Source organism: Dipodomys merriami, unplaced genomic scaffold (genome assembly GCF_024711535.1).
Source record: "Dipodomys merriami isolate MVZ:Mamm:240054 unplaced genomic scaffold, mDipMer1.0.p SCAF_409, whole genome shotgun sequence".
Lineage (NCBI taxonomy): Eukaryota > Metazoa > Chordata > Mammalia > Rodentia > Heteromyidae > Dipodomys > Dipodomys merriami.
This window is the reverse complement of record NW_027205704.1, coordinates 695,894-973,291: the sequence shown is the minus strand read 5'-3', so window position 1 is coordinate 973,291 and position 277,398 is coordinate 695,894. Positions and strand designations below refer to the sequence as shown.

Sequence of the window (277,398 nt, the reverse complement as noted above, 5' to 3'; positions counted from 1 at the left end):
TCCGCGCCTTCCCTTTCCTCCCTTCCTCCAAGCTTCTCGGTTCCCTCCCCTGAGGTACCGGCGCCATGTCCAGCGCCCGGACCCCCCTACCCACGCTGAACGAGAGGGACACGGAGCAGGTAAGGAGCCCCGAGGGCTCCCCGAATTCTCTGGCTGGGCCCCCTGCACCTTGCGGAGCCTCCTCCCTCTGCTCTCCTACTGCCATCCCGCAGACCTCGGCTGCCCTGTCATCTGGCTACTGTCCCCGCACATCACCTTTGCGAGTCTTGACCCGGGACCCACCTTGTCCTGACTCGGAGCTGCACACTTGTCTTTCTGCCAACTCCCCTCTCCCCTCACCGCCCTCCTGCTCTCTTCCGTGTTACCTCCCCGGCCTCCCCTTCTCTTCCCCTTCCCCCCCCCCCCCCAGGGGCCTTTCTGGTCTTCTTCCACCCACGCTCCGAGTAGCCACCCTCCGGCTCCTCGAATAACATCCCGCGATTTGCCACGGATGGTTGTCCACCTTTTCCTGCCTCTCCTCTAGCCTTGCTCCCCCGTCGCCCGCACCGGTTCTCCCAGTCCTCGGTTATCGCCCTCGGGGTCTTTGCCCCGGAGTGTGTTTTCGATACCCCGTCCCCCTTTCACTTTCCCAGCGGCTTTTTCTACCCTGTTTCGTTCCAAATCGGGCTCTCCCTCTTGCTTGCAACCCACCCGCTCCTCCCTCATCCCCTTTCCAAATCGTGCGCCTACTCTTTTTGCTCATCACTTTCCCTTCTTTTCGCCAAGAGCTAGCTAGCTCCCTGGTTCCCGGAGCTGGCATGTGTGTCGCTTCCGTGTTTCCCATATAGCTGTCATGCGCATAGTTTTCCCACAGGTTGCTTTTGGGGATTCAGTCACCACTGCCTCGGAGTCTTTGGATCCTACTTCTTCTCCCCCCCCTCCCTCCCCCCACCTTCCCCTTGGGGTTTGGCTTTTAAGTCTCTGAGCCTCTCGGGGTTCCCTCCCCCCCCCCCGCTGTGAGTGTTCAACCAGCTTCTCCTTGGGCTCAAACTCGGTCGTCTTGTTGGAAAAAAGAAGCTGTTGTATTCTTGTTGTATTCACCTAACCTGTTGCTCGGTCCTTCCCCGGCCGCACACGTATCACCATCTCTGCCTGCCTTTCTGCCTTCTCACGCTGCAATACAAAGCAGGATGCTTTCTGTCTCTCTTCAACAGTGGCTGTCACTTCTCTTAGTGTCTTCCTCCTTGCTTGCTGCTTCCTGTTGCACAACCTTACCCTGTCTTCCTTACTATGCTTCTTAATCAGAGCTGCCTTTCATGTCCAGTGAGTCTCCTGTCCTCTGCACAGTATATAGTTCCCCCGCCACCCTCCTGTCCATTCCCTTCCTATTGGCTAGTGTTTGTGATTCCCAGGAAATCCACGCATTTTGCACGTGCATTTCTTCCACTGCTGGTCAGCCTCAGAATTCTACAGGCTCACTCTCTCCCAACCTGGCAATCAGTGCTTACACTTGTCACCCAAGCCTTTGCCTTTTCTGTCATCATCTGGCCTCAGCCCAGAGGCATCCACTTTCCATCCCTCCCTTTCCTTTCATCCTCTCCCCTGCCTATCTGAACTTTCTTGGTGAACTTTACTAGGCTAAATAAATAAATGCACCTTGTCCAGAAAAAGAGACTTCTACCCTGAGGCTGCAGTGCTTTTTGCATTCTTTCCCCTCATTACATCTTTTCTGTTTTCCTGATTCTCTGTGTTCTTTGTAGTCAGGTGGGGTAGAGTGATGTTCCATTCTCTCGCACGTTAACCTCTGAGAAATCTTAACTTCCTTTCATTTATTTTGCTTTTCTGTCTTGTTAACCTTCTTGCCTTCTTGTCACATGGGCACGTAGGGGTTCAAGAGGAGTATAGACAGAGCTTTTCTCTGCAATGGTTGACCCTTATTTCATATGGACTGTTTGCTTTTGGGGGGTGAAGTAGGGGCTGTGAGTGAGGGGTGATTGATTTGTCCCATCACTGGTCTGGTGGCTGGGTTGACATGGGACAGAGGTCTTGATCTGGGTGCCCATAGCCCCTCGCTTGCCAGCTGGTTCTTTCCTACTGGGATCCACTTTCTCTAGGTTCTCTTGAGGTTGTTGCTTGTTTGTTCCCTTTCCTCTCAAGATCTTTGTTTTAGCAGGTAGACCCTGCCTGACCAGAGAACTTTCCCAGACTCTTGATTATGAGCTGGTAGGAGGAGGCCAAGTGACTGGCACCCTCAGGCATTCGGGGAGTGGCTGGAGTGCCTACTTTCTCTGTGAGGTTGTGGGGGCATTGTGCTCCAGAGAGTAGAAGACTGCCTCAGTGTGGGTTCTTTGTGCTCTGCTAAATGTAAATGCATTATTGCCTCTGTCTTTTTCTTGTATTCTGTACACTGATTTCCTCTCTTATTTGCCTCAAGTACTACTGAGCAAGTAGTGGAGACTCAGAAGATGTCTACTGATTTTGTGATAGCAAGTGATCAATTTTGGATAAGCTCCTCTGTGCTAACTTTGTTTAGTCCAGTGGCTGCATATGTTGTCATTCTCTTCCAAATTTAAGAGTTACTTATCCTCTTTACTCTTTGTGAAGTGTGTGCGTGTGTGCGTGTGCGTGCGTGTGTGTGTGTGTGTGTGTGTGTGTGTGTGTGTGTGTGTGTGTGTACTGGGAATGGTGCTCAGAGCCCTGCCTGACACATGCTGGGCGAGTGTTCTGCCAGTGGGCTACAATCCCAGTCCAGTGCTATGTTCTTTAAAGCTTGTTAAAAAAAAAAAAAAAAAAAGTTCAACAACAAGTCTTCCGTTCATAAGGCCAATGATGGCCTCCTTTAGAATTGATCATGCTTTCTGTCAGGTGAAGTAGGTACCTGCTTTTTGGTCCTGTTGTAGTTTTGGCTGAAATGGCCATAGAGGCTCAGTCATTGCAGTGGCCTTAATGAAAAGAAATAAAAAGCAAGAGATTTGATTGGGCACTTCCCTCTCTCCTGAGGTCCACTCTCACCTTATTTAAGTAGATTTAAATTATTTAAACTGGTTTTCCCAGAAAATAGGTAAACAAACTCTGGTGGTTGTCTCCAATCTTTTTTACTTGCTCTTTTCTCCCCCCCCCCCTTTTTTTTTAAATGTGGCTGATAAGGAACTGTTTCTGGGTGCTCTTTGATCACATCTGAAACACACACAGAAAAAAACGTTGAAGCATTAAAAATAAACCTTATGTTGCAGAGAGATTGCCTGTTTGCTGTCAACTTTGCTTCTTAACAGTGAAAGTAGGAGATAAAAGAAAGTGAAGCTCTGTCTTTAAGATGATTTTTTTTTTTTTTTGTGACACCTGATTCTAGATGTGCTTTTTTTTATGGTGATAGACTTCTTCCTCTGCAGAAGGAGGATTCTGACCTGGGTCTGGTAGTTTTGGAGTTTCTTAGTCTGTGAGCTGAGCTTTCTGTAAGCTTCTTTTCCAAATGGCTCTGCTGGCCTGGAGGCTTGGCAGCTTTGAAAGCAATCAGCAAGATGACTGTTTGTCTTCTAGCCAGCAGCAACAGTCAGGCAAGTGTGGAGATGGTCCAGTTTCCAGAGTTCACCTGCCACTGGCTAGCACTTTGGTTAGGACCTGGGGAAGGTCCACATGGCTTTGGACCTGCCTCACCTTAAGGCCTAGAAATTGAAAGAACTCCCAAAAGAAAATAGAAGCCTCTTGCCACCCATCAGGTTTCTGGCCATTAGACGAGGCACAATGCTGCCCTCACTTTTTTTGGTGGGGAGAGGGGGGTGATGGTCATGGGGCTTGAACTTAGGACCTGGGCACTCTCCCTGAGCTGTTTTGCTCAAGGCTAATGTTCTGCCACTTTGAGCCACAGTACCACTTCTGGTTTTCTTGTGGCTAATTGGAGATAAAATAGTCTCATAGACTTCCTTGCTTGGGCCAGCTTTGAACCATGATCCTCAGATCTCAATCTCCTGAACAGCTAGGATTACAGGTGCCCAGTTGCCTTCACATTTTTAGGGAATAGGGAATGTACATTTTCTCAGAATTCCAGAAGAAGAAGTTTGGAAGATTTATGAAGAGGAAAATCTTAATTTTAGGATGCTGTAAAGAACAATAAGCTTCTCCATGCACATTGTATCCAGTGTCAATCTGGATGCTGCTGCTGTCGCCGCCTCCTTCTCCTCTTCTTCTTTCTCCTCCTCCTCCTCCTCCTCCTCCTCCTCCTCCTCCTCCTCCTCCTCCTCCTCCTCCTCCTCCTCCTCCTCCTCTTCCTCTTCCTTTTTTTGTGCCGGTCCTGGTGCTTGAATTCAGGGCCTAGGCAGTGTCCCTGAGCTTTTTTGCTCAAGGCTTGTGTTCTACCACTTGATCCATAGCTCCACTTCTGGCTTTTTGGTGGTTAATTGGAGATAAGAGTGTAGCGTTCTTTTCTGCCCAGGCTTCTGATCACTTCTGTACTAAAAAGTTTGTGATACCCTCTGGGTCAATAACTGGGTTAGCTAGGGTGCCACCTTCCAGCTCTGGGAGCTGTGCTGTACTGTGCTTGGGGTGCTAGCACTGATTCTTTGCTTTGACATGGCAGTGAGGTGGGGGTGGGGTAGAGGTGGGATGAAAGTACTCTTAGATGGGGATGTGGGTGAATGTCTGATCACATATCCTCACTTACCTGCTGCTATGCCCTAGAGATTTCAGATGAGGATTGGGTTAAGGGCTCTCAGAATCTGTAGAGTTGCCATGTGTACCCTTTGCACCTGGTAAAAGTAGCCACCTTACACATTGTAATAATGTCTCTCTATGCTTTCTGTCTGTGGACTGTAGGATGTAGCTGAACAGATGGAAACAAGTCAGTCATTGAGAATTGGCTTGCTTCAGATTGAAATCCAGTTTGCACAGGGGTAGCTGAATCTTTCAGACTGAGACCAAACAATGGGCTGGAGATTTTTTCAGCATGAATGTCTTAGGCAGAGTCGATGTCTATGGAAAATTTGTCTGAGAGATTTGCATGATGAGATCTCTTTGGGAATCAGAACTTCTCTGGCTAGACTTTTTCCCCTTTGGACAGAACAACCCAATTCTCAGTGGACATTTGACCAGGACTAACCCAGGCCTTCATGAACTCTTTCCCATTTTGAGCACTTAGCCACCTGGCTGGCATTTCTCTTCCCTCAGGAGCTTCCATGACGTTCCTATATATGTATTATGTCTATTCAAATGAATATTTTATACCTAGAGTGCAGCCAAGCCTCAGACTTTGTGGCCCATTATCGACAAGCAGGGTGGGGGCTGGGTACCACCTTTGGCCCCTGATAGTGTCTTTGCTAAATGGATTCCCTCCCAGCAGCACTTTGAAGCCCATTAATGGTTTGGGATGAAGTAACCTCGGCAGATGGAAAGGGCCAGTAGGGTTGTCATCTCCCTTTCTTGAGACTGCCTCATAAGGCTTCCTGTAGTACCCAGGCCCAGCCCTGATTCCCTCTGCTTGGTTAAGCTAGGTTCTGTTATTAGGCCTTTGTGCACAGAGGGTTTGATTCCCTTTTAGCAAGGGTGGTGCTGCCATGTTCACTGCTTCTTTAGCAAAGCAAAAATTGAGAGGCATATGGAAAATGTGGTGGAATTTAAACATGGCCCCTTTTCCTTCCTCTTCTGAGTTTCAGCAAAATGACAAACAGGATAGGTGGCTGAATTTGCTTCTCTTGACGGGAGATTCCAGTGTTTGTATGTTTTGCACTGGAAGCTTGGGTTCTCCAGGCTTTCTCCCAGCCTTTATCAAACACAAGTGAGTCATTGAAGCATTAGCTGTGCATTTTCCCCTTCTGTCTCAGCACAGGGAAGAGTAAGCCTTTTACAAACCTTGTGAGGAAGGAAATCATCCTTTCCTCAGGTGGGCATGGAAAGCACCCAGGCCACCCTGGCTTAACCCTAAAAGTTTTACCTCCATTCTACCACAGCCTTTCGGTAAAGGCCACGGAGTGCCTTTGCTTATCCTTTAGGCTGAGGTGGGGCAGATGATTGTGAAGCACTGCCTAGAGGGAATCTGGCCTCTTGTTTTCCACTTATCTCTCCAAAGAGAAGGCACCCCTGTCCCTTCCCACACCCACCGGACCACTTTCTCCTTTTTGGGTGTAAACAGGCTAGATTCCTTGGTCTGTATGTCTAGTGTATTTGAAGTTTCTGGATTTCTGTGAGGAATTTGTTCCAAGATGCCTGTCTTTGGGTTATCGCTTATTTCCCTATTTCCAGTTATTCCTTATGTTTCTCATGAGAAGATGGCAAAATGTGATCCCATTCCTCCCAAGATGGGGGAGCATTTCCTACCTACCAAATTATTAGTTTTAGGCTTAAAAAACTGTAAGATCACACGAGGTTTGATAGAAGAGAGGGTAAGGTGAACACTGATACTGGCTAAGGGATCCCAGGGACAATTGAAGATGAGGAGAAAGAGAAGGGGTAGGTTCAGTGACTGGCTCCAAGCCACCTATTTGGTTTTTTTTCTTTTTAATATAAGCAGCCCATAGTCTGTTCTGTAGAACCAGTCAAGCTGGTTTTGAGCAGCCTCGGCCTATTTTTCTCTGTGTTCTCTGAGAAGTTGGCAATACAAAGGTCTGCCTTCTCCGGGCTGTGTTCAGTGAGGCATGAGTTTGAAAAGTGTAAACAACCCCTCTCCTTCTCCAAATACCCATGAGTCTGGGAGCCGGACCTCATTCTTGAAAAGGGGCTTTTTTGCACCCCATGTACCTTTGTCTTCAGAGTGACCGATCTTCCCTGGAAGTTTTAAGGCATGCACACTTTTTTCCCTCTCCCTCAAAGCTAGTGCTCTACTACTTGAGCCACAGCTCCACTTCCAGCTTTTTGCTGGTCAGCTGGTAATGAGAATCTCCTAGACTTTACAGGTCAGATTGGCTTTGAACTGCGATCCTCAGATCTCAGCCTCCTGAGTTGCTAGGATTATAGGTGTGAACCACCAGTGCCCAGCCTTTTAATGTTTCTTTCTTTCCTTCTTTTTTTTTTTTCTTTGTCCATGGTGGGGCTGGAACTCTGGGCCTGGGCATTGTCCCTCAGCTCTTCAACTCAAGGCCAGCGCTCTACCATTGGAGTGCTACTTCCGGCTTTTTTCTTTTTGCTTATGTGGTGCTGAGGAATCGAAGCCAGGGCTTCATGCAAGGCAAGTGCTCTACCACTGAGCCACCTTCCCAGCCCCTTCTGGTGGTTTTATTAGACAGAACAGTCTCATGGACTTTCCTGCTCTAGCTGGCTTTGAATCGGGATCTTCAGATCTCAGCCTCCTGAGTAGCTAGGATTACAGGTGTGAGACACCAGTGCTCCCTCCCTCTTATCTTCTCTCTCTTTTCCTTCCTTTTTTCCCTTTACCAGTTACTATATAAAAGAAATAGAATATTGTTGGAGAATTTCATATAATTTTTTGGGAGGAGGGGATGAGGTTTCACTGTGTACCCAGGCTGGCCTGGAACTGATCCTAGTATTGGAATTATAGGCTTATGCCACTAGCAGCTCTTCTTCTTCCTTCTCTTCCTTCCTTCCTTCCTTCCTTCCTTCCTTCCTTCCTTCCTTCCTTCCTTCCTCCCTCCCTCCCTCCCTCCCTCCCTTACTCCCTCCCTTCTCCCTCCCTTCCTCCTCCTCCTCTTCTTTTTCTTCTTCTCCTTCTCCTACTTCTTCTCCTCCTTCTCCTTCTCCTCCTTCTCCTCCTCCTCATAACAATTTTATTTTAAATAAAGCCTCAATATTAGTCAATTTTGATTAAAGGAAAAAACACCACCTGCTGCCTGTCCATATTTCAGTGTTACGAATGCTGGTAATGATGGATGTGCAGTTTCATTGATAACCAGAAGGCTAAATCCAGAGTTAACAGACCATCGATTTTGTGAGCAGGGACTCCAGTTTTAGAGGAGATGTCAAGGGTTCCTTTTGGTAAGGCCCCACCAAGTGCAGGGATTTCCTTTACCAAAGTCTCTCTTTATGCGCTGTATCAGCCCTTTGGCCACAAGAGAAAGCTCTCTGTTTCTCTTATAGACCACATGGGGCTTAGCAGTACAGGAATGAAGGTTCCTTTGTCCCTAGCAGAATTGCCTTCAAGGGCAGGTTCTTGTTACTCCTCTTTCAAAGGCATGAAGGGATGCAGCCATTTCTCAGCTGCTCCTGTGAATTTTGGTCTGAATCTGGGACTGAGATCGTGGGCTCTGTCGGCTCCTTGTTTATCTTCATCTCTTGCCATCTGTGGAGCCCAAATGCCTTGTCAGAACAGCAAGTAAGCTGATGGGGCTTTTCACTGTGCAGCCGTGATCAGGGAGGAAGGTAACAGAGTAGCTTCAGAGCTAGCGCATCAGGCGCTCTATTTTCTTTCATTGTATTTTTCTCTTTCTTTTGACCTCTCTGCTGAGGTGTCATACTCTACCACTTTACTTTTCCTGTTTGGTGTCTTTGAACTCCCTTTATTGCCCCATCTATCTATGTTCCTCTCCATATTGGGTTTTTCATTTACTTATCTCACTCTCCTGTATCTGTGGCATGGCTCAGAAGAAGGATTTGTGTGTGTGTACCAGTTCTGGGGCTTGAACTCAAGGTCTACGCTCTGTCCCTGAGCTACCACTTGAGCCATAGCACCACTTCTGTTTTTTGTTTTTTGTTTTGAATGGTTTATTGGAGATAAGAGTCTCATGGACTTTTCCTGCCTGGGCTGGTTTCCAACCACAATCCTCAGATCTCAGCTTCCTGAGTAGCTAAGATTATAGGCATGAGCCACTGGCACCCAGACAGGAGAGGAATTTTGACAGTCTGAGAGCTCCTTCATGCATGGAATCCTAGAACCACCCACTCCTTTTCTTTTCCCATTCCTCTGGTTTCTATAAAGTTAAGAGTTGGCTACTTTAGAAAAGAAGTTCATTCTTGTTTGCTGGTGCTTGCTTGTCTTAATCCCAGCACTTGGGAGGCTGAGGCAGGAAGCTGACCAGTTAGAGGCCAGCTTCAATTAAATGGTGAGACCTTGTTTCAGAAGAAAACAAAAATTCAGTTCTTTTTGTGTCTCTAGAGCTACCTTCCTTAGTAAAGCTAGGCCTTTCAACCTGACAACTTATTAGGGACCGTATTCTGGTTTCCGTGGTGACTGAAGCTAATCCAAGCCGATTCTTGGCTGTTTCCTCTGACCTTACAGCCAGTTCTGATAGACTCTTTTCCTTATCAGAAATAAGTCCAGACCCTGTCTTGAGAGAGACCTGGGAAGATTTTGCTAATTTTGATGGTATGATGTTGAATTAGTTCTCTGTGATGTTGGGGCCATAGGAATCACTAAGGCCCTTTCAAGTGGTACATACAGTCAGTATCAGTTATTTTTATTGTAACATGCTGTTTTTCACTTTCAGGTTCTTACCTGGATGGTGGTGATTTTCAAGGGCTATATAATATGTGATCACATCACCAGCTAATGAGATGTGGGCTTCTTTATTACATCCTTTTACATACAAATATGACGTTTTTAGTGATGAACTTACTTTGTTCTTGGAACTTTTGTTCTTGGAACTTCTGTTATTCTCTTCCCAGCTCTCTTTGGTTTTCCTGCTAGAGTTTTCATAAACTTCATTATTGTCTAATAGGTCATTATTTTGAAATTCTGGTATTTTCCTATCTTTTAGGAAACTGCAAGGAGTATGTATATCTTGTAATACCAAAAAGTATTTGGAAAAAAGTCAAAAGTCTAACTTAAAAAAATATATTTCTGCTGAACTATTTAAGAGGATGAGGGAAGGGGAGAGGGAAAATAGATGAATGGCAAAAAACCTAGAAATACATTGCAACTATATGAGATGTCAGCATAAAGAGTCTTAATAGGGGTTGGGGAGGTTAGGATTGAGAAAGCAGTAGAAAAGATTGTTCTGAGCAAAGTAGGGTAATGTCTTACCTAAAACACCATGGTGGAGCCTCTTGGTGCAATTAATACCCACAATGAGAAAACAACTGACATGAAAGTGGAGCAACTTTGTTCGGGTAGAGGTGGCAGCAGGAGCAGAGAGGGCTAAGGAGGAGGTATATGAAGATATAAATGATGGAAACTGTTTGCATGTATGAAAATAGAATAATGAGCCAGGTGCTGATTGCTCACACTTGTAATCCTAGCTACTCAGGAAGCTGAGTTCTGAGGATGGTAGTTTGAAACTGAGCAGGAAAGTCTATAAGGCTTTTATCTCCAGTAAACTACTCAAAAAAAAAAAAAATAAGTGGTGCTGTGGCTCAAGTGGTAGAGTGCCAGCCTTGAGCAAAAGAAGCTCAGGGACAGCACCCAAGCCCAGAGTTCAAGCCCCAGGACTGGCAAGAAAAAAAGAAAAGAAAAGAAAGAAAGAAAGAAAATAGAACAATGAAACTTGTTGAAATTGTTTTGGGAAAGGGGAAACAAGGTATAAGGGAGAATGATAGAGATGGTGTGGTTGATCAGCATAAGTTGTATGCATGGAACTGTTACAAAGGAATACCATGCATTAATACAATTAATGTATACTATTCATTCTAAAATAGAAGGCAGTTTTTTTTTTTTTTTCTTTTTTTTTTGTTGGTCGTGGGGCTTGAACTCTGGGCCTGGTCGTTGTCCCTTAGCTCTTCAGCTCAAGGCGAGCGCTCTACCACTTGAGCTACAGCGCCACTTCCGGTTTTCTGGTGGTTTTTTATTGGAGATAGGAGTCTCACGGTCTCTCCTGCCCGGGTTGGCTTTGAACCGCTATCCTCAGATCTCAGCCTCCTGAGTAGCTAGGATTACAGGCGTGAGCCACTAGCGCCCGGCTAGAAGGCAGTTTATAGTATTTTTCTTTTTTTTTTTTTTTTTTTTTTTTTGGGTCCGGTCGTGGGGCCTGAACTCTGGGCCTGGGCGCTGTCCCTCAGCTCTTCAGCTCAAGGCTAGCGCTCTACCACTTGAGCCACAGCGCCACTTCCGGCTTTTTTCTTTTTGCTTATGTGGTGCTGAGGAATCGAACCCAGGGCCTCGAGCATGCAAGGCAAGCGCTCTACCACTGAGCCACCTTCCCAGCCCCTATAGTATTTTTCTTATTTAAGTATGAGTATTATCTTAAAAGGGATGATTAGATTAGCTTTTTCAAAGTATAGCTGCAACATCCATTTAAAGATACTAAAATGAACATTTCAACAAGTATAAGAGGGGATTCCACCTCAAAGAAATCGGGCAGAAGTACAAATAAGAATTTGAAGGAAAAAAGTTATAATGAAACTGTCTTCTCAATATTATAGATGTTAATAATGTGCCTTGGTATATCTTCAGCAACAAAACACTTTTGTCTGGTATTACCACCCAAGGTGCATCATTGTTGCAATGTCAATAGTAATTTAAAGAAAAGAGAACTGAATTTTTCTTTTTTTTGGGGGGTGGTCCATCGTCGGTCTTGAACTCAGGGCTTGGGTGTTGTGCCTGAGCTCTTTTGCTCAAGGCTAGTGCTCTACCACTTTGTGCCACAGCACTACTCCTGGTTTTCTGGTGATTAATTGGAGATAAGAGTCTCATAGACTTTCCTGCCCAAGCTGGCTTTGAATCATGATCCTCAGATCTCCCCCTCCAGAGTAGCTAGTACTAGGCACAAGCCATTGATGCCCAGCTGAGAATTGAATATTTTTATTAGCATACATAATCATACAAATGGGTTTCATAACAGAGCTCTGTTGTCTCATGCCTCTAATCCTAGCTACTCAGGAAGCTGAGATCTGAGAGTTGTGGCTCAAAGCCAGCTCACGCAGGAAAGTCCATGAGTCTTATCTCCAATTAGCCACCAGAAAATCAGAAGTGGTGCTGTGGCTCAAAGTGGTAGAGCTCTAGCCCTGAACAAAAGAGCTCAGGAATGGTGCCCAGGTCCTGAGTTCAAGCCCCATGATAGACACATCCCCCATTCCCTCCTCCTGCCACAAAAAGGGGAGGGGCTATTGTAGCATATCTATCCATATCTGTAAACTGCACCCAGATCAACCTCATCTAGAATTGAATTATTTTAAGTGTTCATACTATGAGTACTTTAAAAGTCAAAGGATCTTCTAGTTTTTCACTCTGGAGGTGAGTCACTGAAGCCTCCTATGAGCCAAGTGACCATTTTGCTTTGGCAAGAGAAACCTGCACAGTAGCTGAGAGGCTAAGCAGGTCTTAGACAGCTAACATTCCTGAGTGCCCACTGGATGAAAAATCAGTAGAATTCAGGGCATCGTCACTTGAGATGTTTCTGGTACTTGGTGAATAGAAGAGGTAACTGTAGTCATGAAGACCAAGTTAATACCTTATTTTCAGAATGTTCACTCTCACCTAACACAAGCGAATGTACAGACATGGCTTGCCATGCTTCACCAGCATTGACTCGTCAAAGAATAATTTATGTGAATGCTCAGCCACAGACACAAGTGGTGATAAATATTCAAAGGATTGAATAACTTCTGAATCTCTTGATTTACCCTGGAACAGTTTCATTTCCATTTACACTGATGGCACAGAAGCAATGACAGAAAAAACTGCTGGCGCCAAAATCGAATCAAGATACTAGACCACCAGTGATCAAAGTCGTGGTCTTCGTTGCTGCCACTCAAGAACATCTTGGATGAATAGCTAGAAACAATTTTCATTTTATCTTCCCCATTAACAAAAGTGCTTTTAATCTTGTGGATCATGAAGCGTCACTGAGCCATACCCACGAAACATCACTGCTATGAGCCACATTTTGGTGGAAGAGCACGTGTGACAGAGCTGAACCAGCTGCATGGATCATTTTAACTAGAAATACCAACTGGGATTGGGAATGTGTTTAGAGGTAGAGTGCTTACCTAGCATGTATGAAGCATTGGGTCCAATTCTTCAGTACCACATAAACAGAAAAAGCCAGAAATGGCACTATGACTCAAGTGGTAGAGTATTAGCCTTGAGCAAAGCAGCTCAGGGACAGTGCCCAGGCCCTGAGTGCAAGACCCAGGACTGGCCAAAAAAAAAAAAAAAAAAAATAACAACTGATGGACCAAACTGGACAACTTCAGTGGACATTCTCTTGGAAATTAATAAAGTAGCTTTCACTGATGTCAGAATGATAAAATTCAAGTTTTCAAGTGAAAATTGGAATTTTGGGAACTTTGTATCTATCAAAGAGGTGGTGAGAACAGTGTAAAGATAACATGACTTTTGATACTGTAAGTATTAGAATTTGGAAATTCTGCTTAATTCAGTGTAGGGATATTCTTCAGTGGGTAAAAGAGCCATTCAAAGAACAAGCTAACCAATGAATTTTAACATACGAGTATATAAAAAAGGTTTATTGGTAAAATTTAAGAATCTACTTTGCAGCTACCACTGTTTCAATTTTATTTTATTTTTTGTTGGTTGTGGGGCGTGAACTCTGGGCCTGGGCGCTGTCCCTTAGCTCTTCAGCTCAAGGCTAACACCCACCCACTAGAGCCCCAATGCCACTTCCAGCTTTTTCTGCTTATGTGGTGCTGAGGAATCAAACCCAGGGCCTCATGCATGCAAGGCAAACACTCTACCACTGAGCCACCTTCCCAGCCCGCATTTTTTTTTAAATTTTTGTTTATGTTGTACCTAGGAATAGAACCCAGGGTCTCTTGCATGCTAGGCAAGCACTCTATTACTAAGCCATATTCACAGCTCCCCAGTTTTGGCCTGGTATCAAAGAAGAAAATCCTCTGTATCTGGAAGGCTGTAAACTGTTTTCTAACTGCCTATATGAAGTCGGGTTGTTTTCACATACTTCCAAACAAGGTGTTGAAACATTGATTGCAGACATAGATTTGAAGTCAGCTGTAGTCCATTAATTCAGATATTAAGGAGACATGCAAGGAGGTAAAAGAATGCAACTCTTGTTATCAAATTTTAGTTTGTTTAGGAAAACAGTTTTCCATTAAAAATAGGTTGCATAAATGTGTATTTGTTTCATATTACTATTATTTTGTTGTTGTTGGTCATGGGGTTTGAACTATGGGCCTGGGTGCTGTCCCTGTGCTCTTCAGCTTAAAGCGAGCACTCTACCTCTTTGTTTTTTTGTCGGTCCTGAAGCTTGAACTCTGAGCTTGGGTGCTGTCCCTCAGCTCTTCAGCTCAAGGCGAGCGTTCTACCGCTTGAGCCACAGTACTACTTCCGGTTTTCTAGTGGCTTATTGGAGATAAGAGTCTCATGGACTTTTCTTTTTTCTTTTTTTTTCTTTTTTTTTTTGGGTCCGGTCGTGGGCCTGAACTCTGGGCCTGGGCGCTGTTCCTCAGCTCTTCAGCTCAAGGGTAGCGCTCTACCACGTGAGCCACAGCGCCACTTCCGGCTTTTTTCTTTTTGCTTATGTGGTGCTGAGGAATCGAACCCAGGGCCTCAAGCGCTCTACCACTGAGCCACCTTCCCAGCCCTCTCATGGACTTTTCTGCCCAGGCTGGCTTTGAACCGCAATCCTCAGCCTTCTGAGTAGCTAGGATTACAGGCGTGAGCCACCGGCGCCCAGCAACACTTTATCTCTTTAGCCACAGCGTCACTTCCAGTTTTCTAGTGGAAATCAGAAACTCACAAACTTTCCTGCCCAGGCTGGCTTTGAACCGAGATCCTCAGATCTCAACCTCCTGAGTAGGTAGGATTACAGGTGTGAGCTACCAGTGCCAGGCTTAATATTATTTTGAATGAATAAATATTTTAAGAAATTTCTTTTTTTTTTTTTGTTTTTGGTTGGTTGTGGGGCTTGAACTCTGGACTTGTGCGCTGTCCCTGTGCTCTTCAGCTCAACGCGAGCACTCTACCGCTTGAGCCACAGCGCCACTTCTGGTTTTCTAGGGGTTTATTGGAGATCAGAGTGTCACGGACTTTCCTTTGGGCTGGCTTTGAACCGAGATCCTCAGATCTCAGCCTCCTGAGTAGCAAGAAATTTCTTTTTTTTTTGGGTCCAGTCATGGGGCCTGTACTCTGGGCCTGGGTGCTGTCCCTCAGCTCTTCAGCTCAAGGTTAGCACACTACCACTTGAACCACAGCACCACTTCCGGCTTTTTTTTTCTGCTTATGTGGTGGTAAGGAATCGAACCCAGGGCCTCATGCATGCAAGGCAAGCGCTCTACCACTGAGCCACCTTCCCAGCCCCAAGAAATTCCTTTTGTCTAGTGAGGTTACATGAACCTGTAGTCTAGTGGTTGAGGTGGTTGAGGACGGTAGTCTAGGAGTTTAGAATAGCCTGGGCAGCACAGCGAGACCATCTTTCTCCTTCCCCCAAAAAGACAAGCTTATTTATTTTTGCCAGTCCTGGGGCTTGAACTCAGGGCTTGGGCACTGTCCCTGAACTTCTTTTGCTCAAGGCTATCACTCTACCACTTGAGCCATAGTACCACTTCCAGCCTTTTCTGTTTATGTGGTACTCAGAAATCAACCAAGGACTTTATGGATGCCTGGCAAGCACTCTACCACTAAACCACGTTCCCAGCCCCCAGTAAAATTTTTTATTGTGATTATAAAGGGTGATGTACAGAGGGGTTACAGTTATATAAGTTGTAAAGAGTACATTTCTTTTTGAGCAGTGTCATCCCTTCCCTCATTCAATTTATTTATTTATTTTTTTTTGGGGGGGGTCTGGTCGTGGGGCCTGAACTCTGGGCCTGGGCGCTGTCCCTCAGCTCTTCAGCTCAAAGCTAACACTCTACCACTTGAGCCACAGAGCCACTTCTGGCTTTTTTCTTTTTGCTTATGTGGTGCTGAGGAATTGAACCCAGGGCCTCAGGCATGTAAGGCAAGCGCTCTACCACTGAGCCACCTTCCCAGCCCCTCAGTTTAGTTTTTGAGGGTAGAGTCTTGTATGGGGTCTTGTTAACTTTTTTGCATGGACTGGCTTCTGAGTAGATGGAATTGTTAGGTGTAAGCCAGAGCACCTAGCCTTATTTCTTTCTTTTTTTTGGGGCGGGGTCTGGTTGTGGGGCCTGAACTCTGGGCCTGGGCGCTGTCCCTCAGCTCTTCAGCTCAAGGCTAGCACTCTACCACTTGAGCCACAGCCTCACTTCTGGCTTTTTTCTTTTTGCTTATGTGGTGCTGAGGAATCGAACCCAGGGCCTCAGGCATGCAAGGCAAGCGCTCTACCACTGAGCCACCTTCCCAGCCCTATTTGTTTTGTTAGAGCTTATTCTTTGTTTTTGTTTTATTTGGTCTACCATTGTTTGTTTATACTGAGGTTTTGAACTTAAGGGAAATCTACCACTTGGGCCACTCCTCCAGTCTTTTTGTCTTACATTATTTTTTCAAATAATGTCTTGCTTTTTGCTTGGCTGACCTATACCATCATTCTTTTTATGCTTTCCCAGTAACTGGGATCTCAGCAGTTTCTCTCCCTTTTTTTTGGTACTGGGGTTTGAACTCAGAATCTTACTCTTGCTGGCTTGCTTGCTCAGCTGGTGTTTACCACTTGAGCTACATTTCCAGTTCCAGATTTTTTTTGCTGCTTTATTAAAGAGTGTCAGATTTGTATGCCCAAACTGGCTTTGAACTGGGATTCTCAGAGTTTAGCCTTCTAAGTAGCTAGGATTATGGGCATGAACTACCACCTGTGCCTCGTATCCAGCCTGACTTTTTGCTAGTTAATTGGAAATAAGAGTCTCTCAGATTTTTCTCTTTGGGATGACTTCCAACTGTGATCTTCCTTGTCAGCCTCCTGAGTAGAAGGTAGAATTATAGGTGTGAACCACTGTTGCCTAGCTATCTATATCCAGTCTGGGTTTTTGCTGGCTAATTAGGGATGAAGTCTCTTGGACTTTTCTATCTGAGTTGGCTTTGGATGTGATCCTCTAGGTCTCAATTTCCTGAGTAGATAGAATTGCAGGTCTGAACCACTGGTGCTTAGTGACCTTGATAGTTTAAAGAATACTGTTCCAAATTTTTATAGAATGTTGCTCAATTATGGTGGTCTAAAGTTCTCTGTGACCTTGTGTTCTAATTCCATTTTTTATTGTAATATACATAACTTAACAAAATTTATGTTAATTGTCAAGTTAGACCAGTGCCATTAAATTAAATCTCATTGATTTTCATCATCCAAGATGGAAGTTGTACAAACTAGACAATAACATCCACCTTCCCAGAGCCCCTGAAAAACTCTATTTTACCAGTTGTCTTTATGAATTTGTCTTTTTTTTTTTTGGCCAGTCCTGGGGTTTGTACTCAGGGGCTGGGCTCTGTCCCTGAGCTTCTCTGTGCTAAAGCCTAGCATAGCACTCTACACTTAAGCCACAGCACTACTTCTGGCTCTTTCTGTTTATGTGGTACTGAGGAATCAAACCCAGGGCTTTATGTGTACTAGACAAGCACTCTACCACTAAGCCACATTCCCCGCCCTGAATCTGCCTATTCTTCATATCAGTGGAATCAGAAATTCAGGAGAATTACAGGCGCTAGTAGTTCATGCCTGTATTCCTAGCTACTAAGGAGGTTGAGATCTGAGGATTGCCATTGAAAGCTAGCCCAGGCAGAAAAATCCCCATGAAACACTTTTTTTTTTTTTTTTTGGGTCCAGTCGTGGGGCCTGAACTCTGGGCCTGGGCGCTGACTCTCAGCTCTTCAGCTCAAGGCTAGCGCTCTACCACTTGAGTCACAACGCCACTTCTGGCTTTTTTCTTTTTTGTTTATGTGGTGCTGAGGAATTGAACCCAGGGCCTCAAGCATGCAAGACAAGTGCTCTACCACTGAGCCACATTCTCAGCCCCGCATGAAACTCTTATATACACTTAACTACCAGAAAACCAGATGTGGAGCTGTGCCTTAAAGTGGTAGAGTGCTAGCCTTGAGCAGAAGAGCTCAGGGACAGATCCCAAGTCTCATGACTGACCAAAAAAAAAAAAAGTAGAATCATGTTGCATATTTGTCTTTCTGTGTCTGGTGTATTTCACATAGCATAATGTTTTCGAGGTTAATGTAAAAGCTCGAATTCCATTTTGAAGTTAGTATATTTGTATTTTTACTGATTATATATATTAAATTGATTCATTGGAAAATATGGATTTCATTAAAAATATCATGCATACAGGGCTGGGAATGTGGCTTAGTGGTAAACTGCTTGCCTCCATGCATGAAGCCCTGGGTTTGATTCCTCAGTACTACATAAACAGAAAAGGCCAGAAGTGGTATTTTGGCTCAAGTGGTAGAGTGCTAGCCTTGAGCAAAAGAAGCTCAAGGACAGTGCTCATGCCCTGAGTTCAAAACCCAGGACTGGCAAAAAAAAAAAAAAAAAGCATAGTTGTAATGGGATCAGCAAAATTTTACTTATTAATTTATATATAGACATGGCCTTGCTGAGTAGCCCAGGTGGGCCTGAATTTGAGATCCTCCTGCCTCAGCTTCCTGAGTCCTGGGATTACCAGTGTGTGTGCCAACATACTAAGCTAGTAAAAAAAATTTAATTCAAAGTTTTTGTCTCAGTTCTAATTTTAATATAGTAAATATGAATAGCTATAACCCACATGAACAAAAGCTATTTGACATCATCAGTAATGAAGAGTGTAAAGGGGAAGGTGAGAAGTCCCAAACAGAAGTGTGAGAATCACTTATGGGTAAATATCAGGTTCATCAGCACTGTCCTTGATTGGTTGGTGACTTGCTTTGACCTCATAATGAGCCTGTTTTTTTGCCATCCCAGAGTTTGGCCCAGACTCAGGAAAGCACTTGCCACCTTGGTTTGCAGTCATTCTAGCTGAGAAGGCTGGTTCTCAGTGACCTCAGGGACTTGGATCAAAGTTGGCTTATTTCTCCTTTGAAAACAGCATTGGCTTTTCTTATTTTATTCCATTAAAAAGATCATTTGGCTTACTTGAATTTCATCATCACAGTAGGTTTTTTTTTTTTTTTTTTAGTTTATATGTTGGCTATTGGTCAGTTCCAAATTTGAAAACTGCAAAGCTTGCATGGCTTGTATCCTTGAAGAACCTTGTTGCCTACAATAGCTGAAGGCTGGGTAGCTGTGGTCATAGCACACCCAACACTCTGTCAGTTGGATACATACCAAGCCTGCATACTTTTGTTCCCTTTTCTTCTACTGTACTGTACTCTCCTCTTTTTTGGGGGGGGGGCAGGGTTGGTCATGGGGCTTGAACTCAGGGCCTTGGTGCTGTCCTTGAGTTCTTTTACTTAAGGCTAGCACTGTACCACTTTGAACCACAGTGTCACTTCTGATTTTCTGGTGGTTAATTGGAGATAAGAGTTTCATGGACTTTCTGCCTAGGCTGGCTTTGAACCACAGTTCTCAGATCTCAGCTTCCTGAATAGCTAGGATTACAGGCATGAGCCACCAGCACCCAGCTTTCTGTACTCTTGTTAGATTTTTTTTCCCCTCTTCTTTTTCCTTGCTTCCAGTGCTAAGGATGGAACCCAGGGGCCCTCCACTGTACCAGTGAGCTACAATCCCAGTCTTATCTCGTTTTTTTAATTTTAATTTTAATTTTTTGCCAGTCCTGCGGCTTGAACTCAGGGCCTGGGTACTGTCTCTGAGCTGCTTTTACTCAAAGCTAGCGCTCTACCATTTGAGCCACAGTGCTACTTCTGACTTTTTCTATTTATGTGGTGCTAAGGACTCAAACCCAGGGCCTCATGCATGCAAGGCAAGCATGCTACTACTGAGGCACCTTCCATGCTCCCTGCCCCCTGCCCCTGCCTCTTGTCGTTGTTTTGTTTTGTTTTTGTCTGTTGTATATGCTGTCCCTCAGCTCTTCAGCTCAAGGCAAGTGTTCTACCATTTCAGCCACAGCACCACTTCTGGTTTTCTGGTGGTTAATTGGAGATAAGAGTTTCACGGCCTTTCCTGCTAGGGCTGGCTTTGAACCTCGATCCTCAGATCTCAGCCTCTGAGTAGCTAGGATTACAGGTGTGAGCCACCAGTGCCCAGCTTGCCTCTTGTTTTTTTAATGAAATAGGCTTGCCAACATTTTGTAAAGTACACTTATGTACTTACATTGTATTTTCTCCTCTAAGAGGTCAGCAAATTTGATGAGCTGATAACAGGGTGTGAATTTTGTCTTTGATGTCTTTGACAGGTAAAATTGTAATATATATATTATATATATATAATTGTAATATATATTATATATATATATAGTTTCTAAACTAGCCTATAATTCTCAGACTTTATTCTTTGTACATCATAATCCACCAATTTCCAAAGCACCCCTGATTTAAGAGCTACTACCACAGTAGACTGGGCCTCCTCAAATAGTCACCTTCCTGGGCTTCAAGAAAAACTTTTTAAACTATCATTTACTCCCAATCACATCCCCTTGGAATAATTTTTAAAAAACAAAATTGTTTAATCACATGTTTAGCTTGTATCAATTTGAGTCTACATACAGATCTTCAAGATTACAGTTCTGTTGCCGGTCGCTGAGCAAGTCCTGTAATCCTCTACACAAAGCATTTTTTCAGATACTCATTTAGCTTTCATTTGTGTTCCAGAATTGTGCTTGTTAGGCTGTTTTCTGTCTTTGGCTACGGTCTATATAGAAGATAAAGGCTATAGCTTAAGCCTGGTGCTAGTGGCTTATGCCAGTAATCCTAGCTACTCAGGAGGCTGAGATCTGAGGAGTGCAGTTCAAAGCCAGCCAAGGCAGGAAAGTTCATTTCAGGAGACTCTTAACTCCAAGTAATTACCAAATAGACGAAAGTGGAGGTGTGGCTTATGTTGTAGAGCACTACCCTGAGCACAACCCTGAGCTTAGGGACAAGCGCCCAGGCCCTGAGTTCAAGCTCTAGGACTGGTACTAGGAAAAAAAAAAAAAAGACTATTATTTGTTCACTCTACTTACTAAGGTGGTGTAAGAATGTGATAGTACTTTCTGGATGAGCTTTTAAGTTCCATACATTTTTCTTAGTTGTGGGGAAATTTGAACTTAAAGAATAGATAGCACCCCATACATTGCCAATCACTTGGCCTGGTTTGCCTTTAAGGTTATATATCTTTTTTCTTTTTTTGGTCATGGGACTTAAACTCAGGGGTTGTATGCTATTCCTTAGCTCTTTTGCTCAGGGCTAGCACTCTACCACTTGAGCCACAGCTCCACTTCCAGTTTTCTGGTGGTTAATTGGAGGTAAGAGTCTCATGGACTTTCCTGCCCAGGTCGGCTTAGAACCTTTCTTCAGTTCTCAGCCTCCTGAGTAGCTAGGATTACAACTATGAGCCACCAGTGCCAGATGTTTATGTATCTTTAGCTACAAATATTTATTGAGCATTTACTTTGTCCTGGGCACTTACTTAATGTTTTACATTCATTAGCTCATTTACTTTTTGTAAGATAGTAACTCTTACTATTTCCCCTACTTTACAGATGGGAAACAGATATTGAGTCAGGATAAATCTAGATGGTCCAGATTGAGTCATTGTTTGAATTAGCCTTTCTTGGCTGTGGAAAGCCTTTTAGTCCTGGCTTAGTTATGTCGACAGAGTATAAGGTACAAGCTAAGCATCCCTCATTATAAAAAAAACAACCAGTGGAACTGTAGCACAAATGGCAGGATGCTATCCTTGAGCAGAAAAGGTAAAGAACAACACCCAGTCCCTGAGTTCAAGCCCTACTACTGGCACAAAATCAGCAAATAACATTTACAAAGTTGAGCCGGGTGCCAGTGGTTTATGCCTGTAATCCTAGCTACTAAGGAGGATCACACAGTTCAAAGCCAGCCCGGGCAGGAAAGTCGGTGAGACTCTTTTTTAATTTTTTTTTTTTAATTTTTCTTGGTCGTGGGGCCTGAACTCTGGGCTTGGGCGCTGTCCCTCAGCTCTTTAGCTCAAGGCAAGCACTCTAGGACTTGAACTACAGAGCCACTTCCGCCTTTTTCTGCTTATGTGGTGCTGAGGAATTGAACCCATGGCCTCATGAGTGCAAGGCAAGCACTCTACCACTGAGCCACTTTCCCAGCCCCTCCATGAAACTCTTCTCCAATAAACCACCAGAAAACTAGAAGTAGTGCTATGGCTCAAGTGGTAGAGTGCTTGCCTTGAGATGAAAGCTGAAGGACAGCGCCCAGGCCCAGAGTTCAAGCCCCATGACCGACCAGGAAAAAATAAAAATGAAAAAGTTGAAAAGCTGGTCACTGGTGGCTCATGCCCATAATCCTAGCTATTCAGGAGACTGAAATTTGAGGATCATGATTCAAAAGCAATCCAGGGAGAAAAGTCTCAGAAACTTTGTCCAACCAGCAAAAAGATGGAAGTGAAAGTGTGGCTCAAGTGTGGAGCTCCAGCCTGGAGCAGGGGGTAAAAAAAAAAAAAAAAAAAAAAGAAAAGAAAACCCCAAAAACTAAACAAGAGCACCCTTACTTCAAGCTCTAGTGTTGGTACAAAAGAAAAGTGGCACACATAGAGCAATGACCTACATAGCACATGTGCGCCACAGGAGCCGGGGAAACTGACAGACCTTACTGAATCCTGGCTGCTTATTTGCTGCTTTATCTCTCCCATCTTCTGGAATTTCAGGAACTACTTTAAAGAAACCAAAGCCCTGATAGCTAAAACTTGGTAACAAGCAACCTCATGCCTAGAACAATTGAGGCTTCTCAATTTGACTGTCCTGCTTTTTAATTTTTATTACTTCATTTTTTGGTCAGTTATGGAGCTTGAACTTAAGGCCTGGGCCACTGTCCCTACATTTCTTCACTCAAGGCGAGCGCTCTAACACTTTGAGCCACATCACTACTTCGGGTTTTCTGGTGGTTAATTGCATATAAGAGTCTCAGGGACTTTTCCTGCCCTGGCTGGCTTGTCCTGCTTTATGGTACAATGAAGAGTTGGGACTTTAGAAGTCTTTGGTAAGCACATCTCCTCATCCCCTCCCCAAAAGAAAAAGTAAGGAGTTTTGTTTTTACTTGTTTTAAGCCTGATTACCAAAGCACTGAGCACTGTAGATGGTAGTGCCAGTCCATTCTATGCATTTGGGACTTGTACATTCAATCCTTTTTGCTGAACTCTGGCTATCTCACTATGTCCTCTTGAGCCTGTTGCTTGTGTAATATGCCACCACTTTCTGTTCGCATTTGCTTTTCTCTTGTTTCACGCCTCTCTCCTGAAGCTGGTCTCTGTAATTGCATGTGACCCTCCTAGACATCTACAGTTGTTTCTTATTAGGAGTGGTTGTTGCTTAGCTTAGTTAAACTTGGTTTGATTATACTTATTTAACCTTGGTGATGTGCCTTTTTTTAAAGATGCTAGCATGGGGTAAAGATGCTAGCATGAGCTGCTGCCTATGCCTTGGTTCAAGCGTCACTTAGCCTCTTGCTGCCCTAGCAGTGAAAGAGGGAGTTTGACTATATGGTTGTTTGCGTTCTAAACTGAGTTCCTTCAAAATCACGGTCATGTGGTATATCTAATTTAACTTTAGAATCCATCTCTTTTTGTTAGAGTGGAAAGGCAAGGTCCATACGGATTGTTTTGCAGAGCATAGAATGTAGGCTTTTTTTATTTTTTATTTTTTTATAAGTGGTTCTCCCTTCTTCACTCCTCAGCCCCAGCACATTTTTATCTCTCCGCAGAGGTGGTTGCTATTCACACACAGGTGTTCGTCAGTGATGCTGCTGGCTCTTCCTTAGAGAGAGTGTGGCAGGGTTTCCCTGCTAATGAAAAGGCTGGCATAATGGGTTAGGTCCCTAGGGGCTCTGCCCTTTTATACTTGAATTCCCCAGGAGAAAGCCATCTACCTTAATTACTAATGGAATGCTGGCATAGGGGTGGGGCTGCTAATTGATTAGAAGACAGTCCTTTGCATGATGTGTAACTGTTCTAGCGGTTTTATTATTTTTATTTATTTACTTTTTCAAATAAATAGATGGGGACCATGTAAGTTGATCAGCAAGAGAGGACCTGTGTAGGAATTCCCTTTATTAATCTCATATTGTCAATATTACTTCCAAGTCCACATTTTCTTTATTCCTTTTTTTTTTTTTTTTTGGTCGGTTGTGGGGCTTGAACTCTGGGCCTGGGTGTTATTCCTGAGCTCTTCAGCTCAAGGCTAGCGCTCTGCCACTTGAGCCACAGCGCTGCTTCCCGTTTTCTGGTATTCTAGGAGATGAGTCTCATGAACTTTCCTTCCCAGGCTGGTTTTGAACCGGGATCCTCAGATCTCAGCCTCCTGAGTAGCTAGGATGACAGGTGTGAACCACCAGTGCCCAGCTTTTTTTTTTTAAGACAGGTTTTCGCCATGTAGCCCAGGCTGCCTCTAACTCTCAGTCCTCATGTTTCCCCCTTCCCCTTCTGCTGCCTCTTTTTTTTTTGGGGGGGGGTCTGGTCATGGGGCATGAACTCTGGGCCTTGGCGCTGTCCTTCAACTCTTCAGCTCAAAGCTTCTGCTGCCTCTTATGATTTTTTTTTTTTTTTTAGTTGTGGGGCTTGAACTCAGAGACTGGGTGCTATCCTGAGCTCTTGGTTAGCATTCTACCACTTTGAGCCACAGTGCCACTTCCAGTGTTCTGGCAGTTAATTGGAGATAAGCGTTTCAATAGACTTTCTTGCCGGGGCTGGCTTGGAACCTCAATCCTTGGATCTCAGCCTTGTGAGTAGCTAGGATTACAGACATGAGCCAGCAGTGCCCAGCATCTTCTAATTCTTTTCTTACTGTGATGTTGAAAATGGAATGCAGGGCCTCAGACATGTTTAACTACTGAACTCCATGCCAGACCCATCATTTTATGACTTGGTAGTAAGCAGTTCTGACCAGGCCTTCTCTCTCGTTGGTGCTTGCAGTGAGTAAGTAGTGTCTTCCTACCAGCTCTTCCTCTGGCAAGCTCCTCTCTGTTTGGCAGTGCCAGATTCTTTTATTTGGTTTGGTTTTCATTCCTTCCTTCTGTCTTGGAATGGTTGAACCCTATTCTGAAATATATTTTTAAGATAGTGTTTAAGAAGCAAACACCCTGCCTTTGTGAAACCCCAGACACTGAAGCAGCCGATAGGGCATACTGCCAAATCCAGACTGTTAAAGCCAATCCCTTGGTGATAAAATGTCAAACACTGAAGTTAAGCCATCATCATGATTGTAGTGTGAGGATTTTCTCAATAATGTTTAGATGCTGAACTCCCAGTTTCACGTTCAGAATGCTTACATTATAAAATTCCTCATGGTAATCCATTCCAGCACAGTAGATAATCTGCTCTGTATTATAAGGAAGAGTTTTAAACCCAGTCCTATTTACCTTCATTCTAGGGTGATTTACTTTTGAGGTAATTTGGACCAATCCTTCCTGGATTTTGTTTCCTTCCTATATTTTGTTTGTTTTTGCCTTGGTTGGTCTCATATTTGTGGGCTGAAGTGATCTCCCTACTTAGCCCCCCATATAGCTGAGACTACAGACATATACCACTGTTCCAGCCTCTTCCTATTTTTTTTTTAATTGTGAAAATAAAACAGAGGGGTTACAATTACATGGGCAAGATAATGAGTACATTTCTAATCAAGCATTGTAGCCTCCTCTTTTGTTTCCCCTTCCCATCCCTTCCCATCCTCCCTCCCCCCCACCAAAGTTGTAAAGTTCGTTTTTCCACATAACGACTTGTACATCTCATTGTTGCAATGGATCTACCTATATCCCTATTTAAACGATTTGTTTTTTCCCTTCCCCTCTCTTCCTATTTTTTTATTATTTATTTATTTCAGGTAAGGGGTAGGTTTATTCAGTAGACCTGCTGGGATCAGGCAAGGTTGGCACTCCACGTGGCTGGGAAAGGCCTGGGAATGAGAGAGCTGGGAAAGAGAGGAGAGAGAGAGGAAAGAGCTAGAAAAGAGCAGAGAGAGCAGAGAGAGAGAGAGCAGAGAGAGGGCATCTGGGCCTGGGCTAGGCCTTATCTAGGGTACAGGCGGAGAAAGCTGTGGCCACATCAAATTCAGATGTGACCTCAGCGGATGCAGATGTGACTTCTTCCAGGTGTCCCAGTTGCCTAGGTAATGCAGGTACTGGGTGGAGACTTTGCTGTGAGGAGGGTGGAGTCTGCTAGCCATCCAGGAGTGGACCTTACATACCAGCCTTTTAATAATCATGAAATAGGGCGCAGATTCTCTCTGGCTACTTCCTGCTGACAAGGGGTGTCGACAGTAGGGTTAAAAGGCTGAAATTTGGTTCCCTCCCAGAGAAGGCAGTGAGCAGCAGCTGTCCCTTGGTGGCGTGAGTTCTTAGATGAAGTCTGGAAAAGTCTCATGAGCATTGAGGGGCTGGAAAAAAATACTAGAGAGCAAATAAATGGCAAAAGGAAGGACTTGGGGCTGAAAATGTTGGTAGAAATGTCCCTAGCTACCTCTGACATCTGGTGACTGGGTAGAAAAGTCAGATGGCAAAGGCAAGAATATAAATTCCTGTTCAGTTAATAGGTAGACAGGTATAGACATTGTATGGGCAGGCTTCTTACTTCTACTGACCTCCCGGCTCTGGTTAATTTTGAAAGGGCAGGCACCAAGTAGCTGATGTGACATCATCTCGTCTTACTCCTCTCCGTGTTCCCTTGTCCCCAGACTGGCTGAGTCTAGGTGCTCGTTGCTGGGATGGCTTGTCCCAGTTGGTATTCAAGGAGGATTGAACTCAAGGCCTGTGCATTGTCCCTGAGCACTTCTGCTCAAGGCCAGCACTGAACCACTTTGAGTTATAGAACCACTTCCAGTGTTTGGCTGGTTAGAGATAAGAGTCTTGAGCCATGCTTCCAGCCTGGCTCTTTGCAGGTTAGTTGGGAGATGGAGTCTTAGGGATTTTTCAGCCCGGGTTGGCTTTGAACTGCAGTCTTTGCCACAAAAGCCTTTATTATTTCCAGTTAAAGCAACAAGGAAATCAAATAGAATAAGTAGAGCTTACCTGGTCCTTATCAAGAATTGCCAACAAATATTCAGAGTAGAGAGGTGGTGTGGACGTGGACATGAAGGCCAGCAATGGTATAGATGCGCTGTGTCCGCATCAGACAAAGACAGGGTTCGCAAAAGGCCGTCAGAACTGTGGGTATTCCTCAGAGCAAAAAGGGAAGAACAAACAAAAAAAGAAAAAAGAGGAAAAAAAACCATAGAGGAATCCCACCTATCCTGACTTTAAGCCCTTTATCCGAGTCATGGCACCATTTATGTTAGGTTTTTAAAAAGAGGTAGCCGAGTAAGAACAGCACCACGCACACGGTATTCAGGTAAGGGGTAGGTTTACTCAGTAGACCTGGCAAGGTTGGCACTCCACGTGGCTGGGAAAGGCCTGGGAATGAGAGAGAGCTGGGAAAGAGAGGAAAGATAAAGGAAAGAGCTAGAAAAGAGCAGAGAGAGCAGAGAGCCACTTCCTGTTTTTTAGATAGAAGAACTAGTTTCAGAATTCCAGAATTCTACTTTTTCCTCCAACAGAAGATTTTGCCTCCAAGCTCTGAATTAACCGATTTTTTTTTTTTTTTTTTTGCCAGTCCTGGGGCATGAACTCAGGCTGGGCTCTATCCCTGAACTACTTTTGCTCAAGGCTAGCACTCTACCACTTGAGCCACAGTGCCTTCTGGCTTTTTCTCTTTATGTGGTACTGAGGAATTGAAACTAGGGCTTTATGCATGCTAGGCAAGCACTCTACCACTAAGCCACACTTCCATCGAGCCACAATAAACCACTTCCAGTTTTCTAGTGGTTTATTGGAGTTAAGAGTCTCACGGGGTTTCCTGCCTGGGCTGGTTTTGAACCATGATCCTCAGATCTCAGCCTCCTGAGTAACTAGCTTTATAGGCGTGAGCCAGTGGTACCTGGCTATTTTTTTTTTTCTTTTTAAAAATACCTCCACCTCTACCCACCCCCAAGATCTTTTCTATATAGCTTAGGCTTATCTTAAACTTGCAGTCATCCTACCTCAGTTTACAACCTTGGAATTACCAGTGTGCGCCATATCCTTCCTTCCCCTCCCCTCCCCTCCCCTCCCTTCCTTTCCCCTCCCCTCCCCTCCTCTTCCCTACTCTTCCCTCTCCTCCTCCTCTCCCCCTATTTTTTTTTGGGGGGGGGGAATGAATATTGAACCCAGGACATCTCATATGCTAAGCAAATGTTCTACCACTGAGCTCACCCCAGCCCTGACTTCTTTTTGTACATGGACTTAGGATCTCTTTTATCTAGAAAATTTTCTTTCTAGTTACTTTTAGGACTGGTATTCATTTCTCCCTACCATCTTTCCAAAGATCTCTGAAACTGCTAGAAACTTGATGGATAGAGGACAGTTTAAAACTGAGCTGTAGCAATGGCTGAATAGGAATTGAGGAATTGACCTGCCAGTCAACAACTAGAAGATAAAAGAACAATTTCTAGGGCTGGAGGCATGGCTTAATTAGTAAGTCACCTGCCTAGCAAGTGCCAGGCCCAGACTTTAACACCTCTACTCCCCTGTTCTCCCCCTGCACCCCCAAAAAAGTAAACATGCCTCCCTAGTCACAGCAAGTATTGAGATGGGGATTCTGGGGCAGAACTTCATGGGTACCCCAATTGTTTACTAAGATGACTGGCTTTACTTCCTGTTGCTAGGCGCTTTTTCTGACTTCATTTGTTTTGTGTGTGTGTGTGTTTGGTTATGGGGCTTGAACTCTGGGCCTGGGTGCTATACCGAGCTCTTCAGCTCAAGGCAAACACTCTACCACTTGAGCCACAGTGCCACTTCCAGTTTTTTTTGTTTTTTTTTTCTTCTGGTGGCTAATTGGAGATCAGAATCTCATGGACTTTCCTGCCTGGGCTGGCTTTGGACTGTGATCCACAAATCTCAGTTCCCTGAGTAGCTAGGATTACAGGCATGAGCCACTAGCTCCTGGCCTGATTTCATTTCTATGACCAAGAGCCCTAAACAACATTTTGTGGTGGTTGTTGGTTGTAGGACTTGAACTCAGGGCCTGGGCACTGTCCCTGAGTCTCTTTGTGCTCAAGGCTAGTGCTCTACCACTTGAGCCACAGTGCTACTTCTGGAGTTATAGTAGTTAATTGAAGATAAGAGTCTCACAGTGACTTTTCTGCCCAGAATGGCTTCCAACAGTGATCCTCAGATCTCAGCCTCGTGAGTAGTGTTACAAGTGTGAGCCACTGGCACCTGGCCTACACAGCTTTATTTATTTATTTATTTATTTTTACTATTTGTTTCTTTCGTTCTATATTGTTTTGTTTTTGTACTGGTATTAGGACTTGAACTCAGGTTCTCATACTCACATTTGGCTCTTTTGTTCAAGTCTGGTGCTCTACAACTTGAGCCATACCTTCACATTCTCCTTTTTGCTGGTTAATTAGAGATAAGAGTCTCAAAAAGGGACTAGGAAGTTGGCTCAGTGATAGAATGTTTTCCTCCCATGCCCTGGGTTTGATTCCTCAGCACCACATTAGCAGAAAAAGCCCAGAGTTCAGGCCCCACGACAAACAAAACAAAACAAGGAGTCTCAAAAAATTGTCTTCCTAGTGGCTGAGAATGTAGCTTAGTGATAAAGTGCTTGCCTCTCATACAGGAAGCTCTGGGTTCAATTTCTCAGTACCACATACACATACACAGTGCCAGAAGGGGCACTGTGGCTCAAGTGCTAAGAGAGCTAAGACTTGAGCAAAAGCAGCTCAGGAACAGTGCCCAGGCCCTGAGTTCAAGCCCCAGGATTGGTCAAAAAAAAAAAAGTCTACCTGGACTGACTTCAAACCTTGATCCACAGGTGCCCTGCTTCCTCCCCTTCCTTCCTTTCCTTTCCTTATTTTTTTTTTTTGGGGGGGGGCGCCAGTCCTGGGACTTAAACTCTGGGATTGGGCTTTTTTTCTGTGATTAATTAGAGAGGAGAGTCTTCACAGACTTTGCTGCCTAGGCTGACTTAGAACTGTGAACCTTAGATCTCAGCCTTCTGAGTAGATAGGATTATAGGTGTGAGCCACTGATAGCCAGACCTTTCTTTCTTCCTCTCACTTTCTTTTAAAATTTTTTAATTGTTACTATAAAGGTGATATATAGAGGGGTTACAATTACATAAGTCAGTTAATGAGTACGTTTCTTGTGCTTGCTTTGGCAGCACATAAAGGAGTACATTTCCTTTTTTTGTTGTTGTTATTGATCATAAGGCTTGGACTTGGGGGCTTTGGTGTTGTCTCTAGGCTTTTTTTGCTCAAGACTAGCATTCTACCACTTGGAGCCACAGCTCTTCTTCTAGTTTTCAGGTGGTTAATTGGAGATGAGTCTCATGGACTTTTTGCCTGGGCTGCCTTTGAACCACAGTCCTCAAATTTCAGCCTTCTGAGTAGGATTTCAGGCATGAGCCATCAGCACCTAGCTATGAGTACATTTCTTTTTGGACGCTGTCACCCTTTCCCTTGCTCTTTCCTAATTTTTCTCACCTGTCCATAATTACAAGTTGTATAGTTTATTTTCAACATAGTATCTAGTGAGTACCACTGTTGTATTTGTTCGCCCTTTGTCCCTTCATTTCAGTGCCCCCCTCAACCCTCCCAAAGTCAAATGAACAAGTAAGACAGAAAAGAAAACAAAAACAATGAAGAAAATAACCTGTTTCCATTTCTTGAGTTCATTTCAATAAATACTATTTTATATGATCAGATGCACGAAGACATTGCACTTTTGTTTTCCTCCTAAGAGTATCCCTTTTGGTCTTACTGTATATCAAGAGTCCTGTAGCCGGGCGCTGGTGGCTCATGCCTGTAATCCTAGCTACTCAGGAGGCTGAGATCTGAGGATCGTGGTTCAAAGCCAGCCCGGGCAGGAGAGACCCTGAGACTCCTATCTCCAATAAACCACCAGAAAACCGGAAGTGACGCTGTAGCTCAAGTGGTAGAGTGCTCGCCTTGAGCTGAAGAGCTGAGGGACAGCGCCCAGGCTCAGAGTTCAAGTCCCACGACCGACCGAAAAAAAAAAAAAAAAAAGAGTCCTGTATAACTTCTTATTTCTTTATTTTGTGCCAGTCTTGGGGTTTGAACTCAGGGCCTGGGTACTTATCTTTGAGCTTTTGTGCTCTAGGCTAGTGTTCTGCCACTTGAATAATAGCTCTACTTCTAGCTATATTTTGGTGTTTACTTGGAGATAAGAGTCTACTGGACTTTGCTACCTAGACTTAATTTTTTTTGGGGAGGGGATCCGGTCGTGGGGCCTGAACTCTGGGCCTGTCGCTGTCCCTCAGCTCTTCAGCTCAAGGCTAGTGCTCTACCACTTGAGCCACAGCACCACTTCCGGCTTTTTTCTTTTTTTTAATATGGTGCTGAGGAATCTCCCAGGGCCTCGTGCATGCAAGGCAAGCGCTCTACCATGGAGCCACCTTCCCAGCCCTTCCCAGACTTTCTTTGGACCACATTCCTCAGATCTCAGCCTCCTGAGTAGTTAGGATTACAGACTATTTTTTAAAGTTCTTCTTATATTATCTTTTTTTTTTTTTTTTCCGGTCTGGGCTCTTCAACTCAAGGCTAGCGCTCTACCACTTGAGCCACAGCGCCACTTCCCGCTTTTTCTGCTTATGTGGTACTGAGGAACCGAACCCAGGGCTCATGCATGGGAGGCAAGCACTCTACCACTGAGCCACCTTCACAGCCCTTCTTATATTATCTTTGTTTATGTGTTGTGCTTGACTCTTGTTTTCAGCCAGTGATGAAAGGCAAGGAAGACTAAGTGCTTAAACCTTGGGTGAGTCTGCATTGTCTTCTTACCCCGGTGTCCAGCACTACATGCTTCTCACTACCCATGCAGAGAAGCCCCAGGGTCTAGACAGGTGCTGGCAGAAGGCATGAGAACTTGGATCTTCAGCTCTCTCTTAGCCATTGTTCTCTGAAAAATTAAGACCATAGACCACTAATAAATAATCATAGGCTGACTTTAACTTCTGTTTCTAGATTTTGTCACAAGCTGGATTGTGTGATTTGTGCTTATCTCTCCGGTTAGCTGTCAATTCTTTTTAAGGCTGTGGTGTATTTTATCCCTCTGTGTATCAGTTCCCCCAATTTGACCTATTACTATGCTTATACAAGATCATCTCTCAATTATTTGTTGACTAGAAAATAAGAAGTGGATACTGGGTGTGGTGGCTTGCGTTTATAATCCTAGCTAATTGGGAGGCTATGAGCAGGATTGTGATCTGAAGCTATAGCCTAGGCAAAATGTTTGAGAAACTTCTATCTCAGCCAACAAAAAGCTAGGCACAGATGATGCACACCTGTTACCCCAGCTCCATGGGAAGATAAATAGGAGGATCAAGATGGAGTCCAGCACAGACAAAAAGTGAGATCCTATCTAAAAAATAAGGTAAGTGAAAAGGACTGGCAGAAGCACAAGGTCCCCAGTTCAAGCCTCCAGTACCGCCAAAAAGAACAAAAAGAAAAGAAATGTGCTGAGGGTGTAGTTCATGGAGGCTCTGAGATATTGTAACATGAGCATTCTCCATTTCATCTACCCTCGAGGAAGTGTACCCATATTGGTTTATAAGCTAGACATCTGTCTTTATCCATTTTTTGGTCATTTAAGTAACAAATCTTAATCAGTATGTTACTTTTGTGCAATAATTACTTTTTTTTTTTAAGAAAAAAAAGAAGGATTTTTGTTTTTGGGGCTGAGATGGGGAACTTGGGAGGAAACCACAGGAGAGAATATGCTTATAAGGGATCCCCTCCTGATTTCCCAAAGTAGGAACCAGAGCCAGAAAACCAAGCCCTCTTGGTTTGGCTAAGTTCTGTTCTGCTTACGATCACACTCTGCTTGTGCTGCTGCTTTTGATTAACTAGCTTTATCGTCGTTCCCTATTGTGGTGGGTGAACAGGTACACCTAGTATTGGGATTTTGTCCAGAGTTGGAGCGATCATGTGCTCTGTGTCAGAAGGCTGTAGTTATTTATAGGGGAGAAAAACTCAGGAGCATGGCACAGGAAGAACTGATTTCACACCAGCTCAGTGCCTGGTGACAACAAGAACCCAGATTTTCCTTTGAGCATCTCAGAGATCAGTTGCTTTTCTCCCCTCCAAGTACTAACTAAAACCTAAACCTGCTTAACTTCCAAGATCAGAGGCACCTTCAGGGGTCCATAGCTTTTCTGAACAGACCAAGAGCTGGGAGGAGGTCAGGGCCAGTTTGCCAAGGACCACTGTGGGTAAGGCATACTAAGAAAGATCACTTTCTCTACTTGATTTCCTGGGCTTTATGACTATATCTTCCATTTTGAACCCTTAAAAAAAAGAAAAAAGAAAAGGGCAACAACTGTAGGGTGGTGGAAAGAAGGACCTGTTCAACTGGTCTGCTTGGGCCTGCCTCCCCTCCCCCAACTCTGGGCAGGGAGACTGAAACTGCCGCTTGCTGGGCTTTGCCAAATCAGTTTCTCCTCACGGATTACCTGTTCACAGCAGGCTGGCAGCTCCCCACCCAGGAGCAGCAGAGGAGCCAGCCAGCTGCTGTGGGAGTCATGCGGGTGGGGGCAGGTGCTAGGCACTAGGTGTGCCTCACCACTGGGGACTGCGCCTACTCAGCTGCTCTCCTGAGGCTGCCAAGCCCTGGGGCCTGTGAGAAATAGATTGTTTCCCCACGCCTTGTCCCTGTGCCTGTGGCCACATTCCTGCTACTTGGAGTGGCTGAGAGGGTGGGGAGCTTGTGAATGGGGGTAAATGAAATCTAGGGAGAGCAAGGATTCTTCCTTAGGGCATCGCAAATTTAGATGGTAATGTTTCTAAGGCGTGTTACAGTTTAATACCTTAATTTCTGGAGCTGTCACCTTGGTTACCTTGAATATTTTGAGCCCTAGGCTGAAGTTTTTCAGTTTGTGAGCCTGATGTCCAAGGCCCGTTACTTACGCAGCCTGGCTTTGAGGCAAGTTGACTTGACTTAAGGTCAGGAAGTGGTCTTCAGGACACACAGTTTGTGCGCACTTCCTGCTGCGGTCTCTGGGTCAAGGTTGGAAGGCTTATGAGCACAGATGCACCGAAAGCTCTCATATCCACACAGGACAGGCCCACAGCGCTTGTATGGGCCCCACATTTTACAAGTGTGGAAATGAAGGTCCCACGAGGGCAAATGACTTGTTAAGGGTTACATAACTTGTTTGGGCAGAGCTGAGTCTAGAATAGCTCTCCCTTGAGGCCCTTGGCACTGTGCTCCTATTGCCCCCACCTCAGGGGCAGTTCTGCTGCTAAGAAAGCCTGTGTGGGGACTACCTGTGGACCTCATGGCAGGAGGCAAGCTAGGGAAGGACAAGTGGAAGGGCAGCAGGCCCCAGTGCCACACACCAGTGATAAGCTCTGAAATTTTGCCAGAGACTGTGACCATTGAGATGCCAGAAGGCCCTAGGGAATGGGTTTAAAGCAGTGGGCAGCAGCATTCCAGCCTTTGCACAGGCCAAAGGGGTCACACGGACAAGGTTGGGTTAAAAGCTGTTTGGTGAGGAGACACTCTAAACAGAGCAGGAAGACTCTGACCCTGTGACTTTGCAAGGTGACTTAGGGAAGCATTTCTCTCTTTCTCTCTCTCTCTTTGCTATTTTTTTGGGGAGGGGGGAGGGTCCGGTTGTGGGGCCTGAACTCTGGGTCTTGGCGCTGTCCCTCAGCTCTTCAGCTCAAGGCTAGCGCTCTACCACTTGAGCCACAGCGCCACTTCTGGCTTTTTTCTTTTTGCTTATGTGGTGCTGAGGAATTGAACCCAGGGCCTCAGGCATGCAAGGCAAGCGCTCTACCACTGAGCTACCTTCCCAGCCCCCTCTCTCCGTTTTTGTTGTAGGGCTTGAACTCTGGGCCTGGGCGCTGTCCCTAAGCTCTTCAGCTCAAAGCGAGTGCTCTACCACTGGAGCCACAGTGCCACTTCAGGTTTTCTGGTGGTTAATTGGAGATACGAGTATCAGGGACTTTCCTGCCCCGGCTGGCTTTGAACTGGGATCCTCATTTCAGCCTCCTGAGTAGCTAGGATGACAGGCGTGAGCCACCGGCGCCCAGCTTTAGGGAAGCATTTCTAAGCAGCCTGCTGAGGTGCCAGGCACTGTGCCTAGGCACTAAGGACACGAAAGGAAGTAAGTCTTGGAAACTTCCCTGGAACTGCTCTCTGGCTTTGTTATAGTGAATAAGACAGGCACTAAGAGTTGCAGAGGAGACCAGCTGTGCACAGCAGTAGAATCCTAGACTGAGCAGGAGACTGCTTCGAGGGACCCCTAGGTAAAATGAGCCAGATGGGAGTCCATGAGGCTTTCTGGTTAAAGTGATGTCTGAGCCTTGGCTCATCAGGAAAAAGGAAGAGGAGCTGGATGGAGGGAAAGAGTCTCAGGTGATGGGAGGCTGCAGCAAAGACCTGGAAGTCTTGGAGAACACTCCATAGTTGAAGACAGCTGGCTGGAGCCCAGCCACAGGCAAGGAACGGGAGCCAGCCAGGGTGATGCAGCTGAAAGGACAACCCCGAAACATTGAATTTGGTCTGGCAATCTACCCTACAAGTGTATGCCTATAGACACAGACACAAACAGGCATACAGGCACTCAGATAATTGTACGTATGTTTGTGTCTGTGTGTCTGTGTGTGTAAACTTCTAAAGGCATGACTTAAGCTGGAGGTGTATGTAGCTCAAGAGTGTTGGAGCGCAGGACTTTTTTTTTTTTTTTTTTTTTTTTGGCCAGTTGGGCTGAACTCAGGACCTAGGTACTGTCCCTCAGCACTCTACCACTGAGCCACCTTCCCAGCCCAAGCACAAGACTCTTGAGTTCTATCCCTAGTGCCATCAAAATAGACAGGCCAGGCACTGGTGGTTCATGCCTGTAATCCTAGCTATTCAGGAGGCTGAAATCTGAGCATCACAGTTCAAAGACAGCCGGGGTAGGAAAGTCCTTGAGACTCTTACCTCCAGTTAACCACCAGAAAACCAGAAGTGGTGCTATGGCTCAAGTGGTAGAGCACTAGCTTTGAGCTGAAGAGCTCAGGGACAGTGCCCAAGCCCCATGACTGACAAAAACAAAAAAAACAAAAAACAGATAGATGTGTGCTTTGAATATGAAGTCACCTCTTGTTCTCAGTGCTTAGTACCCTTCTAGAAGGATGCTTGGTACTATCCCACCACCATAAGCATATAGTAGAGTGGGAGAACGGATGGTTTTGTGTGTGTGTGTGCAAGTGTAGATGAGGACAGTAGGCTGGCAGGGATTTCACCCTCGTGGGTGGGGCTGGCTGGGGGATACTGGGGCTGAGTCAGGCCTCAGGGTCAGGCCTGCTTTTCCTTTTCTGGTTAGGGAGTGATTCACAGGCCATTGCTGCCACAGGAGCTTCTACAGGCTACTCTAATGTATCCTGTGGGGGCTGACCATAACAGTTGGTGAGAAAGAGGAAGTGTCTAGTGGCTGTCCCCTTTTTCCTGTCCAACATTTCTGTTGCCAGACATCACCTCTCTGTGGGAGGCCAAAGCAATGGCTTCTGCTGTGACCTTTGCTCCAGACTGGATCACACAATATCTAGAGTGAGTCCCTGCCCTCTATGGTACAAGTGCTTAGAGTGGCGAGTCTTAACTGACAGGGTTGTTCAAATGACTTGACTCCGTCTGTATGGGCCAGGGCAGGGCAGCAGTGCGGTGAGATCAGCCTGTGATTAGACTTGACTTGTTGGACCAGGAGAGGCTTCATGGGATATCACTTTACTTCCTACCACATGGGCGGGCCCTCTTCAGCCAGGGAAGTTGCGATTCATGCCAGTCTGACTTTACTGTTTCCCTTTCTGCTTTTTTCCACCTCCTGTTATGTTCTAGTACTGAGAAGAGTTCCATTCAGAATTCTTGGCTGAAGACCATTCCACTTCTGTCCTGGTTGGTCTCTCTCCTTCGGCCAACTCGTTTGATGTGCAAGTCCCCCAGAGCTCTCCTGAGGCAGCTGGTTGGCTCTGTCCTGGTCTGAGATTGGAGCTCCTGAAGCGGGAAGCCAGCTGCTTCCCTTCCTGGCTTTAGGGGCAGAGCTTGAAAATAGAGAATCATAATCTCCCTTCCTTCTCCCATTCCCCCTTTCCCCCCTCCCCCTTCCTCTCCTCCTTCCTTTCCTCCTCCTCTTCTCCCCACCCCCATGCTCCCAGGCAAACGAGTGACCAGCTCTGAGCAGGACTCAGCCCAGCTCATTGCTCTGCATGACAGCTGGGATCTGGAGGAAGATTAATGGATGTGTGAGTCTGTTGAGTACTAGCGTGCTCACAGTGCCATCTTGGGCTAGCCTTCTGTGGCAGACTGTTATGGGTGGACTCATGACCCAACCAGGTGCTTGCTAATGTGTTGGCAAATTGAAAAGCGCTTTTAATAAACCCCTGCTCTTTAGGAGAGCTGGGGCTGTGTGGAAAGCTTGTTCTTGGAACTTGTTGCCATAGATGATCCTTTTCCTCTCGAAGCCAGGTTCGTTCCTTAGGCTGACTTTTTTTTTTTTTTGCCGGTCATGGGGTTTGAATTCTGGGCCTGGATGCTGTCCCTCAGCTCTTCAGCTCAAAGCAAGCGCTCTACCACTGAGCCACTTTCCCAGCCCCCTCCCAGGCTGGCTTTGAACCCTGATCCTCAGATCTCAGCCTCCTGAGTAGCTAGGATGACAGGCATGAGCCACTGGTGCCTGGCCTAGGCTGACTTCTTTCTGTGTCCTTAGCATGGTAGCATCTTCCGCCTCTCAGTGGGAGGCTAGGTGAGTGGTAGCTGCTGCTCTGCTAGAAAGCAGGTTGGGGTGGGAAGGAGAGTGCAAGTTGCCTGTAGTTGTCTTGGTTCCCGCTGTGGCTTTCTGGGTAAAGGTTCCACTTCAGCCTTCCTGGGACCTCTCTGGCTAGCCAAGGGATACCCTAATGGATATGTCCTCTCCCTGTCAGGATTGAATGCCCAAGGCAGAGACCCCTGCAGAGGCCTGAGCTTGCTGAGTAGGAAGGGTTGGTTACATCTGTTGGTGACAAATGGTTTTTCAAGAGGAGCTGAGGAGAGAAAGTGTCAGAGGCCAGCTTCAGCTGTGTGTAGCCCTAAGTGCCCTGCTCCAGGTACAGTGCCTTCCCCTCTCCCTAACTGTGTTTGGGCTTGTGACTATCACTGTCAGGACGACCTTTTGACTAGAGAGGATGAGCCTCTCTTGGTGAGGGGTCTCTAAGCTCTTCACTGCCTGACTTCCCTCTCCTCTGAGGCTGTACCTAAAGGTGATAGCTTTTCCCTCCCGGTTCTGACATTGCTAAAGGCAAGAAATGGTTGTAGAAGTTCTGTTTTGGGCCGGGCGCTGGTGGCTCACGCCTGTAATCCTAGCTACTCAGGAGGCTGAGATCTGAGGATCGCGGTTCAAAGCCAGCCCGGGCAAGAAAGACCGTGAGACTCCTATCTCCAATAAACCACCAGAAAACCAGAAGTGGTGCTGTGGCTCAAGTGGTAGAGCGCTCGCCTTGAGCTGAAGAGCTGAGGGACAACGCCCAGGCCCAGAGTTCAAGCCCCACGACCGACAAAAAAAAAAAAAAAAGAAGTTCTGTTTTGGCAGTTTGACTTCTGGTTGGGAGATTAGATACCTGAGAACTGAATGCTTTCTTTTCTTTCTTTTTTTCTTTTTTGCTGGTCCTTGGGCTTGAACTCAGGGCCTGGGTGCTGGCACTGAGCTTTTTTCTTTCTTTCTTTTTTTTTTTTTTGTCGGTTGTGGAGCCTGAACTCTGGTCCGGGGGGGCTGTCCCCAGGCTAACACTCTCCCACTTGAGCCACAGTACCACTTATGGCTTTTTCTGCTTATGTGGTGCTGAGGAATCGAACCCAGGGCCTCATGTGTGCAAGGCAAGCACTCTACCACTGAGCCACCTTCTCAGCCCTGTCTCTGAGCTTTTTTGCTCAAGGCTAGTATTTTACCACTTGAGCCACAGCTCCATTCTTTTTTTTTTTTTTTTTTTTTTTTTGGGTCCGGTTGTGGGATCTAAACTCTGGGCCTGGGCACTGTCCCTCAGCTCTTCAGCTCAAGGCTAGCGCTCTACCATTAGAGCCACAGCACCACTTCTAGCTTTTTTCTTTTTGCTTATGTGGTACTGAGGAATCAAACCCAGGGCCTCTTGCATACAAGGCAAGCGCTGTACCACTGGGCCACCTTCCCAGCCCCCACAGCTCCATTCTTGGCTTTTTTGATAGTTAATTGCAAATAAGAGTCTCATGGGTTTTCCTGCCCAGGCTGGCTTTGAACCATGATCCTCAGAGGTCAACCTCTTGAGTAGCTAGGGTTACAGGTGTAAGTCACTGGTGCCTGGCTTTGAATGTTTTCTTTATCCAAATGTACACTTAGAATATCTACTCTTTGAGCTGGGGCTGTTGCTCAGTGATAGGCGCTAACCTAGCATATACAACGTTCCGTCCCCAGCACCAAAAAAAGGCTGCGGGGGGGGGGAAGGGGGGGGAAATGCATCCTCTTTCTTAAGCATTACATATGTATTCTTGGTCTGTCACAAAGACTTTGCTTGAGTATTAATTCATTTGGGGGCTCTTAGAGGACCTGCCATTGCCCAACCTCCTCATCTTTCCCCCACCCCTAGTAAATCCCAAATATTAACTTTTCATACAAAGAACATTGGGAAAATTAAGCAGTGCCTGAAGGTCACTTGATTGTAAGTGGCATTTGGCATATGTAGCTGGTTTCAAGTTTGGTGAGAGATTTCTGCTTTATATTTGAGCAGAGATTTCTTGGCAGGATGCCTCTATGCTGTGTTCTCAATGCTTGCCCGGTGCAGAAGGTTTGTCCTCCCGTTCCCTGGTTGCTTTAATCCTCTTGCCTATAAACAAGTGCAGCAGAATGTGTAGGCCCAGCTCACATGACCTTGGTTATCTGGTTATCTCTTAATGGGTATGCAGCATCAGTGTTAGATGCCACAGTGTCTTGACATGGTAGAGCTGTACGTAAAGCTTAGGTCTATCAAAGAGAATACACAGGAGCTTGGAGCATGTGATTCCTTAGTGAGGAACAGGTGGAAAAAGTCATCGCCCATGGAGCAGAGCTTCAGCAGCGAGAAGATTGCAGTTCCATTCTTTCTTGCCTTTATTATTATTATTATTATTATTATTATTATTATTATTATTATTATTATTATTATTATTATGGTCAGTCATGGGGCTTGAACTCTGGGCCTGGGTGCTATCCCTACGCTTTTCAGCTCAAGGCGAGTGCTCTACCACTTGAGCCACAGTGCCACTTCCGGTTTTCTAGTGGTTTTTTAATTGGAGCTAAGAGTCTCACAGAGTTTCCTGCCTGGGCTGGCTTCAAACCGTGATCTTCAAATCTCAGCCTCCTGAGTAGGATTACAGGCGTGAGCCACTGGCACCTGGCTTTCTTGCCTTTATTATAACCCTGTATTCCTAGTTCTGGGGTCTCACTTACCTTCTCCTGTCTTCAGATCCTGTGTTTAGGGGCCCAGGACATGTAGCTATTTCAAGAAACTCCCCCTGAGTCAGACACTTGCTAGTTTCTGGAATATAAAGCCCAACACACCAAATCCCATCTTCCCAGTGAACATGTTAGGTTGTGTGAATGACAGCTGGTGGTGATATCCTAACTGCCGCAGAAGGCCACTGAGTCCCCAGGAAGGGACACTGAGGAGCTGGAAGTGTGGCTGAGCATTACCCACACCACCCCCTCACTCTCCCTACAGGTCCCCCTCCTTACTTAGCATGAGCTTCAGTAAATATAGGAGAGTGTATTTGTTCTGACTTTACCTCATATGTACATACATGTACTAGCACACGTATGCCTGAAAGATTGGTCACATATCCCACAGTGACTACTAATGTGCAAACTTCCAGGGACATATATTTAGAAAGTCCCTAGCAAGATTGCTAACACTTTGTGCCTGGGGAGCAGTGATGTACTCTGGGTTTTCCTGGGGTGGGGTGTGTTTAAAGTGCTTTCTATCAGGGTAGACTGGGTGGCCTTTTATGGAAGGAATTAAAATGAGTGAGCCTTTGCAGGTCTGTAAGAAGCCCAAGTCCACATCTGAGCTGTGCAAGATGACCAGAACTTAGTATTTGACTATAGCGCTTTCATGAGCCAGTTTGGAAAGATCCATCTTCATTTATGGGAAACATTGTGCCTAAAGATGTTCAGGCAGACTATGAGGGAAAGCCCACAGTACCTGGTATGTCACAAGCATTTGGTATGTGTGAGTCATTGCTTCAAGTGCTTTGGATGCTGTTGGATATTTGGTATTTCTGTTTCAAGATCTGTGTTTATAGCCCCCTCTATTCTTGATGGTTAGCACGGACTGGGGAGACTGATGGTGAGGTACAGTGGTCTCTTGCTGCCCTGCTCAACTCTGACTAGAGGTGGCCTTGAAGGGCATTTTCCTCAGGACCCTATTTAAACCACTGTGCTTACTGCCAATTAGAGATACCCTTTAGGATTTCTTGTGTGTGTGAGTGTGTGTGGGGGGTATCCCAGCATTCCTCATAGCCCACCTTCTCAAGCTAGACTTGGCTGCCTATCTTCTTCAAACAGTCAGCATTCTCTTGCTCATAGTCTTGTAATAGTGCATCTAACAGGGTCTCCAAATCGCCCCTTCCTCCTCAATACCACCTGTTAAATTGATAATTCTAGTTGTCTGATAGTTCCCGAGGACCTTCACCAACATATAATTGGTATCAAAGAGCAGGGCCCTCAGATCCTATCACAAAGGGCTGCAGCCCTGACCAGGGCTGAGCTAAACCTTCTCTGGACCATTCTTTTCTCTTCAAAGCTGGTAAGTAAGCCAGGCACCATTGGCTCATGCCTGTAATCCTATCTACTCAGGAGGTTGAGAGCTGAGGAACACGGTTGAAAGCCAACCCAGGCAGGAAAGTCTATGAGACTCTTATCTCCAATAAACCACCAGAAAAAACTGGAAGTGGCGCTGTGGTTCAAGTGGTAGAGCACTAGCCTTGAGCTGAAGAGCTCAGAAAGAAACTCAGGGACAGTGCCTAGACCCTGAGTTCAAGCCCCAGGACTGGCAATAAAAAAAAAAAAAAAAGTCACTTATAGCCAGGCATCAGTGGCTCATACCTGTAATCCTAGCTGCTTAGAAGGCTAAGATCTGAAGATCACTGTTCAAAGTCTACTGATGACTCGGGCAGGAAAGTCTGTGAGACTCTTCTCTCCAGTTAACCACCAAAAGCTGGAAATGGAGCTGTGGATTAAATGTTGAGTAAAAAAGCCTTGAGTAAAAAAGCTAAGATAGAACATGAGGCTCTGTCAAGCTCCTGTACTGGCACCAAAAGAAAAAAGAAATCACTTACAATAGAAATCATCTGTTTCAAAACTCATTCTAGGCTGAGAGTACAAACGGCTAGGGCCCCTAGAGCACAACTGTCATTGCTCCAGTAATTAAACAACAGTGTTTGGTTGGAAGGGCACCCAAGGCCTAGTGCATGCTGAGAAGCTTGGACTTTCCAGTCTTCACCTAACTGCTGACAAATGAACCTTCCACTTCTCAGGCAGGTGAGCCAGGGACCCTTCTGTGGCCATGGCTGCTTGGTAACAGGGTCTAGAGTCCCTGCCTGCAGCCTAGGGTTGAATTGTGGAGGTAGCAGCAAGCCTAGAAAGTGGATGGGAGCCAAATCTCTGCTTTAGTGGCACACACTGTAAGCAGCTTCAAAAACATTGGTACCAGCTATGTCAGGACAATGTCACAGGGTCCTTTTTTCTTCTCTGTAGCCACAAATCTTCCTCCCTGGCTTCCTTGCCCTCTCTTGGAAGGCAATAGTCATTCAAGATTCCTTTTCTCCAACTTCATCTCCATCTGGGTTGGATGTCTTCAGACCCTCTTTCCACCACAAACTCTAGTGACCCTAAGTGCTTTTAAAGCCCTCCTGTGTGACTTCTTACCATAGCCTAACCCAGACTGGCACCACAAGATCCGTGGCACTAGTGGATCACAAGGTTCCAAGTTGGAACTTGGAATTCATTTTCTTATACTAGACTGTGATTTCACTTTAGTTCAGTTCATATTCTACTTTACATCCATTGGACTCCCTCATGGGCTAGCCTGAGAACACAATCTCTATTGATAGCCTGTTTCTGTGGGAGTTTAATTCTTCTTAAAAGGGAACTCTTTGGTGGTGCTGGGAATGGGCCCAGGGCCTGGCTTATGGTAGGCAAGTATAATACTACTGAGCTATCTGCCACCTCCTAAAAGAAGGGGTGTTGTAGCAGATTGACATGGGCTTATAGAAGTGGTCTCTACTTGGTCATCCTGGCACTCTCTATTGTACTAGCTGTTGTAGATGCCAGACAACAAAAATGAAAAACACCCTCTTCCACCCAGGGCTGTTACAGGAGTGCTGCACTCGCTGTCACATGATTTTCTTGTTCCCTGTGGGTAAGCAACTGCTTCAGATGGGCAGAAAGCACCTCTGCTCATGAGTGGGAGCAGCCCAGGGGACTTTGCTTCTGGAGAACAGCCAGTGGAATTTTAAAATCAGTTAAATGGAGCAGCTGCATTGCCGAATGCCTGGCCTAACAGGGACTGTTAAAAAGGCCAGGGTAGCCGGGTGCCAGTGGCTCACACCTGTAATCCTAGCTACTCAGGAGGCTGAGATCTAAGGATCACCGTTCAAAGCCGACCCGGGCAGGAAAGTCTGTGAGACTCTTATCTCCAGTAAACCACCAGAAAACCGCAAGTGGTGCTGTGGTTCAAGCGGTAGAGCACTCGCCTTGAGCTGAAGAGCTGAGGGGACAGCGCCCAGGCTCAGAGTTGAAGCCCTACAACAGACCAAAAAAAAAAAGGCCAGGGTGTCACTGATGGCCTTGGGTGGTTTCTGTTACTTTTTCTCCTGCTCATGCTCTGACCTCTGGCCATGGTGACTTCTAGGACAGCAAAGTTAGTCCCAGTGTTTTTTCTGACATTTCTTCTTCCTGGTTTGGCTTCCTCTTTGAACCTGGAGGAGAAGGGGCAGATGCACTGGAAAGAGGCACCTACTAGCTTCCAGCTCACTTGCTACTTATTTAGCCACAGAGTTACTGACTACTTTAAGAGTGCTATTAGGGGCAGGGCAGGAACAAAGGGTTAAGTTTGCACCCAGGTAGAAAGACTGTTGCATAAATTCCGTGTGTGTGTGTGTGTGTGTGTGTGTGTGTGTGTGTGTGTGTGTGTGTGTGTGTGTGTGTGTGTGTGTGTGTGTGTGTGTGTTGCATAAATTCCGTGTGTGTGTGTGTGTGTGTGTTGCATAAATTCCAAGTGTGTGTGTGTTTTAAAGATCTCATGCTTCTGTGTGTGTGTGTGTGTGTTGCATAAATTCCGTGTGTGTGTGTGTGTGTGTGTTGCATAAATTCCAAGTGTGTGTGTGTTTTAAAGATCTCATGCTTCTGTGTGTGTGTGTGTGTGTTGCATAAATTCCAAGTGTGTGTGTGTGTGTGTGTGTATGTGTGTGTGTGTGTGTGTGTGTGTGTGCGTGTTTTAAAGATCTCATGCTTCTTTGTTACTTTGTGTTGGCAAAAGCCCCAGGAGAAGACAGGAGATTCAGGGAGGAGATGGTTGTGCTGAGTGAGTCACTGAGCTCCCCACTGCTGCTGTTTTTAGTTCCTTTGCTTGGCTGTAACTGGAGACATTTTGGGGAGGGGGCAGGGTAGATATGTTGCTCACTGCAGAAAGACAAGAGGCAGGTAGGTATGAATGCATTTTTTGAGTACCCTAGGGTTAACAGGCACTAAAATCAGCACATTGGTTCAAGGAGGAAATACTACAGTAGAGGTCTGAGTGTGGCAGATGGTAAATAAATGTTTCCTGTGATCCTTATACAATCCATTGCCACTTCCCAAATCAGTAGCTTCTGGAATGGCTAGCTTGTGTTTCATTGTATTCACTCAGCAACACATGATGGGTTTTGTTTTGGTTGGTTGGTTTTTGCTTATTTTAGTTTTTTTCTTGGGGGGGGGGTGGATTTTTTTTTTGTACCAGCAGTAGAGCTTGAACTTAGGGCCTGGGCATTGTCTCTTAGCTTTTTAGTTCAAAACTAGCACTCTATTACTTGAGCCACGGGTCTACTTCTGACTTTTTGTCCTTTAATTAGAAATAAGCATCTTACGGACTTAGGTACTAGTGGTTCCCACCTATAATCCTCACCACTCAGGAGGCTAAGATCTGAGGGTCGCAGTTCAAAGCCAGATTGGGCAGGAAAGTCCAGAAGTGGAGCTGTGGCACAAGTAGTAGAGTGCTAGCTTTGAGGACAAAAGCTCAAGGATAGTGCCAAGGCCCTGAGTTCAAGCCCCAGGATTGGCACACACACAAAAAAGTTTCATGGACTTTTCTGCCTGAGCTGTCATCTAACTGTGATCCTCAGATCTCAGCCACTTAAGTAGCTAGGATTACAAGCTTGAGCTACCAGAACCCACCTGGCCACATGACAGGTTTTTTGTTTTGTTTTGATTTGTTGTTAGTATATGCTGGTCCTGGGGTCTGAACTCTGGGCCTGAGAGCTGTCCCTCAGCTCTTCTACCACTTGAGCCTCAGCCCCACTTCCGGCTTTTTCTACTTATGTGGTGCTGAGGAATTGAACCCAGGGCTTCATGCATGCAAGGCAAGCATTCTACCACTGAGCCACCTTCCCAGCCCCTGTCCTTGAGCTTTTGTACTTAAGGTTAGTGTTGTACCACTTTGAACCGTAGTGCTATTTCCAGCTTTTTGGTAGTTAATTGAACATAATAGTCTCACATACTTTCCTACCCAGGCTGGCTTTGAACTGTGATCCTTGGTCTTAGCCTCCTGAGTAGCTGGATTACAGGTGTAAACTATCAATGCCCAGTTTACTACATGACAGTTCTGTTGGCAAAGAATCGAAGGTATTGAAGATAGTGAGTGGGGACTGTCTTAGGAGAAGGCCTAGTGGTAGTCATAGGTAAGAGGGCTCCCCTTTGTGAGGAAGTAGGGGAAGGTGACTTGGATGTTGTCTGATGAGTTGTACCTTGACATGATTACATGATTTGTCAATGTAGGTCCCAAAGATGGTCAGTTGCAGGGCTTAAACTCAGGGCTCAGGCGCGTCCCTGAGCTTTTCCGCTCAAGGCTAGGCTCTACCACTTTGAGCTACAGAGCCGCTTTCTGGTTTTCTGATGCTGGTGGTTAATTGGAGATAAAAGTCTCATGGCCTTTCCTGCCCAGCCTGGCTTCAAACCTCAATCTCAGATCTCAGCCTCCTGAGAGGCTAGGATTACAGGTGTGAGCCACCAGTGCCCAGGCCCTAACACATGTTTTCATTTATGAATGTTTATTTGTTCATGACTTTACCAGATGCTGTTCTGGGCGTTGTTTTGGCCAAGAATAAAACAGATTGTAGTCCTCCTTTTGACAGATACTATTAATTTACCTGCTTGAAGGGCAACAAGTACCTTGAAAGAGGACAAATGGGTGTCCCAACAAGAAGTTTTGGTGGTATTTCCTCTGTCCTTGTCTAATCCCTTGGAGGTCAGGAGAGGGCAACTTTTAAGGATCAAAAAGCTGTACCTGTTGTATTCTGCAAGCATTTTAACATAAACTAGTTGGGTGTGGGCACCTACCATTGGGCACTAAGGACACTTAGATCTCTAGAAGATGAAGGAGTTAAGGTATAGGGACACAGAAGAAATAAATAATAAGAGTGGGTTGTGAGAGTTCTGAGAAGAGAGTAGCTGCTCCTAGCTAAGAACATGCCCAGATTTGAGAGGAATAGAGAGATGAGCACTCACTTCCCCGGATCACTGAAGAGAAAGCAGAAAGCGTTGTATGAGAGATGACCTGCAGTGTGTGTGCCTCTGCATGTCTCCTCCCCATTCTTTGTGGAAGCCAGCCTAGTGGAGTCAGGATCCCAACCCCAGGTCCAGCCACCATGCCACATCCAGCTTCCCAGTACATAACAGTGAGGCCGAGTCCAGAGAACATGCCCAAAACAAACTAGTAAGCAAAGAGAATGAGGTTAGATTGGGAGGAGGGCTCATTGGTATACATCCCCTCCCCACAGTCAGTCCTGTGAAGTGAGCCAAACCTTTATGCTGCAGGCTGCTTTCTGCCTCCCCCCACCACCCCCATCCCCAGAGCCTGGGCTGCTGGCAGGCTGGCTCTCCTGTGATATGGAGGAACTCACTGGTCTCCATGGTTACAGTAACCCACTGGTACGGGAGGAGCCAAATGAAGCGCAAGGCTGGCAATGTGAGCTTCCCCCAGCCCGTGGCACCATGTGGTACGGTATGTGGTATATCAGCTGTTAGTTGGGCCCTATCTAGAAAGAGTTAAGTTATTAATGAGAAGAGTGCAGGCAGGACCTGGCAGGACCACCTTCATCCTCCTTTGGGCTACATATCCAGCAGTTGTGCAGATGTCCTCCCACCCCCAGCCCCATGGCAAAGTGGCTTCATGTTAGGGAAAGGGTTCTCTTTGACTGACAGCCTAGTCATGGCAGGAATTGCCTTGTTCTCAAAGGAATACCACAGCTTAGGTACACTGGCACTTAGAGTTAAATTCCTGAAGATTACAACTCTCCTTCGCGTCCAGAGAAGCCTGTGAGTGGGAAACAAGTGGAGAGATTATAGAAATCATCATCAAGACAGCACTGAGCATCAAGCACTGTGACAGAGCATGCATGGATGCTTGTTCCCCTTTAATTTTCACTCTGACCCTTGAAATGGCTACTACAGCTGGTGTTCTCATGTTCCACATTGGAGGAGTCACATAATGTTGCTCAGGTTCAGTCAGCTAAGTAGCAGAGGTGTGCTTGCTCTAAGGCTCCAGAGCTCTGCCTGCTATCCTAGCCATCTTCTCTGCAGTTTCCCTTCTGAACCAGATCTCACTGAACTTTGCAACTGGCCCTGGTTATAGTCAGATGCTCCACAAAGCACCTCCCTCTTCCCTATTTGCTGGAGCAACAGCTAGAAACCAGGACCAGGGATTCTCAGCACTTGCAGTGACTCTGAAGACTGGAGGCTGATGAGTGCTATTGCTTTGTGGCTTCCAGACATGAAGACGGTAAACTATTCCTATCTCTCAGTCTTTGCTTTCTACTTTCCCAGGTAGGCTCTGGCTCCTGTGGCTTTAAGGGCCTGCAGGTTCCCTTCTCCTGCAGGGTGCTGCATTGCTGCAATGCTGGGCTGCATTGCTGGTCTCCTTGCCCTTAGGTGACGGTTGCAGCTTTGAGGGTAAAGGAGAGCAAACCACCTTGTTTATTTAAGTTGCAGGTTGTGCTGCTATCTTTCATCTGGGAGGCACTTCACTCTGGCTAGAAAACAGGGGACAGCCCTTTGTGCTTCTTCTACAGTGGAATATTAGGGGACTCTTGATATTCTCCATGTGAAACCATCCCGGTTAATTTTGGAGGCCCTCCTGCTGGTAAGCGCAGAGCGGTTTTCAAGTTCTCTCGTACCCAGAATGCTCCAGGTTTATTGACCTGTGGCAATTGAGAATGATGGTTGCTGAGGATCAAAAGATGTGAGGAAGGCTAGTAGATGAAGTGAGGGAGAGGTGGAGGAAAGGTTGAAGGACTGGCTTCAGCCCTATGACTGTACCTGAGTCCTCCCTAGCCTCCTCTCTATGAGGTCAGTGTTTGCTCCTTCCTCACTTTACAATATTCCATACTGACCCCACACACATTGGATTGAGGAAAGAATCCTGTCACCCTGGAAACTGGAAACAGCTATATAATCCTCAATCCTGTTCTGGCGTCTGAGTCTGCTAGTGAGTGAAGAGGCAGGTGTCCCAGGGGGCCTGAGTCCAGTATCCAGATAAACCGTGACTTTTTCTACTATGAAGGGGTAGAAAGTGTGACACCCCTCTGGCAATACTCACCTCTGGCCTCAGTGGAACAACTGCATTGTTCCTGTAAGCAGGTGACTTGCCTGAGCTTCTGTCTCCCCTCCTGCTATCTGTGTAGTAGAAGACTATTGAAAATAGTTAATTCACATCAAGAAAGGTTGAGGAATGCAGGGTGTGGTGGATCATGCCTATATTTCCAGCAGTGCTGGAGGTATAGTTAGTATCTGAGGTGGGGGGGCGGAGAATAGGAGGGGGCAGGACATGAGTCCCAATCCAAAAAATAACTAAAATACAAAAGGGGCATAGGGCAGTTTCTGTATTAGTGCTTGCCTAGCAAACAGGAAGTTCTAAAGTTCAAATTGAAGCTCCCACCACCCTCAGTAAAAGTAAGGTGCTGGGATGGGAAGGTGGCTCAGTGGTAGAGTGCTTGCCTAGCATGCATGAGGCCCTGAGTTCGATTCCTCAGCACCACATAAGCAGAAAAGAGCCAGAAGTGGCGCTGTGGCTCAAGTGCTAGAGAGCTGGCCTTGAGCTGAAGAGTTGAGGAACAGCGCCTAGGCCCAGAGTTCAGGCCCCACAACTGACAAAGAAAAAGAAAAGTCTGGGAACAGGACAAATGGGTCACTGGCTTAAAGTTGACTACAAACACTCATCACATGCCAGGACTTCAGTGCTTTGCAGGAGGGTGGGGTGAGGAAACTCTGGGCTCCCAGAGAAGCAGTATTATTTGGGGACAAGGTAGTGGGACCCTAAGACACACATTTTGGAGGACTGGTAAGGGCTTAAAAAGTGTGTTTGGGTTGTTACCAGGCATAAGCTAGGATTAAACATCTCATTCTCTTTAACAGTCATAAAAGCTCTTGTGCCTATAGACCTCCAAAGGACTTCTCAGGGTCCCCAAGCCCCCTGAAGTTATATCTAAAAAGTTGGTGCCTTAGCAGTAGACGTTTTTCTAAGGTTAAATGCTGTTTTTGTTAAAAACCACTATGGAGTTACTTGTACCCTCCCTGCTTTGGTCTCAAAGATGGTTTGCTGGCCTACAGCAAGGTCCACAGCAGGTCTTCTGAGCCATGTTTAAGGCCTTGTTAGAAGGATCTTCCCCTACCCTGGTCCTACCTGCCCCGGGTGAGATAAGAGCTTTATGATAGCCTGAGCTGGACTGAGTTTCCTCCTCACCCTCTCCAGCTGTTACCCAGCAGAGTACCTCAGGTGGGTGGGGCAGCCCACTTCCGGGGAGGGAAGGGGGGAGGGGAGGGGAGAAAAGGAAGTTGATCTAAACCCGCCTCTTTCTCTCTCTCTTCCTGCTCCCTCCTCTTCTACCCCTTTCTTCCCCTTACTTCAGGTGTACTGCTCTACAGTTTCATGCTTCTGTGACCACCAGGCTTCCTGTCCCTCGGGAAGTCTTGGTTGTCCCCCCCCCCCCCCCCCATTGCTCTCCTTGCCATCCACTGCCCCCCCCCCCCCTTGCTAGTGGTGGTTTCGGTTGCGACACAGCCCAGGTTCCCAGGCAGGAACCTCTCGGCCCGGCTGCTTTGCACCTTTTCACTGAGGAGGTGGTAGAAGGTGTCGCCTGCACCGGCTGAGTAAGGGTGGCTGGCTGAGCCGGCAGCCTCCGCCCTGGGCCTGGCCCTTCTCGGCCCCTGTACTTTGCCCTTGCTGCCTGACAGGTTCTGCTGAATGGAAGTCGCTGGTAGTCCTTGTCCCTTTCTCCAGCCGGGTATGTTTTCCTCTGGGACTGCCCTTTTCTTCTTTCCCTCCTCAAACACCAGATCTTTCAAGAATTGCTGAGCGCCCCAGGTACTAGTATGGGGTAGTGAAATTCACAGGAAGGGCAGTCCAGGGTCTAGGAGGCTTCAGCTAGGAAAAGAAAGCCGGAACCTAGAGCCCAGAGTCTTCGCTCAACTCTGATCTTCTGGGACAGGCGGAGGCCAAAGAGGCTGGCGGCAAACAAGCCTGGAGGGCTCTTAGGTGCTATGGGTGAGGACCCAGCTGGGTAAGTGCCCAAGGAATACTCTCTCTCGTTTACACTGCTGGCCTGGGATTACTCTGTCTGCCTGTCATCTGTCCCAGCCATGAGGAAACCTCAGGCTTCTGGAAGCCAGTCTGAATGCAGATCCCTAGAGCCCCCCTTCTGGAGGGGAGAACAGTTGGTAGAGCCTCCAGCATTCAGGGCTGGGGACTGTCTGTCTGAGTCAGCGCCAGGCCTCTCAGGGTGGAGGCTGTCTTCCGGGTGAGCTTGGCACTATGCCTAGGCCGGGTTCTGAGATCCCCAGGCTGAAGGGCTCAGACCCAGTAGATCCACACCTCTCCCTTTTCCCTTCCACACCCTGCCTTCTCTCCTGTCCTTTGCTTGTCCCTCAGCCTGCTTAGGAACCTCTGTGGCCTGCCATTTGGTTCAAATATGACCTAACAGCAGTATCCTTATTTTTCTTGAAAGCTGCTTTCACTGAGGGGACCTTGGGAGTCTGCCTGGAGTATGTTGTTGTACGCCTTCCTGTGAGCAGGAAGGCTGGAGGTGAAGAGAGAGCAGTGCCTTAGCCAGATCCTGTTTCTTTGGTCCAGAACAGTGGCCAGGCCTCTGAGCCTACCAGCCTGTTGGTTGAGTCTGAGGCCAACATGAATGGATGTGGTGTGCACCATAGAAGAGAAACACTGTCCCTGTAACAGCCACCCTGTAGTCTTACCTCTTCATCTTTCAGAGCAGCAAGGGGGACTTTAAGAGTGGCCTCCCCTGGGACCTTGGCTAAGAGGCATTGTCTGTGGGAGTCTCTCCCTTTCTGTACTTCCTTCTTTGTCTGTTCTTCCCAGTGGACTTCCAAACCCTGCCCTACATCTGTCCTGTGGAAAACATGAGACCTGGGAGTAAGAGAAAGACTGTATTTTGAGTCTGAGGAGTTGGATAGCACAGTCCTGAAAAGGGAGTTGGTGGCTCTGGAACAGGTAATCAAAGAGCAGAAGCCAGGGCTCGCTGCTTTCCAGGGCCCTGAACAAACAACACCTCCTCTCTCTCTGCTGGGCACTCAGGTTGGGACCAGCCCTCACAGCCAGGGTGGCTGAGTCCCCTTCACCCTTGCAAAGATTGTAGAGGCTGAGGCCTGGCAGGAGCCAGTAGGAGGCTTAGCCTGAACCCTTGTCCCTGCAGTTGGCTCAGCTAAGATGCAGGAGCTTGTTGACTACCGGACTTTCTAGTTTAATGGACTGTAGCATTTAAAGACGTAATTATTGCCCATCTCTCTCTGTGCTGATACTAGGTGTTGAACTCTGGGACTGTGTGCTGTTCCTGAGCTTTTTTTTGCTCAGGGCTAGCATTTTAGTGCTAGCCACTTGAGCCATAGCTCCACTTTATAGGCTTTTCCGTGGTTAATTGGAGGTAAGAGTCTCACAGGCCAGGCAATGGTGGCTCAGGGCTGTAATCCTACCTACTTAGGGTAGGATTACAGGGGGGCTGAGATCTGAGAATTGTATTTGAAGCCAGCCTGGGCAGGAAAGACCATGAGACTGTTATCTCCAGTTAACCAGAACAGTGGCCAAGATACTCGAGTGCCTCTCAAGTGGTAGAGTGCTAGCCTTGAGCAAAAGAGCACAGGGACAGCACCCAGGTCCTGAGTTCAAGCCCCATGAGTGACCAAAAACAAAATAAAATAGAAGTCTCACAAACTTTCCTGCCAGGGCTGACTTCTAGCCTTGATTCTCAGATTCAGCTAGGATTACAGGCATGAACCATTGGTATCTGGCTTGATTACTCTTTATTGAATGTTGGATAAAGCATTTTCTTTGTATTCTCTCCTATACCTATGAGAAGTAGTCACTTTACATATGAGGAACCTAAAGCTAGTAGTTGGGAGCCAAGTCATAAATCTCTTTCTGTGAACCAGGAACCTTCTTGAACACTCCACACAAGTCATCTATAGGGTGGTTATTCCCCCTACCCCACTTCCATCTGAAGGAAGATATTGATAATAATAGCATTAATATGAGCTAAGTGGCAGGATTTGAGCTCTGGCAGTTTGTCTCTGGTGTCTACACGTCTAATACTAATAAGGAAGACGATGATTGTTAAGTCCCACTTATGGCTGCTTGATGCTCCTTTTTTTTTCTTCTTATTTTTTTTTATCTTGGATTTCCCTGATTTTTCTCCAAGATGGCTTTTGTGGCATTAGGGGGACAGGTTCAGTCTTCTAATTCTTTTTTTTTTTTTTAATTGTAAAGATACTGAACAGAGGGGTTACAATAACATGAGCAATGTAATGAGTCCATTTCCTATCGAACATTGTTACCCCCTTCTTTGTTGTTTCGCTACCATCCCTTTCCCCTTACCTTCCCAACTCCGTGATGCTGCTTGATTCTCCTTGAAGTCCAGCATGCAGCCACTGGCAGGAAATAGCATCCTGCTATATCTCATTGGATCAGCCTCTGGATGGCTAGACACAGCAAGAGGGATGGGCTATGGCACTCTCAGATTGAGCTTCAGAGAGGCAAAGGGCCCAAACTCCCAGGTGGATGCTAAATCCCTGTTCCAGGTTTTCAGGACTTGGACTTTGCCAAGCTCCAGCCACCTTTGGATTGTACCCTCAGAAAAGGACTCTGTCAAGAATATTAGCAGAGGGGCTGGGAAGGTGGCTCAGTGGTAGAGTGCTTGTCTTGCATGCATGAAGCCCTGGGTTCAATTCCTCAGCACCACATAAGCAGAAAAAGCCGGAAGTGGTGCTGTAGCTCAAGTGGTCGAGCGCCAGCCTTGAGCTGAAGAGCTGAGGGACAGCACCCAGGCCCAGAGTTCAGGCCCATGACTGACAAAAAAAAAAAAGAAAGAAAAGAAAGAAAAAAGAATATTAGCAGACTCATCAGCTACCAAAGAAAGGGATTAGGGTATAACTCAGTGGTAGAGTGCCTGTCTAGCAAGCTCAGCGCTCCCTGAGTTCAAACCCCCAGTACCACCAAAAGAAAAGAAAGGAGGAAGGGATTACTATGAAAACTTCCCTGGCTATCTTTCATGAGAGTCAGAGCAGAGGGAAGGATTCTCTTGTCCTAGGCTCCTGGGAGAGTGTCAGCTTGTCAGGAAGGAGGATGGTGCTAATAAGAGGTAGAGGCCAGGCCTTCAGGACCTGTGGATAGGCTTAGAGAGCCTTCAGGAAGCCAGTCCACCTGAAACACCAAGAGTTGTGAGCCCTTGAGTTCCCTTGAGAAGAGCAGGTATTTGAAAATCTAAGTGTCTAACAAACGCTGGGTGAGGACTGGCCAGGGTTAGGTGAGCTGCAGGATGTGTGGAGAAAAAGGGCCAGAGAACTCTGCAGCTGATGTGAACAGAGTCGTGTTGGGGAGGCGGGGGGTGGGGGGGGAGAGGTTGGGGATGAGGGACAGTGGAAACTTATAGTGGAGAAACTAATCTGGCATCTATAGGGTCTTTTGCCTCCAAGGGACTTTTGGAAAACTATAGTAACTGTGCAGAAGCCCTCCGTGGACACATCAGGGAAGAGAAAATCAGAATCAGCCTACTTGTTTCTGTTTAAGGAGCATATGTGGAACCCACAGACGCTCACCAAGGGACCCTGGACAGTTCCTTGGGTTGTAGCAAGTCATGCTTTTTTGTCTGTGGTTTTGAGGTCTTCCCTTGGAGTCAGGAGGGGCCTTGAAAGGAAGAATCCTGACTCACATGCCTCTGGTTGCCCTGCTGTTCAAACTGTCTCCCTCAAAGTTTCCAGGGCAGCTTTAGATGATTCTGGGATGGGGCGTTGGCACCAGCTTAGTCTTAGTGTGCTGCAGCAGTGGGTTTGAAATGGCAGTTAGACAACTCCATCTTTGAAGTTCTGCTGACTTTTATTAGAGTTGTGTATCTTTCACCCTATTGATTCAGAAAATTTTCATTACTCTGAGAAGAAACCACATTTGTTGAGTTGAAATTTCTTTGTACAGATCCTTTTTTTTTTTTTTTTTTTGCTAGTCCTGGGGCTTGAACTCAGGGCTTAGGTTCTGTCCCTGAGCCTTTCTCTGCTTAAGGCTACCACTTGAACCACACTGATACTTTCAGCTTTTCTGAGTTTCACAGACTTTCCTGCCTGGGCTAGCTTCAAACTGTGATCCTTAGATCTCAGCCTCCTGAGTAGCCAGGATTATAGGCGTGAGCCACCAGCACCCAGCTACTTAAAGATTCTCCTACAAGGGCTGGAAAGGTGGCTCAGTGGTAGAGTGCTTGCCTTGCATGCATGAGGCCCTGGGTTCGATTCCTCAGCACCACATAAGCAGAAAAAAAAAGCCAGAAGTGACGCTGTGGCTCAAGAGGTAGAGTGCTAGCCTTGAGCTAAAGAGCTGAGGGACAGCACCCAGGCCCAGAGTTCAGGCCCTACAACTGGACCCCCCCCCCCAAAAAAAAAAAAAAGATTCTCCTACAAGTCCCCCTCCTCAGCCTGAGATAGTCACTAACCTATATTCTGTCTACAGATATGTCTTTCTAGACATTTAAACAAGTGAATCATACAACACATGCTCCTTTGTGACCAACTCTATTCACTTGATGTCTTCAGAATTGTCCCATGTTGTAGCATGTCAGTTCTCCACCCCACCCACCCATCACCAACCCCATCCCCCACCCCTTCGGTCATGGGGCTTGGGCCTGGGTACTGTCCATGAGCTCTGAAGCGCAAAGCAAGTGTTGTACCACTCAAGTCACAGCACCGCTTCCAGGTTTCTGGTGGTTCATTGGAGATAAGAGTCTCACAGATGGGCTGGGAAGATGGCTCAGTGGTAGTAGTGCTTGCCTTGCATGCCTGAGGCCCTGGGTTCGATTCCTCAGCACCACATAAGAAAAAAGCCGGAGGTGGCGCTGTGGCTCAAGTGGTAGAGCGCTAGCCTTGAGCTGAAGAGCTGAGGGACAGCGCCCAGGCCCAGAGTTCAGGCCCTACTACTGGACCCAAAAAAAAAAGAGTCTCACAGATTTTCCTGTCCAGATTGGCTTTGAAATGTGATCCTCAGATCTCAGTCTCCTGAATAGCTAGGATTACAGGTGTGAGCCACCAGCGCCCAGCTGCATGTGTTAGGTCTTGAACCCAGGACCTCATGAACATTAGGCTAGCACTATACCTAACTATAAATTGACCTTGAACTTGAGACTCTGCTGTCTCTACCTCCTAAATAGGCTTATAGACATGTACCACCATACCTGGCTTTATTTCTCTCTATAGCCAACTAATATTCTATTATATGGGTGTGCCTCCTTGTTAGTTGGTGAACTTTTTTTTTTTTTTTTTGGCTATTATGGATTATGCTGCCATGAACATTAGTGGACACAACTTTGTAAAGACATGGGTCCTCATTCCTCTTGGGAATAGATCTAGGAATGGAATTGCTGGGTCACATAGTCCCTATGTTTAGCACTGTGAGGAACGTGCAAGTCTTCTAGCCATGTTTTCATCTGAACACATGCTTTTTAACTTCTGTTAATATGCCTGTTCAGAGCCAGTCGTAACTCCTGGGTCCTCCCAGCCTTGTGTGTGTAAGGAGAGCAGAGCAGGATAGACTGCTACCTCACCTCAGACCCAGTCATTTAGTTCATTTGTTGTACAAGGATTCTTTGAACACTGACCATAGTTCAGTCTCTAGATGCAGAAATGAGTAAGTCAATAAAGGACACATACTGGCCTCCATGGGCTTTCGCTCTCACTGGGAGTCACAGCAGATTCATAGTGGTAAATAGTACAGATGAATGCAGTGGATTGTGTGGCAGTGAGGTTCTGACTGTGCTGCTCCTGCAATCCTCACAGTGTAAACATGAGGATGTAGGAGATTGGATCTCCCAGCGGAGGCAGAGGAGCCCTGTACCCCAGGGATGGACTGGCTCTGGTCCTGAGTTCTTGACACTGGATTTGATCTGTGCTCCATTGCAGTAAAGACGGCCGTGTCCTCCCTGTTCCTTTTTGTTCTACCTACTGTACACTTGCTTGCATGCTTACCAGATTCATGGAGACGGCCTCTACATCTCTACCCTCTTAACAGTATTTGCAGAGAGCTGAGGGCAGGGGCTGAGGGGACTGGAAGGAAGGGCAGCATGTAAGGGTCTCTGTTTCCATCCTGCAGCCCACCTTGGGACACCTTGATTCCAAGCCCAGCAGTAAGTCCAACATGCTGCGGGGCCGCAACTCAGCCACTTCTGCTGACGAGCAGCCCCATATTGGCAACTACCGGCTCCTTAAGACCATTGGCAAGGGTAACTTTGCCAAGGTGAAGTTGGCCCGGCACATCCTGACTGGGAAAGAGGTGAGCACTGGGGTTGGGATGGCAGCAGCTCCCATCCTCTGGGCACTCCAGTAGATAGTGGTGGCACTCTGCAGCCAGCCTCTTCCGTGTGAGCAGAACGCAGAGCAGACAGGGATGCTGAGAGCCACGAGGTAAAAAGCATGAAATGGAGTCAGATCCTCAATTTAGCTCAGTCGTAGATTGTGATCTTGGGACTTTTGTCTTATGTTCAGGTAGCTGTGAAGATTATTGACAAGACTCAACTGAACTCCTCCAGCCTTCAGAAAGTAAGTGTCCTGTACTCTTGTCCCTTTCCAATCCTCCCCCAGCTCATTAATATACTGACTCTAAACCTGACCCTAAAATCTCTGGCCAGTGCATGGTTCTACCACTCCTACTCTGTGCTGTGCTCCCTCCAGGGCTTTAGTTGGGGTCCCCTGTGATGCCTCCACCTGGGTGGGCCTCCTGGCCATAGGCACCACTCTTCTGAAGTTCCTGCCCCTTCCCAGCCACTTGGCCTACCTGTCTGACCTACTTCCTGTATCTTGTTATCATCTGGCCTGTGGCCAGCCCTGTGCAGAAACCATGTTCTTAGCATTACTAGAAACACTGGCAACTACTCCAAGATGTGCAGTGATCAGGGGACTAGTTCTACAGGTACAGGGATGAGGAGCAAGGGAACTTGCCACTGGATTTTATGCCAGCTCCATCTTGGAGAACAGGTATGGAGGACTGCAGTTTTTAGAAGCTGAACTCCAGTTCTAAGTCTCTAACAAAGTGTTTAGATTAAGGATAGATAATCCCGGGCTGGGAAGGTGGCTCAGTGGTAGAGCGCTTGCCTTGCATGCTCAAGGCCCTGGGTTCGATTGCTCAGCACCACATAAGCAAAAAGAAAAAAGCTGGAAGTGGCGCTGTGGCTCAAGTGGTAGAGCGCTAGCCTTGAGCTGAAGAGCTGAGGGACAGTGCCCAAGCCCAGAGTTCAGGCCCCACGACCAGAAAAATAAAAAAAAAAAAAAATTAAAAAAATTAAAAAAAAATTTAAAAAAAGGATAGATAATCCCACTTTTCCTTCTCATTCCTTCTCATTTGGCTAGATATCACAAAATCATTTGCATGTGGTTTCTGCTAGGTGAGGTTGAACCCTCAGGCAGGAACTATTAACAGAGTGATAGGAACAAAAAAGAAGAGAAGTTTGGGCACGGGTGGCTCATGCCTGTAATCCTGTAATCCTCATGCCTTAGAAGGTGAAGACCTGGAAGATTGTGGTTCAGAGCCAGCCAGGACAAAAAAGTCCATAAGATGAAGAGGCGGTTGGGGGGGAGGGAACGTGGGAGAAAAATGAGGGAAGGGGTAACAAGTTTGACAAGGAATGTACTCACTACCTTGCTTATATAACTGTAATCCCTCTGTACATCACCTTGACAAAAAAAAAAAAATCACAAGATTACATTTCCAATTAACCAGCAAAAAGCCAGCTGGAGGCATGACTTAAGTGTCTGGCCAAGCAAGCCATGCAAGCTCAAGGCCTGAGGCTCTGAGTTCAAGCCCCCGTACCAGAAAGAAGAACAAAAGGGAGAGAGGGAGACCTTCAATTGCAGCAGGAAGCCTCCTTGCTGGTGACCATTAGTTGTAGAACTGAAGCTGTTAACTCCATCTCCTATCTCCCCATCCCGGGCTTCAGTTAAGGGAAGAAGGATGCTGCTTCTTGGCTCTAAATGAGGTCTCATCCTCCTGAGTACTAGGATTACAGGCATGAGCCACCAGTACTCAGCTAGAATTATCTTTTTTCTTGGTTGTAGGGCTTGAGCTCTGGGCTTGGGTGCTGTCCTTGAGCTCTTCAGCTCAAGGTGAGCGCTCTACCACTTGAGCCACAGCATCACTTCCGGAATTGGAGATAAGAGTTTCATGGACTTTCCTGCCTAGGCTGGTTTTGAATTGATCCTCAGATCTCAGCCTCCTGAGTAGCTAGGATTACAGGCGTGAGCCACCAGCGCTCAGCTCAGCTGGAATTTTTAATTTCTTTATCACTTTGTGGTCAATGACTGAATGAATGGGCCCGACTCCACACAGTACCACAGTATAGTGGTGAGAGAAGACTGAGAAGGAGGGGCTGAGGTTATGGGAGGAGGTGCTCCCAGAGTTAGAGCACATGGAGTGAATTCCCCTGATGTGCTGACAGCTAGAGCCACCGTGTTCCCGCAGGGGTCTACTTCCAAGGAACTATTGCTGCCGCCATAAAGGCTTTTGTGCTAGGAGTTTCCAGGAAGGGACAGAGGCTCCCATCTGGCAAAGTGAAGCCAACGTGGGGCAGGCCATTAGTTCTTGGTATATTATAGCCTGTCATTATGTTTATCACCGGGGTCAGCCAAGCCATCTTGTTCCTATTTCCTCCCTCTGATTTCTCCCTTCTTTTCTCTGACTAAGCTATACCTATACCAGACATACAGCCATTTTAAACCTCTAAACAAACTTATTAGTAGAACCAGTCTGACTGGCCAATCTCAGTTTACATTGACCCTAGAATGGTTCATAAAGAACAAGCGTCGATGACTCTGGTCCTTTAGGGTTCTAGGCAAGCCTGGGAAGCTCTAGGCCCTTTGGAATGCTCTTCTAGACCAAGTGGTGCCCACTTGGCAGAACCTTGATCCCTGACTCTGGCCTGATTTTAGTGTTGTTCCCCATTACTCTTCCTGAGCTAGAAGCCTGGAAATATTGCTTCTTCAGTCAAAGTAACTATTGAGCCAAGAAATGAAGCACCAAAAACCTAGATCCTAAGAAAAGGAGCTAAGGTCCAAATTGGGTCAATAGATTGGAAAGCCAGTTATTTTTCTTTTCCAATTCATAAAAACTCTTGTATATCATCAAAAGTTTGGGGACATTCACTTTATATCTTGTATTTTGGATTTGATCTCGAGAAAATCCCTCCTCTCCTACCACAAAAATAAATAAATAAATAATTATAAAGCAAAATAAATAAGACCAAATACCCAGTTCTGTTCTGTTGGATTTTTTTTTAGCATTTTTATTAGCATAAATTAGTTGTACAAGGGAGGCTATATTTTGACATGTCATAGATGTGTCCAGTGTGCCCTGATTAGACGCCCCCTTCCCTTACTCTCCCTCCTACCTTTTCCCCCCGAACTGCTCTTTGTGCATGTGGTGAGGCCTGTAAGTTAAAAACCCTCACCTTCAGTTTTCTGGCCCCCGCAAGGGGGAAGGAGTTCATTTCTGTCATCTTTCTTTATGGAAATGTATGGTTTGCAGCCCCTGATTTTGTTTCACAAAGAGAGCGTGAGTGTGTGGAGGTGGATTTGATTAAAATTGGCATCAGCTATATATAGGAGTGGCTTCTTCTGTCACCACCTCGAAGCCCAGGAGAAAAGAGCCCTACCCTAGCGCAGGCCCTCTAACTTCTATGGGTCAGAAAGCAATGTGCGCCCATCCTGTCCCAAGCCAGATGGAGCATGTTTGGTCACTGCCCTGGGGAAGGAGAATATTCACAGATAGGTAGCTCCCTTTCCCCACTGCTGTTTTGAGGCTAGATTTGGATGGTGTAGACCAGGGCATGGCTGGCAGCCTGGATAGCAAGTCAACAGAGCCAGATCTACTCCAGCAACCCTTTCCGCTCTCCTCCCCTTCCCTCCCTCCCAGCCATGAGAGGGCGATGGTGAGCTGGCCCACTGCCTCTCTCCTCCCTACCTGGTTTTGGTTTTCCTATCTTTTTGTTTTTTGGGGCAAATGTCCCAACAGGGGTTTGGTTTGAAAGGACCTAACAATGGGACCATGTTGAACAAGCCTGACCCTGTGTGTTTTCTTTCGCAGCTCTTCCGTGAAGTGAGAATAATGAAGGTTTTGAATCATCCCAACATAGGTGAGAACAGTTGCTACCCCTTTTTTTCCTCCCCCATAGCAAGTCTCCATTTACTTCTTTCCTGGGGCCTTGACTTTCGGAGTTTGTATCAAGGAGGATGCCAAGGATACCTGTGGACAGGCCCAGCTTAAAGTCCAGCTCTACCCATACTATCCTAGTTTGGCTTGTACAAGAGGAGCTTGTCCTGGAGAGAGGAGGTAGTAAAAATGGGACCACAGCTCCCTAGCCTACCTACCTCCTGATAACACTGGGTGACACAAGTGACCTTGTTCCTGTCTGGAGTCTTAAGTTAGGCCTTTTCTCTTTTTCAGTTAAGTTATTTGAAGTCATCGAGACTGAGAAGACACTCTACCTTGTCATGGAGTATGCCAGTGGAGGTAGGTGGAGACCTGCCTCTTCCTGTTGCATCCCGCCTCTCCTAGCCCCAGCCAGCTCTCACTGCGCTCCAACCATCTCTTGCAGGAGAGGTATTTGATTACCTAGTAGCTCATGGCCGGATGAAAGAAAAAGAGGCTCGAGCCAAATTCCGTCAGGTGGGTGTGCCCATCTCCCGTGGCTCCAGGCGGAGCCTTAGGGAGGGTATTTGGAGCTCTGCTTTTCTGTGGTTAACTTAGAACCAGGTCATGGGTCACACAGCTCCAGCCCATATGTCCTCCCCTCAAGTGTCCCAGCACTAACCCTTCTTCCTTCCTTTCAGATAGTGTCTGCTGTACAGTACTGTCACCAGAAGTTTATCGTTCATAGAGACCTAAAGGTGAGGCATGTTCTTACCTCTTGTGCCTTGGGTAAGACTGAGTGCTCTCTCCTCGGCCTCCTTGATGGAGCCCTAAATTTAGGTAACTCCAGCCTTTGGCCTTTTCAAGATGACCAGGGTCGCCGGGCGCTGGTGGCTCACGCCTGTAATCCTAGCTACTCAGGAGGCTGAGATCTGAGGATCACGGTTCAAAGCCAGCCCGGGCAGGAGAGACCATGAGACTCCTATCTCCAGTAAACCACCAGAAAACCGGAAGTGGCGCTGTAGCTCTAGTGGTAGAGCGCTCGCCTTGAGCTGAAGAGCTGAGGGACAGTGCCCAGGCCCAGAGTTCAAGCTCCACGACCGACAAAAAAAAAAAATGACCAGGGACCCCTAGGAATGCTTCTGATAGAGGCCTTATGCCCAGCCCCAGTCCCACCAAAGGGCTCTGCCTTTCTATAACGCTGGGCGTGGCATGAGCACTCCACCATTTCCTGGTCCTGGTCCCTTCGGGTGGCCTAATGGCCAGCCAAAGAAACAATTTGAGTGTGCTTCAGCTGTGTCACAGCTGCTTTGAAGGCTCAGGGAACACCCCATCTCTGTAACCAAGGTACTTGAGTTAGAAATTACCTATGAGTCTCCCAGCCACTAAGTCCTCAAAGACATGACTGTAAAACCGGGGCCTGACCCTATAGCTTTGCACAGCTCCCAGGGTCTGTGGACCTGCAAATCTCAGCTTTCCTGTGCCTCCTGTATGAGGGGTAGCCTGCATGCCTCTGGCTCCACTTGTTCATGCTGATTGAAAACCCGGCCCGGAGTGGAGCAAAGTTCTGAGACTCACGATGGCTTACCATTAGTTCTCCCATCCCCTTCAGCTCCTGCCTGCCTGCCTGCCCACCCGTACCTATGAGTGGTCCACTTGAGGCCCTGATATTTTCCATCTTGTCTCCCAGGCAGAAAACCTTCTCTTGGATGCTGATATGAACATCAAGATTGCAGACTTTGGCTTTAGCAATGAGTTCACTTTTGGGAACAAGCTGGATACCTTCTGTGGTAGTCCCCCTTATGCTGCCCCAGAACTCTTCCAGGGCAAAAAGTATGATGGCCCCGAGGTAGATGTGTGGAGCCTGGGAGTCATCCTCTATACACTGGTCAGCGGATCCCTGCCTTTTGATGGACAGAACCTCAAGGTGGAGTGAAATGCAGGCTTAGATTGTTTTACTACTTCTCCATTTCTGCTCTTCCTCTGGTCTTAGGTCTATCCTGTCTACATTTTTCTTAAGCCCTTCAGAGAAGGGCCTGCTGGAGCAGCCCTGCCTAGTGTGATGATGCATACCTAGAATCCCAGCACTTGAAATGCTGAGGTAGGATGAGCAGGCTGGAAGATAGCCTTGGCCTTCCATATGTAGGAATTAATACCTCACTTCTCAATTCCTATATGAAAAGATAGGATAAATTGTATGTGAGAGAGCCAGGCACTGGTCCTTATCAATAAGCCTTGCTACAGAGAAGGCTGATATCTGAGGATCAAATTTGGAATCACCCTGGGCAGACAAATCCTCAAAATTCTTATCTCTATTAAACCAACCCAGAGCCAGAACTGAGGACATGGCCTAAGTTGTAGAGCACCAGCCATGAGCGACAATGCAGAGTGAGAGTATGAAGCTATAGATTCAAGCCCAGTACCAGCACACACACGCACACACATTCACACAATTGTGTACGTGTTCATCCCTGGCCCTCTGGCCTCCGCAGGGCCCCTGGCTGGTCAAGTGACAGTACAAGGTGTATGATTTCCCTTCCCTTCTGGTGAATTGCTTTAACAGGCTTTCTTCTTTCCACTGGGCTTCATTTCTGTCTTCTTAGCCAGTCTTTACCTCTCAGGAGCGTGGATATCATCCTTGGGGTGATTTAAACTTTCTAACCATAGGAGCTACGGGAGCGAGTTCTAAGGGGAAAATATCGGATCCCATTCTACATGTCCACGGACTGTGAAAACCTGCTTAAGAAATTTCTCATTCTTAATCCCAGCAAGAGAGGCACTTTAGAGGTGAGCTGCCTGAAGCCCAGATAGCCAGAGGTCCTGGAATCTCCATGAGAACTGCAAGCTGAGTTTCCTCTCACTCTGCCCTTTTATTTTCCCTTCCCTTGATCCCCAGCAAATCATGAAAGATCGGTGGATGAATGTGGGGCATGAAGATGATGAACTGAAGCCTTATGTGGAGCCACTTCCTGACTACAAAGACCCTCGGCGGACAGGTAAGGCTGTGCTGGCTGGAAGCTTGAGCCTATCCAAGATGTAAGTCCAGCTGAAACTGTGTTGTTTCCTCTTCCCCTCCCTCAGAGTTAATGGTGTCTATGGGTTACACACGGGAAGAGATCCAGGACTCCCTGGTGGGCCAGAGGTACAACGAGGTGATGGCCACCTATCTGCTCCTGGGCTACAAGAGCTCCGAGGTGCGTGCTCCCTATCCCCATGCGCTCGCCTGGCCACCATCACTGTAGGTAGCACCCAGCCATTAGTGCCAGCTGTGGACAGAAGCGCATTTCCAAGTAGGTCTCACTTCTGCTGACCAGAGTGAAGCCTTGGCCTTGATGTCTGAGGCCTTTTGCTGGTCTTCCTCAGTGAACAAGTAAGAAAGGTGGAGGGGAGGAGGGGATCCTGAGCCTGAGGCCAGGCTCCATGGGGGCGAGGTGAGCTAGCTAGCTCTGTGCCCATTAGAACAAGCCAAGGTCATCTGGCTTGTGTTATATGTAGGTTTAGTTGTCTTGGTATCTGTGTCTAGAGGTCTGTATCTGTGTCTGTCTTGGAAGCTTTGCTCTGTGCTGATACAGCAGCTTCTTCCTAGTGTTTTTGTCTGGATGTTTCCGTGTATGTGTATCTGGCCTGGCTGTGGGTCTGAGGCTCTCTGGTTGGGTTTGGGTCATCATTTGAGTACCCATATACATTCACATCCTTCCCCGATCCCCCTGGGTCAAGGCAGCAGGGTCCACCGGGTTATCACTTCAGTCTATTTAAGAGGTGTCTAGTGGTAATTGGCATAGGTCCAGATTTCTTGTGGGGACGGAGTAAGGTAGTAGGTCTCTTAATTCTGATCGTGTGTGTTCTGGTGGGTGTTTATGACTCTGAGTTCAGAGCATCTTTGCTGGTTTGTCCCCAGGTGAATGTGGAAGCATGTTTGAGTGTGTGTCTAGATGAGGTGTATAATGTTTTGTTTGAGTGTAGCCTGTCTGTGTGTCAGTGCATCGGTACTGCCCTAGCAGCCTATGCCACCATGTCCACTAGCGGGATCTCTGCCTGACTCCTGCTTTCCCTTGATGCCCTGTGTTCTGTTCTTGCAGCTGGAAGGTGACACTGTCACCTTAAAGCCCCGACCTTCAGCTGATCTGACCAACAGCAGTGCCCCATCCCCGTCCCACAAGGTACAGCGCAGTGTCTCCGCCAACCCCAAGCAGCGGCGCTTCAGCGACCAGGGTATGTGCTTCGTGGACCCAAGTTGGGGCCACCTCTCTCCAGAGCCACCCTCCCAAGCTCAAGGGGCTTTGGGTGACAGCTGAGTTTCAGTCCTGGTTCAGCCACTTCTTAATAGCATGGCCATGAACAAGTCACCAACTTTCTACCACCGTGGTGAACCAAGGCTTTGGTGGTAGGAGAGCGCTGAGCGTGTCGTGGGTCCTCCGCAGGCTCCCAGCCCCACTCATTCCCTCCTCTGGCCCCACAGCTGGCCCTGCCATTCCCACCTCTAATTCCTACTCTAAGAAGACTCAGAGTAACAACGCAGAAAATAAGCGGCCTGAGGAGGACCGGGAGTCAGGGCGGAAGGCCAGCAGCACTGCCAAAGTGCCTGCCAGCCCTCTGCCAGGCCTGGAGAGGAAGAAGACCACTCCCACCCCCTCCACGGTGAGCCATGGTCCCGACCTAGCCCCCGAGCAAGAGCCTCGTCTAAGGCCAAGCTGGCCACAGGTGGCTGAGGAGGGAGGGCTGTCAGAGGACACAGCTTCCTGTGCAACAGCCCCTGCCCTTCATCTCCACAGAACAGCGTCCTCTCCACCAGCACAAACCGAAGCAGGAATTCTCCGCTCTTGGAGAGAGCCAGCCTCGGCCAGGCCTCCATCCAGAATGGAAAAGACAGGTGAGTGGCTGGGCACCTCCCCTACTCAGGGGAGCTCCTTGTCACAGGGGCGGCGCTGTCTGTCAGTATCACTGTCTTCTGTCCCGCCACAGCTCTAGTCCTATTCCCTGGAGTCCTGTCCTGGCTGTTGAGTCTGGCCATCCCCCCCCCCCTGCTCCATGCCATCCCCCCTCCCTGTCCTCCTGACTGCTCCTCACTGTTTGCCAGGGGGAGGGCTCCAATGGACACGCAATGCTCTCTGCTTCTGGACCTCAGCCAGGCCTGAGCTTCCCGGGATCCCCTGCCCATCGGAGGGGCTCCACACCAAGGGGCTCCAGTGGTGCCCTCAAGAAGGGCCCCCACCTACCTAGCCTTGATTGTGGTCTTTCTTGGTGTGTCACATTTCTGGCTCCACCTCTTCCGCACCCATGAAAGCTTTTCCTTAGCAACTCCTTGCTCTTTCTGTAGAAGAAACGCCCTTGTTCTTCAAATTCCTAGAGCCCAGTGTGGCCTAAGGGTGGTGGGCTCCTGTAGAGCTACTCCCTTTGTGGTTTCCTTGTTCGGGGCTCCGGCTCACCTGGCTGCTCCTCAACCTGCCCTCCACGTCCCACCCCATCCGGCCTCAGCCTGACTTGCTCCCTGGGCCTGAGCTGGTCCTGTTGGTACTTCCAGCTCCGGCCTTGGCCCTGCTCCTGCTTCCTAATCCAGGCTCCTGCCTCTTCTACCCCCTAACCTGGGCCTCTCCGCTGCTTTTGTCTCCTAGCCTAACCATGCCAGGGTCCCGGGCCTCCACGGCTTCTGCTTCTGCCGCAGTTTCTGCGGCCCGGCCCCGCCAGCACCAGAAATCCATGTCGGCCTCCGTGCACCCCAACAAGGCCTCTGGGCTGCCCCCCACGGAGAGTAACTGTGAGGTGCCGCGGCCCAGGCAAGTGTGCTGGGGCGGCTGGCACACCTGCTGCCCTCAGCCTGCCCTACCCCTGCCCCTGCAGGCTCTGCCCACCCCGGGGGCCTGCTCCAGTCTTGTGTTCGCCACAAGGAGTAGCTCTGTTCCCTGTAGTTAGAAAGTGAAGGGCATAAAAACAGCATTAATGCCCCTCTTTTCCTCCAATTCTCCCTCTCAGAACAGGTATGCAGGAAGCTGTCCTGAAGCTCCGAAAGGAAGTCTTTTTGTTCGGAACCTTCCTGGATTTCCTTAGGGGCCCTCAGTCCTTAGAGCTCCTCCCCACCGCGCTGGAGGGGCCTGGCCCGGCTCTTTCCAGCCTGTGCTGCTCTCACACCTGGGTCCTTCCTTGTCTCCTTCCCTCCCTCCTTCCCTCCTAGACCATCTCCACCTCCACAAGACTCCTCACTGCTGTCCCCAGTGGTCACTCCTTCCTTCTGTGTCCTCTGTGATGGCTGCCTCTGCCCCGGCGTCCCCCTCCCTGTCCCCACCACAGGGCGTTCCAGGTGCTCCGTGGTGCTGTTCCCTGCACCTGACACGTTCCCTCGCCCCCACCTCTTTTCCCACAGCACAGCCCCCCAGCGTGTCCCTGTCGCCTCCCCCTCCGCCCACAACATCAGCAGCAGTGGTGGAGCCCCAGATCGAACTAATTTTCCCCGGGGTGTGTCCAGTCGAAGCACCTTCCACGCTGGGCAGCTCCGACAGGTGCGGGACCAACAGAATTTGCCCTACGGCGTGACCCCAGCCTCTCCCTCTGGCCATAGCCAGGGCCGGCGGGGGGCCTCCGGGAGCATCTTCAGCAAGTTCACCTCCAAATTTGTCCGCAGGTGAGCAGGGAGCTAAATGAGACAGAGTGTGGGGCCAGACTTTTTGCTTGCCTGGGGGCAGGGGTGGAAACTAAGATTGGGTTCTGGGCTTCAGGAAGGCTAAGAAATTGAGTTGTTGTCGATACCTTACATGCCCAGACCTCCTCTTAGGCCTCTCCCAAACTCCCCACAGTCACCTCATTCTCTGGCCCCAAGCAGATGGGCGATACCGCCTCCTCTCTAGGGGAGTGTGAACTCAGATGCTAAAATAAAAGCCCCCCTCTTCTCTCCTGGGTTCCCATGGAAACATATTTGGTGACGCAGCTGCAAAGTCATGAGGCATGAGCCAGGCTGGGCCGATAAGGAAAATTTTTCTTAGTCTCTTGTCTTGCCCCCTTTGACCTCCTCTATCAAGTTGGTATGTCTGACTGCAGCCATGTTCTACCTGAGGGCTCCGGGGCGGGGAGAGGGCGGGTGGAAGCCCATAAAAGGAATAGCCAGTGAAGGCCTATGGTGGCCGCTCCTACAGTCCCAGGGGCTTCTCATGTCTAAGCCCCACAACCACTACAGAGGGCAGCCAGCCGGCCCCTAGGCTGCTCTGTCCCTAGCACACCTACTCGGAGTCCCAGCTCAGGAAGCTGCAGCTTTCAGAAATAGGCCCGTGTGACCTCCTCAGCATTCCTCACTGCTGCACAGACACCGCCCACCGAGCCCCGGGACGCAGCCGTGGAGGCTGAGCGGGTGGGGGCAGACCCCGGGTCCAGCACTCTAGTCTCGCTGAGCGGCTCTTCCAAAACTGGGGCCACCCTTGAACCTTGGACAGTCCGTTCCCACCTGCTTATCCACACACCGTCTTGTTGGTTTTGTTTTTGTTTTTGTTTTATTTCTTTTTTTATTTTGTCTTTTTTTGTTTGTTTTTTTTTAGAAATCTGTCTTTCAGGTTTGCCAGAAGGTAGGCGTTGAGCCCGATGTGTGTGTATGTGTGTGTGTATGTGTGTCCCGTGTCTGTGTCCTGCCTCCATCACTAATTCCCCTGTTCTGGCTCTTGCTCCTTTTCCATCTGCTGACCTAGTCTGTGTGGCCCTCCTCTCTGCCATCTTAAAGGGATGAAGATAGCTTTGGCTGGGTCTCAGCCCCACGCCCACCTCCCTGCCCATTTCACCTTGGCAGGGCTTGGAACACACGGCCCTTGAAGAGGTCATTTGGGGCCCCTCAGGACAAATGGCGTCAAACCTGGGGAGGGGTGGGCCTTCCTTAAGCCACTGGCAGATTTATCCTCAGGCAAGAGGAGAGAGACCTCAGGGATTCTCCCTTTAAGATCGTCTCCTCTCACCACCCAGGTTTCGGTCCAAGCATTGGGTTCCTTCTCTGGCCCTTTCCCCCTGTCATGTGCATGTGCTCCGAGGAGGCTCCGCTGGGTCCGAGTGGGTCTGGGACGGCATCTCATCGGGGATCTCCTGGGCTGGCTGAGCTTCAGGGCTGTGTGGCCTCTTCCCCTGGGCGCACAGGATAGAACTCTGGAGGTGCTTCAGGGACGCCATGGTTCCTAGGCTAAAGTCTGACCCTGTAAACCCAGGGAGCCTTTGCCTCATGAGTGGGGCACAGCACCCCCTTCTGGCAGCTCCTGCAGAACCGGCTGTGCCCACCCTCCCCAGCATCCCGCCTCCAGCAGCCTCGCGATGGCCTGCTACCTCTCCACTAGACTATTTCCTCCAGATGTGGCCTGTGCCTGATAGCCACGGGGCCGAGCTGCTCCCCAGCCCCTGGTGCAACAGTGGTAGGCCTGCGCCCTCACTCCTGCAGCTCCTCCCAGGGTCAGCCCAGCCGGTATCCTTGGCAGGCCTGGGGTGGCAGACCAAGGGCTAGATTGGGAGCACAGTACCCCAAATGAGGAAGAGACTGACCAGATGGATCTCCCGGCGCCCTGCTCCACTCCCCTGGCTCCCTGCATGGCTGGCAGGGCTTGGGGAGAGCAGCCAGGCTCATCCCTTGCACAGACGGGCCTGCTTGCAGTGTGCTTGTTGGCATCCATGTGTCTATGTGTCCGTGTTCTTTTACATGTGCTGCTGCTGCTCTCTCCCTTCTCGTCCCTCCCCTCCTCTGTAGTCTCCAGTTTCCCAGTTCCGGGCACTCGTCCCCCAGGCAGGAGCTGGAGAAGCCGCTCAGCAGGGCCAGACCTGTTCCCCACCCCGGTGTCTCTCCAACCCCGTCTCCTCCTGTGCTCGCAATCGGCCTGGAGGCCAGCTGTGGGCAAGTTAGAAGCACAGTGGCCTTTTCAGATTGGCCCAGATCCCAGTCCCCCCAAGGTCTGCTGTGTAGGTCTGGGCCTTGGCACCTTGAGCCTTAGGAGAAGAGGCTTCCAAATGGCCCAGTCCCTCCCTCCAGGGGGACTTCATCCTAACATCCAGTGTAGTGGCCCCCAAGGACCCGCTTCTAGCCCCCACCCCATCCCATAGAATGGGAGCCCGGCTGTGGTTCTGACTGGGTTGCTACTGGTGCTGGGTCCTGATTCTGCACATACACGTGTGCGCACACACACCTGCAGAGGCTCCAGCACAACTAGGGGGGCATGCCTCGTGTGGGATTCCCTGTTGGAAAGGGACGCTTGAGCTGCCAGTGCGAGGGCTGCAGAGCTTTGTTGGCCTGCAGGTGATGGGTAAGTGGCTTTTGGGCTGAGGTCTCGCCACCCACTGGTGGCACCTCCCCAGACCCCTCCCCGACCGGGGTCTGCAGCGGTGGAAGGAGCGAGAGATCCAAGCACTAAACTCTCCCTCGCTCTGTTTTTTGAGGAACCTGAATGAACCTGAAAGCAAAGACCGAGTGGAGACGCTCAGGTGAGGGGGCCGGAGCCAGCACTGGCCCTGCCCAGGCCACCGGGCTTGCCACAGCCTCCTGCTCCTCTCCTCTTCCTGCCACTTGGCTCTTCCTCTGATGGCCCTGCTCCCCATTCCTCAGAGGATTCCCCTTTCCCAGGCCCTTCTCGGATCCTAACGTGTTCCGGAAGTCAGAGCCCCAGGTTGGGCAGTTGAGGCTTGAGGTTCCTGGCCTGACCACCTTGTCTCCTCGCCTTGGCTTCGTCCTGGGGGAAGTCTGTGCACACCGTGCTGCTGAGTGCACTCGTTCCCTGCCTGTCCCCCCACCCCAGCTGGCCTCTCCTCACCCCCTCCGTCCTGAGCCATGAGGGTCCCTTAACCCCTGCACCCGAGTCCGGGGTCTAACCGCTCCCTCTTCCAGCTCGCTGCTCTGTGTTCCCTCCTGCTGTCTTTGGCTTCAGGGTCTGTCTGCCAGGGTGGCTCTCCTGTGGGTGGGTGCCTCGGCCTCTCCCTGACACCTCTTCGCCCTCCACAGACCTCACGTGGTAGGCAGTGGAGGCAATGACAAAGAAAAGGAAGAGTTCCGGGAGGCCAAGCCCCGCTCGCTCCGTTTCACGTGGAGCATGAAGACCACAAGCTCCATGGAGCCCAACGAGATGATGCGGGAGATCCGCAAGGTGCTGGACGCAAACAGCTGCCAGAGCGAGCTGCACGAGAAGTACATGCTGCTGTGCATGCACGGCACGCCGGGCCACGAGAACTTCGTGCAGTGGGAGATGGAGGTGTGCAAACTGCCGCGGCTCTCCCTCAATGGTGTTCGGTTTAAGCGGATATCAGGCACCTCCATGGCCTTCAAAAACATTGCCTCCAAAATAGCCAACGAGCTGAAGCTTTAACAGGCTGCCAGGAGGGGGGCAGCAGAGACCCGCCTGCGCCAGCAGACCTGGCTGCTGGGGCCGAGCCTGCGCTCCACCTGGGTGAGACTGCAGGAGGGATGGATGTCTCCCCTGCTGGCACTTGTCCCCTCCCAGGCCCTTCTCCGGTTTGTTTGGTTTTTTTTCTTCCATGTTTGTGAGGGTTGGGAGAGGGCACTCCCCTCCTCGCACAGTGACCCCTGCCCCCATCCCCCTTCACCTCTCTCCCTTCAGGAGGCAAAGGAAGGGGAGGGGCGGTGGGGGCAGGGCTCCCCCAGGTACTGCGGTTGCACAGAGTATTTCGCCTAAACCAAGAAATTTTTTATTACCAAAAAGAAAAAAGAAAAAAAAAAATCCCAGCGGCCACCTTTCCTCCCTGCCCCATTGGGACAGTCGAGACTGGATCTGTGGGGTTTCCCGGGAGGGTGGTTCAGGGCTGGAACACTCTCAGGCAAGAGTGGTGGAGTTCCCTGGCAGGCCCTCCGCCAGGCCCACTTTGGGCTTCTCCCCTCTCCTCCCCTCCTTCCCCTCCTATCAACCCACCAGAGGTGGCCTTCCCCTGCCCTCAGGCCCCTGGGCCGCAGGCCTGGGCGCTGGGGCTGGCGAAGGTGGGGCGCGGCGGGGGCCCTGGCCTCCCCATACTGTATCCTCTGCCCCACCTTTCCCAGAGCCCGGCATTTCCTTCCATGAGCTGCTGTGGGGACGTTCGCTCCCCTCCTCAAGTCTGTGCCATCTTCTCCCACCCACCCCTCCGTGGAAGGCGGGGCTGACCCCAGAGCTGGGAGAGGGGAGAGGCCGGCAGCGCGGCGCACAGGCTCCTCAGCCCCCAGGGGGCGGCCTGCGCTGCCAGTCCCCGAACTGGGATGGCGGCTCCTCCATTCTGGGAGAGCCTTTGTCTGAAAGCACAGCCCCTCGCCCATCCCCCGCCCCCCCCCACTCCCCTCCCCTTCATTGGCATTAATCTGGGCACCAGTTCGGTCTGTAGCAGACTTCCTGCACCATTCTCATCTCTCGGCCTTGCCTTTTCTTCCTGACACTGTCGCCCCTCCTCTCAGGAGACTGCCCAGGGCCTCCACGGGGCCGCCTGGCGGAAGGCTGGATTGGGCGGCAGGGCCGGGAGCATCTGTCCCGACAGATGGGTGAAGTGACTCCCGCCTGCTAACCTCGGCCAGTGTGGGAGTGGGTGGCTGTGGGCGCTTGGCTGGTGGTGGCCACTGCATCCCTTAATTTATTTCTCTGCTGTTTCAGTTCTTGAGAAATTGGGGGGTCCCACAGAGGCCGCCCCTGCCCTCACTTGAGTTGTACATTTTTTTTTTGTGATGGGTTTTATTTTTTATTATTTTATTTTTATTTTTTTCTGATTAATGATGACTCCGCCCCTATCACCCCTGCTTCCAGGCCAGGCTCAGCCACGTCAAGCCCTTGGGTCCCAGGAAGGGGCCTCGCCAACCTCAGCCCTCCAGCCCTGTGCTCCCACTGGCTCCGGCTCAGACCAAGGGCTCCCCCTCCCACCCTGTAGAACAGCCCGGGTGCTCCAAGGGGGCTGGGAGGGCATGGCTTGGGCCCCAAAGGGGGTAGGGGCCAGGGGCACCCAGGCAAGGTGGTCTCTCCCCACCTAGCCCCTCCCCCCACCCTGCACTTAGTTTCTCCTCTGGATCAAACACGTAATAAAGAGAATGTTTGGAACCTGAGCCGCCTCCTCCTGTCTCTCCTCCCAGCTGGCTAGAGACCCAGTCCCTGTTGGGCACAGTGTGGCCCAGCCTACCTTGCCAGGGAGAAGCAGCGATTGCTGTCTGGGGCAGGATGAGCCGGTGCCGAGTGGACAGGGCTCCCTCTGGGCACAGAAGGACAGACTTAGCCAGTTTAGCAGGTTGTATTTATTTCTTCTTAAAAAATGTTGAAAAATAAACCCATGTCTGCATAAGTTCCCAACCCACCAAGTTTTGGGGGGAGGGGGGCAAAGTGGGCACCTAATTCATTGCTGCTTAGCACTGCCATCTGGTCTTGAACACAGCCCCCCATCCAGCCTTGGCTGCCGGGAGGCTGCAAGGGGCCTTTGCCCACCTTCCCTCAGCCCGTCCCCGCCTCACCCCAGACTTATTGCTGAAAGAAGGGCAAGGTGAATGAGGTCGGCAAACACCCCAAACTATCTTTTCCACGAGACCCCCCACGCTAAGGTCACTACCCCGTACCCACAAAAGGCAGGCCCAAAGGCCAAGGCCCCTGCAGGGAGGCAGGCAGCTACTCCAGTCCCAGCCAAGAAGCCCAGGAAGCGGAGTACCCTTGGGCCAGCTCCAAAGGGCCCCGAGTCCCAGCCCCTAGCCGGGTGTTGACTGGCTTAGCTGCCAGGACACAGGTCCCAGCTATTCCACCCGGTAGCTCTAGTGCTTCAAAAGATCTAGCAAGAGCCCTAATCCCTTGTGTCCTCAGTGGTGTCCAGCAAAAGGGGGGGCAGGGTTTAGAAGACCAGGACTCAAAGTGAGGGTGCGGGAGGCTCCAGAGATGCTCCGATCAGGGTGGGTGGGGGCTGAGCGCCAGGGCGGGCAGTGTGGCGAGAGGCAGCCAGGGCTGGGCGGATGAGAGGAGGTGGGGGCTGGTTGGGGGCCAACCGGGGCTGCAGGAATCGGCCCTGCTGCAGTGGGGGTGGCTGGCGGAGCAGGGTAGGAGCCGTGGGCAGAGGTGGCCTCAGCAACGGGGGTGGCTGAGACAGTGAGGTGGGTGGTGGAGGGGGGGGTGGCGCAGGGGGTACAGATCGAGGCGCAGATGTGGAGACAGATGTGATCTGGACCTGAGGGAAAGAAGAGTAAGAAAGCTGCTCTTGCACATTCTCAGCCGCCTCCAGCCGACACCCTTTCCCTCCTCCACCCTCCCTCTCCCTCACCTCATCATCTTCTTCTAGGGCTGGAGCAGGCACTGGCACCCCTCGCCTAGCCTCCTCCATGGGGGCGGGAGTTGCAGGTGCCCCATCCTGCTCAGCCTCCCATTCCTGCAGCACCTCCTCCAGGTTGAACCGTCGCCGGTAGCTCACAAAGAAGGTCTTCACCTGGGTCAGAGTCTTGTTTCCAATCACCTCGGCAATAGCCCCGAAGTCTTTGCCATATCTGCGGATAGCTGCAGAGGTCAAAGGGCAGGGAAGTGTAAATGCCCCTTTGCTAATAATAATTAGTTCTCTGACCCTTCCCTCTACCCTCAACTCCTTGGGGTCCTTGGTTCTCCCCTGCAGCGCCCACCTTGTACAGCCAAAAGTTGCTCATCTGTAGTCCAGCGGGAGTTGAACTTGATATTTGCCTGGAGCAAGCAAACAACATAAATTATCTTTAGTCTCAAAAATACGGAGCTAGGTGCTGGGAAGGTGGCTCAGTGGTAGAGCGCTTGCCTTGCATGCTTGAGGCCCTGGGTTCGATTCCTCAGCACCACATAAGCAAACAGAAAAAAGCCGGAAGTGGTGCTATGGCTCAAGTGGTAGAGCGCTAGCCTTGAGCTGAAGTGCTGAGGGACAGCACCCAGGCCCAGAGTTCAGGCCCCATGAACAGACCCTCCAAAAAAAAAAAAAGCTCAGGAGAATGCCCAGGCTCAAGAGTTCAAGCCCCACAACTGGCCAAAAAAAAAGGAACTAGCTAGTGGCTCATGCTTGTAATCCTTGCTAATCAGGAGACTAAGACCTAGAAGGTTGTGGTTTGAGGTCAGCCTGGGCAGAAAAATCTGCAGGATTCTCTCTCCAATTAACTGGCAAAATGCCAACCTGGAGCCACAACTCAGGTGGTAGAGTGCCAGCCATGAGAGCATGAGATCCTGCATTCAAGCACCCATTTACAAAGCAGACTTTTTGTTCCACCTCCAGAAAGCCCCCTTCTGCACCCAAACTTGCAGAAACAGTCTTACCTCTGGGGGGCGGAGGGGGTCAATGCCACCCTCTAGGGCTTGGCGGAGGCTGCTGTTAGTCTGCTTCATGCTCTGCACCTAGGAAGGCCAGGAGGGAGGGATATCAAACTTGCCATCCCAAGGAGGCCGCCGTGCCCCACCCCTCCCAGGGTCCTACTTAATAGATACGAGAGACACTTTCCCCAACAAAGCTCTCTGCCCCCACAATCCAGTACACTCCTTCACAGCCACCTGGCAGCAGATGCTACGCGCCTCTCCTGTCTGCAGACAGCTTTCTTAACAAAGCCCAGACAACGGGACTGAGTTAGGTACCACCTCCCCTTATACCTCAGGTGGTCCCAAACTAGTTCCTACCAGCTGATTTCCCCCTTCCCCTTTTCTTGGGCCCCCACCTGGCGCTTGAGGGAGATGAGCTGTGAGTCAAGACCTCGAAGTGTGAGGTTGGCAAGGTCTGGGCTCCCCGACACTGCAGTGAGGCCCTCAGGGCTCAGGTACATGCCCTTGGGTGGGCGTCGGCGGGTTCGTAATGGGTGGTGGCGGTACTGTGATGCCTGGACCTCCTTCTTCCCAGGGCCAGGACGGGCATTCAGAGGTCGAGAAGGCAGAGGCTGCAGAAAAAGGAGAGGAGGGGGTAGGTAGCACAGAGAGAGGCAGAGGGATAAGGGCCTGGAGAGGGCAGAGCAGCCTGGACTCACCTCTCTCTTAGGATCCCCCACATCAGGCTCTCCTTCACTCACAGCTCCTCGTCCCTCTTCAAGTTCATCACTGTTGACACAGTGGCCAAGGAGGGTATGAGGCAGGGGCCAGAAATACCGCCCTCCCCTTCCCCAGCAGACCCAGACCCCCCCACCTGTCCTCTTTTTCCTTGCGGCCACCAAGCCGCCGTGCTTGTCTGTCCATCACACTAGTTCGGCTTCGAGTCTTCTTCCAAGAGTAGTAATACTTCACCAGGCTGGGAATCAGCTTGTCAGGTAGCTAGAGAGGCAAGGCCAGAGGTGGGGGCCCACCTGGGACTCAGCCCCACATAAGCTGGCTGGGGTGGAGGGGTTGAGAAGCACCAGAGGGGCCAGGGAGAAGTTTACCATCTGCTGGATCCGCTGGAAACACTTGCCATGGAAGCCGAAAGCCTGTTCAAACAGCACCTTGTCCTCCACGGTCCACTCGTCCGGGAACGGAGTGAAGTTGGCCAGATCAGCCAGTGACTTCTCCACATCATGCTTATGCCACAGGAGCATGCCCAGGGCCTGGCCCGGGACAACGGGCAACTCAGGCTTGGCCACCCCTGCATAGTCCCCTTCCTACCCCTCAGTTCCTCAGGACCCCGGCTTACCTGCTCAATGTTGTAGCCATGCTTCTCCTTGGCCATCGCAATGTATTTGTCAACTGCAAGGAAGAGGAACAGAGTCTTGGCTAAAAAGGTTACAGCTACTAACCCAGGTGCAAGGGGCAAGGCCCCTAGGCCGACATCCCACAGGCAGAGCTGAACTTGAGCTGTTGCCCAGGCTGGTCTAGGAGCTCCTAGACTCAAGCAAACTATCGGCCTCAACCTAGAGAGTAGTTGGGGCCACAGAGCTGGCTTCCAGCTTTCTGAATCTTAAGAAGGCCTCATGAGGCTGGGAATGTGGCTTAGTGGTAGAGTGCTTGCTTAGTATGCATGAAACCCTGGTTTGATTCCTCAGTACCACATAAACAGAAAGAGCCAGTGCTGTGGCTCAAATGGTAGAGTGCTAGCCTTGAGCAAAAGAAGCTCAGGGAGGGGCTGGGAAGGTGGCTCAGTGGTAGAGTATTTGCCTTGCATGCATAAGGCCCTGGGTTCAATTCCTCAGCACCACATAAGCAGAAAAAGCCGGAAGTAGGGCTGAGGCTCAAGTGGCAGAGCGCTAGTCTACAGCTGAAGAGCTGGGAGACAGCACCCAGGCCCAGAGTTCAGGCCAAACAAACGACAAAAAAAAAAAGAAGCAGCAGCTCAGGGATAGTGTCCAGGCCCTGAGTTCAAGCCCCAAGACTGGGGTGGGGGGACCTCAGGAGATGAACCTGAGTCCCCATCCCCCAGAGCTCAGCCTAACCATACGCCAGCCCCACTCACGCTTGGCATCAGACACGCAGTGGTTGGGTGACCACACCAGCATCCCCTTCAGCTCCTTGTTGCTATAGCGGGCCGGGCTCTCTAAAAGACACAGAAGCAGGAGAGAATAACTCAGATCAGCTTGATGATGCTGGCCCAGACCTGAGGCCCCCAGACAGCAAAGGAGCCGGGCCTGGGAGGTGAGGCCCAGGAGGAAGGAGGAGCAGAGCCCCAGACAGGAAGGCAGTGAAGGAAAACCAACCATGCTACTGGGCCACTCACCCCCACCCACCCGCCCACAGGAGCCAGCCAAGGGCTCCCCAGGTGGGGCTGCAGGCCAAGCCACCGGCCACGGCCTCCTCCTCCCCCTCCCCTTCACCGCCTGTCCTGCCACTCACCAGGCTTGCACTCCGGAATTACGGCCTGGTAATTGGTTCCAACGCGGATCATGCTGTCTGTGGAGGCAGGGGGAGGGAATCAGGACTCCAGGGAGGGAAGGGGGGGGGGGGGGGAAGGATGTGGTGGGGGAGGTGGCTGGCCTGGACTTCTCCTTCCTGACCACCCAAGGCCCTCACCTTCTAGGAGGCTCTTTCCCCAGCTAAAGAAGGGACAAGAAGTGAACCCCCCACCTACATATGGACCTAAAAAGGGGGGAGGGGGGACAAGAGGGCAGTTTTACAACTCAGGTCAAAGCGGAGTGCTTTGTTCTGGCAGGGAGTGGGGCCTGGAGGGCATCCCCAGGCCCTGGACGGCAGCCCCCCCCCAACCCCCCCTCCACGGAAGTCCTCACAAGCTTGGTGAGGAGGTGTCTTTCCAGCCCCAGCCCCAGCCAGATTGTCTCCTACAAGGTGGCAAGGTGCAGGAGGGACCTCATTGTGGAAAGGTGGCACCCCTAAACTTCCTCAGCCAAAGGGCAGAGTGGAGAGAGGCCAGATTCCTGTGCTGGCAGCCCTGGGCTGCGGAGAGGAGCGAGGCAGACGCTCCCATCCCGAAGGGGAGGGAAAGGCAGCGTCATGACAGACCCCAGGTCTGTGTACCTCTTCTCCCCGCATCCTGCCCCTCTGCACCGCCCCCCCCCCGCCCCAGGCCGCGCCAGGCTCACCATGCGAGTGCTCCTCCTCGCTGCTGTCATCCTCCGAGTGCGGCTGTCCACCGTTGGGAGCCGTCTTGGCCCGGCTGCGGGACAGGATCCCCGAACCCGCCCCGGGTTTCTCCATCACCGAGGGCATGACCCCGTTCCGCTGCCCCGGGGGGGCGCGGGAGCCTTCGGGGGGCTGCGGCGGCGGCCGCGCTCGCTCCGCGTGCCGTGCCCGGCCCGGCCTGGAGAGGTCGCCACTGAGGCGGAGGCGGCAGAAGGGGCCCGGGGCCGGCGGGCCGGGCGGCGCGGGCGACCCTCACCGGCGGCGTCGGAAAAGTTTGTTAAAAAAAAAAAAAAAGTGGGGTGTGCGGGGGGTGCGCGCCAGGACCGCAGCGGCGGGGCGCGCTCGCTGTGCGCCCCTCGGGGCTGGGGCTCCCCCGGAGGAGTCGGGGGGCGCCTGTCCTCGGGGCGCCCCGGAGCTCCTGCCGGCCGCCTGCCCACGTCGTTCCAGCCGGCGAGCGGTGCAGCGCGATCTACGCCCGCCGTGGGCTTCGCGCCTCGAGGCTGAGCCAGGGATGCCCGGGGTGCCCGGGCGGGGACCCCCGGTCCCGACCAGACCCCAGCGCACGACGGCAGCCGGGCGGCGGCGGCGGCGGGACGGCGCGCACCGCACCGCACCGCACCGCGCGTGGCGCCGGGGGCAGAGTTGCCGGGAGGCGGGCGGAGCGCAGCCGCGGGCGCCGCCTCGCCTCGCGCCCTCCCCGGCGCGCTCCTCGCTCGCTCGCTCGCCCGCCGCTCGCTCCCCGCCGCCCGCTCGCTCTCCGCCCGCTCCTCGCGCACACAATGAAGCTGCTGGCAGGGAAGTAGTGCCGGCTGCGGCCTCAGCACCCCTCCCCCAGCCGATGCCTCCGCCAGCTGAACATCTGGCCCTGGGGTGGGAGGGAGGCCGGGGGCGGGGCCGGGGCCGGGGCTAGACCTCCAGGGGGTGGGGTCAGGCCCCGGGTGGGGCGCGCGTCCCTCCGCGGGGCCCCTTTGCATCCCTGGGGCGTCCCCCCCCTCTCCCGGACTGGCCCCCGGGGGAGACCTCATGCTCCCCCACACACACACGTCTCTCCCCCATGCTCCCCTAGGGGCAGCCGCGGGTCGGGTCCCCCCACACCCGTGGGCTCGGGTTTCTGCCGACCGCCGCCTGCCCCGGAGCCCCGAGGCCGCTTGCCCGCCCGTCCGGGTGGAGCCCAGCTTTTCCTTCCATTTCCCTTCCTGCCAAGGAACTCCCCGCCCCCCCTTCCGCAGGGGGACACCCCCCCCTCCATGCGCCCTTAGGGGCCAAAGCGGATGGGAAGCCGGACAGGACCGGCGAGCAATGAATTCCTCCAAGAGCTACTAGGCCAGAGCCTGACTTCTGGTGGGGTTCCCAGCGGGTCACCTCAGTTCCCCTTCACTGCTGCAGCCTGCACCCCCCCCAAAAAAAAACCAACCCGGTGGCATGAATAGCTGAGGGATGCGCGTGGAAGGTGCGGGGAGGGGGGAGGTCTCCTCCCCGGGGGCTCCCTGTCACCCCCCCCCCCCCGCGGACAAGCACGGGCAGAGTGACAGACAGACCGGGGAGCGGGCGGGGAGGCACAGACGGGGAGGGGGAGGGGGTGGGCAGAGGCTTCCAGAGCCAGACCCAGCCACCCTGCCAGGCACACAAAGAGCCAGCGCACACACCGGCGGCGGCGGCGGCGGCGGCGGCGGCGGCGGCGGCGGCGGCGGCTCGGAGCCCGCGCTGCGCCCCTGCGGTCCCCGCCGCCGCCGCCGCCGCCGCCCGCCCGGGCACGTGCGGCCCAGCACACCGGCCGAGGCCCCCGGACGCAGCGCCAGCAGCCACCCGGACACGGGGCCCCCCGCCGTGCCCAGATCGAGCCCAGCCTGCACCCTCCACTCCCTTCCCTGCTCGGCCACTCTGTAATCAGATTCCTAAATTTAGCAGCAGCCGTGGGCCCAGCCAGGGATCCCCGCCCCCACCCCGGCCGGCCGCCTGGCCGGGGTCCTGCGGTCAGGCCACGACCTGGCCGGGGTCCGCCCATTCGTGGGGGCTCCTCGAGGGCGGGCCTGGCCAGTCAGGCACGACCCCACCCGGCTGCGGGCCCGTCGGGCCACAGAGGGCCACCCAGCCAGCGGCCACGTTGCCCGCCACACCTTGGGTCACTGCTCCAGGGCCTTTTTTCCTTCTCTATCAAGGGTTTGGGGGTATAAAACCCCGGGGTGAACAGGTCTGGACAAAGGAGGAGGCAACTGCATAGACCCAGAGGCATTCTGAGTGCAAGGAGGGGGGGTTTTCTCCAAGATGCAAAGCCTCTCCCCAGCCACCCCTCAGAGTGGCAGGGTACCCCCCCCACTGCCGCCCCTCATCCATCCCCTCTGCCTGGCTGGCAACCAGGGCGCACCCCACCCTCTTCAGTGATGGCGGTGGTCTTTCATCTTGTGGCTGGAGCCCATTAGGCAGGAGGACCTCGGCGGGGTCCCCATCCCCCACTCACTCCATCCCTTCTTACACCTAGGATCCTGGGCTCAGTCAAGCACCCCTCCACCCCCACCCTAGACTTCAGCATCATGCTTATTTCTTTGCTTCCTTCCACCAGGGCTGCACAAGGGACCCCCCCACACACACACAGCAGTCACACACTCACTACCTAGTGGGGATTCCTCAGCTGCTGACCCCAGAACCCCAACCCCACCCGCCAGGACCTAATTCTGTTCTCAGTTCTCTCCCTGGAACCAAACACTGGGGCAAAAAGAAGATCCTGCTCTCTGGAAGTCGGGGGAAGGGAGAGGCTTCTCCCCTGGGTGGAGCCATCTCAGGCCCTGGGTAAGGCTTCTGCGGAGGTGACACCCCCACACAGGAGGGCCATCACCGGGGTTGGAGGGTGCCCGTGGGGGGCCACAGGGTCTAGTCAGGAGACGCGTTTTCCCCAAGCAACGTCCTCCTCTAGGGACCAGGGTGCAGGGTTGGCAGGGAGGGGCAAAGCCCCACCCCTCCCACCTGCTTCACCCACCCCCTCCCCAGCTGGCCCCCTCTTTTGTGCGAAGGCACACAAAGGACAAGGGGCCCCGGCCGGCCTGGCCATCTGCTCCCAGCAGCCTGAAGGCTCTTAAAGAGACAGCACCCCCTCCCTGCTGCCCCGGGGCTGTGGGGTGCGGCGGTGTCACAGGACCCGCATCAAATCAGCACCCCAGATCTCACCCACCTTCCCCTAAATGCCTGTGCCCCCAGACCTGGACGTCAGCCCTCCTCAGGCCTGGGGGTGCAGAGATGCCACGTGGCCCGCAGCATAGGGTGTGGGAGGGGAGAGGAGAGGCCGCCTGGGACCAGCCCCTCCCTCTCCTCCAGCCTATGGAAGCTTGGTGGCCAGCTGGAGAATGGGGGGGGGCTTGCCTCCCTGGGGCCACCTGGGAGCTTGGAGAGAGTGCGGGTCTCTGGGGAATGTCCTCCATTTTGACTGATGAGTTCTATTCATGCGCAGGGAGGGAGAATGACTGAAGGAGGGCGCCTGTGCATCTTCATCTTCCTTGGGCTTCAGTCCAAGCTGCCCGAGATGAGATCGAATCCCTGCCTTTATCCCCTGTCCTTCCAGATGAGGAAACTGAGGCTTGGGCTTGGCCCCACAAGCCTCTGCCTCAAAGCCTGTCTCCCTTGCCTCTGGCACTAAAGGTGCCCCCTTCCTCAGGTCCCCAAGATCACCAGTCTAGCCCCTCTGGGCGATTTGCCACACCACTCACGGACACCCATGCACTTGATTTGTATGACTGTGCCACTGTGTTGGCGGCTGTGTTCCCGGGGCCTGGCATACAGCAAGCGCTCGGCATTTGCTGACAGCGTGACTGTCAGGAGGCTGAGCCTCAGCTTTTCTCTTGGCTAGAGCTCTCAGCCCTGCTGGCCTTCTTCTGGTTCAAGGTGAGGCAGGGGTACAAAGATCGCCCTGGAATGGTGGGAAAGAAAAGGAGAGTGACCTTTGGTGAGCCTTAGGCCTTCCTCCTCCTCCTCTCCCTCCTCCTCCCCCCTCCCCCTCCCCCTCCCCTTCCCTTTTCCCTCCTCCTCCCCCCTCTTCCTCCCCCTCAAAAGGGGGGGGTGGTCCAGCCAATCTAGAAACTGCCAGTCCTGCCACACAGACTGGGACTGTCCTGAGCAAGGCTGATCTTTGTGGGGTGGGGCCTGGGACCCCCAGTGACCACAGCCAAGGAGGCTAAACTTGGGGAGAGAGCTAGAAACCTGGGTGAGCAGTTAAGGGGTGATGTATGCTCCCCTAGACAGGAATGGAAGGAACTTGGGGGAGCTCCCCGAGGGCCCCCTAATGCTCCCCCTCTGCCCTCCCACCCACAGCCCCCCCCGCAGGCAGTGGGGCTCAGGGTGCTGCCCTACCAGTCCTTGTGCCCTGGTGAGCCCTGCCCTCCACTCAGCCCCTGCCCTCCACTCAGCTCTGCCAGCCTCCCAGTTGTGAAGAAAAAGGCTGAGAGGTGATAGAGGTGGCAATCCGGTGCTTGGCACCAGCTCAGCACTGAGGCTAAAGGAATCTGCAGGGGGGGGTGGCTCTGGGAATGGCGCTGGGGGAGCTGGGGAAGTCCAGGGCCAGGCCGCAAGCAAAAGGAGCCCCCAGGCTTCCTGACACCCCACCAGGCTAGTGGCCTGGAAATCTGACTCCTGAGCCAGGCAGGAATAGGGGGAGGAGAGGTCCAAAAGACCTCCCTTGATAGGAAGGCAATGGGGCCTCTCTGAATCTCTTAAGAGGTGGCTTCAAGACCCAGACCCACCTTCCTTTCTCAGGAAGCTGGGAAGGGGGGGGGGGGGGCTCCTCTTCCCTCACCTGGGCAACAACTGCGCCCTCTAGTGGTAACAGCGCAGACTGGAGGGTCCCACCTTAGTCTGGACACATGTCCTTTTGAGTAAAGCTGAGCCTTCCTGGCACTCTGAAGTGATCAAGCTTTGGAGATGAATGCCTGAAATTTTCCCGATTCAATCCCAGGCCATTGGAATCACTGAGCCTTCAATCTGTCCCTAGCCCCCAGCTAAGTCTTGTCCCTAGATTTACCAAGAACCTTCCAGAGCAAAGTTCCGGGTAGTCTAGAGACCATAGTGGAGACAAAGGCACAGCCTGGACGAAAGCAAGCCAGAAGCTTAGTTCTAGAGTGAGTCCTAGCTCTGTGCCCTGTGCTGTGTGGCTATAGGTGAGTTCCTTGTTCCCCTCTGTGTCCCAGCACTGTACTGCAGCCCTAAGCAGATGGGCTTCTGGGTCTGAACTCTGGAGCAAGAAGCTCCGCCTCCATGACATCCTCCATTTAAACTCTCAGGTGCCTCAGATCAGACCTCAGTGTGGTTCCTCAGATCTACTAACTGCACACTAACTGGCTAAATACAGATTCTCTTTTTGTTATTGTTTTTGGTTGTGAGGCTCGAACTCGGGGCCTGGGCACTCTCCCTCAGCTCTTCAGTTCAAGGCTAGCCACAGTGCTACTTTTGGTTTTCAGGTGGTTTATTGGAGATAAGAGTTTCACAGGCTTTTCTTGTCTGAGTTGGCTTTGAACCGCCATCCTCAGATCTCAGCCTCCTGAGGAACTAGGATGACAGGCATGAGCCACTGGCACCGGGTTCCAGGGTTTTCTAGCCTGCATTGGATCCAGCCTAACACATCCATTCAGCGTCTACTGGGACCCCCACACCTTGAAAACCCTGGCCCCACCTATCTCCATGCCCAGCCCCTTCCACCAGATGGCTGGACCCAGCCTATGACCTCTGCCAGGACACACTCAGGGCTTCAGAGCCAGAAATGAGTACCCACCCCACACCTCACCCCAAGATCCACTTCCACTACTCCCCCATGACCCTGTGGCATCTGTGAAAACCCCAGAATCTTCCCCCACTCAGATTCAGCCTCTAGACTACCTTTCCCCACTTGAAGAGGACTTCCCTCCCAGCCCCCTTCCCCCCAATGCCTTGGTCCCCCTTCACCTCAGCACCCCATTGTCCTTCCCCTCAGCAGACAAGTCTGTCTAGTTTCTTCCATCTTTAACTTCCCCCTCCTACCCAACATGGCTCCAAGCCCATCCCCTTTCTGCTAAAGCTGGCTTTTCCAAAGACTTGTTCACAGTCAGCAGTCAGGGCTGGTGGCTCACACCTGTAATCCTAGCGACTCAAGAGGCTAAGATCTGAGAACCAAGGTTCAAAGTCAGCCTAGGCAGTAAGGTTTGTGAGACTTTTATCTCCAATTAACCACCAAAAAGCTGGAAGTGGGGGCTGTGGTTCAAATGGTAGAGCACTATCCTTAAGGGGAAAAGCTAAGGGACCAGGCCCTGAGTTCAAGTTCCAGTACCTTGTCACATCCATATTCACCGCCCCCCCAACATCCTTGTCCCTGCCTCCCATTCCCTCTCCAACCACTCCTCAGAATCTGCACCTGCTGCCATGGGCTTCTTTATCTTTAAACTCAAAATCGCTTTGCTGGGCCTGGTCCCACCCCACTCCACAGCAGCACTGGATGCTGGCTTCTCCCTGGATCCACTCCCTATGGGCTCCAAACCCTTAGTGTTGGTCCTATCCTCTAGGCTCTATCCACATCCCTCAAGTCTCCAGACTTTCAAAGCCTGGCCACCCCCATCCATCTATCCGAGGCCCCCAGCTCCAGACTCTGGTCCCCACATCCAACCAAATGCCTCCTGGTCTCTAGTTGTCTCTCGAGTCTGTACAAAACTGATCTCACATCACTACAAGCTCAGCCAGCCCTCCCTAGCCCCATGCCTGGTAAGGCCGACCCTCCCTCTCCTTTCCTTGTTGGGGTCCTCCAGTCTCCTGCTCCTGTCCTGCCTCTCAGGGCCACTCTCAGGCCTTACCCTATTCCTGAGCCTCTTCTAATTTGCCCGCTTCTAACTTGTTCTTTATTGACAGCCAGGGTGAACTTTCCAAAACCCAGACCTGATCCGATGCATCTTTTACTCACCAAGCTCCTTAGTAGGATTAATTTCCTTGAAAATCTGTTCCCCTTCAGTCCCTCTCCCCTTCCCCTTTCTTGCTCTGGCATCCACTGTCAACCTTCCCCCAGGCCCTGGACATCAAGATTGACTCAGAAGAAGCCTACAGATCTGAGCAAGCCCAATTAACTGGCTGCAAATATGGGACCAAGAACAGGAAGTTGAACCCAGGTGAGTTAGCTGCCATCTTTGATTTTCAAGAATAGCCAGCTAGCTAGGTAGGTGTGGGCCAATAAAGGAGACTGGGGCCAGAGGACCAATAGTTCAAGGCCAGCCTGAGCTGTGGATACAGCTCAGAAAAGAAAAAAAAAGAAAAAAGACCAGGTGATGATGGCTCATGCTACTCAGGAGGCTGATATCTGAGGATCAAGTATCGTGGTTTGAAGCCAGCTGGGGCAGGAAAGTCTGTGAGACTCTTACCTCCAGTTAACTACCAGAAAACCAGAAGTGGAGCTGTGGGTCAAAGTGGTAGAGTGCTAGCCTCAAGCAGAAGAGCTCAGGGACAGCGCCCAGGCCCTGAGTTCAAGCCTTAGTACATGTGCACACATGCGCACCTGTACATGTGTTATGTGTGCACATGCACACACACAGTTGGTATGGTTATATAACATGTGGTCCACAGGGATTCCAGGCCAGCCTCCCTGCCCAAAGTTAGCACGAGACCCTATCTGAAAAACACAACAGCAAAAGGGCCGGGGTCAAGGCTTAATGATAGAGCTCTAAGCAGGAGGCCAAGAGTTCAACCCCCAGGACAAGGGAGGGAAGAAGGGAGGGAAGAGAAAAGAGGGGAGAGAGAAGATAAGGAGGGATGGGAGGGGGGGATGACGCACATCATTGCAGAAGATACCAGAAGATGCTGTGCTGCAGAGGACGCTGAAGAAATAAACCTGTTTTGTTTTTTCAGCAACATAATTGACCTCATGGGCCAAACTCACCTGAAGCCACTAAACCTCTAAACTTTTTTTTTTTTTTGGTGGGTCCTGGGGCCTGAACTCTGGGCCTGGGCGCTGTCTCTCAGCTCTTCAGCTCAAGGCTAGTGCCCTACCACTTGAGCCACAGCGCCACTTTCGGCTTTTTTCTGCTTATATGGTGCTGAGGAATCGAACCCAGGGCCTCATGCATGTGAAGCAAGCGCTCTACCCCTGAGCCAACTTGCCAGCCCCACCTCTAAGCTTTTCCACCTAAGTAAATATTGAGCCAATACATTTCCTAGATTGAACCTTATTCACTTCTGTCTGCTTCCACCACAGCCTCAGAACATCCCATGTTTCAAATGGTTCACCCACACTTAATCTGTAATTCCAAGCACTCACTGAGTCTCTTTATTTTTTATTTTTGCCCTTCCTCAGGCTTGAACTCTGGACCTGGGTGTCCATGAGTTCCTTTTGCTCAAGGTTAGCACTCTACCACTTTGAGCCACACTGCCACTTCTGGTTTTCTAGTGGTTAACTGGATATAAGAGGCTCGTGGACTTTCCTGCCAGAGCTGGCTTTGGACCAAGATCGTCAGCTCTTAGCCTCCAGAGTTGCTAGGATTACAGGTATGGGTCTTAGTTTCTGAATCACAGTTAATCCTTTTCCTGCTGACTAGTCCTTATTTACCTTTCAAAAAGAAGCTCAGGGAAGTGGTGCTGTAGCTCAAGTGGTAGAGCTTGGGCTGAAGAGCTGAGGGACAGCGCCCAGGCCTAGAGTTCAAGCCCCACGACCGACCAAAACAAAAAAAAGCTCAAAGCTCAGCTTTGCTTGTAATCCTTGCTCCTCAGGAGGCTGAGTCCATGGTTCAAAGTCAGCCTACATAGAATAATAATCTGTAAGACTCTTATCTCCAATTACATAACAAAAATGCCAGATTGGAGGTGTGCCTCAAGTGGTTTGGTTTGGTTTAGAGTATGGGGCTTGAACTCAGGGCCTGGGCGCTGTCCCTCAGCTCTTCAGCTCAAGGCTAGCACTTTACTACTTTAAGCCACAGTGCCACTTTGGTTTTCTAGTGGTTAGTTGGAGATGAAAGTCTCATGGACTTTCCTGCCCAGCCTGGCTTTGAACTGTGAGCCTCAGATCTCAGCCTCCTGAGTAACTAGGATTACAGATGTGAGCCACCGGTGGTGACCAGCTTTTGTTGTTATTGTTGTTGTTATTGTTGGTTTCAGGTTGTGTCCTGGGCTCTGTCCTTGAGCTCTTTTGCTCAAAGCTAGTGCTCCACATTGAGCCACAGTGCCACCTCCTGTTTTCTGGTGGTTAATTAGGTAAAAGTCTTACAGTCTTTCCTGTTTGGTCTGGCTTGGAACTGTGATCCGCAGATCTCAGCCTCCTGAGTAGCAAGGATGAGAGGCATAAGCTACGAGCACCCAGCCAAAATCAACTCCTGATGGGAAACAGAAATATTAGACCTTACAGTGAGTGTTCAGGGACAGATAATCCAGGATAGACTGGCCAATGGATGGATTTCAAATAGTAGTTTAGACATATTTAGTCATTTCTTCAACAAACACATCCTGTCCAGTGTCTATCCAGTCTCCTTTCCTCTGCAAAGTCTTATCCAGCGGATATTGGCTGGCAGATTGCCTTGAATCTGTGCTGATGAGGACTCTGAGTCTATAGCTTGCTTCAGCAAGAAAGGCTGCCAGAGGGATTAGTAATGTCTGCCACAGGCACGAAATAGGGTGGCAGGAGACAGACAGGAGGAGAGAGGCTGGAAACAGGACAAATTTGGTGCAGAAAAACCTGGGTCCCTAAAGATGGAGTCCTTGGGTTTTATATGTTGAATTATGTCCTTTCCAAGGCTACTTCCAGCTTTTTCTGCTTATGTGATGCTGAGGAATCGAACCCAGGACCTCATGCATCCAAGGCAAACACTCTATCACTAGCAACCTTCCCAGCCCCCTTGACCTTTTTTTCCCCCCCAAACTTCTGGGCTCTGCACCACTGTATACCCAGCCCTAGATATGGGGCAACCATTTAAAGTGAGGCTGTTGCGGGGGGGGGGGGTGGGGGGGGAGGGACCGGGATGGGCACTGCTAATCTAGTCAGACTGGTGTCTTTAGGAAAGGGTGAAATTTGGGCACAGGTAGGTGTGTACAAAGTATGCCATGTGAGCTTGAGGACTGCCCTTTCTCAGCCCAGGAGAGAGGCAGGAACAGCCCCCTCCCTCACAGCCCTGCCTGTCTCCTGACCTGCCATGCCTCGTGTGTAGAACTGTGAGACAAGTCTGTGCTACCTGGTTCCAGCAGACCTGCTGCAATGGTCTCCTGTACCTGTGGTCTATGCTCCTGAGGTATGTTCAGATTGGACACGAATTAATTACCTTGACAAAGCCTAAATTGTTGAGCCAGGTGCTAGTGGCTCAACCTGTAACCCTAGCTACTCAGGATCTGAGAATTGAGGTTTGAAGCAAAGCCTGAACAGAAAAGTCTGTAAGAATCATGTCTCAGTACTGGGACATGAACTAAAGGCTTGGGTGCTGTCCTTTAGCTTATTTTTTTCTCAAGGCTGGTGCTTTACCACTTGAATCACAGCTCCACTTCCAACATTTTGGTGGTTTATTGCAAGTAAGAGTCTCACAGACTTTTTTTTTGGTCAGTCCTGGGACTTGACCTCAGGGCCTGAACCACTGTTCTGAGATTCTTTTGCTTACCACTTGAGCCACAGTGCTACTTCGAGGTTCGTTCTTCATATGTGGTACTGAGGAATCAAACCCAGGGCTTCATGCATGCTAGGCAAGCACTCTACCACTAGCCACCTTCCCAGCCCGTCTTACCAACTTTCCTGCCTGGGCTTTCAACTGTGATCCTCAGATCTGAGCCTCCCGTGTAGCTAAGATTTCAGTTGTGAGCTTCTAGTACCCAGTGAGGGTACTAGTGCACATGTTCTCTCTCTCTCTCTCTCTCTCTCTCTCTCTCTCTCTCTCTCTCTCTCTCTCTCTCTCTCTGTCTCTGTCTCTCTCTCTCTCTCTCTCTCTCCTTCCCCTCACTTCCCTCTCCACTTTCTCGAGGTGAGCAGCTTGGCTCTATCACATTCTCCCTGCCTCACCCCAGCCTAAAAGCAATGGAGGAAGCAGACGCTGCACTGGGTTCTCTGAATGTGTGAGCTGAAGTAAATCTTTTTTCCCTTAAGTTGCTTTTCTCAGGTATTTGTTGCGGCTAGGACGAGGTGACTAGCGCAGTGATCTCTTAGATGAGGCCAGTAGGAGCAGCTGTCACCTTTATATCCAGCCAGCAGTCGCTGTCTCCTGCTGGGCTGTCATGCCACGGGGAGGCCTGAGGACACTGTCTCAAAGACAGTGCGTGGCTTAGCTGGGCTTTCTCTTAGTGGCTATCACTGCTAATCTGTAAGTCAAGATCTCAGGGAGGGTTTGTTTTTTTTCTTTCTTTCTTGCCTCTCATGGTGCTTGAACTCACGGCCTGGGTACTATCTCTGAGCTTCTTTGGCTGAAGGCTAGCGCTCTACCACCTGAGCCACCGCACCACTTCAGGCTTTTATCTGCTTATGTGGTACCAAGGAATTGAACCCAGGGCTTCATGCATGTTAGGCAAGCGCTCTACCACTGAGCCAAATTCCCAGCCCACTCAGGGAGCATTTTAACTGGGTGGTCCTGACTTGGGATTCCCATAAGGGTATTGTTGCTAAGTGCCTGGGCACTGGGGGCTCACATCTGTAGTATGTAATTCTACCTATTGAGGAGGTGAGATCTGAAGATCAGAGTTTGAAATGAGCCTGAGCAGATAAATCAGATTAACTTTGTCTTCTTTTTTTTGGTCAGTTGTGGGGCTTGAACTCTGGGCTTGGGCGCTGTACCTGCGCTCTTCAGCTCAAGGCAAGCACTCTACCGTTTGAGCCATAGCGCCACTTCTGGTTTTCTAGTGGTTTATTGGAGATAAGTTTCATGGACTTTCCTGCCCGGGCTGGCTTTGAACCGTGGTCCTCAACTCTCAGCCTCCTGAGTAGCTAGGAGCTAGGATTACAGGCGTGAGCCACTGGCGCCTGCCTTTTTTTTTTTTTTTTTTTGCCAGTCCAGGGCTTGAACTCTGGACCTGGGTGCTGTCCCTCAGCTCTTCAGCTCACTCTACCATTTGAGCCACAGTGCCACTCCTGACTTTTTCTGTTTATGTGGCACTGAGGAATTGAACTCAGGGCTTCATGTATGCCGAGAAAGCACTTTAGTGCTAAGCCACATTCCCCCAGTCCCAACACAATGCTTTTTAAATGACCTAATCTTGGTGACTTTGCACCTTCACTGCTGCAGTATTTTTTGTTACACAGGTTGGCTCTATCTCAGGTGGTAAGGGAAACCCGGTGTGAATACCAGGAGGAGAGAGTCACTAGGGCTATTTTTGTGACTGGTTGTCATGGGCTAGATATGAGATCAGGGGTTTCTGGGGGCCAGAGATCATGAAGGAAGAATATTATAAACTGAGTTTGGGAAATAGAACTTGGGGCATGGATTAGTTTTCAAGGACTACCATAATGAAGTACCACAAAACAAGATTTCGTTTTCTTTTGGTTCTGGAGGGTAGGTGGTCAGCAAGGTTGGTTCCATTTGAAGGATTTGAGGGAAAGTCTGGATACTGTTTCCTTTGCTTGTAAAAGGGAGGAGTTTTCACATTACCATTGTGTGTGTGTGTGTGTGTGTGTGTGTGTGTGTGTGTGTGTGTGTGTGTGTGTTTGACAGAGAGAGAGAGAGAGAGAGAGAGAGAGAGAGAGAGAGAGAGAGAGAGAGAGAGACATCTTTCTTTTCTCTGATAAACACAAGCCAATAGGTTTAGTATTTACCCTAAATCATCCCAAGATGCTTTTTTTTTTTTTGCCAGTTGTTGGGCTTGAACTTGGCCTGTGCGCCGTCGCTGAGCTCTTCAACTCAAGGCTAGCACTTTATCACTTGAGTCTTGCAGCTTTTTTGGTAGTTAATTGGAGACAAGAGTCTCAGGGACTTTCTTTTTTCTTTTTTTCTTTTTTTTGTCGGTCGTGGGGCTTGAACTCTGGGCCTGGGCGCTGTCCCTCAGCTCTTCAGCTCAAGGCGAGTGCTCTACCACTTGAGCTACAGCGCCACTTCTGGTTTTCTGGTGGTTTATTGGAGATAGGAGTCTCATGGTCTCTCCTGCCCGGGCTGGCTTTGAACCGCGATCCTCAGATCTCAGCCTCTTGAGTAGCTAGGATTACAGGCGTGAGCCACCATCGCCCAGCTTTCAGGGACTTTCTTGCCTGGACAGGCTTCAAATTTGGATCCTCAGAATTCAGTCTGCTGAGAAACTAGGATTACAGGCGTGAGCTACCAGTGCTTAGCTTAGGCTACCCCTCTTAAAGGTCACACCTGCTTCCAGTATTTTCACACTGGGGACCAAGCTTCCAAAACATAAACCCTTTGGGGACCAACTGAAACCCTTGTTAATCTAGGAAATCTGAAAAGATTCCCTTCCAAATTAGGTCACATTCACAGGTATCAGAGGGTTACAGCTTGCATTTATCTTTTTTTTTTTTGGGGGGGGGGGAAGGCTCTACTCAATCCACCAAGGAGAAATCACCATGGGGGAGATCTGCTTTGGCTAAGGTGTCACCTCACCTAGGGAGCATTCTATCTCTCCTTCGTGCTCCATAACCGCACCTGTGCCCACCATCATCCCCGCTTGTCATTCCTCCAACTAATGTTTACTGAATGCCTAGTCTCTGCCAGGGCCCCAGGGGTACAGCAGTTAGGGTTGCCAAACTTAGCACATAAAAAATATAGGAACGCCAAGCACTGCTGGTTTATGCCTGTAATCCTAGTTACTCAGGAAGCTGATATCTGAGCATCGTGGTTTGAAGCCAGCAGTAACTACCAGGAAACTGGAAATAGTGCTGTGGCTCAAAGTGTTAGAGCACTATCCTTGAGCAAAAAGAGCTGAAGAAACAGCACCCAGACCCTAAATTCAAGCCCCACAATGGACAAAGAAACTGAAAACCAAAACCAAAACCAAAACCAGGGACACAATGTGATTTTAAGTTATTATTTTTTTTTTTTTGGTCCGGTGGTGGGGCCTGAACTCTGGGCCTGGGTGCTGTCCCTCAGCTCTTCAGCTCAAGGCAAGCGCTCTACCACTTGAGCTACAGCGCCACTTCCGGTGTTTTTCTGGTGGTTTATTGGAGATAGGAGTCTCACGGTCTTTCCTGCCCGGGCTGGCTTTGAACCGAGATCCTCAGATCTCAGCCTCCTGAGTAGCTAGGATTACAGGCATGAGCCACCAGCGCCCAGCTTCATTAATGTGATTTTAATAAGAAGTGAGTTGGTTTGTCCTGTGCATGGAATCTGTATTTCCACCAGCAGTGGGCAGAGAGTGCCTAGTTACAGGGAGCCAACAGTCTAATGGGGAGGATGGTAGGCCATTGAGAAGCATCTAGAGATGTGCACAGGCCAGTGATGGGGAGTAAGAGGAGGTGGCCACTATCTAAGCTGGAGCCTGAAGGGTGAGGAGGAGGAAAGAGGGTACTGGCAGACATACTTTTTTTTTTTTTTTTTTTTTTTTTTTTTGCAAGGCACTGGTGACTCACCCCTGTAATCCTAGTACTCAAGAGGCTGAGATCTGAGGATCTGAGGTTGATAGCTAGCCAGGGCAGAAAAGTCCATGAGACTTGTATCTCCAATTAATCACTAGAAAACTGGAAGTGGTGCTGTGGCTCAAAGTGGTAGAGCACTAGCCATAGTGGGAAAAGCTCAGGGTGCCCAGGCCCTGAGTTCAAGCCCCATGACAGACAAAAAACAAACCCAAAAACCAAAACCACACACACACACACACACACACACACACACACAAGCATACTAGAAAGCAAAGACTCTGGCTCCTCTGGAGATTCTGGGCAGTCCCAGGGGCTTGCATACTGACACCTCCCTAAGTGATGCAGGTCATGTGGGGGGTCACACTGTAAACTCATCTGTTGATAGATTGGCATGAGTATTACCTGGGACACCTGAGGTCTCTTTCCTTTCCTTTTTTTTTTTTTTTTTTGTAGGTTATGGGGTTTGAACTCAGGGCCTGGATGCTGTTCCTGAGCTTTTTTGCTCAAGGCTAGCTAGAGCTCTACCACTGTGAGCCACAGCTCCACTTTCAGTTTTTATGCGGCTAATTAGAGATAAGCGTCTCCTGCCTGGGCTGGGTTCAAGTTGAGATCCTCAGATCTCAGAAAGCATAAGCCCCCAGGGCCTGGCTTCTTTCCTTTTGTCTTTTAATTGGTTTATAACAGTTACAGGATGTAGGGAGAGGGGGAAATTTCCCTGTTACTCTCTGTACAGGTTAATAGTGTATTCCTGTGAATTTCATCCGCTTCATCACTCCCTGAACCTGGAACCTTTCTGAAATATTGTCTCCTAGGTTTCTTTGTTACTTTTCTTTCTTTCTTTTTTTTTTGTCGGTCGTGGGGCTTGAACTCTGGGCCTGGGCGCTGTCCCTCAGCTCTTCAGCTCAAGGCAAGCGCTCTACCACTTGAGCTACAGCGCCACTTCCGGTTTTCTGGTGGTTTATTGGAGATAGGAGTCTCACGGTCTCTCCTGCCCGGGCTGGCTTTGAACCGCGATCCTCAGATCTCAGCCTCCTGAGTAGCTACTTTTCTTTCTTCATAGTGATGTGTATGTATGTATGTTTGTGAGTGCGCCTAGTGCTGGGCCTTAAACTAAGAAACTAAGAGATTTTAGATTGTTGTTGTTGTGGGGCTTGAACTCTGGGCCTGGGCGCTGTCCCCCAGTTCCTCAGCTCAAGGCTCTCCCACTTGAGCCACAGCGCCACTTGCGGCTTTCTGGTGGTTAATTGGAGATAAGAGTCTCACGGGGAGTTTTTCTGCCCGGGCTGGCTTGGAACCATGATCCTCGGATGAGCTCTTATGTGAGCATCAGCATCTTAGCTGGGCTGAGCAGCGTCAGGCGCCCGGCGCCCGGCTCCCGACCGCGGAGTCTGGGAGGCGAGGGCCGTGGGCTGCGCTCGGCGCGGCGCTGGGCAGGGCTCGTGGGTGGAGGGTGCGGGGTCGCTGCGCTGACGGGACGGTGAGGGGCCGCGGCCGGACTCGGCTTGGGGTGCCTTTGATCCGACCCCGCCCCCCTTTCTTCGGCGGCTCCGCGGAAGAAAAGGAATTCCCAAAGTCAAAATCTCCAAACCCTTCCAGAGACTCTCGGCGCCCGTGAGGACTCCGGAGGAGCCGGTGTTCCAGAGTTCTCGTCGCCATTCGTCGTCGGGGAAGGTGGCTGCAGGCGCGCTGGGCGGGGAGGCCGCGCGGCCACCCACCGGCTGCCCAGCCGGGAGCCGCCTCCGGCTGGGGCGCGAGCGCGGCGCGACCGTTACCATAGCTACAGACGCAGCCTGGTTAGGGAGGGGGCGTGGCCAGGCCTGAGACGTCATTCTCTGCGCGACGCTCGTCAGGGCCTCCCGCCTTTCTGGTCCGAGACCCTCTGTCCGCTCCGGGAGCGCTCCACCTGCGCGCCTTCTCCCCGCTTGCACTCTCCGCCCCTCTCCGCCCGCTGCCCGGTTTTGCGCCGGCGCAGTGCTCGCCAGGACGCGCGGGGAGCCCGCGAGGCGCATGCGCTGTGTGGGGCCCGCCGCTTCAGAGTCGCTGCTGCCGGTGCCGCCGTTGCCGCCTCCCTGCCGGCGGGTGAGCTGAAGAGGAGCCGAGGGTCGCCGCCGCCGCCATGGGGGTGAGTGAGGCAGGGAAAGGAAGCGAGAGGTCCAGAGGTGCTTCCCGTTACCCTCTTCCCCCTCTCCCCCATTGTTCCTTGAGCCCCCTCACGTGACCCCGACCCCCTCCGACCTCACGTGACCCCCAGCCCCCACATGACCCGACTCCCCCATTCTTAGGGACCCCACGTTCGGCCTAACCCCGGAACCCCCGGGGAGCCTCCTCCGCGGCGCCTCCCCCCGGCGTCCCCCGCCCCTCGTGTCCCGCCGCCCCTTCCTGCCTCCGGGATGCGTCCCGGGCCTCCCCGCCTCCCCGCTCCCGCGCAGTCCTCGACGTGACCCCGCCGCTGCCGGGGTCACCCGTCCCCCGGCTGTCACCATCCCGCGGCTTCCCGCGGCCGAGCCAACGCGGGCTCGGAGGGAACCGAGGCCGAGAGCCAGGAAGGCGCGTGGCCAAGGTCACACCGCCGCGGCGGGGGCGCCAAGACCCCTCCTCGCGGCTCGGCGGGTCGCGGTGGGCCGCGCTGGGTTCCCGGGGAGCGTCCGCCTGGCGCGGCGCCCTGCCCTCCGGAACCCCCGCCCCCGCCCCGGCCCCGGCCCCGGCCCCGGGGAGCGTCCCTTCCTAGAAGTTCCTCCCAGCTGTACAGGTGGGCGGGAGGGCCGGGGCCACCGGTCGTGGCCCCCCAGCTTAGGTGGATACCGACCACCTGTTTGGTGCCGGCCGTGGGAACGAGCGTTTAATTTTAGTGTCCTTTGCTGGAATGACTGAGTCCCAGCGGAGAAGCACTGGTCACTGCTAAAAAAAAGATAATTGCCTTTCCCTGGTCCTGGCTTGTTAGTACTTATGGGCAACAACTTACTTAACTACGTATTCTCCGTGCTGGTTCTAGGGCGCGAACTCAGGAGCTTGGGCCCCTCTTTGGCATTTTTGCTCTAGGCTGGCCTTCTACCACTAAGCCACACCCCCACTTTCCGCTTTTTATAACTAATTGGAAATAAGAGTCTTGGATTTGCTCAGCCTGATGGAACTGGGAGTCTCAGTAGCTAGGATTACAGGTGTAAACCACTGACACCCGCCTTCCACCCCCTTTAACTTAAAAGCTACCTTGTCTTCACCAGCTCCCAACAAATCGGTGTGTCACTGTTATAGCCTTTCTGGATTTTTGTTTCTTAAAAAATTTTTTTTTAAATCAGTACTGGGGGTTGAACTCAGGTCTATTGTTTTGCTCACTAAGTGCTTTACCACTTGAGTAATTCTTCCATCCAAATTTTCATGTTCTCACCCATAAGGATGATACCTGTCCTTTAGGACAAGAGTGAAGATTAATGAGATAGTGGATGTCTGTAGCCTCTTAGGTGCCCATTATTTTTTTTTTTTTTAATTTTTTTTGGGTCCGGTCATGGGACCTGAACTCTGGGCCTGGGCGCTGTCCCTCAGCTCTTCAGCTCAAGGCTAGTGCTCTACCACTTGAGCCACAGTGCCACTTCCGGCTTTTTTCTTTTTGCTTATATGGTGCTGAGGAATCGAACCCAGGGCCTCTGGCATGCAAGGCATGCGCTCTACCACTGAGCCACCTTCCCAGCCCCGGTGCCCATTATTTTTGCCTGTATTGTCAGCCTTCACTTTAGTGATCCAAAATAGATCTGTGCTATTTTTAATACACTGGGTTTGTCCCAGCTGTTTCTAACCTAGATTTTTTTCCCCCTTTTACTAAAAAATTTAGTGACTGAACAAATCAACTTACTAGACAAAAATAGTTGCCCAACCTGAGTTAAAACACTTGAGATAATCCATGGTAGAACAAAGTCTAGAAGTATAGCTCAGTGGTAGGGCATGTGCTTAGCATATTCCAAGCCTTGAGTTCAATCTCTGAAACAAACATGTCATGTTTCAACCAGAAAATTTGGGTACTATGTCCTTCATATGTAGAAAATCAAGTTTAGAAACTTACTTTCTTTTTTTCTTTTTTTTTCTTTTTGTCAGTTGTGGGGCTTCAACTCAGGGCCTGGTTGTTGTCCCTGTGTTTTTTTGCTCAAGGCTAATGCTGTCCCACTTTGAGCCACAACCCCACTTCCAGTTTTCAGGTGGCTAATTGGAGAAAAGAGTCTCAACAACTTTCTTGCCTGGACTGGCTTTGAACCATGATCCTCAGATCTCAGCCTCCTGAGTAGCTAGGATTATAGGCATGAGCCACCAATGCCCAGCACCTTTTGCATATGATTTTAGTCAAAGATGTCAGGCCCCCTGGGTTGTTGTGACTAAGTAATGAATTTATGTCACTCTAATCCTCTACCCAGACTCAGTCACTGCACACTGATAAGAAGCATAACATGTTCAATAATTTCCTCATCAGGTGAGCTGTCAGCAGGGCCCAGAGGTACCACGAAATGTGCTTCCACTAGGCCCATCTTGGCAAATGTGGGTTTTTTTTTTTCTCTTTATATGGTACTGAAGAACCTAACGCAGGGCTTCATGCATGCGAGGCCAGCGCTCTACACTGAGCCACCTTCCCAGCCCAAGACCCCATCTCATCACTCATGCACTATACAGATGTGTTCCTCTGAATGGCCTCTTCTACCAGTGGAGAGATTTTCATTCTCCCTGAGTCAGATCTTGATCCTCTCATTGCCCTCATTCCTCATCAGTGGGGTTATGGATGCCTCAGTTGGGTAGTGGGAAGTTATCATTTCTAGTAGAGAGGCTCTGATGTCAGGCTGAGAGAGTGGTGTCAGATGGGTGCCTTCTCTTCAAAGAACTTTTGCCCCAGCTGCTGTTTGTATCTCACTCCACTGAAAATAGGTTCTTTTCTATATCCCAAACACTAGACTAGAGGCATGATACTGGAAATCTGAGCAATGTCATATTCCTTTTTTAGAAGGTGCCTCCCTCCATTTCTGTTTTCTGTTTTCTTTTCTTTTTTTTCTTTTTTCTTTTTTGCCAGTTCCGGGGCTTGATCAAGGCTGGGCTCTGTCCCAGAGCTTCTTTTTGCTCAAGGCTAGTGCTCTGCCATTTGAGCCACTGCACCACTTCAGGCCTTTTCTGTTTATGTGGTACTGAGGAATGAAACCCAGGGCTGCTTCATGCATGCTAGACAAACACTCTTTTTTTTTTTTTTTTGGGTCTGGTCGTGGGGCCTGAACTCTGGGCCTGGGTGCTGTCCCTCAGCTCTTCAGCTCAAGGCTAGTGCTCTACCACTTGAGTCACAGCGCCACTTCCGGCTTTTTTCTTTTTGCTTATGTGGTGCTGAGGAATCGAACCCAGGGCCTCTGGCATGCAAGGCAAGTGCTCTACCACTGAACCACATTCCTAGCCCCCCCCTTTTTTTTGGTCAGTTGTGGGGCTTGAACTCTGGGCCTGGGCACCATCCCTAAGGTCTTCAGCTCAAGGCTAGTGCTCTACCACTTGAGCCACAGCGCCACTTCTAGTTTTCTGGTGGTTAATTAGAGATAAGAGTCAAGGACCTTCCTGCCTGGGCTAGCTTTGAACCAGGATCTTCAGATCTCAGCTTCCTGAGTAGCTAGGATTACAGGCATTCATCACCAGCGCCAAACTTCCTAGCCCTTTTTGTTTGTTTTTGTCCAGAATTCAGGGCCTAAAACACTGTCCCTGAGGTCTTTTTGCTCAAGGCTAGTGCTCTACCGCTATTTCTTAAAACTTTGGTCGGTCATGGGGCTTGAACTCTGGGCCTGGGCGCTGTCCCTCAGTTCTTCAGCTCAAGGCTGCACACTTCGGTTTTCTGGTGGTTTATTGGAGATGAGTCTCACATACTTTTCTGCCTGGACTGGCTTTGAACCTTGTTCTTCAGATATCAGTCTCCTGAATAGCTAGAATTACAGGCGTGAATAGAAAGCATTTCTTTCTTGTTTGTTTGTTTGTTTGTTTGTCATGGGGCTTGACCTCTGGGCCTGAACACTTCAGCTTGAACTCTGGGCCTTGGCTCTTCGGCTCAAGGCTAGTGCTCTACTACTTGAGCCACAGAGCCACTTCCGTGCTCTATCACTTTGAGCCACAGTAATGGGGTTTTCTGGTGGTTAATTGGAAAGTAAGTCTCATGGCCTTTCCTGCCTGCAATCCTTAGTTCTCAGCCTCCTGAGGATTACAGGCATGAGCCACCAGTGCTTGGTCATATCTGTTTTTTTTTTTTTTTTTCACTTCTGTTTGAGACCCTAACAGACATATAGACTTAATTCCACTGTGTAGAATTACTGCTTTGACAAAAAAAAAAAAAATAGAGAGGAGTTTTGCAGTGCAAAAGAAAATAGCATTTATCAAAAACACTTTATGGAGTCTTGTGCCGGTGAATTAAGCCTGTTTTCCTAGCTATTCAGGTAGCTACTTCACGATTTAAAGGAAGTTTAGTCAGGAATCTTTTTTTTTTTTTTTTTTTTTTTTGTCAGTTATGGGGCTTGAACTCTGGGCCTGAGCGCTGTTCCTCAGCTCTTCTGCTCAAGGCAAGCACTCTACCGCTTGAGCCACAGCGCCACTTCCAGTTTTCTGAGTGTTTATTGGAGATAAAAGTTTCAGGGACTTTCCTGTCTGGTCTGGCTTTGAACCTCGATCCTCAGATCTCAGCCTTCTGAGTAGCTAGGATTACAGGCGTGAGCCACCGGCAACAGGCTTAGTCAGGAATCTTATTTTCAATTAACCACCAGAAAGCCAGAAGTGGAGCTGTGGCTCAAGTTGTAGAGTGCAAAAAAATGCTAAGGGAGAGTGATGCCTTGGAAGTGTGGGATGGGGTGGGGGTGGGGTGTAGGAAGACCTTTTCTGCCTGCTGGCTCTGAGACTGACAAGTGGCCTTCTGTACTTCGGAGTTTTCATTGAAAATGTGGGTGTGTACATCTTACTGGTTTTGGAAAGATTAAAGCAGATCATCTTTAAGAAAGCACTGGCAGAGGGTTTGACATTAGTGTATCCTTATAAACAAAAGCCATTTCTAGGGTGGAGTTGGAACTGTAGTAGAGTGCTTGCCTAGTAAGTTTGGTTGAACACCAGCATTGCAAAAACAAACAAAAAAATGAATTTACAGTAATGTTTTTTATGTCTAGTACATTTTAAGATTTTTGTCCTTAACAATCTTTAGAGTATGATTATTCATATAAGTATTTTAGTCCTCTTTTTTGGAGGGGGGCAGTGTTCTAATCCTAGACTTAGGACCAGGGCACTATCCCTGAACTTTTTGGCTTAAGGCTAGCATTCTACTGCTTGAGCCACAGCTCCACTTTTGGCTTTTTAATTGGAGATAGTTAATTGGTAGTTCATTGGAGACAAGACTGTCACAGACTTTCATGCTTGAGGTGATTTTGAACAGTGACCCTCAGATCTCTCTTGTCTCCTGAGTAATTAGGATTACAGTTGTGAGCCACCAATGCCTGACATATTAGTCCCATTTTATGGATAAGCAAACTGAGGTTCAGAGAAACTGAGTAACTGGATGAGATAGAATTTAAGTCACTTGCCTAAAGTCACAGAGCTATTAAGTGAAAGACCTAACTCAAATTCAGGTCTCTTGAGTGAAAAGCCCACACTTTATTATATAAAGCTCCCTGGGGAATGACACTTAGCCACAATGAGCTTTATTGTTCTCTGTGCTTATTTCCCATTTTAATTAGAAGAGTTTCCCCCATGTCCCTGCAGGACAGCCTTACCTCCACCAAGCTGAGTGAGGTTAATTGGAGCAGCAGGGGACCACTCTTTCTGGTAGAGGGAGCAGCCCAGCCTGCACAGCCTCCTCCTTACCTCTCCACCCTGCATGCTGGCAGGGGAAGACTTAAGGGGCGCTTGCTTTTATTATCTTTATCCCAGCCATGGCAGCCCCAAGGCCTCACTGCGGCTTACTTGGCTTGCCAGTTCCTCTGTAGGAATGAGCCTGTAAATCTGGAGGCTGGGATTGGCCCTCCTGCTTGTGCTTAGGTTTGCTTGCTTCAGCCTAGAGATGAGGTGCTATAGCCAGAATCCAGTTTTCCATTGCTTTCTGGGTCGTGGGAGTCACACTGGCTTTGAAACACCTTCAGTCTTTCTGCTCATTGTTGAGAGAGAGAGGCACCCAGAGAGGGCCAGGGCTTACAGCTACCATGGAGTTGTGCTAGGTGCTGACTGTTCCCGCAGGTGTGTGGCCAGCATTTGCAGCCATAGCTTCATGGGGTGGCAGGAAGGGCATTGTCCTGTCTTCTTGTTCTACCTCTCTGTCTCTGTCTCTCGCTCTCTCATTCTCTCCCTCTCTGGCTCTCTCGCTTTCTCGTTGGTTGTGGGGCTTGAACTCAGGGTCTGGGCACTGTCCTTGAGCTCTTTTGCTCAAGGCTAACACTCTACCACTTTGAGTCACAGCTCTACTTCCTGTTTTTGAGTGGTTAGTTGGAGTAAGAGGTAAGAGTCTCACTGGGACTTTTCTGCCCCACTGGCTTTGAACTGCATCCTTAGATGTCAGCATTTTGAGTAGCTAGGATCACAGGTGTGAGCCTCTGGAACCTGGCAGCCCAGGAGTTTTTCTCTGTGGGGTTTTTCTTTCCCCCACCTCTTCCTCAGTGTGGAGGCTGGGGTGGCACTGTCGTGGCAAGTGGTTACCAGGTATGTGGACAATAACAAGTGAGTTGCTGGATGGTTGTCCTGAGGCTTCTGGGACCTCTAGCTTGGCAGGCTGTGAGGAGGTCTTTGGTGACCCAGTGGAAATTCAGCAGCATGCTAAAGCAGGGTTCGCCCACTGGAGACAGCAGGCTGGTGGAACACACACTTGCTTCTTTCTTCTCTTGGCTACTTACAGTGCGGGGGAACTCTGCATGAGTTGTATCATCCTTTTGAGCCTCTGTTTCCTAAAGTGTAAAGGAAGGAGATAATTTCTGCTCTGAGAACTGAACCACACAGTGTTTGTGAGAACAATTTTTTTTTTTTTTTTTTGCCAGTCCTGGGGTTTGAACTCAGGGTCTGGAGACACTGTCCCTGAACTTCTTTTGCTTGAGGCTAGCACTCTACCACTTGAGTTACTTGGCCTTTTCTGTTTCTATGGTACTGAGGAATCAAACCCTGGGCTTCATGTATGCTAGGCAAGTACTGTACCACTAAGACACATTCCCAGCCCAGAGAACAATTTTGTGAGCAATCTCTCAGTGTTGTCTTGAAACCTAAATTCCCAGAGAAAACAAACCTGCTGTCTAGATCAGAGCCTCTGAAGACAGTGTGTTCTCTTGTTTGACACCTCCTCTAGGGAGGTGAGAAATAGGATCCAGCCTGGCTTCTAGCACCCCACTTAGCTAGAGGATGCTTACTAGCTGGTGCAGGTAGTTTTGTCTCTTAAGATCAACTAACCCATAGCCGGGCGCTGGTGGCTCACGCCTGTAATCCTAGCTACTCAGGAGGCTGAGATCTGAGGATCGCGGTTCAAAGCCAGCCCGGGCAGGAGAGACCGTGAGACTCCTATCTCCAATAAACCACCAGAAAACCGGAAGTGGCGCTGTAGCTCAAGTGGTAGAGCGCTCGCCTTGAGCTGAAGAGCTGAGGGACAGCGCCCAGGCCCAGAGTTCAAGCCCCACGACCGACAAAAAAAAAAAAAAAAAAAAAAGATCAACTAACCCCTGAAAGTTCTATTTTTTGGTGCCCCTTCTGGAGCTTGAAATCGGCCTGGACACTGTCCCTGAGCTTTTGTGCTCAAGTACTCTTATCATTCTGATCCACAGTACCATTTCCAGCACTTTGGTAGTTAATTGGAGATAAAAGTCTCATGGACTTTTCTGCCCAGGCTGGCTTTGAGCCGCAATCCTCAGATCTCAGTCTCCTAGGATTACATGTGTGAGCTACAGGTGTCCAGCCTTGTGAGTTCTCAATATCTGAACTCTTTGCCTCTGGTTGCTTGAGGTAGGAATGTCATTTTTTAGAACATTTAGGCTGGATTTATTATTTTTTCTTTTAGTTGGTCATGAAGCTTGAATTTGGCCTGGGCACTGTCCCTCAACTCTTCAGCTCAAGGCTAGTGCTCTACCACTTGAGCCACAGCGTCACTTCTGGTTTTCTGGTAGTTTATTGGAGATAAGAGTTTCACAGACTTTCCTGCCTGGGCTGGCTTTGAAACTTGATTCTCAGATCTCAGCCTCTGACTAGCTAGGATTAAAGGCGTGAGCCACCCGAGCCTGGCTTGGATTTATTCTTAGAAATATTCCCAGCAGCTGGATTTTTTTAGCTCATGCAAATATTAATTGTTCAGAGTTCCCTTCTTTGGGGCCAGGTATAACTGAGGGTTGTCAGTCCTCTGTCCAGTCAACTCTGGAAAGGAAGTACTTACTGTTGGTAAAAGCAGAGCCAGCTGCCCCATGACTTTGGGAGCTTGGGCTGTATGGACCAGAATCTCTGCCTGCCTGTGCTGTCTGGTCTTCCTAGGGAGAATAAGAACTGAATGTGTGCGTGCTCAGAGCCTTGCATGCATTGCTTAGCAGCACAAGGCTGACACTGTACCACTTGAGCCACGTTTTTTTTTTTGTTGTTATTTGGAGATAGGAGTCTCACAGATTTGTCTGCCCAAGCTAGCTTAGAACCAAGGTCCTTGGAGCTCAGCCTCCTGAGTAGCTAGAATTATAGGCATGAGCCACCGAACTGTCATTTCTTGGGCATTTGTCACAATAACCCTTTGGGCTTACACCACCATGGCATTGGGGCCTCACTTAGGTCAGGAGGCTCAGAGAAGGGCTGTGTCTTGTCCTAGGACTTTCTGGGTATGGAGAATACAAAGACACTTTGTTGAATTCTGTCAGACACCCAGCCTGGCTTTTTCCCTAGGTTACTTAGCTTAGCTTCTAACCAGAAGCCAAAAGAACCCCAGGTTAGCCTCCAACAAAATAAAAGCTGATCTAGATGCAGTTGTGAGTAACTTAGTGCCTTCCCCCAGTACAAGGACCTTCCTCTGCCCTGTCCCTGCCCCTGCCCCTGCAGGCCTGCAACTTGGTCTTTCTGGACCTGTGGCTCCTCTGTCCTGAGGTGGACCCCTTGGTTCACCTGTCTACTCTGTCCTTGCCTCTGCAATGTGCCTGTCACTTGTTGCCTTGGCTGAGCAGAGCTGCTTTTCCAGTTCTTTAATCTGTGCACCCTGGTATTGGCTTAGAGCCAGTATCCAGCTCCTGCAGGACTGCCTGGCTGGGTCTTTGTCCCTTGCAGCCAGAACACAGTCAGATGGAACTAAGGTGCCACCTCCTTCCTGAAAGCTGCCCTAATCGGGCCTACAGTTGGTGAAGCTATCCTTGCTGGCTCAGCTCTGCGCTGCAGGCATTGTTGGCCATTGCTGGGGCCTCTCAGTGATGGAGGCTGAAAGGTTGGTGACCTCCAAGAGCTCAGGATGAGGAACCAGTGTTCCTGCTTAGATCACACACTAAGTGCTCACTGGCAGCCTGGGCCAGCAGGCAAGGATGCAGGGCTTCCTGAATTCTTCAGAGGGAATGTCAAGTGCTCTGTAAGCCCAGCCCTTCCAGCCAGTGTTGCTTTTCCCTGTTGCAGAGAAAGTCCAGCAAAGCAAAGGAGAAGAAGCAGAAGCGGTTGGAGGAGCGAGCAGCTATGGATGCTGTGTGTGCCAAAGTAGACGCTGCCAACAGGGTGATTCTCCTTTCCCCTTCCTGCCTTCTGGAACTTCAGCTGGGTTTTTCATTTGACTTCTTTCAGCGCCACCCTGTGGCAGACTTGTGACACTACCCACCCAGCCTCTGCCTCCTTACCCTAAGGCTGAATGTGGGCTAGTAATTGACTTTGGTGCTCCCTTAAAGGTGCATTCCAGGGAAAGTGACTCCTCACTGCTTGTACAGAGGCTGGGGAAACTTTAGCTGGGAATTTGCATTTTGAGAAGGAAAGCTCAAATACGTCATACAGTTATGTCAAATATGGCATACAGTTCTCTCGTTCAGTCTCCCGTCCCATTCAGCACATGTTAGGGATCTACTGTAACTGTCTTGGGCCTCCTCACCAGCCTCCATTGTCCCTGTGAGTTCAGAGCTGAGGCCAGTGGAGGCTGACAGAGGCCTCAGCTGTGAGAGAGGGTTACCTCCAGCCTGGGCCCTGGCAGCCTGAGCAGCAGGGCTTTTGGACAGGGTCGGCTCTTGCAACTGCCTATCTGAGCTGCTTCTGTTTCCCTCCACAGCTTGGAGATCCTCTGGAGGCATTCCCAGTGTTCAAGAAATATGACCGGAATGGGTGAGTCTTATATGGTATTTCTTTTTTCCTTTTCTCATTTTTATTGTAAAGATGATGTATAGAGGGGTTACAATTACGTAAGTCGGGTAATGAGAACATTTCTTTTTTGTTTTTGTTTTTGTTTTTTGGTCATGGAGCCTGCACTCTAGGCCTGGGCACTGTCCCTCAGCTCTTCAGCTCAAGGCTAGCGCTCTACCACTTGAGCCAAAGCACCACTTCCAGCTTTTTCTGCTTATGTGGTGCTGAGGAATCGAACTCAGGACCTCATGCATACAAGGCAAGCACTCTACCACTGAGCCACGTTCCCAGCCCATGAGAACATTTCTTTTCTTTTTTTTTGGGTCTGGTTGTGGGGCCTGAACTCTGGGCCTGGGCGCTGTCCCTTAGCACAAGGCTAGCACTCTATCACTTGACCCACCTTCCCAACCCCATTTTTTTGTTGTTGTTGTGGGGCTTGAACTCTGGGCCTGGGTGCTGTCCCTGAGCTCTTGAGCTAAAGGCTAGTGCTCCACCACTTGGAGCCACAGTGCTACTTCCAGTTTTCTGGTAGTTAATGGGAAATAAGGGTCTCACGGACTTTCCTGCCCAGGTTGGCTTTGAAACGGGATCCTCAGATCTTAGCTTCCTGAGTGGTTAAGATCACAGTGTGAGCCACTGGTACCTGTTCTAACATTCTTTGACATGATTTAGAGACCCCCATCCTGTGATATCTTAGTTTTTTGTTTGTTTTTTATCCATGGTGGTTTGAACTCGGCTTCTGTGCTGTCCCTGAGCTTTTTCACTCAAGGCTAGTGCTCTACCACTTTGAGCCATGGCACCACTTCTGGTTTTCTGGTGGTTAATTGGAGATAAGAGTCTCATGGACTTTACCGCCTGTGCTGGCTTTGAACTGCGATCCTCAGCTCTCAGCCTCCTGAGTAGCTAGGATGACAGGTGTGAGACACCAGCCCCTGCCTATATAGTCTTTTTCAGAATGTGGTCCTATGTAGAGAATGTGATTTTAGACTCCCTGGGGAGTTTTATTGTACTTAAATTTCCTTAAGAGCAGATATCTCTTGTTTTTCACTTTAGGAACAGAGTGGTGCATTAAATACTGCTCCGCTGTTAAATGAGCTCAGATCACCCACTGAGTGTCAAAGGGGAGAGGCAGGCAGGGTTTTTGGGGTTGTCCCTAGGGTCCTTGTGTGAAGCTACGATTTTGAAGGGCCCCAGGTCACCTATGTGGTTTTGAAAATAAGATTGGTAGCTAAGAGGGAAGAGGTCTCATGGGAGCCCAGCTATAGTACAGAAATGGAAGCAACAGGAAAAAATGCCTAAGGGCAAGAAGAGAGACAAAAAAGACTTGAGTGTTTATTTTTTTTATTTTTTATTTTTTATTTTTTTGGGTCCAGTTGTGGGGCCTTGAACTCTGGGCCTGGGCACTGTCCCTCAGCTCTTCAGCTCAAGGCTAGCACTCTACCACTTGAGCCACAGCGCCACTTCCGGCTTTTTTGCTTATGTGGTGCTGAGGATTCAAACCCAGGGCCTCAGGCATGCAAGGCAAGCGCTCTACCACTGAGCCACCTTCCCAGCCCCGAAGACTGAGTGTTTATAAGAAAATACAGAAAAGTTGGAACATAGAGAAGAGCACAAAAGTAGCTGAGATGGATGAGATGGGTGGGTGCTAAATCTGATGTGGACAGTGCTGGGAGGCTTGGGAGGCAGGAAGCCATCCCTGTGTTTTAGGGGTGGGCTGTGCAGTGGTGGTTGCTAATCTTGGCCCAACATGCTCGGCACCTTCCCTAGTTGGGTCAGAAACTTACCTTTCCCTGATAGAGTGATTGAGACAGGGACGTTTCCCTTTCTCTGTCAGACTTCTCAGGAAGAAGCCCTAGGCTCTGGTTGGAACACTGGACCCCTGACCAGCTAATGCCCTCCTGTGTTCTCAGGTTGAATGTCTCCATTGAGTGTAAGCGAGTATCTGGACTGGAGCCTGCCACTGTGGATTGGGCCTTCGACCTGACCAAAACAAATATGCAAACCATGTAAGCATGGCCTGGCTAGAGGGTAGTCTACTCACCAGCCAAATTTTCTCCTAGTCTTATCCTGACCTGATTGCTCCCCAAATTCCCAGGTATGAGCAAAGTGAATGGGGCTGGAAGGACCGAGAGAAACGGGAAGAAATGACAGATGACCGGGCCTGGTACCTCATTGCTTGGGAGAACAGTTCTGTTCCTGTTGCCTTTTCTCACTTCCGATTTGATGTGGAATGTGGGGATGAAGTCCTGTACTGGTAAGAGCTTGGAGTGGGGTATTGTGGGAGGGAGGCCAAGTGGCAGAGCCCAGTGGGCCTCTAGGTCTAGGGGCTGCTATGGCTGCAGGGTCCTCTGGTGGGCCTTGCCACAGCTTCACAGGTTACCTGAACATTCACCCTTGGCTTTCTCCACCCAGCTACGAAGTGCAATTGGAAAGCAAAGTGCGGCGGAAAGGCCTGGGGAAGTTCCTCATTCAGATCCTGCAGCTCATGGCCAACAGGTAAGGAAGGACTCCCTTAGAGCAGAGCTGGAAAGAGCTGCTGCTCAGTAGGACCCTTAAGGAGTCCTGTTCTTTTTTTTTTTTTTTTTGGCCAGTCCTGGGGCTTGAACTCAGGGCCAGGGCACTATCCCTGAACTTCCTTTGTTCAAGGTTAGCGCTTTACCACTTGAGCCACTTCTGCTTATTCTGAGTAGTGTATTGGAGATAAAGAGTCACAGACATTCCTGACAGGGTTGGCTTTGAACTACCATCCTCAGATCTCAGCCTCCTGAGTAGCTAGGATTACAGATATGAGCCACTGGGTACCCAGCTACATTTCTTTTTTTTTTTTTTTTTTTTTTGGTCGGTTGTGGGGCTTGAACTCTGGGCTTGGGTGCTGTCCCTTAGTTCTTCAGCTCAAGGCAAGCACTCTGCCGCTTGAGCCACAGCACCACTTCCGGTTTTCTAGTGGTTTATTGGAGATAAGAGTCTCATGGACTTGCCTGCCCTGGGCTGGCTTTGAACCGTGATCCTCAGATCTCAGCCTCGTGAGTAGCTAGGATTACAGGTATGAGCCACCTGCGCCGGCCAGCTACATTTCTTTTTAGGCAGTAACTTTATACCTTTTGCTGGTTAATTGGAGATAAGAGTCTTACAGACTTTCCCTCCTGGGGCTGGACTACACCCTCAACCATTAAATGTCAGTCTCCTGAGTAGGTAGGATTACAGGTGTAAACCACTGGCCTTCAGCAAGTTCACTGTTTATTTTTTTTTTCCTCATTGGAAGAATCCTAGGGGAGAAGGGCATATGACCTCAAGCTTTGCCCTTATGCTGGGTGCAAAGAGCATCTTTTGTTGTTGTTGCTCGTGGGGCTTGAACTCTGGGCAGGGCTTGGGCGCTGTCCCTGTGCTCCTCAGCGCAAGGTGAGTGCTCTACTGCTTGAGCTACAGTGCCACTTCCAGTTTTCTAGAGGTTTATTGGAGATAAGAGTCTCACCGGCTTTTCCTGCCCAGGCTGGTTTTGAACCGTGATCCTCAGATCTCAGCCTTCTGAGTAGCTAGGATTATAGGCGTGAGCCACCAGTGCCCGGCTTTTTTTTTTTTTTTTTTTTTTTTTTTTTTGTCAGTGTGGGGCCTGAACTCTGGGCCTGGGCACTGTCCCTGAGCTCTTCAGCTCAAGGCTAGCACTCTACCACTTGAGCCACAGTGCTATTTCCAGCTTTTTCTGCTTATGTGGTGTCGAGGAATCAAATCCAGGGCCTCATTCATGCATGCGAGGCAATCAATCTACAACTGAGCCACCTTCCCAACCCTCCTTGAGCTCTTTTGCTCAATGCTAGTGCTCTACCACTTTGAGTCACAGTGCCACTTCTGATTTCCTGGTGGTTAATTGGAGGTAAAGAGTCTTATGGGGACTTTTCTCCCTGGGTGGGCTTTGAACCTCAGTCCTCAGATCTTAGCCTCCTGTGTAGCTAGGATTACAGGGGTGAGCCACCGGTGCAGAGCTCAGAGCATCTTTTGAGTGCCTGGTGTGAGCTAACCTCTGTACCTGCAGATTGGTGCCACTGAGGAAGTGGCAAGGATCCCTTACATGCCATGGTGTCAGTGCCTCTCAGGCTAGAGGAGGAAGAAAAGGCCTGGACTCGTGTTTCTCTTTCTAAGGAACGATTGCTCCTCTTTCTTCCAGCACACAGATGAAGAAGGTGATGTTAACAGTATTTAAACACAATCATGGCGCCTACCAGTTCTTCAGAGAAGCGCTGCAGTAAGGAGCTGGTGTTGGTGTGGTCCTTCTGGGTGGTAGGAGGTGCTGTCCTGATGCCATTTTTCTGGTCCTGGTCCCTACTTAATCCTCATGCCTGTGGGGTTTGAGTTCGGTGAGAGGAGATGAGCCCCCTGCATCTGAAGGGTCCCAGCAGGTGTTCAGTGGCCAGCACCCAGCGCTTTTCTCCTGTTTCCTTTGCAGATTTGAAATCGATGACTCTTCCCCCAGCATGTCTGGTTGCTGTGGGGAGGATTGCTCCTATGAGATCCTGAGCCGGAGGACCAAGTTCGGGGACAGCCAGCACTCCCACGCAGGTGGTCACTGTGGTGGCTGCTGCCACTGAACTCCCAGAGCCACGAGCAAGTACAAATGCTATCTCCCGAGGCCTGCCTTCTCCCCTGGTCCCATGCCACTTGCCAGGTACCTCAGCTGTGGCTTCCTCAGCCCTGCCTGTGCCAGACGGCTCCGTAAGGGCACAGGACTCTGGGGAGCAGTGGTCCAAGCTACCTGCCACCGCTCTCCTGGAAGAGCAGAGTGCCAGGAAGGGCTGCAAGGACGTACTGTGAAGGAGCTGGCAGGACGACTGCGCAGTTCATCCTGGCCTAATGGCTGTCACTTGGCTCTTGGGCCCTGGAGCACAAGTCCCATCCCCCCTACTATGCAGCTGGTTTCCTGACAGTCCCCACTCCCAACTCAGAAAAATGGAATGTTTATACCCATCTTTGACATTCCTGGAGGCCTGCTCTGAGGGCTGCTGGTCCCCACAGAAGATCTGGCGTGGACATGGGCTTGGGATGCGTCCTTGGAGAACTGAGCACCTTGGTAGAGGCCATTCAGCCCTCCTGCCAAGATGCAGGATGCACCTGCTAGCCATGTTCTTAGGGATCCACTCCACAGAGTGCTGTCATCTCAAGGGAACAGCCAAGTCTAGCGGGGGGCTGTCCCTTCATCCTGTCAGTCAGACACCAGGAAGAGGGGGCCGCCATGGGGCCGACTGCTTCTCTGGGCTTTTGGACTTCGCTGCATTCTGAATTTTACTTCATCTCATGACAGTGATTTGAGCTTTTTGTTCTAGAGGAAAGCTAGAGGTGTGCCCGTCCTCTCCATTGCCTCCCAGCCTTGCCTCTGGCCTCACCAATCACCTCTGTTCTTAGTCTCCAGGGGGAATAACATCAGGGAGCCCTTGTCTTCCCCCAGAAGGACCCCACATTCCTTGTACAGCTGTGCTCTTTCTGCTCGCCTATTGGTGCTTATAGCTTGCTGAAACTGGGGCATTCCTCCCCAGCTCTTCTTCTTCAGAGAGCCCAGCCAGTAGCAGGCCCCTCTGCCTGTGCTCCCCAGCCTTGCCCTCCTCACTGCCTCACTGAGGCACTGGTGCTGCTCTTTTGGCGCAGCCGGGCCACAGCAGGAATGCCCTTCGGTGGCACTCACAGCTGCTTTCCCTCTCTGGGATCATCCTGTGGCAGAGAGAGGAAAGGCCCTCTTCTCCGAGCATGAAGGTGTGGGCTCAGAACTTACACCCATCCTGCTCTCGAGGCCTTGTTCCTCTGCCAAGGAAGGAAAACCAAATCCTCCCCCAGGAAGAAGCACTTGACACCTGGCTTCGACACCCTTGAGTTCTGCCTCCCTCAGGGAGTGTGGTGAAGTCTCACGCTTGTGCAGTTACTCTCGTGGGGTCTGTGGGTCTTCCTGCCCTCAGAGTCTCCCCCATCTTCTACCCTGACTCAGGCTGTCTGTCCTGGCAGGGCTCCCCACAGCCCTTGCTTCTCCCCGGATCCTTGCTTACACAGGGGCTGGGCACACAGAACCTCTTGTGCCTGGCCTCTGCATCTAGTGCACTGTGCTGCTCTCAGCCTGATCAGCACGGGACCTGGCAGCTTTACACTGGAACAGGTCTACCTTTGCCTCACCTGCTGGCTCCTGGGGATTTTACCTTGTGGAGAGCTGTGGTTGCTAGAAAGGGATTGGTAGACTCCTTCCAAGAATCATGAAACAGCAGGAGCATGTTGAGGAAGTTCTTCCACTGATCTCTCAAAAGACACAAATCAGCTGGGCACCGGATCGCTCATGCCTGTAATCTAGCTACTCAGGAGACTGAGATAGGAGAATCATGATGTGAAGCTAGTCTGAGCAGGAAAATCTGAGACTCTTTGTCTCCAGTTAACCACCAAAAAAGCTGGAAGTGGAGCTGTGGCTCAAGTGTAGAGTACTAGTCTTGAGCATGAAAGCTCAGAGACAGCACCCAGGCCCTGAGTTCAAGCCCCAGGACTAGCACACAAACAACAAAAGACAGAAGATAAGTATGTGTCATACATTTCTGATGCCTTCCATTCCAGAGGACCACCAGGAATTCCCAGTGTAAACCTATGTGATGTGAGCTCAGTGTGTACTTACCAGTGAGACTCTTGCTGCCAAGCCTCCCATAGGGCATTTGGTAGCATGGCCAGTTCCCTGTAGGCCACATCCCAAGGGCCCCTCGAGGGTGCTGGCCACACAGCAGGCAGGTCACTGCTATGGGTGTGGAGCCTATTGCTCCATCTTCCTCCATTGTGGGTCTTGGTTTTGACAAACTAGGCCTTTGGTACCAGGCTTTTGTTGTTTCTTGTTTAGGCCGCCCTGTTTTGGGTTGTTGTTGATGTCATATGTGTTTATATGACATACATATGGTTCTTTTTTAACTCTGCTTTTTTTGTTTTGTTTTGTTTTTTTTAGAGGCAACTTGGAAGATAAACTTGTTGGGAGATATATACATATATATCTTTAGCATTTTGTTATCACTGGATATCAGAGGGAAAGGCAATCCCTTTGTACATCAGTTGTATTTGTATGTCACTAATAAAAAACACTTGGTTCCCTGTTGGGATGGCTTCTAGGTATTGGGTGGCACGGCAGCAGGTGTTGGTCCTAGGCCCTGGAAAGTACTGTGCTGGCCCCACAGCACAGTACTTTCTTCCTGAGAAGAAAGCCTCTGGGGTCTGGGGCACGCAGCCAGAAGTGGGAGCCACAAGTGTCAGTACCATTTCCCAGCAGTCCTGGGCAGAGGTCACAGATGTCCTGAGGGATGTCGGCTTTGCATCCTGGCATTTCACATCGTAGTGTTGTGGGGGAATTGAGTAGTGTTTCTTTCCTCCCTTTTATTTACTAGGTTACTCAGAATTTTCTTTGTCTCTTAGAAAGTCCTCTCCCTTCCCAGAGGACAAAGCCTGGCAGGAAGAAATGTATGAAGTGACCTCCTGTTGTGTGACAGATGGAGCTATGCAGCTCCCAGAGAGGCAGGGCTCCCCAGAGAGGGCTGGGAGGAGAGACAGGAAGTGGGCGAGTGAGTTGGCGCTTAGAAGCTGCAAATGGACAAGGGAGGGGTCCACTCAACTTCTCCATAAGCTGGAAGGCTGAGGGGAGGCCAGCAGGGCCCCACACTCACATGGGGTGTTGGATCTCTGGCAGAGCAGTGGTGTCAGTGAGGAGTGAAATTAACAGTCGTCCTGTGGGTGGGATTCATCTGGAGGTGGGAATCTGAGGCCCAGAGAAAGGCAATCTGCTGGGTTAACCATGCCATCAGTGTCTCAAGTGACGTAGTTCTGTCCCCCCAAGTTCCTTGTTCCTTGAAGACTGTCCTAGTCCCAGTTTTCACCCCCTGCGCTACTCCTGAGAGCCAGGAGAGCTGGGGTCAGTTCCACCTCCCCGAGTCCAGCCAGACCTTGTCACACCCAGGTATGAGACCATGGTGGAGGGAAATGGCCTGGGCTTCCTCAAGCCAGAGTCACTGTCTCACAGCAAAGCTCATCTTCATCACAACCAGCTATTGCGGGCTGCAGGCACAAAGGTTCACCTCCTGCACTCCCAAGTCCCAGCCCACTGCTTCCTGTGGCGAGGGGTTGGGGATTCCCCTTGAGAAGCCAGGCCAGACAGCTGCACCTGCAAGAGGAGCAGCAGCTGCCCCCGTGCTCCACCCCTGACAGCTGCTGACAGCTGTGCCCCAAGGAAGAGCACACACTCCTCTGGTTGGTTGGTTGCTGTGTTGTCCTTGTCCTCATGCCACCCCATCACCACCTGCTTAGGTTTCCTGGCTCATCTTCCAAGGTAGCCAGTCCCTTCATTTTTTTCTTGCTAGATTCTGCATTAATGCTCCTGTTTTACAGATGAGGAAGTTAAGGTCTAGATAGGGAAAGGGAAGTTTTGTTTTTGTTTTAAGTACTAGGCATTGAATCCAAGGCCTCACACTGGCTACCACACGACCCATGCCCAAGAACTCCGACCCCCCCCACCCCCGCCCAGGCCTCTCACAAGAGTGCTTACAACAAGGCTTTATCAGTATCAGTGCTTTTTTTTTTTGGGGGGGGGGTGGGTAGTCCTTGGGCTTGAGCTCAGCCCAGCGGACTGTCCCTGAGCCTCTCTCTGCTCAAGGCTAGCACCCTACCACTTGAGCCACAGCACCACTTCTGGCCTTGTGTATGTGGTACTGAGGAATCAAATCCAGGGCTTCATGCATGCTAGGCAAGCACTCTACCACTAAGCCATATTCCCAGTCAGTCCTTTTTACTTTTTTTTTTTTTGGTCAGTCGTGGGGCCTAAACTCGGCCTGGGCACTGTCCCTCAGCTCTTCAGCTCAAGGCTAGCACTCTACCACTTGAGCCACAGCACCACTTCCGACTTTTTTCTTTTTGCTTATGTAGTGCTAAGGAATTGAACCCAGGGCTTCAGGCATGCAAGGCAAGCACTCTACCACTGAGCCACCTTCCCAGCCCCCTTTTTACTTTTTATTAAAGAAAAACTATATACTGTTTCTGTTTATGTATATGCCAAGATTGAGGCTTGAAGTCGGCCTGGATGCTATCCCTTAGCCTCTTTGGTTTTGGTTTTTTGGTCATGGAGCTTGAACTCTGGGCCTGGGCGCTGTCCCTCAGCTCTTTAGCTCAAGGAGAGTGGTCTACAACTTGAGCCCAGTGCCACTTCTGATTTTCTGGTGGTTGATTGGAGATAAGAGTCTCACAGACTTTCCTGCCCAGGCTGGCTTGTGAACGGCGATCCTCAGATCTGAGTCTCTTGAGTAGCTAGGATTACAGGCGTGAGCCACCAGTGCCCGGTTTCTCTTCGGTTTCTTTTTTCTTTTTGTCAGTCATGGGTCCTGAACTCTGGGCCTGGGTGCTGTCCCTGAGCTCTTCAGCTCAAGGCGAGCGCTCTACCACTTGAGTGAGCCAAAGCACCACTTCCAGCTTTTTCTGCTTATGTGGTGCTGAGGAATCGAACCCAGGGCCTCATGCATGCAAGGCAAACACTACTAGAGTACTAGAGCCACCTTCCCAGCCCTCCCTTAGCCTTTTCTGCTCAAGGTTAGTAGCACTCTTACCACTTGGGCCATAGCTTCACTTCTGGTCTTGTGGTGGCTTACTGAAAATAAGTCTTACTGACTTCTGTCTGGGCTGTCTGAACCATGATCCTCAGATTTCAGCCTCCAGAGTAACTAGGATTACAGGCATAAGCCATCAGTGCCTGGCTTTGATGATTTTTTTTTTTTTGGGGGGGGGTCCGGTCGTGGAGCCTGAACTGGGCCTGGGCGCTGTCCCTCAGCTCTTCAGCTCAAGGCTAGCGCTCTACCACTTGAGCCATAGCGCCACTTCTGGCTTTTTTCTTTTTGCTTATGTGGTGCTGAGGAATCGAACCCCAGGCCTCATGCATGCAAGGCAAGCGTCTACCACTGAGCCACCTTCCCAGCCCCTGATAATGTTTTTATAATAGGTGCTTAAAGCTGCTTGGGCTGAGAAACACTGACTGCTTCCTTGGGCCTGTGAATTAACTAAAAGCAGAAAAGCTTGTCATCCCAGCACCTATTTTTTTTTTTTTGTCGGTCGTGGGGCTTGAACTCTGGGCCTGGGCGCTGTCCCTCAGCTCTTCAGCTCAAGGCCAGCATTCTACCACTTGAGCTACAGCGCCACTTCCGGTTTTCTGGTGGTTTATTGGAGATAGGAGTCTCACGGTCTCTCCTGCCCGGGCTGGCTTTGAACCGTGATCCTCAGATCTCAGCCTCCTGAGTAGCTAGGATTACAGGCGTGAGCCAACTGCGCCTGGCTCCAGTACCTATTTTGTATGTCTTCTTCTAAGTCATTCACTTTGCAGTCACCTTGGAACCCAGGAAAGTCAGGGCTGATCAATAGCAAATTTATGCCTAAGGACCAAAAATAAAGACCAGGACTGAGGACCAGCATCACTTTCAGGAGAAAATATCCACAAATTAGAACTATTCCTGAAATGATAAGGCTGCACAATTATGTGGGGCAAGTGTACACATCTTAGAAGACCCAGATTGCTTCTCACAATAGCTTTTCCAGAATCTGGGAGAACCTGACTGAGATGATCAGCCAGGCCACATGTACCTGGGGCTGTTCATACATACCTCTTTGATCCTCCTTTCTTGTCTACTTAAACCTATAGCTCATTCTGACCCGGGAACATAGCTGAACGCCTGAAGTGTTTGCTTCAGCTCTTTTGCAGCAGTTGATGCTGTGTAATCTCCTTTCTCTGCCTTTCACCATCAAGGTCATGTTTATTTGGTGTATGGGGACCAGTCACTAGAACTGATAGGGAAATCTCAGGAGTTTGGACTTGGATCCTAAAACCACAGGGTCCCTATCTGTTCCAGTACCAGAAACAGCAAAGGGAAGGAGGGGGATGGAGACATAAAGGAATGAAGCTAGCTCCACTGCACAGAAATTGAAGAGTTCTCTTAGGAGTCAGCTCGGCAGCCCAACCCAGGAATGATGGGTAGTACCCAAAGGATTTCTAAGTAGATGTAAGGGTATGAATGGAGTGCTGTCCTGATTGGGTGGTCGAGAATGTCACTCACGAAAATAGACCGTCCTCCAGGCAGGTTGTAGTCGGAGGGCTCCGCTGAGCCCCGCCTATTGGCGGGAGGACGGCACTGATTGGCTGTTTTAAGGACGCGCCAAAAACATTGCAAGAGAGGGGTAGGGGCGAGCGTCCTGATGTCACTTCCAGCAAATTTCCGGGTCCGGCCCCGCTCCGGGACTTCCGGCTCGTGTAGCCATTTTGCCTTTCTGACCTTGGGTCGCTGCGCCCGCGGTGGGTCTCGTCGTGCGGTCATGTCCGTCCTGACGCCGCTGCTGCTGAGGGGGCTCACGGGCTCGGCCCGGCGGCTGGTGGTGCCGCGCGCCCAGGTCCATTCCAGGCCGGCGCGGGAGCAGATCGGGAGCCTGGTGAGCAGCAGGCCGGGAGAGGGCGCGGGCTGGCCGCGGCCTTCCCGAGCGGGCGGTCGGCTCCCCCGAAGCCCCACGATCTCGGGCCCGACCTTGGGGTCCCCGACTCGTTAAGCTTCCATGGGTTGGGGGCGCCTGACAATTGTTAGCGGCTGTAATGGCGGTTACTGGGGAGGGGCGAGAAGACCCCGGCCAGCCTCTGGGACTCCCAGAAATTCAGGAGCGTTAATCTCCGAGGACAGCTTTATACGTGCCTCAATGGCAAAACTCGGATCAGAATGCCAGACGTCAGAATCGAGCCAGAGAGGCAGCAGGAGCAATCTGGGGAAGAAAAAGTCTTAGGCAGAAGGGAGGAGAGATTGAGTAGCTGGATTGTGAGGTTTCCAGGACTCAACTTTTTTTTTTTTGTGTCGGTTGTGGGGCCTGAACTCTGGGTCTGGGCGCTGTCCCTCAGCTCTTCAGCTCAAGGCTAGCGCTCTACCACTTGAGCCACAGTACCACTTCTGGCTTTTTTCTTTTTGCTTATGTGGTGCTGAGGAATCGAACCCAGGGCCTCAGGCATGCAAGGCAAACACTCTACCACTGAGCCACCTTCCCAGCCCTCATCTTGCGATTTCTACACGGATCCTAATTCAGATTGTCTCTCCTTTCTGTCCCTCATCTCCCTCTCCACAACTGACCTTTTTTTTTTTTTTTAGCCAGTTGTGGGTTCTGAGCTCTGGGCCTGGGGGCTGCCCCTCAGCTCTTCAGCTCAAGGCTAGCACTCTGCCACATGAGCCACAGTGCCACTTCTGACTTTTTCTGCTTATGTGGTGCTGAGGAATAGAACCCAGAGCCTCTGGCATGCAAGGCAAGCACTCTACCACTGAGTCATCTTCCTAGCCCCCAACTGACCTTTTTTGTTTGAGTGTGCAGGTCCTCTGGTTTGAACTCAGGGCCTGGGCATTGTCCTTGAGCTGCTCTGTTCAAGGCTAGCACTCTACCATTTGAACCACAGTCCACTTGAACTTTTGGTGGTTGATTAGTGAAGTAAGAGACTAATGGCTTTCCTGTCCAGGCTGGCTTTGAACCAAATCCTCAGATCTTAACCAACTGAGAAGTTAGGATTACAGACAGGCGTTAGCCACCTGCTCCAGGTTATACAACTTGACTTGTTTTGGGGGGGTCATGGGGCTTGAACTCAGCCTGAGGACTGTCCCTGAGCTCTTCAGCTCAAGGTGAGCGCTCTACCACTTGAGCCACAGTGCCACTTGCGGTATTCTGGTGGTTAATTGGAGATAAAGAGTCTCATGAATGTTCCTGCCCAGGCTAGCTTTGAACCACAATTATCAGATCTCAGCCTCCTGAGTAGCTAGGATTACAGGTTTGAGCCACCAGTGCCTGGCTTACAACTGACTTTTTACATCTAGGCATTGGATCTGTTGTGTCCCTTCCTTGTAGCTTAGAGTGGGTCTATTTTTTTTTTGCTGGTCATGGGGCCAGAACTCTGGGCCTGGGCGCTGTCCCTCAGCTCTTCAGCTCAAGGCTAGCGCTCTACCACTTGAGCCACAGCGCCACTTCCGGCTCTTTCTGGTTACGTGGTGCTGAGGAATCGAACCCAGGGCCTCATGCTTGCAAGGCAAGCACTCTACCGCTGAGCCACCTTCCCATCCCCGTGGGTCTATTTTTTACTGCTTGGAATTGAACCTCAACCCATGTGGGCTTCTTTAAAGTGGGTATGTTAGACCTCCCACTTAACCTCTGAGCCTGGGCTCAGGTTGCTTTCTTTCCTTTGTGTTTCAATATTGGGACCTGAACTGAGGGCCTGGCTACTGTCCCTTAGCCTTCACTCAAGGCTGGCCTTCTACCAGTTGAGCCATATTTCTACTCAATCCTGCTTTTTTTTTTTTTTTTTTTTTTGATATTTTAGAGGTGATATAAAGTGAGGTTACATTTACATGTCAGGTAATAAGTACATTTCCTTTCATAGTGTCATCTATTCCCATTCCCTCTTTTTTTTTGGGGGGGGGGTCCTGTCGTGGGGCCTGAACTCTGGGCCTGGACACTGTCCCTCAGCTCTTCAGCTCAAGGCTAGGCTCTACCACTTGAGCCACAGCGCCACTTCCGGCTTTTTTCTTTTTGCTTATGTGATGCTGAGGAATCGAACCCAGAGCCTCTGGCATGCAAGGCAAGCGCTCTACCACTGAGCCACCTTCCCAGCCCCTCCCATTCCCTCTTAACCCAGCATTTTTGCTAGTAAACTGGAGATAAAAGTGTCAGGGACTTTTCTTCCTCGGCTGGCTTTGAACCTCAGTCCTCAGCTTTTCTAGTAGCTAAAACTACAGGTATGAGCTGCCTGCACCCAGGCCTCCTGAGGACTGCCAAGTCACTGAGGTGCCTGGAGCAATCAATCCTTACCCTAAGGAATCCTTTCTTGTGCTCTGTGTAGGATGTCGCCATTGCACTCACCTCCTGCTTCATATGTTTCTTCCTGCCTTCGGGCTGGGTCCTGTCAAACCTGGAAAGCTACAAGAAGCGGGAGTGAAGGGGGCTGTACTCCTGGAACCTGGGACTAGACTACCCTCGCCAGCCCATCCTGATCATGGCTCCTGAGTTTCTGGCTGGCCTTTCTTGGATCATGTCATCATCTCTTCTGCAATCATGACTTCACTATAGCCCCGTGGTGACACCTGGAATCATGTGTATTGATTGGCTCTGTTCTGTGGGGGGCACTATAGTAACAATAAAGTCTATTTAAGTCTCCAAAAACTCACCTGCTTCCTGCCTGGTTCTCACTTCCACACAGGAGCTGAGAATGGTACCCAGAGGGAGTGTAGGGTCCCGCCAGCAGTTAGGTCCTCAGTACCTGTGTGCTTCCCTTCCAGACAAGGGAAAACAAACCCTGTTATGCCTGGCAGTCAGTCTTACTCATCTTCTCTAAGTCTGTTGGCTGTGCCAAGCACAATGGGCTTCTGTACCCATGCATGCACACATGTAGGTCTGTCCCTCAGGGCCAGCCTAGGTTGGGAATCAATCCTTCAGAGCCCAGTATTCCCTGGTCCTCAGGTGCCTGGGGGTGGGATACTTGTATCTTCCCAGTGCTAGGGTTGGAACCCAAATGCCTCTCATGGCTTACCATTGGCCTCTAGCCCTTTTCTGGGGGGTCTAGGAGGGAGTTGGTCCTGGGGTTTGAACTCAGGGCCTAGGCACTGTCCCTGAGCTTTTGTGCTCAAGGCTAGCACTCTACCACTTCCAGCATTTTGGTGGTTAATTGGAGATAAGAGTTTCAAAAGACTTTCTTGCCTGGGCTGGCTTCAACCATGATCCTTAGCTCTCGGCCTCCTGAGTAGCTAGGATTAGAGAGTAAGCCAGCATCACTTGGCAAGCTGTTTAGTATCAATTCTAGGGCCCCACTTCATTCCCCATACATTCCCCTGGACTAACTGGTCTTTTTCTCTGCACTCCCCACCCGAGCACTACTGAAGGGGCTGGACGCACCGTAGCAGGGATGGGACCTGTGGAGCCTGTTTGTTGAGCTGGAATCTTCTGCCAGATGGAAGGAGCAGAACTTTTGGACCTGTCAGGCCCACTCAGGATGACACACTTTACCTCGTGCCTTGCCTCATGTGCCCTGGTGGAGGCGATTTGGTTGATTTTGTTTATTTACTCTTTATTAGCAGCATTATTTATCCAAAGTGGGGTTTCACTATAACACAAATGTTCCCAGAAAGCATTTTGCAGACTCTCGCTTCCTGTTTATGTCAAGGATGCTGCAGTCCCTCTGGGCCTGGGCGCTGTTCCTGAGCTCAAGGCTAGCGCTGAGCCACAGCTCTACTTCTGGGAGTCTCACAGGCTTCCCTGCGGGGCTAACTTCAAGCTTGGGCTTGGCCTCCTGAGTAGCTAGGATTACAGGTGTGAGCCACCAGGGCCCAGGTCCCTGAGCTTTTTGTGTGTGGGGGGAGTGAGGGGATGAGTTGTGGAGCCTGTACTCTGGGCCTAGGCTGTCCCTCAGCTCTTCAGCTCAAGGCTAGGGCTCCTGAGCCACAGCGCCACGTCTGGCTTTTTCTGCTTATGTGGTGCTGAGGAATGGAACCCAGGGCCTCATGCAAGCAAGGCAAACACTACCACTGAGCCACCTTCCCAGCCCCTCCTGAAGATTAGCCCTTTACCATTTAAGCTACAGCTCTATTTCAGCTGTGTGTGTGTGTGTGTGTGTGTGTGTGTGTGTGTGTGTGTGTTAATCCTAGCTACTCAGGAGGCTGAGATAAGAGGATCATGGTTGGATCATGATTCAAAGCCAGCGTGGGCAGTAACACCCATGAGACTCTTTATCTCCAATTAATCACCAGTGGCACCGTGGCTCAAGTGGTAGAGTGCTAGCCTTGAGCTGAAGAGCTGAGGGACAGCACCCAGGTCTGGAGTTCAAGACCCATGACCAACAACAACAAAAAAAGTCTCAAGGACTTTCCTGCCTGGATTGGCTTCAGACCTTGGCCCTCAGATCTTGGCTTCCTGAGCTAGGATTAAAAGCGTGATCATCTGGAGTCCAGCTCTGTTCATCGGTATGGTATCCAGTAATGCTTGGGGACCAGGGCCTAAGTACTGTAGCAAGCTTAGCTCCTGCCCCTGGCTGTTTCCTGAAGGGCAAGAAGGGTTCCCTGCTTTCTGGAGGCTACTTTGTTTCTACACAAACTGCCATGTGACTGGGGCTGATGGGGTAAAGCCACAGAAAGCTAGGAAGAGCTTGTTGCTTTGGAGGGCCTGCATGGTGGTCAGGAGGTCTAAAGGAACGGCTTTAGCCAGGATGGGATGCTGAGCTGGGGCTTCCATCTGCCATCCAGATACTTCAGCAGCAGGGCAAGTGGCCTTACAACTGTCCCTCATACAGGTCTCCCCTTACTGCACACCTCACACTAGGAGCCTGTCCTGTACGCCTGGCTCAGAGAGCCAAGTGCTCACCATTACCTCTTGGATTGGATTCCCAGTTCCTAGGGTAGTGGAACTGGAGTGGGGGTGGCCTGAGCCATTCTGACCCGGCTTCCACTGTTCAGGAGAGGATTGGAGTTGGGGCTCCAAGTTGCTTTCTTCCTGCTATAGATACAGACTGTGTTGTCTCAGAGCCTGGGGCTGCCTCACAAGGATATAGAGAAGCCAGCCACCTTTCAGTTTCTATGGTAATGCTACAGTCCTGCCAAGGATCTGAGTAGGTGGCTCTTACTTTTGTTGTTGTTGTGGGGCTTGAACTCTGGGCCTGGGCACGCTATCCCTCAGCTCTTCAGCTCAAGGTGAGCGCTCTACCACTTGAGCCACAGCACTACTTCCGGTTTTCTGGAGATGAGACTTTTCTGCCCTGGCTGGCTTTGAACTGTGATTCTCAGATCTCAGCCTCCTGAGTAGCTAGGATTACAGGTGTGAGCCAACGGCGTCCAGTGGTGGCTCTCATTTTTGTGCCCCTGGAATACAAAGATGGGGGTGACAGTCCCCCATCCCAAAGAATGCTCCTGCCTAACGTGGTCTGTCTGGAAGATGGTGGAAAGCCAGTGGCTGCAGGCAGGTCTTCAGGTGCTGGTCTGGGAAAATTTTTGGCTAGCCTATTAGCTCCTCCAGCACATGTGGGTTAAGGCCTGGGGCCCTTCCCTCGTGTTCCTCTGCAGGCTGGTCAGCTTTTTTGGGGTCTCTCACCCTCAACTAAGTTGGAACTATAGAGCAGCTCCCTAGAGAAAAAGCAAGGCTTTGAGCTCTGAGTGGCTTTTTTGGGGGCAGAGGGAGGGCAGTGCCTGTTCTGGGGCTTGAACTCAGGATGTGGGTGCTGTTCCTGAGTGGTTTTGGTGCTTAATTGGAGATAAGAGTCTTATGGACTATTCCCACTTGGGTTGGCTTTGAACTATAATCCTCAGATCTCAGCATCCTGATTAACTAGGAATATAGATGTGAGCCACCAGCACCTGACCCTGGCTTTTTTTTTCTTTTAATAAAACAGGGGATGGGGATATAATAGCTCAGTGGCAAAGTGCTTGCCTAGCAAGTGCAACATCTTGTGCTCAATCCTCAGTACCAAAAAAAAATAAAGAAAACAACAAAAAAAGAAAAGACAAAAATACCAAAAACCAACATTAAAAAAAAAAAATTAACAAGCTGGGCGCCAGTGGCTCACACCTGTAATCCTAGCTACTCAGGAGGCTGAGATCTCAGGATCACGATTCAAAGCCAGCCTGGGCAGGAAAGTCCGTGAGACTCTCTCCAGTAAACCACGAGAAAACCGGAAGTGGCGCTGTGGCTCAAATGGTAGAGCGCTCGCCTTGAGCTGAAGAGCACAGGGACAGAGTTCAAGCCTCACAACCGACCAAAAAAACCCCCAAAAAACAGTAATAGCCGGGTGCCATTGGCTCACACCTGTAATCCTAGGTACTCAGGAGGCTGAGATCTGAGGATTGCGGTTCAAAGCCAGCCTGGGCAGAAAACTCTCTTATCTCCAGAAAACCACTTCTGAGTGGTGCTGTGGCTTAAGTGGTAGAGTGCTAGCCTTGAGCTGAAGAGCTAAGGGACAGCACCTAGGCCTATAGTTCAAGCCTATAGTTCAAGCCTATAGTTCAAGCCAACCAAAAACAAACAACCTCCCCCACAATAACAACAACAACAACAACAACAACAACAAAAACAGTTGCCAGGTGCTTCAGGCTCACACTTTTAATCCTAGCTACTCAGACTTCTAAGGCTAAGATCTAGAGATCGAATTTCAAAGTCAGACAAGGCAGGAAAGTCCATAAGACTCCAATTACTAAAAAAAAAGCTGCAAGTGGAGCTGTTAGCCCAAGTAGTAAAGCACCAGCCTTGAGCAAAAAAGCTAAGGGACAGTGCCCAGACTCTGAGTTCAACCAAGTTCCAGTACAGGCACTAAATAAACAAGATAAATTAAAAATAAATGTCTCACTATCATGTAGTCCAGGCTGGCCTCCAACTCTTTATCCTCCTGCCTCTGCCTCCTGAGTGCTAAGAGGACAGGTATGTACAAGTAGCATGAATGGCATCCTGTGTCCTGATCGCATACCTGGCACAAGTTGTGATGTTAGCAAGAGTATGCTAAGGTGTGAGGCCTGGCCTGTCCATTTACCTTATGACTTGGGGCAAGTCATCTAGTCTCTCTTAGCTTCAGTTTTCAGGTTGGCAAGATCATGTGGTAGGCAAAATAACTCCCAGCTATAATCTCTGAAACTGTGAACAGGTTTTTTTTTGTTTTTTTTTTTAACAGGGGAAAGGCAATTTTACAGATGTGATTAAGGTTAAAGGCCTTGAAATGGGAGATTATCCCGGATGATCAGGGCCGGCTCAGTGTGATCAGTCCTGACCTGCAAAGGTCAGGCCCCTGATGGAAATTTCAGCTAAAGGAAGTAGGCCATAAGCCAAGGAATGCAGTGGCCTCCAGAAGCTGGGAATAGGCCTGTTTTACAGCCAGCAAGAACATGGGGACTTTAGGCTACAGCCATGGGCATTGGGTTTTGCTTCCAGAGAGGGGCACAGCCTCCTACACCTTGATTTTAGTCTTTGAAACCCAGACTGCTGACCTCCAGAGCTGTGAAATAAAAGTCTGCAGGCACGCGCCCTCACCGGAAGATGCATACCCCAACAAGGAGGGTGGGCACTGAGTTTGTTGTGTATGTATGGGAGGCTCTCCCATTGTCCCCTCTGGCCCTCCTTTGCTTGTTTTCTGCCTTAGGTGGCCTGGATCCTACAGGTGATTGTGACAACCCAGCTGATTCCACTGAAGTACATTTACCACTGAGCTATGTCACCCTAGATCCAAGTCTCCCTACACCACAATTTCAGGGCTCCTGTGGTACAATAGGGCTCTGCCAGGGGATGGGCAAGCCTTGTACTGAGATTGTGTCTGTGCCAGAATCCATGTCATGCTCTTTGTCTTGGGCCAGTATGCCCCCTTACACTGACAGTGTCAGCTACAGAGCAGAAATTCTGCAGGAGCACATAGGAATATGTGGTTGAAACTTCACAGTCCCTGGGTCCCTAAGGGGCCTCCTCCTCCTGGGATGTGAGACTCTAGCTAGGTCCCAACCCAGGAGACAGTGTGTGGTGTGTGAGGAGGCAGAGGAGGCATCCATGACATCTTGATCCTATCTATGGCTACTGTTACCAAGCAGCCTAAACCTACTCACCAATGCTGACTGTTGACTGTTTTGTTATAGGCCCCGGGCAGTCAGGTTAAATAGCAGGAAACCATTTATAGGATGGCAAATTAGAAGGCTGAGACAAGTATCTGGGGCTGTGCAAGACTCCTGGAAAATCTGCAGGTGGGTTTATGTATTTACATATGTATGTATGTGTTTTATTTTATGTTTGCTGGTCCTGGGGCTTGAACCACAGCACCACTTACTGCTTTTTCTGAGTAGTTTACTGGAGATGAGTCACATGGACTTTTCTACCCAGCCTGGCTTCGAACCACGATCCTCAGATCTCAGCATCCCAAACAGCTAGAATTATAGGCACTGAGCCACTGGCACCCAGATACATTTATTTAATTTATTTCTGTGCTGTTCCTGGGGCTTGAAGTCAGGGCCAGGGCACTATCCCTGAGTTTTTTTGCTCAAGACTAGTGTTTTGCCACTTGAGCCACAGCTCCAGATCTGGCTCTTTGCTGGTTAATTGGAGATGAGTCTCATTAGCTCAGACTTTTCTGCCTGTGCTGGTTTTGAACTGCAATCCTCAAATCTCAGTCTCAGAGTAACTAGGATTATAGGTGACAGCCACCAATGCCTGGTGGATCTTTTGTTTTCTAGAGTTTGGAAGAAAACCAAAGGCCCATGATCCAGCAAATATCATTTGTAAAGCAATGGTGTGAGCCAAACATTTGGTGTCTGTAGCCTAGCTATGAGAAGTCAAAGTGGCTGTGGGGGTCCAGGCACCAGTTACACCAGGTGGTCAGGGTTGGCAGTGACTAACAAACCTGTTCTCTATCTGCCCTTCCAAGAACCTTTCACAAGCCAAGAATCTGTAAGGAGCTCAGGCAGAGAGTCCATGAGTGCTGACAGACCATGTCACATAAAAGGTCCTCCCCAGTGCACACCTGGGGTTGTCTCTTACATAACAGCATCCCTGCCATCCAATCCTTGTCACTTTTTGTTTTTGTGTGCCAGTAATGGGTCTTGAACTTCAGGTCTGGGCACTACCTTTGAGCTCTTTTGCTCAAGACTAGTGCTCTACCACTTGAACCACAGCTCAAGCTTTTATTGTTCTGTGGTTAAATGGAGGTAAGAGGATCTTGGATTTGTCTGCCTAGACTAGATTTGAAGATCCTCAGATCTCAGCCTCCTGAATAGCTAGGATTACAAAGCATACACCAAGCCCTGGTTTTCCCCACCTATACCCATTTCCTTTCAACCCTCTCTTGATGCCTAGCAACAACGGGCATATTCCTTCTCTAGTAAGTCCTTGATTAACTGTTTGTGTGTGCTGATCTGAGGCTTGAACTCAGGGCCAGAACACTGTCCCTGAGCTTTTGTGATCAAGGCTAGTACTCTACCACTTGTGCTACAGCTTCTGGATTTTTGCTGGTCTGCCTGGGCTGGCTTTGTACTGTGGTCCTCAGATCTCGGCCTCCTAAATAGCTAGGATTATAGGCATGAGCCACCATCACCTGACATAATTATCTATTTTTAGTGTTGGGATTGAGCCTAGCAAGGACTTCCCAATGTTAGGTTCACGTTCTATCTCTAAGCTACATCCCCTGCTAAGTCTTTGCTTTTAATAGAATCCTTTTGAGCTAAGAATGTGACAGTGGTAGAGTGCTTGCCTAGCACGCATGAAGCCCTGGGTTCGATTCCTCAGTACCACATACATAGAAAAAAATGGAAGTGGCGCAGAGGCTCAAGTGATAGAGTGGTAGCCTTGAGCACAGACAGGCTCATGGACAGCGCCCAACACTTGGGTTCAAGCCTCAGGACTCGCAAAAAAAAAAAAAATCCTGGGCTGGGAAGGTGGTTCAGTGGTAGAGCGCTTGCCTTGCATGCCTGAGGCCATGGGTTCGATTCCTCAGCACTACATAAGCAAAAAGAAAAAAGCTGGAAGTGGCACTGTGGCTCTAGTGGTAGAGTGCTAGCCTTGAGCTGAAGAGCTGAGGGACAGCGCCCAGGCCCAGAGTTCAGGCCCCACGACCGGACCCCCCCCCAAAAAAAAAATCCTTGTATGCACTGTGTGTGTGTAATGTATGTATGTATGTATGTAATGTATGTATGTATGCAAAGGTCCCAGTGAAAAGTCCCCTGTACAACTAACGTACGTTAAAATGAAACGTTCCTTCCTTCTCACGACTAGAAGGGACGGAGCATAAAGTTGGGCCGGAAGCTTAGGCCCCAAAGAAGAATCCTCAGCCCAGAGCAGGTCGCTAAAGCCTCCTGAGAAAGCCAGGCTCAGTGCTGAGGGCAGGGGCTGGCAGGCGCGGGCTCGTCACGGCGCTGGCATCACTTCCTGTCGGCCTGGCCCCGCGCTCCGCACTGCAGGCGCGTGCGAGGGCCGCAGAAGCCCGCAGCAGTGCGGCCTTTGGGGATGTTAACTGCTCACCTCCGGAATACGACCCGCGTTTCAAACTCCAGTGCACAGAAAAGAGAATTGGCTTCGGCAGACTCTACTCACCCCGGGGGACCCCAGGAGCCAGTGCGGGGTGGAAGCGCGGGCCGGGGCGGCCGGGCTCTCACAGAGGCGCGGTCCCGCAGGCCGGCGGCAGCCATAGGACCGAGTGGATGTCCATCAGTTGACAACCACTCACGTTATCCCGTCGCTAGGGGCGTTGCCAACGAAGGGTCAAGGGGAGGGGCTCACTTCCGGGAGGAGAGCGACTAGTAACCCGGAAGCTCTCGACAGTGCGGCGCTGTTTAAAGATGGCGGCGGAGGAACCTCAGCAGCAGAAGCAGGAGCCGCTGGGCAGCGACTCCGAAGGTACAAACCGAGGGCCCGGGCTTACGGGGTTGAGGCCCGGACGACTGTTCCCGAGGAGGTTGAGGAGGCAGAGCCGAGACGGCGGGCCGGGAATGGCGCGCGCGGGCTGCCCCGTCCTCCTCTGCCGTCGTCTCCCCTCCCCCTCACAATGGAAAGAGACGCCGTCGCCGCCGCCGCGACCCCCGGGCGGGCGGGCGAGCCCGCGGCGCGGCTCCCCGGCGCGCGCCGGGGCGGGGCCTAGGCCGCCCCGCCTTCCGCTCGGCCCCTCGGCGCCGGAGCCCGTGCGGGAGCGTGGATCCGGGCCGCCCGGCTCCTCGCAGTCCTGACGAGGCCTAGGCCCGGGCGGCCGAGCCTCCCGCCTTTTGCAGAGCAGCCGGCGCCCGCAGGGTGACGCGGGGCCGCGGAGCACAAAAGGCCGAGCGCGCTGCCCGCTGTCGCTGGCGGCCCCGGGTGCTCAGGGGCTGCGGCCTTGCCCGCTCTTAGGGCCTTGCAGCCTCTTTCCAGCCGGCTTAGCCTTTGTTTTCTTAGCCCCTTTTTCAAACGATGAGACTTCCAAAAAGCTCGTCATTCACTCACTCTGCTCTTCCACCCAGGAGTTGGGGCCCGACTGGGTACAGACAGTCCCTAATGGAAAGCCTGAGTCCAGGCCCAGATGAGAACCGGGGATGGTCAGATGCAAAAGGATTGACCTTAGAAGCCATGGAGCATACACTGTCACCCCACAAGAAGAGACTTGTTCATGTCCCAGGGACTGCATGGCAGGTGCCCTGTTCTCTCACAGTGGGCCTGCTCAATTCGTGGGTGACTCTAGAGTACTCTTAGGTACCACCTGCTGTCTTGAGTCTCGTGATATTTCAGTGTCTGGAGGGAGATGGAGGTGATCTTACCCCATTTTACACGGGAGGCAAGGGGGTTCGCTTTGAGGTGGCAGAAGTGTGGGAAGAGTTCAGGCTGCAAGCAGACAAATCGGGGTTTGTCCGCAACTCTTTACTGCATATGACCTTGGGCAGATTACTCCTTGGATTTGTTACTTATAAAATGGACACATTTGTTAATAGCTTGGACAGCCGGTGGAGGAAGGGTGTGACCCAGTAAAGAGCAGGCTAACAAATACTGTCATCCAGCTCAGGACTCCACCTCCTCAGCCTATTTTCCTCTGGGGACTCCGGGATGAGCATTATCAGGCTGCTTGGAAGTGGGATGGAAGAGTAAGGCGTTAAGAGATGGAAGAGCATTTTTAATTAAATTTTTTTTCTTTGTGCTGGTACTGGGGTTTGTCAGCTTTCTTTCTTTTTTTTTTTTTTTTTTTTTTTGCTCAAGGCAGTGCTCTACCACTTGAGCCGGAGCCCCACTTGCAGCTTTTTGGTGGTTAATAAGAGTCTCAGATTTTCATGCCCGAAATGGCTTTGAACTTTGATCCTTAGATCTCAGCCTCCTGAGTAGATAGGATTACAAGGGTGAACCACCAGCACCCCACTTAAAAATATTTTTTTTTGGTCGGTTGTGGGTTGTGGGGCTTGAACTTGGCTTGGATGCTGTTCTTGAGCTCTTCTGCTCAAGGCTAGTGCTCTACCACTTGAGCCACAGCACCACTTTTGGTTTTCTGGTGGTTTATTGAAAATAAGGAGTCTCATGGGCTTTCCTGCCCAGGCTGGCTTTGAACTGTGATCCTCAGATCTCAGCTTCCTGAGTAGCTAGGTGTCTGGCTCCCACTTACTATTTTTTGTCAACCAGGGGGCTTGAATCAGGGCCTGGGCTCTGTCCCTGAGCTTTTTCATTCAATGCTAGTGATCTACCACTTTGAGCCACAGCTCCACTTCTGGTTTTCTGGTGGTAAATTGGAAATAAGAGTCTCACAGACTTTCCTGCCCTAGCTAGCTTTGAACTGCAGTTATTAGATCTCAGCCTCCTGAGTAGGTAGGATTACAGGTGTGAACCATCAGCATCCAGCTCCTACTTAGTTATTTTTATTTTTTATTTTGCCAGTTTTGGGGTTTATACTTGGCCTGGGCGCTGTCTCTGAGCTCTTCAGCTCAAGGCTAGTGCTAGTGAGCCTTGGCACCACTTTTAGTTTTTGAGTGGTTAATTGGAAATGAGTCTCATGGTACTTTCCTGCCTGAGCAGCTTTGAACCGTGATCCTCAGATCTCAGCCTCCTGAGTAGCTAAGATTACAGGCATGAGCCACCGGTGCCTAGCTTAAATTTTTTAATTTTTATTCTTTTTGGTACTGGTCCTAGGTCTTGTATTCAGGACCTGGGCACTGTCCCTAAGCTCTTTTGCTCAAGGTTAGCACTCTACCACTTTGAACCATAGTGCCACTTCCAGTTTTCTGGTGATTAATTGGTGATAAGGGTCTCACAGACTTTCTTGTTTGGGCTGGCTTTAAACTAAATCCTCAGATCTCTGTCTCCTGCGCAGCTAGGATTACAGGCATGACCACCAGTGCCTGGCTTGTTACTGAGCTGCTTTTGTGCGATGCTAGTGCTCTACCACTTGAACCACAGCTCCATGTCTGGTTTTTTGGTCGTTTATTGGAGATAAGAATCTTATAGATAGTGCTCAGGCCCTGTGTTCAAGCCCCACAACTAGCAAAAAAAAAAAAGAATCTCACAGACTTTCCTACCTGGGTTGGCTTTGAACCTCAATCCTCAGATCCTAGTCTCCCAAGATGCTAAGATTGTAGGCCTGCACCACTGGTGCCAACTTTTTTGGGTTTTTTTTTTGGCCAGTTGTGTGGTCTGAACTCTGGTCCTGGGCGCAAGGCTGGCACTCTACATTTGAGCCACAGCATCACTTTTGGCATTTTCTGCTTATATGGTGCTGAGGAATTGAACCCAGGGTCATGTATGCCAGGCAAGCACTCTACCACTGAGCCACCTTCCCACCCCAGTGCCAACTTTTTTTTTTAAATATTATTATTATAAAGGTAATGTACAGAGGGGTTATAGTTTCTTATTTTCTAATTTTTAATGGTGCTGGAAATCAAAGCCAAGATCTCACATGATCTAGGCAAATGTGTGCTCTACCACTGAGCCACATCTTCTAGTCTCTTGCCTTATTTTTGAGGGGAAGTGTTCCTGCTGTCTTGCCCAGCCTAGTCCCTGGGCTCAAGTAATCTAACCTCAGCCTCCTGAGTGCTAAGACTACAGGTGTCCATCACCATATGCAACCTTCATTTATTTCTTATTTTGAAACAGCATACATAGCCAAGGGAGAACTCAAACTCATGATCCTCCTGCCTCAGCCTCCTAAGTGCTGGAATACAGTCTGCATCATTATACCTTTACCTCTTTTTTTTTTTTTGGTTGGTCATGGACCTTGAACTCTGGGCCTGGGTGCTGAGCTCTTCAACTCAAGGCAAGCACTCTACCAGCTGAGCCACCGCGCCACTTCTGGTTCTCTGGTGGTTAATTGGAGATGAGTCTCACAGATGTTCTTGCCCAGGCTGGCAGCCTCCTGAGTAGCTAGGATTATAGGTGTGAGCCACTGGTGCCCCAGTCTTACCTTCTTATTTTAAAGTGATGAAATGAAAGGCCAGGAGGGGAGAAACTGCTCAGAGTACCCAGTAGGGTTGAGCAAGGTGTAAGACACATGCTTCCAGATTTCAAACCTGCTGGCCTGCTCCCGGGGTGCTCAATTCATTGTTGGCAGGGGAGATGGCCAAGCCAGTAACCCTTGGCACTTTTCTCCCTTTTCTAGGTGTTAACTGTCTGGCCTATGATGAAGCCATTATGGCTCAGCAGGACCGAATTCAGCAAGAGGTGAGGGACCTGAAGGGAGTGGGGCTTAGCCAGGGACTGCCTGGTGGGCTGCACTGTCTGGGCCTGAGGCTTAGTCTGTCTCTACTTTGGAAGCCCGTCCTCTCCAGCGTTTGCTAGGCACTGGATGCCTTGGTGGGAAGTCACTGTGCCACTGGGTAACTAGCTCAGCAACCCTTTTGTAGGTGTTCTGGCTGGTAGGCCTGGGTCACTCTGGCTCTCTGCCAGATTATGATGGATTCCTGCCTCCTTCAGATCGCTGTGCAGAACCCTCTGGTGTCAGAGCGGCTGGAGCTCTCGGTCCTGTACAAGGAGTATGCCGAGGATGACAACATCTATCAACAGAAGATCAAGGTGGGGCCTGGCTGGAGGAGGTGGCAGGGGCCTGCTAGGATCTGGGGGCTACAGTACTCATAGTTCTTTTTTTTCTTTTCTGTTTTTTTGGTCAGTTATGGGGCTTGAACTCTGGGCCTGGGCACTGTCCCTCAGCTCTTCAGCTCAAGGCTAGCACTCTACCACTTGAGCCACAGCACCACTTCCAGTTTTCTGCTGGTTTATTGGAGACAAGAGTCTCATGGACTTTTCTGCCCGGGCTGGCTTTGAACAGAGATCCTCAGATCTCAGCCTCCTGAGTAGCTAGGATTACAGGGGTGAGCCACTGGTGCCCTGCTCATAGTTCTTAAAGTGTGTAGGACCTGGGCTCTCACCTGGATTCAAATCAGACTGCTTGCTACTCAGTAGCTGGCTGTGTCCCCTGTGGGCCCTTCGAGCCATGGCATGCTCTTCTGTAAAGTAGGTGCAGGGAAAGCATTTGTCTGTGGGGTGCCTCTGATTTTGAGGGAGATAGAGCTCAGATGCAGCCACCCTCTCAGTGCCCAGTAAGGAGCTCACTTGGCTGGCTCCTCTTGGGTGGAGTAGTAGGAGTGCACGGAGTGGCTTCCTAGCCTGCTTCCTGAGTCTGTGTGGAGGGCAGGCAGAGGCAGGGGGAAGAAGAAGCTAGGCCATAAGCCTCTGCCAGGTTCTGCTTCACCACCTTCCTCCTGGAGCCACGGGTGGAGGTCAGTTCAAGTGTGATCCAATAGGTACAGCACAGGGTACAGTGAACATCACTCTTCTCTTCCAGCCCCAAAGTTCAGAGTGCTTAGATCCTTGCACTTAGACAAGTAGCCTTGGTTGGCCAGGCAGATAACCAAGTGAGTGAAGTTGGCCAGGAGGCAAATAGGGAGGGCACCACAGCTCAGAAGCAGCCACAGGGCGCCGGTGGCTCACGCCTGTAATCCTAGCTACTCAGGAGGCTGAGATCTGAGGATCACGGTTCAAAGCCAGCCCGGGCAGGATAGCGCCCAAGCCCAGAGTTCAAGCCCCATGACAAAAAAAAAAAAACCAGCAGCCACACCTGGGAGGGAGTGCCCATGCTGCCTTTCCCTTATTGCCAGAGAAGCCAAAACTCACGAAATGTTACTTTAGCCATTGGCAGCTAGTTCAAGTTTACAGTGTTGTGTAGGGATGAGGGTGTTGAGAGCCCAGTGATGGTGTGTGCATCTCTAGCACTCTCCACAGCCTGGGCAAAGCTGAAGGCCAGGTGAGGCTGTATGAGGTCCTACCTGCTCACATTTCCCTGCTCAGGGTGTTTTGGGGGTTCCCCAAAGGGTCTGTGGGAGATGCAAGGCACTGGGTTTGGAGCCCACAGAGCAGTTCAGGTACTAGCCTCTGCACTCATCTGGGCAGTGGGCACTGAGGGAGCCCCAGCTGTTTGCTTCTCTCTCCAGTGAGAGGAGTCTCCTGCCTCAGGGAGCGGCCTGGCTAGCAGAGTGCTGCTCCATTGCCACCACTACCCTGCTAAGACTGACAAGGAGAGCCTTGAGTCTTTATTTTTTGGTCAGTCATGGGGCTTGAGCTCAGGACCTGGGCGCTCACTGTCCCTGAGCTATTTTGCTCAAGGCTAGCACTACCACTTTGAGGCACAGCTCTGCTTCCAGTTTTTCTATTAGTTAACTGGAGATAAGAGTGTCATGGACTTTTCCTGCTGGGCTGGCTTTGAACTGCATTCCTCAGATCTGAGCCTTCTGAGTGGCTAGGATTACAGGTGTGAGCCACCAGTACCCATTAAGCCATTTAGCAAGTGGTCAGATGTCTGGAGTAGGGTGTCTGCCCAATCCCTTGGGCAGCCCACCCATTCGATGTGCCCAGCCCACCTCTGATAGAGGGCAGTGATCTGTACAGACTGGCTGCTGCGCAGAGTGGGCCTCTGGAGAGTGGTAGGATGTGGCAGGAGTGCGCACAGTGCCCGGCAGCGAGGGCTGTTGCAGACATGTCATGGCACACAGGACCCCACCCCCACCGTCCCCACCCCCGCCCGCCCTCCCTCCCGGTGTTTCCCGGGTGCTGGAGTGAGGACTAAGCCACCTGAAGTCCACAACGGTGGGAACCAGAACATTTGTGTGGTTATGCAGGCCTGTAACACCAGCTTGAAGGAAGCAGAGGCAGGAAGGTTGTGAGTTCAAGGCCAGCCTGAGCTACATGGGGAGACCCTGTCCCCTTACTCTCTCTTCCCCCCCAAAAAAGGTTTGCTTGTCAGTGCTGTAGCAAGAGATAAGGAAAAGCATCTTGGGAACAGGAAAGGTTGCAATTTCAAATGTGGTGGTGGGGGAGGCCTGCCTGAGGAGGTGGCATTGAAGTTCTGAACCGAAGATGGGAGGCGCGGGAGGGAGCCGCCGACAGGGCTGAGTGCAGGAGGGGAGAGGCCCGTGCGGGAGGGAGCGGCCGACAGGGCTGAGTGCAGGAGGGGAGAGGCCCGTGCGGGAGGGAGCGGCCGACAGGGCTGAGTGCAGGAGGGGAGAGGCCCGTGGGGGCGGGGTGCAGGGTGCAGGGGACAGGCTCGGAGATGTGTGGAGTGTACACATGTGGGCAGAGGCAGGGCTGAGGGAGATGAGTGTCACATGTCACTTGTAGCGTGGAGATGGCCGAGTGGAGGCAGAGAGAAAACAGGCGGGGAGTGGAGTGGGCAGGATGGGTGCGGAGGAGTTGGCCTAAGTAGTGACAAGTGTGGGTGCCGGATGTGCAGAAGGAGGAGCCAGAGGGATCTGCTGTCTGGCAGGTGTGGGTTAGCGTGGCTTGGGGTGAGGGGGGCAGGTGGCTGCTATGGGGCTGTGGGACGGTGGAGAGCGGAGCAAGGGCGGAGGTCAGGGTGAGGACTGACTGACGGTGCTTAAGGCCTTAGCCCTCTGGTGCTTAACGTAGCTGCCGGCCTAGGCCTGGGCAGGCTGTGCGGTGCGGCGTGGTGCGGGCACTCTGCGCGCAGCCCAGGCCACACCCACTCAGGTAGGTGGACAGCTGGCTGCAGGCAGGTGGCATATCCATCTTGAAGGCAGAGAGTGGGGTACCCCGTAGTTGGGGCGTGGTATGACATCAGAGCTGCTGAAAGGCCGACCTGGGGAGGACATGTGTGACCTTGACTGGGACAGAAGCCTCCCAGAGGAGTTGTGACCTGGCTGGTGCTTACGTGGTGCCCGGTGTGAGGCAGCAGGGAGAGCAGAAGGGCAGAGCCACTGCCGTGGTGTCTTTGAGCCCCGGGAAGGGATGGGCCAGCTTAATTAAGCAGCAGGGACAGAAGGACCGGCAGGAGATGTGCAGATTGAAGGCTACTGTCTGAGGGAGGGGCTTGAGGGGGGCCCTGTGGGAGCGAGGCCTGCCTGCAGCCAGGCAGTGCCAACAGCCCGAGTGAGGAGGTGCGGGGGATGGAAATCCCACTTGGGTAGGGAGGAAAGTGGAAGAGTGGAATGGAGAGGTAGCAGCAGGTAGGCTCAGGGGGGCTGGAAGTAGGAGCTGCTTGGCCTCAGAGGTCTGGGGAAAAGGGTATGGCTGTGCAGACATCTGCCGAGCAGGGGTGGAGCCTGCACCCCTGCTCTGCACCCCTGCTCTGACTTGCATGGGTGGAAGGACTCAAAAAACTGAGTTGTTCAAGGGCAGATCATGCAGCCAGTAGCGTGGCGGGGCTGCTTGTGGCTGGTGCTGCACACAGCTAGTGCACACAGAAGTGCACTGCTTCCTGGGGCGACTGTCAGGGGACTCGATTTCAAGGGGTACCCCTCCACCACATCTAGCAGCCTGGAGGTGTGGCCTTTGTCAGGGTGATTTCTGGGCCAGGCCTGCTTCCTGCTCTGGTTGCTCTTGATGGGTTGGTTGTTGGGGTGCCCCTCTGCAGGACCTCCATAAAAAGTACTCGTACATCCGGAAGACCAGGCCTGATGGGAACTGCTTCTACAGGGCGTTTGGCTTCTCCCACTTGGAGGCGCTGCTGGATGACAGCAAGGAGCTGCAGCGGTGAGGAGGGAGGGCTCCCACCCCTGCCTTCACCAGCCAGAGGCTGGACTTCCACTTGACTTGGGGGTGGCTTTGAGGTTGGACAGTGCTGACTGTGAGCCTCCTTTCCCCTCCCTCCACAGGTTCAAGGCTGTGTCTGCCAAGAGCAAAGAGGACCTGGTGTCCCAGGGCTTCACTGAGTTCACAATCGAGGACTTCCACAACACGGTGAGCCCCAACTCCTGCCTCCCGCTGGCCCCGGGGAGGCCGGGCCCCCGGTGGGGTTGAGCCCTCCGGCTCCCTCATTTTGCCTTTTGTGCCTCCATGGGGCAGTTTATGGACCTGATCGAGCAGGTGGAGAAGCAGACCTCAGTAGCTGACCTGCTGGCCTCCTTCAATGACCAGAGCACCTCCGACTACCTTGTGGTCTACCTGCGACTGCTCACCTCCGGCTACCTGCAGCGGGAGAGCAAGTTCTTTGAGCACTTCATCGAGGGCGGGCGGACGGTTAAGGAGTTCTGCCAGCAGGTGCCGCCCTTCCCCTCCTCACCCATTCACTCTTGCCTCAGGGCGGCAAGAGCTGGGGGCAGGTGCATCTGGGTGACAGGGTTTGGGGGTCTGGGAGAGGTGTTGGAAGGGGTCTGACGTGCACCTGTGCCACAGGAGGTGGAGCCCATGTGCAAGGAGAGCGACCACATCCACATCATCGCGCTGGCCCAGGCTCTCAGCGTGTCCATCCAGGTGGAGTACATGGACCGCGGAGAGGGTGGCACCACCAACCCGCATGTCTTTCCCGAAGGCTCGGAGCCCAAGGTCTACCTTCTGTACCGGCCGGGACACTACGACATCCTCTACAAATAGGGCTGGCCTGCCGCCACCCTGCCTGCCTCCCCTCTGCCAGGCGCTAGACATGTACAGAGGTTTTTTGGTTTTTTTTTTTCCTTTTTTTTTTGTGGTTGTAAATGGTCATATTTCACTTCCTCCCTCTTCCTGTCACAACCTTCCATGTTTTATTAAAGGGGATGCTGGTGGTGAGTCACGTGTGTGTGTCCCTGCTCTGCTCTCCCCCTCCCCCCTCCTTTTATTGGCTGCTGTGTGTCTGGCTGCCCCCTCCCCCAGGTGGATCCTTCTGCCTTCCTTCCTTCTGGCCTCCCAGCTTCTCCACCTGGAGCAGTTTTAGGTTAGGCCTTAGGGGACCCTTTCTGGTTCCTTGGAGTCATTCTTGCTTGCTTTGTAGACCTCCTCCCTTCCCTCAATAGCTGGCCCTGGGGCTGCCATAGGAATCCAAGTTCCTTGGGGATTTTCCGAGGCGCCCCCCTCCCCCGCTCCATCCTCATTGCCACCCCTAGGCTGCCTGCACCCTGCTCGTCCAGAGGCCTGGACCCCAGCCTCCGCCCTCCACTGAGGATTTGCATTGGGAGTCCAGGGAGAAGAGGGCCTCCGATGGGTGTGCTCAGGGCAGGTGGGGAGCTAGGCACCCTCACTGGGTGGGGCTGGCCTGGTGTGGGAGGGGCTTCTCCCCCCCCCCCCCCCCCTGCATCCCGGCCTGTTCCTGCTCTGCACCTCCCTTTGCTTGGGTTCCAGTGTCTGCATTGCCTGCCTTTTTGCCTTTGCCTTTCTCCCTTCTCACCCCAGCAGCTGCCGGCTCTTACCCCCAAGGCTGTGAGCTCCTTGGGGCAGGCCCTCAATAAATACCAAGTGCTGCCACCCTGCCGTGTGGCCTGTGCCTTACCCGCCTGGCTCAGCCAAGCCAGGCCCATCCCCTGGCTCGGCCCACCTTGGGGTCCCCCCTTAGCCCCAGCACTCCGAGGATGGGGCTGCAACGGTTCTTTATTAGCAGGCTCCGCAGGGCAGGGCTGGGCCGGGCGCACAGAAGGTAAGCACGGAGAGGGTGGTCAGCTGCGAAAATGGCTGACTCCGGACACCTCAGAGCTGGGAGCAAGGCCCGTCAGGCCCAGGCGAGTCTGAGGGTAGAACAGAGGAGTCAAAGGGAGCCCAGGGTGTGGAGGCCCCCCAGGGCCCCTCCCTGGATCCCCACCTCCTGCAATGGGGGACGGGAGGGCAGAGCAGCGTTAGAGGACCAGGTTAGTGTCGGGAGGCACCGGGCCAGGCCCTGCTTACCAGTCCTGGTCTGGTGGCTGCAGGAGCCTCAGGCTGGAAGGCAGAGGACAGTGAGCCGCCGGCCCGAGCGGGGAGGGGAGGGGAGGGGAGGGGGCGGGGCACCTACCCGCCGGGAAGTAGTGCGGCAGCCGCTGCCGGTAGATGCTCTCGTCCTTGTCGAGGAACACGCAGATGACCAGCCGCTCCACCTGCACCAGGGCAGCTCAGCAGGGCCCGGGTCTCCCCCCACCGCCTGCCCCTTCTCTGGGGAGTGAGCCCAAGAGGACCCCCCGGGCCTGTGCTCCCTCCCCCGCCGCTCCGCCGGGCGCCGGGTCCCACCTTGTCCTTGTGCTGCTCCAGCCACGCCCGCAGCGTGGTCAGCACCACCTCCGCGGCCGCCTCATTGGGGTACCCTGGGGGCGAGGCAGGGCGCGTGAGCCCCGGGCTGGACTCTCCAGCTCCCGCCACTTCCCCGCGTCGGGGGTCCCCACTGCCCACCCGAGTCCCTCCGCATTCCCAGACCCCACTTACCAAACACCCCAGTGGAGATGCACGGGAACGCCTGGGGTGGGGAGAGGGGGAGGGGCGTGGTCAGGGCCCGCCACGCCCCCGCCATGCCACGCCCTCCCGCGCCCGCCACGCCCCCCGCCACGCCATGCCACGCCTCCCGCGCCCTCACGCCCCCGCCATGCCACGCCCTCCCGCGCCCTGCGCCACGCCCCTCACCGCCGAGCGCAGCCGGTGCTCCAGCAGCAGGTCCAGGCTGTTCAGGTAGCAGCTGCGGAGCTCGGCCGCCTGGCTGTCGCTGGGCTCTCCGTGGACGATGGGGCCCACCGTGTGGATGACGTCTGCGGGGACCACGGGTCAGGACGGCAGGGGCTCTGCGCGCCCCTTGGCTCCTTGGTTTTCGCCTGCCGTCCTGGCCGGGGATTGGGCAGAAGGCCGCCTTCTCCCCGGGAGGACACGCGAGAGGGGCGGAGGCGCGGTCCGCCGGTGCCCGCCCGCCGCCCGCCGCCGGGATGGGTGGGGCCCGAAGCGACCCCGATAGCGGCAGCCTCCCCGCTTGCCCCCGGCCTCCGACGTTCCCCAGCCCCTCCGCATTGCCTCGGGTGCTCGGGAACGGCCGCTCGGATTGGGCGCCCGCGCCCGCGCCCGGGCGGCCGGACTCACACTTGGCCGGCAGCCGGTAGCCGCAGGTGATCTTGGCCTGGCCGGTCTCGCAGCTCTGCAGGGTCCGGCACTCGTCGGTGAGCAGGGGTCCGGCGGCCCGGTGAATGCAGCCGTCCACTGCGGGGGACGGAGGAGTGAGCCGGGGGCTCCCCGGGTCCGGAGGCGTCAGGCCCGCGGCCCCGCTTCACCGAGGCCCAGGCCCGCGGGCGCGACACTTCCCAGCCCGGCGGGAGGCGGCGCGGGGCGGCCGGCAGAGGGCGCGCCAGGCCCGCCGCGCCCGCTCCTCCCGGCGGCTGCCGGCGGCTCGCCCCGCATCTGCATCTAATCGCCGCTCCCTCCGGGGCCATTTCACAGATGAGGACACCGAGGCCACCTCGTGGCAATCGACCGATGAGCCGCGCCGAGCCTGGGCCCCGCCTGGCGCGGCGAGGGTGGGGCGCCCGGCGGCGCAGGTGTCCCGGCGCGGGCGCGCGCGCGCGCACCCCGCGTTAACGAGGGCCAGCCGCCTCGTTAGCTCGCACATCCGCTTAATTGCCGCCAGGCCGGGGCTCGTGGATCCCACGGCGGCACCAGGCCCCGGCGAACCACCCTGGGGACTCCGGCCCAGATAAACAACTTGAGGAGACTCTGCCGCCGCCAAACGGGCCGAGGGCAGATCCTGTTTTCCTGAATGTCAAGACCTTTCCCCCCTTGCGTGCCAGGTGTCTCGCCTGCAAAACGGGGACAGGGACATGACCACCTCGGAAGGCTGATGGCGCCCGCGTGTGTGCCAGGCCTTCCTGCCCTCGCGGCGGCTAGCTTAAGGAAGGACCTACGGCTTGGGCTCCAGACTCACGCTTGTAATCCTGAATGGGAGGCTGAGATCTCAGCATGGAGGTTCAAAGCCAGCTGGGGCAGCAAAGTCTGCGAGACTCTTCAATGAACCACCAAAAAGCCGTAGGGCTGTGGCTCAAGTGGTTGAGCGCTAGCCTTGAACAGAAAGCGCTTAAGGCCAGCACCCAGACCCTGAGGTCAAGCCCCACGACTGGCTCAAAAAGGAAAGAAAGGAAGAAAAAAGGAAGAATCCCCATTTTAGAGCAGCACAGCCAAGGCCGTTTCTCCTTCACAACGGCGACTTGCTGCACAGCTGTTGACATCAGCCAGGCTGGTGTCTATTTTTTTCTGGTACATTCTCTTAGGTCCTGTGGGGCCCAATTAAACCTTGTGACTTCACCCAGGAGCGGGCACCAGGTGATTTCCCAGAGAGACCTGGGTGGGGGTAGGCAGATGGAGAGGTTGGGGGAACCCTGGGAGAGGCTTGGGGTCCTTGCAGACTGCCCCCCCCCCCACTTCTGAGACAGGGCTGGAGCCAGTGGCTGGCCCAGAATTCACACTCTGGCCCCTAGTACATCTGTTCTGAGTGGGGTGCCTTTGGTGACCCAGCACAGTGTGCAACAGCAGGGGTACAGGAGCTAGGCCACCTGAGTTCAAATCCCAGCTCTGCCAGCCGAGCTGTGGGACTTGGTATGTCACTCAACCTCTCTGGGCCCACCTCCTGGGGTTAACAGAACTGAGTGGCTTGTGTGTGTGTGTGTGTGTGTGTGTGTGTGTGTGTGTGTGTGTGTGTGTGTGTGTGTGTGTGTGTGTGTGTGTGTGTGTGTGTGTGTGTGTGTGTGTGTGTGTGTGTGTGTGTGTGTGTGTGTGTGTGTGTGAATTCCAGGCCTCACACTCAATCTACACCCTCAGTCCTTTTGCTTTTTAGTTTATTGTTCGGATAGGGTCTTGGTGGTTTAAAGCCAGCCTGGGCAGGAAAGGCAGTGAGACTCTTATCTCCAATAAAACACTAGAAGACCAGACGTGGCACTGTGGCTCAAGCAGTAGAGCGCTCGCCTAGAGCTGAAGAGCTCAGGGACAGCGCCCAGGCCCAGAGTTCAAGCCCCACAACCAACAACAACAAAGAATCTCATGGATGTTCCTTGCCCAGACTGGCTTTGAACTGTGATCCTCAGATTTCAACTTCCTGAGTAGCTAGGATTGCAGGCGTGAGCACCACCAGGGTAGTTTTTAAGACCATGTGTCACTGTGAATCCACCCTGGCCTTGAACTCTCAATCTTCCTGCCTCAGTCTGTCCTCACTCCCAATGCCCCCTCTTCAGTGGCCCACAGAAACTCTGGACTCTGCCAGCCTCCACTTTGAATCCTCCCCTGAGCACTAAGTACTGACTCAGTCCCTTAGGAGGGACTGCCGTTCCCTGCTAGCATGAGAAACTGAAGCCTGAAGTCGGTGGCTCACACCTGTAGTCCCAGCTATTCAGGAGGTTGAGATCTGAGGATTGTGGTTTGTGCCCAGCCCAGGCAGGAAAATCTGTGGGACTCATTTCCAGTTAACTACCAAAAAGCCAGGAGTGGAGCTGTGACTCAAAGCAGTCGAGAGCTAGCTTTGAGCACAAAAGCCCTGGTACAAAAAATAAAAACAGGGGTTGGGAAGGGGGCTCAGGGGTAGAGCGCTTGCCTTGCATGCATGAGGCCCTGGGTTCGATTCCTCAGCACCACATAAGCAAAAAGAAAAAAAGCTGAAGTGGCGCTGTGGCTCAAGTGGTAAAGCTCTAGCCTTGAGCTGAAGAGCTGAGGGACAGAACCCAGGCCCAGAGTTCAGGCCCCACGACCGGACCCAAACAAACAAACAAACAAACAAAAATAAAAACAAAGTAAGGCAAGGAGAGAGAAAGGGTCTAGGTCATAGATGAGTTACTCTGAACTTAGGCTCTCCCTTTCCCCTAAGACCACTAAAGAGCCTTCACCCCCACCCCCACTTCCACGCCTCTTCATCCAGATCCTTCTGGAAGGTTTTTCTCCACCTGTTGTCTCCACCCCTCAGCCCCTCCTTCCAGCAGCGTGGCTCCTGTGCGCAGCAGCACAGGGCCCGGCCCCCCCCCCCCCCCCCCCCGCCACACCCCTCCACACCCCCAGCTCTCCTGTCACTAGGTGCTTCCCGGCCCCCAGCCCCCAAACTCCCTCTCAAGCCCTCCTGGATCTCTCTAGGCCTCAGCCCTGGCCCCTGAGCAGCCCTGACCCTCTTCTTGATTCTTAGCTCCCCCTGCCCCCGTGTGGGGGAGCTCCCCACATCTCACTGGGCCACGCTGGCCCCCAAGCCCTTCTCAGCCCAATGTGTCCGCCAACGATGGGAAGGAAGAAGGCAGGGAGTCCTGGGGTACAGGGGAAGCGGGTGCCGGGCAGCCGGCTCCCATGGAGGCCACCCACCCAGTGCGGGGCACCGAGGCCGTGGGCGACTATTTAGGGAGCTGTAATATTCATGAAGGGAAGATTAGCTATTTAAATTTATTCGGCAATAAATGCATCGCAGTGGGGGAGCATTCCTCATGCTAAACAAACAAGCAAGCAGGGCTAATTAATTATTTACAGGAACACGGAGCCCCGGAGCCCCGACATCCGGGCTGGCCCTCCGCTCCCCCAACACCCCTGCACCCGCCTCCTGTGAACCTGACCCCTTCTGGGATTTCTCTCTCTGGAAATTCTGGGGGTGCACTCAACCTCTCGGCCCGGAGCCCCATCTCCAGAGAATTGTGGGCCGCGCTGACCGGCTGGGAGGAGGCCAGCGGGACGGGAACGGGAGAATGGAAGGCCAAGGACAGGACCCCGCCTGTCCCCTGCTGCACACGGGCCGGGCGCAGCCCAAGACCTGAGCCTCGAACTCCACATCGGACGAAAGTCAAGACAAAGGCTCAGAGAGGTAGAGTCGCTTTCTTGGAGTCACAAAGAGGGGGGCTGTAAGGCCCTGTCTTGGCCCTGGGCTTCAAGAGGCCACCAGGGCAGGGAGGCACCTGGGCCACGGGCCCTGACTGAACCAACATGGGGGGGGCCTCCTCCCTCCCCTCGCAGTGCCCCCAGCCTCTGCAGTGAGCGCAGCGGACCAACGCTCCAGCTTCTTCCAGTGCTGGCCGCCCGGGGAGGCCAGGCTGAGGGCAGGCGGCCCAGAGCCGCGTCCATCCCCAGGATGATCTGCTCCACCCCAGCTCCAGGTCACCTCCTCCCCTTGGTGCCTCAGTTTCCTCAGCTGTCCCTCTTCACCTGTCCATCATATGGTCACTTTGTTTTCACAGATGGGGAGATGGGAGACAGGTTCAGACAACAGGCCAAAAAAATTCATTTTTAAGGCTGGATGTGGTCGCTCACACCTATAATCCCAGCTACTCAGGAAGTAGAAATTGGGAAGATGGACATTTGAGGCCAGTGAAAACCCTCGTCTCAATCAAGCTGGGCATGGCGGGTCATGCCGGTGATCCCAGCTATGCAGGAGGCTGTATATTGGAGGATCATGGTCAGAGGCCCACCCTGGGCAAAAAAAAAAAAAAAAAAGTGTGATTACCTGAAAAAGAACGAAAACAAGAATACATTTTTTTAAAAGCGGAAAAAGGACTATTGGTGTGGTTTATGCGGTAGAGCAGATAGCTTCCTAGACCGCATAAGGAAAAGATTCTTTTGCAAACCCTTCCTGCTTGCAAGCCTCCTTGCCCATTGGGACAGGATGCAGTTCAGGGTGGTGGCGGCTGCGGCCCTGAGCCCTGAGCAGGCAGGGAACGGGAACCGGCCAGAGGAGCTGGAGGCTGGGGGGAGGTGGAGGCCCAGGCAGGAGGCTGGGGGGAGGTGGAGGCCCAGGCAGGAGGCTGGGGGGAGGTGGAGGCCCAGGCAGGAGGCTGGGGAGCCCTGTGTTCCAGCTCCTCATATACTCTGCTACCCACCTGGTCCCTGGCTAGCAGCAGCCTCCAGCCCCACCACACCCAACTGCTGCCCAAGCAACTCAAATGCTGCTACGGACCAGGGCTGCCGGGGGGGGGGGGGGGGGGGGGGGGGGCAGGCCCCATTGCCAGATGGGGAAACTGAGTCCTCAAGAGGATACCAACTGCGTGAGACCCTGAGCTCCCCCATCACACACACACACACACACACACACACACAGCATTGACACTACCCCCAGAAGTCTCAAGCCCCTTTTTTTCCCAGCATGCCCTGCCCTGGTCCACCTCTAACCTCTTAGACCTGGCTGGGCTTTGGAGACTAATACCCTGGGGCGGTGCGGGGGGGGGGGGGGGGGGGAAGGGGGGGAGGGGGGGAGGGGTCTCTACCCACACCCTGCGATCACTCATTCAATCAACTGCCCTGCTAGGCTGAGCTCAAAGGCCCAGCTGCTCCCAGTCCGCCCAGGCCACGCCCCCACCGTCCGGGTGTCAAGGCGGCAGTGCCCTGGGGAGAAGACGGATGGACGACAGCACAGAGATGTGATCTGAAATTCATTACGGGGTGAGATCAGCTCCTTAAATGGGGATTTGAAAACATTAGGACTTCATTATGTACACAACGGCCGTGCCTCATTCATCATGCAAAAATCACTCCCGTTATTAAAGATCCCTGGGCAGCTGTGCGGGGCCTGGCGGCTTCCTGCCTGCCGGGAGGGGGCGGGGCGCGAGCCACGGCGGCCAGTGCGGAGCCTCAGTTTCCTCATCTGTTAAATGGAGCCAAGGGTGGCGGGCCCAGTGCTGTGTGGGCGCAGGGATCCGACCCATGCGCAGAGCTGTGGTCAGGCAGGGCGGAGGGCAGGGGGCCTGCGCTTTTCCTGGGGGAAGGGCTCCTCACGCCCGCATCTCCCATCGGCCTCCAGTGGTAGAGCGCCAGCCCCGAGGGAAAAAGCCAAGTGCCAGTGTGAGGCCCTGAGTTCAAGTCCTACGACCAGCACACACGCAAAGAAGCCTCCACACCCAAGGCCCGAGAATCAGGTCCTCCAGGCCAGCCACACCTCTGTGCAACCCCACACCTGCTCTGCCGGGGAGGAGGAAGCGGAAGGTGCCAGAAGGGCGCCGGGGCAGGAATGGGCGCTGAGAAGAAGGGGCTATGAAGGCGCCTTTAGCCCTGACAGAAAGCATGGGGCGGGAAAGGCAGGGCAGGAGCGGCCCAGGCCGAGCCCTGGGTCTGAAGCAGGAAGGCAGAGCCTGGGACCTGTGGGTGGTGAGGAGTTTGGGGGTGACTCTAAAGGGGTGAGCCGCGGGAGCAGGGTGGGGGTGGGGCTTTGCTGTTCCTCCAGGCTTGCTTGCTTTGCCTGCCTGCTTTCTTTCCTTCCTTCCTTCCTTCCTTCCTTCCTTCCTTCCTTCCTTCCTTCCTTCCTTCCCTCCGTCCTTCCCTCCCTCCCAATTCTGGGGCTTGAACTCTGGGCCCAGGCACTGTTCCTGAGCTTCCTTTGCTCAAGTCCAGCACTCTACCACTTGAGCCGCAGCGCCACTTCTGGCTTTTTCTTCGTATGTACTGAGGGATCAAACCCAGGGCTTGAGCACGCTAAGCAAGCACTCGACCACTGAGCCACATGGCCAGCCTTGTCCTCCCGCTTTTCCTCCCCAACCTCCCCCTCCTCCTCTCCCCTCCTCTTTCCTTATCTGATTTCCCTTTTCCTTTCTCTCCCCTCCTCTCCCCCCTCCCCTCCCCTCCCCTCCCGTGTGTCTGTGTGTATATGTGTGCATGTGCATGCTAGTATTGGACCTTGAACTTGAGGTCTTCTCTCCCACACAAGGCTGTGCTGTACCTCGTAAGCTGCACACATCTAGTTCTGCTTTTCTGCTAGTTAACTAGAGATAAGAGTCTTTCCTGCCTTTCCTGCCAGAGCTGGCTTCCAACCACAATCCTCAGACCTCAGCCTCCAGAGTGGCTGGGATTACAGGCGTGAGCCGCCAGCCCCGGGGGGCAGCCGACCTCAGCATGAGGTCAGATCACCCGGTGGCCACAGGCCACAGAGGCCGCGTCCTCCGCCCGCCCAGCCAGGCCGCAGCTCACCAGGGCAGCCGAGCGCCTTTCCCTGCGGGCCACAGAAGTGTCCACAGCCGAGGCTCACAGGAGGGAGGGGGAGGCCACGCAGGCTGGCGGCTCAGAGGCCTCACGGACCCTCCGGACTGCTGTCCACAGAGGCCATGAGCGAGAGGTACAGCCAGGGAGAGACAGAGAAAGAAAAACAGCACGGGAGAGGAGGGGGGAGAGAGAGAGGAGGGAAAGACCAGAGCGGAGAGACCGCGAGAGGGAGAGACGCAGGCAGCCCCGGGGGCCTGGGGACCTGCGGGTGAAGCAGGTCGCGGTGGCACTCTGTGCTGATGACGAGGAGATGCCAGCCGGGGCTCACGCTCCTGCCTTGACCTGTCCGGCAAGCCTCCCCTTAGCCGGGGCAGCAGGTGGAACTTGAATGCACAGGAAACAGAATGCAGCGGCGGTGGGCGGGCTGCGGGCCAGCGTCAAGCTCCGTGCTGGGCACATGGCTGAGGCTACATAGGGATGGCGGGGGACGCGGGCGGCCATAGCTAAGTAGGAAGGCTGTGACGGGGGACGGAGGAACAGCAGGTACAAAGGGCCTGTGGCAGGCACGAAGTCGGCACAGCCACCTTGGCCTCTCCCGGGCACAGAGGTAGCCACGAGGGTGTCGGACCCACCCTGGCCTGGGCGCTGCCGGGGGATGGAGACCGCACCACCTCGCAGGAAGAAGAGGCGGCTCTGAATTAATCTGTCACTAAGGCTTGGCCGTGGCAGGCGCAGTCATGATTTAGATGAATAATTGAAACGCTCCGATACATTTATTATCCCTTTAGTGCAAAAGTGGCAGAGAAAGACGAGGGGTAATTGAAAAAGAGTGCACAAATCTCCCCAGAAAGCTGGCTCCTTGTCGCCAAGTAAACATTTCAGCCCTAATAAACAGGAGAGAGGCCCTGTCGATTCCTGTCCTGATTTAGAGCCCTCCTCCCTTCTTCCCATACAATGGGAGAGTGATTTTTTTGTTCTTTTTTTAAAAAATTCTTTTTATTGAGCCAATAAAAGGCTCTCTGGGAGGGGGGAGGGAGTTGGGAGGGAGTTGGGAGGGAGGGGGGAGGGAGTTGGGAGGGAGGGGGGAGGGAGGAGCGGACGAGTGAACCTGATAATCACAAAGTCTGGCACTGGGCCCTGCCTGGGTGCCACTCCGTCCGGCTGTGCCCCCTGAACTTCTATTCAGCCTTCAGGGCCCACGTGCAATGTCCCCTCCCTGACAGATAGGGTCCACCTCGAGCACTCAGCCAAGTCCTGAATTCTGGCATTGGCCTGGTCCCCAACTCAGAGGGAGCCTCAGGAAGGAATAGGGAAGAGGGGGGCGTCTCCAGGGCTGGGGCATGTCGCTGAGCCTGGGGTCTTCGAGGACCCCTCTTTGCTCCTCGGCGGCTGCAGTCCCCTCTTAAGCCTAAATCACCACCTGCTTTCAGCAAAACCGTGTGCTCCCACCCCCAAAACCCGCTGCCACAACTTCACCCTTTTGGGTATGTTTGCCTTGTGCCCGTCTTGGAGCTTGAACTCAGGGCGTGGATATTGGATATTGGATACTGTTATCTCTTAGCTTTTTTTTTTCTTTCCTTAAAGTTGGCGCTCTATCACTTGAGCCACAGGTCCATGTCTGGTTTTTGGATGGCTAATTGGAGACAAGAGCCTCATGGACTTTCCAGCCTGGGCTGGCTTTGAACCACGATCCTCAGACCTCAGCCTCCTGAGCAGCTAGGATGACAGGCGTGAGCCACGGCTGCCCGGCTGCCCTGGCTTTTCTGGCTTTTCTGAGACCCTGCTTACACCAGGCACCCGGTCATCTCCCAGCTCACGCCAGGGACGAAGGGAAGGGGCCTGGGGCGTGGCGGAAGTGGGCAGGTGTGGGGTGCCAGGGGGTGAATCCCAGGGTTCTTACAGACAGCCAGGCGGGGGTGCGGGGGAGCACAGGGGCAGGAGAGGTGTTAGGGCATTGGTCCCCACCCACGGGTCCCAGTCGGGTCCCCTCGCCGTCCCCTGCACCTCCTTCCAATCACATTAGACAGTGACAGCCCGCGGCGCGCCGCCGCCTCCATAAATCTTGGCGGCGTTAAAAGGCTGGACTCCCGGCCCACTTCCGCTGGCCGTGGTGCCATCCATCTTGGCGTCTGTCAGACCAGCCTGGCCCGCTCCAGCCTTCGCCCCGGAGGCCCAAGGAAAGCGGAGGGACCCCTGGTGGCCTCCAGTCCAGCCAGGTCCGTGACCCCTGACTTTCCTAAAACCCCCGAGGCTCTGCCTGTACCAGCTTTTTGGTGTGTGTGTGTGTGTGTGTGTGTGTGTGTGTGTGTGTGTGTGTGTGTGTGTGTGTGTGTGTGTGTGTGTGTGTGTGTGTGTGAAAGAGAGAGAGAGAGAAAGAGATAGAGAGAGAGAGAGTCCTGGAGTTCAAACTCAGAGCCTGGCCGCTGTCCCTTTGCTTTTCTACTCGAGGCTGGTGCTCTACCACTTGGCATCTACTACTCGGTTAAATGGAGATTAGAGTCTCTTGGATTTGTCTACCTGGCTGGCTTGGAGCTCAGATCCTCAGATCTCAGCCTTCTGGGTAGCTGGGGTTACAGCTGTAGCCACGGTGCCCGGCTTCATCTTCCTTTTTGACCCATCCGCTTTCTCAAACTGAACAGCCCCCCCGGGTCACCCCAGGACCTCCTTCCCTCCCGCTTTCCTCAGTTCCAGCACAGATGCTGCCCCCTTGCAGGTGTCCCCCTGATGCCTGAGCCAGGATGGTACCCCACAGCAAGCACCATCCACCCTGCACACACGGTGGGCCCCGAAGCACGGGGTGGGAATAGACGGGTGGAGTGCAGCAGGTGGCCAATCAGAGGCGCCTGTCCCCGTCCTGGGTGGCTGTGACCTCCACGGGGACAGCTAGAGGAGACGCAGGCAGGGGGGGAGGGAAAACATCTCTAGCCACAAACAGACCCCCATCCTGCATCCTGGCTGGTCACCGACAGCTCTTAGCACTGCTTTTATTTATTTCTGACCTTCGCCGCCCCTTTTATTTTTCCCCCTTTTAAAACCTGGCCTGGGCCCCGCCACAGTTGCCATAAACACGGCCCCCGGGATTTATCCCACGGCGCATTAACCCCTGCCCTGAGGCTCACCAATCATCCAGGCTGCACAGACAGTGGCCGTGGCTGGCAGGGGGCTGGGGATCGTGGGGGGGGAGGGAAAGGGGGGCCAGGCATGGGGAACATCAGTACGCAGGATGCCTTCTAGAATCCCCCAAGGGACCTTGTGACTTTGACCCCCAACCCTGGCAGTTAGACCACGCTGATCTGGAGAGATTGGCTCTTTCCTTTCTTTCTTTTCTTTCTTTCGTGTGTGTGTGTGTGTGTGTGTGTGTGTGTGTGTGTGCTGAGACTTGAACTCAGGGCCTGCACGCTGTTCTTGAGCTTTTGTGTTCCAGGCTAGCATTTACTCACTCGAGCCACAGCCCCACTTCCAGCATTTTAGTGGTTAATTGGAGGTGAGGATCTCACAAACCTTCCTACAGCCGGCTTGGAACCACGATCCTTAGATCTCAGCCTCCTGAGCAGCTGGGATGACAGCGTGAGCCCCGGGCGCCTGGCCGTGGGAACCCGTTTCTTAGCGGATGTCAGGACGGCATGCGCATGCGCGCGGGTGTGTGGGAGACCCACCCTCCCTCACCAGCCCCCCACCTGGCACCTGGACACCTGCAGTGGGCCAGCACTGGCACTGGTGGGCCTAGTGCCATCCCTGGAGGTTCCAGCCTAGGATATTGAGCAGGGGAAATAATTTTGCCTATGCAGGTGGGGGAAACTGAGGCTGACTGGAACAGGCCTTCCTGAGACCCCTCCCCCCCATGCATCATGGATGGGGTGAGGCTTGTGGTACCTCACTTCACCTCCAGTGCCCCTTCCAATCACAGAGCAGGATGCAGGCAGGAGTGGAGGAGCCTTGTGTGGTCACGGGGGGGGGGGGGGGCGCGGCCTGCTGGCCTCCAGCTCCGTCTATGGGGACAGCATGGCTGAGACAGCGGGACAGGCGGGACAACACCCCCGTCCACCCCCAAGCCCGAGATGCAGAGCTCTACTCACCGCCTCCACCGCCGAGCAGGGAGCTGTTGGCTACGAGAGAGAGAAAGAGAAGCAGGTTAGTAGGCCAGTGGCCAGAGCGGACAGCTGTGTGGGACTGGGGGACAAGGGGGGGCTCAGCTGGGTCCCTGGAGCAGCAGACCCAGGACCCAGTTCTTAGATTTGGTCACAGGGGCTCCCAGGCTCCGAGCTGGGGCAGTAGAGAAGAACCCCTTCCTACAGGCCTGAGGTTTTGGGCGGTTTTTGGTCGGTCGTGGGGCTTGTACTCTGGGCCTGGGCGCTGTCCCTCAGCTCTTCAGTTCAAGGCGAGCGCTCTACCACTTGAGCCACAGTGCCACTTCCAGTTTTCTGGTGATTAATTGGAGGTAAGAATCTCACAGCCTTTCCTTGCTCGGGCTGGCTTTGAACCATGATCCTCAGATCTCAGCCTCCTGAGTAGCTAGGATTATAGGCGTGAGCCACCAGTGCCTGGCAAGGGTCTGAGGTTTGTAGGGTGGCAGGGGCACAGGGGAGTCCCGAGGGCTGCCCGCTCCCCGAAGCAGCTTTGCGTGGGGTCAGATGTCGGGTGTTGTGTTCCCCACATCCTTCTCCCCACTTTTACCCCATAGCATCTTTTGTGTTGTTGTTGTTGTCAGTGATGGAGTTTGAACTCAGGACCTGATCACTGTTCCCGAGCTTTTGTGCTCAAGGCTAGGCTTCTACCACTTAGAGCCACAGCCTCACTTCCCGTTTCCTAGTCATTAATTGAAGATAAGAGTCTCACAGGGACTTTTCAGTGTGGGCTGGCTTTGAACCATGATCCTCCGATCTCAGGCTCCTGAGTAGCGAGGATGACAGGCGTGCGCCACCAACACAAGGCGTCCTGGAGCCCTCTAAGGCCCTGGTGCTCACAGGCTGCCAGGGGCACAGACGGACATAAACCAACCAGAAAACAACTAGAGAGCAGGTATGGGAAGCACTGCCCAGAATGAGCAGATGTCAGGTGACCACTGTGTCCAACAGGTGGGTGACTGGGCCGTGCCTCAGTTTCCGCACATGTAAAAAGGACAGTGCAGCCCCATCCCACAGGGTGGGTATGAAGGTCAAGGGAGAGGGTCCTCAGAGATGGGCCTGGAGGCAGGAGGAGAGCCCGCACCCTGCCTGGCTGGAGGTGGTCACTAGGAGGAGGCCTGCCGGCCCCTGGGACGGCCCCTTGCGGAGGGGCCCTGTCCATCATGATCTGCCCAGCGGCTGCCCTTCCCACCTGTCCATGTGGCTGACATGTGGTCAACACCAAGCTGGCAGCTCCTGCTCAAGGATGCCTGTCAAAGTCCCCCGGGTCAGCCTGGGTTCCCTTCTGCCCAAGCCTGCGCCCATAAGAGATGGGAGGGTCGGGCGCCGGGGCTCACGCCTGCCATCCTAACTACCCAGGAGGCTGAGATCAGAGGACCACGGTTCTAAGCCAGCAGGAAAGTCCGTGAGACTCTCATCTCTAATTAACCACCAGGAAACCGGAAGTGGCACTGTGGCTCAAGTGGTAGAGCTCGCCTTGAGCTGAAGAGCTGAGAGACAGCGCTCAGGCCCTGAGTTCAAGCCCCACAACCAACACACACACACACACACACACACACACACACACACACACACACACACACACACACGCACACGCACACACACACACACACACACACACACAGGTGGGAGAAACGAGGGTGAGGTAGAGGGGTTCCTGGCTCACATGCTGCCCAGGACTTTTTGCCTGCAGCCCTCCTCCCCCAGAACCGTGTCCCCACCCTACTGGTCCACCAGGCTGCGGCGGGGGCTTTGTGCGGAGGCTGTGGACGCCGCTAAGTGGTGTCGGGTGAGTCCGAGTGGTTGGTCTCCCAGACCTGCCAGCTCCTCGCTTGGGGAATAATTAATTCCACAGCCTGAAAACCCAGGGCTGCGAGTTGCCACGTTACTTGGGAGATTAATACAAGCAGCTAATTAAGATGGAGAGGCAAGGAGCGGGCCGGGCGCTCCCGGAACAGGGGTGGAGGCCGCGGGGAGACGGCGGTGGCGAGCCCAGAGAACGGGAACAGGCCACATGTGCCCCGCGGGCAGGCATGGGGGCTGGCTGGGGGCAGAGCCGGCCCCCCACCGGGTTTGGATGTTGCCTTTGCCCCAGGAACCTCCATTTCCACTGACCTAGGGAAGTCGGCTTGCTGGGCACAAATGACCCCACTTATCACCAAGACAAAGCCACCGGGGTGGGGCTCCTGTCTCCATTGACAAAGAAGGAAACTGAGGCTCAGAGAGATGAGTCCCACAGTGGTGCTGGTGGCTCACGCCTGTAACCCTTGCTATTCAGGATTCCGTGCCGGCCTGGGCCAAGCGAGTCTGTGAGACTCTTTCTCTTGCCAATTAACCAGCAAAAAGCAAGGAGCTGTGCTCAAGTGGTAGAGCGCCAGCGTGGGGCAAAGCAGCTAAGGGATAGTGCTCTGGTCCTGAGTTCAAGGCCCATGACCCGGTCTGACTCCAAAGAAACACTCCTTCCCTTGGAGAGATGTGAGCGCCCCCCCCCCCACCCCATACCCTACGGAACACAGAGGCCCCCCCTTGGCCTTGGCCTTGATCTCTGAGGTGGGCAGAACCTGGGGTGTCTCCTGCCCCCTGGCACGCGACCGCACTGGCGGAAGCTGCCCCCTGCGGCCCCATCACCTCTCTCTTAATTAACACCGCCTGCAAACGAGCTGGCTCCCACCCGCGCAGGGCACCGCGCCAAATGGGTTGGCAGCGAGCTGTGACGGGTGGGCGGGGCGGGGGCGCTGGCCGGCCGTTCCGCGCGGCCCTCCTGGAAGGGGACTCGGCCTCTGCCCGCTGCGGCCCCAACCCTCCCCCATGAGGCCTGAACAAAGGACAGGGTCTCCCCGCAATCAACCAGACCTGTCAACAGAGGTCTTTCGTTTGTTGTCAGTCATGGGGCTTGAACTCGGGGCCTGGGCGCTCTCCCTGAGCTCTTTTACTCTACCACATGGAGCCACAGCTCCATTGTTGGTTTTCTGGGGGTTCCTTGGAGATAACAGTCTCTGGGACTTTCCTGCCTGGGCTGGCTTTGAACCGTGATCCTCAGATCTCAGCCTCTTGAATAGCTGGGATTACAGGTGTGCCTGGCTGAGTTTGGTTTTGAGACTGTTCTTGTTATGTTGTCCAGACAATTCAGTTTCCTATGTCTCAGCTTCCTATGTAGTTGGGGTTACAGGGACGCATCTGTCCCTTACACAGGGGGGGCTGCACTGGGGGGCTGGGGCTCCGGGCTGCACGGTGGGGGGCAGGCTCTGGGCTGGGCTGTGGACCACCCTGCCCCCGCCCCTATCTGCCCTTGGCCTCCACCCAGGCTTGAGGGGCAGCCTCCCTGCCGTCTCCACACCCCACTGGACTTGATGAGCTGGCTTCCAGCCCAACACGCCCCCGTGACCTTGGGTGCCCCCCCTAATGCCAGTCACTGCTAAGTCCTCTACTGGGGGGGGAGCCTGGGAGGGGGGATCTCAGCCTCCCTCCCGCGCATTCTGCCTCTGGTCTCTCCCCACCTCACCCCTCCGGCCCCCGGTCCCCGCTCTGCCCTTGAGGGTGAGCCGGGCTCACGCCGGCTTGTGTCCCTGCTCCCGGCTGGGGTGCTGGCCACTGCCCAGGGAGAGGGACGGGGACGGTCCTGAGGCTTTGGCAATGGTCACCGAAGGTCAGAGGAGGCCCAGGGACAGCTGCAGACCCAGCCCCGGCTGGCCACGCTCTACACGACCCGTTTTAATTGAGCACCAGCTGTGTGCAGGGCTGTATACGGGGTACACAGGCCCTCGGGGCGCACAGTCCTGCGGGGGGGATATGGGGCAGAGGCTGAGCTGTCCCAGGGGTGCCTTTGCCTGGCTACCATTGTGGGGTGAGCAGGCCAAAGGCACCTGACAAGGAAGGGGGGCAGGCTGGGAGGCCCCAGGCTCGGGGAGGGGGAAGAGAGAAGCGAGATGGGGCACCCGAGCCTCTTCCTCCGCGGTGTCACCCCTCCCCAGCACTGGGGTCCCTTCCTGCTTCCGCCGGGCAGGCGATGGATGATGCGAATGGCTCACGGGAGCGGCTTCCCTGCTGGACCTGGGCCTCGAGACCCAGGACAACGTAATTCCTTTTGCTATCAGAAGGAAAGATGGACTTCTAGGTCACAGAACATGTTTTAGCATATCATACGATCTATGCGTCTTTATGCCAACAAAGCCATAAGGGAAGACGTGCAATGGCTTTTCCAGAGCCCGGAGGCGGAGGCCCGCTGAGCTGGGGCGGGTGGAGCTCAGGCGCGGCTGGTTCTGGCTGGGAAACGCGGAGTTGGGCCCGGCTGCCTTGGGACAATTGTTCTCACTTCTTTCACTTCTTTCTTCCCCCCAAGCGTCCCGATTCAAACCCTCCCAGGGCTGGGCTGGGGGGGCCCTGGTAGAGCATCTCCCCTAACTATTCCCAACGGGGACCCCAGGAGCCTCCGTGAGCCCCAGTGGGACAGGAGCTCCCCTCTACTCTCAGAATTGCCGCTCGAGCCAGCTCCCCACCCTCATGGACCCACAAACACATCCCCCCCATCTCCCCAGCCTTCCAGTGCCTACGACAGGGCCTGGGCCGGGGCAGTGGCGGGGCCCAGCTGCCCTGGCTCCTCAGGGACAGACAGAGGCCGGCCGAGGGCTCCCCAGGGGGACAGTGCGGAGAGGACAGGCGGCCACCAGTGACCCAAGGAAAGCGCTGAGCAGCTGCCTGGGCGTGCGCACAGCCCCGCTGCATGTCCCCCGGAGAGGACACTACCGCCCCTCACCCCTGACTGCGGCTCTCCCTCCTCACCCTGTCCCCTGGCCTGGAGCAGCAGGGAGCTGAGGGGGGGACGGGCCGGATGGAGGGGGGAGGAACGGGCCTTGGTGCCCAGCCTCCTGTGAGCCAGACCTCAGCTTTGGCGAAGATGTATCCCTCCCCTACTGTGTGCCGGGCACTGGGATACAGATGGCAGAGCCCTCTGGCAGAGCTCTTGAGACAGTCAAAGGTAGCAAGAGGAGAAGCAACTTGAACCAGAAGCCTTGGGAGTGCCAGAGGTTGGGAAGGAAATCAAAGGAAGAGAGCAGAGAGGGAGAGGCAGGAGGGAGCTGTCTCCAAGGGCTAGTCTAGGACCTGCTGTATGCAGGAGGCAGCCTGGAGGAGCACGTGCAGGTCAGGGGAAGGCCGTGCAAAGGCCCTGAGGCAGGAACTGGCCTGGAAGCAAGGAGAGCCCATGGGGGGACCTTGAGAGTCAGTTAGAGATGGGATGGGGTGTTAGGGGAGAGGAAGGATGCACTACAGAGATGGGCCTGGAGGTGGACGAGCCCCTCCTGCAGAGCCTAATGCTGGCCACAGCCCGACTCCGCGTCACCCCACGGTGACACACGGACTGGCACCCGGCTCACAGGGGACAGAGGGGAGCGACTTCCGGTTTCCAGAAGTCACAAGCTGTCCTGTCTCCCGCAGGCGGGCCGGGAGGAGATGGAGGAGGGCAATCCATGTTCCCAGAGACACGTTTTAGATTAGAGCCCCCCACAGGTGGAATGAAATGTGAAATGTGCTGAATTTTCAAGATAAAACCAGACACTTCAAAGACACCTCACGCCGGGAAAGTAGTGGCCATGTTTGACAAGCTTCATCCCCTCAGGCCTAGGTCACTGTCCTGAGAGACGGAGCAGCTTGGGGGGGGGGGGGAGGAGCGCCGGGCGGGGGAGGGGAGATCGAGGCATGGTGGGTGGTGGGGCGGGGTGGGGGTGGGGTGAGGTTGTCTAGCTTGGCAGGAGTTTGGGCTGGTTACTACCAAGTGCATTCTCAGCAAGCTTTCTTGGGGGACTCAATAGTCACCCTAACATCACCTATTACACATGGGGAAACTGAGGCCTTGAGTGGAGACTGGACCCAGGCTAGCTAGCCCTTAGCAGAAAAACCCCTGTCTATGTTGACTTTTCTTTTTTGTGTGTGTCAGTCCTGGGGCTTGAATTCTGGGCTTGGGCGCTGTCCCTGTGCTCTTTAGCTCAAGGCAAGCGCTCTACTGCTTGAATCACAGCACCACTTCTGTTTTTCTCGTGGTTCATTGGAGATAAGAGTCTCAAGGCCTTTCCTGCCTGGGCTGGCTTTGAACCGTGGTCCTCAGATCTCAGCTTCCTAAGTAGCTAGGATTACAGGCATGAGCCACCAGGCCCGGCGATCCCTGAGCTTCCTTTGCTCAAGCGCTCTACCACTGGGACCACAGCGCTACTTCTGGCTCTTTCTAGTGGGTTATTGGAGATATGAATCTCATGGACTTTCTTGCCCGGGCTGGCTTTGAACCGCCATCCTCCGATCTCAGCCTCCTGAGTAGCTAGGGTGACGGGCGTGAGCCACCGGCGCCTGACTTGTCCTTGCTTTTATGTTTTTGTCAGGCCTAGTCCTGACATCCCCGGCTGTGGCCTCAGGCTGGAATTTTTAACGTCCTGGAACCTCAGTTTCCTCTTTTGGGAACAGGGGAGGTCAGCGGCCTGAAGCGTCCTGGGAACGCTGGACCTTAAAACTGCGCTGAGAGCACCAGCGCTGTGGTTCAAGTGGTAGAGCGCCAGCCTTGAGCTGAAGAGCTCAGGGACAGTGCTCAGGCCCAGAGTTCAAACCCCTCGACTTATAAAAAACAAACAAACCAAAACCCCAAACCCAAAATCCAACCCTGCTCCGTGGGACCGTCCTTGACTATGTTTGGTTGTGATATCAAAATCCAGAGACTGGGTTCTTTTTGAGGTCTCTTTGCGTCACGGTTCTGGGGTTGCAGGGTCTGGGTGCGGGTGCTGGCTGAGGGCCCCGAGCTGCGCGGCGGCCGCGGGCGGAGCCGGACGGGCCCAGGCCAGCTCTGGCCTCACCCCCATCCACTCCCGCCCCCCGGGGGCCCCTCCGCCTGCACTCCCTCCACATGAGTTTCCAGCACATGAACTTTTGGGGGACACACACTCCAGCCATAGCCCGGCTTCACTGTGGCACTGGATGCTGAAGCCGGGGTCCCGGGTCCCCGCGTTCTCAGCTCCCACAGGGGGCAGAGGGTGGTGACCCCCAATGTCCTTTATTCAGCTCCGACGCGTGGGCGCTGGCTCACCAAGGCAGAGTCAGAGCCCTCCACAGATGGGGAAACTGAGGTCACCTGCTGGGAGCCCTGCGGGTCTGATGCTGGAGCCTGGGCCTCACTGAGGTTGGGTTTGTTGGCCTCCAGTGCTGAGCCTCTAGCTACCTTTCCTGAGGCAAGACAGGATCGTCCAAACTGCCCGGGAGCCTGGCCCCACGGGGCCTTCTCTCCGAGGGCCCCCCCCCCCCCCCGTCTCCTCTTTCCTGGTGGCCCCATGTCAGGTCCCCAGCTCTTCTTCAGCTTCCCCTGCACCCCTCATGGCTCTTCACCCCCAGATCCACCGCTTAATCCTGTCCCTACACAAGCCATCCAGCCTGGGGGGCGGCTCACACCTGCCATCCTAGCTACTCAGGAGGCTGAGATCGGAGGATCACCGTTCAAAGCCAACTGACTCACCAGAAAAGCCAGAAGTAGAGCTGTGGCTTGAGCAAAAAAGCCCTGAGTTCAAGCCCCAGGATTGGCAAATGCACACGCATGCGCGCATACACACACACACACACCATCCATCCATCCATCCATCCATCCATCCATCCATCCATCCATCCATCCATCCATCCAGCTGTTTAGAGCTCCAAGTAGGTTATTTGGCTGAGGTTCTCTGCTTGGTCCCTTCCTACCTGGATTCCTGGGCTCCCTCCTGGCTGGAGAGGTAGGCCCCCAAGCTAGACCCTGACCCCAGATGACACAGAGCCCCCCCCCAGACCCCGTCCCTACGTGCCTCCTCCATATTGGTCTTCAGTTATGCAGGAGATTCACATTCAACTCATTGCCCCAAATTGGATAAAATACATCAACAGCGAAAGTGAGGTGAGTCACCATTAGCTCATCGTGGGCAGCCGGGGGGCTAGCCCCAGCGCCCACCCCTCCAGAGCCGCCCAGACTTCCATCCAAACCAAAGAACTTAATAAGGAGTTGGATCGAGCGTGTTGGGTGGGGAGGCATGGGATGCATTGGGGAAGGGGGGCTTGGCGAGGTCCAGCGACTTGCCCAAGGCCTCGCAGCTGGGAACTGGGGCGGTGGGGGACCGAATGCAGCAGTCTGAGCTCCAGTGGAGCACAGGAGGGCTGTGTCCCCCCCCTGCCTCCCCACCCCCAGCCCCAGGCAGAACTCTCAGCAGCCCACCCCACCATTAGCATAACCACCCGAGTCCCTGAAACCCAATTACCAGGAGATGACTTGGGCCCCAGCCAGCCGGTGTCCTCTCCATGTCTGCAGGAATGAGGGGCTGAGACCCGAGGCAGCCAGGGAAGATGGGGGGCTGGGGAAAGGAGTCTATTCACAACCTGGGGATCTGAAGGCAGCTTTGTCTCCCCTGGGCCCACTGCTCCTCTGTCCCCAGCTTGCTGAGTGGCTCTGGGCAACCTCTTGCCCTCTCTGGGCTTCAGGTTTTTTTGTTTTGTTTTGTTTTTGTCGGTTGTGGGGCTTGAACTCTGGGCCTGGGCGCTGTCCCTCAGCTCTTCAGCTCAAGGTGAGCGCTCTGCCACTTGGAGCCACGGCTCCACTTCCAGTTTACTGATGGCTCATTGGAGATAAGAGTCTCTCGGAGATTTTCCTACCTGGGCTGGCTTTGAACCCTGACCCTCAGATCTCAGCCTTAGGTATGGTTCAAGTGGTAGAGCATCTGCCTTGAGAGAAAAAGCTAAGCAAGAACAAAAAGCCCTAAGTTCAAATCCCAGTACTGGCACAATGAATAAATAAATAAGCCAGGCCCCAAGTTCAAGTCCCATCACGGACTAAAAAAAGAAAGAGATCAGGGCTGATATGCAGGGCTCCATTTCTCCACACAATGCCCTGTGCCCTACCCCCGGGCTGGCACTTGGACACTGGACTTCCCTGCCCCAAGTGAAGCTTGGTTCTTTGTAACTGACCCACAGTTACAGTAACAGAAAACAGAGCCAGGCCCCCCTTCCCGGAGTGGAAGCCCCATCCCTAGATTAGCATGCATCTTCTCCAGGGCTTCACCCAGAGTGTCCTGGGGTTGGTGGGTGTGTCAGTCCCTGGATCTTACATAAATACAGGCCCTTACGTATGCATTCAGGCTGCTCCAGGGGCCTAGGCCCCACCGCGCCACGTCCTGGGTAAGCCACACACAGCAAGCCAGCCAATTCCACCACAGAGACCCAGAGACCCAGAGATGAACAGTTGGGCCCCTGCTTTTCTCCTCTTGCAAACAAACCGCAGTAGCATCCGTGCATGGCCTGCGCACGTGCCAGCCTTTCTCTGGGAATGGGGCTGTGGTATATGTGCATCTTTAACTTTACTAGTTATTGCCAAATTGCTCTCCAAAGTGGTTGTTCAGATGATCGTTTTAAAATATAAATTAGATCATGTCACTTTCCTGCTTAAAACTCTCAAATAGCTTCCTATTATACTTAGAATAAAATCCATATTCCCCTCCATGAATGCATGACTGCGTCCATGCTCTGCTCCCTCCTCCTGCCCGCCCTCTCAATTTCCTGGCTCCTTTTCTCCTCCTTAAATAGGTCTGGCTCGCTCCTGCCCCAGGGCCTTTGCACACGACTCCCCAATATCCTGCATATTTTCCTCCCAGCTCTTTCTAGACTGGTTCCTTCTTCTCAAGTCTTTGTGGAAATGTCACCTCCACTGAGGGACCTTCCCTGGCCACTCAAAGTGCCCTTTACCCATTCTTCTTATCACCCTGTTTCCTTTGGGGTCCACACTGCTCAATCCCATAATGACCTCGTCCTTTCATTTGCTCATTGGTGTATTACCAGCCTGGTGGCCTGGTGGTCGGAGAGACTCATTCGCTTAACTCCTGTATTCCCAAGGCCAGCCTGGGGACTGAGCTCAGTAGAGCTCTGGCCTGGTATGCTTGAGGCTCTGGGCATGAGATTGAGAGCAGGGCAGATCAGAACACGCAGATCACTTATTCATTCAGCAGACGTTGCTTGGGCCTCATGTCCAGAAGGGTGAATGAGAATGAGCCCCGAGAGGCAGGCAGGGGGAGCTGGGGAGAGGGGGTTCTGTGGAGCTGGGTGTCCCTGGCCTCTAGGGTCCTCCTGGATCTCTCCTCAAGGATGTGGGGAGTTATGGCAGATGCTGGATTGGGGGGCCAGGGGGAGCGGCCATGGGTGGTCTGAGCTCGGGAGGCCCAAAGAGGGCGGGGTTGGACATCAGAGCAGCTTCTAACCTAGAGCTCAGCTCCAAAGAAACAGCAGTATACCAGGCGCCTGCAATCTTGCTACTCACTGCTCAGTGTGCTGAGATCCGAGGATTGGATTTGAAGTCAGCCTGGGTAGGAAAATCCGTGAGACTTTTTTTTTTCTCCAATGAACCACAAAAAGGTGGACATGAAGCTGTGGCCCAGGGGGCAGAGCGATAGCCTGGAGCAGAAAAGCTGGGACAGCGTCCAGGCCCTGAGTTCAAGCCCCAGGACTGGCAACATAAATAAATAATTAACAGGACAGTGGTAGCTTCCCCCCCCCCCGCCCTTCCCCCCCCCCCCCCCGCCCGTCCCACTTCTCATGGCCCTCTGTAGTGAGCGGAGGGGGCCAGCCTGGGTCCCTCACAGTCCCCGGATATCCATATGCACAAAATACTGCCCGAGACTTGAGTAGGAGGGCAGGGACCCCAAGGGTCCTCCCTAGACCCCCGCAAGCCCCCTTGATGTAACCCACCTCCCTGCTCCAGCTGGGAAACTGAGACCCTAGAAGGAGAGAAAGTGAAGCCTCAGAGTGGAATTCCTCCCCCAGGGCACTTGCTGGATGGGTGTGTGCGTGTGTGCATGTGTGCATGCGTGTGTGTGTGTGTGTGTGTGTGTGTGTGTGTGTGTGTGTGTGAGACATGCACAGAGAGGCACAACCCCAGCAAGGACAGCAGAAAAGTGGTAGCCAATTGCTGCACAAGGAATTTAAGTTAGACACCAGAAAAGACTTCTTCGGTTCCCTGTGACCCCCCAGGAGTCTCAGGCCAGGAGGCTGGAGATGAAGCCCCTTCAGGGCGGCTCTGCCAGCAAGAGGCCTATTGCATCTGACTCCACAATCAGCCCTTAGGATGAGGCACCAGGGCCTGAGGCCCAGCGGAGGCCCAGGCCCGACCCAGGCCCGTGCTTTGCCTCTCCCTCCCTGCACTGGCCTGGGGCTCTCCTCCTCTTCTCCGTCCTGCTCTACCAACTTGAGTTCCATTCTTGGAGGGAGGAGGGAGGAGAAGGAGAGAGGAGGCAGGAGGGAGGAGAAAGCCCCCGGTGTGGCAGCCATTGGTATGCGAGGCCCAGCCTCAGCTCTTTAAGAAGCCCTCCTCAGCAGCGTGCCGGTTGCTGGGCAACCCATCCCGCCCCGCCCCCTGAGGCTGGCGCTGGTCCTCTTCCCCTCCCCCTCTTCCCAGGGCTCCTCCCCCCCCCTCCTACTCCACCCAGCCTCAGCAGGGTTCTGAGCCTAGACTCTGCCAGGCCTGGCTGCCAGGGCCACCTGTGCCTGACAGGTAAGGGACTTGGAAGTGAGCTCACAGTCCCTAGCCCCCGGCCCTGCCCCTGCAGGCCCCCCCCTCCAGGGGGGGAACCCCTGGCTTAGCAAGGCCGGCAGGTGAGGGCAGGAGATGCTCTGTGTCGTGGAGCGCTGGGAGGGGTGGAAATGTTGGCTCACAACCAGTTCCTTGTGCTCTTCCCCCCCCCCCCCCACTTCCAGGGCATCATCTTCAGCCGCCCTGACATGCTAGATCTACCGAGGGGATGGGGGCCCAGAGGAGGACCTCAGGGGCTGTTGGAGTGGGAGAGGGGAGGAGGGGCTCTGGCTGGCTGAGCTGGGTGCTGGGGGGCTCCTAGAGGTGAAGGGAGACGGAACCAGGAAGCCAACTGGGACTGGGATAGCACATGGAGAGCCACGGCCTCTGAGGCCCCTGGAGAAGCAGTCTGGTGTGCAGGGGTCAGACAGGCGCAGGGATGGGGCGGGCGGGAGGGTCCCCGCAGGCCCTGGCCCAGCAGAGGCCTCTGACACCCCCCTCCCTTTCCCTTCTCCCCCTTGGCCACGCACAGAGATGGGATCCTCTGCTTCCTCCATTTTTTTTTTTTTTTGGGTGCCAGTACTGGGGCTTGAACTCATGGCCGGGACACTTTTCCTTAGCTTTTGCACTCAAGGCTCTCCTTCTACCGCCTGAGCCACAACTCCACTTTTGGTGGTTAAGTGGAAGTCTTAGAGACTTTCCTGCCTGAGCTGGCTTCAAATTGTGATCCTCAGATCTCAGCCCCCAGAGTAACTAGGATTACAGGCATGAGCCACCAGTGCCCGGCTCTCTCCTGCCTTGGGGCTGTTCCTCTCCTGGACAGGACTCTACCTCTTACTCCCACGTGGCAGCCTTTCCCCACAGCCTCTGCCCCGGCCCACACTTCTGGTCTCATATCCCTCCCGTCTGCCCATGCACGCCTCCCCCTCTAGGTAGGCCCGGGCTGTCCCTCAAGACACTGCTTGCATCTCCTTCCTGAACTCCATGTGTAACAGGTGAATGATGGCCAAGTTGAGGGAGCCTTAAATCATCATAAAAAGCATGTCCTCTGCTGGGAATAATGGCTGGGAGGGGGGAGGGAAGGAGAGAGAGGCGGCCCTGTTCGGCTGGAACTCACGGGGGGGGGGGGGTGATGTCACTCGTGGGCTCCCAAGAGGCTTGGGACCAGCAGCCTCAGTCCCACCTAGGCATTACAGGGACCCCCTCCTCTCCTGGGGGGTGGGCAGGATCTTGTCCAGAGCCAGGTTTGGATTTTGATTCTTTCTGGAATGTTCTTCCTAACATTGGTTCCTACCTATTGAAAGAAACCACCCCTCCACCTCCCTGGAAGAGGGCCTGGGTGCCTCGTATTGTGAATCGTGGCTAGTCTGGGACAGCTCTGTCCCTGTTGCCCTGAAGGGCACTTTCAGCCTGATGCTTGCTGGTATACAGTGTCATCCACACACTCCTTCAGCAGCGCTGGGCTGTGCCTGGCCCAGGCCCTGGGCACTGGCCACGCAGCCAGAGCGGTCCCCGCTGTGCCTCCACGGTGCTCCGGTCAGATGGAAGAGGCAGATGCCCTGATCCTAAGTCAAGCCGTTATTTGCTGCTGTTTTACGACAGCCAGGGGGAAAGACAAGCGCGCCTATGACATCATCTACCTCGAGGGAGCTTTGGGGAGATGGAAGTGTCCAGCAGGTGGGAAACAGGAGTCACACACATCATGAGTGCCACAAACTGAGCTAAGTGCCATGAACAAGAACAGAGAATGAGCAAGGCTCAACAGATACCAAAACTTATGTTGAGCCAGCTGTGATGACACACACTTGAAATCCCAGCATTTGGAAGGCAGAGGCAAGCAGGGTGAGGCCAGCCTGGGCCTACAGCAGAGCCTGTCTCACAAAAGTCCAAGGGCTATGAGCCAGGTCATGCCTCTACTCCTAGCTACTCAGGAGGCTGAGATCTGAGATCACCGTTCAAAGCCAGCCAGGGCAGGACAAGTCCTTGAGACTATCTCCAGTCCACCACCAAGAAGAAGTTGGAAGAGTGGCTCAAGCAGTAGAGCACTGGCTATGAGTGAAAAAGCCAACAGTGCAAGAGCACAAGGCCCTGGGTTCAAGCCCCAGCACCTGCACACACAAAAAATTAAAATTATGATGGGTGCCGGTGGCTCACACCTGTCATCCTAGCCACTCAGGAGGCTGAGATCTGAGGATCGAGGTTCAAAGCCAGTCTGGGCAGGAAAGTCTGTCCATGAGACTCTTTATCTCCAATAAACCAGCAAGAAACCGGAAGTGGTGCTGTGGCTCAAGTGGTAGAGCGCTAGCCTTGAGCTGAAGAGCCGAGGGACAGCGCCCAGGCCCAGAGTTCAAGCCTCAAGACCGAAAAAAAGAAAAATAAAAAAAGAAAAAGAAAAAGAAAGCTATCAAATGTAGATCTTCAGCCCTGAAATTCCAGAATCTTGAGTTGAATAAACCATTTTCTTTATATATTACCCGGTCCTAGGAAGTGGCACTGTGGCTCAAGTGGTAGATCGCTAGCCTTGAGCAGAAAAAGCTCAGGAACAGCATCCAGGACCTGAGTTCAAGCCCCAGGACTGGTATAAAGCAAACAACAAAAGACATAAATCAATTCCTGAAAGACCAAACATTTGCACAGTGAGACCAAAGGAGGATATTCACAGGAGTGGGTGACAAAGGCTCAATAGCTATGTATATATGATCATATAAAAAGTATTACCCAGTTAAGCTGGATGCTGGTGGCTGACGTCTGTGATCTTAGCTACTCAGGAGGCTAAGATCTGAGGATCATGGTTCAAAGCCAGCCCAGGCAGGAAAAGTCCATGAGACTTTTACCTCTAATTAACCACCAGAAAACTGGAAGTGGTGCTGTGGCTCAAGTGGTAGAACACTTGCCTTGAGCTGAAGAGATCAGGGACATTGACCAGGCCCAGAGTTCAAGCCCCACAACCGACAAAAATAAAATAAAATAAAATAAAATTACCCAGTCTGTGGTTTCAGTCATAGCAACAACAACAAATGAATGAAAAACAAGGGCATTACCAAACAGGTGCGGGAAGAGGAAGACTGCTGGAGAACCCAGTGGCCAGGCCTTGTCTGGACTGAGTAGGAGTTTAGGCCTGGGAGGGGGAGGCGCATGGAGGAGCCTTTGAGTGGGAGGGGCTCAGTGGCTGGGAGCAGGGTGGGGCGGGCCCTGAACTGGCCCTGTGGGTCTGCTCCTGCCCTGCTCCTCTTCCCCAGGCCAGTGGCTCAGTTCAGCCCTTTCTTGCCACCCAGCCTGCTCTCAGGGTTCACCCTGGGGAGTTGCTGGCCTCCTCCTTCTTGGCTTTCTCCCATCTGTGCCCTTGACCTGTAGCCCCTGCTCTGAAGACCTTCTCTCCTGGGCCGGAGACATCGTCCTGCATCTCCCCAGAGCTCTGCCCTGGGGCCTGCCTCCCACTCTTGACCTTGACCAGAGAGAAGCTTCATCTCTCTGTGTGGCATCCGGGGAAAGTTAAGTGCAGAATGCAGTTGGGACTTGAGTCAGAAAAGCTGCTGGAAGTTTCTGGTGTGGGCTGGTTTGCCAGCCAGGTGTCCCTGGAACGGTGCACAGAGCCAGCCCACCCACGGGCCACATGTTCACGAATCCATACAAACGGCCCTGAATATATTGGGGATCACCAGGGATCCCAGGGCTGGGAGGGGCACACGGGGGGCCCAGGTATGATCTGTGATTTTTCTGGCATCCAGTGACCCTGGAAACCTTGAGGACTATGATCTCCAACTGAGGTCCCAGAGATGGGGACAGGAAGTCTCTTGGGTTGAAGTTGGGGCTAGGGGTCCCCCTCCACAGGAGGCTGAGCAGCCTGAGGAGGAGGTCAGGGCCCTGCCATTGCTCATCCCAGACCACTGGCCCAGAACAGCTTGTGTGCCTGACACAGAGACTAATAAGGTCCCTGATGCCTACTGGCCATTGGGGATACCCTGTCACCCCTACCCCGACCTGAACAGCTCCCAATGAGGCCAAGAGGGGCATAGGCTCAGCTGATAACGGTCTGATAATGGCAAATCTAGTGTCACAACACTTTACAGTGTATTTCTTGGGTCTTCAACTGGACTTTCACACTACCCACTGAAAGTCTGTGGTGTCCCCGTTCATAGAAGAGCCAGGTGCTGGTGGCTATACCTGTAACCCAAGCTACTCAAGAGGCTGAGATCTGAAGACTGAGATTCAAAGCCAGTCCAGGCAGGAAAGTCTATGAGTCTCTTACCTCCAATTAACCATCAAAAAAGCCAGGAGTGAAGCTGTGGCATAGATGGTAGAGTGTCAGCTTTTTTTTTGTTGTTGGTCATGTGGCTTGAATTCTGGGCCTGGGCGCTGTCCCTCAGCTCTTCAGCTCAAGGCTAGCGCTCTACCACCTCACCTACAGCGCCACTTCCAGCTTTTTCTGCTTATGTGGTGCTGAGGAGTCAAACCCAGGGCCTCATGCATGCAAGGCCAGCACTCTACCACTAAGCCACCTTACCAGCCTGAGTGCCGGTCTTGAGTGAAAAAACTAAGGGATAGGTCTTAGGCCCTGAGTTCCAATCCCAGTACTGGGGTCCATGCACACACATGCATGCACATACATGTACATGTACACACACATGCACACGAGCGCACGTGCGCGTGCGCGCGCACACACACTAGAAGTGCAGTGAGGCTGGGACAGTATTTAGAGTTGCCAGCTGGCAGGCAGTGAACTGGTGAGAAGCCACGGTTTCCTGGAGAGGGCAGTGGGTAGCCGGGTACATGGGTAGCCGTGGTGACCAGGATGGGGAGGCGGGACCAGAGTGACCTTGGCTGTCTATTGGAAGGAAGGACATGCACCGCTCTGCAGGATGCTGTGTGGGTTCGTGCTGCTCTGGGAGCTGGGGCTTGTCTCAAGGTAACTTGCACGATCCTCATTGCTGAGCAGGTCCCTGCGTGGGATCAGCCCACAGGTCTAGTTCTGTCCTGGATGGTGTTGTCACTCTCTCACTGCTCATCTGTGTCCTCATGAAGTACACAGCACCCAAGCACTAAGCCAATGTTTGTCAACTCAAAAATTGATTTATCTACCTCTCATAGCTGACTGTCCCATGGCCCCGGATTATAGTCCTTTGCTGGTGCTCTATTCCTCCTGGGATGAAAGTCAGACTCCCCTAGGCTTGTTCAAGACCTTGCACACATACCAGACCTGGCTGACTTCAGCCATCTTGTCCCCCACTCCTTGTCATAGAGTTTTCCCCTTTCCTAGCATGGTGCTTACAGGCTGCAAAGAGTTCCTCCTGCTTGGGGTTGGGAAGGTGGCTCAGTGGTAGAGCGCTTGCCTTGAATGCATGTGGCCCTGGGTTCAATTCCTCAGCACCACATAGACAGAAAAAGCCAGAAGTGGCGCTGTGGGTCAAGTGGTAGAGAGCTAGCCTTGAGCTGAAGAGCTGAGGGACAGCATCCAGGCCCAGAGGTCAAGCCCCAGGACCAAAAAAGAGTTCCTCCTGCTGTCTTGCCTGGAACCTTCTTTCTGATTCTCCAAAAGCCACTGCCCCTGGGAAGCTGTGTAGCAGGTCCTGACTGAGACCTTGTGTGTGTCACACAAGATTCGTTTCAGCAAGATCCCACTAAGCTACGAGGGTGCAGGCGCCTGTGTTTTGCCAGGGAGAAGTTCACCATGGCCTGATTCACTTGTGGTCCTCAAACGGCAGTCAGCATACATCGGACTTCCACCAATATTCCATAAACCACGTGGCGAAGCAAGTTACCTTCCATCGCTGGATAGAATATCACATGGCTATTCAAACCACAATTACGAAGGTGACATTTTGAGATCTGCCAAATAGAGCTCTGCCAGTGCCATCCCCCGCACTGGGGGGCTCTGAGTGTCTGCTGGGTACCAACCCCGTGCCTGACAGGGGTGGGGGGGACGGGGGGGGTCAGAAGAGGAGAAAGACACGCTCGTAATTTCCAAGCCACATGCCACCTGACGCCTAGAGGGATGACGGAGCCCCCCCCTCCATGTCCATCTGGGGGTCTGGAAGGCGGAATGGGAAACGCAGCTCTGTAAAAAATTATAGCCATCTCTGCATGGACCAGCCTGGAAGGGAGCAGAGGAAAGGAGTTGTTGACGCCACAGGGCGGTGGCATGGTGGCTGATTTTTTCCTTCCTTTATTGTCGGTATAATGCTGTTTGGGCAATAAATAAAAATTGGGAGGAAAAAAAAATAGCTGTTTGGTGAACGGAGCAGAAACCCAGAGAAGGAAGGAAAGGTGGCGGGAGGTGAGGTGGGAGAGGTAGGAAAGGTGAAGTTTCCAGGGCTCACAGAGGGGCTGGAAGTGGCAGCCCCAGGCAAGACTGACTCTGGGCAAGACGGGGAGGGAGGGACTGGTGTCTGTGGGGACATTTGTCCCCCAGCAGGGACCTGGGGGAGCATCCTGAGGGTAAGTGGTCCCCAAGAAGTCCAGAAGAACAAATAGTGAAGAGCAGGGTGGGCTGGGCTGCTGGAAGGTTCTGACACAAGTCTGGAGTTGGGATAGTGGAGTGGGTCTGCAGAGAAGGGCTCTAGCTGAGGGCGTGGAGTCTGGGAGCGGACCTGAGCATTGCTGAGGCTTCTGGGCAGAAGCAGAGTCACTCAGAGCAGCCCTCCAGGAGAAGGGAAGCCAGGAAGGGATACTGAGCTCTGGAACAAGGGGATGGATGAGGTCTGACAGGGCAGGTGAGTCTGGGTGGGCAGATAGAGCGGTTCCTAAGGTCCTCCAAACAATGCCTGGAACTTTCCAGGCTACCAGGGTGGGGCTGGTCTTGTCTACCCACTTCCTGACATCCCCCCCACATACAACAGGTGCAGACCCCAATGGGTGCCAGGGCTGCCAGCCACGTTCCCATTTGAGGTCTCTGCCACCTTTCGGGCCAACACTGGAGCCAAGTCCTTGCTGCTCCCATTTTACAGTCCGGACACTGAGGCTTGGCCAGGTGAAATAACTCACCCAAGGTCGTGGTCAGGTGGGGAGGGGGGGGGGCTGGCATCCGACCCGGGCGCCCCTGTGCGCAGAGGAAACCCAGGGATCTAAGGGCTCAGATGGGGAGCAGCAGGCGAGGGGAGCCTGTGGCGAGGAAGAGGTGCCGGGCAGCCTTCGGAGGAGGCGGTGGGTACCTGTTTATGAATGAATGCATAGGTGGACAGATGAATGAATGAATGAATGGATGGGCAGAGAGGAGGGGCAGCGCGTGATCCAGGCCTCCCCCCCACTGGAGGCTGGCTTCGGGAGACTCCCTTCCCCCACTCTCTGGGGACCTGGCTCCCCAACTCGAGTCCCCCCTCCGCTCCCCCCGCCCCCCGTCATTTCAGCGGAGGGACGAGGACGGGGGCGCGGAGGCCGCGGCTCTCGGCTGGGCCGGAGTCCCCCGCGCGGCGGCGCAGCCTCCCGCGCCGGTCCCGCCGGCCAGTGCGCAGCGCGGCGCCCCCGCCCCGCCGCCTCCCCTCCCCTCCCCGCCCGCCGCCGCCTCCCCTCCTCCCCCTCCCCGCTCCGCTCCGCTCCGCGCCTGCACGCACCGCCCCGCCGCCGCCGCGAGGGGAGAGGCGGCCGCGCAGCCTGGTTCCCCGCGCCCTGCTCGCCGCCGCCGCCGCTGCCGCCGCCGCTCGCGCGGGCACCGCCGCTGCCCTCGCCCCGCCGAGCGCCTCCGCCCGGGCTCACGCACCCCGCCGCCGCCGCCGCCGCCGCCAGGCGCAACCCCGCGCGCTCCTCCCGCGGCTCCGCCGGGCGCCCGAGCCGGGCAGATGCGCCGCCGCCGCGCGCCCCCCGCCCCGGGCCCGCCGCCGAGCTCCGCCGCGCGCCGGGGGCGCCTCTCCCGGGCCCCCCTGGGCGCCCTCCGGCTCCGGTTCCCGCCCGCCCCTTGGAATAACCCCTGAGGCTCCAGCGTCGCCGCAAAGTTTCCCGAGGAGACCCGCCTCCCGGCCCCGGCGCAGGTAAGCGGGCGCGCCGCCCGGGGCGGGGGCCGGGCCGGGCCGCGGGGCCGGGACGGGGGCGCGGGGCTCGGGCGCGCGGCGGGGAGCCAGCGGCCCCGGCGGTGCCCCGGCGCGGCGGCGGGGAACGCGCCGCCCTCGGGCTTGGATGCGGGGTCCGGGGGGGGGGGGGCTCCGGGCGCCCGGGGAGCTGGCTCCGCCGCGGGGAGGCGCGGGGTTCGCGGCCGGTGGCTCCGCTCCCGGGAGCAGAGGCTGGAAAGGGCGGGGGCGCGGCTGGCGCGGGGTCCGAGCCGGGCCCGCAGGCGGCCGGGGGGCGGGGGGCGCCCGGCCCGGCCAGGTCAGCCCTGGCTTTGGCCCTGCGCCCCGGCCCCGGAGGGCGGGCGAGGGGCGCGCGCGGCGCGGGCGGCGGGGCCGGGCCGGGCCGGGGCGCCGCGCTGGTCCCCGCCGCCGCGTGAGTCACGGTCAGAGCCCAGGTTTTTATTTTTAAACCGACTTCCAGGGGCACCAGCAGCCTCCAACTTCCCTCCCTGTGCGCGCTCCAGAGTCAGCCCCGCGCGGCCCGAGGCTGGGGCCGTGCCCTGGCGGCTGGAAGCGGGGGCCCGGTGTAGAGAGGATCTGGGGGTGCAGCCCCCCTCTCCTTTCTCCTCCCCCCCCCCCGCAGCTCTCAAGACAGCGAAGCAACAGACCGAGCGCTGGCCCCTCCTCGCGGGAACCGGAGGCCCAGGGGCGGGGGGCTGGGGAGCGCCGTTGCCCAGCTGCAGGGAGCCGGGGCTGATCAGAGCTCTCAGAGGAGGAGAAAGTTGTGAAGCCGGCGACATCAGGGAGCTGGCCCAGGCTTCCCGGGGGGGGGGCTCCCCGAGAGAGGTCCCGGGCTCTCTAGGGGCGTGTGGTTTATGAGAGAATGAAGCCCAGCTTGGTGGGGGGGAGGGTGCCAGGCACCCCCCAGGCCCAAGCTGGAGCACTGTTGGGAATGAATTAAGTCAAGGCAGGAGAGATGGGGTGGGGGGTGTTGACCCAGACTCCCCTTCACTGCCATCCTCGCAGCTTCTAGAGGAGGGAGACAGCCCCACCCTTTCTCCCCCTCCCCTCCCCTCCCCAGGTGGCCCTGGAGTTGGGAAAGAAAGCTGCTTGCTTGGGGGCAAACAGAGCTTGGCAGGACTCAGGATGCTTCTGGTAGAGGGGTGTGGGCTGGGTACCCCCTCTCTGCCCCGTGTGGGGAGGGGGGCACAGCCTGCTGGGGGCTCCAGGATCAGGTTTCTGGAGTTGAAAGCCAACTGCGTCTCTTCCTGCCAGCTCCAGGAGGAGAGGCGCAAACATCACCTGTCAGCTGGTGCCGGCTCGGGCTCCGTGGGCGACTGTGCAGGGCTTCCTCAGAAGGTTTAAAATGGAAATGGCCTGAGCTGCCAGGGCAGTGACTAGGAGGGGACGCTGCGCAGCTGGGCTGGCAGGGCAGGGTCCCTGGGAGGTCTGGGGGGCTGGAGGAGCTGAGGAGGGGCTGAGGCGCTGCCACCCCGGGCTGAAGGGTCAGCCAGGGGCTGATCTTAGGGGAAGGAAGGCAGACAGGTACAGGTGTGTGTGTGTGTGTGTGTGTGTGTGTGTGTGTGTGTGTGTGTGTGTGTGTGTGTGTGTGTGTGTGTGTGTGTGTGTGTGTGTGTGTGTGTGTGTGTGTGTGTGTGTGTGTGTGTGTGTGGTGGAGGGTAGGTGTTTGTGTGTGTCTACTGCATCCTGAGTTCTCAAGCAGGCACAGACAAATCCAAAGGAAACAAAACCCCCAAACCCCAAACCCTTCCAGCAGTTTTGACCCGGCAGGTCAGCTGCGCTCAGCAGCCCACGTCCCTAGGCAGATGCAGCAGACGTCCCCTAGACCCAGTCTATGTGCCTGCCTGCACCCATGCGTCCGTACTCTGCCATTTACTAGTTACAAGTCCTTCTGCCTTTCGGTGCCTCAGTTTCCCTTAGTAAAACAGCTGTACTTGTACTGGCCTCCTGGGCCTCAGCTAGGGGTGCATACTGCTTTGTGACATGCATTTGTGTTTGGTACATGTCCTGACCGGTCCAGCTCCTGGGCTGAGAAGGAGTCCTGCAGGGCTAAGGACCTGTAGAAACCATGAGAAGTTGCGGGGTGGGGGGGAGTGGAGGGGTTGGTGTCAGATTCCCCTAACTAGCCATACCCTCTGTATCCCCCTCCTGAGGAAGGCCCTCTGGAAGATCTGCCTGGTTTGTTTCTAAGGAGGTGGAGGGGAGGGGGTGCTGCTACTGCGTCGTGCCACAGGCCACTAAGGCTGCCCAGGGAAGGCGTTGGCCCATGGACTCGGCTCTGTGCAGACTGAGTAGGCAAGCCGCTGTCACCTGCTGCGTGAGCTGGGTCTGCAGCCTCTCCTGGGGAATCCCCAGTCCCTGCCTGCATGCGAGGGTCCAGCAGCCATCCCAGCCTGTGAGGACGGTTGGGCACTGGATTCACAGTGAGACAGGGCCTGGAGCCCCAGGTGTGGAGGGACAGAGAGGCAGGCCTGGGTCTGGCTGACTGCAGGCAGGCAAGAGGCTCAAGTCAGAGGCTCTGGCCACTCCCGAGGGTACAGGGAGACAACAAAGCCCCAGGGGCCAGCTGGGTACAGCTGCCTTGGTGCAGGCTGGCAGGGCACAGGCAGAGAGGCAGGGAAAGCTGGTCAGGGGCAGATGGGTGGCCCAACTACATGTCCCTTGGGAGCTAGGTACCTACAACCCAGCCAGCCAGACTGCTGCCTCACAGTTAGGGCTGGAGAGCAAGCTGATTTCGGAGGTGGACTCTGTCTGGGGCTGCGCGAAGGGGTGTCTGGCTGGGCCGGCCTTCCTGCCTCAAGGTCTGGAGATAGTGGCAAACCCCTCACCAGTGGACTGTGTTCCTGGGATGTCGTCCTAGGTCCTCAGGACTTGTGGTTCCTGGGGAGGGTGACTTCTGCCTGGCTGATGACCTTCAGCAAGTCATTGGACCTCCTAGGACCTCAGTTTTCTCATCTGTAAAGAGTATCAGGACCTGCCTGGGGAGCACTAGCAGGCTATGCCTGCACGATTTCTTCCTCTCCCTCTCTCCCCTTCCTTCCTTCTCTCCCTCTCCCATTCCTTCTCCCTCTCCCTCTCCCCTTCCCCCCCTCTTTCTTGTGGCAGTCCAGGAGCTTGAACTCAGGGCCTGAACACTGTCCCTGAGCTTTTTTTTGCTCAAGGCTAGCACCCTACCACTTGAGCCAGCTCTACTTTACAGTTTTTTGGTGATTAATTGGAGATAAAGAGTCTCACGGACTTTCCTGCCTGAGCTGGCTTTGAACCTAGATCCTCAGCTCGCAGCCTCCTGAGGAGCTAGGATTATAGAGGTGAACCCCTGCACCGCCACCCTTCACCTGGCCCCGCCAGGTTTCTGGCACAGAGTCCATGCCTAGCATTGCAGGGCTGGAGCGGTTCATTCTGGGCTGGGGTTTTCAGCTTCTTCAGGCTGTGGGGTAGCAGGAAAGGACAGACCCATAGTCCCAGACCAGCTCTAGTGCCCATTTCCCATGGGATCTCACTCCTGTGGTAGAAGCCCTCGGGGCCAGCATCTGGCCCCAAGCCACAGTGGGGAGGTCCAAAAGCAACTGGGCTGAGTAGGAAGGGTTCTTCCTCTAGGTCGCTGATAGGTTGTAAGAGGAGTGTGGGCGGAGCCAGTGTTCAGGTACAGCACGGGTGTGGGAGAGCCTGGGAGCCTGGGGCAGGTGCAGGCCTCCGTCCTGGCTGCTGGCACGGTCCTCAGTGTGTGATGGCAGCGTGCCCCTCCCTGAAACCTGGGTTGTCTTCCCTGACAACCAGGGAAGCCAGCCCGCTCTGCCTGTGGTCTGGGCACAAGGCAACTACATCCTGTCTCATGCCATGAGTGGTCACCCTGTCCTGGTGGAGGGGGGAAGGGACAGGGCCCAGGGTGCCTCCCCATCTTGGCTGGCCTGGCATTCCCCGGCAGCAGCTGGCGCACAGAGGGTTCCTGGGCTGGCCGTGTCTGTGCAGGCCTGTGTTTGCCTGTGAGCCCAGTGGATCCTGTTTACCGCCGCCTGCCTGCGGCCCCTAGAGCCTTGCTGGTCCCCAGGGTCAGCGGCTCTGCAGATGATGTCAGGATTTGGGGGCCTCTACTCGCTTTGTGGAAGATGCCTGCTGGGTTTGCCACAGCCTCAGCAGGGCGCTTGTGTGCTGCCTGCCCGCCGCTCAGGAGCCAGGCCAGCCGGGAGGACTGGGAAGAGGAGGGGAGGTCAGGACCCTGGAGGAGCCCACCCAGCATCCCCAGCAACCTTTTCTTCTGCCTTCCCCTCTTCTACAGCTGTCACTCATTCATTCATTCACTCACTCATTCATTCTCTTACTCATTCACTCACTTACTACTCAGGAGAGCTGTGAGTAGGAACTGTTGGCATAGCGCTGGGCTCGGGGAGGACAGGAGAGCGCAGAACAAAAGCAGCTTCTCTGTAGACTGCAGAAGGGACAGAGGGGCTGTGTATAGGACACCCCCCTCCCCACAAGTGTGTGGGGTACTGGAGGAGAAGAGGGCACGAGGCCCCAGAAGGGTCTGAACAGGGACCATTTGGAGCCAGTGGCGGTCTTTGCAGGTCTCTGCTGGCCTGTCCATCCCATCTATCTCAGGATGTCTGGGCTGGGCCACTCCCAGCCTGAGGACCCTCCAGGTGGCACTGAGCGTCCCTGGGAGGGCAGGTTTCCTGTTCCCAGGAGCACAGTCAGCTTGACCCACATTCTGAGGGGCTGCCTAGAGTTTACTGGCCTTGCTGGTAACAGGCGTGGTGGGCCTCGTGTGGACCCCTTGTGAATGAACGCTGCCTATTGGGAGAAGGGATTGTGGACCAGGATGCAGGGCTGGAGGATGGCAGAAGGAAAATGGAGCAAGGGCTGGGTATCTCAGAGGCAGGAGGACTCAGCTGTACGGGGCTCGGCTAACCACTAGGGGACACTGCCTCCCAGGCAGAGTGTGGAACCCAGGCATCCGGCGCGGCGGGCTGCGCGGCGTGGGTGGCAGCGGCTGGGCCGGGGCAGGAGGGCTTTGTACTTCATTAAAACCAGGGCTGTGGTTGGGATGGTGAGCCGAGGCCCCAGTCCTGGCTAGACCTGCCTTCATCGCTGCCGAGAAGCAGTTCCATGGCAGTATTTTTTCACTGCCTTTCCCCTCCTTCTGCCTGAATTAATCGTTGGCACCAGATTACAACAGATTTAGCAAACGGGGGGGGGGGGGAGGGAGGGAGAGTCAGGAGAGAGAAGGGGGGGATGACTTCGGAGGAGATGGCATTTATCTACAGAAGCAAATTGCTCTTGTCGAACCCGTCCCCCAAGGCGCCCCCCCCCACCAACTCCAGTGATGCCTGGGAAATGCTACTCAGGAAAATGCCCTCAAAATCGCTGCTGGGTGCCGGCGCCAGGATGGGCTTTTCCTGGCGGTTGTTTGCCAAGGGCTGCTTGCTGGAGTAGAGGGAGGAGGGCAAGGTCGTGGAGAGCCTGGGGAATGGAGGGCACCTGGGCATCAGTGAGGACAGCAGTGATGGAGGAGGACAGGGTCCTGCGTTTGGGGATGCAGCCCTGATCCGGCTTGTGCTTAGGGCAGGGTGGATGGAAAATTGGATGGATGGAAGGATAGATGGATGATGGAGGGAGGGAGGGAGGGAGGGAGGGATAGATGGGTGGGGGGTGTGCATATGGATGGATGGGTGCCTAGCCTCCTTAGGGGTGATCATGAGACAGTGGAAGGTCTGATCTGGTTATAGTGGAGACGCCTCTGGACTGAGCCGTCCCAGGTCCTGAATCAGAGGTGGAGACCTGTCCAGCGGCTGCCTGCTGGCTTTTCTGGAATGGCTGTGACTTAAGCCCCCCTGTGCCAGGGGCCTGGCAGATGACAGAGGATCATGGAAGTTCAGCTAAGCTTCTAAAGACATAGAGTCTAGTTAAAATGCAGGGTGGGGCCCCTTCCCCCAGACGGAGCTCAGGTTTAATGGAGTCACACAGGCGGAGAACCCCCCCCCCCCCTTGCTCACTCTCTCAGGACAGTGGTGTAAACCGTGCTTGCACTCCCCGGATGTAACTGCACACATACTCTGGCACACTCGGGCTCATGCAGCAGAGAGGGGGTTTTGAGGAGAGCTGGCGGGGGTCTTGGAAACCTCACTGAGGCTACAGCCCCATAGGTTGCTCACTTCACCCAGCCCTAGTGGGACTCCTCATGCCTCAGTTTCCCTGCTGGACAAGGATTGGACAGACCACAAGATCTGTAGTGTTCCAACAGTACCATCCATGACTTAAGGACTCAGAGCCCTGCCAGGACTCTCCCAGGCTTGGACTAATGAGGGGCTGGGCAGTACCACACCCCAGATTCTAGTGTCTTTGGGCTGTACCACTGTTAGGCTTGACTTCATTCCCCTGAGAGGGAGCGGGAGGGAGGGCACGGGGCAGAGGTAAACTTGATCCAAGGTCATGTGGGAGTCTCCAATACCAGGGAGCAGGGCTCCGGGGGGCCACAGTGGAAGGCTCTGGAGGCCCTTGGCCTTGGAGTAATCAGCCCAGTGCCCTGGGCACTCCACTCCCCCTCTCAGTACCTCAGTCTCCAAGCCAGTGAAGCGGGTAGACAGATGGCAGGTCTAGGGAGAGAGAAGGCATGGGAGGGTGTGGCAGGAACCAGTGAGCTACGGCCCTGAGATGTAGACTGCCCCAGGCCCTGGGGACCCGCTCTAAGGTGCACTCCCCCCCCCCAGCCTCTCGGGTGTCTGTAGGGCTTCTGGGGGCTGGGGCACAGCAGTTCGTGTGTGTGTGTGTGTGTGTGTGTGTGTGTGTGTGTGTGTGTGTGTGTGTGTGTGTGTGTGTGTGTGTGTGTGTGTGTGTGTGTGTGGTGGATCCAGGAAGGGGGGCACTAAATTGATGTCATGCAGAAGCAGGTGGGGGGTGTGAGTACCTGGGGGGGAGGGGAGGAACTGAACTCCTGAGAGCTTTGGAAAGCCGTGGGGACTAGGAGATAGCAGAGGGGAAGAGGAGTTGGGGCCACTTGTGGGAAGGCCGGCAGGCGGGCGTGGGCTGGGCCAGGTGGGATGCCATTGGGTCTACAGGGCCCTGCCTGTGTCCTGGGCTTCAGCCATCAGGGTGACTTTATTCCTACTGCACACACTCAGCCCGAGAGGGTGGCAGAGGCGCTCACAGATGCTATTATTGAGTGCTGACTGCATACACCGCATAGTTCCTGGGATGCCAGAGCCTGTTTCACAGAGGAGAAAACCGAGCCTCAGACACACAGTACCCCGACCTGGGTCCCACAGGCAGGACGCGGCATCTCGCGCCACATGCTCCTACCAGCTCCTCGGTGCACAGGAGAAGGAGGAGGAGGCTTTTCTCCTGCAGCCACACCATGGCCTGCACTTGCCATGGGGATGGCAGCTGGGGGTGCCCCAGCAGGCTTTGTGGGGGAGATGCTATGGTGGTCTTGATTTTATCCCAGGAAAATATCCTGGGATAAACTGAGGCACAGAGTAGTTGAAATGACTTGCCTGAGATCACGCAAGAGGTAGGGGAGCCACCTCCTGGTTCATCGCCGTGCAGTTGGTCCAAGGCTGTCTGGGCTCCCTTACAGAACAGAAAGGGAAACTGAGGCATACAGCTGAATGGAGGACCCAAAGCTTTGGTTTCTCCTTTGTTTCTCTGTGACCGTGCCTTGCTCAGAGCCCTAGATCTGATCTCCTTTCCTGAGTCCCCACGGTGGGTGGGCCTAGTGCTGGCCTTCGTGCCAGGCCACATACCTCATCTAACACGCGTGGAAGGAGGCAGCAGGGCTGGCCTCACAGGGGAGCGGGGACAGCCTTGCAGAGATGTGGCCATCAGAGGAGGTCTGGCCTGGAGGGCAGGGGGAGGGGTGAGGGAGGCATGTGCTCTGCCTGCCGTGTCCCCTGGCTCGTGACGTCAGTAGGTGGTCCCACTGGGCTGCGTTGCCCACTGGAGCTTTGGGGAGGAGCTGGGCTGGTGCTGGGCAGGCGAGGGGGCCCTGGAGGGCGCTGGCGGCCTGCAGTCACAGAGCAATCTCCATTAGGGCGGTGAGCGAGTGGCTGCAGCTCCTGGAATCCTATTAAAAGCTTTTTCATTGTTCCCTGCGATCTGCTCCGCTCCGCCGGGACCTAGGCACGTTGATAATTTATTTGTGGAAGGGAAAGGGGTGAGGAACTCAGGAGAGGTGTGTGTGTGTGGCGGGGAGGGGGGGCAGTGTCATTATTTACCCGGCAGTTTCTACCAGCCCAGGCTGGCCAGGAACATCTCTAGAGGGGACAGAACCCCCCCCAGCCAGTCTCACTGATGGCTCAGTGGTGTGTGTGTGTGTGTGTGTGTGTGCGCGCGCGCATGCATGCACACGCGAGTGCTGCCAAGGCCTCTTGCTGCCTAGACTGTGGCTCCAGCCTGGGCACGGGTCATGGAATTGGCAGCCTCGCCTGAGTTCTGAGGCTGAAGGCTCCTAGGATTCCTGGAGCAGCATGTACGCGTACGGGGCGGGGGGGAGGACAAGGCGGGGCGGGGGGCGCATCACCATCCTGCAGCTGGTCAGTGGTGTGCAAATCCACACAACCCTGAATACCAAAAGCTCAAGGCACCACCTCTCTGAGGGGTGGGGAGGAATCCAGAGCTAATACTGCCAGAAGGGCAGGGATGGGGTGGGGTGGGGGGCGGGCAGTGCCCAAGCCCTGCCGTCACATGGCGTCACTCACAGAGTGTCCGTGAAACCCAGGGGCAGACCGGTCAGGGTCGAGCAGTGTCTTAAGTGGCTGGGACGGGTGGATGTGAAGCTCTGGTGGAACACGCTGCCATAGACCCCCCGAGTCTCCTCAACCCCAGCCTCCAGTTCCCAAGTGAAGAAGCCCCAGGAGGGGGGGGTGGGCCACCCAGGGCAGAACCTTCCAAACAGAGCTCAGTGGTCAGCTGGGGACGTGGCTCAGTGGTCTGGCCCTAGGTTTCACCCCCAGCAGCACCTCCCCTCCCCCCCACAAAGTCTCAGTCATCATAGCAGCCTTTGACAGGTGAGGAAACCGAGGCTCAGAGAGGCAACTACATGGGGGCGGGGGGCGGGAGCGCGGAGCCAGGCCTGCAGTGTCCCCCAGCTAGCAGAGGCGCGCAGTAGATGGGACCCATGGGTCTGCTTGCTCTAAACCATAGTGGCAGCAAAGACGGGACACGGAATAGGAGCGCCCCCCCCCCATCCTTTTGCCCGGATAATGCCAGATGTTGTTGTTTTTTTAATGTCTAATGGAATCAAGGCACTCAGTGGCTCTGTGACCATCCGTTTCTGAAAAAATTGCAGTCCAAAGCCTTTGTCCTGGCATTTCAGACCTCCTTCAGCCTCATCTCCAGCTGGTCTGTGCCCCTCTGGCACGCTGGCCCTCAGCGTCTCACCCCTCAGCCCTCAAATGTGCGCCCCCTGGATCTGCAAACATCACGCCTCACCGCGCCTCCTACGTGCAGCCCTCCCTGACTGAGGGAAGGCCAGACTTCCCCCGGCCCTCCTGCAAGCCACTTGGCAGGCTCCACATTCAGATTTACACATCGTATATCTACCCACCTTACTGCCACTCCTCCGGCCCCAGACAGGTGCTGTTTAATCAGATTCACCAGTTCCTCCCACCCAAGGCTTCGGAGCTGAAGCATGCTCATAAATTACTTTCTCTGAACTGCAGCCTGGAGATGGGTGATATCAAGCCTGGTTTTTTTTTTTTTTTTTTTTTTTTGGTGCCAGTCCTGGGACTTAAACTCAGGGCCTGGGTACCGTCTCTGAGCATTTTTGCCCAAGGCTAGCATTCCACCTCTTGAGCCACAGCTCCACTGTCAGGCCTTTTGGTGGTTACTTGGAGATTCGAATCTCATGGGCTTTCCTTCCTGGGCTGGCATCAAACCTCAGATCAGGGGACTCACCCCGCTGCCCTGAGCCGAGACCCTCAGATCTCAGCCTCGAGTAGCTAAGATTATAGAAGCACCCAGCTACTTTCTTTGAGACAGAGTTTTGCTATGTGGCCCAGACTGACCTCGAACCCTATCCTTCTGGCTCTACCACTGAGTGCTGTGATTTCAGGAGTGCACCACTATACTTGGCTTCGTTTAGTCTTCACAGCGGCCCCTGTGTACTGGGAGCCTCCATTTTACAGATGAGGAAACTGACCCCAAGAGAGAGGGAATCAGAGAGGCAGAGCCCCAGGCCCAGGCCCTACCTGTGTGAAGACAGGGCTTTCCCAGACCACACACTCATCATGGCGGGTCATCACAGCCGAGACCCTGACTCTCCTGCCTGCGTGGGGGCCTAGCCTGGCATCCCCAGCGGAGCGTGGAGAGGCTGGGAGAGAGCACGCTCAGGAGCAGGGCTGGGCATGGGCCCTGCCCCCCACAGCAGCTGCCTCCCTTGCCCTGTGGCCTTGCAGACAGACAGGGCTTGTGAGAGCCGGGGGCCTTCAAGGAGAGTGAGGCTCCCGCCCACAGCTGCTCAAAGGCCTCTTTGTGGCAAGATGGCCGGCCATGGGCAGCTGGCCCACCAGAGGCAAAGACAGCCCGGCCTTTGTGCCAGCGCTGGTACCCCTGCCTTGACCTGGGGTCAGCAGGACAGAACCCCCTGTCTGTGGGAGACCGGGGTGTCCCGGGAAGGACTGTGCTGGACCTGCCCTTGGCCCAGGGTGGGCTCAGATGGCATGGCGGGGGACCCCAGGAGGCCCCAGTCACAGATCTAGCCATGAAGACAGAGGCCCCAGTTGTGTTGTGGCCCGAGTTGGGTTAATGGTCACCGTGGCAATGTCAGCAGTTCTAAGGACAGGGCTGCGGATAAACTGTCCACGCGCGCCTCGAGCCCTCACAGCAGCCCTGCAAGCGCAGCGGGGTGCGGTGCATGAACAGCTGTACCAGGTGCCAGAAGGATAGGAAACTCACCCAGTCACGACGCTAGGGCTGGAGTGGGGTCCCTTCCTGAGCACATCCTTTTTGTTGTTGTTTTGGTGATGCTAGGGTTTGAACTCAGATTCTCTACCACTTCAGCAACTCCCTTGCCCACGCCCCGTACCACTGAGCTATGCCCTCAACTCTTTTGTGTTTATTTTTGGAGATCTAGCCTCATTAACTTTTCACAGGCTGGTCTCAAACTTGTGATTCTTTCTCAGCCTCCCAAGTAGCTGGGATGACAGGCATGCACTATCTGGTCTGGAGTGTCTGAATTGCCATGTACTGCTACCAGGGCCTCCAAGTGTGCACAGCCACAGCTTTTCCTCATCTACCGTTCAGAGCTCTCAGCCACTGGCGTGACCCTCACTGCAGGACTGCAGTGGTAGAGGGGGGGTATCACCCCATTTTACAGCCAAGGAAACAGCACTCAGAGAGGTGGGCTTGGTGTGGTGAAACTGTTGCTTGTACTTTGTGGATGAGCCAGAATTTTTTTTTTTTTTTTTTTGGTCGGTCGTGGGGCTTGAACTCTGGGCCTGGGCGTTGTCCCTCAGCTCTTCAGCTCAAGGTGAGCGCACTACCACTTGAGCTTCAGCGCCACTTCCGGTTTTCTGGTGGTTTATTGGAGATAGGAGTCTCACGGTCTTTCCTGCCCAGGCTGGCTTTGAACCGCGATCCTCAGATCTCAGCCTCCTGAGTAGCTAGGATTACAGGCGTGAGCCACCAGCGCCCGGCTGAGCCATAATTTATAAGGGAGCATGGAGAGGATACAGGAACATGGCGAGGCCTCAGAACAAAAACTGAGGTGCTGGAGGCCTGAGCTACTCCCACTCTGGTAAGGACCTTTGTGTAGTGGGGAAGGTGGGGTGCAGGGTGCGGAACCGCGCGGGCGCAGGATCCCCGGGATGGAGCTCAGGGGGCAGAGAGCTCAGCTACCTTCTGCAGGGTGGGCTGCAGACCAGCAGTATGTTGCTGTTAAGCTCACCACCCTCTCTTGCTGGGCATGATCAGTTTCTCCCTCTGAAATGGGTGCAGAGGCTGTATGGCGTCCTCCGCAGAGAGCACTGGGGCTGGCTGCCCTGTGCTTCCTGCCCTCTCAGCCCCCTCCCTTCCAAGGCTCTTAGCCTTTCCCTGGAAAGCTTCTGAGCTGGTCTCCGTAGTCCTGGGGAAGAGGCCAAGCCTCCTCCAGAGCCCTTGCAGCCTGGGGACTGCTCTGTGCCAGCCCAAGTCTGAACGCTAGATTATAAATAACTAATGGTCTTAATATTAATAACGAGCAGCCTCATAAAATGATGGTGCGGGTGAGGGGTCGGCTTACTCTTCCCCAGCCTCTCCCCAGAGGCTGGGAAGCCAGGCTCTGGGCCCTTATGCCTCTGGGACAGCCAGGTGCAGGTTCCCACACCCTCCTCCACCCTGGCAGCGCCGTCTCCTCCCTTCCTGGGTGCCAGCCTGGAGTGCGAAGCAAGAGTTGATAACCCCATTGCCCATTAGAAGAGCTCTTACGGCTTCCACCCCAAGAGCATTGTTCTTCCTGCTAACCCTGCTATAAGAGCGCAGGCCACCCAGGGGCAGCGGGCAAGGCCAGCACAGGGCTGGCCTCCCCCAGTGTCTGCACCCGCCTGGCGTTCACTTTGCTGCAGTCACCAGTGTGACAGTGGTAATGCACCAGGACCTGGATTCTGGTCCCAGCTCTGCTGGTCCTAACCCTGTGTCCCTGGGCCCTTCTGCCTCTGTATGCTTTGTGCTTCAATCCCCTGGAGAGATTTGCCAGTCCTGCGCACAGTGAAGGTCACACATTTGGTGACTATAACCTAGCAGTGGAATCCTCCTGACCCTGTCTGTGCCCTGCTCTGTGCTGGGTTCTGATTGGCCTGGCCTAGGAGAATTCTAATAGGAAAGCCTGACAGGTGGGTGGGACTCAGGGTAAGCCCCGCCTTCGGTGAGCACCCAGGGCTCCACCTCCACCTGAGGACCCAGACCTAGGGGCAGGGTTTTGACTTACAAGAAAACTGGGCCTGGAAACCCTGAGGACTAACGGGGCCTGCTGTACCCCTAGGCCTTGCTTTCTGCACTTTCAAGGCCTCCTCAGGGTAGGCAGCTGAGCCTGATGCTTGGTGGTGACAGCTGCCCCCCCCCCCCCCCCCCCCCCCCCCCCCCCGCTGGAGCTGTTTGAGTGTCATCATTATAGGGCGGGGTGAGCCTTGCTCCGGAACTCAATCCTGCGCGGCAGAGCTGTCGGGCAGGCAGGCTAACAGCTGTTTGTGCAGAGACAGAATCTGTACAGGGCTGACAGACGGCTGTGCCTCCAACCGCTGCCGGCTCAGCATGGCCAGGCCTGCTGGCTGCCAGCTGCCAGCACCCGCCTAGGCCCACACAGAGCCGCTCCTGGGTTCTCTATCAGGGCTGAGGTTGGCTGGCCCCTCCTCCTCCCCCCAGAGGCTGGCCAGGCCACCCCCAGGCTCAGTTCATCCAGATGGGCCATCAGTTGGGCTACTGAGGCCCTTGGGTACCATGTATGTCAGGAAGCTGTGAATAGGGCCTATGGTTTTGGGGCTTATTGCCTGTCTCCCCCGCTTTTTCCCCCTGCCCTCTCCCCCCAGGGGACAAGGCCTAACTGGGCTGCTTTCACATGCCAGAAGCCATTCTGTCTTGAGGTCCTGTCTTTCTTTTCTGGAGGGCTAGAAGAGAGGTAGGGAGTGACTATGTTAAGTCTACTTGGTCCCTGAGCACTGTGTCATGTATTTGTGCCATTCCTGTGTGGACAGCTGAGGCGTGGGGGGGGGGGGGTTGCTCATGAACCTGGCTGGCATCTGAGGGAGGAAGCGGCAGAGACTCTCCCCCCTCCCCCAAGCAAATCCCACTTTAGAGGAAGCATCACTCTTCTCAGTAAGAAAGACCGACCTTGGGGCAGAAGATCGCTCCAGGCCAACTCCCTAGAGCCTCAGTCCTAACCTGGGAATGCTCAGATCCCATTGTTAAGGGTGGCAGGAAGCTTGTCTGGAAAGGAAACTTTCTGAGCTGTGAGGTCTTTAAAGACTGGAGGATTTGTGAGAATTATTCCCTGGGACTATGGAAGAGGCTTAATCATCAGCCTGTAGTAAGGTTCAGTCTCTGCTGAGGGTTGACAGGCTGGATGAGATGAGAACAGGATACCAACCTATACTTCTTATCCTCTGCCCTTAGCAGACATGACGAATCGACCCTAGCACTGCCTCCTGCTGAGCCTGGAAGAGCACACTGGGTAGAGGAACCTGCCTGGACCCCTTGGCTGCTGGTATTCTGTACATGAGGAACTGGAACTTGGGAGTGGCAAAGTAACCTACACAGCTTCTTAGCTCCGGGGGTAGAGCTAGGATTTGAACCTGACTCCAGAGCTTTGTGATCCTGGACCCTTTGTGATCCAAGGACCTTTTCCTTCTGTAGGCTCTTGACGTACAGTGCCAGCAGTGCCCCTGATGGAGCCCAGCGCTGCTCTGCCCAGCTCCCCGCCAAACAGGCACGGCGTGGCCTGCCTCAGCCTCCCCCTATGGCAGCCATCGTCCCTCTGGCCCAGTCACCTTTATTGGCTGCACCTTGCCTGTGCTCCGATCTAATTACAACACTTACAGTCTGAGCTCTTAACTGTAGCCAAGCAGTATTGTAACATGTGAATGTGGACCTTCTATTTCAGCCCACAGGGCCCATGGAGGGGTGTGTGAGCCAGCCAGAGGGCTAGGGGTCACCTGGCTGCCTCAGGCTGGGGGCTTCCTGGGTGCTGGGATAAGATACCGGGAGCTGAGGCTGGGCTGGCTGAGGACAGAGGTAGGTGAGACCCTTTCTCCATCTCTGGCTGCTCCTGCTCATTAGGAGGGAGTTCTGCTGGCTTTGAGGTTAGCCTTTTAATTAAGCCAATTAATTAGTGCCTTTAATGAAGCAGATTAACCAGGCCAGGCTCTGCATATGGGGGGCTATGGCAGCCCACACTTTCCTGCGGGTCTGGGTTTGGAGGTGGCTGCGAGGACAGGCGTCCGTCCCTTGGGGTGCTGAGGTGCTGGGCCAGGCTTCCCCATGGAGTATGACCAAGAACCCAGGGCTGTGGGAATGACCCCCAGCATAGTCTCCTTGGCACCCATGGGGGCCAGAACTGCCACAAAAGGGGACAGGGACCCTGGGCTGGGCACTGAGGGATCATAGTGCGGCCCTCAGCAGGTGCACTGTCTGTGGGAAGGAGCTTGAGTCCTCAGTTTCTCCTTCTCTTGCCCTGCTGGCTCTGGAGCTGCTGCTCTGCCCTGGCTGCTTCCAGCCCAGCGGGAGCAAAGCCTGTGACTGGTAAGGGCCCCGGAGCCCCGGGGTCTGCCCGAGGTCGCCGGGAGCTGCAGCAGAGCGGGGGATGCAGGGCCATGTCCCCCTGGGTTCCTTACCCAGCGTCCTACCCGCCCACCTCTGCTGGCACGGGGTCGGCTTCCCGCAGGCAGAACCACGCGGTTACATCTTCACACAGCGTTTCCTGTGCGCTAGGCACCATGCCGAGCTCTCTGCCCCGTGATCCTGTGATCTGCTCGGCTCCTCTCCAGCCGGGCTGGGGCAGGGAGGCTCTGGTCCTGTGGCAGGAGGAGACAGCTGTCACCTGAGCCTGGGACAGGGGATGAAGAGCCCAGCTTCTCCCAGACGAAGGAAGCCCACGGCTAGCCCAGGAAAGGGAGAGATGCCGGGGCTGAAAGAGAAGCAGGGGAAAGGAGATGCCCCTCCTCCTTGGAGACAGCTGTATGCCGTGTCCCCAGAAGCAGCGAGGATGCGCTAAGTCATGGCAGAGACAGTTGGCTCAAGCCATGACAGGAGAGATTTAGGTTAGACAGAGGAGGAACTGCCTGACAAGGAGGATTATTAACAAGTTTTCAAAGGCAGGAAGTGTCCCTCCCCCAGGAGTCTGTGCGCTCGGGGCTCTTCAGAAAATACACGTTCTACAAATTCAGGTGACACTTCCAGTAAATACCAACAGAGTGGCTGCTGGGTTCCCCGCAAAACAATCATTGGCAACCCTCCTCCCTTTCATCTCCTGTCTGCCCAGAGTCCCTGACAGCGTGCAGAATGGCAGCCTACGAGCAGCCTCGGGCGGCTCCATGGACCAGGGCAAGCCACCATCTGTGGGCCTCAGTTTCCTCATCTTTAAAATGGGCCAAGTGGGGGCTGGGAATGTGGCTCAGTGGTAGAGTGCTTGCCTAGCATGCACAAAGCCCTGGGTTCGATTCCTCAGTACTGCATACACAGAAAAAGCTAGAATTGGCACTGTGGCTCAAGTGGTAGAGTGCTAGCCTTGAGCAAAAGAAGCTCAGAACAGTGCCCAGGCCCTAGGTTCAAGCCCCAGGACTGGCAGAATAGAAAAAAGAAAGAAAGAAAGAAAGAAAGAAAGAAAGAAAGAAAGAAAGAAAGAAAGAAAGAAAGAAAGAAAGAGAAAGAAAGAAAGAAAGAAAGAAAGAAAGAAAGAAAGAAAGAAAGAAAGAAAGAAAGAAAGAGAAAGAAAGAAAGAAAGAAAATGGGCTACGTGGGTTGAGGTGACCCAGCTTCTCAGGGAACACAGGAATCCCTACTCTTTCTGCCAGAGTGGCCAACTTTCTTGTGGCCAACCCTCCGTGCCTCAGTGAGTCTCTCTACCATTCGTCCTCTACCCACCTCCTAGGTGGGGACTTTCTAATGTCATTCATTAAAAAAATAATTCCCCCGGTGGTGTTATACATCTGTTGCTTCACGCCTGTAATCCTAGCTACTCAGGATGCTGAGATCTGAGGATCATGGTTCCAGACCAGCCTGGGCAGGAAAGTCCGTGAGACTCTTATCTCCAATAAACCACTAGAAAAACCGAAGAGCCGATGTGGCTCAAGTGGTAGAGCGCAGGGACAGCGCCCAGGCCCAGAGTTCAAGCCCCAGGATCAAACCCCACCCCACCCCCAAAAAGTTCAAGACCAGCCTGCGCTACATAGTAAGTTCAAAGCCAGCCTGGGATGCATTTAGTGATTCTGCCTCCCACCCGAAAAAAGTAAAGTAAGCCCCTCAGCTGATCCGTGTCAGTGGTGGAGCTGTGACACGTGACTGCGTAACATGCAGGAGGTCCTGGGTTTGACCCCCAGAACAGTGCCCGCCCCGGAACCTCTCTTTCCACTGTAGCTATCTCTTCCCAGCTTCCCTCAGTCTGCTCCAGAAATTGGCCCTCATTGCTCTGGCCCTGTGCTGTCACCGAATCTGCCATGCCCGGCACAGAGCCTGTGTGCAGCGCAGCCTGGCAGAGTGGGGGGGAGGTCTGTGGGGTGCAGGGAGGCCTGCAGCTGTCTCTGATGTACCTTGAAAGGAACACTGTGGGGTGGGGGGAGGCAGAACAGGAGCAAACGCCATCTTCACACTCTGAGACGCCTCTTTAAATACCAGCTGGAAGCAGCCGGTGTCTGGGTGGGTGGAGATGCCCTTCATTAGCAGGTACCACGGGGGACGGGGACAAGGAGACCAGGGGACAGGGGGACCGGTGCCTTGCACAGGCTAGGAGGGGAGCTATGGAACTGGGGAGCAAAAGCCCAATGTCCACAGGCCCCTGGCCTGTGGGGTCCCCTTACCCCAAGAGGACTATGGAGGAGTTGGGGGCCTCTCCCCCGTGTCCTTTCCCAGCAGGGGGTACAACGTGGCATTCTCTGTCCACTGCCCTTCACCAGGCAGTGAGCTCGCTGGAGGCTGGAGCCTCATCTCTCTGTCTTCTGCCCCTCAGGGTCTGACAGGTGTCACACAAGCAACACATACCCATGGATGGGCAGATGGGTGAACGGATGGATGGATACACAGACAGTGGGCACGGAATGGAGTAACAGATGGATTCTTTGCTCCCTCACACTGCCTCAGTTTACCCTGGACAGACAGGGCACTGGTGAGGCTCAGCCTCCCTTAGGGTCCAGTTCTTAGCCCAGCCCTGGATGGTGATTGTTTGTGGGCCGCTGTCCCTCCGGGGCTACGGAGTGGGACGGATGCCCCTCTGGCTCCCACCCCATCCCTGTGCCCAATGCCAGGAGGGACAAGCCGTCAGACACGGGCCCTGAGCCTCCCGCAGGATGTGGTGGGTGATCTGTCCTGCCTGTTGGGAGGCCGGCAGGGGGAGCGGGAGGAGGGAACTCGCAGTATCTTCCCTAGCCCCCACCAGCAGTAAGGAGCCACAGGCTGCTGGTAGGCCCTCTCCTGGTGGGCTTTGCAGACAAGCTGGTGGGGGGGGGCCAGGGAGCCCTGGCAGCCCCCTCCCACTCCCTACTCCCCTGGCTCTGCTTTAATGCCGGCAAGGACAGGGCCCCTCCTCACGGAAATCCACACCATAGCCCAGCCAAGCTGTCTGGGGAGGAGAAGACAGGGAGCAGCTGTGTGAACAGGAGGCTCAGCTAGAGAGGGACAGACGCCTGGAGAGGCAGCCCAGCGCTCCGTGTGGAGGCGCAGCCAGGGGCCAGGTGGGTGCCTCCCCCCCCCTCCCCATTAGGGCTGACTGATGGAGACACAGGCCCACCAGGGGCTCTGTCCACTAGTGGCTCTCACAAGGCTGCTGATCCTGGGGATGGGACTGTCCCCCGAGAATGCTTCCTGCCATCCTAGAAATCACCGGTACACCCCCACACTCGGGGCCCCAGGCTCTGGGCTGCTCTCTGCTGCCTGCCCAGCATCCCTGCTCTTCTCCAGTGTCGCCCCCAAAGACCACCTGCGCTGCACCAGCTACCACCAAACAGGGTGCTCCTCCGTGCTGGGGGGCCCCCGCGTGGAGATCTGGGCCACTCTGAATAGTCCCTGTGCTAGGAATCAAACCCTATTAGCTCTGCCCCAGAGTTACATCCTCAGCCCAAGGCTACTCTCCCCCTCCCCCCAGCCCCTGGCTTGTACAGCTGGGCTGGGAGCAAGGACAGGTGCAGGGTATCTGGAGCAGGCTTGGTAGGGGGCTCAATTCAGGGATGGGGCAGCTCAGTTGCTTTCTTGCTGCAGACATGGAACAGCTCCTTCTCAGGCTGGGGGCAGGGGGTGGGGGTGGGCAGGGAGGGTCTCTCAGAGCAGGTGCAGCTCCTATGGGGGGGGAGGGAGGAGGGCAGTTCTGCCTGCTGAAGTGTAACTAAAAGCCCTGGGAGGGGCCAGGAGTCGTGTCATGCATTTGTCGCCCCAGTTATACAGGCTAAGATAGGGAGGATTACAGTTCCAGGCCCATGTAAGAAAAAAAGAAAAGCGCGGGCATACTGGCACACACCAGTCATTCCAGATCTGGCAGGAAATGCAAATAGGGGGATCATGGTCCAGCCTGGCCTGGGGAACCTGCAAGACCCCATCTCAAAAATAACCAGAACAGAAAAGGGCTGAAGACATGTCTCAAGCAATAGAGTACCTCTTAGCAAGTATGAAGCCTTGAGTTTGAACTCCAGGACAACAGACCAACCCACTGAGCCTCCCCTGGGAGTGAGCCATGCTGAGCTAGGATCCTGTCACCCCCAGAGGTAGAGAAGACCCAGACCAGTCCCTTCCTGCAGGACACTCTGTCCAGGAAAGCAGCCTGGCAGGGAGACCTGTCAGAGCTCTGCAGGACAAACAGCACCCCCCCCCCGGGGCTCTTTGTACAGATGACATGGTGACCTCCTGAGGCCTGAGCCGGACCTGATGTCCAGGGGTCCATGACCCCTGGAAGATCAAGGTCAGGAGAGTGGATTGCAAGGCCACTATGGTCTCTGCTCTGCTCTTCTGTCCACAGACCTGAGACTCTCTCACCAAGGAGCATACAGGCAAAGCCCAGGATGGGGAAGGTTGGCTGAGCACTTGCTCTGTGGGGAGGAAGGTTTGCTGAGCACTTGCTCTGTGAGGGAGATGGTTTGCTGAGCACTTGCTCTGTGCTTCGTGCTGTGTTCAGGAGCCCGGATAATTCGCACATGAATGGGCAACAGCTGTCGACTTTCCAGGTATAGAAACCAAGGCATGAATGGGTGAAGTCACGGGATTTGACCTCAGGCAGCGCAATGCTCAAGTCAGTGGTCCTGCTGCCCTGGGCTGCCTTTGTCTCCCAAGACAATGCTGCCAGCGTCTCCCCAGCCCGGCCTGGCCCGGAAGAGCCGCCCAGCCGCACCCTCAGATCATCCCTCCTGGGACAGCGGTCCCTCCACCATCTGTGAGCCAGCTAGTAATGCACAGTGTAATCTTGTAATACGGGCCTGCGTTATGTTCAATTGCCAGCCCATTACAGGCCTATTTTCCTAATATATGACACCCTATCGCAGCCCCCAGTGGCGGCCTTTCTGAGATAGATGGAGGAGTGTTTTCCACGCGTGAAATTATCAATCCTCTCCTCTTTCGGTGACTAGGAGAGAGGGGCGGGCCTGGGCGGGCCCCAGGGACGGCATCCGCGGCTGCACACATGGGGGGGGTTGGGCCTTCCAGAAGGGGCAGCAGGTGGCCCAGGCCTGCAAGATCCTGTGAGGACGCTGGGGAGGGGTGGCCGGGTGGCAGCCAGCTGCTGGGTGTAGCGGGCACGGCCCTGTAATTGGGCAGCCTGTTCCTAGATAAGACCCATGACACTGAACAGCTTCCCGCTCCACGCCGGTTGCGGCCGCTCATTTCCTGCTCCCACCTCCGCGATGCCAATTACCTCGCCTCTCCTGCTCGCCAGCGGCGGCTTCTGGGGTGGCCAGACGATACCTCTGTCATCGGCAGGGCCTGGATCCTCTCTGGAGGGTGGGAGGGAGGGAGGGGGCAGCTGGGGGTGGGCAGGATTCGAGATGGGGCAGCTCCCAACTTGAGTCTGTTGTGAGCACCTGTCACAGCCCAGGTGGGGCGGGGCGGGTGTGTAGACCCAGGCCACCCTGGAGGCCTCCACTTTCTCCCTAAATAGGTCTGCTGTTTGCCAGATGGCTGAGTGGCCGGCGAGCGGACTTGTGAACAGACCTGCAGAGCCTGGCTCTATGCCTCTCCCTTCCACACTCATTTTGCCCTGGGGGAAACTGAGGCTCATACACAGGTTTGACCACTGCTGCAAGGACCAGACACCTAGGCCCTTCCCTTTTGCCATCCCCAGAAGGTGGGGGGGGGTCAGGCCCCACCCACCCTGGGGGCCCCAGTAAAGATGCCTCAGGTACAGAGGCATTTGTGGCTCCCAGCTGCAGGGGGGAGGGGAGGGAGGGCTGTTCGGCTCAGCATGGAAAGGGTTGAGCCCCATCCTGAGGGAGGGCTGTTCGGCTCAGCATGGAAAGGGTTGAGCCCCATCCTAAGAGCCTGTCTTGCCACCTGTAGGGGAGTGGGAAGGGAGACTGGACAGGGCAGGGCGGGTTCACTTGCTGTAGGGGTCATTCCAGACCCTTCCAAAGGCCCACTGAGTGTTCAGGGTCTCCCAGACCACTCCTGATTACAAGAGACTTCTCTCTATGTCTCTCTGTCTCTTCTCTCCTCTCTCAATTGAGTCAGTTTATTAAAATAGTTGATCTAGGCATCGTAATGGTTATTTTAACCTCAGTTCCTGGCTTAATACTGATGGAAGTAATCTGTTTAACAACCTCAGGAGCACTTCTAGTTTTGTTTTGTTTTTGTTTTTGTAGGTCATGGGGCTTGAACTCTGGGCCTGGGCACTGTCCCTCAGCTCTTCAGCTCAAGGCGAGTGCTCTACCACTTGAGCCACAGTGCCACTTCCTGTTTTCTGAGTGGTTTATTGGAGATAAGAATTTCATGGGCTTTCCTGCCCCGGCTGGCTTTGAACCTGGATTCTCAGAGCTCAGCCTCCTGAGTAGCTAGGATTACAGGTGTGTGCCACCAGCACTGGGCTGACACTTCTACTTTTATTTGGGGAAAAGATGGCACCAAGATTGTGGCCAGGGAGGCATCTGTGCCAGGGTAGGGATCTAGGGAGTTTGGAATCTAGATGGCTCGAAGGCTGGAAAGCCACCAGCCCTCAGTGGTGTGGCTGGGGAAACTGAGGCCCAGTCCCTGAGAAGGGCAGGGTCTTCCCTCAGGTCTGGATCTAAGCCTTCTCCAAGGAGTCTCAGAGGTTCCTTTTTGAGGATCCCCCAAGAGAGCTTGACCTTATAGGCTCACTCCTGGGTGCTGACTGCTTACCCCTGAAAGAACAAGGAGGTGTTTGCCCTTGAAGCAGAGGACAAGGGAGGCCCTGGGCCGCTGGGATGCAGGGGAGGGGGACCCAGTTTGGGTGCCCTGGACACTGCTGCAGGCAGGGAAGGGCAGTGCAGGCAGTGAGGGGCCCCCGGCCACACTCGGGGGGGAAGGAGTGGAACAACTCCCTAAGGGGCAACTAACAGACCAATTAAGCTGCCAATAAAAAATTTAATCAAGTAATAATGCACCTTACTTTGTTTAATTAGTGTTCTGTCAAGTGAATGAATATTTAAGGCACAGGCGGCAATGCCAGCATCTGCCCAGCGGGCAAAGGCCGGGTCCACATTTCAATCAGCCTGACAGCTTCCCATGCGGGCACTCGGGCACTGATCGCTGTCACTGCCCGCTAGGAGGCCCCACAACTGCCAGGTGCCAGCTCTCCACCCTGTTGCTCCAAGGAGCTGTGCAGGCCTGTGCCTACACAGACCTCAGTCTCCTCATCTGTAAAATGGAAGGCAGGGCTCCAGGCAAACCCAGTGCCTTTCCTAGTCCTGGAGTTACAGGAGGATTGGAAGACATCTAGGAGCTAGGGGTCTGCCTGTGCCACCTGCACCCCCTCCTCCCAAACCCAACACCCTGCCAGCTGCCTGGCAGCTCTCAGCCTACAGGGCAGAGCTCTTTATTTTTTGTTGTTGTTGGTCATGGGGCCTAAACTCTGGGTCTGGGCACTGTCCCTCAGCTCTTTAGCTCAAGGCTAGCACTGTAGTGCTTGAGCCACAGCGCCACTTCCAGCCTTTTCCATTTATGTGTGCTAAGGAATCAAACCCAGGGCCACAAGCATGAGAGGCAAGCTCTACCACTGAGCTACCTTCCCAACCCCAGGGCAGAGCTCTGTAAGCCTGTGACAGGGCAGACTCCTGCCTGGGACCCCCTGGGGCCGGCCAGTAGCCCCCCATGTTTGATCTGGAGAGAAATCTTAGACTTCACTTTCATCCATCCATCCATCCATCCATCCATCCATCCATCCATCCATCCATCCATCCAGTGTATGTGTGTGCATGCACACGTATGCATGTGTTTGTGCAGGTCTTGGGGCTTAAACTCAGGGCCTGGGCGCTGTCCCTCAGCAATTCAGCTCAAGGCTGGCACTCTACCACTTGAGCCACAGCGCCACTTCGGGCTCTTTAAAATGTTAATTGGAGATAAGCATCTCCTGGGCTTTCCTGCCCAGGCTGGCTTTGAACCCCACAATCCTCAGATCTCAGCCACCTAGGTAGCTAAGATTCCAGGCGTGAGCCCCCATGGCCTGGCCTCATTCATTCAGTGGCCTAGTGACTGCGTTGTGCCCAGCTTCATGTGTTTACCTCCAAAAGAAAGAGAAAAGCCGGCTGGGGTGGCCCTCAGGCCCAGTCTTGAGTCCAGCGGCCCTGGGGCCCCCCCCTCGGGCCCCCCTCTCCCCCAGTGGGGCTGGGCAGGGCGTGCTTGCTGGTCCGGGCTCATTTGCATATTCATGACCTCGGCGGGCATGCGCACCTCCCCTCCCGACCCCCGCGCCCGCCCGCTGCCGCCTCCCTCTTCTCCCCGCACTTGGCGGGCGCTCGGGGCCACGTCTCCCCGGACGCACGACCACCTGAGAGCCTCGCGCTGGAAGGACTTTGGTAATTATTTGTTTCAGTTGAGCTGTTTTCAGTCCAGGCTAGGCTGAGTCTTGTAATGAGTATGGATTTGCCAGTAAATAAGTCCCCCGCTTCTAACCCCTGTAATAAATGCATTTGGAGTAATCTGGCGATCACGCGGTGTAATTGCGGGCTGTCAGGGCGGATGGATGCTCCCCGCGCCTCCGCCCGGCCGTCCGCCCTCGCCCTTCTCCACGCGGGGCCTCGCTGCCCGGCCGCCCCGCCCCCTCCCCGCAAGGCCCCGCCCCTCCCTGCCCCGCCCCGCCCCCTCCCCGCAAGGCCCCGCCCCTCCCTGCCCCGCCCCGCCTCCTCCCTGCCCCGCCCCGCCCTGCCTCCTCCCGCCAGGCCCCGCCACCCGGCTCCGCCCCCCCCCCTGCACACACCACCCAGGCCTGGCTCCAGATGCTGGGTGGGTTGTGCTATCTGTAGCTGGCTCTCTCTGCGGTTTTAAATGATCTCTTTGGGGGTGCAACAAGTTCCAACTTTAATTTCCAGGGGAGTAACTCAGATGGTCTTGAACTTGGGTTTATACCCCTCAACCCCCCGCCCCCTCCCCCCCAGGCTTCTGAAGGCAATTTTTAAACAAATCCTGCCCTGCTCACGACTTTGGACAAGCCTCTGCCTGGCGTGTTTTTACTTCCTTTTCTGCCACTCACCTAGCTGCGCCCAAATGCCTCCTCCTCCATGAAAACTTCCTGCACTTCTCCTGAGATCACCACGGTTGTCTTTTCACACAGACACCTGTCTGGTCCATGCTATCATTTTCCACAGTCTCCTGGTCCTGACGCACTATGAGGGCTGCACCTCCCTAACCACTTCTTCCAGTGACCCTTGTACCTTGCATGGTGCCTGGCACATGGTAGTTGCTCAGTGAACAGCAGAGGTATGAATCTGTGGATAAGCCTTGCCTGCCTCCCAGACCAAGCCCTGAATTTGTGGGCTGGTTTGGACTATTCAGAGGCTCTCCCAAGCCTTGAGTTTCTTAGATCTGCCCACATCCTAGGACTAACTGGGAATGCTGGAAAGGAAGGCAAGGAATGGGCAGAGCCCTAGCATCTCAAAGGACTCTGAAAGGAACATCACAACAGATCTCAGCCGCGTCCTCCTGCCCTTCCCCATCCTTTGCACGTGACACCCAAACTGGGGTGAACGAACGTGAGGCCTGTGCACACTTGGGTGTGGACAGGAGGCATGTGTACCTGGGTGTGGCACCTTGGCGAGATGAGTTGGTACCTGTGACGGGTTTATACCTTGATGTGGAGATGTGTGTGTACTTAGGTGGGGCACCACACCAGCTCGGGTCTGAAGCTAAGTCTCTCAGAAAACCAGTGCTGTGAGCTCTCAATGGCTTGCTGGGCCTGTGGCCACAGTGGATCTCAAACCACAGGAAAGACTCAATAGTTTTATGGGATTTTCTGTTACACACTATTTTCATAGAAAAGCATGTCATTTTTCTTTCTTCTTCTTCTTTTTTTTTTTTTGGTCGGTCATGGGGCTTGAATTTAAAGTGCCCCTTCTGGTTTCCTGGTGGTTAATTGGAAATAAGAGTCTCATGGCCTTTCCTGCCTGGGCTGGCTTTGAACTGAGATCCTCAGATCTCAGCCTTCTGAGTAGCTAGGATTACAGGCGTGAGCCACCAGTGCCTGGCTCACATCTTTATTCTTTGGGGATTTTTTTCCTCTGGTGTTGGTACTGGAGCTTGAACTCAGGGCCTGGGTGCTGTCTCTGAGCTTTTTTGCACAAGGCTGACACTCTACCACTTGAGACACAGCTCCACTTCCAGCTTTTTGGTGGCTCACTGGAGATAAGAGTCTCATGGACTTTCCCTGGGCTGGCTTTGAACTGCGATCTTCAGATCTCAGCCTGCTGAGTAGCTAGAATGATAGGTATGAGCCACCAGTGCCCAGCCCTGGTGTTTCTTGAGGAAATGAATAGGAAATCATCAAGGGTGGGGGCAGGGCACCCTGGCACAGGGACCCAAAGGCCGGCTGCTGCTGTGCAGCCTCTGCTCCTTAAAGCTTATGTGGGGATAAGATTCGCCCAGGAGTGAGGTCAGGGTGCTGTGGCTGCGTGCTGGAGGGCTGTAGGCAGTAGCTGGGTGTCTAGGGGTAGCAAGAAACATGCCAGCATACAGCGAAACCAGCGCCCCCCCCCACCCAGGGCAGCCATGCCAGTCCTCGGCGCTGTCAGCCAGCAATCATGTTTAATAAAGGCCCCAAATTAGACAGCCGAACATGAGCACCTTCGGTCTAACAATGCAATTAGCACAGACAATGCCTCCCGCTTCCTCCCAGGCCCCAGAGAGGGGGGCAGGAGACAAGCAGGCTGTCCCCAGCGAGCTGCAGAGAGGTTTGAAAAGGAGCCGGTGAAAGCGGAAGAGGTGACAATGAATTGCATGGCGATGGTTGTCAGGGAGTGTGGAGAGACCGCATCTCTGCTGGTTGGCTGGGAAGGGCAGCTCCCATATAAACCCCGGTCTTCTCTTGCCTCTGCTTCCCCAGTCCCTCTCTCTGCATCTTTTCTCTCTTCTTCTGAGGACAGATGCTGGCTGGGTTTACATGAATAAAACATTAGCAAAGGGAAAAATCCCCAACTGCGTAGCCCAGGGTCGGGGACAAAAAGCCGCGGAGCCGCGCTGCAGACTCCTCTAGCTTCTGCGGGGGGGGGGGGGGGGGGAGCGCATGGGGCTCCCCAGGCTGGGCAGGGTCACAGGCTGTGGCTGACCCTGGGCCTCTGGGCATCAGGACAGTCGGTCTGTTTTCTCTTGGCCAGAACCAGGGGCCTGGGCCCTGCCCTGGCTGCCACACGACGTGCTCTCTCCTGAGGCCTGCGTGCTGGCTGACCTGGGCCTGGCTTCTCTCTGGTCCTCTCCTAAATGCCAGCATGCAGGGTGCCAGGGCCCAGGCAAGACCTTCCACAGCGGAGTGCAGGAAGGGCTGCCTGGGGGGTCGCCCCATCCCATTCTTCCTCGCTGGAGCCGGGCCTGGCAAAGGCTGGCAGAGGAGAAATGCTGGCCAAGACCTCGGGCACGGGGAGGCCAAAGCCCAGCTCCACACGAACCTTGAGCATTCATCCATTCGCTGCCAGGGATGACACAGCAGGCAGGGCACCAGGCAGGAGGGATACTGTGGTGACACTGTGGTGACCCAGACACCTAGAGTACTGTCTGAGGGCGGGGGGGGGGGGGGGGGGGAGGGCAGGCAGGCCAGACACTGGGCGGTGATGGAAGATGTGCTGGGGATGCGAGCTGCGTGAAGGAGCCTGGGGTGGGCACTGGAGCCAGACCGAGGGGGCTGGGGAAGACAAGAGTCGCATCCTAAGGATGCTCCCTGGCTGCCGGTAGCTGTGCACACAGAAGAGATCCGATGGAGACCACGTCCTCCACCATGAACAGAGGCCCCAGCAAGAACCTACCCACAGCCAAGTGTGATGGGGGAACTCCCCAGGAAAACTTCCCAGGAGAGGGGATCTTTGTGTGGGTCTTGAGGAATGAATAGGAGCTTGCCAAGTGGCTAGAAAGATGTTTTAAATAGCTGGGCACTGGTGGCTCAAGCCTGTAATCTTTACTTAGGAGTAGTTAAGTGGATCTGAGGATCAAGGTTTGAAGTCAGCCTAGGCAGGATAGCCCATGAAACTCTCATCTACAATTATGTACCAAAAAGCCAGAAGTGGAGTCATGGCCCAAGTGGTAGAGCACCAGCCTTGAGTGAAAAAGCTAAGGAGCTAGGCCTGCAATCCTAGCTACTCAGGAGGCTGACATCTGAGGATCATGGTTCAAAGCCAGCCCAGGCAGGAAAAGCCACGAAACTCTTATCTCCAACAAACCACCAGAAAACTGGAAGTGGTACTGTGGCTCAAGTGGTAGAGCTCTAGCCTTGAGCTGAAGAGTTGAGGGACAGCACCCAGGCCCAGAGTTCAAACCCCATGACTGACTAAAAGAAAAGAAAAAGCTAAGGGACAGCGCCCAGGCCATAAGTTCACACCGTAGTCCTGGCATGCCTGGGTAGGCACATGCACACACATACATAGTAAGTAACCACTCTCCTTCGATGTTTGTTCTGGATGGGAAGGCGATGTGAGGCTGACTCTTGAGTACCAGTGCCCTGAGTACCGTGACTCCCTGAATAATAGATCTCCTGAGAACCCCCTTTTCCACAGGCACAAACTGCCAAGTGTATGGCCTGAGGAGCAAAGTCAGTATAAAGCCCCAGGATGTAGGGCCGTGATACAGTCCCCTCCCCCATACTAGAGAGCCCCCTGGAGCCCTCACCCTACTCCCCTACTGGGGGAAGGCGTGAGATGTTACAGGCAACAGGAAACATGAGCCATCTCACAGAGCTAAATGGCTATCTGGGGAACATGAGGCACGAGGAAGGGGTAAACTGAGGCCCAGCAGGATGGATGTCCCCCTTTCCCCACAGGCACAGGCAGGGGTAGGAGACCATTGAAGCTCCCAGGAGCTGGAGACAGGAGCCTGGGCCGGAGGGAAAAGGAGGGGTGAGGGGGAGGGAGGGAGCGTCAGCCTCCTCAGTCTCCAGAGGACGGTGAGGGGGGAATCCATTATCGGGCAAAATAGCAGCTGCTGACGTGAAAATGAAATATAGATTCAATACCTGCGCCTTTCAGCTCACAAATCATGCCCCCGGCCCAGGTGATAGCCAGCGCAGATGCCAGCTCTGCCGATGGAAGGGAGAACAGCGGGGACCGGGGGGGACGGGCCTCACACACCACCCCAGCTCCCCAGCACAGAGACCCGGACACAGGCTTGCCCTCCCCCGTGGCCCCTGGTAGGTGAGGCGCATGCGCGGCACATGCTGGCCAGGGTCGCTGAGCAGGTGGCTGGCGATGGGGCATCCAGGGAGGGCTTGTCCCAGCCCACGCCAGCTTCAGCCCACCGCCTCCATGTGTGATCTGGGGATGGCTCCTGGAGCTGTTTGTTGCTCAGATGTGGCAGGCATCCGCATCACCTCTACACTCCCCATGGACTCCAGGGCCGGGCGGCAGCTGGGCACCCATTTCCTGCGTGGGCTTTTAGCCGGCAGTCTGCGTAACTTTTACGAGAGGGCTGGCGGTGAACTCATCCCGTTCCACTGCACTCAGGGGCCCTGACGACTAATTTAATTTAAAGCAGCCTTGCAATAAAAAGCTCAGGACGGAAAACCGCCGAGTCTTGGGGGTTATTTAACAAATTGCCTTGCAGATAAATACATTAAAATGATTCTCAAACTGGAGTCGTATGAAGTTGAAGGAAAATTAAGAAAGTTGAATCAAAATGTAAATTAACGGTGCTGAGAGAGAGCCGTTGGAATTGCCAGGAGTCACAATGGGGGGCTGTTGGCAAGGTGTCTGCCTTCTGTTAGGTGACGTTCTACCTCTGAGTCGTGCCAGGGACCCCTTCAATCCAGGCAGCGGGAAGAGGTGGCCAGCCCCCACCCAGCACCTGCCTGTCCCTGCCTTGTTCCTTCTTTGGGGACATTCATACCTCCCAGCCCTGGCAAGCTCAGCCCAGGCCTGCCCAGGCCCAGGCCCATAGCTGCTTAGATCCCTGCCTTAAACCCAGCTCCCAGCATGCCCTGGGAGTTAGCTCCCCCCTCCCCCCGCCCCCCCCCCGCCGAGTCCCAGGGGGGCAGACAAGAATAAAGGAGCTTGGGCACAGGCTGAGCTGGCACAGACTAGAGCCCACAAAAGTTTCCGTGTGTGACAAGGTTACCCACACATTCACAGCTGGGGGAAATCCCGCGTTCCTGCAAACTGGCACGGCTTGTGCTCCCATTTGATTGACAGGTAAACAGGCCAGGGAGGCCCAGTGCTTCTGCCTCCTCCAGCCTGTCCCCTAGGTCCTGACTTCACTGCTCCTGTCCCGCAGCTGAGGACAGGCAAGCCACATGGTGCCAGCTGCAAGTCTGAGTGGCCAGATAATGGACTCTGAACCCATGGCCACCCAGGGTATGACCTTTGTGCTCAAGATGACGCCGAGCCCCCAGCAGCTCTTCCCCATCTCAGCTTGGGTCAGCCTCCGGGCTTTTCTCAAAAGCAATAACTCAGCCCCTTTGTCCCTACCTCAGCCAGGGACATGCCAGCCAGCCAGCCAGCCAGCCAGCCAGCCATGGGAACGCTATCTGGAGCTGCCTTGCCTGATAGCGCTGCGTGCTAATCAGCCCTGGAGAGGAGAGGAGAGGAGGGGGCATCCCCAGGGAGCCCAAAAGGCTGGGGGAGGGGTGGTTTTGCACACCCCTCCCCCAGCCAGACAAGGGCAGAGCCAGAAGCGGCTCTTCTGTGTGTGTGTGTGTGTGTGTGTGTGTGTGTGTGGGAGCGTGCACATTGTGGACGTCGTCACCTGGAACCACAATCCCATCTGACACCTGAGACAGCTCCCAACCCAGAGGAGAAGGTGCTGCCAGGCCTGGTGGCACATGGGCTGTCAGCTGTCAGCGCCTGGTGTGTGTGTGGGGGGGGGCAGGAGCCCTGTCACGGGCCAAGGCTGGGTGGGCTGGAGGTGCAGATGGGCTCCAGGGGTTCCTCTCTGGTTCCAGTCCCAGTAATCTCAGCGGGAGATGAAGAGAACGGAGCCAGATTCCCCTCTCCTAGTCTGGTCTCTGGGAAGGGGGTCTTCATGCCCATTTCTGCTAAGTTGCTGGTCCTGGGTTTTGGTGGGGGGGCACAGCTGGGAGAAGCTTGGATCGGGACGGAGGTGAAGGGCTTTGTCTCCTAAGCAAGACCCCAGATGTAGAGCTGGGCTCACAGCTGCTGGCTGGGCCCTGCAGTGGCCTGACCCCCTCCTGGCACAGGGAGGCAGTCTCGGGCCTGATGCCCACAGGGGCCCTGGCACACGTGGGTGGGGCATGGTGACACCCATGCTCACTAATGTTCCCCCAGGAAACCTGCAGCCAGCTGCCACTGCCGCCTGAGGCTCAGCAACAGGCGTCTTATCGACAGTCATTAAGTCTTTAGCAAATGGTTGAGGGAGGGAAAAAAATAACCGCGAGGAGGATTTATCCTGGGATGGAGGAGGATTTATCCTGGGAGTCATCTCGGACCTCAGCTACAAAGGGCATATACTGCCTGCACGCCCCCTCCCCAAGCCAGATCCATGCCTTCTCGTGGAGGGGCAGGGGATCCAAGCAGGGGGGCTGGAAACTGGGGGACTGGAGTAAGGAGAAAGGCCACCGCCAAATACCAAGCCATCGGCTGCGCTCTGGAACTACTGCCATCTTCATGGTGGCCTGAAGGGGGAGCTGATGCTACCAAGCCCCTTTCCACCCTTACAGAGGTTGAGGCTGTGGGTTCAGGGCTTGTGCCTACTGTGACAGAGCTGCCAGGTGACAGAGATAGGAGGTAAGTGACTTGTCAGAGATGTCGGCTGGCTGGGAGGGGGGCGGGGGAGCCTTGGGGAAGGGATCAGAGGCCAGGAGAGCTGCGGAGATGGCAAGCGTCTGGCTTTTCTGTTTCTTTCCTCTCCTGCAAAAGGGAGTGGGCAACACCTCCCCACCAGGACCTGGGCGGGAGGCATGTGCAGGGAAGTGTTAGGAAAACTATAAAATGCCAAACAAACAGGGTTTGGGGAAGCATTGCCCTGTGGGCAGGCTGGGGATGGGGAAGGCCTCCGGAGAGTGCAGGGAGCAGGTCAGGTGGGATCTGGCTGCAGCAGCTACAGCCAGAAGGAAGAAAACAACACAGCATAAGCAACCCAGGTGCGCTGGGGCTGGGGGAGAGGGGGGCTCCCAGCAGATCAGGGCAGATTTAACAGGACTTTGAAAAATAAAAAAGGTAAAACAGCCAAACCGTTGCCGTTGCCTCCTGCTGCAGTAAAAATGGATTTATTTGTTCGTGGAATGAAATTTAATAACTTTTGGGGGATATGAGGCATGAACGATAATCGTTGTTTTTTGTTTTTTTGGCACTTTCTCATTTTGGAAGTGGGGAGGGGAGGGGCAGAGCCCCTTCTAGGACAGCTGGGGAAGGGGCTGTCTCTGGTTCCCCAGGGAGTTGGAGACAGGATGGGTTGTATGTGTTCTGCACACCACACCGTGTCCACAGTCCACAGCCTGTCCTGACTCATGGAGTGGCCATCTTCATATCCATTCCTTCCTGTGTAGGGCGGGGTGCAGCTGGCCTTTGCTCCCATAGGGCCCATCACTGGGTGCCTTTCTGCTCTGTCAAATTCTATTCAGCCTGGAGACAATGGCTAATGGCTGTAATCCTAGCTACTTGGGAGGATGAAGTTCAAAGCCAGCGCAGGGCAGAAAAGTCAGTGAGACTTCTTATTTCCAAATTAACCACCAAAAAAGTAGGAAGTGAAGCTGCGACTCAAGTGGTAGAGTGCCAGCCTGGAACAAACGAGGGATAGTGCCTAAGCCTCAACTGAGTTCAAGCCCATATACCAGCATATGTACCCACACCCACACTATTCTATTCACCCCTCAGAGCTCCGTCCAAAAGGCTCCCCTTGCAGCCTTCCCAGGCCCCCACTCCCCACCCCATCCCTCTCTCAGGGAACCGACATCCATTTCTACCAAGCCCAGGGCTGCACCAGGTGAGAGGGTGCTCCTGGGTTCTACCCTGTTTGCTGACTGAGTGACTCTCATAGGTGAAGCCTAGTGTCTTCCTTTCCCAAGGCCAGGGAGAGGGCGGAGCAGAGCGAGTGGCCAAGGAAAAGTTCTCTTAGTCCCTGCTTCTGGACTGAGCCAGACCAGTTGCACACCAGCAAGGCTGCTCCAGCCACAGGTAGTGTCAGCTTGCCTCTCTGGGGCTCCGTTTGCTGATTTATGAAGTAGATGCCACAGAGCCTAATGGCTTGGGGGTCCTAGAGTCAGAGCCAGGGAGCCGCCCACCCCATCCTCCCCAGGGCTATGGCCATCCAAGACCCTGGGAGGATATGTTGGGGGGGGGTTAGAATTAAGACCCACCCAGGGACCAGTGGTGGGAAGAGGCCTGGGCCGGGGAGGCGGGGGGGACTGAGAAGCCCCAGGTCTGCAGTGTAGCAATGACTCCAGGCCCAGGACCTGGAGTCGCCTGAGCGGAAGGGATGCAGGGGCGGGCGGGCGGGCGGCTTGGGAGCTGCTTGGTGGGTCGATAGCAAAACAAACGCACTATTGACCGCAGCCAGCGCACTAAATCCTCCCGGCAGACAAGATGATGTGGGCCCCAATCGAATCTCTGAACTCATAACGCCTGCCCTGCCCGGGCACCAGGGGGGGGGTGCTGCTCCCAGCCACACCTCCTCACGGGCTCACAGGTGCCACGCATTGGCTGCTGGGTGCTGGGGGGTGGGGGAGGGAGAGGGAGGAGGAGGGCTGCCTGGAAGGCAGTGGGAGCCAGAAGGCAGGAATCCCAGGAGCTAAAATTAGGACCAGCAGATCCAGTCTTTTATTTAAAAGAAATTAAAATAATTACACAACATTAGATAAATACCCCCCCAAATACATGTAGCATCTCTAGATGAGGAAGCATAACGGAAAAATGAAAGCCCCTGTGACCCTGCCATGCTAACAAAACCCAGTGGGTAACTGGGGGCGGCTGCTTCCGCTCCCTGTGGGGCAGCCCTGGCGGGCTCTTCACCCACCTGTGTGGGGTCCCCGTGCTGTGGGTGGGGTCAGCGGGGAGAGCGCCCTCCGCCCTGGCCCTGGCTACAAGGGGCTGACATTAAAGACCTGTAAGGTTTCAGAGTGCACCAAGAACTGCTCTTGAGTGGGGGGCGGAGGGGAGGTCCTGTGTCCTCCCCGACCGGTGTGGTGGCTTTGTCCCTTGTGCGGCTCAGCAGTCCCTACCCTGAGCTTCTGGGGGGCCTGTGAACTCTAACTCCCTTCAGCTCTATGTGGAGCAGGATCTCATAGTGACCTCAAAGTAGAGAATTCAGGTCTGCCCAGCTGCCCTGTTTCAGGGGTTCTGTAGCCTCCGAGGGGGTGAAGCCACCCTCTCCAGCTAGAGGCAGAGCCATGCCGGGGCTCCCACCATGAGCCTCTGAGGGCCGCGGGCGCCGGGCATAGCCCCCTGCTGCATCCTCCTTCCTCGGTGTACCCCCTGCATGGGTGGGGAATCTAGCTGTGGCCCATGCATGCCCCCTTACCCAGCCCTTGCCTGTTTTCTGTCCTGTGACCTGGGCAGGCCCCCTCCCCACCCAGTGCCTCACACCCATCCCCCTGAGGCAGCCAGGCCAGAGTTGGGGACCAGGACATCTGTCTTTGGCCCCCACTTTCTCCTGCCTGGCTTCCCAGCTGGCTATGTCTTGCCCAGAGCCTCACCTTGGCACCCTAAGGTGGACAGAATGGAACTGGAAGGTTTTGGAAGCATTAGCTGAGGTCATATGTGGCACGTATTAATTAACTTATTAATTCACAATTAGTGCCAGTTGCCTGCCGGGCTGAGGCCGCCTGCCCTGGCCCAGGTACAGGAGGTGCGGGCAGAGATGGCGGGCGCCGGGCGCACATCTGCGCTGGGCCGCCAGCCTGTGCAGCCTGGCGTGTCAGATGGTGCGCGGGAGCATGCGCACGCTGGCTGCTTCCTGCCTCCCAAACATGCTCTGCTGCTCCGCAGGGTGTCGCGCCCCGCCTCCCATAATGGGCCTTCCCCCAGAGGAGACACTAAGCTTCCGGGAGCCAGTCACCCCGAAAGCCCTGTGGAGTCCTGAGTCTGGCCCCGTTCCCTCTGGGCTGTGGCTGACTGCCATTCTGGCTCCTTGGGATACCTTAGAGGCCTGGGCACAGCGGGGGGGGGGGGGGGGTTCCCCTGGCCAGCCCTCCGCATCCTAGCCTGGCCCCTACCAGGTGACCAACAGCCCAAAGGAAGAATCACCTAGAGCTTCACAAACGGTAGAGGGCAACAGTTTCCTTTCATAGTGGGGAAATTGAGGCACAGGGAAAGCCAGGGCTTCCACAGGGTCCCAGAATCCAGATTGTGGGACTCTTGTCTCTACCAAGGAGTGAGGTTTAAGAGAGAGGTGTCTCTCTCTTTTCTATCTGCTGAACTCCTAAGTATCCTTTAAGGCCCCAGCTTGGAGAGAATTTTGGTTTCTATGTCTAGTCATTCCCTGAGCATCACTCCCAGCTTTGGGCTTGAATTTGGGGCCTGGGCACTCTCCTTTAACTTTTTTGCTCAACCCACATCTCCACTTTTGGCATTTTGGTGATTAATTGGAGATCAGAGTCTCACAAACTTTCCTGGCCAGGCTGGCTTCACACCACAATCCTTAAATCTCAGCCTCCTAAGTAGCCAGGATGACAGGTCTGAGCCATGAGCACTGGCAGGGTTGCTAGGTTTTACATAAAAACACCAGAGATCCCACTCCTAAATTTAAATTTCAGGTTATAAATGAAAGGATTTTTCAGTATAAGTATACCTGGTGCAAGATTTGAGACAAGCCTGTACTAAAAAAATTACTTGGTCTAAAGCATGCATTTAAGTGGGTTTCTGTATTTTCTATGGCGCTGGCTCCTATAAGGAAGGAGTAAAAGGACTCTGATAGGTGAAGGCCAGGCTGGGATGTAAGATGACAGTGTGCTTGACAGACAGGGAAACTGAGGCCTGGAGCAGATAGGGGTTCCTCACTGGCAAAGCTGGTGTGGGATCCCCCCCCAATTCTCCTGTCAGTGACCCAGGACCAGGCCTGTTGACATCCCACCCTGCCACTTCCCCTCCACTCCTCAAGCGCCCTCCCCCCCCCTTGTTCATCTCCTCAGCTTGGGGCTAAGACTTCCTCACGTGGAGTGAATTTTCACAGCTGGGTTATCACCTCCTAAAAATAGGGCTGAGTGATGGATGGGAGCTGTCGCCGGGCCCTGGAGCTGTGCAGAGCGGGTGGGAGGATGGGGAGGGCAGTGTTTGGGGCCACAGACCCTAACCCAGGGCCCCCTCTCAGGGTGACACCCTCCAGTCCAGGTGGGTCAGAAGCTGCTGTGTGTCTGCTGTTCTCAGAGCTGGGCCTGAGCCTCTGGGAGGAGCTATTGAGGGTAGTCACCAGCCATAGGGATGCGGCCATTTACCTGCCCCCCAGGAGCCCCTCCAGGAGCCCCCAGGTGGCATCAGGAGGGGGAGGAGGTGTCCGAGCAGGAGGTCCCAGGCCTACCCTCTGCCTCTGTCTTCTCAGCTGTGACCCGTTTTCTCTATTCTCCAACTTCCTTTGTGTTTAAGGACCCAGGTCCAGGTGCTGAGGGAGCTGTGTAGACATCATCAGGCTGTGGGTGAGAAGTGGGGTACAAAAGGTGGGCTCCCTCCTCCTGCCCTATGTGCACACACACACACCTGCTGGCACCCCTGCAGCTCTGCAGCCACCCTGGACCCCAGCATTCAGGCGCAGGTGGCTGGGTCACTGTCACTAAAAGTCACCCACATGGGGCTGATCTAGCAGAGGGAAGAACTCCAAGCTGTGGGTGGCCAAGGCTTCTGGCTGCCCGGTGTCAGTGTAGTAGCGCCAGCTTCTACATTTAGGACCTCAGATGCTTGGTGGCCTGAAGCCTGATGACCTCCATAGACCTGTTCCTGGTCAGCCTCCTGTCCCGGCCCCTCCCTCAGCAAGGGGCAGGGACATGGGGTGCTCTGTAAGTGGCCGGCCCCTTCCATGGTTCTAGGTGGTGCCTGCCCGGTTGCCAGGCCCAGCCCCACCCTACCACCTGGCCAGCTTCTCCCCCAGCTCCGAGCCCTGCCTGACTTCAGGCCCATCTCGGGCCGCCGGGCTAGCTGTGTGGCCGCTTTCGGGGCGCGGCGGCTGCAGAATTACAATATTAAATGCAGCTGCACCGAACATGGCCTCAATCCAATTATGCCAGGAAACAAGAGCAGCCGCTTAGGCTAATCTGGTTATTCCGGCCCAGCCGCCTCCCCTTGCAGGCTTGGCTTGGCGGGACACCCGGGGGGAGGGGGGGGTGCTGTCTGGGTGGGCAGAACAGGACCATGAGCCCCTGTGGAGGGCCCGGGGAGCCACAGGGCTGACCACCCCTCTCTGGAGACAGCCATACTCCTATAGGCAGGGAAGCCCTCCTTCCTCTTCTTCCTTTATCCCACTGCTCCGCAGAGCCTCAGTCCAGGGCCCAGCCTGGTTTGCACAGACCCAGCCAGACAGGGAGTCTGCTCAGGGAGATGCCCACACTGGGGGAGGGGGAGAGTGAATCCCGATCAGTGACTGGGGAGGAGGTGGGGAGGAGGTGACTTGGGTAGAGGCCAGTGTGAGAACAAGATGTCCTCCTAGCACGCAGGCTTGGGGGGAGGCAGTGTCCATAAAGAAAAGCCAGTTGGGTGCCAATGGCTCACACCTGTAATCCTAGCTAATCAGGAGGCTCAGATCTGAGGCTCAGGGTTTGAAGCCAGCTTGGGGAGAAAAAAAATTTTTGTGAGACTCTTATTTCCACACAACTAGCAAAAAGCCAAAAGTGGAGCTTTTGGCCAAAAATGGTACAACGCTAGCCTTGAGGAAAAAACAAACAAACTCAGGGACAGTATCCAGGCCCTGAGTTCAAGCCCCAGGACTGGCATACACCCAGGAAAAAAGCTGGAAGTGCAGGTGTGGCTCAAGTGGTAGAGCTTTTGGCTCTAGGAAAAAAAGCTAAGGGTGAGCACCCTTCTCTCCTGGGAGGAGCTACACTGACTGGCAAGGCTCACCACAGTGTGCACTGACTATATACACTAAGCACAGAGCTCGGTGGTTTTTGGAGTTTACATAATGTTGCATGAACACCTGTCTAATGCCAGAACATTTTCATCAACCCCGGAAGGGCACCTTAGGGCTTGTTCTCTATACCGTGGGGACGAATCACAGGCAGGCGGGGGCTGACGGCATACAGTAGGCACTCATGAAGGGAGGGCCACATTTATGGTGCAGGAATGAGGCCCTCGCTCACATGGCTCTGCAGAAGTTCCCTCCCCACATGTCCATTCCATGGACCCACATTACTGAGGATGCTGAGCTCCCAGGCCGGGAAATGAGGCAGGAAATGATGTGGGGAGGGCGGGAGGCCTCTGTGGGTCCCTGATCAGAGCGGATCCAAGTGGCACCCAGGGAGTCTGCCGGCCCTGCTTCTGGGACTACAGACACACGGGGGCTCCTCATAGTTGGAATTCCACAATATTATTAATGGCGGCACTGTACCCTCTTCCATTGTCCACTCCCCCCCTTCCCCCCCTCCCCCCGTCAGGACTTTCCTTCTTAATTATTTAAAATTGAGCGCCGGGAATTATTTTATCCTACCAAGTCATGGGAACCGTAGACATCACAGCAGGTGGCTGTGTCAGGAGACAGGCGGCGGGCGGCGGGTGGAGCTACGCAGGGTAGAGACCTGCAGTGTTCAGCTGCCGCCCCAGAAATGTAGAGGTGAGAGTGTGGTGGCAGCCAGTTCCCACTTGGGGATCGGCCATGTGGCACCCCGATCTCCAGGTCCCAAGCTGAGCAGGACGGGGCTGTGCCTCTCTCCGCGGCCCCTACAAGCGTGCAGAGAAGCCAGGGAGGGCTGAGGTGGGGTCCACTCTGCCGGGTTCGCAGACATTGAGGCCATGGTGCTGGGGCTTGAGGTGGAGCCAGGGCTCGGCAGTGTTCTGCACCCGACTGGCCTCCCGGGCTCCCCGAGAGCTGCCTTCCCACCTGCTGCTACTAAATAGATGCTTCGTCCCCACAGCTGGGTCAATACAGCAGCCACGCACGGAGCATGTGGAGCGGAGCGGCCGCTCGGTTCCCATGGCAGGATTACAAGTATGTGCTGGGGCGGAGGACGCAGGGCAAGGATGGGGGTGTTGGGACAGTCTGGGTCCCCAGACCCCTCCCCGGCTGCTAGGCTGGGAGCCCCTGGCAGACAGGCTAGCCTGGGCTATCAACATCCAGAAAATACTGGCACGGGGCAGCAGGGCATGGCAGGAAATTCTGCCTCCTAGCCTTCCTCCCTCCTGGGGGACACTGGTGGGTGACGTGGGGAAGCCCAGAGGCAGGATGGGATGCTGGGAGCCTCCAGGGGGCAGGCCAGGAAGACTACCCTAGAGGAATAGGCCGCACCATGAGGAAACGGCCGGCAGCGGCGCAGGGACTCTGCCCGCAGTGGCTGAATGAGTAAAGGCGGCAGGATTTGAACCCCAGCCCCACGCTGCTTCCGAGGCCTGGCTTTCCCGCCCACTTGCCTCCCCTGGAGCCTCGTGTACTCTGTTGCATTGCATTTCTGTGCGTGCTGCAAATCCTTTGGAGAATGAGCAGGGAATACATAAATAATAAGTACACGAGTTAAAAAAAAAAAAACAAGAAGCTGACACGGGGCAGAGCCGGGTGGCTCCAGGGGGAGGCTCACCGGGCCTTCTGCTGGGGTGAGCTGGCACACCAGCCAAGGTCAAGGCAAGGTCAGCAGAGGCGAAGGACTGCCCCAGAAGTGTGCTGGGTGAGCATGGTGGGGGCGAATGAGTTGACACCTGAATTCCTGGGCTCTGGAGGATTACCCCTGCACTTGGAGAAGCAGAGCTGAGTCCCAAGCCACAGGAGCCCAGACGGAGCGGGCATGGTGAGCACAACTGGGGGGGGGGTGCTGCCAGACTCCAGGGTGTCTGATAAAGGGACCCCTCAAGGGTGCAGCAGAGGGCCCAGGGGTGCCCTATTCCCACCAGGCACCTCTTGCCTGACCTGGAAGACCTGGGAGTAGCTAACAGGCCTGTCTTTTTCTAGACCATCAATCAGGAGGTGAGAGGCCAGATGGAGGAGACCCAGCCTGTCCCCTGTCCTGCAGGCAGGGGTGTGTCCTGTGTGTGTGTACGCAAGCGTGCATGTGTGAAGTGAGCATGGGAGCCAGACCTCTGTGCGTGGCACACCGGCCTTGCACAGCCTGGTAGAGCTCCACCTGCCCTCCCTCTGCCTCCCCCAGCTTGGGGCAGAGCCACCACAGCCGCTCAGCTTCCGAAGGTGACACAGCGTTGGCGGGCCTGGGACCCTGCCAGCAAGAGCCCTGGGGCACCTTGTCCTCCAGCCACGTCCCATAGCCCGTGCTCTGCCCACGTGAGCTGTGGACAGGAGCTGTGGGGGGGGGCAGAGAAGTGGCAGGGTGAGGGGAGGATATGAGTCTCTGGGCACTGGCCTCACTTTCCCTCATCTGTGAAATGGGCAGGCAGTGCCGGGAAGGACCCAATGCTGGGGTGAGAACGGTGCCCTCAGGCATGATGGCCAGCGGGGAGAGGGCTGAACCCAGGGGCTACTCTGTCCTTCCATCCCTCAGGCGGGGGGGGGGGGGAGGGACCAGCATTGCTCCCCATCCCATCTACTCTAGGCCAGGAAGACCAAAAGCTGTACCACTATGCCCCACGAGAAGATGGTGTGGCCCCGGGGGTGTGGGCAAGACCGCAGTGCATCGTGGTCGTTGTGTCAGTGTTTATCCAGGGGCATGATTGTGACGGGGCTCACTACGTCATCTGGTAACAGTTGGGCTTATTAGTGTCCCCTTTTTGTAGATGAGGAACTCGAGGCTCGCTGAGGCTTCACCATCAGCCTGAGCCCCGCCCCCCACCCCAGGCATGTCTGGGAGTCAAGCCCCAGCCACCGGGCCCCGGGAGGACCAGGGGCACAGGGTTTGGGCCTGGGTCAGATGGCAGCTGTCCATCTGAGATGACAGGAGGGGTCCCGGGCCTCCCTCCCTCCAGAGGCTGGGGGTGGGGTCCCCTGGCCGCAGAGAGGCCGCCTGGGCACAAGCAGTTCCCGCCACACGCCCTGTCCTGTTCAATTTCAAACTGAAGTGCAAACAAGCCCCAGTGCCCGCCCCTGCTGCCCAAATCGAATTGGTGCTATGATTTCTCAGCGGGCAGCGGGCGGGTGGCGGGCTGCCTTCCGGGGAGGAAGGAGGAGGCTGGCACGGGGTAGGAAAGCCAGCAGGGGCCAGGCCATTTGTCTGGGGCAGCCAGCTCGGCTAGCCGGGATCTTCTACCCAAATTCAATTTTAACCCAGCTCATAAATCTCCCTCCAAGTCCAGCCCCCGCAGGGTCCGACACTAACTGTAGCGCACAGGGCAGCCCTGTCCCTCTGCCCTCGTGGCTGGGCACCCAGCCTGCCTGCCAGGGGACTGGCACCCTGGGCCGGCCCTACTACCCCAGGCCCTCAGTGCAGGGACAAAGCTGTAGTTTCCTTTCCTTTCTATCTTTGTCTGTCTATCTGTCTGTCTGTCTGTCTGTCTATCTATCTATCTATTTTTGTTGGTGCTGGGGCTTGAACTTTGGGCCTTGAACTCTTACTCAGCTTTCGTGCTCGTGGCTGGTGCTCTACTGCTTGAGTTCTGCTTCCAGTCTGGCATTTTGCTAGTTAATTTGAGCTGGAGTCTCCCAGACTTCAGAGGAACATTACCATGCCACAGCACATGGGAAAACAAATCAACCAGGCATGCAGGGGTGGAGGGGGACACTTTTCCATCTCCCACCCACCCTGCCCCCCCCCCACTTGCTCCACCCTGGGCTTTGTTCCTTATAAGGGCTGAGAGGCAATGCATTCTGGTAGCCCCCACATCCGGCATCGGGCTAACCTGTGGTACCCCAAATCCTGCCCCCAGGCAATGCCTTCTGCTGGCCTTTGGGGTGACTGTCATAGTGATCTAACACCCCCAAATTCCTGTTGGTCCTCCACTAGTGGTAACCAATGCAAGGCTATATTTCACTGGCACCCAAACTCAGGCCACAAAGGCATTAAAATAAACGATAGTGCAGTTCATTGAGGCTCCAGGTTCGAGTACCTGGCGCACAGGCGCACCTGGACCACGTGCCCCACAGCTCCGCCTGCCCTCCTGCTCCCGAGGGGCTGAGCCCCAAGTGCAGAATGGGGCCCTCTGAGAGCCCTTGGCATGAGGGGGACACTCCATGCCGCTACTTCCTGCCCAGGTCAGGCTCATCTCCAGTGCTCTGCCTGGCAGCTGGGCTACGGATCCTACACCAACCTGAGCATGCCCCAAACCCTTGTCCTCCTCAGGGTCCTTGGGGGCGGGGGCAGGCCAAGGGAGGGGACCCCTGCCTGCCTCTTTGTGGTCTTCTGTGATCCTCTAGAGCCGGCCCACCATCGCTGCCCTGGCTGGAGCTCTGGAGCGCGGTTCCAGGCTGTGCACACGGCTGGTGCTGTCTCTATGCCAGGTGTTCTCTGTCCAGCCACCTTACGGGACAGGTCACACGAGTCCCTTTTCTCTCGCATCTGCTCTCCTGTTCTCTCAGTCGTCTAGGTGATTATCTGTCTGGCCTCTGTGCCCTGTGAGCCACGAGGCTCCCCGAGGACAGGGTTCAGCTCCCATGCCTCCCAACCCATCACTCAAGGTGGGGCTCAGGTGTGGGGCTGTTTTAAGCAGGAGCTGGAAACCTGGCCCACAGCCGCCTGCTCTGCCCTGTGCGATGCCGCCTGACCACTTTGCTGGAGGGGCTGTGTGAGAAGAACAGGCGGGGAGGAGGCACGGGCTTGGTGCCTCGCTTCTGAGGCAGCAGAGGTCTGGGCTGGGTCAGGAGGGGTGACCAGCATCCTCGGCCATTGGAGGGCCCTGAAGTTTGAAGGCACTGTGAGGCCCGAGGCAGAGCCAAGAAAGCCAAGCTCTGAGTGGTGTGGAGACCTTAGAGGGTGGGCGAGGATGGTGCCATCCTACCGCTGTCTTTGGTTTTGTTTTATGTTGGTGCCAGTCCTGGGGCTTGAACTCAGGGCCTAGGTGCTGTGAGCTTTTGTGCTCAAGGCTAGCGCTCTACCACTTAAGCCAGAGCTCTTCTTCTGTCTTTTGTGGTAGTTAAGTGGAGATGAGTCTCATGGGCTTTCCTTCTCAGGCTGGCTTTTCACCTAATCCTCAGATCTCAGCCTCCTTGAAGAGCTAGGATGACAGGTGTGAGACTGCACCTAGCAGAAGTTAATCTTGGTGGTTGCTGTTTTTCTTGTTTCCTTCCCCCCGCCCCCTCACTGTCCATCTCCTCTGTGCCTCGCTCCTTCCATGGGTCCCTGGCTCCTGGTGCATCCCCTGGTCTCACCCAGGGCCCGGGGACTCTTGACTCAGAGCTCTTCACAGAGCTGGACCACCTGGGGACTGCCTCCCTGGGACGGGCCCTGGGAGCTGCAGCCAGGAGTGACTACCTCTCCAGAGGGAACTCCAGTGCCACTGTCCGGAGAGCTGTGGGTTCTTCCTATCCAGCCTGCTCCTGCGACACAATAACCACAGCTTCAGCTTTTCCTATCAGGCGGGCTCTCATCTGCAGGCAGCGCAAGGCCCTTTGGGGTTTCTCCCACCCACTCCTGAGGAGATCTGGCTCCTCTACCTAAGTTGTGGACAGTTTTTTTGGACCACAGACTAAAAAACCAGGATAACCGTCTTGGCTGTGTGGCCCTGAGCAAGTCACTTAATCTTTCTGAGTCTCAGTTGCCTTGTCTGTGAAAGGGGGGCAGAACGTCTCCATTTGTCACTAAGAGCAAGAAAGGAGCTGGTGCAACCTGGCTCATCAGATGGCATTGGCTGGAGGCGGAGCCAGGAACTGCTCATCCTCATGGGGCGGAGCCTCACTGCTGTGGGCAGAGCCAAGGAAGGGGCGGGCCCAGGAACTCTCACTGTCATGGGTGGGGCTAGGGAAATCAGCAGGCCACCAGAATCACACTGGGCTCTGGTTCTGAAGCGGGGAGAGGGGCAAGGGGGTGTTGTTGAGGGGGACACAGCAGGCAGTGGCAGCGGTGGTGGTGAAGAGTGACACCTGGCCGTACCAGGCATCCCAGGGCTCTGGGTGGAAGCACAGAGCTGAGACCAAGGCACAGTGACCAGCTGTCTCAGCCACAAGGGTCTGTCACCAAACCACTGAACACTGAACACAAAAACTCCGGGCCTCCGTTTCCTCACTTGCTGAACGGGCCTGTTTGGTCAGAGCAAGTCCCTTCCTCTGCAGCCTCTCCCACCCCTCCCGCTGCCCCAGCTCCAGTCTAGCGGGCCACACCTGAGTGGAGAGGGAGACTTCCGGAGAGAGCCTGGCCCAGGCATGGGCTGAGGAGGGAGGATGAAGTGAAAGGAAGGAGGAGGAGGAGGCCGGAGTTGAGACCCAGTTCTACCCTGTGTAACCTTGGATAAACCACTTCAGCTCTCTGAACCTGTGTCTCTTGGTAAAGAACTTGAAGCAGGTGGTATCTCTTCCGTTCTTTCAGCACGTGGGGGATAGTATCTTCTGCTTAGTAACAAAAGGGAGAGACTTAGCTGTGATGGGGACCCAATAAAAACTGACATTCTGAGCCCAGAACCTTCTATAAAGGAGCCCCGGGAGTGGGGGATACGGGACTCAAGCCTGCCTGACTTGGTTCTGGGGCTCAAACCCCGGTCTTGTGCGTGCAGCGCACAGGGGGCTGGGAGATCAGATGGGAGAGGGCAGCTGGTGGGTGGGGCTTGAGCGCTGGCCATCCTCAGAAAATGGATCACATAGTGTTTTTCTCTGGGAGTCTAATAGTCAGCAGTTATTTATCGTGGCGTTCCTGGTGAGTAGGAAAGCCACAAATAAGTAAACCCAGGCAGCAGGGCACAATTACTGAGCCCAGCGTTTTATTTCCCCAGCTCGTCTCCAGTCTGGGCTGGCACTGGGTCGATGACAATTTATGACTTGGGCCTGTGTATGGGTGAGAGGTGGCCAACCACTACTTCTCCCTCCTCCCCCCCCCACCCCCGCTTTCTCTTCACCCTCCCTGGACCAGCTGTGTGTGCTCACAGCTCACAGCTGGCTCACAGGTGGCTGGGACAGCAGGGACAGAATGGGGGCAGGGGGGTAGCGGTGAACTTCCAGAAAGAGGTTGGGGTTTGTCTGAGGTGTGGTGGGCATGGGAGGAAGGAAGGCAGGGAAGGCTGGGGAAGGTGGGCCCTGCTATGGTACTTGGACCAGGCCAGAGCTCTGGGTCAGTGGGTGGCTCAGGAAGAGGGGTGGGGAAGGAGGGAAGGGCAGGTGTAGCTGGAGCCTACGGTGCGTGTGACCCCTGCTCCCCCACCTTAGGAGGAGCGGCTGACCTGGATTTCATAATTTACGTGGCCGATTTCAGCATGTTTCGTGTTCTGTCACGTTTTCTGCTGTTACAATTTCATCTGTCCCTCCAGGGATGCTAGGGTGTTACGCGGGACTGGGTGTGAGGAGTGAGGGGCGGAGCCTGCATGAGTGCCACCTGGGTGGGCTGTGCTCAGGGCGCTGCCAGGGCTGGGTAGTAACTGAGGGGTGCGTGAGGTATAAGCCTCTGCACCCACAGACTGTGCTGCCCCTCCCATCATTCAGATAAGGAAAATGACCAGAGACTTTAAGACACTGGCCCCCAGGAGCACAGCTTCAGAAGCAGCAGGTGAGGCCCACCTGCTCTCCCCACTTCAGCCTGTTTCCGAGAGGCCAAGGACTTGTCACTCGGCTGAAGGGGCTCCTTGGCCAAGCCTCCCTCTGCCCACTCTTCCCTGGGCCCAGGCACAATGTGGGGGCTTCAAGAAACCCCCGCAAGGCCAGTAAGATCACCTGAGCCCCTGCTGGCCACGCTGAGGTTGCTTTAGGGATGGGGGACTGTCCTGGGGAAACTCGGGGCTCTGTTTGCTAATAAGATCTGGAAATTTTCTTTTATTTCTTTGTTGATCGTGGGGCCTGAACTCTGGGCCTGGGCGCTGTCCCTCAGCTCTTCAGCTCAAGGCTACCTCTATCACTTGAACCACAGCGCCACTCCCAGCTTTTTCTGTCTATGTGGTGCTGAGGAATCGAACCCAGGGCCTCCTGCCTGCGAGGCAAGCGCTCTACCACTGAGCCACCTTCCCAGACCCATGACCTGGAAAAATTCTAATTTGCAAACAGGTGGGTGCCTGGGACCCCCAAAACAGCCTTCTCAAGCCAGAGCTAATCAATCGCTTACTCAAAAGGCCACCTTCCATCTGTGGCCCCTGCCAAGGGCGGGGTGGTATCCCCCTGCAGTCCCAGTCAAGCCTCCTAGAGACCCTTTTGGAAGGAGCCTCAGGGAGGCTCCCACTTCTGCCCACCATGTCTCCCCTTTTCTCATCTTTTCTTTCTGCCTGGTCCTTAAAAAAATTAAACACGGATGGTTTCATCTAGGAAGAATTAGTATTCTGGGCAGGGCTGGGATATGCTCCGATGGCGAGGCAGGAGCTCCAGAGCTGGGAGGGCGAGGCAGAGGTGCTGGCCTGGTTGGGGCCAGGCTTGGGGCAGGGAGCGCTGACTGGGCGGGAGGCGGGGAGGGGGGCAGGGAGGGGGGCGGGGGTCAAGGGGGACAGACTGCTTCAGATCTGCGCAGAAAACAGGGAGATAGAGGCCAAATGTAGCTGTAGCCGGAGTGGCTGCCATTGCATGGGGGGGGGGGGGGGGAGAGAGGGATGGCTTGGGGCAGAAACCGTGTCTGGCCCCGGTCAGGACCAGGACATGCATCCCAGGTGTCCATCCTGGCTTGTCTGGGCCACGCCTCCCCGTCCCAGCCGTCCCCTGCTGAGCATGTGGGCACCTGCTATATTCTGGGCACCGGCTAGGGAGGCAGAGTCAGGGACAGGCCATTCTTAGCACTGCGTGTCACAGCCCCTGAGGCCGCTGCCTTGCCAAGGCTGGGCAAGTGGACATAGGAACCCTTGGCTTCCCCGGAACCATGTTTTGGAAGAACACAGAGCTCCTGGGAGGTTAATGGGTGTCACAGAAAACAAACTTAGCTGGTAACTGCTGGGGCAAGCCATCGTCAATTGCTATCTTTGCTGTGGGACTTCTCAGAGCCGTGTGTGTGTGTGTGTGTGTATGTGTGTGTGTGTGTGTGTGCGCGCGCGTGTGTGCGTGAGTGCACATGCATGTTAGTACTGAGGCTTGAACTCAGGGCCTCACGCTCTCATTTGGCTTTTTCACTCAATGCTGGCACTCTACCAATTGAGCCATACCTCCCCGACTTCTAGCTTTCTGGTAGTTAATTGGAGAGAAGAGTCTTGTGGACTTTACTGCCCAGGCTGACTTTGAACCATAATCCTCAGATGTCAGATCTGGAAGCAGCTAGGATTACAGGCATGGCCTCCATGCCTGGCTCCTCAGAACCTTTCACTGCTCATGCGCCCTGTGAACCTGCAGGAGTTAGGCCTGCGGCCTCCGGTGTCTGAGCCCTGACCACTCAGGAAGATCTGGCGTGCTTTCCAGGGCACAGAGTTGAGAGGCAGGAATGGGTTTGCCTTCAGGTTCTATGCTGGACCCACTGTGTGACCTTGGGCAGGCTCTTGAGTGTCTCTGTTTGCTGTGGTGGAAAACTGAAATAGTACTACTAGTGCCTGTGGACACAGCATGGGGACATATGACTAGTGTCTGCCACAGACTCAATACCGGGTGAGGCCTTTAGGCACTGCTGTCTGTGGAAACCCAGTGTCTGTGTGCCTGGGCCCCTGGGAGAAGACCAGCAAGTGGAGATGGTGGGGCCTAGGCCAAGGGAGCTCCAGGGGGGCTCACCCTTGTCTCCGCTAGTGGCTGCTCAGCAGTTCTTTGTTGGCCAGGTAGGGTGGACGACACATGGACACACACCATCTTGCTCGTGTGTGTGTGACTAAGGCGGAACGGAGACCGCCTCCTTCGGGGTGCGGTCTGCCCGTGCCTCCTTTAATGCAGCCAGGGCGTCCGGCTGCCTCCGATGGAGGCGGCCTCTGTGCTCAGCAGGGAAGCCAGGTGGACAGAGAGCAGGTGGGGGGCAGCTTGCACAGCCTCAGTAAAGGAGGCTGGGAACAAGGTAAGGGGCAGGGAAGGCTTCCTGGAGGAGGCTTTAAAGTTTAATTGAGCCCATCAGGCAAGCCCTCCACCGCGGTGCACCTCCCCAGCCCTGAAGACCGTTAGCTCCCGAGCCCCACGCCATCCTGGGCAGGGCCACACCACACCATACCCCGGGGCAGAGCCTCCAGGAGCTGCGCGTGTGCAGGTGCAGTGGGAGGGAAAGAGGGCTGAGGAGGAGGCGAAGCAGGAAGCTGACCACCCAGGCCAGAGGCCTCCCAAGGCTGGACCTCAAAGTCCTCCCACCTCCACCAAGACCATGGCACTCCTGACTCTCTCCAGGGCACACAAGGGGTGGATCCCAACATGCTCTCCTGAGGTCACACGCGAGTGTGGGAGGTGACCGCAGCCAGGGACATTCCTGAGCCCGCAGCTGCCAGGCAACGCTGCTTCCCCGTGCTCCGGGAGCGAAGGCACCAGGGGCCTCCTTGGCTGCCGCTTCAAAGAGACTCATGATTAACAAAACTGCAGCGAACCCTTCTCCTTTTTCCTCCTCTCCTGGAAGCAGGCTCCCCGATGCAAAGGGAGAGACAATAAGAAGCAATAAGGAAAGCCCGGGAGGAAAGGGAGCTGAGGCAAAGATGGAAGGAAGCATCCTTCCTCCCGGGAGGCGTGCACGGACTAGTTATTTAAAATACCCTCTCTCCTCTCTCCCCTTCCTTCCAGTTCAGCTGGGCTCTTGGGCTGTGCTTTAAGTCCTTTTGAAGTGTTACAACCATTTTCTCCGCTTTCAATTAACAACAAGAAAAGGAAGCTAATAGCTTCCTGAGCCACTCGTAAATATTAACAAAGTCTGGCCGCACGGCCTGGGCGCGGGGCTCCAGATCTCCGGGGCAGCGAGCGATGCTTACGGGAAGGCAGGCGGGCGGGAGATTTCCAACACACAGACAAAAATCCCTTGGCACAGGCTCCTGGTGGCGCAGGGGAAACTGAGGTTTGGGGGCATCAGGCTGGGGGACACCTGTCCCTGGGGGTTGGCACAGTAATGGGCAGGAGGGTTCGAGAAGGGAGGCTGTGGGGGAGGGGGGACACTTCTGGAAGGAGCCGGGCTGGAGAGGGGGTGGGGACAGTAGAGCAAATTAGAGGTCCCTGGCACCCCCTAGCCTTTTGCTGTCAGTACCCCTGGCCGGCAAGATACCAATTCCAACATCTGACCGAGAGCGGGTGTGTGGACAGCACCAGGCCTGCTCCAGAGCCCAGGCTGCCAGGGCTGTGGGCCTGCGCTCAGAGCCAGGGCAGCCAGCAGGGCCTAGATGCCGGAGGGACCCAGCAAGGGCACCGTGGCGGACAGCGCGGGGTCAGGAAGTCACAGTCCTGCCAGCAAAGGCAGCCTGGTTTCCTGAAATCGGAGGCTTTGACCTTGGCCAGCGGCCCTCAACTCATCATCCTGGCTCCCCAGTTCTGTGGCAGACCCTCCTGAGCCCTGGCGCCGGGGTACAGCAAGGCCTGCTGGGTAGGGCCCAGCCAGCAGGGCAGCTTCCATCCTGGGAGCCTGCAGACAGTGGGCGGAGGCCGCACAGCAGGCTGACCCACTGGGCCTGGAGTTACTCTACACCTCCTCAGGGCCTCTCCTTCAAAAGCTGAGGAAGCTGCCTATCCCCTTAATGAGGCCAGAAGAGCACAGGGCCTGGCTCCGCCCCCGCCCCGCCCCACCCCGCCCCCTGATCCAGGTGCAGCCTGGGCTCAGAGATGTAAAAGGCACAGGAGCATCTAGCAGGCCCCTGCCCTCTCCTGTCACTCTGCTTCCAAGGACAAGGGACCCCACTGGGCAGCCATGCCAGGAGTCCTGCCACTCGGCCCCGGTGGGTCAGCACCTTAGGACCCAGGACCTGGCAGAAGCAGGCCCATCACCTGTGCGGCCCACGTGGCCCGGTCCAGCACCAGGGAGTTGAGTCCCAGAGGCCACTGCTGGCCACAGCTGCCCACACTGGGAAGCCCGGAAGGGTGGGCCCTGAGGACCCCGGGAGCTGCCCTGGGCATTCAGACTCTGCGGTGCTGGCGGCTGGCAGGCTGGCGTGGGCCCTCCCCGCAGCCACCCCCAGCCTGGCTGGCACACTTGCCTGCACATCCACCCCTGAAAGTCTGTGTTTTGTCAGGAAGCGGTCTAATTAGCAGAATGGAGGCTGAGAGGTTCACACCGCCTAAGCAGGCTCTCGCCTCCGCCCCTTCTCAGCCCCTCCTTGGGTGCCAGGCCACGGTGCCAGGCCTGGGTGGGGGGCAAGGAGAGCACAGGGAGGAGGCCAGGCTGTGGCTGCCCTTGGTAGGAAGACCAGGCCAGGCCCTCCAGGCACAGCCCTGAGCTCCAAGGCCGGGCTCTGCCCTGCCCCGGCTCATCACTGCCCCCCTCCCCGCCCCCACGGAGTCAGCTTTACTGAGCCAAGCCCTCTCACTCTGAGCCTTCGTGCATTCTGTTCCTGTGGCCTCACATGCTCTTCCCACCCCACTCATAGCCAGCTGTTGTTCCAGGCACGGTCCTGCCCTGAGTGGACGTGCGTCCTCCCCCCCCCCTTACCCCCGCTGCCTTATGGCCTCAGCCCTATGCCCCTGCTGTCCTAGGGGGAAAGGAAGCATGATGGTCTGAGAGGAGAGCCGGCCCCTTGGTGGTGGGGAGAAAGGGAAGGCCTGTGGCTGGCCATGGGGGGGGGGGGGGTCGGCCATCACAGAACAAACTCTGGATTTGATCACAAAGGGCCCTTTCATCTAGAAAGGTCAGACATACTGACCTCCGTCTGCAGGCCCCAAATGAAAGCAGAGCCCGCTTCCCTGGCTTGCCGCAGCCCTGACCTGCTCATAGTGATCTAAACTCTGCCCTCTTGGTCTCTGGGCAGCGCTGCCCAGGGAGGGGGTGACGTGTTGTTCATTTCAAACGCTCCTCGACAAGCCACCAGCCATAGAGCCCACCTGGGCTCCAGCAGCATACACACCAGGCATCTGATTAATGACGCACATGTAGAAGTCCATCCCTAAGAGCCATAGGTTGGAATGAAACAGGAGGGCTAATTGCTAATATAGGAATTAGGATCTGTGCGCATCAGTCTTTAAGGCAGTGTGAACTGTAAAGCTGAAGGATTGGTTCTACTTGGGCTGCAAGCCCTGAGGGCCAGAGGTGGACCCTGGGACACAGACAGGGGAGGAGACAGAAGGAATGAAGCCATGCCTGCCCCACTCTGCCGGACAGAGCCCAGAATCATAGCACAGTGCCATCTTCCTCAGGAAGTCCCCTGGGATCTGTCCCCTTCCCCACCTAGTATGTTCAAGGCGGGGTCTTTGCTCCCACAGTGCTCTGCGTCTTACACTGCTGTTGCTGCTACGTAGGGGCCTCCCCACGAAACTAAGACTTCCTGACAGATAAAGGTCCTCTTTGGTCCCCAATGTCTTTACAGTGCCTAAAGCACGGACTAGGTTTGTCTGCTCAATGAAGAGATGGCTGGCTGGATAGATGGAAAGATGGAGAGACGAATGGATGGATGGATGATGGACAGATGATTAGATGAATGGAGGATGGATGGTTGAAAAGATGGACTGATGGAGAAATGGAAGGAGGGGGAGGAATAAAGAAGTAGAGGGGGTTGGCTCACTCCTGTAATCTTAGCTACTCAGGAAGCTGAGATCTGAGGATCATGGTTCAAAGCCAGCATGGGCAGGAATGCCCTTGAGACTGAGACTCTTATCTCCAATAAACCACTCAGAAACCTGGAAGTGGCACTATGGATCAAGTGGTAGAGCGCTTGCCTTGAGCTGAAGAGCTGAGGGACAGTGCCCAGGTCCAGAGTTCAAGCCCCATGATCAACAAAAAAAAGTAGTAGAGGGGTGCATGACAAGGCCTCAGGAGATCAAGGACCCTTTTCTGGTCCACCCGATGTCTATCTGTGCTGGATCTTAACATGGTGCAGGGAGAAGAGATCTGGCCAAATGCAAATGAGGCCCCAGCTCTTCTGCAGGTTGTGTAACTTTGGACACATCCCTCCCCACCTTCTCAACTTTTCCAATGGGCCAACCCTCCCTGTCCTGCTGGCTGGGCTGGGCTGGGCTATCCCTCGCGTGGAGGAGAGGGCCAACCAGAAATCACTGGAAGAGGCTGATGGCGTGGCGTGTCTCCCTGAGAGAGGCAGGTCTGCGTGGGCAGATCCCACCAGAATGCAAAGGAAGGAGTGGAGTTGTGGGACTGGGCGCTTGGCTCTCTTCCCTCTTGAATCTTTTCATCACAGTTGTGATGTTGTTGGTTACAAAAGAAGAAATGTGTGAGTGTCTCAAAGAACCAGCAAATGGGAGCATTTACTACAGGGGCTGAGAATGTGGCTTAGTGGTAAGAGTGCTTGTCTAGCATGCATGAACCCTTGGTTCAATTCCTCAGTACCACATACATAGAAAAAGCTGCAAGTGGCTTTGTGGCTCAAGTGGTAGAGCAAAAGAAGCTCAGGGACAATGCCCAGTTCCAGCCCCAGGACTGGCAAAATAATACCAAAACTGGCTCTTTGGTGCAGAGACCAGGCTTGGAGCCCATGGGGACAGGAAAGGCCCAGGGCAGAGGGGCTCAGAGGAGCTGTCTGGTGGGCAGTAGTGCCCAGAGCCACACCTCTCTCTAGGAACCAAGGAGACCTCCATTCTGACCTGCTGGGGCCACACAGGTTCTTCTTGCTTTGGGCAAATCTGGCTGACATCGACACCCCTATAGAAAACTGACCTTGCTCAGTGTGGGCTCCTCTCAGTCTAGGTACAGCTTCTGCAGGCACCGAGACTCTGGCTGGTGGAAGGTGTGTGCCAGGCGGCCCCATTTACATATTTATTCCTGGGCCACATTTGGTTCAGTGACTGCAGGTGGCTACTAATGATGATGATTATGCACCCAAAGTGGGAAGAGCCACAGTGCTGCCCAGAGCCCACCACAACCCCCCCCCCCGACTGCCATCCAGGCCCACTCAGAAAGCTACACACATCCCAGAGGCCTCCCCCCAAATCAGGCCCCAACCTCTGCTGAAGCCCTGCCTGCTCTCCACACACAGTGCCTCCAGGAGGCCTTGGCCATGGATGCTCAAAACTCCCATCGGAGCCTGGCTGCTCCAAACAATGAGGCAGAGTGCAAGAGTTGACTGGATGTACTTGCTAAGCACCTACTGTGTCTGTGGCACAGAGCCGGGTGCTGGGAATCCAGCCTCGAGTCCCCCCTGCAAGACAGGGAGCGACTTTCTATCCCATATCATGCCACTGCTGTTGTAGTTTGTGGGACAGGTATCCAGAAAGGGATGATGTCCCAAGATAGAGGTGCTGTGAATGTGGCTTAGTGGTAGAGTGCTTGCCTAGCATGCATAAAGCCCTGGGTTCGATTCCTCAGTACCACATACACAAAAAAAGCTGGAAGTGGCACTGTGGCTCAAATGGTAGAGTGCTAGCCTTGAGCAAAAGCAGCTCAGGGACAGTGCTCAGGCCCTGAGTTCAAGCCCAGGACTGGCAAAGAGAGAGAGAGAGAAGGAATAACATAGAGAAGGCCCTTCACACTTCGTGTGTGTGTGTGTGTGTGTGTGTGTGTGTGTGTGTGTGTGGTGTGTGTGTGTACTGTACATGTGTCCATCCCTGAGTATAGCTGTGTGTGTGTTCACATATGAATATGGCTGTAACTGTGTGCATGTGGGTTCATTTTTGCAGGGTGTGTGGATGTAGACAAGGATGTATGCATGTCTGCCGAGATGTGCTTACATGGGGACCTTTCTGTGTTCTTGTGTGCCAGTGTGTTTTTAGATAGCAGCGTTGTTCTATGCAGTGTGACTGGGTTTTTGCTCACATGTCTGCATAGGTGTAGCTGTGCACATAGATGTGTGCCCAAGTGCCAGTCTTTGTAGTATGCATGGGGGTAGGTGTTCTTGCTCTGCTGTTTGTCTGCATGTGTGTTAATGAGTGTGTGCTTGTGTATGAATGTTTGTATGGGTGCATTGCTATGTGTATGTGTGTGTGAATGTGGGCGTTCATGTGTGTGTGGTTACATTACTGCGTGCATATATGTGTCTTTCAACTATGCAAGCACGGGTCCATTCCTGTGTGTATCTATGTGTGTGCTTCAGTATGTGCGTGGGTGTGAATGGTGTGTCTACATTGTGTTTGTGTGCGGGCAGGGGTGTAAATGCATGCGCGGGTGCACATTCCTTGTGTGTCAACATGCGTGCTTGAGTGTCTGCGTGTGTACACTGTGTGAGAGGCGTGGGTACAGGAGTGAGTCTCAGCTGGGAGGTGGGGGTGTCGGGGCTGCTGGGCCAGGACAGCTGTGGTTTCAGAAGACGGCTGTGGTTTCCCTGTGCGGGGTGGGGGTGGGGGGAGGGGGCTGGGAGGATGGGCGTGTGTGCGTGCGTGCGTGTGTGCGTGTATCGGGCAGGGGAGGACCGCGCCGCCATCCTCTGTACAAGCAGCCACCCTGCCCCCACCCCCTCCATCTAAAACAATTTCCTCACCCCGGCCAGGGAGGCAGATGACCTCATTGGACGCTTTCCATCTCTCGCTTTCATAGAGAAATTACAATTTATAATTGGATGAAATCACGCGGGTGGTAATAGCAATAAGGGCTTGAGCCGCAGCCACCACTTCCCCCTCAGCAGGGATGTCCTCACTCCTCTTCCCTCCTGTCTATCCCGGCCCTGCCCCTGGCGGGGGGGGGGGGGAGGGGGGGGAGGGGGGTGCTGTGCCCACCTGCCTGCTTACACCCTAACAGAACAGACTGAGCCCTGGCCATGCAAAGCCAGTGGCCCTCAGGACAAGCAGGCTCAGGCCCGCTGTGGGTTGTAAGAAGACCCCCTTCTCCCCTTCTCCGCCACCCCGTGCCCCCCCTGCACACCCCTTGGCTGCATGCCCCCCTCCTCCAGGCTGCCTTCCCTGCTGGCTACAGCGTGTAGTGTAGGCCTTGCATCCTGGCTGTCCTTGTTTCCATTTGTCACCACCCCAGACTACGAGCAGTTCTCACATCAGCCACCTTCAGCCCTACAAAGAGAAAGGGCCCAGATGCAGTGGAACCCATCTGGATCTGATTTCAAACCAGAGCGAGAGCTCTCAGATGTGTCATGAAAGCCCCCTTCCAAAGCGGGGCTCCTGCAGGGGAGTGCGGAAACCGGCGGCGTGGTTCGGTTCAGCAGCGGCTTACACTAATGAGAGGGATGGGAGGGCTCGGGTTTGTTTGGGATTCTGGCACAGCCTGCCCCTCCCGGCCCTGGCTCTCTGCAGAAGGGACCTCAGCAGCAGCCAGGAGGGTGAAGCCTGGGCCTGAGATGGGGGCCAGGCCCCCTGCCGATCCTACTTCCCATGGACGGGGATGCAGTGTGTGTTCTGGAAGCGGAGGCCACCGTGGCCCAGTGGGAGCCTTTGAATGACATTTAGCAGGAGCAGGTGCTAGGGAAACAAAGCCAGCTCTGGCTGGCTGGGTGGCCCGATAGGGCCAGCAGCTCCCCAAACTTCATGTTTCTCTTTTTAAATCCTTCCAAACCCACCCCCCAGGAAAAGGAAAACAGGTAGCTGCAAGAAAAGGTACTGGGCCTGGCCAGCTGCTCCTTGTCTGGATTTGAAGGGGGGGGGCCAGGGGAGGGGGCAAGGAGGGGGACAGTAATAATCCCAGCCCCCTGCCAGGCACATAGGGAAGAAAATGCAAGAAAATAGTGATCTTGCCTGCCATCTTAGCTACTCCAGAGGTTGAGATCTGAGCATCATGGATGGAAGCCAGCCCAGGCAGGAAAAGTTCTTGAGATTCTTATCGCCAATTAACCAAGCCAGAAGTAGAGCTATGGCTCAAGGGGTAGAGTACTAGTCTTGAGCAAAAAAATCTCAGAGACAGTGCCCAGGCTCACAGTGCCCAGGCTCTTGAGTTCAAGCCCCAGGACACACACACACACACACACACACACACACACACACACACACACACACACACACACACACACACACACACACACACACACACACACACACACACACACACGGGAGCTGGAGGTGTGGCTCAAGTGGCAGTACACTTGCCTTACAACTATGAGACCCTGCATTCAAACCCCAGCACCAACCACACTTGCACAGAAGGAGCTAGTGTGAAGCTGGGCTGGCTGGCTGACACCAGCAGTCAGCAGAGATAGGAGGACTGCTGTTAGGGCTAGTAGGTCTCATCTAAGCCACAAACAAAAAAGCCCAAAGAGCTTATCAAGTCAGTGCGTAAGGCCCCAAGTTCAAACCCTAGTACTGCAAGGAAAAGGAAACAAAAAGTATCTGGGGCGTGGCTGTAGAGCGCTTGACTAGCATGTATGAGGTCCTGGGTTCAATTCCCAGCACTGCAGAAACAAAATCAAACAGGCTGCGAAGGGAAGGGGGACGATCACCCAGGCCGCCTGCTGCCTGACGGTGCTGGACACGGCATGTTCCTAACTTCCTCCAGTTTCATCACTTAAAACCTTTTTTTTTTTTTTTTCTGGCAGCCCAGGGAGTACAGAAGAAGGGCTCCTCTTTGGACTAAGCAAGACCAGGGGGTGAAGCAGGAACACCCCCCTCCGGCCTCCACACAGGAGCAGCCAAGCGGAGCCAGCCCCCAGCCACCCCCAGCCGCTTCCCAAATCCGCACGCCCAGCCTGACAGCTCAGCAGTGCACAGCAAGGCAGCAGCTCCAGCCCGGCAGTGAACATCTGAACCCCTCGGTGGGGTAGCGGACCCCTGCCTTCCCCCGAGACTCAGCCTGAGTGGCAGGAATACTGATTCTTTGGAGAGTGGCTCCCTCTCGGCTCTGTCACGCAAGAACGCTCTCTGCACCGAGCCCATTCTGCCAAGTGACTTAAAGGGATTTAAGCAAGAAAGAAAAGAAAGAAAGAAAACACTGGTAAAGAAAAAAGGGGTAAAAGCCACACAGCAGCCTGAAAAGAAGGGGTGGCAGCCTGCAGACAAAGGGGCAAAGTTGCAAAGGGCCGTGGAAGTGGTCAGCAGCGAGAGGCCACGGTTCTGGGGAGCAGGCCAGAGGGCATGGCCTGGGGCCGCAGGGGTACAGCGAGTAACTAGAGCGTGCACCCAGCGCTCCCGAGAGACGCCAGCCGCGCCCCAGGCCTAGGGCACCAAGGATGCTTGGGACCCGCAGGCCTATCTGAACGTGGTTTTGGGGGGTGGCTGAGGAGACAGAAGCACAGGATCCCCTCTTCACATGCCCCAGCACTGCCCTGCATCTGCTATCTGTACCCCAAGTGACGCTTGGCCTGGGAGAACCCAGGGGCCAGGAATGTGAGCGGAGCCCAGACCTACCGCACTGCTAAGAACATCAGCAGGGGCCCCGGGAACAGTGACCAACCCCACATTGGACTCCGCGGGGCTCCAGGGCTGCAGCTGCAAAGCAGGTAAGAACAAGGGGAGAGATGGGTGGGGAAAGGGGGGCCGCGAGAGTGGTCAGGGGTCCGAGCACCCAGCCCAGGCAGCGCGCATGGGACTCATGCAGCTCTTGATCTTCCCAGGGGCCTTTGGGGGCTTCCTGGTCTCCAGGAGGCACTGCTTGGCGGGGTAGGCATTACCTGCTACCTGGTGGCCCCCTTGTTCTGGGCTCTGCCCTGTGTGGGCAGAGCTTTCTGGAATGAGCTCTGCCCTGCCGGGGCTGTTGACTCACTATCCTGCCCAGAGAGGGTTGCGGGGAGGGCTGGTCGTGACTTAGGGCTGGAGCTTTGGGGACCTGGGCCTTGGCACCTTCTACCCTTGAACTGGTGTGAGTCCTCAAGCCCCTTCCATGCCTGCTTGCTGGAGCCCTGGGCTGGGGCAGATCCAGAGTCCTCACCAGCTCCCCTGGCTCCCCTGGCAGCCAGTCTCTTTGTGGAGGTGTGCTGAGGCCCAGAGATGGGCAGTAAGTGCTCCAACACCACACAGCAGGCACTGAGCCTCCCTTTCTCTCCCCACAGTGATGGTGCGGGGGGCGGGGCTGCTCCGCCCAGCTCCCGGGGGCCAGGAGCGAGGGGCCTGGCCTCCACAAACACTAATCCTCAACAACCTCTAGCAGCGGCGCCCCGGGCAGGGCAGGGAAGCCCCAATTCATTACCGAGATGGAAAATGACACTTCCCCACGCTCTGCCCCAGGGGAGGGCCTGATTTATGACTGCGCCAGGGCCCGGGACATCCGTCAGCACCGCGAGCTGCGCACGCCGTCTGCGGGGGCATTAATAGCCGTGTTATTAGCCACCGGCGTGAAGGATGCCCTGCGGATGGGCTATTTGCTGTTATTTATTATTGAGGCGGCCCCTGGCAGCAGGGCTGGGAGTGCACCGAGCCCCAGGCCAGCTCCCCCGCGCGGTCTTCCGCCCTGGATCCCCACAGCCCAGTACTTGTCCCACACCCCCCTCCTAGGAGGAGCTGGGGTTAGGAACCCCCCCCACACACACACACACTTCCCCAACCAGGCTGAAGCCCAAAGTAGTGATGGAGAATCTGCTCAGCCCACCTGTCCCCAGGGTTGGGCACCAGCCCTCTGGTTGTGGGCAGGGCCCCTCCCCTCTCTGAGTGTGCACTGGGGTGCTCCTTCTGGTGACTGCCAGCTGCCGTGGATGGTAACGGGCCCAGGGGGTGCCAGAGGTAGAAGCAGGCACAGGACCTTGCCATGCTGACCCCTGGGAAAAGGTGCCAAGGCCCAAGGAGGCAGCTGAGAGAGCTGCTGAGCGCACAGCGGGGGGGGGGGGGCTTATCTAGGCTGGGCTTGTCTCTCTGCATTGATCTCTCCTGTCTGGACAAAGCAAACTTGCTGGTGCTCACGCCTGTCACCCCAGCTATTCAGGAGGCTGAGATCTGAGGATCATAGTTCAAAGTCAGCCGGGGCAGGAACGCCCATGAGACTCTTTTCTCCTATTAACCACCAGAAAACCAGAAGTGGTGCTGCGGCTCAAAGTGGGAGAGCAACAGCCTTGAGCAAAAAGAGCTCAGAGACAGCACCCAAGCCCCGAGTTCAAGCCCCATGATGGACAAAAAATAAAACAAAAAATAGAAAAGCAAACTGTCCACCAGTCCTTTACCTCCCAATCCCAGGGTCCTGTTCTGTGCTCTCTATCAGCAGCAGCAGCAGCATCATGTGTATATTAGTTATACAGATGGAATTGGATTGTTACATTTCTACACGTTTCTACTATATACCCTCTATCACGCTCTCTACCCCATTATTCCCCCCATATAGCACCCTCACTCCACTCTGAGAAGGGAGGACCAGGATTGAGGGAAGGGTCTGAGGCTGGGCAGTGCCAGGCCAGCCCCCGCCGGGGAGAGGGGGCAGCAGCCAGGCCTGGCTGCTGAAAGGAGCTCTGGCGGGTGAGGTTGCGGCCGGGCTGGCACCGGCTCCCCCAGCACCTGCGGCAGGATTCAGACCTGTCACTTTGTCTCTTGGAGCTGCTGTGGCAGGGCCAAGGGGCCAGGTTGGCCTCTTTCCTTCTGCTACCCCCTTCTCAGTTTCAAATTCCAGGCTTTGTTAATCCCACTGATGTTGACTGAGTCCCTTCCATACCAGGCTCTGTGCCAGGAACAGAACAGACCTGGCTGCAAGAGTTCATATGTTAGCAGAGGTGCCGATCAGTAGTTGGCCAAGAAACTGATGGTAAATAAATAGGACTTCCCCGCCGGCGCCCAAGCTCACGCCTGCAATCCTAGCTACTCAGGAGGCTGAGATCTGAGCCAGCCTGGGCAGCAAAGTCCATGAGACTCCTATCTCCAATAAACCACTCAGAAAACCGGAAGTGGCGCTGTGCCTCAAGTGGTAGAGTGCTCGCCTTGAGCTGAAGAGCTGAGGGACAGTGTTCAGGCCCAGAGTTCAAGCCCCATGACGGACAGGGCCTAGTCTATGGATGGTCACAAGCCCCCGCTGAAATCTGACCCTGTTCCCGTCTCTTTCCTCTCGAGCCCTAGACCTCCACTGGGCTTCCTTTTTGGCTTCTAGAAGGAATGAGGTCTTCTGTCTAGGAAGCTTAGCTACAAAAGGACCAGGACAGAAGTAGCGGGGGGGGGGGGGGGGGGGGGGGGACATCTCATTAAATACCTGAGAAAAAGCAAAGAAATTACACTACACGTGTCTCCTTTCTCCCTCCCCCACCCCTTCCTGGCAGGGCATGGTTTAATATCGGACCCTGTTATCAGTATAATTAACCTCCTAAAACACAGATTTGAAAGTCTTGTTTTGTTTTTTTTTTAAAGTGATTCACAATCTCTGAAGCTCAGGACATCCCCCTCCCCCCCCCCGCTGCCCCCCCAACCAGCCCACCAGCTTAGGTGAACTCCCCCTGCTTTTGCAGTGGATTTGCATACCTGTCTGCAATTACTGCCAGCGATAACAGCTGATGCATAATGCATGCAGCATGAAATTAGAAAAATAATTAACTTTAGGGTTTAAAAGAATCCCCCCACCCCCACCCCAATGCATGACACGTTCTGAGCGCCACCCGCAGGATGGGATCCTAGAACAAAGTTGTTCAGGGTGATGGCACCGAGGTTAGGTGGCAACACAGGGTCGCCAGGGTAAGACGGTCCCTGAAGGCCATGCCAGCTGGCCCAGGGCCCCAGAGAGGCGTCTGCTGTGCCTGCAGGCCCAGAGGCATTGGCTTGAAGAGGCGGGACACGGGTCTGCCCCACCCACCTCACACTCAGTGGCAATGCCTCTTGCTGATGATGGAATGGCTCCCCCCATTCTGAATCCTGCTGTCAGCTGCTACGACGCCAAGTGTTTCACCCCTTGAAACACAGTGGTGGCTCACCCCTGCCATCTCAGCTACTCTGGAGACTGAAATCTGAGAATCGGAATTCAAAGCCAACCCAGGGCAGACAAATCCCCATCCTCGAATCTAACGAACCAGCAAAAAGACAAGATGAAGGCGTGGCTCAAGTGGTAGAGCACAAGCCTCGAACCAAAAGGCTAAGGGAGAAGGTGAGGCCCTGAGTTCAAGCCCCAGTTGGGGAAGGGAGAGAAGGGCCGGACTAGAGAATTAGATCGTGTGTGGTCCCATTTCACAGACAAAAAGATCTGAGGCGTGAGGCGGCCACCCCTCAGATGGCTGGACCGCTCAGATGGCTGGGCTCTCGAGGGGCCTCCTGGGAGGGAGGGGCTCCCACAGGCCTCCCGTCCTTGTCCTTGGCCCCCAGAAGTAGCTGCTAGCTGGTGGGGGAGAAACTGTGAGGCTCTTTATCTACTGGTACAAAGGTTCCCCCAGAGCCATCTCGGAGGAGAGGCATGGACTCCCGGGCGTGGCCAAGTGCCCACCACTGCTCCCCGGGGGAGGGGGTCCTGAACACTGCTTCCACCTGTCTGTCCTGCCCTGAGACAAGTCTCCCAGACTCAGGAAGACCAGGAGAGCAAGGCCCCTGCTGGAGAGCCGGTGGGGGCGCTGCAGTGGGAGGAGCTGGAGGATCTGCGGAGGCACGAGGCCAATGCTGGGCCACTTGGGCAGCCAGGTTCCCCAGGATTTGCCAGCCTAGGGATTGGTAGAGAGGTAAGAGCCCCTGACAGGTGAGCAAGGACAAGCCAATGTAGCTTCTAAAACGATGCATCCCCTTCCCATGCCACGGAGCGGCTGACGCCCTCGTGCAGGTGGAAGATAAGAGGACCAGAGCCGGGCGCTTTCCTTACCACAGCTGCAGGAAGTGCTTGAGATGGGCTCTGTGATGAGTAAGCAGCATGAGCGGGTGCCGTGGCTCACACCTGTAATCCTCTGTAATACTGTAATACTCTGCAGGCTGAGATCTGAGGTTTGAAGCCAGCCCATGTCGGAAAGTCTGTAAGACTCTTCTCTCCCACTAAAACTACCAAAAAAGCCAGAAGTGGCGTTGTGGCTCAAGTGGTAGAGCACCAGCCTTGAGCTTCAAGCTCAGGGACAGCGCCCAGGCCCTAAGTTCAACACACACACACACACACACACACACACACACACACACACAAAAGATAGAGAGAGTGGAAAAGAGAAAGAAAAGACGGATGGCAGGTTTCATGACAGCCAAAGGCAACAGCCAGTGTCCCCCAGCCCAGCCCAGGCAGGGTGAGCCGGGTGCACGGGCGTTGCGTGACACGCTGGGAGTGACTTGCAACGGCTTCTCAGATGTGGGACGCCCTCACTCCTCACTCTGTTCCTGCTAAACCCTAGCACCGGGAATACCAGGAGAGCCTGCTGGCTCCCTCCCGAGTGGCTCCCAGAGGCCTCCAGGCTGGCAGGGCGGGGCTGCCGGTCCTGGAGGGGGTCAGGCCACCTCTGCTCACGTATTATTCAAGGGATAGGGAGGGCTACACCTGCCTGGCAGGAGCCAGCCTGGCTGCCAGGCAGAGGAGACCCAGCTGGGCCTCAAATGTACTTGGGGCCTGGACTGCAGCCCTTCCCCACCCTCTCTCCCACAAACTCCAAGGGCTCTGGTGAGCTGGGAGGACCTCTGGCCCTAGTATTCAAAAGGGGGGACAGTACCATCCCCACTAGACAGCAGAGTCCTCACAGCAGGTGGATTCTGCCCCTGGCATGGACCCTTGATGGTCCCCTCTTCCCCTTCCCTCTCTTTTGCCCCTGGTACTCCAGCTACACTGCCTTCTAGCCAGCACACTTTCCCACCCCAGGACCTTTGCATATACATCTCCCACTTCCATGCAGGGAAGCGTCTGCTCAGGGGTGGACAAGTGAGAAAGTTCTGGGCTCCAGAGGAGGTCCCTCATGTAGAATCAGGGCTCGGGGAAGGTGGAAGCCCGGAGGGAGGGCAGGACTTGGCTGTGTGGGGAGGAAAGGAGGAGGCAAATGGTGGCGAAGGCCTGTCTGTCTGTAGGAAGGGTTGTGGAGGAGGAGGGCTGCACAGCTCAGTGCCCCGCCCCCACACCAGGACCCCAGTGTCTGGCAGACGGGGCTCTTCCGCAGCTGCCCAGAGCTGTTCCCACAGGCCCCTCTGCAGGCCTGCCTGAGGCCCCGCCCCGCCATCAGCCCCAGGCCCCTGCAGGGAGAGTGGATGTGGGACCCTCTCTCCGCCCCCACGGCAGGGGTGGGCACAAGGGCTAAGAGCAAACAGCAAGCACCCCACGTCTGCTCCAGGCCTTGGTCTGAAGCTCTCTGGGTGCGGCCTGCAGAGGACCCTGGCAGCCACCATGCCCAGCATGTCCCAGGCTAGGGAAGACAGCAGGCAGGGGAGTCCGGCTGGGTGGCTGTCAGCTATGGTTCAGCCCCTGCTGGTTCCACGTGGCCAGTGGAGCGGGAACACCGCGGAGGGGCAAGAGGTGGGAGGGGCTGGCATGGGCACCGGCTGCGGAGGCCAATGGGAAGCAGTAGGATGGGCATGTGCAAAGGCCCAGGGGAGGCAGAGGGGATAGGAGAGGATGTGCCCGGTGCCAGAGTTCCAGGGTCCAAGAAGAGACCTAAGCTAGCCGGCACCGGTGGCTCACGCCTGTAATCCTAGCTACTCAGGTGGCTGAGATCTGAGGATCGCAGTTCAAAGCCAGCCAGAGCAGGAAGTTTATGAGACTCTTATCTCCAATGAACCACCAGAAAACCGGAGTGGTGCTGTGGCTCAAGTGGTAGAGCCTTGATCTGAAGAGCTCAGGAACAGCTCAGGCCCAGAATAAAGAGAGGGCGGGGGTATGAGGCGGGAGACCTAAGCTATGCACCTCGTCTTGTTCCCTCCCCTCCTTGCGCCTGATGGCCCCTAATGAGGACCTGGCTTGCCAGCCAGGGCTAGCTCTGTGCGGCCCAGGCTGGGCCCAGTGCTTCCCCATAGCCGGGGAAGGACGGCATCGCAGCGCCACAGGGCGGACCAGGGAATCTGCAGCTTTTCAAACACAATGCATCAGGGATGCTGGTTGCATTTAGGAAGGGAGTGCCACACAAAGCCCAACACCCAGCTATTCATTCTGCTGTGCCAACAACTGTTACATCCGTGAGAAAGCTGCCCTCTGAGAGGGCAAGCACGCGGCTCAACAGTACACAGCCTGGAGGTGGTAGAGACAGGACTTGAACCAGAATTCTCTGTTCTGAAAGGGTGGCAGAAGCCAGTGACAGACAGCCAAGAAGGATGCCCCAGGCCCCTGTCCGCTAAGCCACGCCCCCACCCCAGCCCAGGGGGCGGGCCAAGGAGCCCGCTGTCAGTCACAGCGCTGGCAGGTCGTAACTCACCCAGGCTGAAGTCTGTGGAATCCACACAGCGGTGACAAGGGATCGCGTAAAAAATGGGCGATTTACCAGGTTTAATTTGATGGCTACGTGAACTATCAAACATACAACAAGGGAATAAAGGGCCGCCAGGCACCCGCACGTTTGAAGGGCTTGTCCAGCCTGCTGCTTCCTCCCTCCCTGGCTGACTTGGAACCACAGGGCTCAGCCCAGGCTGGCCTTGGGGAAGGGAGTGGTGGGGGAGACTCAGGCAAGATGGATGGACCAACAGACCGGGGAGTGGAAAGGCCTTGGGTCTCTGCCTCCTGAGGCTTCTCCGTTATCCATCAAGCATCTGTGAGAGGTGCAATTTAGACTCCATTATGATAGCGGGCATCGGGAGGCCAGGGACCGTGGCCGAGCGCTGAGCGGGCTCAGGAACAGATGCCCATGCCAGACAACGCCAAGGCTGGCCTTGCTTTGGCTTGAACAAAGTCTGCTCCCTGCTCAGGGTGCTGCCCCTGAACAGCCAAGGGCAGAAGCCACCTGTGACAGGACTCAGCCGCTGCTAACCAGGCGGCTTCGTGTCCTCGTGTCCTGGGAGCCAGGCAGAGGGGCCCTGTGCTCAGATGGACCCAGAGACTCAGGTGAGGGGGCTTTGAGCAGGCCTGAGCCTTCCCCGCCACGCCACCCCACTGGCAGGTGCCCACCAGGGACCTTTATGTCCTGACTCAGGGCAGAAGGGGGATGTAAGGTCAGAAACCCGGCCAAGCCTGGCACCAGTGGCTCACGCCTGTAATCCTAGCTATTCAGGAGGCTGAGATCTGAGGATCTCGGTTCAAAGCCAGCCCAGGCAGGAAAATCCTTGAAACTGTCATCTCCAATAAACCACCAGAAAAGCAGAAGTGGTGCTGTGGCTCAAGTGGTAGAGCGCTCACCTTGAGCTGAAGAGCTGAGGGACAGCGCCCAGGCCCAGAGTTCAAGCCCCATGCCTGAAACCCAGGCCAGCTGTGACTGTGGAGGCCCCCATACAATCAGAGCCTTGGGCTATGCAGCCGTAAAAGGGGAGCAAGGACCTTTGTTTATGTGATGGCCAATCACAGGTGCCAGCGGGGGGAGGCACCAGGGAATCAGCAGCACCCTTCCTCTTCAAGCCTGTCTTCACTCATACTCTAGCCCCCCATTTAACCCCCCCCATCCCAAGATAACGAGAGGTGAGGCGTTAGGTAAGGCTGGGACCGCGCCAATGTCCCCGCCACCACCCCCTGTGCCTATACCACACCAGAGCACCAGGAGGCTCTCAGCCCAGCCCCAAGGTCAGAGGTCAGAGGTTTCCCCTAGTAGGGCTCTCCTAGTGGGGAGACACCCAACTGTTTTTATCTCTTGAGGAAGTTGACATCTGCAAGCTTCTGTGTTCCCCTGCGCCCAACTGGGACTAAGGAGGACACCAACTACTGTCTGCTGGGAGGAGTAAATGGAAAAACTCAGAAAACCCTAGGCAACATCTTCATTACAGTGGCCCACGGGAACGGCATCTCCAGGGGATGGTGCAAAGCAGATGCTCAAAAATAAAAATGTGTTGGGTGGGCAGATATGTGATAGATAAACAGAGGCATGGATGATGGAAGGAAAGGTGGATGATAAATGGAAGATGAGTGGAAGATGGGTGGGTGGACAAGGTATGGATGATGGATGATGAGTGGATGGATGGTAGATGATGGATGGATGATGGGTGGAGGACAGATGATGGGTAGAAGATGAGTGGGTGCCTCGATGGATAAATGAACAGATGATGGACAGGTGGGGGAGGATGAATGGAAGGATGGAAGGATGGATGAGTGGAGGATGAATGGAAGGAGTAGCATGTGGCTGGATGGTTTGATGGACAAACTGATGAATGAATGAATGAATGGACAGCACGGAGACAGCTCTATTTAGGGCATCTGGAAGACCTAGCAGAGGAGGGAACATTTGAACTGAGTCCTGAAGGGTGAGGAGGAGTTTGCTGGATGGAGAAGGGAGGAGGACTGGCACGGGGAATCGTGGACACAGTCCTGAGGGCACACGAGAGGTCCCCGCTGGGTCACTGAGCGGAAGCTGCAGGGCCGCCCTCCCAGGCCAGGGCCTCAGACGGGCTGAGAGGCCGTCGGTCCCACACCAGAACTCTTGGCGACCCCGAGGTTCACAGCAGACCTTGGCCCTCATGTAAAAACGTCTCGCCTACTGAGATTGAACGATAATTTCTCTTTAATTGATTTTTTTAAACCACGGTGAACAGTAAAATAATAAGAGAAAAATGTACGCTGCAATTTTTCCATTTGTGAAAACAAATTACACCTTGCAGACAATTTCCCTGGGAGCAGAGACAACACCTCCCTCGGCTGTGTGTCTCATTTCCCTGAAACGCAAGGACGCTGAGAGATAGAGACATCCGCATCTCTTTCTTTTCCGAAAGAGCTGAACGTTACCTGGTTCGGGAGGGGCGAGGTGTGGAATAGTTTGCACACCGCAGTGAGGTAGAGGAGGCCCTGGCTCCCTCCCACACCTCCTTCCTGGTCTACGAGATGCAGGAGTGACCTCTCCTGCCAGAGGTAGGAGGTGGTGCTGGGGGGAGCCACACCGTGCTGCACAGGGCCCTAGCCACGCCCCCTAGGTCCTCACTGCCACTAGAAACAAGCCTTTCCTTCAAGCCCTGGGTCCACGCCAGAAAGCGAAGCTTCCTCCCCCATTCCAGTGAGAAATACTGCCCAGCGACTTCCGCATAAGCTGGGAAGACTGAAGAGGGCAGAATCCCGGGGCAAGCCGCCTAAACTGACGCCAGATCAACGAAGTGAGCTTCCCCCACCCAGACGGTCAGCCGCCCCCTCTTTGTGTTCTTTGCTCCTGATGAGATCTGCACACTAGCTCCAAGGAGCAACCCTAGCTGTCACCTGAACTGTGGCTTAATAAGCTTGGTGTGAATGGGGCTGTACTGGGCTGGACACTGGCTCCTGATCTCTGAAGAGATCAGGAAGATCTCAGTTCAAGGGCCGCCTAGGCAAATAAATAAATAAAAAATAGTGAAGGCCCCATCCTAGCAAACAAGCTGAGCATGGCCATTTGGTGAGGCCCTGGTGAATCTCAGCTGTCCAGAAGGAATCGTTAGGAAGGCTGCAGTCTGAAGCTGCCCCAAGCGAAAAGCAATGAGACCTTCTCTGAAAATTTTTTAAAAAGTGTGTGGCACTGATAGCTCACTCCTGTAATCCTAGCTACTCAGGAGGCTATGATCTGAGGATTATGGTTGAAAGCCAGCCCCGGCAGGAAAGACCTTGAGACTCTTATCTCTAATTAACCACAAAAAAAAAAAAAAAAACACCCAGAAGTAGAGCTGTGGCTCTAGTGGTAGAGCACTAGCCTTGAACAAAAAGGCTCAGGAAAGCTGGGCACTGGTGGCTCACGCCTGTAATCCTAGCTACTCAGGAGGCTATGATCTGAGGATCACAGTTCAAAGCCAACCCAAACAGGAAAGTCCTTGAGACTCTTATCTCTAGTAAACTACTCGGAAAAAGGCAGAAGTGGTGCTGAGGCTCAAGTGGTAGAACACTAGCCTTGAGCCAAAGAAGCTCAGGGGCAGTGCCCAGGCCCTGAGTTCAAGCCCCAAAACTGGAACAATCACAGAATATGCAAAAGGGTAGAATATGGCTCAAGTGGTAGAGCACCTGCCTAGCCATACACAGCCCTAAGTTCAAACTCCAGTCATTTAACAAAATAGAACAAAGACCAGCTGTGCTCACGGCCTAGCAACTAGTTGTGGCAACCCTTGGGCGGTGGCAGGGAGACCCGCGACACTTACCCAGGTGCTGTCACTGAGGTGCCCTCACCCCACCTGTCTCGTGCTCCCTGCAGGTGTCCAGACTCCAGGTCAGGGGAGTCAGGCTCCCCCTGCCATCCACCATGGTGGTGGCACACCCCACCGCCACCGCCACCGCCACGCCTGCCGCCACTGTCACGGCCACTGTCGTGATGACCACAGCCACCATGGATCTGCGGGACTGGCTGTTTCTCTGCTATGGGCTCATCGCCTTCCTGACGGAGGTCATCGACAGCACCACGTGCCCCTCGGTGTGCCGCTGCGACAACGGCTTCATCTACTGCAACGACCGGGGGCTCACGTCCATCCCCTCGGACATCCCCGACGACGCCACCACCCTCTACCTGCAGAACAACCAGATCAACAACGCCGGCATCCCTCAGGACCTGAAGACCAAGGTCAACGTGCAGGTCATCTATCTGTACGAGAACGACCTGGATGAGTTCCCGGTCAACCTGCCCCGATCGCTGCGGGAGCTGCACCTGCAGGACAACAATGTCCGCACCATCGCCCGCGACTCGCTGGCCCGCATCCCGCTGCTAGAGAAGCTGCACCTGGATGACAACTCCGTGTCCACCGTGAGCATCGAGGAGGACGCCTTCGCCGACAGCAAGCAGCTCAAGCTGCTCTTCCTCAGCCGGAACCACCTGAGCAGCATCCCCTCGGGGCTACCCCGCACGCTGGAGGAGCTGCGGCTGGACGACAACCGCATCTCCACCATCCCGCTGCATGCCTTCAAGGGCCTCAACAGCCTGCGGCGCCTGGTGCTGGACGGCAACCTGTTGGCCAATCAGCGCATCGCTGACGACACCTTCAGCCGCCTGCAGAACCTCACTGAGCTCTCCCTGGTGCGCAACTCGCTTGCCGCCCCGCCCCTCAACCTGCCCAGCGCCCACCTGCAGAAGCTCTACCTGCAGGACAATGCCATCAGCCACATCCCCTACAACACGCTGGCCAAGATGCGCGAGCTGGAGCGGCTGGATTTGTCCAACAACAACCTCACTACGCTGCCCCGCGGCCTGTTCGACGACCTGGGGAACCTGGCCCAGCTGCTGCTCCGGAACAACCCTTGGTTCTGCGGCTGCAACCTCATGTGGCTGCGGGACTGGGTGAAGGCACGGGCGGCCGTGGTCAACGTGCGCGGCCTCATGTGCCAGGGTCCGGAGAAGGTCCGGGGCATGGCCATCAAGGACATCACCAGCGAGATGGACGAGTGCTTCGAGAGCGGGAATCAGGGAGGCGCCGCCAACGCGGCCGCTAAGACCACAGCCAGCAACCACGCCTCGGCCACCACTCCCCAGGGCTCACTGTTCACTCTCAAGGCCAAGAGGCCCGGGCTGCGCCTCCCCGACTCAAACATCGACTACCCCATGGCCACGGGCGATGGCGCCAAGACTCTGGTCATCCAGGTGAAGCCCCTGACAGCAGACTCCATCCGCATCACGTGGAAAGCCACGCTTCCTGCCTCCTCCTTCCGCCTCAGCTGGCTACGCCTGGGCCACAGCCCCGCCGTAGGCTCCATCACAGAGACCCTTGTGCAGGGGGACAAGACGGAGTACCTGCTGACCGCCCTGGAGCCCAAGTCCACCTACATCATCTGCATGGTCACCATGGAGACGGGCAACACCTATGTGGCCGATGAGACCCCGGTATGTGCCAAGGCGGAGACGGCCGACAGCTACGGCCCCACAACCACACTCAACCAGGAGCAGAACACCGGGCCCATGGCGGGCCTGCCCCTGGCGGGCATCATCGGCGGGGCGGTGGCTCTCGTTTTCCTCTTCCTGGTGCTGGGGGCCATCTGCTGGTACGTGCACCGAGCTGGCGAGCTGCTGACCCGGGAGAGGGCCTACAACCGGGGCAGCAGGAAAAAGGATGACTATATGGAGTCAGGAACAAAGAAGGACAACTCCATCCTGGAAATCCGCGGCCCCGGGCTCCAGATGTTGCCCATCAACCCGTACCGCGCCAAAGAGGAGTACGTGGTACACACCATCTTCCCGTCCAACGGCAGCAGCCTCTGCAAGGGCACGCATACCATCGGCTACGGCACCACCCGGGGCTACCGGGACGGCGGCATCCCCGACATAGACTATTCCTACACTTGATGCCAGCTGCCACCTGCCCCCACGCCCCAGCCCCAGCCGGCGGCCGACCTGGTGTGGGCCCCGTGGCTCTGTCCAGCCCAAGCCAACCTGAGAGAAAGAGGAAGAGAAACTCTGCGATGACTTTCCCAGCAGGAAGCGAAGTTTGGAGAGGGTTGACGATTTTTTTTTTTTTTGTAGACCACAACAGTGGAAAAAAAGAATTTTTTTTTTTAAACAGATAGAAGGCAGGAGGGAGATTCGACATTGCTGGAGACCTAATTTATACTGAACCATGCCAGCTGGGGGTGGGGGAGGAGAAGGACTAAAAATAATATTGCAGGAAGGGTTGGGAATTTTTTTTATTTTTATTTTTATTGCTGAACTGGAAAGATACTACCTGTACAACGTCTGTGTACACCTCACACTCTGTTCAGGGCCGTCACAAAAGAACCGCAGAGAAGCAGCCATCGTGTGGAGCCCCATGCAGTGATCCCACAGCCGGCCTCTCGCCGGTGAGGGTGAACGAGAGGACGTGATAGAAGGTTTACAGGCTCCTCACAAAGGAGCCAGGAAAAGAAAAGATCTTTTGCTATGGAGATATTGTCCTGACATCTCTTCCCAGGCCGTTTCCCTTACAGATTTGCAGAAATAGGGCGTCTTTCGCTGCATTCTTGGAACAATGATGTAGTCGATTAAAAAAATAATCACACTCCCCCCCCCAAACTTCTGCTGAATGCTCTTCAGTTCCACTCCACAGAAGGCCCGATGGAAGCTGCAGCCTTGCCCACCCACCCACCACGCGGAGGTGCGTGCTTCTACCTGTGTCCCTGGCATGTCTCAGTGCAGATGGGTAGAGACCTACACCATCTTTACAGTACTTCTTGGGTCAGTTCTTACCATTTCCTGAGACAATAGAATTGCAAACATGTAATTTCTCCTAGAAATCACTGAGTAAGTAGACCATGTGTTTGGGGAGGGGTCGGGAGTGGAGGTGGAGGAAGGAGCCTCATCTGGGTGGGGGTATTGCTGTTCCTAGAGGCAGAGGCATGTGAGTGCCAGCAGGTGGCCTGCAGGGGGGCGGGGCCAGGCAGTTTCTCTTCTATTCTGTTTCAGTTTGGCCACACCTAAGCCAAGGTCCTTTCTGAGACAGAGAAGACTTTCCACTTTTGACAGCTAGTGTCCTCATCCCCTCCCCCTGCTCCTTAGATACAATCACCTTGATAGCGTTTACTATATGCTTCCTCCTGGAACAGGTAATTAGTGCAGGGATCTATCATTCTCTACACACACACACACACACACACACACGTATGTATGTGTCAATCAGCTGACTTAGACCTATTGGTTTCCATGGCTGCTCAAAGCCCAGAAAAAGAGAATTCTCACAAAATCTGTGGCAGTCCCCCCACCCCGACACACACACACACACACACACACACACACACACACACACACACACACACACACACACACACACACACACACACACACACAAACCCCACTGTAAAAAACCGCAGCGGCACCCATACCTGGCGCTCTGCTGTCCAGAGACCAGATGGCTTTGTTAAAATGCCAGTCTCCAAAAGGGTTCTGACCAGGCCCTGAAGAGAGCTGAGATTTTATTTCCTCCCCACTGGAATCAGCGTCGCCCTCATTCATCGACCGACAGTGCGGTGTGGCGAGCCATGAGATTAAAACGATGTTGAAATGGCAGCGGATCTGGGGAGGAGGGCAGAGCGGGCGCAGGGCTCTGGTGTCTGCTGTGCCCTGCGCTCGGCAAGCGCGGTCACCATCTGTCAATGCGCCGCTTGTCCTGCGCCGGGGGGAGAAGCGTCATCAAAGAAGAGACGTTGGTCTGAGGGCAGGAGGACGAGAAGGGGTCTGGCTCCTGGCAGTGGTGCTTTCAAAAGGCCTCTGCCACTTTTGACCAAAGCAAAGGCATGAAGAAGAGGCCGGGCAGTGGTCCCGAGGATGCCCACAACGTGCCCAGGCACCGCCTGCTTGCTAGATGACAGAGCCAAAGGCTCCTCACTGAAGATCTGGGGTGGGAGCAAAATGGACCCAACAGCCGCTCCACAGACGCTGAAGGAAGGGCAGGCTCTGACTGCAGCCCAAAGGGATGTCCAACCGAACAGGGACCTCCTCCCCCCTCCCCCTCCCACCCCCCCCCCCCAGCCCCAAGAAGTGTGGGCACAACCATTCATAAGCATTGCTGGCCTGAATTCCTCTCCCATGCAATGAGACCTAGAGGAGAAACGCTCCACAACCCTAATTTCAGGTCTGAAAACATCATATCATCACCGACACAGCCCATCCCTGGCAGCTCAGGACGGAGGACAGGGCACCCCACCGCCAGCTCCGGGGCAAGACACTGTGTAAGGCATGCCCTCAGCCAGGGAGATGGAGGCCCAGAGCTTGCCATTTCTGAAATAAGAGCCCCTTCCTCGAGGACCCCACTCTGGCCTCTCTAATGTCTCATGACAGTTGGGCCCCGAGATTGGCACCAGTGGCTCATGCCTGTAATCCTAGCTACTCAGGAGGCTGAGATCTGAGGATCGTAGTTTTAAACCAGCTGGGCAAGAACGTTCATGAGATTTTTTTTTTTTTTTTTTTTTTTTTTTTTTGCCAGTCCTGGGGCTTGAACTTAGGGCCTGGGCTTCTTTTGCTCAAGGCTAACACTCTACCACTTGAGCTACAGTGCCACTTCCAGCTTTTTCTGTGTATGTGGTACTGAGGAATCGAACCCAGGGCTTCATGCATGTGAGGCAAGTACTCTACCACTAAGCCACATTGCCAGCCCTCTTGAGATTTTTATCTCTGATCACCAAAAAAGCTGGAAGTGGGGCTATGGTTCAAGTGGTAGAGCAGCAGCCTTAAGCCAAGAAAGCTTAGGGACAACATGCAGACCCTGAGTTCAAGCCCCAGGACCGGCACACCAAGAAAGAAAAGAAAAGAAAAAGAAAGAGAAAAGAAAAAGAAAGTTGGCCCCCAAGTCACTACCACCACCTCCTGCCTCTGCCAAGGGGTGCTGCTGGTCTCCCACATTGACCAGACACCCTGGGCCCATGAGAACTCCACCAGCTGCCCAGGCAGACCATTCAGGCCTGGGCACCACATCCTCCTCTGCCCAGGCTGGAGAGGCCAGGTCTTTCCTCACTGCACTACTGGGGGATACTGACCACTCTGCTCAGCCAGTACCCCGGGGCCCCCTCAGAGCTCTTTACATCTGTCCTGTCCCTTCGTGTCTTGACAACTTCCTGTCTGGGAAGATGGCACAGCTCTCCTGCCCCAAGCCAGAAAAGGGGGCCTGAAGCCAGGTTCCCCCCCCCACACACACACACACAAACCCATCTCCTCCTGGTCCAAGCTGGCCTCCCAACACGTGATAGATGGTTCAGGGGGCTGCTCTCCCCACCTCCACCCCTGCGTGGGACACAGGCCTGCAGCGACCCCACCGAGCCCATTAAAACCTCCATCTGTGTGGCCCACACTGGCACAGCGAAGTCAGCTGCCAGCCTGACCCTCGCAGCTTCTAACCAGCCAGAACCACCTCGCTGGCCTGGGCGGTGATGAGGCTCTTTGGTGACATTTAAGGCAGGTTTAAAGTTTAAAAGGGGGGGAAAAAAAGCCCATGACACTTCTATGGTTAAGTGGTTTACCCTTCGTGGTAATTAGATGTAGCGATTGGAATCTCTTTTCTATTACATGGCAATTTTCCTTTAAATTTCCTGTTTTAGAAAAAAAAAAAAAAAGGAGGAGGAAAGGCTTGCAAGGCAAGGAGGGAAGCGAAGGCAGCAGCAGGGCCGCCTGTCATTTGCATTTTGCCAATGAGGCCTCTTGTTCGCTCAGCTCAGGCGTGGGGCCCAACGTATGGAATACTTAAGAGATTACTAAGAATAAAATCTATTAATTAGTCATACTCAATTCTGCAGACATGATATGCATCAAAAGCTCCTTTCTCTTCCCTGTTCTGCTTCCCCCTTCCCGAGGAAGCCTCCATCTTCCCAAACAGCTCCTCTGGCTGTGGCCTCCGTGATGACAGGGTACCAAGTGGGCCTTCCCACAGGGCAGGGATGCAGGTGTGAGGGCTGCAGCACAGTCACGGCCCCTTCCATGCTGGTAGGAGAGGTGACGTCATCAGGAAGATGGCAACAGCCAGGAGGGGTTCGACTTCCCTTCTGGAACCCAAAGCTCGGCTGCTTCTCCTGCTTCAGGATGCACGGTCTCTCAGCGATAGCCTGGCCCAGCAAGGGGAAATGGAGGAAGCCAGGGAGTATGTTTGGCAAATCTAGAGACTCCTTTTTATAAAGTGTGGGTGTCCTGGGGTGGGATCTAGCTTCAGCCCAGACACCTGTGCGCTACCAAAGCCGAATGCAGCCCCTCCTGCCCTCTGATTCTGGAAGATTCTAGTTGGCTCAAAGCAAAGCCTGTGCAACCTGCCCGGGCTTCCGTAAAGTGAGCACCCAGCACAGCCTCATGGCCAGAGCCTCCCGTGCCACCGTGAGGAAGGGGGGGTGGCAAAAGTCAGAGGCCCCCGCAGGACAGCTTCCCACCCCAAGTGGCAGCTCAAGTTCCAAAGTCAGCCCACTTCAGAAATCTGTTTCCTGCCCGAGGCTCCAGGGAGGAGGCCTGGGCTTCTGAGCCTCGAGCTTATGAAAAATACAACAAGGAAAATTGGATGCAGTAGACGGGGAGCGCGAGGGCTGCAAAGGCAAGAGGGGGGAGCTCTGGGGCGCGTGCAGAAAAAGGAGGTGCTCAGGCAGGCGCAGCAGCCTGGGCCCCCGAGGGAGGGCCAGACCTTGCTCCAGGGCCAGCCTGGGTCAGCTGCAGGCGTCCCGTGTGCCTTGTCGCTGGTTGAAGTCAGCCGATGGGAGGCTGGATGCGAGCCAGGGTGAGCGCTAACAAGCAATTCACGGCCCTTCCACCACGCAGAGGGTGGAGGCATTTTTTTTTTCTTGAGGTTAGATAAAAAGGCTCAAAAATGCAAATCATTACCGTTTACAACCAAGCGAGTCGGCTAAATTGATTAGGAGAGATTAAACTCCTTGGAGGTAAAGAGAAGGGGGGTGGGGTTCACGGTTTCTGAACCTGTCCCAGAGGCCGTGCATACAGCAGAAGTTTTCCAGGGCTGGCTGGGGTGGGGGAAGTACCTGCTCCTGCTCAACCCTGGGGGCAGCTGGGGTCTCTGAGAGCTGTCACCCAGGGCTGGGAAACTCGGGCTGAGCAGTGCCAGCCACAGCCTTGTGCCCAGGCCTCTAAAACTACTGTGGCCCAGGCTTTCCGGCCTCAGCGGGGGCGGGGCCAGTGCCCTCACTTAAAGAGCTCTTCTGCCCTGCCTGTGCTCGAGTCTGTCCCCTGTAGTCAATGAAAGAGTGGATGGCTGGAAAGGGAAACTGAGGCAGAGAAGAGAAAGCAACATTGGTCCAGCAGAGATGGAAGTGAGGCCCCCCCCCCATCCCCAGAAGCTCCCAGGCACTAAATGGGGACCTGCACAGCCTCCCTGCCCAAGTGGAGGTCTGCACCCCCAGGTGAGGGCACAGACAGCCCCCCCCCATACCAACTCAGCAAGGATTTAGGAGGGGACTAATAGGGCCCTGCCAGGTCAGCAGCTCCAGATCGCAGCTTTTGCCCCCTGGGCCTGGGCCTTCAAGCCCAAGTCACCCCATGGCCGCAACCAACACCCTAAGGCTACCAGCCAAGGCAATCGTCCATCACGGCCAGTTGACAGCGCCCGGGGCACCATTCACTCTGTGTTTTGAGGCATTTACTGATTCTTTTGAAATGTTCCAAGTAGTTGCCTGAAATATCCACGCTGGCTTCTTAAAAAAAAACAAAAACCACTAAACTGCCAAGATTCCCTTTGCTCTCTATCTCCATTCCCCGCCTACCTTCAGAATGGTAATATACATCCCTCCCACCCCCACCCCACCCCCCACCCCCGTTTGGAAAATTCCCCTATATACCCTGAGGTCGAGGCTTCGGCCTCGCTGGTCTCCTCCTCCTCAGAACCACACCGGAGGCAGCTCTCAGCCTGGGGCTACCCTGGCCTCAGAAGCTGCCCTGAGTCAAGCTCGCTGTCCACCCCTCCCACCCCTTATCAGCTTGTGCCAGGAGGGAGGGAGTATGGCACACCTGAGAACAAGGCGCACCTGGTGGGTGGGCTTCCTACAAGCCCAGCCATCAGTGTGCATGGCAAGCTGTGTGCTCCACTCTGCTCTCCCACCCCACCCCTCCCCAGGGTCCTTCCCAACCAAGGTCTTCACCGCCACCGGCCCTAAAGCTCTTTTTCAGTTGTCAGGTGGATGGGGCCATTGGGTAAGATGCCTATGCTCCTTTCATGGGCCTCAGTGGCCAGAGCCTTGCCCTCCCTTGTATCTCAGAGGCCTCAACACAGCGTCTGGCACACCTCTCCTTTGCTTACCTCCCCCTGCCATCTACTGACACCCCCGTGCAGAAGGCCCGAGGGTTGGCAACCAGCGGCCTTCTCTCGTCCTATACCTGCCGCCATGGCAGCCGGAGCAACGCGAGCTCGTCTCCTCTGGGCATCTTTTCCTGGAAGCACCCTGTTCCCCACCCCGCTGCCTCTGACCCACGCGTCTGCGGCTTAAGATGTGACAACACCAGCACCTGGCTTAGGCCCAAAGTGACTCTGTTTCCCTTCCCCAAATCTTGCATCAAGAGGGTGATGGTGACAGCAGAGAACTGGAGGAGTCCAGGGATGGGGCAGAAGGCAGAGGATCCCAGGCGACAGCCAGCCTTGTCTGTCATTCCATGGAGAGTCCCCGCACCCCAGCTACCCGCCTACAGGAGCTAATCAGGCTTTCTCCTCAAGACAGAAAAACAAACGCAACATGAACTGACAATCAAAGCGGCCACAGAGGGGGGGGGGGGGGGCCGCCACCGCCTCTCCCTGGGGCTCTGCTTCAGGGTGTCTCTCACCTGTCCTTGCAGAAGATGTGCAGGCAGAGTTCCTGATCACCCCCCTCTGGCTAACCTTTGACCAACCAAAGGCTAGCCTACAAAGGGGGGCAGCCACACACATAAAGCCTAAAAGTAGCCTTAGATATTTCCCTCCAGCCCGCATGGCCACCTGCCAGTGGCTTCATCCCAGAAGCCATCGGGGCATCCAGAGTGGGAGAAAGAATGAGGACCCCAGTAACCCTCCAGCTCCCAGGGAGGCTGGGAATATTGGGGAGGAAGCCTGGGGCCCAGCCTAGAGGCTTGCCATCTCAAGACGAAGCAGGAAGAGAGGGCGCTGAAGGCTGGGAGGCCATGGGGCTGGACACACAGGCTGGCCAGAGTGAGTGTGCGCATGCACATGTATGTGTGTGCGGCTGCTGGCAGGGGTGGCCAGCAGGCACGCACAGAGAGTGTCAACTACAAAGTGCAAGTCAGTACCAGGACCCCACCCCCACCTAAGGACAGCTGGCATCAGCGATCCCCTCCTGAGGTACAGAGGTAGAACAACTGGTAAAGCAGTAGGGAGTGGCCACGGAGGGTCAAGGGATGAGGCCCTCTGTCAGCGGATGGCACCAGGGCATGGTGGTGGGGGAGGGCAGGCCTGGCTCTGTTCTCTCCCAGGCCTGTGGTTAATACACCTTATGCCATTGGTGGGGAAGGGCCTCTATACCCCAACTTCCCAAGCCTCCCTCCCCTCCAAAGTCAGCCCCGTGGGACCATCTGGCCGCACGCTCCTTGTCTTTTTTGTTTCCTTTTTCTCTCAAGGGCAAAGCAATCTCGAGGGTCTGAGTGACGGGACCACCCCCCACCTCCCACCCCACCCCCGCTGCTGCCGCCATCTGAGACCTGGTGGGCTGACGTGGCCTGGGGAGCCAGGCCAGGTGCCCACTGCCCACCCACCTCGTTTTCAACTCAACCACCAGGCAGGGGGGCTCAGCCATGAGACCCACAAACCCCACCACCACCACGACAACAACACAAACCAAAGTGCACTGCGAACCGCCCTTCGGCCTCCTTCTTGTAGGTGCCTTGAAACTTCAATGTTGAGATGAATGTGATTAACTATTTGGTCCTATTTTCTGTTTGTCTGTTTTCATATAAAATGTCCAAGTCCACCTGCCTCGTCCTTTCTTGAAATAAATAGAAAGATTTAACTTTTACAGTCATTTCGGCTGCCGACTCAGCTTGGTTCAGTGGCCCAGAGTACCAGGGACCAGGTATCTGGGGAGTCCCAGCTTGGGGAGGGGGGAGGTCTACTGCCACAGGGTGTGGCGGGCAGTGGGTCCGCTGTGGGGGGGAGGGGGGGTGGGAGGGAAGTACGGGGGGGGGGGGGGGGCCCGGGAAGCAGTACGTAGCTCGTAGCCCCATCAGCACAAGGAGGGACATGAGTTGTCGTAACCCAGCCATGCGGGGAGGCCTAGCAGCTGGAGCGGCCTCCAAGAGGGTCTCCACCTAGGATTCATTAGTACAGCTGCGGATTATCCCCTAAGAGGCCCCAGCAACCATGTGGGCACCCAGATAAGAGCAGAGCCATCTGGGCATTTGGGAACACATGCTCGTTCAACCACCCTGAATGAACGCCCCCCCCCCCCTTGCCCCGGCCCGGATTTGTCCCTCAGATGTCCCTGTTCCCTGGGCACACCCACTGTGCTCACAGCTCTTATCTGTGTATCTCACACAGGGGGGTGTGAACAAGAGCAATTTCTGCTAAATTTAACATAAAATAAGAATTTCCTGCTTCTGCCATAGCTCCGACTTCCTGTCTGGAGAGGAGCTGAGGTTCATCCTTGGGCTTCAAGGATGCAAACTCTCTTCATGTCCCTCGGTGCGGGTGGCCAGGGCAGCTGGGGTGACCCTGGGCACTCTGGCCCCACAGATGTCTCTCCCCACCCCATGTTCCACCTCCCAAACCCCACCACCCCCAATCCTGCCAGGGCAGAGCTCATTCTAAAGATTCAGTACCAGCCAGGCACAGGTGGCTCAGGCCTGTAATCCTAGATACTCAGGAGGCTGAGATCTGAGGATCCCAGTTCAAAGCCAGCCCGGACAGGAAGTTTGTGAGATTCCTATCTCCAATGAATCAGAAAACCAGAAGTGGCGCTGGGGCTCAAGTGGTTGAACACTTGCCTTGAGCTGAACAGCTGAGGGACAGCACCCAGGCCCAGAGTTCAAGCCCCACGACCGACCACAACAAACAAACAAGAAAGCCATAAGTGGAACTGTGGCCCAAAGTGGTAGAGTGCTAGCCTTAAGCCAAAAAGACCCAAGAACAGCACAAAAAAATAAAGAGCCAGCAGCACCCTTGTTGTCCATTGGGGACAGGATTGGGTCTGCTGAGGGATCTTTCTAGAACATGGCTGGCCAACCAGTCAGGTGCCAGTTCCCTAGGACCTACTACAGGCCGGGGCCAGGGCTGGGGCGAGGTGGGAGCGGGGGTGTCCTGGCCGGGACTGGGGGGTCGAGGGGAGTTGCGTTAGTGCAGAGGATGTGCTCACAGGTGAGGAGGATGTAGAGACAGGGATAGGAGGTCTCTGAGGGCCAAGCTGCCCAGGGCCCAGGCTGCGCCACCCCCCACACCCCCCCGCCCCCAGACCCATGGAGCAATCGTTTCTGGGCAGACCCTGCGCTGTCTTAGGTTCTGGTCCTTGGGCTTCTCCACAAAGGCCCTGGAAGGTTCAGCGTGCCCTACCAATTCCTGAAAATCTCCCAGACTGGCTCATGGTTAGGGTGCAGCCGGGTAAGACTCTATATGGCTGCCTGCCGGCCACGGGGTGCCTTAAAACCCCAGACTCCCCCTCTGTGCGTTTACAAGATACAGATCTTATAAACTCTCAGTTCAAACAGGAGTGGGAGGAGTGGGGGTGACCCTCACCCCCTCCATGGCTTCTCCCCTGTATCCGGCCCTCGGTCTTTCCCAGTTACCACTGGGATTCTAGAACTTCCCTTCTCCAGACCCCACTTCCTAGGAGGGGGATCTCTGGTCTCATAAGCATCCAAGTTCTGTGGCTGATTCACAGTGCTCTGCTTAGGAAGGTCCTGACCGGAGGTGAGGCCACCCAGTGATCCCCAGAATTCAGACTCAACGGATGTGGATGGTGCTGGCTTATCCAGTTCCAAAATAAAGCTCCCCTCTCCCCCTGCTAAGCAGCCTGCCACCTCTCCAGCCTCCTCCACCCGCATGGTGGTCAGGTGCTGACACAGCCCGGCCTCTCCCCGCCCCAGCCTCCGGCCTCCTGCCCAGTGCCTCTGAAGGGCCCCTCTCGCCCTGCAGCAAAGGAAATAGGTTCTCTCAGCGCTAACTGACAGCGCGAATGAAAGCCTGCTCCCCCCGCCGGGATTTACAGGGGAAGTGAAATCTTATTTGCACCGCTGCCAAGCCGGGACGCGATGAAATTATGCCTGGAGAGGAGACCCGGGCGGCTCCTAGAAGAAGCGGCCGCATCGGAGATGGGCTTATTAAAAGCCACAGTGGCCACATTTCAACCTGTTTCAGGTGTTAAGTAATTTACTGCCACCCAGAATTCGGTGGCAGCTTTTTATCATTTTGATTTCCGCGATGCAGGAGAATGCATCTCCAGATCTCTGCCCAAAGAAGCGTGGGTCTAAATACTCCCTCGGGGCTCTGCGGCGAGAAGGGGGCGAAGCTGAGGGTGGGTCCACCAGTGTACCTCATACTTCAACCCCCACCCCCATGCCTGGCCAAAGCTGAGAAGGACCATATGGTCAAGTTCTGGGATTCCTACCCCATCCACATTTGGGGGTCCCGGAGATCCCCTGCAAAGACTCTCGGGAAATTGTCTGAGGTCAGTAAGCACAGGCCTAAATTCTAGTCACAGGATCAAGTCCTTACTGAGCTCTGCTCAGGTCGGGGACACAGGACACAAAGGGACGTCTCAGAGCCACGTTCTACTAGTAAGTACCAAACACATATTCCTGGTTGGTTAATGAAAATCTGGCTGGGGAACGTAGCATACCTGCCTGGCTTGTGTAAGGCCCTGGGAGAGAGAGACAGAGACAGACGCTATGATCTCCAGTGGCTAACAAGCAGTTGACTGGCATGGGAGCCCTGGAGGGGAAGGGCAGCAAGCAGAGCCCAGCTTCTCTGAGCATCCTAGAACCTGGCCCTGGGCCCTGGGACATCTCCGCACCAGAGCTGAGAGGTTCAGGAGCCACTCGCTTCACTGCGCTGCAGATCACCCCGAAGTTCAGGAGGTTGAGCCTGATCTCCAAGAGCTCAGAACAAGGGAACCTGTGGGCCCTAGGTCAGGAGCAGCCTGGGGTCCTGGCTCAGCAGGACTGGGCAGAAGGCTGTTTGATGCCTGGTGGGCTTGGAGGTGGGGGGGGGGGCACTAAGCCTATTATGAAGGCTCTAGGGGTTTATCTGACACCCCCTTTCTCCACCTGTTTTGAGAAACTCCAAGAAGACCAAGGGGAATCTTCAAAGTTCAGGCTGAGCCCAGAGCAGAAATTCTTTAATTAGCTTTCTCTTGGATGGGGGCCCTGGCGAATGGATTAGTCATCGTGGGGGCAGGGGGGAGGGGCCGGGTCCTCTTTAAAGCAGAGATTACAAGCCCAGGGTGATGAACCCCGGAACCCCGCGGCTGTCTCCCTGCCCCAGTCAGGGGCTCCCTGGGGAGGGGGGCGGGCAGATGGGACTTCCCTCCGGAAGATGCTGAGGTGTTCTCTATTGAACCCAGTCTTCAGGAAGCTGCACGGAGACACATTCGGCACAGCCTGGGCTGTGCGCCTGGGTCTCCTAATGAACATGCGTCTTTACCACGTGACCGTCTGGAGCTATAACTTCATCATGGGTGGGGGGGACTTCCTGAGGGGGTGCCCATCTGTGAGAGGCAGGGTATGAGGACCAAGGGTGCCAGGTGCCAGGCAGCTGTCACCGTGTTATACCCGCAGGGCGGGGGGCACCGGAGGACTGATTATGCCATTTCAAAGTCAGCAAACTGAGACCCAGACAGCAGTGGGCCCAAGGCTGGAGTGACGGGTGGCACTGGCACGGCGGCCAGGCCCCCCACCACCAAGTCCTGCGCCCCGCATGAATCCATCACTGAGCACCAGTGCTGTAACCCTGCCACCCTGCTACAGCTGAGCACCAGCGAGGGGGCCCCCAAATGATGAGGAAGGTGACCCCGCGCCCGCCTCAGTCGGAGGACCTGAATGAGGAAGACGGCAGGTTGAACACTAGAGCTGCGAGAGGAAGTTGTGGGGCTCCCCACTGCGGAGCTCCACGCTGGCAGCGCCGGGAGATGCCCTCCACTGTCTGATTTCCAGTGGACAGGGAGGTGGGGGTGGGAATGATTCAAAGACTCTGGAGACCCCCGCTCCCCAGGACTGGGGGTTGACTGAAGTGTGACTCGTGCTCTCTCCCCGGACTCTCCATCAACAGGGACTCCCCTGGGGGTGCACAGTGGGCTCTGCAGATTAGGTGCAGCCGAGGATGGCACCTGGGCCCCGCAGGAGCAGTACTAGGGCCTGTCCACAGCGCCCTTTCTGACCTCTGTGCCAGGGCGAGGCTGGGAACCCCGGGGGAGGCAGCCCCCAGCCCCATGCTCCAGGCAGGTCTGCCCCAGGGTCAGAGCAGGTCACCCCATGTGACAGTGTGGCACTCTGCTGGAAGGGGCTGGAGAACCGGGGCAGGGAAAGGCTGTGCTGAATGCCCAGCAGGTGCATGTCAGGTGGTGGCCCTGTACCTGAGGAAGCAAAGGAGACACCTGGACAGCTGTGGTCCTGCTGCATGTACAAAAGAGCTTTCTTTGGTGTGTGTGGTGTGTGTGTGTGTGTGTGTGTGTGTGTGTGTGTGTGTGTGTGTGTGTGTGTGTGTGTGTGTGTCTGTGTGTGTGTGTGTGTGTGTGTCTGTGTGTGTGCATATCTGGTCCTAGGGCTTGAACTCAGGGCCTGGGAACTGTTCCTGAGCTTTTTTTTTTTTTTTTTTTTTTTGCTCAAGGCTGATGCTCTATCACTTGAGCCATACCTCCACTTCTAGATTTTTGCTGGTTCACTACAAATGTTCCTGCCTGGGCTGGCTTCAAACTATGATCCTTAGATCTCAGCCTCCTGAGGAGCTAGGATGACAGGTGAGAGCCACCGGCACCCAGCTAAAGCAAGCATTTCTGAGCATCTACAACTTGCTTGGTGAGGCACCTGGAAGACACCCAGAGAAGGGTGACCCCAAGATGGCACCTGAGCTTCAAGAACTGACATCAGCCCTCTCCCCCACCCTAATGCCTGCCTGGCGGGGAAAGAAAGAAGCCCCTTATTTCAATTAGCCTTTTCTTGATTACAGACAAAATTCTGCCTCTCTTCACTTGCTTACAGGCTATTTGTTTTCTTCCTCCTGGGAATCCTCTGTCCACATCTCTCACTCATTTTTCTTATTGATTTGCAGATGCTCTTCACATGGTCAGAAAGGGGCAGAGAAGCGACTTCTCCTGGGGTGGGAGTAGGGGGTGTCCTGGGAAAGGGGGGAAGGTATGGGGGTGGGGAGGGAGTTTCTGGATGCATTGGCAGATTTCTGTCCCCCTCCTGGCTCCTGGGAATACAGGCAATTCTGCCTGAAGATGGAGTACTTGGCCAGGCTTGCCACCAGCCTCGCCAACCCCGAAGGCTTCTTTCTTCCTTATATAGGAAGTCTGAACTGCTAGTGGATGGTGGGGTGCCCCAGATGGCGCCCTAGGGGGGCATTGAGCATAGGAAGACATCAAGAACAGGAAAGCTAGCCTGGCACTGGTGGCTTACGTCTGTAACCCTAGCTACTAAGGAGGCTGAAATCGGAGGATCTCAGCCAGTCCAGGCAAGAAAGTCCATGAGACTTTTTTTCCAATTAACCACAAGAAAAAAAAAAAAAGATGTAGAGCTAGCTGTGGCTCATGTGGCCTGAACCACTACCAACCTTAAGTGGAAAACACTAAGGGACACCCCCAATACTGGCACACATACACACACAAAAAGAAAGGAACAAAAGCAAGAACAGAAAGACCTTCAGGCTCCCAGTCAGGTGGAGCCATCAGAAGAAAGGTCCCCAAGCTCAAGCCAACACTGGCAAGAAACTCTCCTCCCAATCCTAGCCCACAGCTCCCCTGCCCCACCTCTAGCTAAGTGACCCTCGCTGGGGACAGCTATACCTGCACTCCATCTCTTGCCCTGAGTCTCCAAACCTTTCAGGGCCAGAATGAAGCCTGCCTGCCATTTATTCCCACCCCCCGGCGCTGCCGATATTTCAGCAGACAAACAACACAGGCCATAAAACTGATTTCCAAAGTCTATAAAGGCAATAACATTTAGGGAGGAAGGAAAAACAAAGCCCCTCCTCTCCCAGACAGAGGCTGCAGGGAGCCTTCGGGGCCCCTTCGGCAGCCGGGTGGCTCTCTGGACGCCTGCAGACATCATGTGCCAGGTGGTAAATGGCCACTTGGCACCCTCTCGGGGCCAGCAGAAGCCGGAGTGCCTACAAACAGCCTTCTTACCCTCTTGCCTGGTGCCTCGGCTCCCTGACAGCCCTGGAAGCTTGCCCGTACTGCCCCGACCCTCCCACCAGCTCCCTGCAAGTACCAGGGGCCGTCTGAGGGCACATCCCCGAGGCCAGGCTCACCTCTGCCACCACCAGAGCTGTGGGCTGCCAGAGCTGAACGGCCCAGGAAGCACTGGGGGGGCAGCCATGCAAGGCTCACCGCGTGCAGAGGTGGCCGCTGGGGAGCGCAGAACATGGCCCTGTGCTGCTCACTGTGGCCTCTCAGTGGCCAAAAAGGGCCGGGCTGCTCAGCTCTCCCAACACCCGCTGTGGGCTGTCACCAAGTCACTAACCAGAGCCTCCAGATTACACGCAGTGGGCCCCCAGCCCTCACACATCCATCCTCCACCCACCCGTCCATGTCCTATTCTGTGCCCCCCCCCAGCAAGAGGGAAGAAGGGAGGGGGTCTGCCTGGAGGTGGGGCTCACCCTAATCCCCCGACTGTCCCTTCCAGATGAGGTCAGAAGTCACCTGGGACTAAAAATGCCCCTTTGGGGCCATCTGCTGTACAGCTAACAGGAGGCCTAGGGGAGCCCTTAAGTCAGGGGTGGGAGACCCCCCGCCCAGCCCCAGAAGTCACTCATCTTCTCCTGAGATTAAAACTGCATGACATGGCATTAGCCATGGCCTCCAGCCTGACTGCAAAGATGTCCGAGTCCTCCAGCGGGCATCTTCCTGCGCGCACCCAAGGGCCAGGCGGGGGGAGGCAAGGGGCTGGAGAGGTGGGGGGCAGCTGTGGAGGGACCAGGAGGAAGGCTCCCCTCCCAGGCGCTGGAATTTATGCAGCCGCCTGTGCGACTCCGAAGGCGAGACCAATCTCCAGGCCGCTCCTCTCAGCAGGAACAAGCCTTGCCTTCAAATCCACGGTGACACATTTTTAAACTCCAATATTAAGGAGGGAAGGATTGCGCCGGCCCCCTGAGGGCACCCTTATTAGTCACAGGCTCCTGTGAGAGACACCACAGAAGCAAGACCCTGTGGGCCTGGGCAAGACGGAGGCCCAGAGGCCAGGCACCGAGAAGGACGGCAAGGAACACAGCGGTAGAGACGAGGGCAGAGAGGCTCCTGACTCAGACGCAAAGCCATGCATGGGGGCGCACTTCAAGAGTGAAGTGTGACGGGCTAGGGGGCAAGGGATAAACTATTTGTGGAAGAAATAAGGAACAGTTAGGGTTCAGTCCCCAGCAACACACACACACACACACACACACACACACACACTCTCTCTCTCTCTCTCTGTCTTTCTCTCTCTCTCTCTCTGTCTCTCTCTCTCTCTCTCTCTGTCTCTCTCTCTCTCTCTCTCTCTCTCTCTCTCTCTCTCTCTCTCTCTCTCTCTCTCTCTCTCTCTCTCGCCTTGAGCTGCAGAGCGCAGGGACAGCACCCAGGCTCAGAGTTCAAGCCCCCCACGACCAACCAAAAAAAAAAAAAAAAAAAAAAAGCAGTTGGTATGAGGACTAGAAAGAAAAAAGGCATTATCACACCAAAATTTAAATTGGTTTCTAAATGGAGAATTACACATCTAAAATTCTGTTTTCCTTTGTTTTTGTGCTGGTACTGAGGCTTGAACTCAAGACCTGGGCACCTGAGCTCTTTTTACTCAAGGCTAGCATCCTACCACTTTTGAGCCACAACTCCACTTCCGGTTTTCTGATAGCTAGCAGTAAGAGTCTCACGGACTTTCCTGCCCAGTCTGGCTTCGAACCCCGATCTCCAGATCTTAGCTTCCTGAGTAACTAGGGTTACAGACGTAAGCCTCGGTGGCCAGCTCTGTTTCCCTTTTTGTGATGGCTGCTAGGAAGCTCCAAGTCCCCTCTCATTTTCGGGTGCGACAGATCTGTCCCTAGTTCTAAGGTGTCATCTGGGTGGGAACCAAGCTGCCCTACATATGCAGCCGTGGCAGGGTCTGTAGCTAGCAGAGGGCCTGTCCACAACTAGACAGGAGACTGGTGGGTCAGCAAGCACATGCCAAGGCCAAGAGTCCCAGCAATGGCCGAGAGCATGGCCACGTTCCAAAGAGATGCCCAGGATAGAGCCCTTATTTATTGGGTTGTTTTGTTTTGGTGGTTCTAGGGTTTGAATTCATGATCACACTCACTTGATTTGCTTGTCCAGCTGGTGTTCTACCAGTTGAAGTATGCCCCTGCCCCCCAGGCCAGGCTTTTTATTGGTTAACTGGACATGGAAGTCTTACAGTTTTTCTCCCATCCTTCTCAGCCTCCTGAGTAGCTCTTGAATGACTGATTTTTTTTGTTGTGGGTTAGGTTTGGGTTTTTTGTTTTTGCTTTTTGTAGTTTTTTTTTGTTTTATGTGGTACTGGAGAGGAGATCGGGGCCTCATGCTTGCTGGGCAGGCGCTCTACCACTGAGCTGTTTTAATGGTACTTCGTTTCACTGTGGTTATTTTTCAATGGGAATCGGTAGGTTAAACACTTTTTCAAAAATCAATTCCATTTCACATGCCACTTCCTGCTCACGGCAGCCCCCTCGCACTGAATTCCAAGCACCTGGCGGGCATTCACTGCTTCACCCTGAGCCTCCCTCTCTCTGGAGTACAGACAAGGAAACTGAGGCTCAGGGGAAGGTGCATCCTGGCCCAGGTCATGAGAGTGTATTAATGATAGGCCAGGGAAGATTTGAGCCCTATCTTATCTGACCCTGCTGTGGCCCCCCACTCTGCACCGTGGGGTGCCTACCTCCTTGTCAGGATGAGAACAAGGCTGAGTAGAGGCCAAGGCTGGGGAGGCCGCGGAGGCCACGGGGTGGGAGGTGACCTTCAGAGGTCCCTCCAGGAGCTCTCCAGACCCCTCCCTCCCAGGACGCTGTCCCTCTGACTGCAGGCAAAGATTTAGCTCCTTTGACAATAGCTGCTGAAGCTCCATGGCCAATGTCAATTCTGGCCATTTGCTTGGTAGATTTTCATGTTCCTGCTTCTCCTCAGTAAGGTAGCTCTTGCTTTTCAAAAGGGATGTGGCGTTTGATGGTGTTTAAGCGGTACGTGAAATACAGCCAGGCGGCAATAATAAAGCAGACGCGGGCCCTGCTGGCAGAGGACGCTGACAGCAGGCGCTCCTCTCCCACCTGCTACCCCGACTCCCATTTTGATGGCTATCACAACGTCTGGAGAGGGTGGAGGTGGCCTGGGAGCAGGAGGGGGACGCCAGTGATCACCACTTGTTGCCACTGGGAGGGGGAGCACCACAGCCAGCCAGCCACCGCCCTCCCCCGCCCCCAGCTCTCAGCCTCTGCTGCCTGCCTCCCCACAGTGATCCTCTGCCCTTCATCCTCCCCGTCTTCCTACCTACACAGCATAAATAGCAGGTCCCGCCCATTCCGCTGAGGGGAGCGTGGGTGAGAAGTCCACGTGTGGTGGTTGTGCCGGGCTGCCTGCCCGGGGGGAGCCCCCAGTTCCTTTATGTCCGTTTTTCTTGGAGACCCACTGTGCAGGCAACCTGGGACTCCCCACCATGAGACCCCCCCCCACTCCCAGTCAGGGAAGACACAGTCAGAGGCCCAGCTTTGTCCTTTGAGGGGTCCTGGTCTAGTGGGCTTCACCAGTAACCCCAGTACCTATGCACACAAATCCAGCGTACTGGGCAACAAGGCAGGACTTACTTCTTGGCTCAGAATCCTGAGGTCCACATGGGGAAACTAAGTCCCAGAGAAGGGCCTGCCAAAGTTCAGTGTGCCTTGTAAGCAGTCATGACCCAGGCCACCAGAGCCATCTTAGGCCGGCTTGTGCCCACCTCCAGGGATGGCACCCCAGCCCAGCCAATGTCCCCCACAGCCGCCTGGAAAGCTGCACTTGGGTTAGTAAGACTTCAAGGAGCAGGGGCTACAATGATGCTACCCACCTTGGATGTCACCAGAGTCTGAGGACACATCAAGACAGGTAATTTGCAAAATAAAGCAGCTGGGTAGCTCACACCTGTAATCCTAGCTATTCAGGAGGCTGAAGTCTACAAGACTCTGATCTCCAATTAACTACCAAAAAAACAGGAAATGGAGCTGTGGCTCAAGTGGTAGAGCATTAGCCTTAAGCAAATGAGCTCAGGGACAGTGCCCAGCCCCAAGTTAAGCCCCAGGACCAGTACAAAGAATTAATTAATTAAGCAGTGCCAAAGGGAACATTTTGAAATGCCACCTAGGGGACAGAGGGCATTCCCCCAACCCCCATGTCCTCATGGCCAGGAAACCCCCAATTTGAAAGACAGTGGTTGTCAGGAGGGGGCCATCCCCTTAACCACCCCACACCAGCCCACAATGTCCTCAGGGGACAAAGAGGCCATCACCCCCACCCCCACCCCCAGCCCCACAGAGCTGAGCAGAGCAGCCCCGCTGACTGAACCCCACTGCCTGGGGCAAACCTGCCTCCAGATGCAGCAAGGGCAGTGGGAACAAGCTGCCTTTGGGGGGGCTCTGCACCCCCACACGGTGCTGGGCATTTTATACACAGGGTTGTGCTTCAGACTCCTGGCCCTGGGGGACAAAGCCTGGCATACACCCACCCCTCTTCCAGACAAAGACCACGAAGAATCAGAGAGGTGAGCAGACTTCCGGAGGCTAGAGTCAGCGTGCAGTGCGGCTGGGATCCACATTAGGTCTCAGACCCACCGTGGACGGCCTGTGGTGGGTGGCGTGGGAGAGGGGGAGCAGCCAGGATCTCCTACATCTAGGCTATGTGGAATGGGGGGAGGTGCTTGCCCCTGGGAGGGGGGCCCCACAGCTGGGTGGAGCCACCCACCTTTCGTCTCCTAGGGACACACAGTGGCTAAGCGGGCAGCCTCAGCCAGGTGAGCAAGCCCAAGGCTGCAGCTCCAACCCTTTCATGCTTGGCCAATTTAATAGCCCCCATTAATTTCAAAACACACACATTCCCACAAGCTCTGGCCTCCATGGCCCAGTGCTCCGGACAGCGAGGACACGGCAGGCGCACAGGTGCGGCCGGGCGACTCCAAGGACGGGAGGCGCTGGACAGAGTGCGCTCCGCCTGCCCTCTTCCTAACCGAGAGTCTTTCCTGAATGGGAGAAAAGGGCCCAGAACACAAAAGGCTCACAGCCAAGAGTCAGGAGGCCTGGGTCTCAGGCTATGTCTTGTTGTTTTCCTGCTGTGTGGCCCTGAGCAAGTTGCCAAACTTCTCTGAGCTACAGATAGGCTCCTGATTGCCTTGTAACCTCCCCCCACCCCCGAGTATCCCCAAGACTAGCCCAGGAACCACATTCTCAACTATGAAATCAGCTGTCCCCCTTCCAGCCCAGAGAGCTAGTGGGGAGAGGGCCAGGCTGGGGCAGAAAGAGGGGGTCCCCCACAGCAGGTCCTGACATCTGACCAACTTTGATCACGCATTCACTCACCAATCACTGACTGAAACCCAGGACGGAGTTCAAGAGCCCAGAGCCAAGGGTGCCCCCCACACACCCCTCGCCCCTCCACTGCCCAAATCCCTGTGGAAACGACAAGAAGACTCTGGCCAATCAGCAGGCACTTGGCCAAGACCTTGGGGAGGAAGGACCTTCCCGGGCCGCCCGAGTCCCGCCCACCGGCCCACACAGCTCACTGGACCAGGTCCTGCAGGCCCGGAGGGAGCCTCAATAATTCAGCAGGGATTCATCATTTATGAATTTATGTAACCACGCTCGACCTTGTGGAAGTGAGCCACGCTGCTCCCGGAGCGGGGACATCAGGGCTTGGCTATGGCTGGCTGCTTTGGGCTGCTCAGCGGGGGAGGGAGGAGCCTGAACCCCCCCCCCCGACAGATGAGCCCCCCCCACCCGTCACTGAAGGATGGAGACAGAGGGAAGGCAGTCCTGAGCATGTCCCTCTCTCCTCCCAGTACCAGCACCAGGCTTTCACTCCTGGACCAGACTTTTGTCTGGTGCTGTGGCCCCAGAAGCCCTATTTTGGGGGTGTTCAGGGGTGACCAGGCAGCGGGTGCCCACCACAAGGTTCCAGGGATCCCACAAACCCAGGCTTGAATTCAGTATCCCACGCTTTCACTTATTGGCTGGCACTCTACCACCTGAGCCACGCCTCCCATCCCTCTCCATTACTCTTGGCTTCCAAGCAACAAGGACAGAAAACCCAGTCTGAGAACCAAATTTCTCACCTAGGGAAAAGAGAATGAAGAGCAGGTGTCCCTCCCCCACCTCACTGAGGGAACCAACAGATTCTCTGGGGGCTCAGGAGTCTGACACACCTCCCACTCCAGCTCCACCACCATGCTGTGTGGCCTTAGGTGAGTTGCTTCATGTCTCTGAGCTTGTTCCCCCATTAGCAGTCAATCATATCAATGGTGCAGAGTGGGCATGAGATATAAACACAGCCTAGACTTTCCGTCCTGGATACCCTCATCCTCACCATCTCGTACTCCCCACCTCCTACCAATTCCACCCAGCAAACTTCTCTAGCAGGCCTGGCTGACCCCTCCCACCACCTTCTCCCCTCACAACTACCAACTCAGCCCCCATTACAACTCAATTGTCCCCTCTTCCAGGAAGCCTTCCAGATTGCCTCCCACCCCATCAGGCGAGACAGACCCCCCCATGCCTCATCCCCTTGGCTTTCCTTCTCATTCACACATCCCCCTGCCCCTTGTATGCGATTACGGCTTATGTGTTTGGTAGCCCGGCTGACCCCCCCCCACACATACACACACTCCTGGTGCCCAGAAGACCTTCCATCCGGGTTTGCTGGATGAATGAAAGTCCACGCGTTCTAATTCAGCTCTGCCACCTACCCCTTCAACACGTGCGCCCTGCTCGGTGTGACCACTATCCTCTGGGGGATGGTGAGATCACCCCGCAGGCTGGGTGTGGTCAGGGGTCAGCGCTTTGTGGCCTCTGAGGAGGAGGGGCTGGAGGAGGAGAAAGGGGAGGGGGAGCACAGGTGGGGCCCGTGGTCCTGTCCAGCAGCAGGGTGGGCCAGGCTGGGCCCCCTTCCCTCTTCCTCACCCCCCCCCTGCACCGCAAAGTGTTGCTGCTGTTGGAGGCCGAAAGCCTCAGCAAACGCATTTAAATCTGAAGTGACAGATAAAGCGATTTACGACGACAGTTTAGCGTCAGATCACTTCCCACCAGGCAGCCTGCGTCCCCGCGGCCCCCAGCTTGCTAGTCCATCAAGCCGGTCTCTAAATCACTGGGTCCAGCCGCAGGGGGGAAGGGGGGGAGGGGGGGAGGGCCGGGGGAGGGGAGGGGCCCGGCTGGGCAGCCAGCTCCTCACCAGGCCATGCCAGGCTGGAAGACAGGAAGCGAGGGTTTATGAGGGCTCAGAAGAGGGGCACGGATAAGAGGCTGGCAGATTCTCACAAATCAAAGCCCCAAGACTTAAGGAAACAGAGCGCCACTCATGCCTTATTTTAAATAAATAAGCGGCTTAAAAGCCTCCCTGTGCGCCCAGCTTGTCGCGGTGAAACATAGCTTTCCACCTGTTCTTCACGGCCCAGCCTGCGTGCCCAGGCCCCTCAAAGGCCTCCCCGGCCCCCCTCGCCGGCCTGCCACCTCCTCGCAGAATTAATTGGTCCCTGTGGCGTCGCACGTACTTTATTCAGACCTTTCTTCCTCCCGGCGCTTTGGCACATTATAGTCTACTTAGTTGCTCCTGACGTCCCCAGTATTAATTTACTGGGGGAGATCTCTCTCTCTCTCTCTCTCTCTCTCTCTCTCTCTCTCTCTCTCTCTCTCTCTCTCTTTCTCTCCTCCCACCCACCCTCCCAGACTCCGAGGTGCCAGCAGGAGCCTGGCCTCTGTGTCCGAGAACCTTGGGTGCCACCCTGAGCCTGCTTTGAAGGGAGAGACTCCTGTCTGTCCAAGTATCGCACCTCTGCTCCGTCTCCTTCTATCTCAAAGGCCCAACACCAATCAGTCCCCTGGGCTGGCCAAGAATGGCAAGCTCTGATTTTTGGTTTTGTTTTGGTTTTGTATTTTGGTGCTGGTCCTGGGGCTTGAATTCAAGACCTGGTCGCTGTCCTTGAGCTTTTGTGCTCAAGGCTAGCTCTCTACCACTTGAACCACAGCTCCATGTCTGGCTTTCTCATAGTTTATTGAAGATAAGAGTCTCACGGACTTTCCTGCCCAGGCTGGCTTCGAACCACAATCCTCAGGTTTCAGCATCCTAAGTAGCTAGAGTTACAGGCATGAGCCACCCACATCCAGCAAGAATAGGGTTCTTTGTCAGGAATGCAGTGCAGGTTGGGAAGGTGGCTCAGTGGTAGAGTGCTTGCCTAGCATGCAGGAAGCCCTGGGTTCAACTCCTCAATACCACATACACAGAAAAAGCTGGAAGTGGTGCTGTGGCTCAAGTGGTAGAATGCTAGCCTGAAGCAAAAGCAGCTCAGAGACAGTGCCCGGGCCCTGAGTTCAAGCCCCAGGACTGGCCCCCAAAAAAGGAATGCAGTGCACAGACCTTAGGCCCATGTTCCCCAGACATAGCCGTAGGGGTCACAGGCCAAGCTAGAGAAGCTGGCTCTACCCTCTAGCAATCTCCCTCTCCACCACGGGGCCTCAGGGCCTCCCTGACTTATCTCCATGGCTTGGCAGGCCAAGTTAATTAAGATGGATGCGGCGTGCCCCTGTGGGCAGAAGCCGTGGCCGGCACAGATGGCAGGGGCCTGCGACTCTCCTGGGTGCTACCCGGCAAGCGGCCTTGGCCACCAGCCAGTGGGGACAGAGCTGGGGAGGGCCCAGTGAATTTGTTGTGTCTCCATGACCTCTAGCCCTGCTGCTCACCTGCCAGGCGCCCTGATCTGTTCTCTTGCCCAGCATCCCACTCCAGCCACACACCACGCATGCGCATCTCCCAGCACACGCCTGCCTCCACCGCCCCATCACATCCCAAACACTGGGCAAGCAGAGGCCAAGCCCAGCCCTGCACTTCAAATGCCAGGTGACCAGGGAGAAAGCCCCAGCCAAGTGCTGTGGCTCACGCCTGTAATCCTAGCTACTCAGAAGGCTGAGACCAGAGGAGCTCTGTTCAAAGTCAGCCCCAAGCTGGGCGCTGGTGGCTCATGCCTGAAATCCTAGCTACTCAGGAGGCTGAGATCTGAGGATCGAGGTTCAAAGACAAGTGGTAGAGTGCTCACCTTGAGCTACAGAGCTCAGGGACAGCACCCAAGTCCAGAGTTCAAGCCCCACAACCGACCCCCCAAAAAAAGCCAGCCCCAGCAGCAGGAAAGTCCATGAAACTCTTATCTTCAATTAAGAAAAAATAGTTGGAAGTGGAAATATGGTTCAAATGGTAGAGCATCTACCTTGAATAAAAAACCTCAGGGAAAATGCCAGCCTAGTACAATAAATAAAACCGCACGGAGAGCTCCCAGGCCCTGAGTGCAAGCTCCAGAACCAACACACACACACACACACACACACACACACACACACACACACACACACACACACACACACACACACACACACACACACACACACACACACACACACACACACACACACACACACACACACACACGTCCCATTTCCAAGTTCCCAGAATGAGGTGGGAGATAGGAAGCATTCTGAGGCCTTCCAAGGTACAGGGACATGCCCATGCCCCGCCCTCAGCTTCTCAAGCTGGGGGACCCAGACCCAGACCCCCCCCTTTACATCACAGGCCCTCCCCAACTCCCCTGCTCCGCCTCTTCATGTCCTCCCAGCTGGAGTGAGGACCAGGTGGTGACGCCCATCCCCATTTGGCAGAAGGGACAAAAAGGGACCTCCCCCCCCCCCCCCCCCCACACACACACGAAACCCAGAGGCTCCGGCTGGACCTCAAGCCTCCAGCCCCTCCTGAGCCCCCATCCATCTCTATGGATCACCAAATCCCCACGGGACCAATGCTACCCCTGGCTTCAAAAAATAAGAATTTGAAAATTCTCACCCCGAGATAATTGCTCTCTCCTCCAGCCCATTGTGGTGGCTCCGTGGTCGGAGCTGAGAAGCAATTATTCATGGCTAATGATTATAATCAAGTCAAATAGAATTTAATGGACACGTATTCTCTTCCTGCTTGAAACTTTACATATGAATTAAGCACATATGGGTTTCACGAGGCACAGACGCAGATTTATGCAGCCTCCAGAAGCCCCGCGTCGCCAAGACTTTTTATTCCGCTAATAAACAGGCTGATTTACAGCTCCTCGGGAACCTTGATCTCTGCTGCCCCCTGGTGGGCGGCAGGGCTGGGGGTTGGAGTCCACACCACGGGAACCCCTGGGGACTTGGAGGGGAGTCACAGAGGGCCCCCAAGGTCTGACCAGGGCCAAGGCTGTCCTGATCACTGGGGACACAGGCTCTGGATAGGAATCTGTATTCAAGACCTGCTTCGTCAACTACCAGGCAGGTGAAGCCCTTTCTAGAATAGGGAGAATGTGGGAAAACACACCAAGAGATGTGGGTAAGTTGAGGCAAGCAGGAAGGGGAAGTTGGTGAGTACAACGCCCATGGCTTTAGTCTCAGGAACCTGGGACAGGGTGGCTGGCACTGGGTGAACACGCACAGCTCACCTGCCCCAGGAACCCGATGGCTGGCTCCCTAGCAGCCCCTCTGTGCAGAGGAGGAAAAAGGCCAGGCAGGCCCAGGGAGAAGGAGAGCCCCCAGCTCCACCGCACTTTCAGCAAGGCGCTGAGAGCACTACGTCCAGTCTGGTCAGTCACGGGGCACTTAGGAAGAGCCAAGGGCCGGGCCTCAACCTCTGGAACCCGTGCATCCTCAGTCCCGGGGCCCTCACCCGACCCCGAGCCAAATCACACTTTTTCCTCAGGCCCCTTTGTGCCTCAGCAGGAAAAGCATTGGGCAGGTGCCAGGGACTGGCAGTGCCTGGCCCCCAGCAGGACAGTCACATGGGCTTTGTGACTGCCCCTCAGTCAGCCCAGCCCCGTCTGCCCTTAGCAGCAAGAATGCTCTCCCGTGCCGTGCCAGTGGCTGACAGCTGTAATAATAGCTACTCAGGAGGCTGAGATCTGAGGATCGCGGTTCAAAGCCAGCCCGGGCAGGAACGTCCATGAGACTCTGATCTCCAATGAACCACTCAGAAAACCGGAAGTGGTGCTGTGGCTCAAGTGGTAGAGCGCTCGCCTTGAGCTGAAGAGCTGAGGGACAGCGCCCAGGCCCAGAGTTCAGGCCCCACAACCAACAAAAAACAACAACTCTCTCCCCCCACAAAGCCACCAAGGTGGCCGCCAGCCCCGGTGTGGCCGCCTCAGTGTCTCTCCACATGGGCTTGCAGACCTCACTGCACATGAGAACCCCCAGCAGAGAACCACGATGACCCAAGTGCCCCCCCAGTGTGAACTCCTGTGTGTGGCTCGGCACCACACACCTGCGGCAGGCCCAACAGGGGTGGGGACACAGTTTACACCATTAGGACACCAGTCGGGAGACACACAGCACAATGATACCACTGCCAGGCACGCCATGCGGACCCAGACGAGCGGGCATCCCCTCCGCCTGGGCACTTCAGGAGAAAAGGGGGACAGCAACAGCATCAGCAGGACCGCATGGGGGCCGTGGAGGCACAGGCCCTCTAGTCAACACAGGGGTCAGACGCCGCTGCTACAAGCCCACGGGGAGTCAAGGAGATTCCAGAAACTTCTGAGTCTGTCCTGATACCCTGGGGCAGCCAGGAGAGATGCCTGCTCCAACTCCAGCCTGGGACTCAGTGGCCTGCTGGACCTAATGTAGCCTTGACACCCCGTAGCTGAGCCCCCCTCCCAAAGCCCTTCCTCAGACCCTGTGACCTGGGCCGGAGAAGCAGCCACTGGATAGACAGCTGGATAGACTGGAGAGCAGCTGCCCTCCTCCCCCTCCTCTCCGCCCTTCCCCACCCTCCTTCCCTCCCCCCTCCTCCCTCGCTGGCCCCCAGAGCAGCCACCCCGACTTCTCATCGCGATGAACTGTCAAGCCAGCAAGAGGCGACTGGCCGCCAGCAGGAAGCTGCGCAGCTCTCACTTTCAGGGGCTGGAAAGGCGCGGGGGGGGGGGGGGGGGGGGCGGCGGGGGGGCATGCTGGGCCCCTCCCTTCTGCCCACAAGCTCCCGCACCTGCCCAGCTCCAGCTCCCAAGTGAGCAGGGCAGGTGCAAGGAGAGTTGCCACAGCTCTCCAAGCATGGATCAGGCTGGGGGGTAGAAGGGGGGCTGGCCTCCGCCTTCCTGGCAGGGCAGCCCCGCCCCATCCAGCTGTGCCCCCCTCCGCAGCCGCCCATTAGCGGCGGCTAATGGGTCTCGGAGCTGCTGCGAGGCGGCGAGGCAGAGCATGCCCCCGACCCAGCAGGTCAGGCATCCCAGGGATGCCGAGGCTAAGTGGCCACCACGCTGGGTCCCGTGGCGCCAGCCGTACATCCTCGCCCGGCACCCTGGAGCCTCTGGGGAACCAGACGGCGCCCACACATCCCTGGCACAGCGGACCCCGGCAAAGGCAAACGAAGCGGCCACCCAGGGCCTCTGGCTCAAGCCAGCCACTCACCGGCGTTGACAATGGCGTCCACCTCCAGCTTGGTGATGTCACCTCGGAAAAGGGAGATCTTCTCATTCAGCTGCTTGTCCTTCTTGTACTGGGGCTCCTCCACCTTTCCTGTCATCCCTGGAATGGGGAGGGGAGGGGGATGTGAGGGTCACAAACAGGGCCTCTTCCTGCCAAAGGACCCAGCCAGAAACCACATGCCAGGCCCAGCCCAACCTCAGGGCAGCTTGCGATGGTGACAGCCCATACCGAGTTCGCGCATGCTGGGTGCCAGGTGTCTGGGGACCTTCCTAACCGTGCCAGGGCAGGGACAAAACTGATGCCAGCCGGGCGCCGGTGGCTCACGCCTGTCACCATAGCTACTCAGGAGGATGAGATCTGAGCATCAAGGTTTAAAGCCAGCCCGGGCAGGAAAGACAGTGAAACTCTTATCTCCAATAAGCCATCAGAACACCGGAAGTGACACTGTAGCTCCAGTGGTAGAGCTCTAGCTTTGAGCTGAAGAGCTGAGGGACAGGGCTCAGGCCCAGAGTTCAAGCCCCACGACCGAACCAAAAACAAAAAACAAAAAACTGATGCCATTACTCAATGTGCAAAGTGAGGCTGGTGCTGGTGGCTCACATCTGTAATCCTAGCTAGTCAGGAGGCTGAGATCCAAGACTTGAGATTCAAAGCCAGCCTAGGAAAGTCTATGAATCTCATCTCCAGTTAACCAGAAAAGAAGGAAGAAGAGGAAGAGGAGGAGAAGGAGGAAGAGGAAGAGGAGTAGGAGGAAGAGGAGGAAGAGGAGGAGGAAGAGGAGGAGGAGGAAGAGGAGGAAGATGAGGAGGAAAAAGAAAGCCAAAAGTAGAGCATGAGCAAAAAAAAGAAAAAAAAAAGTCAGGTGCATGCGGCTCACACCTGTAATCCTAGCTACTCAGGAGGCTGAGATCTGAGGATTGCTGTTCAAAGCAAGCCTGGGGAAAAAAGTCCATAAGACTCTTTTTTTTTTTTTTGGGGGGGGGGGTCGGGTCGCGGGGCCTGAACTCTGGGCCTGGGCGCTGTCCCTCAGCTCTTCAGCTCAAGGCTAGCGCTCTACCACTTGAGCCACAGCGCCACTTCCGGCTTTTTTCTTTTTGCTTACGTGGTGCTGAGGAATTGAACCCAGGGCCTCGTGCATGCAAGGCAAGCGCTCTACCACTGAGCCACCTTCCCAGCCCCCATTAGACTCTTTTTTTTTTTTTTTTTTTTTTGGGTCCGGTTGTGGGGCCTGAACTCTGGGCCTGGGCGCTGTCCCTCAGCTCTTCAGCTCAAGGCTAGCGCTCTACCACTTGAGCCACAGTGCCACTTCTGGCTTTTTGCTTATGCGGTGCTGAGGAATCGAACCCAGGGCCTCATGCATGCAAGGCAAGCACTCTACCACTGGGCCACCTTCCCAGCCCCCATTAGACTCTTATCTCCAAAAAAAACATTAGAAAACCGGAAGTGGTGCAGTGCCTCAAGTGGTAGAGCACTCCCTTAAGCTCTTCTGAAGAGCTGAGGGACAGCGCCCAGGCCCAGAGCTCAAACCCCAGACCAACAACAACAAAAATAAATAAATAAATAAATAAAGCTAAGGGACAAAGCCCAGGCCCTGAGTTCAAGCCCTAGTACAGGAGAGCGTGAGGCTGGGGGAGGGCAGTGACTTGCCCCAGGGTCTGAGGGGGCCAGGCCGCATCCGAGGCCTGGTATCTCATCCAAGCCCTCCCGCTGCAAACCAGCCCACCACAGCTTCCAATTCCAGCCCCAACAACCAGGTAATCAGCAGCAGGTGGCTTACATGGTCTAGGGCCGGCTTCCTGAGGGTCCTGGGGATACAAACTGCACTGGCCTCGGGCGGTGTTAATAATTAAACGAGGTGACAGCGCAGGGCAAGCACTCAAGCAGTGCCCCTGGAGTCTTCCCGGCAGAGTTTTACAAGCCTCAGTGAGAAGGGGCCTCCTGGGCGGCAGCAGGCGGGCCTACCTTTCGCCATCTCCTTCCATGTGGGGATCTTCTTCAGCCTGACGAAGTCTTTGCAGAAGTAATGCTCCTCCCTCTGCTTATCGCTCAGGCCCTTCAGAAAGGCTGGGTGGGGGGCGGGGGAGAAGGAGAGTCAGGACACCTGGGGAGGATCGGGGTCCAGGGCAGCTAACACCCAGGCCCCCTCCTCCTACCCCTCCTCCTGAGCACTCCAGCCACAAGCAAGCCAGCCCTCCCAGCTACCTTTTCACAGCAGATGTGAGTGGAGGCAGGCTGGGGACAGGGGCAGCACTCCCCCGCCCCTCCCCCCCACCCAGTATCTTACCCCACCCTCATTGCTGAAGAAGAAACTGAGGTCCAGGGAATCACTTAGGCCCTGCAGACCCTGTTCAGAACTCAAAGCACAGGTAGCTCACGTGGATAATGCTAGCTACTCAGAAGACTGAGATATGAGAATTACTGTCAAAGCCAGCCTGAGCAGTCAGTGAGACTCTTTTTTTTTTTTTTTTTTGGTTAGTCTTGGGGCTTGAACTCTGGGCCTGGGTGTTGTTCCTCAGCTCTTCAGCTCAAGGCTAGCACTCTACCTCTTGAGCCACAGCTCCACTTCCGGTTTTCTAAGTGGTTTATTGAAGAGTCTCTCAGACTTTCCTGCCTGGACTGGCTTTGAACCGTGATCCTCAGATCTCAGCCTCCTGAGTAGCTAGGATTACAGGTGTGAGCCACCGGCGCCTGGCTCAGTGAGACTCTTATTTCCAAATAACCAGCAAACCAGAAGTGGAGCTGTGGCTCAATGGTAGAACACCAGCCTTGAATGGAAAAAAAGCCAAATAAGAGCCTAGGACCCAGAGTTCAAGCCCCAGTACTGACATACTCATACAGACACACAGACATACACACACAGAGACACACACACACATACACACTCTGGCTGTTGACACCTCTCTCTGAGCCCATAGTTTCTCCATTTACACGATCCATGAAATAATTTCAAAACACACAGGCAAAGCCAGGAAGACGGAAAGCATCGTTATGAGTTGGTGACAAGGTCATTGCTGTTACCACATTACATCTGTCCCAAACATCTACATGGGCTGGGGGTGGTGGCTCACACCTGTCATCCTAGCTACTCAGGAGGCTGAGATCTAAGGAACGCAGTTCAAAGTCAGCCTGGGCAGAAAAGTCCAAGAGACTCTTTTTTTTTTGTCGGCCGTGGGGCTTGAACTCTGGGCCTGGGCGCTGTCCCTCAGCTCTTCAGCTCAAGGCGAGCGCTCTACCACTTGAGCTACAGCGCCACTTCCGGTTTTCTGGTGGTTTATGGAGATAGGAGTCTCAAGGTCTCTCCTGCCTGGGCTGGCTTTGAACCGTGATCCTCGGATCTCAGCCTCTTGAGTAGCTAGGATTACAGGCGTGAGCCACCAGCACTCGGCCAAGAGACTCTTATCTCCAATAAACCACCAGAGGGGCTGGGAAGGTGGCTCAGTGATAGAGCGCTTGCCTTGCATGCATGAGGCCCTGGGTTCGATTCCTCAGCACCACATGAGCAAAAAAGAAAAAAGCTGGAAGTGCCGGGCGCTGGTGGCTCACGCCTGTAATCCTAGCTACTCAGGAGGCTGAGATCTGAGGATCGTGGTTCAAAGCCAGCCCGGGCAGGAGAGACCGTGAGACTCCTATCTCCAATAAACCACCAGAAAACCGGAAGTGGCGCTGTAGCTCAAGTGGTAGAGCGCTCGCCTTGAGCTGAAGACCTGCGGGACAGCGCCCAGGCCCAGAGTTCAGACCCCACAACCGGACCCAAAAAAAAAAAAAACAAAAAAAAAAAACACCAGAAAACCAGAGGTGGCGCTGTGCTCAAGTGGTAGAGCACTAGCCTTGAGCTGAAGAGCTGAAGCACAGCGCCCAGGCCCTGAGTTCAGGCCCCACAACCAACAAAAATTAATAAATTAATAAATAAATAAAATTAGGGGCCAAGCAGATCCTAAGCCTGTGGTCAACGCCAGCTGAGGGCTCCCCAGGGATAGCTGCCCAGCTGGGGCAGGTGGCCCCCCACTTTGGAAGGAGAAAGAGGGGTTTGGGAGGTCACCCCAGGTCACACAGTGAGTGAGCAGTGTGGGGAGTTAAGACCCCACAGCTTCCCTAACTTGAGTTCCAAGCTGGTTCTTCCCACGGCAGCTCTGGCCCTTGGTCCCCTTCCTTCCCTTTGTGGGCACCAGACGGAGAAACCCGAGCTCCCCCCAGGGGCTTCGGCCAGCAAAGGTGCAGACATACAGCTCATGGGTGCCCCCTGCCGGCCTGAAGCTACCTGTGCGCCCAGGCTCAGTGAGCCCGGTCCCCCCTCCACCATGGGCTGGCTCTCCAGATGGAGCAAGCCAACAGAACTCAAGAAACCAGCAAAAAAGATGGAAGGGGCAGTAAGATGTGGCTCAAGTGGTAGAGCACTAGCCTTATGCAAAAAAAAAAAAAGAGCATGGGGCTGGGAAGGTGGCTCAGTGGCAGAGTGCTTGCCTTGCGTGCACGAGGCCCTGGGTTTCCGGCAGAAAAAGCCGGAAGTGGTGCTGCGGCTCAAGTGGTAGAGCGCTAGCCTTGAGCTGAAAAGCTGAGGGACAGTGTCCAGGTCCAGAGTCAGGCCCCACGACCAAAAAAAAAAAAAAGAGCACAAGACCCTGAGTTCAAGTCCGAATATGGGTAACCAGAAAACAAAATTATTTCACTAGATACAGCTTAAGATTGCTCCCCAGCTGGGAAGGTGGCTCAGTGGTAGAGCGCTTGCCTTGCATGCCTGAGGCCCTGGGTTCGATTCCGCAGCACCACATAAGCCAAAAAGAAAAAAAAGCTGGAAGTGGCGCTGTGGCTCAAGTGGTAGAGCGCTAGCCTTGAGCTGAAGAGCTGAGGGACAGCGCCCAGGCCCAGAGTTCAGACCCCCCCCCAAAAAAAAGATTGCTCCCCAAAGATCAGACCCTCTGTGTGTGTGTGTGTGTGCATGTATGTGTGCGTGTGTGTTGTACATATGCCCCACCCTTTTATTCTTTCAATGAGGAAAGGGCTTCCTGTGGCACCTCTAAATCCAGAGCCCCTCCTCCCCAGAGGCTCAGGACCCCAGCAGCTGAGGAACAGCCCAGGCCTCACCTAAAGGCACCTTTCCTGGGGCAGGGTGCAGATCTGGGACGGGGCACAGGGCTGGGGTGTGGAGGGGGCCATCTCCTGCTCCTGCTTCTCAGCAGATGGGCTTGGCTGGCAGCGCCTGTCAGAGGCTGGAGCCGCACGGTGCAGGGGAGGCCACACGGGGGCTCTGCCCCTGGCTGGCAGTTTGCCTGTGGAATGGTTAATAACTATTTGAGACACCACTGGACACCAGGTCTAGGGGTCAAAGGTACAGTTGAGGTTCTGGGGCCTGATGGAGAAGGGTAGAGAAGTGACCCAACCATTCTGCTCTGTGTCCAGGAGTGCAGGCAGGTTCCTGGGGCGGAGGAGGGAGGGGGTCCTGGGGTTAGAGCCTTCCTCTAAGTTCCAGAGCCAAGGAAATGGACCCCCTGCCAACATACACTCAGAAACCAGTCACCTGAGGCCACTTCCCCGCCCCCGCCCCCCAAGCCTGCCTGCCACCCGCACCTTGTCTGCCCTCCCTCAGGTCATTGGACAGGAGGGCCCTTCCTCCCTGAGACTGGCTCACCCTCTAGTGCTCCCTCAGCTCCCCTGCCTCTGCTCCACGCCCACCTCGCTGCCCTGACTGCCCTCCAACAACCCCACATTCCAGCGGCAGCTACCTCCAGCCTTCCTTCCCAGGCCTCCTCCGGCTCCTCCTCCCACCTCCCAGCCGCCCACCCCTTGATCCACCAAGACCAAGGTCAAAGTCAAGAGCACCACAATGAGCCAGCATCTCTGGCTCACGCCTGTAATCCTAGTTACTCAGAAAACTGGGATCTGAGGATCACAGTTCCAAGTCAGCCCAGGCAGGTAATTCTGTGAGAATATCGTCTCCAATTAACCAGCAAAATCCGCCCCCCCCCCACACACACACAAAAGAAAAGATCACCTCACCACGGTGATCAGAATTCGCCCATCCAGGTGCAGATTTACCCACAATACTCCAGAAACCAAGCCTTCCTCTCACCCCCTGGGGCGAGCCCCCTTGTCACTTCCTGGTCCCCCATCTGTCCCCAGCATAGCATGCATCTCCCCTTTGCCCTTTTCCTCACAGATGCCCAGGGAGCCCAGGACTATATTTTTTGTGTGTGCTAGCAAGTATTGGGGCTTTAACTCAGGACCTTGCATTCACTTAGCTTTTCCCAATCAAGGCAACCACACCCTCACTTATGACTTTTTGCTGGCTAAATGTGAATAAGAGCTTTAGGGACTTTCCTGCCCAGGCTGGCTTTGTATCACAATCCTCAGATCGCAGCCTCCCAAGTAGCTAGGATTACAGGCTTGAGCCTAGGACTACAAACCAGATCCTATCCTTCTTCTGTAAGACCCAGTTCCCTAAGCTTAAGGTCTGGCCCACGTGACCACCCCTATTTCTGTCCCCAACCTCCTCCTAAACACACCTCCCCCCATCCCTGGCCATACACCATTCAGTTCTCAGTCAGGTAAAGCCAGGTGCCAATGGTTCACATCTGTAATACTAGCTACTCAGGAGACTGAGATCTGAGGATCTCGGATCAAAACCAGCCCAGACAGACAAATCCATGCACAGCATGATTGCAGGATGAATCAATAAATGGGTGAAGTGAGACCTGAGGCTGAAGGTAAGTTGGCCAAAGAGATGAGTCTCCCAGGTAGAGAGGTGTGGGTGCAGAGGTGGGGGGAGGAGCAAAAAGGAGGGAGACTAACACCTGCTGCAGAGTAAGGGAGAGCAGCCCAGTCCACCTCGGAGCCCCCCTCCACACTAGCGAGATGCTCAGCCTCCAGCTGCATCTCCTCACCTCTGCACGGACCAGGCAGGCGCTGCCCCGTGACCATTCTCCATGGGGCCAACAGAAAGAAGGTGGCAGCAAAGCAGGATGCACACCATGTTTCATATTACAACACCCATATGCCGGCTCCGCCCAGGAACAAGAGAACTAGAGAACAAGGCAAAGCAAGACACGACGTGGCACCAACCATGTGAGGATGCCTGCAATCCCAGTGCTTGGGAGGCAGACACATGAGGATTGAGCTCAATGCCTACCTAACTTACAGACCTTGACTTCAACAACAAATATTGAGACCCAGGTGCCGGTAGCTCACACCTGTAACCTTAGCTACTCAGGAGGCTGAGATCTGAGGATCATGGTTCAAAGCCAACCTGGGCAGGAACATCCATGAGACTCTTATCTCCAATGAACTACCAGAAAACCGGAAGTGGCGCTGTGGAGGAGTGGCTCAGGGGTAGGGCACCTGCCAATGAGTGTGAAGAGTCAGATAGCGAGTTGGAGTCCCAGTCTAGGATGGAAAAAAAATGGGAGAATAAACATTTTGTGTCAACTGGAGGGCAGAGCCAGAGCCCAAGTGAGCTGCTACAATACCGGTGGTCTGCTCAGCCAGCAGACAACCCACCGCAGGTGGCACACATGCTGAGGCACCAGCTGGCACAGGCCCTGGGCATCTCATGATGCCCAGGGACACCCCAGGTCTGCTAGCAGACATCCTGTGTCAGCTGTTTCCATGTTGGGTTAGAGCGAGGCAGTGGGACGTGTCCCTGGACGCAGCAATGAAAGGAACGTGGGGTGGGGCTGTCTTCCATGGCCTGGCCTCAGGGCCCAATGTCGGCCCTGCCATCCAGAGACTGCACACTGGCACTGGTGCCAGTCACTTGGTGCTGACCTTGGGGACATCAGTCAACCCGTCCCTGCCTGGGCCAGGCCCCAGTGCATGCCTTAGACTCAAAAAGCCAGGCATGCCGGGAGCTGTGTCTCAATTACTATGAGGCTCTGGCCTGGTCTGATCTATGGGAGAAGAAAAAGCCAAGTGTGATTCTTTTTTTTTTTTTTTTGGTGGTCATGGGGCTTGAACTCAGAGCCTGGGCACTGTCCCTGAGCTCCTTTGTGCTCAAAGATAGCACTCTACCACTTTGAACCACAGCTCCACTTCTGGTTTTCTGGTAGCTCATTGCAGATAAGAGTCTCAAAGATTTCCTTGCCTGGGCCGGCTCTGAACTATGAGTCTCAGATCTCAGTCTCCTGAGTAGCTAGGATTACAGGCGTGAGCTACTGGTATCTGTGGCTTTTTGTTGTTCTAGTCCTGGGACTTAAACTTAGGGACCGGGTGCTGTCTTTGAGCTTTTTTTGCTCACTGATAGTACTCTATCACTTGAGCCACAGTTCCACTTCCACCTTTGTTGGTGGTTAATTGGAAATAAGGGTCTCACAGACATTCATGCCTGAGCTGGCTTCCACCCACGATCCTCAGATTTCAGCCTCCTCAGTAGCTAGGATTACAGGCGTGAGCCACTGGTACCTCAGTGCCAATTGTGATTTTTCTCCACCTGGAGGACCATGCACCACATTCATCACCCCAACTTCCCATGTCAGGGGCCAAACCCCCATACCTATCTCCATCTCCGCAAGGAGAAGCTGGAGCCCGGCGCCCCACCGCCCTCTCACGTGTCAGGACAGATGTGGACTTAAAGCACAAGTGCACTTTATTTATTTTTTCTAAAAGATGTAAAACCTGCATTTTCATTTTCTTTCAGTTTTGGAAAGGCAAGTATATTTCACAGCTCACTGAGACAGGTGTTGTAAAAAGATACTCGCCGTAAATTTTGATGGGAGGCCTGACCCGAGCTGAAGCTTCCAGGAGCTCTGGGCACGAAAGCTGGGCGGGAAGAAGCAGGCTCCGCCAGAGTCATAAAGTGCGACGGGCAAACGGGAATTCAATGATGTGTTTTAAGAAGCATCTTTATGGCACTATGCAAGATGGGGTGGAGAGAGGCAAGGGTAGACTGGGTGCCAGGGAGCCACGCTTCCGCAGGATGCAGGGTGGCAGGGCCAGTAAGATGGGGGTGCCCGGAACTCAGTGACGTGTGGACCCCCCCCCACGGTCCACACCAAGACAATGCCAAGGCTACTTGCCCAGGTGTGCCTGGAAACTGTACCTACTCGGCAGTCACCCCTGCCCAGTGTGTCTGCAGCTGGAGCCCACAAACTCCTCAACCACTGGGGAAGCTCAGCGTAAGCAGTGATGGGAGCCCTGGGGGTGAGGCCTGCAAGCTGCCAGGGGCGCCAGGCCCCACGCAGAAGTGGGCCCGGGAGGGCTGTCCCATAGCAGGTGCTGTTGGTCCCATCTCCGAGACTGGAGTCAGGCTCCAGGAGGGCAGAGTAGGACCTAGGTGTGAAGACGTTAATACCCTTTCTTCTCTTAGAGTGGGGTGGGGCCAGAGCAGCTTCCCATATAACTCAAAAATGCCTTTCAAAAGGAGAATAGCCCAGCCAGGTGTCGGGTGGCTCACACCTGTAATCCTAGCTACTCAGGAGGCTGAGAGCTGAGGATCCAGGTGCAAAGCCAGCCTGGGCAGGAAAGTCCATGAGACTCTTATCTCCAATAAAGCACTTAGAAAAACCAGAAGTGGAGCTGTGGCTCAAGTGATAGAGCACTGGCCTTGAGCTGAAGAGCTGAGGGACAGCGCCCAGACCCAGAGTTCAAGCCCACAACCAACAACAAAAAAAAAAGAATAGCCCAGACCAGTGATTCATGCCTATAATCCTAACTACTCAGGAGGCTGAGATCTGAGGATCTCATGGGCAGGAAAGTCCATAAAACCCTTATGAACCACCAGAAAACCTGAAGTGGAGCTGTGGCTCAAGTCAAGTGGTAGAGCACTAAAGCTCAACAGGTGGGAGCCACCAGCATCCAGATCATCAACAGCTTCTTTAGAGCACCTACTGCCCCTCGTCTCCAGACATTCCTGTCACCTACCAGAGTACAAGCTTCTTGGGGACGGCCCTGGGTGTTCAGAGGAGCTGAATCTCTGGCACACACAGGCCACACCGGAGGCACTTGACACAAATTTGCTCAAGGAATGTTAAGAATCTCAGCTTCCAGCAGAGAGGAGAAAAACTACAGCAAGAACACAGCAGACTGGGACCCCACAGGTCCCCCCCTTTGGCTTCCTGGGGTCCTGTTATTTTCAGGGTCACCGGCAGATGGGGGGAGCTGGGAGAAGGGGAACTGAGTCATAGAAACTTTTGCAGAACCAGAAACAGGCACCAGCCCCACCTCTCTGGCCCTTGCACCAACCCAGGGAGCTGGTCTCCAATAAGAAGAAATTCTCTGGAGAGACAGTGACACCTGCTTGCCAGGGGTCCCCCACCACCAGCAGCAGCTCCCACTTCCTGTCCTGAGCCATTTTCCAGGGCCAGGACTGAAAGTGTGACAGGTTCTGACTGTTTAGAATAGCATCTGGTGCTTCAGGACTCCAGGGCCCAGAGCCAAAAGCGACTGTCACCAGTCCCAAACGGGCCACCTTGCTTGATCCCCAACCCCTGCCAGTCAGGCCACCTGCCCAGCTCAGGGTCCCACCCCCCAGCAGCCCAGCCAATGAGCTTCCCTCCTAGGGCTCTGGAAACGGGATCTAGAGGGCAGAAGCTGCTCCAGCAGGCAGGCCTGAAGGGCAGGGGCAGCTGGGTACCAGGCAGAGCTATTTGGGGCTCGGCAGGTCCCTGCTCTTCCCTCCCCAGGGCAGAGACTTGGCCAGTGCAGGAGTGGAGGCCGGGTCCACCACCCGTGCTCACCCAGAAGGTGAAGCAATTTGCTTCTTGGGGGTACAGAGGTCCTGGCAGGCACGTGCGCGCACACACGTGCACACACACACACATACACACACACACACACACACACACACACACACACACACACACACACACACACACACACACACACACACACACACCTACCTCCCACCTGCTCTCCCTTCCCCTGGCCTTCTTACTTCAGTCCAGAAGGAATGGGGCAAAGACCGCCAGCAGGTGGCCCGAAGCCAGCCATGGGAATGGGCAGGGAGGGAGGGTACAGGGCAGGCTGCCATGGGAGGCCGCCCCATGAAACCACCTTGCCCCTCACCCAGGCGGGCCACGGGCCACAGACCTGCCACTCAGACACCCCGGGAGAGCTACTCCAGGCCCAGCCCTGGGTTGGTCGAGGAGTCCTACAGAACTTCCTTCTGCTAACCCCACCGAGTGACCTTGGTGAAGAGGCTCTGGCTCCGGGCCTCAGTTTCCCTCCCTGCACGAAGGAGTAGAGAGATCCTGGGTGCTCCCTGCGGGGGGGGGGGGGGTGCCTGGGACTCATTGCAGGGGTGAGGCGCTACACACTGCCCCAGACTGGAGATGAGACCTGGTGGGCGGGGAGGGGGGAGGGGGGGAATCTGGGGAAGGGGAAGCGTGGCTGAAGTGAGGGGGGGTGTCTATCCCAGGGCAGAGCGGGCCTCAACTTCCCCAAGTGTCTGCCGGCGGCTCGCACTTACATTTGGCCTCCTTCCAGTCGGTGGAAGTACTCAGGTCCACCTTCGCCGCCATGGCCAGGGGGGCCCAGGTGCGCACCCCGGCTCTCCGCCCCGCCGCCGCCGCCCCCCACGCCCCAACTCCCGCCGAGGCCCACGCGCGGGGGGCGTGCGCGCCCGGGGACGCCGGGGGGCCGCACGCAGCGCCGCGGGTTCGCGTGGCCCCCGCCGAGGGGCCGGGCCGGGGGCGCGGGGCGACGACCAGCAGCTGCCCCGCGGCGCGCAGCGGTGCCAGGCGGCCGGACGCGGCGCTCCGCAGAGACATGAGCGGGCGGCGCGAGGCGGGTCCCCGCCCACTTGGACTCGGCGGCCGGTGCTCGGGAGAGTCGCTCCCTTCTCTACTTGGGGACCGGGCGGCTCGTGCCAGCCGGTGGTGACCTGCTTGGAACCGGCGGGCGGCGCAGACAGCGAACCCGGGCGCGCCGCTGGGCACCCTGGAACTTGTAGTCCGGGCCGCCGGATGGGCACACGCACTCGTCTCCACACGTGCGCGCCCCGCCCCGTCCCGCCCTGTCCCGCCCCGCCCGCGCCCGGGCCCGCGCCGCCAACTTCTCCCCGGGCCTCCTGCACGACGCGCCGCCGCCGGCCCTCGAGCGGCTCCCACGGCCGCTGTAGGGACCCGAGCTTGTGTTGCCCGGTGCCGCCCGGCGCCCAGCCCCGGAGCCGCGGGTCCCGGCGATCGGC

At 54.3% G+C, this 277,398-nt stretch overlaps 6 protein-coding genes and 1 long non-coding RNA gene across 14 annotated transcripts; 4 read left to right on the top strand and 3 right to left on the bottom strand.

The window, feature by feature from the left end:
* On the top strand, positions 1–72,685 carry LOC138806855 (serine/threonine-protein kinase MARK2). Of its 6 annotated transcripts, none has more exons than XM_069992267.1 (19): positions 7–119; positions 56,647–56,826; positions 57,039–57,092; positions 60,628–60,676; positions 60,988–61,053; positions 61,139–61,209; positions 61,374–61,430; positions 62,363–62,599; positions 63,340–63,459; positions 63,569–63,668; positions 63,754–63,866; positions 64,752–64,884; positions 65,132–65,310; positions 65,445–65,542; positions 66,285–66,446; positions 67,031–67,288; positions 68,193–68,219; positions 70,057–70,101; positions 70,616–72,685. In XM_069992267.1, exons 1-19 carry the CDS (start codon positions 66–68, stop codon positions 70,974–70,976), a joined length of 2,364 nt encoding a protein of 787 aa, XP_069848368.1. In that variant the 5' UTR covers positions 7–65; the 3' UTR covers positions 70,977–72,685. The 6 variants fall into 6 exon arrangements, with proteins under 6 accessions (XP_069848371.1, XP_069848369.1, XP_069848372.1 ...); XM_069992272.1 differs by lacking the exon at positions 7–119 and adding an exon at positions 50,179–50,296; XM_069992270.1 differs by lacking the exon at positions 66,285–66,446 and having other exon boundaries at positions 1–119.
* A 168-nt stretch (positions 72,686–72,853) lies between these two features.
* Positions 72,854–78,650, bottom strand: LOC138806863 (REST corepressor 2). Of its 2 annotated transcripts, XM_069992281.1 has the most exons (12): positions 78,044–78,650; positions 77,340–77,396; positions 76,963–77,043; positions 76,207–76,259; positions 75,959–76,120; positions 75,727–75,851; positions 75,572–75,641; positions 75,269–75,484; positions 74,877–74,954; positions 74,225–74,282; positions 73,876–74,105; positions 72,854–73,782 (listed from the first exon to the last, which is right to left on the bottom strand). In XM_069992281.1, the coding sequence occupies exons 1-12, from the start codon at positions 78,168–78,170 to the stop codon at positions 73,468–73,470; spliced, it is 1,572 nt and encodes a 523-aa protein (XP_069848382.1). In that variant the 5' UTR covers positions 78,171–78,650; the 3' UTR covers positions 72,854–73,467. The 2 variants fall into 2 exon arrangements, with proteins under 2 accessions (XP_069848382.1, XP_069848381.1); XM_069992280.1 differs by lacking the exon at positions 73,876–74,105.
* Positions 78,651–94,540: 15,890 nt separating this feature from the next.
* On the top strand, positions 94,541–111,922 carry LOC138806854 (N-alpha-acetyltransferase 40). Its single transcript, XM_069992266.1, has 8 exons — positions 94,541–94,666; positions 104,119–104,214; positions 104,753–104,805; positions 106,734–106,829; positions 106,919–107,077; positions 107,236–107,319; positions 108,986–109,063; positions 109,265–111,922. The coding sequence occupies exons 1-8, from the start codon at positions 94,661–94,663 to the stop codon at positions 109,404–109,406; spliced, it is 714 nt and encodes a 237-aa protein (XP_069848367.1). The 5' UTR covers positions 94,541–94,660; the 3' UTR covers positions 109,407–111,922.
* Positions 111,923–116,105: 4,183 nt separating this feature from the next.
* LOC138806853 (uncharacterized) lies at positions 116,106–119,487 on the bottom strand. Its single transcript, XR_011365990.1, has 2 exons — positions 118,672–119,487; positions 116,106–116,595 (listed from the first exon to the last, which is right to left on the bottom strand). It is a non-coding gene; the product is annotated as an uncharacterized lncRNA (long non-coding RNA).
* A 7,605-nt stretch (positions 119,488–127,092) lies between these two features.
* LOC138806852 (ubiquitin thioesterase OTUB1) lies at positions 127,093–136,293 on the top strand. Its single transcript, XM_069992265.1, has 7 exons — positions 127,093–127,197; positions 130,898–130,959; positions 131,212–131,310; positions 135,161–135,279; positions 135,402–135,486; positions 135,592–135,786; positions 135,922–136,293. Exons 1-7 carry the CDS (start codon positions 127,140–127,142, stop codon positions 136,117–136,119), a joined length of 816 nt encoding a protein of 271 aa, XP_069848366.1. The 5' UTR covers positions 127,093–127,139; the 3' UTR covers positions 136,120–136,293.
* Positions 136,294–137,070: 777 nt separating this feature from the next.
* On the bottom strand, positions 137,071–277,100 carry LOC138806851 (ADP-ribose glycohydrolase MACROD1). 2 transcript variants are annotated; one of them, XM_069992264.1, is made up of 11 exons: positions 276,679–277,100; positions 267,246–267,347; positions 265,266–265,382; positions 149,433–149,462; positions 138,529–138,645; positions 138,085–138,206; positions 137,890–137,920; positions 137,698–137,771; positions 137,486–137,567; positions 137,380–137,412; positions 137,071–137,222 (listed from the first exon to the last, which is right to left on the bottom strand). In XM_069992264.1, the coding sequence occupies exons 1-10, from the start codon at positions 276,977–276,979 to the stop codon at positions 137,408–137,410; spliced, it is 981 nt and encodes a 326-aa protein (XP_069848365.1). In that variant the 5' UTR covers positions 276,980–277,100; the 3' UTR covers positions 137,071–137,222; positions 137,380–137,407. The 2 variants fall into 2 exon arrangements, with proteins under 2 accessions (XP_069848365.1, XP_069848364.1); XM_069992263.1 differs by lacking the exon at positions 137,380–137,412.
* LOC138806850 (leucine-rich repeat transmembrane protein FLRT1) lies at positions 168,909–239,447 on the top strand. Its single transcript, XM_069992262.1, has 3 exons — positions 168,909–168,989; positions 224,774–225,673; positions 236,282–239,447. Exon 3 carries the CDS (start codon positions 236,330–236,332, stop codon positions 238,352–238,354), a length of 2,025 nt encoding a protein of 674 aa, XP_069848363.1. The 5' UTR covers positions 168,909–168,989; positions 224,774–225,673; positions 236,282–236,329; the 3' UTR covers positions 238,355–239,447.
* Positions 277,101–277,398: the final 298 nt, after the last annotated feature.

Bases quoted from the DNA above. Each gene is read 5' to 3' on its own strand.
- LOC138806854 (XM_069992266.1), top strand. The intron at 104,215-104,752 runs GTGATTCTCCTT...TTCCCTCCACAG, and splicing joins AAGTAGACGCTGCCAACAGG to CTTGGAGATCCTCTGGAGGC. The intron at 109,064-109,264 runs GTAAGGAGCTGG...TTTCCTTTGCAG, and splicing joins TTCTTCAGAGAAGCGCTGCA to ATTTGAAATCGATGACTCTT.
- LOC138806855 (XM_069992267.1), top strand. From the start codon at position 66: ATGTCCAGCGCCCGGACCCCCCTACCCACGCTGAACGAGAGGGACACG. The intron at 60,677-60,987 runs GTGAGAACAGTT...TCTCTTTTTCAG, and splicing joins TTTGAATCATCCCAACATAG to TTAAGTTATTTGAAGTCATC. The intron at 61,054-61,138 runs GTAGGTGGAGAC...CATCTCTTGCAG, and splicing joins CATGGAGTATGCCAGTGGAG to GAGAGGTATTTGATTACCTA.
- LOC138806852 (XM_069992265.1), top strand. From the start codon at position 127,140: ATGGCGGCGGAGGAACCTCAGCAGCAGAAGCAGGAGCCGCTGGGCAGC. The intron at 130,960-131,211 runs GTGAGGGACCTG...TGCCTCCTTCAG, and splicing joins AGGACCGAATTCAGCAAGAG to ATCGCTGTGCAGAACCCTCT. The intron at 131,311-135,160 runs GTGGGGCCTGGC...GCCCCTCTGCAG, and splicing joins TCTATCAACAGAAGATCAAG to GACCTCCATAAAAAGTACTC.
- LOC138806850 (XM_069992262.1), top strand. From the start codon at position 236,330: ATGGTGGTGGCACACCCCACCGCCACCGCCACCGCCACGCCTGCCGCC.
- LOC138806851 (XM_069992263.1), bottom strand. From the start codon at position 276,979: ATGTCTCTGCGGAGCGCCGCGTCCGGCCGCCTGGCACCGCTGCGCGCC. The intron at 137,921-138,084 runs GTGAGGGGCGTG...TCCCCACCCCAG, and splicing joins AGCACCGGCTGCGCTCGGCG to GCGTTCCCGTGCATCTCCAC. The intron at 137,223-137,485 runs GTAGGTGCCCCG...TTCTACCCTCAG, and splicing joins GCCGCACTACTTCCCGGCGG to ACTCGCCTGGGCCTGACGGG.
- LOC138806863 (XM_069992281.1), bottom strand. From the start codon at position 78,170: ATGCCCTCGGTGATGGAGAAACCCGGGGCGGGTTCGGGGATCCTGTCC. The intron at 76,260-76,962 runs GTGAGTGGGGCT...TCTTCCTTGCAG, and splicing joins CTGCGTGTCTGATGCCAAGC to TTGACAAATACATTGCGATG. The intron at 75,852-75,958 runs GTAAACTTCTCC...TTGCCTCTCTAG, and splicing joins TCCAGCGGATCCAGCAGATG to CTACCTGACAAGCTGATTCC.